General features: G+C 35.9%; 11 protein-coding genes and 1 non-coding gene across 17 annotated transcripts; 5 read left to right on the top strand and 7 right to left on the bottom strand.

Annotated features, from left to right (window-relative positions):
• Positions 1–16,494: 16,494 nt before the first annotated feature.
• On the top strand, positions 16,495–25,364 carry LOC135117886 (phospholipid phosphatase 3-like). The gene is made up of 6 exons (XM_064038296.1): positions 16,495–16,927; positions 20,704–20,858; positions 22,169–22,362; positions 22,764–22,878; positions 23,379–23,549; positions 23,908–25,364. Exons 1-6 carry the CDS (start codon positions 16,879–16,881, stop codon positions 24,016–24,018), a joined length of 795 nt encoding a protein of 264 aa, XP_063894366.1. The 5' UTR covers positions 16,495–16,878; the 3' UTR covers positions 24,019–25,364.
• A 471-nt stretch (positions 25,365–25,835) lies between these two features.
• Positions 25,836–32,386, top strand: LOC110382847 (glutamate receptor 1). The gene is made up of 12 exons (XM_064038121.1): positions 25,836–25,992; positions 26,085–26,230; positions 26,529–26,688; positions 27,064–27,256; positions 27,685–27,854; positions 28,227–28,456; positions 28,642–28,738; positions 29,045–29,223; positions 29,431–29,535; positions 30,049–30,215; positions 30,607–31,130; positions 31,306–32,386. Exons 1-11 carry the CDS (start codon positions 25,836–25,838, stop codon positions 30,806–30,808), a joined length of 1,806 nt encoding a protein of 601 aa, XP_063894191.1. The 3' UTR covers positions 30,809–31,130; positions 31,306–32,386.
• Positions 31,480–45,249, bottom strand: LOC110382842 (threonine--tRNA ligase 1, cytoplasmic). Of its 3 annotated transcripts, none has more exons than XM_064038119.1 (14): positions 45,121–45,249; positions 44,284–44,531; positions 42,298–42,469; positions 41,809–41,886; positions 41,439–41,696; positions 37,960–38,106; positions 37,399–37,508; positions 36,500–36,655; positions 35,816–35,993; positions 35,378–35,500; positions 34,754–34,932; positions 34,066–34,240; positions 33,362–33,476; positions 31,480–32,928 (listed from the first exon to the last, which is right to left on the bottom strand). In XM_064038119.1, exons 1-14 carry the CDS (start codon positions 45,169–45,171, stop codon positions 32,774–32,776), a joined length of 2,145 nt encoding a protein of 714 aa, XP_063894189.1. In that variant the 5' UTR covers positions 45,172–45,249; the 3' UTR covers positions 31,480–32,773. The 3 variants fall into 3 exon arrangements, with proteins under 3 accessions (XP_063894189.1, XP_063894188.1, XP_063894190.1); XM_064038118.1 differs by having other exon boundaries at positions 44,994–45,204; XM_064038120.1 differs by having other exon boundaries at positions 45,070–45,204.
• Positions 45,250–46,294: 1,045 nt separating this feature from the next.
• LOC135117888 (glutamate receptor-like) lies at positions 46,295–51,146 on the bottom strand. The gene is made up of 12 exons (XM_064038303.1): positions 50,999–51,146; positions 50,668–50,813; positions 50,191–50,356; positions 49,708–49,900; positions 49,196–49,365; positions 48,599–48,831; positions 48,422–48,512; positions 47,966–48,164; positions 47,798–47,897; positions 47,297–47,463; positions 46,681–46,878; positions 46,295–46,373 (listed from the first exon to the last, which is right to left on the bottom strand). The coding sequence occupies exons 1-12, from the start codon at positions 51,144–51,146 to the stop codon at positions 46,319–46,321; spliced, it is 1,866 nt and encodes a 621-aa protein (XP_063894373.1). The 3' UTR covers positions 46,295–46,318.
• A 1,653-nt stretch (positions 51,147–52,799) lies between these two features.
• LOC135117894 (ionotropic receptor 75a-like) lies at positions 52,800–64,174 on the bottom strand. Its single transcript, XM_064038323.1, has 12 exons — positions 64,024–64,174; positions 63,493–63,641; positions 62,990–63,143; positions 60,947–61,265; positions 57,481–57,653; positions 56,238–56,464; positions 55,910–56,009; positions 55,460–55,638; positions 54,976–55,083; positions 53,941–54,107; positions 53,378–53,575; positions 52,800–52,923 (listed from the first exon to the last, which is right to left on the bottom strand). The coding sequence occupies exons 1-12, from the start codon at positions 64,172–64,174 to the stop codon at positions 52,860–52,862; spliced, it is 1,989 nt and encodes a 662-aa protein (XP_063894393.1). The 3' UTR covers positions 52,800–52,859.
• On the bottom strand, positions 54,492–54,573 carry Trnas-gcu (transfer RNA serine (anticodon GCU)). Its single transcript has one exon. It is a non-coding gene; the product is annotated as a tRNA-Ser (tRNA).
• A 14,456-nt stretch (positions 64,175–78,630) lies between the features above and the next one.
• Positions 78,631–96,949, top strand: LOC110379726 (hemocyte protein-glutamine gamma-glutamyltransferase). The gene is made up of 15 exons (XM_064038180.1): positions 78,631–78,780; positions 84,296–84,379; positions 84,939–85,069; positions 85,800–85,921; positions 88,958–89,090; positions 89,947–90,130; positions 92,011–92,228; positions 93,144–93,356; positions 93,656–93,875; positions 94,137–94,295; positions 94,578–94,698; positions 94,913–95,021; positions 95,178–95,338; positions 95,735–95,926; positions 96,351–96,949. Exons 2-15 carry the CDS (start codon positions 84,309–84,311, stop codon positions 96,441–96,443), a joined length of 2,127 nt encoding a protein of 708 aa, XP_063894250.1. The 5' UTR covers positions 78,631–78,780; positions 84,296–84,308; the 3' UTR covers positions 96,444–96,949.
• A 126-nt stretch (positions 96,950–97,075) lies between these two features.
• LOC135117816 (BOS complex subunit ncln-like) lies at positions 97,076–112,545 on the bottom strand. Its single transcript, XM_064037988.1, has 10 exons — positions 112,242–112,545; positions 110,752–110,939; positions 110,195–110,381; positions 109,473–109,603; positions 103,011–103,223; positions 102,173–102,397; positions 101,524–101,691; positions 101,053–101,146; positions 100,587–100,716; positions 97,076–100,150 (listed from the first exon to the last, which is right to left on the bottom strand). The coding sequence occupies exons 1-10, from the start codon at positions 112,414–112,416 to the stop codon at positions 100,009–100,011; spliced, it is 1,653 nt and encodes a 550-aa protein (XP_063894058.1). The 5' UTR covers positions 112,417–112,545; the 3' UTR covers positions 97,076–100,008.
• A 3,065-nt stretch (positions 112,546–115,610) lies between these two features.
• LOC110379729 (sodium/potassium/calcium exchanger Nckx30C) lies at positions 115,611–192,069 on the top strand. Of its 4 annotated transcripts, none has more exons than XM_064037984.1 (7): positions 115,611–116,311; positions 135,363–135,386; positions 165,276–165,432; positions 175,960–176,156; positions 178,410–178,548; positions 178,903–179,155; positions 186,243–192,069. In XM_064037984.1, exons 1-7 carry the CDS (start codon positions 115,628–115,630, stop codon positions 186,484–186,486), a joined length of 1,698 nt encoding a protein of 565 aa, XP_063894054.1. In that variant the 5' UTR covers positions 115,611–115,627; the 3' UTR covers positions 186,487–192,069. The 4 variants fall into 4 exon arrangements, with proteins under 4 accessions (XP_063894054.1, XP_021195167.2, XP_063894056.1 ...); XM_021339492.3 differs by having other exon boundaries at positions 165,276–165,441; XM_064037986.1 differs by lacking the exon at positions 135,363–135,386 and having other exon boundaries at positions 115,611–116,272; positions 165,276–165,441.
• Positions 139,839–141,744, bottom strand: LOC135117815 (uncharacterized). The gene is made up of 2 exons (XM_064037987.1): positions 141,612–141,744; positions 139,839–141,163 (listed from the first exon to the last, which is right to left on the bottom strand). Exons 1-2 carry the CDS (start codon positions 141,619–141,621, stop codon positions 139,911–139,913), a joined length of 1,263 nt encoding a protein of 420 aa, XP_063894057.1. The 5' UTR covers positions 141,622–141,744; the 3' UTR covers positions 139,839–139,910.
• A 213-nt stretch (positions 192,070–192,282) lies between the features above and the next one.
• LOC135117870 (uncharacterized) lies at positions 192,283–197,863 on the bottom strand. Its single transcript, XM_064038270.1, has 6 exons — positions 197,731–197,863; positions 196,495–196,538; positions 194,769–195,006; positions 194,219–194,381; positions 193,618–193,779; positions 192,283–193,187 (listed from the first exon to the last, which is right to left on the bottom strand). Exons 2-6 carry the CDS (start codon positions 196,523–196,525, stop codon positions 193,059–193,061), a joined length of 723 nt encoding a protein of 240 aa, XP_063894340.1. The 5' UTR covers positions 196,526–196,538; positions 197,731–197,863; the 3' UTR covers positions 192,283–193,058.
• Positions 197,864–199,752: 1,889 nt separating this feature from the next.
• LOC135117890 (uncharacterized) lies at positions 199,753–208,566 on the top strand. The gene is made up of 17 exons (XM_064038313.1): positions 199,753–200,239; positions 200,824–201,000; positions 201,306–201,483; positions 201,788–201,967; positions 202,266–202,442; positions 202,803–202,921; positions 203,967–204,108; positions 204,463–204,533; positions 204,652–204,871; positions 205,233–205,424; positions 205,709–205,806; positions 206,022–206,141; positions 206,516–206,674; positions 207,264–207,341; positions 207,431–207,502; positions 207,931–208,107; positions 208,416–208,566. Exons 1-17 carry the CDS (start codon positions 199,973–199,975, stop codon positions 208,479–208,481), a joined length of 2,493 nt encoding a protein of 830 aa, XP_063894383.1. The 5' UTR covers positions 199,753–199,972; the 3' UTR covers positions 208,482–208,566.
• Positions 208,567–213,538: the final 4,972 nt, after the last annotated feature.

Raw genomic sequence — 213,538 nt, 5'->3', positions numbered from 1 at the left:
TGAAAGTAACATTTAAATATTCAAATAATTGTCAGTGGTAATTGGTTTGTCTTAGAGAGAAAGTTTAAACACAAGTGTATCTTCAAAAAGATTTAGATGCTACAAAATACTTGTTTTATTACAAAATTATTATTTATAATAATTTTCAAACCTATTCATGACAGAATTTGATATTTTATTTCACGAAAGCTGGCGAGCCGTAGGAACTTGTGTGTGCTGTGTATCGTCGGTTCGATTCCCGCTAGGAACAACAAAATTGAGGTCTGTATTTATAGGAACATGCGTAATAAGTATTAAATGTAGTTATGTGTTTCACCCCACGATATACCTATGGAAATTCCCGGGTTTTTCTGTTTTCCTCCATTTCGTAAAGTTTTATTCTACAATCCCGGAAGAACATGGGGAAACTAGTTTCATCACAAATACCTTGTATAACGATGACAGTCTCCTAAATTATCAATTTTATGACATACTAGCTTTTGCCCGCGGCTTCGCTCCCGTCAACTGACCTCTCTACTTTACCCTATTTTTTTTTTCATAAGAACCTTCTCCTGACAATAACAAACACAACAAAAAAAGAATTAGCCAAATTGGTCCAGGCGTTGTTGAGTTATGCTCTGAGTTGAGTTATCCCCTATTTTATCCCCTTAGGGATGGAATTTATCAAAATCCTTTCTTAAGGGTTGCCTACGCCATAGTAGCTTTATGCATGCAAAGTCTCAGTCCGATCGGTTTAAAATTGACAAAGTTTCATACAAACTTTCATCCCCTATTTTATCCCCTTGGGGGTAGAATTGATCAAAATCCTTTCTTAGCGGATGCCTACGTCATAACATCTAGCTGCATGCCAAATTTCAGCCCGATCCGTCCAGTGGTTTCAGCTGTGCGTTGATAGATCACTATGTCAGTCAGTCAGTCAGTCACCTTTGAGTTTTATATATTTAGAAACACAAAATGAAAGAATGGTGCTAAGCCGGGCTATTTTCATGACAATCATAACAAACATAACTGCATTCCTTGAAAACGGGCTGAAACGTAAATATCGTATTATTTTAGAAGAAAATATATATGCAGCTCAATTTTTTCATAGCTTAAGAAAATATCTTGAATATCATAAAATAAGTTTGTCTTTTTTTTTAAAGACGTTACTTTTATCAAATTATCTAATTTTGGCTTGTTCCCATCTGCTCCACAAATTCCTTCCCAAAAATATCCTAAAGTCTGATTTAAGTGATAGATTCAAATCTGATAAAACCTTGTGAAATAATGATTTCTTTACCTAATGTAATTGCCTTTCTATGCCAGTATTTTTTCTTAATAGAAAAGTCAAGCCCGCTTCTTTCTTTAGATTTCAAACAGCTTTGTAATTAAATAGCCACAAGGGGTCTAACTACAAAAAGTAATGTAAGACCCATAATTTTAATGAATGCTCCATTCAAGACTTCATTAAAAATAAAATTAATGTAAAGACTTATGAATACTTACATTAATCATATACTTGAATGAGTGTTTTCATTAACAAACTTTGAATGAACAAAAATCAATGTTTTTTAGAATAGAGTAATGATATGTAAATTATGGAATATTATTACTGTATGGTAAAGTACTGAATAGTTGATTAATTACAACTTTCTAAAGTTATCTTACGTAAACTTAGATTTAACTCCCTAGGATGGGTCTGATCTTAAGTGCTATAAACTTGTAGAAGCATGATTAGAGAGTATTTAATTACCTAGAGTTACATAAGTTAGTATTTATAAAACGTTGCAAACACACATTTTTGTTTAAACATGTTATATGCAAAAGGGATACAGGTGGAACCGTGCATAAGTTAGGCTTATGTCAAAAATTGCAACCAGTTGCGACGATCTTTATAACTACTTACTTATGTAACTGCCTCGTTGGTCTAGTTGTCGCAAGTGCGGCTGCTGAGCACGAGGTCTCGGGTTCGATTCCCGAGTCGGGCCGAAATCGCTTTGTGGGTTTTAGAAGACTTTCACAAAACAGCCCGGAGCTTGGAAGCTGGTGATTGATACACCCGTGCATCGGAGAGCACGTAAATGTCGGTCCTGCGCCTGATCTCTCACCGGTCGTGTCGGATTACCGTCCCATCGGGCTATGAGAGTTAAGGAATAGTGAGTGCACCTGTGTCTGCGCAAATGCTCGTGCACTATAATATGTCCTGCGTAGTTGGCTAATCTCCTTACATGAGAACAGCCGCCGTAGCCGATAATCGGCTAGGAGGACATCACTTATGTATTTTTTCCAAATCTTGACTGGATTCTGACTATGTGAATAGTCGTATTAATTTTTATTAATTTAAATAACATTGTAGTTCCTTACTTAGGTACCTCTCCGTGAACAATGGTCCCCATTTTCTCTTTAAACAATGGTAAGCTAGTAACGTACATACATCCTGGCTTCAGAAGATAAAACTAAGAATAATTGTGAGTACAGCAACTGAATGTTTTGCGTGTAAAGTGCGCAGCGCCGGGGACATAAATTAGTGAAGGTTTTGAAGCGGGTTAGGGCTGGTGAGATGATAAAAATTGTTTACAAAATGTAACCTTTATAGATATCAAAAATTATTCCTACTGTTTTTATGTTTTGACGCTAAAACTTCTAAAATGTCTGAGATGAAAAGAAACCCTGGAGAATTGTAATTTTTTATCCATTTGCGGAACGTGGAAGTAATGAATAGAATCTGGTTGTTTTGAATTCTAAGGGATACTGAAGGCATCTGAATAGTGATAGAAGACGTAGGGTACCTATGTATGAAACCGATTGGAAGGAAGCAATGAAATCATTTAAATCGATACCTACAGAAGTGGACGCGAGCTGATGAAGATAGAATGAAGTGGCAAACCTTGATAGAGGAAGCAGTCCAGCAGTGGACATCTTTCAGCGAATACTAGAGCACAAAAAACCAACAAATAAATAGACAATTATATAAATAATAATAAGGATTACTCTGCCATCCCTGCAAGCAGCAAAAACAGGCACCTATCCCACTCAGCGTAAAATAGTGGATAAAAAATAAACGAAGAGGCAACAATCACGAATGCTGCGGGTTATAAATTTTGTCGTGACTAAGGACGCCTACAGACGTACGATACGATGCAGGACGATGCATCCCAAACACGGTGTACACGAAGTTAAATATTAAGTTTTAAATAAATGACTGAATAAATAATTTGCTACAAGCTCAACAAAATACTAATAATAATAATCATGCCTGTTATAAGACAAAACAAAATTGAAAAGACCATTGGGAATCTGCGTGCAGATCAAATGTGGACCCATTTACAGCCAGATAGTTGGACAGACAGACCAAACTATTTAACGTGGATACCAATAATAGCATTGAACTACTTATCACAATAAGGCAAAACCTAAGATGCCAATACTTACGAAATAATCATCAATTCCTCTTGGAAATGCAATTTTTTCAACGTTACTTTAGCGCTCATAAATCAAGTTTATCAGTACTTAAAACATAACAAAATATTAAAAGAAACATCTGCTAATGGGTTTCAAATTAATCTATTACAACTTTGACACCTCGACAGTATTTTACGGAACCTCAATTAGTTGATAACAATTTTACACTAAGTTTTAATGTTTTTGAGATAACCATAAATCTTAAGACACATGTGATAAAAATGTGTGATGAATTAAAATATATTGTAATAATTAAGAATCTAGTTACTCATTAGTAACTTTCATTGAGTAGTAATGGTTCTTACCGGTGGTTTGATCTAATCACTATAATTCGTTACGAATTCACGCCAATACTACTAAATGGAATTACAATGGAGAAAGAACATAGTCTACATTTTATCCGTATCCCTTCCTTGAACAGTAGGTAGAACCTCTGGGGAACTTGTAAAAGATAGTCTAGAACCTGAAAAAAGACATAGTCTACTTTTATCCGGGTGCGGGAAGTACTTATTTTATTCGGGAGGCGACAACCGCAGGAAAGAGTTAGTAGGTACCTAATGAATATTTAAGTAAAATGTTGAGATCCTCTGCCTCCTAAGATAAACAGAGAGATGTATGCGTCCGATAGGTGTTACGATAAGGATCTCATTGCACCGGTAGCGTCTTCCTTGCTGCACAACTGTTCTCTCTCGAGTACATTGTGTTGTTAATGCATTTGTTTTTGTTCTCTGAGAGTTTCCTGTCACCTGTTTCGTTGTATGGTAATTTGAATTTATTTTTTTGAAGAATTAATTGTATTGTTGGCTTGTTTCCGCCATGTTTTAAGTGACAAAGGATATCCTATAGCCTTTTAATACAGAGACCTTTTGAAATTAGAATTTTAGCTCTTGAGATGAGCTCATTCAAATTAAAGAAATTCTCCAGCTTAGATATTATTGGTATTATCTGAATCTCAAACATATCCAAGACTAAAGTCTGATAGACTAACATCTGCTGTATAGTAAGTAAATAGCGATGCAAATTAAACCTACCTACTTATATCAGTACTTTTTAACTGTTCTCCATATTCGGTTCAAAAAGGACACAGGTGACAAAGTACATGAAGGTACGTTAGCGAAACTTGTGTTTTAAAGACTTTCCAAAGATACTAAAAACTATGGTCCTAGTATCAAGTGAGTCTCAAAAATATTCACCAGCGCAACACTATTCATTCATTGATCACAGTTTAAACACACCGAACTCTACAGTTATAACCTTCTAACCCAAATAGGAGAAAGGGCCATATTTGCTCTTTAGCAACTGATCAAATCTTTATAACCATCTTTAATTGGTATTAATTGCATTTCTCCGACTATTTTGTTTGTTTAATAGCTGTGTGTTTCGTAATTATTATTTTGATTAGCATAATTAATTAGTGGCCATTTTAAGGTTAATTTGCATACGTTTAAGATAGTAGTTTCCTGGGGTTTCGTGTGAATTTTGACGGAAGTAGCTTATGCACACTGATAAAATTGGTTACTTATCTCTATTTTTCTCTCCATTATTGGCGTTTTTATTAGAAGATCTACATAATTGTAATTTAAAGGAAACAGAACCTGAAAATGTAAAATGTGCGCCAAGTTTCATCTAAAAGTCAAAACGTCTGACAACAAGGTATCGTTTTACCCAGGTTAAGGAAGTCAGATAGGCAGTCGCTCCATGTGGAACTCTGGAACTCAGCTGCATCAACTAAGACTCGAACCCTAGCAGTATACCATAGTAGGAAAAAGGCTAGGAATATGATGATGAATTATCCAATCTTACGCTACCTTTTCCCTTTACAAGCTTATTGGTACATAGTAGGATACCGTAAATAAGTGTTAGGAAGAGAACGTTAAGTATTACATAATAATAATCTAAGTCCTAAGTTAAGATAAGAAGAAGGAAGCTAATAATTACTTAACTATAACCTATACCTTTAATGACTTTTCCTAGGTTTATTAAGTGCTTAGAAAATAAATTATAGGCGCTTAATATTACCGTCTAACTTATGGTAAGCAGTCGGGGAACCACAGAAAATTGAATGTGTTTGTTTGATCCGCGTTTATAAGAAACTGCTGAACCGAATTTGACGAAATATATTTCATCATCATCATCATCATCAGCCTATCGCAGTCCACTGGCACATAGGCCTCTCCAAATGCACGCCACTGAGATCTATTTTCGGCTTCGAAATATATTTACTTATAGATATTTTGGAATATTATGTAATTGATTAAATAAGTAAGTTTCAGCAATACATTCTACAACTGAACTCTCACTGTAAACTTTGTTGACCCTCCAGCCTTTAGTTTAACAAAACGAGCCAATAAAATCGAATTGTGATCGATTTTATATCTCGATGCGATCGCCGATTGATATCAATTAACAACCTCGTTACCATGGCAACAATGTCTGCGAACAACAACAGAGACTATCCTTCCCATCTGCATTTGATTTTCAACCTTAAACCTATGTTATCAAAATTCATAATTGCTTGCGGTGTAGACAATGCACGCGAGAAATATTTCACTGTCATGCACACAATTTTGAGTTCTATGACCCGTAAAATAAAGATTATTTTGCGTTGCTAACACTCGTCTAATAATAAACTTGAGGACAGTGCGTGTTTCGTAACCATGAGGATCACTTAACAGTATCTGATGTTGCATTTTATAGTCCAAATAGGGTCCAATGACAACCCTACAAGCCTTTTTGAACGTAAAAAAAGTAAAAATTGTTTCTGGGACGCCCTCAAAAAAGTATGGCGTGAGGATACCACATTGTCATAAAAAATACAAGTGCATACGATTGTAATCTTGAATGTTCAATCTAATTGTATTTTGTTTGAGTGAATTTGTTTTTGGGGTGGTTTGAACAATAATAATGTAACTTTTGTTGTTTTTTTTCTTTTATCTAGAACACTAAAGTTGTTATTTTTATTGTTGAAGTAACAAACGTCCATAGTAACACACTTTAACGTTTCAAGTTCGATATGTGCTATGATAACAGCCAAGTTTCATTAAAATCCATCTAATAGTTTTTGTGTAAAAGAGATATTTTCGCTATTATAGGTAATATTAGTAGGAAGCAGAATGATCTAAATTCTCTTCTATGTTCATGAATTGTTAATTAAACGTTTAGGTATATTTTACAAGATGCACGAGTCAAATCTCATGACTGCTCGTATTTAGTATCCATATACATAATAAATTCAAATTAGCACACCTGCTAGGTATTTAGCGATCTAAAAGCAGTCCCTTCCTAATTTTAACTAAGTACGCATTATAATATTAGTTCCTACAGTGAATCACCGTCCCATTGCAGTGATATAATATGCAGTATAATGTAGGTCGGGAATGTTATTCCTATTCATTTTGTTTGGGCGTAATTAACTGTCCCTTATGCCCCGTGTCCCTTGTGCCATTAGCTGTTCTTCGTGGTTTAACCCGCGTCGCCAGTCCACCTGATGACCCTTGTTACCCGGACCTAGAGCAACTTTCTATTAAGGATTTGGTTTTGTTTGAAATCGGTTGAATAATTTTGTAGCCTTTGTCATCCTCCGAGCCTTTTTCCCAACTACATATGTTGGGGTCGGCTTCCAGTCTAACCGGATGTAGCTGAGTACCAGTGTGCCTCAAGGATTTTGTATCCTATAATAATAAAAATAAAATTATTTTTTTTATTTTTTTTTTATTTTTTTTTATTTGTATCCTATAAAGCAACGAAAAGAAACAACTGTGCAGAAGAGCGGGGAGGAAGATTTTAGGGGTGTCGTTTTATATTCTTATTTATTTTACACGTATGTATAATTTATTGTAGGTATATGTGCGTCTGAAAGTAACGTGAAACGTGATAGACGTTGCATCATAAAATGATGCCTCTTTATGTTTTTATCTTAGACCACAGTAAAACAATAAAACATACCAAATACTTGTAACCAACACATATTCCGTGATTTAACATAGAGTTGAAATCTTGTAAGTTAACAAAATATACAAGATTGTGAAACATTATTATTTAAATTGATATCTGCAATATATTACAGCTATTTTAATAGAACTTCGAAATGTTATATTTTTACATTTTTATTAAAGTTGATAAAGCTATGCAGCAATCTGATTTAATGTTATTATATTTACAAAAGCCCTGTTTAGCATACTACGAATGCAATTGATACATTTCCATAAATATAAATTTTATTTCTCGTATACCTTGGTATTCAAAATTATTTTAAATCGTGGGAACTGGCAAGAACAGCCTCCATATTAAGAATTGAATTTATTGTAACATTTATTTTATCTCGTGTTTAATAAACATCTTATAATTTTTAATCCTAAGATTACCTATATGTATCTACGTATTTCATCCAAAGATATAAAACCATTTTTTTAAACTCACTTTAAAAATACCAATTCCATTCAATTCAATTAAATCCAAATTCATTTTAATTAAATTTAATTCTTCAGAACATTTTAGCCTCACAATACAGGATGTATATTTGGCACTACACCTATTAGGTACTTTTATTAAAATTAAAAAGCTAAGGCCCCCAATTACATATCATCGCCTAAATATCTAACTTATTTCCCTTCATACACATTTGTGTAATATTGCTCATCACTAACAAGCAATTTAGGGCACATAAAGCTATTGCCTAAGCAATACTTATACTTCGCAACACTATTATCAAGCCACTACGATTACTCTGGAATGAAGATTGCAGTATTGCGTTTAACCGACTGTGCAGAGTGTGTAATGCATTTGAAATGGCCGTGCGAAAGTGTCAATGATATGCGCAATAGTATATTGGTACTGGATTTATTATGGCTAAGAGTTGTAATAACTTTATGGTTTCCTGGTTTCAAAGCTTGTCAAGGTATACAAAGAAATCTGGCAAGTAGATTCTAATGGTGATTTTCCTAGTATTATGTAATGTGCAAAACTTCGTCTCACTGTGGGTTGCAGGTCTCTTCTCATACTGAGAAGGCATGAGCGTTAATCACCACGTTTGCAAGGCGGATTGGCGATGTCAGACTTTAAAGTCCTGGTTTCCTATCTATCAGAAATATACTTAATTAAAGACAGAATGTATATTTATGTTGTTGATGTAAAATTACTAAGCAACTATAGAAAAAGCTCATTTCAAGTTTGAAATGCCAAACACATCTTCCATTTTTACAACAGGAATTTTAAGCAAACCTCTAAAACTTGAACCTTACGGCTTTTAAAAGCAAATAAAAAAAATATCAATTGTCACACTCGAATTGTAGAATTCGAGTGGTAATTTTTTTGAGTGCAACACTGATCAGATTACCCAATAAATGCGTTCTGTTTGGACATAAAATTATCCATAGTTATCTGAAGCGACTTTTGTCAGCTAAGTAAATATTCGACACTTAGATGTAGGTATGTTAATGTTTTGTCGTTGCGCAATAGTTAATAATACGCTAATAAGTTATTGGTATTGAGAAACTTGTGTGTCGTACTGGTGATGGCAAAAGTGTTAAGGGAATTACTGGACGAGCCCATTTTTTACTTTTTTTGAATTTTCTATTGGTAAATTTTTGTCATTTTAGGTTCTATACCTAGCTATCTGCTTTGTGTAATTAAATTTCCAGTTAATTGGTAGGTAAATCCATCATTTGTTTTATTTACAGATAATTACCGATTTTAAGATAAAACTTTTACAAAGCTATTAGCTTACCACGACTACATATTACCTACATACTTTTCCAAAACAGAAAAAAATATAAACGAATAAGTATCACAAAAAGAGACATTGTTCAATTTACTACAGATCAAAAATCAACAACAACTTTTAGAAAAAGTTCACAATAAATGAATAATTCCCTCGAAATTACCACTTTCGTTCAGAAATATACTCGAGTCTCAATCGCTCTCGTAAATGGAGGAAGAGTTTACATTGCAGTAACAGATACTGGCTACACCGCTATTGATATAACACTTACAGATTACATGCTTTATGCCCTTTACTAGCTTTTAATACTTGTGTAGCTTTGCGAGATTCTTCTTAGTTCTAGTCATTTTATTCTAAGAGTGAAAGCGCCATTATTCTTTATTATTTGGGTACCTATGTGGGAAAAGAAGAGTTGAATCACCCAACAAGCTTTTTGTGGGAAATCATGAATCATTCCCGCTGTGAGTGCAGAGGGAAGGAGTGTCGTATTCTTATTGACTAAAACTCATCATGTTCCTTCTGAAACCCTTTCTGTACCAGTGCGCAGTAACTCTTTCGAACAATCCCGCAACCCCGGTAGACTTTGTCATTAAGATTATTCTTACACTCGCAGACAAACTAACATGCATTCTATTTAAAAAATGCAATACTTACGTCTTATGCATGTATATTTTTTGTTCTTAAATGTTAGCGCTTCGCATTCCCACATTCTTACCCAAATGTAAGTCGCTTTGTCGCTTTGTGTCAGTAACCGACGCACACGCAGCTTTGTACGTTAACATCCATATTCGAATATAAACAATAGCATTTAATAAATACTGCAGTTTACGAGGGGTCTAGATTAGTCTTAACATATCTTAAACCATTTTGAAACAACAATCATTGTTAAGTTTCATATTTCAAGGGGTGAATGCCCTTGCACGATATTTGAAGCTGGCTAGTGTCTTTCGTTGGACATGGTAATCAGTGACCATCCTGATAGTCCGAATAGAAGGCAATCCGACTCGACTGGACAGCTATGAGGCGCAGGACTAACATTAACGTGCTCTCCGGAGAGAGTATATCAATCACCAACTCCTAGACTCCGAACTGCTTTGTGAAGGTCAGAAGGGCCCGATCGGAACATCAGACCCGATACACCTTGCCTTGCAGATCGCAGCAGACGCTTCAGACAATCGGCATCTACTTCTATTGCTTCCTTGCTGCAAAACAACTAGTTCCAAAGCTACGTACTACTCATTAAATAGTTAAACACCTCCCAAATACTCCTGAGCATTTAACTTGCGTACTTAAACACAACAATACCGTCTGGTATAAACTACGGAAGACATAAAGTTCGGCGGCGCGGCGCCACGAAAGTGCGGCCTGTGTCAGTCACCGGGCCAGCTTGCAGTCCAATGGGAGCTTAGAGCTTTTAAATAATTGGAGACGCCTTTGATGTATAGATGTTATCACAACAGAAGTAAAAGTGTCCCAATCAACATTGAACATTACACTTTAGATGTGAGGTTGAAAATCTCATAAAGTAAGACAGACTGTTGTAGATTGATGTGCTGCCGTCTTCCCTTTTGCCAAAGTTATGTGCAAGAGCAGCGGTAATTTGCGTACCTATCTGTTAGCAAACATAAGCATAAACTTATACATAACTTGAGTTCGTCAAATTTATGCTTACTCGTACGTTTGCCAATTTTGTCGTGTGTCTCTATGGCAAAAATTGACGCCCAGATTTAATACAACAAATACTTAATGATAGCTCTCTGTGTATAAAACACTTTTGGATCACAGCGTTAGTGGGTAGTTGTTGTATTAAATCTGGGCGTTAATTTTTGCCATAAAGGTGTGTTATCATGGTGTCTCCAGTCGGTTCAATGCTCTAAGAGTTAGTACGTTTTGTCTGTATGTAAACAGACAGACATACGGTTTCACCGCTAACGCTAATCTACTGTGTTTGTATTGTTCCGTTTTTTTAACTCCGAGTCTCCGACGTACGCGTGTTGTGATGCATGTCAAAAATTGGTGTTTTCCTAATGTTGTTGATTGGTTAAAAATATATTTAGGAACGTATGTAGGTTAGTGGTCAGTCATAACGAAGTCAATAAGAAGTTAAACTTTAAATCATTTGCAATCATGCTGACATTACTTCACAAGTTACCCAGAAATACTCCAAAGTTACTTAAGTTTAACTTAAAAGTCCATCAGTTGCTGCAATTAACGTAGAGAGTGACAGAGAAAGAATCAAGTTTAGCAGTCTTTAAAATTGAGTGATGTTTCAGTATCCGGTTTACAGACCAATAGTACCTACAGTTGTAAGTTCTGCAGCTAAGCAGGGCCCCGATTCTCCTAAGTTAATAATGTCAAAATCGAATCGCAATATGATCGTAATAGCAGTTTTAACCATATCGGGCATTCTGCTACTAATAAAAGACCAATCGTATTCGATTGACATTTGATTGGTGTGCGATTGGTCTGCTATTTTGATGATTTTGGTCTATACGGTAGTTTGCTGTACAATCATTTTGCAATCGTAAATCATTTGCAGACAAAATGATTCATTATTGAATGACAGAAAAGGCTAAAAACATTTATTTCAAAGAAAAAATAGCGGAATGCCACATACGCTTCAATAGTAATCGAGTCGGGATTGGATCTCAGTCGAATCGAGTCGAACGTCAATCGAAGGTCGCTTAAGTAAAATTAGGAGAATCGGGCCCCAGGTATGCATAACTTTACATAATAGGTAATGTAACTGGTAAATAAAGCCTAAGTAGACACCCACGGGCGTCTGCGCGTGCCTTCATCTTTAAGCTCATTGAATTGCCGTTAGTTCTCAGAACAATACAATACTATTAAGTATTTACTAAAGGCGCCTGGGCCTGGGTCTTCTATTATGGCCGATGATGTTTTCCAACTTGGCGACTTTTTTCTTAGTAAAAATCCACCACAAAGTTTTCTAACTTTACACCTCGGTACCTACTGTAGCGCGTGGCGCGCTAGGGACCGGGGATCTTCAGGATATTTCAATTAAAAAATTGGAAGAAACTTTAACTTAGCGTTTATTAAGATCCCCGGTCCCTAGTGCGCCACGCGCTACAGTATCTATCTCTTTAGTTAAAGCAAGACACCGTTACAAACAACACAATACTTATCAATGCAAATGTTTTTGTGAAACCAATTAGTTAGTAGAAATAAACGATTGGATGATCGTTCACCTAAGCTTATCTATGTACGTAGGTACGTACGTATGTACGCATAAAATAGGTCTTAAAAAGCTAAGATATATTATAATACCTTACTATATCTAAAGGCAATTTTAAAAGCATCTTTTGCAAATCATAATAATTTATCAGTATCAAATTCAACAATTTTGGCAGGCAATCTAGTCATTTTCCAAAAAGTCCAACTTCATACAACAACCGCAACATACACGCACATAATCACATACGCAAACAAACATATATACGGAAGTACAAACACACTATGTTTTTAAAACATATATAAGCTATGATTTTAACTGAAACCGGTTAATCTTTGTTAGGAACAATTAAACTATAAACAAACGTAAATAACTTTCGTTTCTCTAGTAATTGAATAATGTTTGTTATGTCGAAGTTCTACGGTCAATGTTAAATGTTATAACAATCATTGGTAGCTTTTACAAATTGACGTCTAAACATTGTGGTAATATCCTTGTTTGAATTCCGGTGTTTATATTTTAAGCGAAAGTTAGTAATATAAATAATGCAATACTAGTTAACTACTTATGTTTTTCCTAAAAAACTATGCAGTAGTATCTAGTGAAGTACCAGCCCCTCTCCAAAATTCTTGGTATTTTGATTGGGCGAGCTTACGCCTATCGGCAGAGCGAAAATCCTAATTTCTAAATTCCAGCCAGCTCCTGAAAAAAAAAATTTCAGATAATTGTCTATGCTCATCGAATATCGATTTTATTTTAATAATTATTTATTATTTTATAATGAAAACTGCCATAATGTTTATATATTCATTTATTTATTCTTAGAGAAGGCTTACGAACTAATCACATGCCAAGTAAAAAAGTTATCCAAAACTTAAACTTAGTTTAGGTACTTGAATTGAACCACAAACAACGTACCTAAGTGGTTAATGGTTAAGTAGGCATTTATTGTGAGTTGATTGCAAGGCGGCTTTTTCTCTTATCTGGCAGAAAAAACATAAACATTCTTCATCTGAATTCAATTACCAGTATTTTATGACGGCAATATTGAAATCTAATCTGAGCTTCTGTCTCTGCGAAGGCGTCAAATCAAAACCAGTAGCATCAGGTGTCTTGCAATGATATCGTTTAGAACATGTCCGCCCACAGTTGAAGCGAATAAATTCAACACTTTACTGCACGCCACATTAATTGGCTACCATACCACTTAATTCTAAACCTTTTTTCAATAAAATGCAGCCATATTGGCCCGTTTCGATAATCGTTTTCGAAACTGAGATGAACTTAATCTCATTGCGAAAGAACTATAAAAACCTTATCATTCTGTAAACGAACCTTCATTAATACTAATCCAGAGTGGACGTATTATCTACGCTAGTTATAAATTAAGTGTATGAGGTTAGCCAACATCCCGCCTTGGACTTATAAGACTTGCCGTGGCCACACACGGTGAAGAAATAAAAAAAAGTTTATTGACGCATCGTGTGTTGTCTATTGCCATGAGTAGTAATACTCCTTTGTCCTGGGATAAAAATTAAACTTTAATGTATTCATTTCAATCATGTTGAGGATTTTCTGTTAAGATAACTTTTAAGAGTTGTAAAGGCTATTAAGATAAGACGGGGACAAATTGAGGGCAATCCACATGAACATGTTTTTAACTGAAAATAATGACGATTTGAATCCAGTGAAGGATGAAACAGAGTCTAAGCACACTTTTTTTCTACAATAAAGACTAATAAACTGAAATGTGATAATTTGAATATTTCGATTCGACAGGATGAATTTATTAATATAGATATGATATTATTAAGCTTGGTTATTGCACTTACGAAACAGATTGCGTTTAGGATTTTGCAGGCGCTTTGAGTACTCCCGTGCGTTCATTAGATATAGATCAGACTAACCTAACTTGTTAGGGTCATAATTTAAGTAAGTACCTACCCAGTCGGTGAGTACCAATTTTTTAGAATGATAAAACTATCATACCTACTTATAAATTTGGTAACCAATGCATCAAAAATCAAGTCATCATGAATTCAAATTTTAATCATGAAGAACATTATACCTATAGATAAAATTATTTGGTTTCAAATTAACATAATTTCTAAATAAAGCTTAAAAACAAACAATATTATCACTATGAAGCTCAAATTGTGATATGTGAGACAGGTAACAAGCATGCGGTGCCATTTTGTAAGCCAACTCACAGTTTGATTAAACTTTATTGACAAAAAATAACGGTTACAGCCATTTTCAAAACGTTAAACAATTAATAGTATGACAGTCCATTCCCATAAATAGATACTTAGATGGGTTTGGTGAAAGGTACCTATATTGTTAGATCTTCTATAAAGAAAAAAAAAGTAAATCGAAGCTAATTCTGCCTTTATCTATGTTTCCACGTGATAAAGCAAAAATAACGTCAGAGGTAGGTAGGTAGGTATGTTTGCCGGGATTGTTTGAAAGAGTTACCGCGGCCCTGGTACATAAAAGGCCTACGACGGAACCATCGACGGAACACGACGGTTTTTAGTCAGCAAGAGTCTGACACTCCCTCACCGCTGCTAATCCACAGCGGGAGGCGTCATTTGATGATTTTTGACGTCGTTACGAAAAGAGGTTACCTACCTGTTGCGCCAAAATGCAATATACAAAATAGTCGACAATTTGACATGAGGTTAGAGGTAGGTACTTACTTGTATACTACATATAGGGCTAATATCGAACTTAACAAGTAATTTACTTTACAGATAGATAGGACATTGGGAGGGAACGTGTAGGTACCTGGTAGTGTTTCATAAAAGTTTTGATTCGTCATCGTTTTGTACGCAGGTTTTGATAATAATCTGAAAAAAATAATCTCATTCAGCCCTAACAATACCGCTTCCTGGTTCGTAGCGTTCTTTATTAACGCTCCCTCAACATAATGGAGTATTGTCGCCGGATCGTGGGCGATGCGCCTGACATCAGATTTTCTCCGTAACCGACGCAATAATAAAGATATCTAAACATCTTACTTTAGTTGTTAGTGGCTTGTGAAATATAAATGTCAAAGTAGGTATACTCTAGTCGTAGGCGTTGCTTGTGTTGTGAAAGACGGGTTCAGTGTTCTGGATAAACGCTAAATTAAAAACCCTCAATTACGTTCATATGAAAGAACAAGAAATAAAAAAAAAGAAAGAAAATAAATTTTGTTGTGCGCAACATGTCTAAGTCATAATGAAATCCTACTTTTACACTGTTACTATTACAGCCTTTTTTTTATAGTCCCACTGCTGGGCACAGGCCTCCTCTCAGACGGAGAAGGATTGAGCATTAATCACCACGCTTGCTCAATGCGGGTTGGTGATTTCAGACTTTATAGTCCAGGTTTCTTCAAGATGTTTTTCTTCGCCTTTTTTATCAGCCATTGGTGTCTAAGATTATCTAGAAAGTACATACAAACTTAGAAAAGTTGCACTGGTACTTGCCTGACCAGGAATCGAACCCACACCCTCATACTCGAGAGGTTGGTTCTTTACCCACTTGGCCACCACGACTTTTACACTTAGGTACCTACTATTCTCGCTTAGAGGTATTTAGGTAGGTATGTCCTAAAATTTGTTTTAGGAGCAAGTTTTCGTAGCAATAAAAGGCAAAAAAAAACCAATAGGAAGAAGTACCGTAAGGCAACAATGTCCTAAACAGTCCTAAACTAGTAGAATCATTCTGCCACCGAGGAAATAAGGGCAGCGGTAGCCACTGTCGTTGTCGTGTGAATCAAAGCAAAAATAAGCCCTTTTGTAGGCTCATTCAATGGCCGGCAAATATAGGTCTCTTCATCTACATTCCTTGCTTATTTTTTTATAATAAAACGAAATTAAATTACTAGAAAAAAAGTAATATTTTCTTTAGTGTTTTAACACATCCTTTAAAAAGACCTTCGTAAACAAGCATAAACTTCGTTCAGAAACTTAAAATAGAAATTAATGAAGGTTAAGAATTCCAGTTCAGCAATAATGCATGTATTTACTATTTTTTACACTAATTAAATTAAAAGTAGGATTTTAACAAAAGGCATCCAGTTAAATGAAAATTCTAAAACAACAATATAACATTTCCGAACTGTTATTATGTATGTCATTGCGGTGTCGGTGACGGTGAATGTCAGATTTTTAATTTCGTTCTCTCGCGTTCGCACCGAGTAACGAATGACGATTCCCCGGACTGTTTATAATTTATTTCCTGCCGATTAACAGTAAAATCGTCTACATCTTCGGCGTCTTTATTTTATCAAAAACATCAACTTTGAGGTCACAATCAGTAGTCAAATAAGACAACTCAGTTTCCTGTGCCAAATAGGAAGAAAGTATAGTGTTTTCTAAGCGCGCTTCTAATAAAATTACGCTCAATATACTTAATCAATCAGTGAAAAATGAGAACTGATTAATGCGATTTTCCCGCACGTGAAAACAGACGTAACAAGTGGTATCAAATCTGTGTTCAAATTGATTGAAGACGTGTTTTTATTAACTTGAAGAAAATGGATAAAATTAAGTTATTGTGGTCAAAAACCAACCGGTGGCATAGAGGTTTGTACCTTTATTTATAATTATTTACTTATTTGTAACTGTTGTCGCCGTTTTCCCGCGCTTTCACCCGCATCCCGTGGGAACTACTGCCCGTACCAGGATATAATATAGCCTACGTTACTCGGGAAGAGTGTAATTTTCCAACAATGAAAAAATGTAGGAAATGCCTTCTCTGAACATGTGTTTTAGGTATTTGTTTCTTTGATTCTCAGTTATATTTATTTTCTTGTGAATAATATGGCTTATCAATAGCAATATCAGTGGTCACCTGGTTAAGCAGTTTATTTTCCACCACACTTTATAATCAATCAAATAATGTTAATAACTGTAGAAAGTTAATCCGAAAACCGATTAACCAGATTGCTAATAGTCGAAATCAATCCTGAGCATAATTAAAAAAAAAAAAACAAAAACAATTTTGCAACCCTTTGTTACTCTCTGACCGCAAGTTTCATATATACTTTTGTACTTTTATAAAGGCCTGACTTAATATAATATTATGACCTAACTAAATCAAAGATAGCAACAACCACAATCATGAATCAAGTTACATTTTACCACTTCATGTTTTTTATTTGTCTATGGAAAAACCGGTTATGTATGAATACTTGAACTTTGATCACAACTTCAAATTAACATAGACAAATCTTACAAACCTATTTTATTCTAACAAGGATATTTTATTCATAGTGTAGGTACTAATAAATATTTATTATAATGATCAAACATTAGTCATTAAGTATTGTCATCATGCAAATAAAAATATGAGCTGTTGACTGTAGTTTTAACTGCATCCTGTAGGTAATAATGCTTTCAAGTAAATCGAGTATTATAAAGTAAAGCACTGTTACACAGCTACATCCGGTTAGACTGGAAGCCGACCCCAACATAGTTGGGAAAAGGGCTCGGAGGATGTTGAGTAAATTGAGTATTATTTCATGGTAACATATTAACTAACGTAATTATGTAGTCAAAAATTGACAAAATTGGTTTAGAACAGGAAAAATAAAAGTTGTGTCTCTCTCATTACCTACCTTTCGTTTCTTATATTATTCAATTTCTTATATTACCTATTTTAAAATTTCTATAAAAACTATTATTCAGTTTCACTCATTTTCACACTGCAATACCCAAATACCTAATCTGAAAAAAATATTTTACAGTATTATTCAAATATCTTACCTTGATAATTGCTTACTCACTATGACTATGAATGATGTCAATGTATTAAGATGAATCACTTATAAGGCATTATAAGTGATTCATCTTATTTTATTTGTGGCAAAAAATCACGTCTTTGAAGCATGGTTTTTTTTGATAATTTTGTTTTATATATTTTTTTTGAAAATTCAATCCCAAGTAATTTTTACGGTAACTACCTAAGTATTTTGATGAACTTGCGAACATAACTATTCCGCACTAATTATTACCATTACCATAAGTTGTATGGCACACTTAAATAAAATACATCAAACAAAGATCATTTTCTTTAATAAATAAGTCTAGAAATAATAACAGGAAATGAAATAATAATTTTATTTACTTTGTTTTATTTTTAAGCCTTTATTATATTGTTTGTATTTATACAAGATCTAACAGACCTTATATGTTCTACATAAGCAAATAGAGAACTAGGTAGAGACATATCGTCTTAATACATATTTCATAAGTTATGAACAGATGTCACAGGCCATCGCATCAGTAATGCCTTTGAAATAGATGAATGACATGTGCTCGTCTCGCATGTTACATCTTGCTATGACGTAAATCATTAGTTAATAGGTTGCAAGGACATCTAGATTACAAGCAAATAGGTATGTATGTATAATTATGTACATAGGTGCTTGCAATAAGTAGAATACATTATCTGCAGTATACAATGACATATTACCATTTCGGTACCACATACTTACATGATAAAGAAAAACAATAAGAAAGAAATAATTTACAAAGGTAATGCTTATTTCTAAAGAAATCTCTCCCAGCAAAAAGAAATAGGAATGAGAGAGATGTAGACAGTGTATTTAATTTATAAGTAATGTTAACTTAATTGGTACTTAATTCAATACAAAAAAAATTCTATGTAGATCTATTTATTGATATAGGTTAGGAAAAAAAAAACATAATGAAATAGGGTTTTATCTAGAGGTATAGTTAACATTCAAATCACGTTGCTTATTGCTTATTTAAAATAGCATTGTCATGATACAGTCAATGCTAAGATTATTCTTATCAGATGTTGTCTCAATAACACCTGTTAAAACTAGCAAACAGATAGATATTATTAACATGATAAGGAATTACATCATTCTAATGGGTCCGAATTCCAATAGCTAATGGGGCTGAAGTCCAATATCTAATGTAAGCTCAAAAAACAAAGTTCAGTTAAATCGTTAACTGAATTATCATTTTTTTTATTCATAAAAAAGATAAAGTTATCGATAAATTTTTCTCTGTGGCTCTTGCTCAGAATTTTCTCATCCACATAGTAGTCTCTTTCTTCTCCACTATATGCATACTTTTCTTACCCCAAATCTATTGTATCCACCTATCGCCATCCTAAGTTACAGAAATCTTCTAGCCTAATCTTATCTTCTGACCTTGACTTTGCCAAATAATAGGTAGGTAGTTCCCCAAATAAAAAACTCAGGTCTTTGACCTCTGATCTTGACTATGTTCGGTTAAAATGACGTAATACTCTTTAGTGCCATAACAAAAATATCTAACAATCTTCACGCGTTCCGATCGAGGTTTGCCAAGCGTAGCCAAATAACAATTGGTGTGCTATCGTACATACAAGTGCAGTTCTGAAATGTTCAATCGTAGTTTATATGATTTGCTACGCTTATATGCAGATTGTTAACTCATCATAACAGGAAGGATATGGGCTGCCTGACGGAATTGTGGGCCCGAAATGCTTTGGAGAGAGGAGAAACGCCTCTCTCATTCAACGCCTTGGTTTCCATCATAAGTCATAAACTCAAAGAAATCTGAGAGCAGCAAACCCCCCTTACAAAGTCTTCTGTGTATAGAAAACAAAGAATCCACAAGCGTTCGTCCAGATACAGATAGATAGTTTAGTTTCTTTTCAGTTCAGATTATTGAGCTCTATGTTCTGAAAATCACCTTCATGGCTCGCTGAAGCATGCATGCCCAAATTAGCACAGGTTTCCTTTAGTCTCTTCCTTTTTTCCTCGAAAGGCTTGCTTTAAAAACTCGGCTAAATTGTTACGAGGAATTTATTGAATCTATTAGACTTGCTATTTCTGTATTTCATGTTTTTAATAATTTTGCTCTATCGTCATGAAAAGGTTAACATACAAATCATAATATAAACTAACAAAATACCGTCATTTCATATAAGTGATCGCCTGACCGTTCATTAACTATTATTGTAGGACGATAAAATAACAACTACACATTTATGGAGCACGCTGTCACGATTTAGTATTGTTTCTAGTAGATATGTTAATTAATAGAAACCGTGTTTACCTTTAAAAAAAAACTTGTATATACTTCCTGTTCACACGAATTCGAAGGTCGATACCGTCTATAACTGCAAAAATTTTGATGAATAAGAAAGCACTCCATAGAAAGAAGAAAGGAAAGAAAAACATTTAGTAACAGTAGTTGGTCACAATATCACATACCTACCTATTTCCCAAACGGGCATTTAAAATATTCGCTATAACCTCTAAAACAACTTTTGACAGCTATCCATAGTTTCTCTTTCTATGGTCTTCTAGCAACAATTAATACCGTTCCATTCTTTCCAGGTTTCTTCGTCTTCCTGCTAGTAGAGTTGCGAGTGTTCCCGGAACGTCAGCTGGGGTTCCAGTGCAATGACCCCGCGCTGTCACACCCCTTCACGGGAGATACCATCAGTTGGAAGCTGTTATTGGCCACCACTGTTATCCTGCCTTTAGTTGTTGTAAGTAATCTTTAGATTATGCAATTTTTTGATGAGTTAGTCCGTGTTTCGGAAGGCACGTTGAATATTTGGGTCCCTATCGTCTTTTAAACATCTATGGCATTCCTTACGGATACGTCAAATCAAAAGCCAGAAAATCTGACAACCAGTCTTACCAAGGGGTATCGGATTGCCTGGGTTGAGGAGATTAAATTGGCAGTGGCTCCATGTAAAACACTGGTTCTCAGCTGCATCCAGTTAGACTGGAAGCCGAACCCAACATAGTTAGGAAAATAGAACTAGACAGATCACGACTTGAGACTCCATATAGTAACAGATGAGCTGCATATCCGAAACATGTTTTAAGTCCTAACTTGGTTGCTTCACTGAATTGTGAGAAGAAGTTTGCTCTCAACGTGGTTTAAAATCTAGGCAGACTTTAAGTCACTCAGCCCGCAGAAAACGCTTGAGGTAGATAAATAAATTATAGGAAAGTATCTAACTGCTAGTTCGTCAGAGTGCCTGAACTATTGGCTACTGTACTGTTGCGGTTTGCGGTTTTCCCGTACGTTGCAATCTTTTCCGGGGTCTGGATATATGTAAACGCAATCATCATGCAGAATTTCTAGTACAGTTTTTGCTTATTTCTTTGTATGTATTTAAAGAGATAAGTCAAACCACTAAACCGGTCTTATGAGGCTCAGCTTTATCTGTATATCTACTTTCTTTGTTTTTAATAATAAATAAATCAAATAAATGAGTTTGAATGATAAATCAAGATAAAGTGTTGTATTGAAAGAAATTGAATGATGAAATATAGTTTTTATCACATTGAGTTCTCTCAGAGCGTGATTAAGACCTTTTTGCTGTGATATAAGATAACATTATCGCGTTAGTCATGTACATATGTATAGATTAAACTGACTGATTATAATACAACCAGACGGTTGTATTCTAATGTGTACCTACTTTATAATTTTTTACCTATATGTTATTTATAATGTATTCTTAACCAAATGAAATTTTTTTTAAATCTTCGGTTTCGTGTCATACTGTTAAACATTCTGGTTTGCTAGTAGGTATAAAGCATTCACAAAGCAGCCCGGAGTCTGGAAGCTGGTGATTGATACACCCGTGCATAGATGATCATTTTAAAGTCGGTCCTACGCCTGATCTCTCACCTATGCTATGAGAATGGGGGAATAGAGAGTACACCCGTGCCTGCGAAAATGCTTGTGCACTATAATATTTATGATCTCCTTAGGGAGAACAGTCACCGTAACCGAACTCGACGATATTACTATTATTTATGATCCTTTATTTTTTTGCAGATGCTTCTAGTAGAAAGGAAATACCACAATGACAAGTCAGGGAAGTCAAAGCAAGCTATGTTCTGGTTCAAGGAGTATTTATTTGGACTACTCGTCAATCTTGGGACCGTGCAGACTTTGAAACTCCTTGTGGGGTCGCCTAGACCTCACTTCTTTGATACTTGCAGCCCTAAGGAGGCTCTCACTTGTCAAGGGTGAGTTTTGTTATTTTTATGTCTGTTTTTCTTGCTTCTGGGTAATAAAAGGGGTGCCAATCATGTTTTTTCTGGATATAGACTGGTAGTAAGTTGCTTCAGAGGCTGACCTATGCCTCAAAAAGGTTTTGGCCACATCCTCTCGATATGGCTGAAAATACATGGGGTAGTAAAGTAGAAAATAATAGCGGGAGTACCGTGAGGAGTATATGGGGACAGGTCACAGGGGAAGTAGGTACCCAGGATGAGGACGTAATGAAGTACATAAGAGCGTATAAAGAGAAATTATATAGAGAGCATATAGGAGGAGTAGGTACATAGGAAAAAGATCCAACACATGATTTATTTCATCACCAAAATCTCGAGTACTGCAGGGCAACTAAAAACCTTTACACTTGCAGGACAGAATATGTACCAAAGTACACATGTACGAAGGCGCACTGGATCAGCCAATCAGACAAGAGCTTTCCGTCCGGACACACTTCTCTAGCTGTTCACACGGCGATATTTCTCGCAGTAAGTATAAACTAAAGCACAAGAGACAATAATGTCGACGGACTTAAGCCCTGGTAGTTTTAAAGCCTTTAGGGTATCAACCGACACACAAAAATCCAGAGAGAATTTTCTAAAACTACCAGGGCCCAAGTCCGTCGACATCATTTTCTGTTGTCCCTTTTTATAAAACAATCTGTTAATTTGATAACTGAACTTTATATTTTTGGTAAACTTGGCTTAACTGATTTGAAATCTTTGTAGTTTGCTGTAGGAACAAATATTTAACACATAAGACGTGATGATGTGATGTGTTGTCCTCCTAGCTGATTATCGGTTACGGCGACTGTTCTCATGTAAGGAGATTAGGAGCACGCAGGACATATTACAGTGCACAAGCATTTGCTTGGACACAGGTGCACTCACTATTCCTTCACTCTCATAGCCCGATCCGGCACGATCGGAGAGAGATCAGGCAAACATAATTATAATACCTACTACTAAATAATATTTTTTTCTTCCAGTACTACCTCTACCGGCGTACAATAACTCGCAGCAACAAGATACTACTGTTACAAGTAGTGCTGCTATTATCTGCAGCCGTGTGTAGCGTGTCTCGCATGTGGGACCACAGGCATCACTGGTGGGATGTGCTCGCTGGCGCCACTATAGCCATACCTGTGCTGCTCTACACTGTAAGTACTAAAACTATGCTAATGTCCTGTGTTCTCCTTCTATATACTCCCTTATGTACTCCCCCTATAAACTCCTGTATGTACTCCTTCTAAACTCCAAATCTACTACTTCTATGATGAGATCAGCCAGCTGACAGGACATATTATAGTGCAGACACAGGTGCACTTCCTATTCCTTCACTCTCTGCGCCCGATGGGACGGCAATCCGACACGACCGGAGAGCGATCGGGCGCAGGACCGACATTAACGTGCCCTCCGATGCACGGTTCTAGCAATCAACAACTTTTACTTAATAGTTTATTTTTACTTTCCGTATAATGGACCCCTATTAATTTTTATTCTTAATTTTTTTCACAGATATATTCCCTGTGTGACAACTTCGAATGCAAGATGGCAGCCGCCGAGTGCCCATCTAAAGTGGAATCTGACGTTGGCGACACGCCGCTTGTAAGCCCCAAAGAGACGTAGTCAATTATTTATTTAAAATAATACTATTTTAAGTAATAACGCTAGTTGAGAAAAAAAAAAACAAGCACCCTTATTCGCAAAAATAATGGACAAGTTTCATATTTTATTCAAAGAGGTATACTTTGCTGCATTAAAAAAAAAAACTTTTAAGATAATTGTGACTACGCAATGTATATCATTGAATTCTCAAAATGAAAGTTTTTTTTAATGTGAGTAGGGTGCTTGATTTTTTAAACTAATAAATCTGAAACATTACCAGTACATTTTAAAAGGGTATGCCTAAACTTTCAGTGATCTACATACCTAAAAGTACCGATTTTGACAGTGAGTGTCTTTTTTTGTGATAAAATATCATAGTTACATGAAATAGTTTTTATTTGTGGGACGTAAACTTTGAATTTGAATCGCCACATGTCGCAAAAAAGAACACTTTTAACAGAATGTGTCTTTGAAACTTGACCAGGCAAAAAAGTGGTGAGTATTCTATAGAGACTTAGAGACTATCACTATATTTTTCAAGGAAATTTGGGATATCTGTGAGTCATTTCAAATCAAATAATTATGTTGATTTCTGACAGTGTGTAATGCTGGTCATTGCCTTCATTAGTCCAATTTTATTTATTTTTATTTCTAAGCTTTAACGGTATTATCTTGTGATTTCAAAACCTGGTTTTTAGAGATTAGAGTATAAAATACATTAAATGTATGGGAAGTATATGTATAGTGAGTTTTTAGAGTGCAATTTGTGTTACGCGGTTAAAGCAAGTAGTTACGTAAATGCTTCATAATGCACATTACACATTATTATATGTATATCATTATGTATTAAGTAGTAACTTAAAATTATATTCGTTACTGGATTATGTGTGACTGAGTCACGCTCACGACAAAATGGTTATCTGAATAATACCAGACGATTATGTGTATCCCGAAAATACAAATAATCTAAGACTATATTCACATATGTATGTAAGATTAATATGTAATTTTCTCACGGTTAACCATTTAACTTTTTATTACAAAAAAATGTGATATGATAAAACAAAAGATTGACCCGTTTGACTGCTAACTAACAGTAGTTTTCACGATAGAAGTTATCCTGTATCGAATAACGACGAAAAAAAATAATAATGCTGCTTCGAAAGGTAAATTACATAATATTGAATAGTGTGACATAATGCAAGCGCCTTTGCTATATTATAAGTGAAAATGCAATAACTTGTACCAATTGTGAACTACACCAAATAGTACATTGTATATTGACTAAGAGAAACTAATATTTATTTTGTATGAGATGTATTTTTATTTATTTTTTATCATGCATGTATTAAAGGTGGTTTATTTTTCAGTCTGTTTTTTACTTCATACCTAATTAAATGAAGAAGCCAAGCAACCAATAAAAAATAAAAAAGTATATATGTACTTACCTTGACGGATATCTAAACTCTATTTACTGGTTAACCGAATAATGCCTTCGAAAACAATAAATTACGCTAAACAAACAACAAGAAACGAAAATCAGTATTTAATTACGTAAACGGTAGATAATTACAGATACACAAAGCTCGGTGACTCCACAAAATATAATTATGTCGCACAACTAGCAATTATGATAATTATGAGCGATTTTCCACCAAAACCAAGCAAGCTTTCCATTAAAAGCTCATTTAAAATTAATGCTAAGTATGCACGGACTTGAGGACAGCCTTTGACAATGTTGACATCATTAGTTTTCCCACAAAACTGATATGACATATTTCACGGCGGTCTAGTATCATTATTTGGCTGAAAATTGACATAAATTGACGGTACCCAACATGCGAATAATATTACCAGCTTTTGTTTTAGTTTTAATACTGTTAGAAAGAAAGGCGTTCGCCAGGGACCGCACTTTGGTCCATTTCATAAAAAGTTACGTTGAAAATGAAGAGAAACCTACTATTTTGATTATGAATAATCTTTGCTGGGATAAAAGTAAGTAGTATTTTAATTGTGTTTAATTTTTCATATACTTTTTCTTTTAAAGGAAAGCTACCAATACCTATTATAATTGTCCTTTTTCCCAGAGATAGTGGTTAGTTTAGCAAATGAACTATCTAAAATCGGCAGCAGGTCATCGACATCAATGGGTGTGGATTCACGATATTATTACCATGATTTACTGTACCTGCTTGATCTGGATTGTCCAGGAGCTGAAGAAATTATTGCATTGGTAAATATTATACTTTGTCTTCTTAAGTTTTTAGATAATTAATGTTTATAAAAAATATACTTTTAGTAAAGATGAAGGGTCTATTTATAGTGGTGTAGTGCCACTTGTGCCTGAGAAGAAAGTGAGATAACAAACATTTATGAATCCTATCATTTAAACATTTACAAGTCTAGTGGACACACATGTTAAAATACTTATTCCTAACGTTTATGGTATTGTTGATAATAGGTATTCTACATGATAAAAAATACATATTTTCTAAACTACTATTGGTAGTTCACTCGTTCTTATTTTAAAGGCAACAGCAAGAAACCTCTTTCGTTCTCCATACCGTTGGCTGGTGATCACAGCTTGGTCCAAGAACGCTAACATTGCTGCTCTATGGAATAGCCCGGTATTAGCAGATAGCGACTTAGTATTGGCTGCGGGAAGTGGTGGTGTTTTGAAACTAGTTGAACGTAAGTAATACTAGTAATATTAAAAGTTGACTTTGTTGTAACATAAATCACGCTGAAATTAGGTACTTAAAATATTGGCATGCAGTTATATCATCGTCTGCATCAAAGAACTGCTTTACTTATGCTCATTTGTAAGAGTGATATAAAATGATGTTGATGACTATAATCATTGTTGCCATAGCCTTAAACATACATCAATGCTAGCCTAGTCTTTTCTGTCGTTGAATAGTTCCTCTGTGTTTGGGCGACAGATTGTACCTTTTTGAGTACCTACATTTTTTAATAGAGGAAAGTAGTTTTAGATTTTGTTTTTACCGTTACTTTGTAAATGGAATACTTGAGCCTATATTTCATTTATTTACCCCATCTTAAAAGTCCACAAACCATCTCCCAACGGCACCATGATCTCAACTCTACGAGGCTTCTACAACGGCACTCTCTACGACGTGAGGCCTCACCGGGAGCTGTTCCGGAGACGCCGTGACGTCATGGGCCATACCATCACCATGTCCAACGTCATCCAGGATAGTAACACCACCGTGTATCATCTGCCGAGAGAGGATGGCATGTGAGTTCAAGATTTTAAATTTGGATTTGATGAAATTCTCTTAAACGCTTCCGCCGATGTGTGTCGGGTGTATCGTAGTGGGCACGGTGTAATTAATATGTAATGTGACCTCTAAGTCAATCTACTCTCCCTTATAAATTCTTTCTTACTCCAACTCTCTACACTGGTAACAACCTTATTTATGTATGTCCTACCGTTATAAACCCTTAATGTACCTACTTCACTAATAACTCCCTCATGTACTACCCCTATACACTTCCTCATGTATTTACTTATGTACTCTCCAACGTACTCCCCCTAAACAAGAACCAAAAATAGTAATGTATTTGAGTAGGCACCTACATCGCATATTTTTTTCTTCTAAAAAATGTGCCATGATTAGATTTGGTGCCTAAGCCCTAGATCATCATAACGGTTATCTCCACCAGGGAGCCACAATATGACTCGATATCAAAGATCTGCTGGATGAACGTGAAACTAGCGTTCCAAATGTTGAACGCCACGCCAGGGTACGTTTTCAGCTACCGATGGGGATACAAGGTTAACGGCAAGTGGTCTGGCATGATAGATGATATCCATTCTGGGAGAGCTGAATTGGGTAAGACATTTCTTATAGCTTAACGTACCTACCAACTGAGGTATCATTGTACCTATATCATACAAATCTGTGAATCTGTCAACTACTTAGCCCTTGAAATAAAGCTGCTCTGGTAACAAATAGGAACTGCTGTGCTTAGCAAAACGTGTCATTTTGCGGTCAAAAATTCTCGGTTTCAGGCGGCATCTTTTGTACTGGTAGTTGTCACTAATGTAACGCCCGTACGATCCGAGTGTTTCCGCACGAAGTATGATTTGTTTATTTTGCAAAACACCTAAATTCACCAGTTTTTCAAAGAAAGTGGGTAGTCCACATATTTTAGAACTCATTTATCCAGCTCCACTTAAGAGTAAACCCCATTTCCACTTCTAGGTACAAACTGCGTGGTATCAGACATAGAGCGTTTAGACGTGGTTGCGTACACCGATCGTCTCGCTCCCTTCAGAGTTCGCTTTGTATTCCGTCAGCCACCTCTGCCGTATGTCGCGAATATATTCTCCATGCCCTTCTCTAAGAACGTCTGGATCGCCATGTCTGTGTGTGCTGTGTTGAGTACGGCCACTGTGTATTTGGCTGCTAAATGGGAAGCTAAAGAAGGCAAGGTAAAATATTGTTTTAAGTATTTCTGCCACTTTTAGCTACTATAATATTTTTGAGTATGCTCGTAGGCTGTGCCTGATTATGCCTTAGGTACCGCAGGGCCTAAAAATAAGTAAAGTTCTTACTTAATAAAGGTGAACTTTATCCTAGCTTGCTCTTCGCCACTTAGGTACCCCGATTTTTCCAGGGTCCGACACAACTAGACAGCATCGGTGATGCGATGCTGCTTACGTTCAGCGCTATAGGTCAGCAGGGTTGTGTGATGGAACCTAGAAGACTATCAGGTTAGTTCAGTGGTTTGAGGGTAAGTGCTTGAAATAAAGCTTATGTTGTTTTCAACTCACAGTTTGAATTGCATAGGAATTGATGGCAATGCCTTATAAGCGACTGAAGTTGGTTCCGCGTTTTCATCTGTTGCTGAACGTCGTAATAAGTAGGTATAATGATAGTGTGACTGTGGGAGTGTGTCTGCTATAACATATGTTTAGGTTCTATGATGGTGTTTGTGCTGTTCACGGCGCTGATGGCGCTGTACGCCGCTGTGACTAGTTTGTGTATGTGTGTGTGCTGTGACGTCACTGTATGTGCAGGTCGTATGATGGTATTCGTGCTGTTCACGGCGCTGATGGCGCTGTACGCCGCGTACTCCGCCAACATCGTGGTGCTGCTGCAGGCGCCCTCCGACTCCATCCGCAGCCTGCCGCAGCTCGCCAACGCTAAGATCACCCTCGCTGCCAACGATGTGGATTATAATCATTTCGTTTTCAAAGTAAGCAATCTCTCAATAGATAAATGTACATATGTAAATGCAGGGCGGTATGTTATCGAAGAAATAATTTTATGTAACACAAATACATCAAAAGTAGTGCACAGCTTTCTTATACGCAAATACCAAATACTTTGGTACCTACCAATTTTTTTTCATACTAATAAATAAAGCATTTAAAAATTTTGTGAAAGTTTATAAATATTTCAGCTTCACAAAGACCCGGTGCGTGAGATAGTTTACAAGCGAATCGACCCGGAGAAAGGAAAGAAACATTTCTACGATCTCAATGAAGGAGTCGAGAGAATTAGACAGGTAGGTAAAGTTATCGAAATATATAAGACTAGCTTCTGCCAGCGGTTTCACCCGCATCCCGTGGGAACCTCTGCACGAACCCGGATAAAAAGTAGCCAATAGTTTTCCTCGATAAATGGGCTATCTAACACCAAAAGAATTGTTAAAATCGGACCAGTAGTTCCTGAGATTAGATTAGTAGATATCGAAAAATCTTAAAACATGGGGATAGATTTGAATTGAAACTATAGTAAAATAATTTAAAGATTACATTTCAATGTCTTCTTAAACTTTACGAAAAGAAGAAATAAAATTTACTCTATTACTAGGGCATATTCATGTCGATTAGATCACGCTCATATCCATTCTGAATCCTATGTTAATAAACTTCGTTAAAACATAGAGAAAAAAAAATTAAAATTTCGATTTTCTCGATCCAGTCTTATACGGTATTCATTATTCAGTCACGTTTATTTATTATTCGTTAAAATTTTTGTTCAAACACTATGCCCTAATCTCCTCTCATCACCTCAGGGTCTGTTCGCGTTCCACTCGATCGTGGAACCAGTATACATGAGGATCGAGCAGACGTTCCTGGAGACGGAGAAGTGTGATCTCATGGAGGTGGACTTCCTCAACAGCTACGATACCTTCGTGCCCGTGAGGAAGGAGTCGCCTTATTTAGAGCTTTTGAGGGTCGTGTGAGTGACTACGTTTTGTTGTAATTTAAGCTTTCGTGCTTACTTTGAATATTATGCAATACATTGATGGTTGATCCGGCACATGGCAAAAAAGAGGCCCTTTCAACCATCATCCATATAGCAAGAATGTTATTGCTATGGACCCCACGCCTAAAAATAAAGGGTTCTAAAAGTGCTATGCCACAGAATTTTTATTTTTCTGTTTCCGGATTCGCTTCTCTTTAGCACGAAGTTCCTTTTAAAGACTTATCAGTTACTCATGTAAATCTTCTCGTTTTTTAAATTGGGTCCGTCAAATTAATTTTCACGATTCATCATTTTCTACGTGAGATAAAGATGACCCCAGATGACTTGACATATAATGAAATATCTAATCATAAAGTTTTCCCAGTTTCAAGCAGATCCGCGAGTCCGGCATCCAGTCAGCCCTATCAAAACGTCTCCAAGTACCGAAGCCGCACTGCACCAGCAAGATGTCCTCGTTCAGCAGCGTGGGGCTGATGGACATGAAGCCTGTGCTGATCCTCATGCTGTACGGCGTCTGTCTGTCCGTCACCATCGCTGCTGCCGAGATCCTTGTGTTTAAACTGTGAGTGTCCAAACGACTTCAAGTGCACCCCACTGCACCAGCAAGATGTCCTCGTTCAGCAGCGTGGGCCTGATGGACATGAAGCCTGTGCTCATTCTCATGCTGTACGGCGTCTGTCTGTCCGTCACCATCGCTGCTGCCGAGATCCTTGTGTTTAAACTGTGAGTGTCCAAGCGTCTCCAAGTGCCGAAGCCGCACTGCACCAGCAAGATGTCCTCGTTCAGCAGCGTGGGGCTGATGGACATGAAGCCTGTGCTGATCCTCATGCTGTACGGCGTCTGTCTGTCCGTCACCATCGCTGCTGCAGAGATCCTTGTGTTTAAACTGTGCGTTGGAGTCGGGATGATTGGGGCTTAGGCCGTGGGAGTAGGGGTGCTTTTAGCCTAGGAAAATGTTATTTATTTGCAAATTAGGTATGTATCAAGTACCTACCTTTTTAAATTATGTTGGTATTTTAACTTTGCAAAAAATATATAACAGTAATGAATTATTATTTTACAGGAGCGAGCACAGAAAAAAATACAAGGTTGAGTCAACGGAGCCACCATCACCATAAAAATACTATATCAGCTTCTTTATTCGCAGTAGTATTACGTAGTTTCTATTTAGTCATCTGTGATAGTATATTGTATTTCAATAAAATTAAAAGGATGAGGTTGAAATAAAACAAATACAGCCGTTAAAGGTTAATTTAATTGTACTAGCTAGGTTCAAAACATTTTAAATGCTCATCATTCATAAACCAAAACCGTACATAAAGCAAGTAGCACACCGAAATACTAATATGTTGAAAAATGCACATAAATTAAAATATTCTTGAAAACTTGCTGATATTTTTTCATTGACTTATCTTAGATACACGTTTAGGCCTTTTTCAAATTTAATCAAAGAGGATACAAACAAAGAGGTAAAATATCAATATTACATTGCTTTTAATTTCGTGAAAATATTTCAGCTTACAAAAAGCACAAATAAGTAAAAGTTAACGTCATTTTAGTACCTATACTTTAGTAACTAGTTTCGGTATGCCTTAACATAATTATAAACTTTAGAAGTTGACAAGCTTAACTTTACTACTCAAAATAAATTACTACGAAAGACGGAAAGGTAAAGATTTTCTTCTCACTGGAAATACAGCAAAATTTGCTATAACTGGACCGCTGGACCGCTTAAGAAAGCTAGAAATTAACTTCTTCAGTATTAAACCATACCTTACCTAATCTAGCCCAACGCTGGGTAAAGTACTCATACCACAAAAAATTTAATATCAATTTTATTGCTAAAAACACAAAATCATCACTATTTTTTTTACTTACTAAAAAAAATCGAAAATAACCTAGTCATATAAAATGCGAGGTTCATGGAATTCTTTGCCCAGCAGTGGGAGTCAAATGCCAATAAAACTGAAATTCGGTGACTTACATACTATTTAAACTAGTTTTAACTAGATCCGTAAGTATCTAGAGTTCTAAATAAATAATTGAAAACTTCCGACAGTTTGCACAAAGTTGGAACAATACTTTTATTTCAATCTAACCCTTTTTGTTCTAAACTTAAGGTTGGTTTTTGAATCGTTCGTGATGAAATTTAAATATACTCTGAAGCATGAATTTCTTATTTCATTAGACTTTTTAGCAGCAGATCTTTTATAGAAATATAATTATTTTCGTTAAATAAATAAATAAATGCTTTTATATATTAATTTTTACGATATTTTTATAATTTACCTGCTAGTCCAACACACAAAAACATATAAACATTGAGTGTTATTCTGTATGAATACTATTATTTCATAACAATGGCATTCTCTGAAAGGTGGTTTGGGAAGATTTATTTTGTAACTTTCTATCATAAGAATGCCGAATTTCAACCAATTATTCCCGATCTTTATACCTTCAATCAATACTAAACTTTCACACTAAACAGTAATTCCCACCTTCACGAACGATTCAAAACCCCAATTTTTCCTCTACTTCATCAGTTCACTGTCTTCAGCCAAGGTCTTGTTCTTGACGAGCGTGTTGAGATGGTCTATGAGTCCCTGTATGGACATCTCGCCGTGCACTTTGTTGTCGCGGGTGCGAACGTTAACCGTGCCTGAAGTCTTCTCGCGGTCGCCGACAACTGGGAAAAAAATATTTTAGTTGGTTTTTTTTTTTAAGGTATTTTCTTCTTATTATAGTGAACTGCAGGTTTAATCACATGACAAGCCCTGGTGTCAGAGTTTTCTTAAATCCGCCTGACAGCCTCTGACGTGGTCAACATTTTGAAATTCGACCCCAAAGAAAAACAAAAGACATTGCAAGGGAGAAACATTCTGTTCTGCTCTGTGCTGCTGAAGTGCAAAGTTATGTGCGTCACACTCACACGAGTGCATGTTTTTTGATCAGGGTTCTACTCTAGAATTACTTGATACGCTCATGATTCAAATAAAATCGATAGATCGGGGTTCATAATCTACACTCGCAGCAAACAACAACTTTGCTCACTTGCAACACAACACAAACTATTATTTTTTACAATTTCCTTTACAAAATTTTAGCATATCAATTCTCACCTAAGATATAGTTGAACTGCGCGAGCTGTGCATTCCTAACTTTCTTGTTGAGCGTGTCGCCCGCGTCCGTGTCCACCTCCGACATGAAGCCTGCTGCGAACAGCTGCTGGTTCACCTGACATAGTTCAAAGGGAAATGTTAAGTAAAGGTAATTTATGTAAATTCGATATGGTATTTTAAACATGCAAATGAAAATAATCGTCAATTGTTTTTGCGCAAGCACATTGAAAAATAAAAAAATCCCATCAATTATAATTCTGTTCTTAATTTCTTCGTGCTTACTATTTTTCCTGTTTTAAGCAATGTTAAATTTTAATAAATCTTCTCAGGAAAAATACATAGAAAATGGTAAAATACATAATTGATGTATCTATACTTATATTATAAAGCTGAAGAGTTCGTTCGTTTGTTTGAACGCGCTAATCTCAGGAACTACTGGTCCGATTTGAAAATTTCTTTCAGTGTTAGATAGTCCATTTATCGAGGAAGGCTATAGGCTACTTTTTATCCCGGTACGGGAAGTAGTTCCCACGGGATGCGGGTGAAACCGCTGGCAGAAGCTAGTACATAAATAAATATTGACCTATAAAAAATGCCTATTTCCAGCGTATATTAAATAAATGACTTTTTATATCTTATCTTTGGCCTAAAGTGATTTATTTTTGACTTCATCTAAAAAAACATCTATTCTCTCATATACTCACATGCACAGCATAGTCATCAAACGAAGGTCCGACAGGCACGACACACACTTGCCGGGGACTGAGCCAGAAGGGCCACTTGCCCGCGTACGACTCGCTCAGAATAGCGATCATACGCTCCACTGAGCCTAGGATAGCGCGGTGAATGATCACTGGACGTTTCTTGTCGCCACTTTCACTGGAAATTAGAAGAAAATGATGGTGTAAATATTGTTTTTTTAAGGGTTCTATACCCAAAGGGTAAAATGGGACCTTTATTACTAGGACTTCAGTGTCTATTCGTCTTTCGCCAGGCTGCATCTCATTAACTGTGGTAGACAGTTGAACGTTTAACAGATAACCAATACTGAAAATTAGAACAATGTAGCTATTTTAGGAGCTCTTTTTAATCTATTTCTGATAGGCAACCATCTTGTAGTGACGAGTTCCTCTGTGTTTTGCAAGACGTTTGATGGGTGGCTGTTGTATGAATATTTTAAGCAGTCATCGTGTAAAATTCTAGCGCTCAGCTGTATCCAGTTATATAGAAAGCTGAAATCTATATACTGTTGATTTCAATAACTTTGATTGTATCTTTGGATACAATTTTGACATTAACTCCTTATAAGCAACATCAAATTCCGATGTCTAGAAAACAAACAGATCTTATTGAAATCCACCAATCTTTCAAAATATTTTTAACAGATATTACCTAACATAAGTGAGGTTGAATCTCTCGGGCAGTTGGAAGTCTAGTTGTATGGTAGCACATTGATGTGATCGTCTCAAGGCGTCCTGTATGGTGATGTCTATCTTGGGGCCGTAGAATGCACCGTCGCCCGGGTTCAATTGCCAGGGCCGACCGAATTTGTTCAGTGAGTCTGCTAGAGCCTAGAAAAATTAATAAATATTGATAACATTTTGATTTTCACATAAAATCAGACAGTGTTATTGCGTAAAGCAATTTTGAAACTGCTATGGGCAATGGAGAAACCCGGTTAAAAACAAAGTAAATATTAATTTAGAAATAATAAGCTCCGAAATGGACACTATTATCAAAAATTTGACGCAAATACACTAGAATAATTCAGTAACAAGTATGTTTAATTTCATCTAAAGTTCAAATAATTTAATTTTACATATATACAATGAGAAGTTTGTTATTTATTTTTCCCTAGCCTAGAGACATAGAATATTTATTTATTTTTAACAGTTTGTTGGTTAAAATAGTGAGCAATAAAGCCACACCTACTATTGACTCAGGTCTAGTGGAAAGTATACTTCTAATACAATGTTCTACCTACATAATCGGAAGTAAACTGCTAAATATACACACCTTTTCAGCCTGGTCCCATGTAGCGAGATCTCCCAGGTACTTCTCAGGCCTCGTGGATAGCTTCAATTGGAAAGTGAAGCCGAACGTTGTGTACACATGATCGAGGAACTCTAGACAGGCAATCTGTGAAAAATTGTTTTTTTTTATTCTTGATCTAAAATAAACGTAACATAGTTGTTATGATTTGGTAAGACGAATGTTAAAGATTTACAAAATATTGCTAGAAAGGTATTGTTGTCATTTGAACATCTTTAGCAGTCGTTACGGGTAGTCAGAATCTAGAGTTTGACAACCAGTCTTACCAAGTGGTATTGAGTTGCCCGGTAACTGGATTGAGCAGCTCAGCTACATCCGATGAGACTGGAACCCGACCCCAACATATTTGGGAAATGTCTAGACACATGATAATGGCAGGGTGATGCAGCCACAACAACATACCATCTCCTGCTCGATATGCTGCGGCGTGCAGAAGATATGCGCGTCGTCCTGCTGGAAGCGCCGCACTCGGGTCAGGCCGGTGAGCGCGCCGCTCAGCTCGTTGCGGTGCAGCACGCCGAAGTCCGCCAGCCGGAGGGGCAGCTCGCGCCAGGAACGGGTGCGGTTGTCGAATAGCAGACTGAAAACAAAATTCAATCTTTATAGTATGCACAAAATAAAATGATGAAAAAAAAATGCCAAATTATTGGCATCATTCAACTATTAGACGTGCGCAATCCTCCGGCGCGTGAGTAGCGCCGCGTCACATGCAGCTGCCCTAAGGCGTGTGTGAACACTGCACGAGGCGCGTTCTTACCCATTCGCCCGCTATCCCCACCGCCCGTTGTGACTGACTTCACTAAAGGGCACACACTTCACACGGCGGCAACAAGCGACGTCACGCAGTGTCTCGCATCGCGGCGGCCGCCGAGCTCATACGAACCTAGCAACGCGGACTCCTATTATGGGGGAAGCCTTTAGCGTTACTACCTCTTGGAAGAAACTAGGCACCCAGAAGAGGCCTCATAAATGACAGTGACATTTCTAGGATCCCAAAGATTTTTCGACATCATACTTCTAACAATACCTACTTTTTCGATAGTGATGGATAAGGGAAAAATGTTTAAAAGTCCCAGCATAACTCACCAATGTCCGGGACAGTTCATGGGCTTGAGCGCGAAGGTCTCCTTCTCGACGTCGAAGGAGAACATGTTCTCGGCGTAGTGCGCCCAGTGGCCTGACGTCTGCCACAGCTTCGAGTTGTACATGTTCGGCGTCACCACCTCTTGGAAGCCGCGGATTCTGAAATATATTTAGAAGTTGAGATTTTTTTTGTAGAGTATGCAAAAAACAAGGACTGAAATATTTTGTTCTAATTATTCAAAATTTAATTAAACTGTCAGTACTTGTTGGAAAATTGATTTCTTATTCTATCTTTTAAAGAGTGAAAAATATGGACAAATGATACATAGATAGCATGTTAATTTCCAGATTCTGGGTTCGATCCCAGGTCAGGCAAGTACCAATGCAACTTTTCTAAGTTTGTATGTACTTTCTAAGTATATCTTAGACACCATTGACTGTGTTTCGGATGGCACGTTAAACTGTAGGTCCCGGCTGTCAGTGAACATCCATGGCAGTCGTTACGGGTAGTCAGAAGCCAGTAAGTCTGACACCAGTCTAACCAAGGGGTATCGGGTCGCCCGGGTAACCGGGTTGAGGAGGTCAGATAGGCAGTCGCTTCTTGTAAAGCACTGGTACTCAGCTGAATCCGGTTAGACTGAAAGCCGACCCCAACATGATTGGGAAAAGGCTCGGAGGATGATGATGTTAATTTCAAGATTGCATGTAAGCAAAAAAAATGTTGCGTTTGGTAGGGTCTGGCCAAAGTCCGGAAACGGGAGAAAATATCATCAAACCAGAGATAACGGCTACTTTTTATCCAGGTACGCGAAGTAAGTTGAACGCAAATGGAACCGAGGGGGGGGTACCGCTAGTAGCAACATACATAAAGATAATAAAGTTATATTGAAAAGTAAACATACCTGTACTGCTCTCTAATGAAGTTAACGAGAGTATTGTATATGTGTGCCCCGCGCGGCTGGAAGAAGCACGACCCGGGGGACAGCTCGTGGAAGAAGAACAGCTCTTGTTCCTAAACCAAACGTATTTAATATTAGTCTTTACCGTTATTGTGTCTAGCATTAACGTCCAAATATAATTAGTATAAGGATAGAAAGATGATGATGATTAAGGTTCAAATTAAGTTTCTGTGATATTACGATCCTTTGGAGCCAGTTGTTACTGCAATGTGCAGCTTTTGAACTCTTTTGCTACTCCTTCATGCCGAAGTGGATGGACCAATTTTGATGAAATATGTTATACAGGTTGCTCACACATATACATATAGCAACAGTCGATCAACATTGCTGATGAGCAACGAGAAGGTTGCGTCAGGGTAGATGTCTAGCTAGAAGATGTTTTTTGCAAAGCGCAGCGTTGCCAGCAACTCGGCAACGAGTTGATGCAACTTTGTTGTCAACTTTGTTGAGACTACACATAGGATTTTTATCAATATATCACCAGCAGAACTAATTTAAACTCACCCTGCCAATTTTCCTATGGTCCCTCTTCGCGGCCTCCTCCTGTATATGCTCCCACTCCTTCAGCTGTTTGGGCTCAGGGAACGAGACGCCGTAGATACGCTGTAAGCTTTCAGCGTCGGCCTTACCCTCCCAGTAGGTAGCTGAGTTCTGAAGAAATAAGTGGATTATTATGCTAATTTTAACCAATATCCAAATATACTAAGATTGAGGTGCACCATTTAACTAAAGTGATAATCAAACCATAACCATCTGTGTATTTGCTGCCCATTGATGAAATCGACGATGTTACAACTGAAAATGGTTTGGCTATACTTGAATAGTGCAACTCACCATTAGTAAAATAATTAGTTACTCGTTTAACATTTTTAAGTATTAAGATTGGGTTTTACACCTGACTTTTACATATTGACGCTCATACACATCGACGGCTCCTAAGTATACTGAGTCAACTAACAAATTTTGCGAATTGCACTTTTTTGTGTATTAACAATAATTAAATCATTTTCTATGTACCTGTAAAATAAAAAAAATTCTATCTTTATAAATAACTAAGAAAAAATAGCGTATACTCGATCAAGTATAGTAATTTATTTATTTTGCACTTAGTAAACTGAGTCAAGTGTTTGCTACCAATATACGCGGGACGCGAATGCGCTCGCTTTGGTGCAAGTTCAAACTGACTCAGTATACGGCGAAACAGCGGGGTGTGCGGACGTTATTAAGTGCTTTTTGTTATCAAGAAATAGTTGCTTTTCTGTGTTATTCTTATTTAAATTTAGGTTCATAATTTTATAGAAAGGGGTCAAGAGGTCTCGAAAAATCATTAATTTAGTGAATGAAAAATATGATACCTAATTATGACGTTAATAAAGAAAATACTTCTGAAGCTTGTGATAATGTTCATTAATCTTTTTTAAAGAAAATCATAATTATTAATACTAACTATCCTTCATTTATTTATTTTTAAACATATAAGTTACATTTTTAAATATTAATTAAAAAATAAAAAACATTTAAAAATAGGTTGCCACCGATATTTGGCACAGGGTCCAAGGTACCGGTGGTTAGGGTCCCAGAGACAGAAACCTCTTCACAATAGGCGCCGTATCAAGGAGTACTGCCTTCTGAATCAGTCCCTTGATCCAGCCGCCTAACGAGAGCCTCATGAGGTGTTGGTCGAGGCTCTTGGCTAGTAGACCATTGGCCGTAACGACAATCGGCACGATAACAGCCGTGTCGACATTCCACATGGCGACAACCTCATGCGCTAAGTCGAGATACTTTATTTGTTTCTCTTTCTCAGCTTTCACAAGGTTCTCGTCATGCGGCGACATCGATTATCATCGCGCGGCGCGCTAAGCGATCTATCACCACTATATCAGGCTTATTGGCTACAACAGTCCTGTCAGTGATGATAGATCGATCCCAGTACAACGTGATATGGTCCTTTTCGAGAACTAGGTCGGGCGCATACTTGTAGTACGGTACCTACAAGGTTGTATTGCAGGGCAAGCTACTGGTGGATGATCTTGGCCACTTGGTTATGTCTGTGCAAATATTCACCGTTAGCCAAACGAGAACAACCAGATATAATATGTCTGATAGACTCACCCGGATGGTGACATGCCCGAAATATGTCAGCCGTCCCGTCTTTCATGATATATCTCCGGTAGTTATTCGTCAGGATAACTTCGTCCATAATTGCACATACAAACCCTTTAGTTTCTCCAAAAAGGTCACCGAAGCGTAGCCAAGATACGGATGCTTTGAAGTCTACATCGGGGCCATGAAGAGCCCCGAAGAAGCGTCCGTGTAGCTGTTTGCTCTGCCATACCTCCTTGCGATCATGGGTAGTTAGTTAGTACGACAGGTTTGCGCCAGTTCTCTTTTGCCAACGATAGTGGGGTGAGTTCTCTGTCCACTGCTACCATATCACGGTGCATACCCACGTCGTTTTTGAGAAAATATTCTCTGAGACTGCACACCTCACGGTTGTGGAGTCTTTGCATTTAAAAAGCCTCGTCCTCCACATTTCCGTGGGATGTACAGTCTCATCACCGACGATCGTGCATCCAATTCAGTTTGAGTCCATTTGAGTATTCCGAAGGAGTACATCAGGACTGGCATGAACCAACCATTAAAGGCGCAAAGCTTGTTGCCGCCCGATAAGGAACTTTTTAGAACCTTATTCAGGCGGCCAAAGAAACGCTCCTGTAATGACTGTTTCATGACAGCCACATTGATGCCTAAATCCTCCGCCATACCCATGTATTTATATAAATCTGAGAGTTGTACTGTCCCTCAGATTCCACAATTTCCCCTCGCTTTACATGCATGACTGCACATAATTATCCTTATTCTTAGTATTTATTGCTGAGAATAAAATCAGTTTAAAAAAATAACTTATGAGCTAAGTACTTAATAATTATCTAGGAAAAAAAAAACAATCTAGGCAAAGAAAAAACACAAATAATTAAGAATAATAAAATAATCAATTATTAAGTAATTTATTGTTAATTTTTGAGACTGATTTTATTCTCAGCAATAAATACTAAGGATAAGGATTATTGATTAAGGATTATTGTTGATTTTTGTAATTTTTTCTTAATTTTATAGATATCCTAAAGTTGTGCTTATGTTGCCAATACCGTTTTGAATTTTTCTTTGATTAAAATATTAAACATGAAAGGCGTTTTTGATAAATTAACTATTTTGTACCACACTTGACTCAATTTAAGTATGGTTCACTTTTGAAATTATGCCCATGTACAGTGAGTCAACTTATTATATTTTAACAAAAAATAAATTCACGACAGACAATATAATATTTAAAAATCCAATAAGTAAATAAAAATATTTTTCGCCACACTTGTAAAGTAATTTTTGTTTATAACGTAGATTCAATAATGCGACGTATAAAAATATAAGTGGTACTTGATCCATTTTTAAGACACAAATAATCGCCGTATACTAGTATATCTACAATAACTCATAAATTAATAAAATAATATGAAATTTATTGTGTACAGATGAGAGGCTTTATTATATTTAATTCACTACGATTAGTTTTTTTTTCATGGTTGTATTAACAATTTAAATATAACCATTTGATCTTCTTATCGCCCTCCTGTAAAGTTACTAAAAGTATAGTTGACTCAGTATACTTAGGAGCCGTCGACATATACATATGCAGTTTTTAGGGAATTACCGGATTTTGATTGAAATTGCATAAGGTTTTGTAGAATTACCGCGTGAACTTTTGTGATGCAGTAATTGGTGACACAAAAAAAGACGAATGTTTGTCTTAGTCAATGCAGAATAACTCTTCTGTTTTTTGTGGGTATTTCCGTGCAAAAACTATAATTACCAACCCAGTCTTAAAAAAGGTATGCCAAAATAATGATCTAAAAACCAACAATGCTCAATTTCCTATAGTTAACAACAAGGAAATATTATTCCCAAACCAAATTTTAACATACCTTAGTAACTTTCAAGGCCTTAACCTTCCCCGTATGCCTCACATGAGGCCCCCTACACAAATCAATGAGGGGCCCACATCTATACACCGTGGTAGTAGGAGTGTTAACTTTCTCGTTCAAAATGCGCACTTTGAAAGGGTTGTAGTCAAACATTTCCAGTAACTGTTCTTTAGTCAGCTCTAGACGTTCGAAAGGCTGCTTTTCTTTTGCTATTTTCTTTACTAGACCTTCTAGTACGTGGAAATCCGTTGATGAGATCTGTGAACAAAAACATATTAGAAGTTTCTTCTATTTTTGTTTTATCTTTTTTAATTTCTTTACAACTATAGGTTGAATTTAATTTGAGAAATATTTTAAAGTGTGTCCTTACCCCCTTTTCTGGATAATACATGTCGTAATAAAAGCCTTCATCAATAGGAGGCCCGTAGCAGAGGCAGCCTCCATAAACCTGAAGAAAAAATATTGCTTTAACACATTGAATCACTAATAATTATCGTTAAAAAATATTGCCACACATATTAAAAATTGTAGCTAGTAAAACATGAGAAAATCAATTCCTAAGCAACAATTTTCAACTCATAAGGTAAGATAATCGTCACAATGAATGGGACTATTAACTACTTCACTGCCCGACGCGTGCTCGATTCCGACACGAACACGAGACATTAAATGCATTCTGTCGAACATAGTATACAGCTATGTTAGTACTTTAATTGAAGCATCTACAAAACACTAGAAATTTCATCTAGCCAAAATGGCCGCACTGTTAAAGATTGAGACATCGATTAATTTGTACAGATGAAAGGAATAGCTCCCCTGGACGCTACAACCGTGGACAGAATAATATTGAAATAGTTACCCTCTCCATAGCCTCTCCCAGCATATGCGCAGAAGAGTGCCAGAACACAGCCTGAGCATCAGTGTTATCCCAGCGGAGCAGTTCCAACTTGCAGTCACTCTCCAATGGCCGGTCCAGGTCCCAAAGCTCATTGTTCACCCGAGCAATGATGGTGGAGTCTGCCAGACCCTGGCTGCGAGGGAGGACAGTCAGCATGAGGGCCGGAGGTGGAGTAGCAGGGTGGAACTGGTTGGATTGGCTTTACTGGGAGTGTTTTGTTAGTCTATGACTTATAGTTTAGTAAAAGACATGTTATAATGGTATTAACATAAGAAACCTGAATTTGAATGTTTTTGTTCGTATATGTTTCAAAAAGCAGGTAAATAAATGAAGAAGGCACAAAATCTATGTAGTATGATTGCGCTTTTGAATATTTCATAGTTTAATTCATAAGGAAGTAACAGAAAAACTAGATTTTTATATTTAGCATAGTTTATATGTCACAAGTTACACATGCTAGAATTTGTGAATCAGATTATAGTAAAATTAAGGACATCCAGTTTTTAATAGACACCAATGACAGTAAAGCATAGATATTATTTCCATATATCAGCATGCTGCACGCAGCAATTGTATATATTGGTATCAAGCATGCCTATTTAGTACATACTCTTATATAGTATTTATCTCATTTTTAACAACAAATACGATAAAGATTATATGACAGGAAGCTTAGCAAATATTGTGTGAACATGTTACTTGAATATCACACAAAATATATGGACGTTAACCATGCTAGTTTAGACATAGACCAGTGAAAGCCATCTCAACAGTCCACCCCTATGCAAAATACTTACTATTCACTCCACCACTCGCTTGTGTGCAGGTAAATAAGTAATTTATTATTATATACATGTTCTAGCGATAATTAGCTAATACCTAAGTAAAAAAAATATCTGCTGGGATTGATAGAAAAATATTTTTGATACAAGTATTAATAGATACCTTATTCAGTGCAAGAAAATTGTGTAATAGATCTATTTTTATTATCCAGTTATTGAAAAAAACCCTTAATTGTTTGGCAATATAAAATTAATGTCAATACTCAATTTTTCAACAAAAAAGCAAACTTTTGTAAGATAAATGTACATATAGAAAAAAGATCTAATATTATATAGCTACCAAACTTTTTTTTGAGTACCATGGAATCGCTATATTATTTATTTGTACATAGATAAGATTATGCTGTCATCATATTATTAACCTTTCAATCAAAATTATCATTTATACATGAAAATCTACTTTGTCACATTTTGATCAATACATATTATCATATAGCATTATTAATACTAACATAATAGTTTAAGGAAATTGCATCAAGGAAATGACTCATTGCTTTGTAGTTTATCATAAGACGTTTGAATCATCATACTCATAAACGCAAGTTGTGTGTATGTTTGTTACTTCTTCACATGCAAACTACTGACAGTATTTTGTGAGGAGAAAGTGATAAAATAAACATTTATAAACCGTGATCAATCACAATGAGCATTATATTAATAAGACTTTATAAATAAATCTATTACAATGTATACTTTGATAATCTCTTTCATTATTTGATTTGTTTTACTATCTATTGTCCATTTATTGATAAAGTTTATCACAGTACTATGGAGTGCAAAACATTATTTGAGTGTGTGGATAAGAAAATCCATAACAAAATGACCCAGTTTATCAGTATTACGAAACAATTTTTTTTCCAAAAAACTGACCACATTTTGAGATAGTTGGTTAAAATTATTGATATTAAACTGAAGAGTTTATTCGTTTATTGCTTGCCCCTAAGACGACCCACTGACCGAATTAGGTAATCTCAAGCACTACCGGAGCAATATGGGAAACTCTTTCAGTGTTTTATATACTTTTACTTGGATGCAAGAAGAGTTCCCACGGGATTCGGGAAATCATTTGCAGAAGCTTTAGTGATTATTTAGAAAATAAACTCACCTAATTCCTTTAGCAACATCATAAGGGCTAGTTTTCCAGGCTTTAGCTTCAACTGTCTTCCCATCAGGTAAGGTCACTACTATGCTCATATCAGGCTTGCTAGCCAGCTGCTCATCATACTGAGCTTTAAACTTGTCCCACAAGGTAATACGTTTCTGGATGTATTCCGGCCAAGGGTTCAGCTCAGCAACCCCTCCGGAACCTTCTTCCGTTTTCTTCTTCTTTTCCTTCATGGCTTTAGCCTTTGACTGTTGAGAAATAGGTTTTATTGAATTACCTGCTTGTTAATGCCTTTTGCAAAGAGTTTGGCTATTTTGATGAGTCATTAACTTATTCACTGAGAAAAAATACTTTGCTTAGGCTACTGTCAGTAGGAACTTTAAAATATTAGGTAATAATTAGTTTCGAGTATTAAAAGGACACCTAAATCAATATTGACTTTAGCAATTACGTGAAATCTTTTTGATTACACAGTTGTCTACGAAGCAATCGGCTTAGAATACATTTAAATAACCTATTGAATACTTTCGCAACACGAACACAAGGATTTTCTTCACAAAAACATAATTGCAATCGGCAACTTGAATTTGGAACTATCACAGCAAAAATGTCACAAAAATCAAAGACTAGGATATAGAATAAGGAAATATAGGCAAAGGAAACCGCATGATATCATTCCAGCTAGTAATGCTGATGAAAGTCCTACAGACCCATGTGGCATATGCGTAGTCCTTGCAGCGGACCACACAGCCTCCACGGATGCCAATAAACTTTATCATGACTTACATAACGCACAAATATACTTTCTCAAACTAAATATAATGTTTAAAACCCTGCCTTTGAGTCAATGTTTAGTTTTTGGATATCTTCAGCAGCAGTGTCACCCATTGCGGAACGTGTCTTTCGAATTTGACAGCCGGACTAATGTTGTCAGCTGCAAAAGCGTGAAATATTTGTTATGCGCTCTGTTCTACGCAATATTGTGAGTTTTAGTTTTGAAAAGTTCATGTTCACTTTTCGTTTATTTTGCACAATCGAGTAGAACTTCATTAAGTATGACTAGAAAAGTTTTACAAAAGAATTTAGATGTTTTCAAAAATCTTGCTCAAAGTAACTTCACTAAGGAGTTGAATCCAAAAAGTTATGATAGGTAAAATCCGAGTACCTTAAAAAGTGTGTCACAAAATGACAACTTTGTGTAAAACAAAATTCAAAATTACAAGGCGTAATATATTAATTTTCTAGTGTAATCCAGACTTTCTTTCGGCTATGGCTACGCAGAAAACTCGCCCTATAGATGCGTTACATCGCATCATGTCTTCATTCAAGCAGTTTGAAAAGAAGTTGGACAAATTACAAGATGATGTGAATTTTCACGGACAGACTCTAACAGACCTTAGAACCATGGTAACAAACCTTTCAGGAGGGAATATTGCTATGACCGAAGGCAAATCCGACGACAATAGGCGTCCCTTAAAGAAAACAGCAGCTATCCAGTATGAGGAAAAAACGAACTTGGATGACCCTATTAAAACGAAACGGAGGAATGCCCTTCAGCCAATACCTACTAAACTGAAAGTGAAGAGTTTACAGTATCAGAAACCGGTTGTCGATAGTATAAATTCACCTTATCAAGGCTACATGAACAAGCTTGAGGCGAATGCCAAGAGTATGGCTGCAAAGCACGCTCTCAGGCACAGGAAAGCAGAGGCCCCACGAAAAGCAAACACACTACGAAACCAAAAAAACATGGAAAAGAAACGCAATAAACTCGCAAAGTAGGGATTACACTGGAAAATTAAATATTTCATGTTTGGTAAAAATTATATGTAATTTTTGTTGCTGCTTGACAGGTGGGACTAAAAAGTAAATAAAACAAAAAAATATTCTACTTATGGTTTACTCATTTATTCCTATGTTTACTATCCATTTACACTAATGAAACATCAGGCAGATGCCTGATCTAATAGGCCTCTAATAGGGCATGAACAAAAATATTTGCTCTATAAATATAAGAGAAACGCTTTTGTAGCATCTACTTCATAACTTTGATCAATTGAACTTTGGAACTCCTTTTGTACCGGTTCATTCTGGAAAAAAGAATTCCATGATTTAAAACATATAAAAAGATATTGCTATGAAAATTAATTTAAGTGCTTTGAACAATAAACACAGTTTGATAGTGGGTTCCTAAGAGCTAGCGCGCACTGGTGACTTTTGTCAGCATCATGGATATACATCAAGTTGTCATATCGTAGGGTACACGCGCGCATTTCCATACCTACCATAGTTACGAATTAATTAATATGATAGTAGGTACTTTTGTAATGTCAAAAATCTCTATTAAAGAAACAAGTTAGATCAATAGGTTCTTGAAGAATACGTTGAAGAACTAACAGTTTATACACAGCGATCTCCCCAATCACGATGGTGACTGATACCGCGACGCCATACAGCATGAGAATGAGCACTGGCCGCATATCCATCAGGCCCACGCTGCTGAACGAAGACATCTTCGTGGTGCAGTGGGGCTTGGAGACGAGGAACCGCTTGCGAATCGCTGATTGAATGCCGGACTCGCGGATTTGCTTGTGTCTGTGGAAAAACGAATAAAAGCAGGTCCTCTGCATCATGCCTTGCCTAGCATTTTCCTAAATAAACAGGTATGTTTGACTTTCAGTCTAATCAGACGTTAACTACCAATGCTTTGCATTGAGCGTATCTGACGATATCTTCTGCATAAACAATACGTCATATGTTACCTTGGCACCAAGGTATTTTTACTTTTATGACTGGTCTTTGGAAAATAGTCAAGGGAAGTTTTCATAAATCAGTTGCGTTGCGATGCAACTCGGTTAAGTATCGTGAAATTAACTTTTGCCCTGCATCGAGAAATTATTTAAAGGAGCATTTCATCTTTCGGGTATTATCTTAAATCAAAATCTTTATTAAAAACGATGTAGGATAGTGCTCCAATGAGTTGATCAGTATGGTACGGTATTGAAAAACTAACACAACTCTGATTAGCTCCAGATAAGGGGATCCTTTCCTGACAGGAGTGAAAGAGTCGAAGGTCACGAGGTAGTCCACAGTAGCGATGTCACACTTCTCACTCTCCAGGAATGTGGCTTCAATCTGACGGTATACTGGCTCTGCTACTGAGTGGAGAGCAAATAGACCCTGGAAAGGAGGTTAGATATAAGAAGATGAAGACAATTCGTGAAATAATAAAAATATGGTCGAAATATTTAGTAATAATGGATTTACTTGGAGAATTAATTTAGAAACAGCAGATAAATGATTCATAAAGAATGAAGTCGCAAATCCACTATTGGGTTAGGATTGCATTCTCATTTTATTTGTGCACGATATCTATTAAATGGCACACCAAGGGCATTTCAATAAAAGTGCAATAGGTGCAATGATGACACATTATGCCTAGATAAATTTAATACTCGTAAATGCCAGAACAAATAGTAACGATAACTACGAGTAAAAACTTTATAATTGATACCTTCCTGATTCTTTCAACACCATCTGCGAGGCTGTAAAGTCGTGCTTTTCCATTTTCAGGAAAAACTCTGTCCCTTATTGAAGTGTGTAGAGGTTCTTTGCTTTGATTCTGAAACACGTCATTATAGGATCAAAATGAAGTCTCTAAAATGGATAACTTTCAAAATACAAACATAAAATGGGGCTGCTCACGAAAACGAAATGGTTATAGTCCACATCGTTGGCAGCGAGGGTGATCTTAGCGTTGGCGAGCTGCGGCAGGCTGCGGATGGAGTCGGAGGGCGCCTGCAGCAGCACCACGATGTTGGCGGAGTACGCCGCGTACAGCGCCATCAGCGCCGTGAACAGCACAAACACCATCATACGCCCTGCACATACACACACATACACACACTAGTCACAGCGGCGTTCAGCGCCGTGAATAGCACGAACATCATCATGCGACCTGCACATACAGTGACGTCACAGCACACACACATACACAAACACCAGTCACAGCACCATACAGTGCCATCAGCGCGAGCGCTGCAAAAATTACAATACCATCATACGACCTCTGCGCACCCACACACACATTGGCAAATCGAAACATCACATAGCTAAGGGAAATCGCGCTTATATTAACCTGGAGCTCTCCTAGGCTCTATGTAACACCCTTGCTGCGTTACTGCGCTCATCGTCAACAGCAGGGCATCACAAATTCCACCATCCAGCTGCTGTTGTGTTGAAGCCTAAAGAGTAGAAAAGACCAAAAAGATTCTAGATCTAATCGGCATCGAGAACATGATGATTAAAGTGAAACCCTTACCTTCGTCAAAACGAGTTCCACCTTACTGGCCAAGTACAAAGTGACGGTAGCTATAGCAGTACAAACGGCTATAGTGACCCAGACCCTGGTGGAGAAGGGCAGGTAGAACACATTAGCCACGTAAGCTAAAGGTGGCTGTCTGAAGATGAACAGCATCCGCATGGGAGCCACCAGGTCAGTGTAGGTCACCACGTCGAATCGGTCGCGGAATATCACGCAGTTAGTGCCTGTGGAGAAGTATGATGGTTATAGTATAGATCGCTTAAAACATGGAACTCGTACAAAATATGTAAGTTCGTTATGTGGCTGTCTGTTAAAACCCTTTTTCTCAGGGTCTCGTGGCAAAGGTAAATACATAGGATACTTTTCGTAAATAAGGTTGATGGTAATTCGTAAAAAACACCTAGCTATTCGTTCTGGATCCTTTGTGTACCAGGGCCACACACAGTAACTCTTTGGAACAATCCCGTAACCCCGACTGGCTTCGGCCCTAAAAGGCCCCGCATAGTTTTCTGACTTCTCATTGAGGAGTATGTGGAAACCCTTATCATTCAACCAGAATTCCTGAAATATATGTATTTATCTACTTACCAACATCAGCTTTATTAGAATACAGATCAGCGATCATGCCGGACCACTGGCCATCCACCTTGTATCCATATCTATAGCTGAAGATGTACTTGGCAGTCGCGTTGATCATCTCGAAGCCGATCTTTGCGGCTGACCAGCACGCTTTTGTTATTGAGTCGTATTGGAGCTCCCTGGACAAATTGGGTTTATTTTCTTTCTACGGGTCCTTAACCGTGCTTTGAATTTGAAGATATTTTTGGTGAGTAATAAGGAGTTAACAGTAAAATGATATCAATTTTAAGCATCTTGATTAGGTATCTTGAGGCAGATTAAAAGGAACATCTATTAAATAAAAAAACTGTCTTCGTAGATAGTTAATAGCTGTAGTGTTTTTATTTGGTTGTGACAAAAAAAAGCTGGCGGAAACAAGCCTGCATCACCAGTTTCCTTTGCTTTGATATTCTGTTCTGATATTTTCTACTCAAGGTACGAAGTTCATAAGGAGTTTATATTAAGATGTCACAATGTCTTACAGTCGATCCTCCTTAGGCAGATGCTCCCTTGTGCTGTTACTATCCTGTATCACATTAGACATGGTGATGGGATGTCCCATCATGTTGCGACGTCTTCGGTACAACTCTCGATGGGGCCTCACGTCTACGAAGCTACCGTTGTAGAAGCCACGAGGGGTGGTTATCATGGAGCCGTTTAAACCGGGCCTGTGCACTTGGAATGATGTGGAAATAGATAAGATATTAACATACTTAAATACCTCTGTGCTAAGTAACGACCTAAATCTTTTTGCTGTGATGATTAGGTATGTGTTTTTGTTTTGGTTTTTTATCAGGCACTATAATGAGAAATCAGGTTGCCTTATTCTTTTAAAGTTATCGATAGAATTTTGCAGGTTTTCCCCCGTCCGTATGATCTTATAATTTAAAAAAGTCCCTCGTTTACGTCATATCAGGGACATTAATTATTCCAGATGTACTGCGCGTTTCACTAAAAATACTTACTCTCAACCATCTTAAAATGGTTTCCAACCCTTTCAGCGAGCACCAGGTCACTGTCAACCAGTACTGAGCCATTCATCAGTAAAGATATCTTCGACTGCTGCAGTTGAGGTGACGTCACCAACACCAGCCAGCGGTATGTAAATTGAAAGAGCTCCTTGGATAAAGCCTGGATAAAACGTATGATGATTGTTATTGGCATGAGAGCGGTACTGATCATAAAGTATCTATTTAATTTGATAAAAAATATGAATTGAAAAATTATGCATTGTTAAGGCATAATTTTGGACAAAATAAGAATAATTTGTTCCAGTGAAACTTATTGCAAACCTGTTTTTTATATTCTTGGGTAAAAACTGGAGCTTTAAGAAGCTCTAAAATCAGTCTTCGACAATCTTGGATCAACCTTATAGCATAGTCAATCACATGCCTAAAGTGAATTCTAACTAAGTAATTATGAAATGAACATTAGCCTCTTACATAAGAAATAATAGCTTTAGATTGAGCGCAGTCCAGATCCGTAAGATAGAGGATAGCGTGGTCTTGGTACTTGGACTTCGGTTTGAATGACGCTGATGTCCTCACTCCGATGGTCGACAGTTCTACCACTAACTTGTTGATGACATCTGTAGTGAGAAAGGAAACATTTTTCGTACTATCAGCAAAAAAATCCAGTGTTTTACATGGAACGACTGCCTGAAGGAGATTAGACGTTCTTCATCATCGGTCGGACAGCTCCAAGCATTGTCAGCCTATTGATCACTCAATAAGCAGACTATTCAAAATTTCTATGTTGTTAGTGGTTACTTACTTTTCTTCCAGCAAAGTCCGCCATAGATTAAATGCGTAGGCTTTTGATCGTTTTGAATAAACAATTTTATAAAGTTTATAGTGTTCGCATCTTTTGCGTAAACTGACTTGTGTAACAAGAGTAAAAATATAAACGGAAATATATTCATATTGAAAGCAAAAGTTAGGAGAGAAAGCTGAAAGTGGACTGAGAGGTTCGAATATTTTTTGTTCAGCGTTAGCCCTTTTCTAGGTAAAGTCAATAAGATAATGTTGAACTAAATATGATGTTAGTAATAGAGAACTATTTGAGCAGACAGGTCTTCAAACATAAGTGAGGACAATTTACTATGACACTAATCGTGCCTGGTAAATTGTTTGTTTGTCTGTGAGTTAGAAACTGCCACTACCACTAGAAAATCGTCAAGGCAATAAAGCTCAACGTTCCTGAAATCTAGGAGAACAAAAATCACGTTTAATTGTTCTACTGGATTCTCGAATTTAGATATTTTCCTGGTTCCAAAAACCAAGTAGAAGATGACAATAGAAAAAAAATCTTTAAAACATTGCTCTCCTAAGTGGCTCATGGAAAATTCTGACCAAATCCAGCCCTCTATGTATCTAACATTCGAGCGTAGGTTTTCACTAAACATAATAGAGTGTATTTACTCAACATTTACAATTGAATATTTAATGCAAAACGTTCCGTTTGACGAGCAACTAGTGACATCAAAAGAATATGGCTCATCAATATTAAGAAGTTTAAAAAGAAAAAGGTTATGAATAAAACAAGGATTGTCTTTGTCTCTTTATTGTGAACAGCTTTATGTTCCTAATTTGAATTGTGTGACATTTCAATTAGGTCGCATTACGTGATATGATTTCAGTGATGCCAGATTGGATGGATTCCCCCCAAATTTGGGGGTATTTTCTGCCCACGGGGGATTTTTTGGGGGGAACAATCCTTTGGGGGGATCAGCGGGGGGATTAAAAATTGGCTTGGAGGGAGTTGGAGGATTTTTCGGAAAAGTTTTATGACTGAACGCGACCAAATTACTTACTACTTCATTTGATTCCACCATAGAACCACACACAAAAATGCAGTTGGTGATAAAACTTACGGACATATAAGCAAATTGACATTAGGAATTTTGTCGTTGCCTTTTTCTAACGCTGTTGTGGAAAGAACTTTCTCGCAAGTTGCGATTGATTGAGGATGTGTTAATTTTAAAGTAACTTCAAAGATGCTCAAGAGATTTAACTCGCAGAAAATGTATGGAACTGCAGCCGACGACGCAAGTGAGGATGCTGATCCAGTCATGGAAGCAATTGCAAAATTATTATAAATTATTGTATTTAAATAAATATTTTTCTAATTACTGGGGGGGTTTATTCTCAAAACACTAACATTTTGGTGGGATTTTGGGTGAGATTTGGGGAGAATGCTAGATCATCATCTGGCAACACTGTATGATTTTGTTTGATTTAGTTTAGCAGTTAGATTAAATCAATACAGCTACATTGCACTAATATTATGAAGGTGAAAGTTTGTGAGTATTTGTTACTCCTTCAGAGGCAAACGGAAGGTGCCCAAGTTTTTCTCTCAGAGGAAGTCGGGTAAGTTTTTGTGCTGTAGTTAAAATTTAATTTTTATTTCAGTACATTTAAACGATAATTATTATAATTAGAAGAACTAATTAGTACAATTGATGAACCTTAATTACACTAGATTATTTACTATCTACTGTAGGTACATCTTACATACTGGTAAGGTTGCCTTTGTCATAAAGTGCGTTACTAAACATATAATTCAAGAAGTATTAATTTGTGAAATCATCCTCGTGGTTTAGCATCACGACTTATTATTTTTATAGAAATATTAGTCAGTGTCGAAACGGGATGTGGTCGTAATCCGAGATGCCTCTTTTCTGCTGTCTGGCTAACATTCTGAAAATAAAAACCACAATTATTAGCACAAAAGGTTGAGTCTTTGACTATGATGAAAACTACTCAGAGCCTTACGTGTTATGTAAAAGATGGCAAGAGGCGAGTCAACGAGGAATAATTTCTTTATTTAAATATTCAATTTAAACTTTGCGTATAACTTAAAAATCCGCTAGTTTGAAAGAGCTCTTATAGTCGATGATACTTACAGCATGCCATATAATGGCGTCCACGGCCACGGCGGTTGTTCTCACTTAAGGAGATCAGCCAGCTGCGCAGGACATATTATAGTGCACGAGCATTTGCGCAGACACAGGTGCCTGATCTCTTTCCGGTGGTGTCTGATTGCCGTCCCATCGGATTATGAGAGTGAAGGAATAGGGAGTGCACCTGTGTCTCCTTGTGCACTATAATATGTCCTGCGCAGTTTGCTAATATACTTATACTGAACACTCACAGTCGATGATACATGATCTCCATGAGCAGCACAGCTGGCGCGAGCAGCATGCCGTACAGCGTCATCAGCATCGCAGGGTACATGTCGGTGATGCCGACACTGCTGAAGGTGGACACGTGGCCTGAGCATCGCGGTCGCGGGACGGTTAGACGCTGGTGGATGTTCGCTTGTACTCCGGACTCGCGGATTTTGAGGAAGCTGAAGACATGGTGAAATAAACTTTGTAAAATTTTTCGAAGATTCATTCGCTTTCCGAGGGATCCTCTGAACTAGGTACGTGCACCATAATATGAATAGTAGCTTAGGTAAAATGTTCTATGTAACATGTAAGCTAAGCATATTGTAGAAATATACTGCTGTAATTTGACCCATGTGTACGCATTTCGTTGTTAGCATTCTGTTTCTGAATATTGTGCCTATACACTCGCGTGGCAATTACGATTTTGGAGAAAACAGACACGGTTCCATGGCATGTATTTTATGGAAAAATAATCGGCAAGGAGTAATAGTTACTTAATTGCAAAGTTTAGTATGTTAAATATAGAGACCCCTTCATAACTCACTTAATTTTAAACAAATCTTTAAACGGCGATCGTTTCTGCCCCGGCACCCAGGGGTCTATCTCGTTAATATAGTCGATTTCTACCAGATCACACTTCTCGTCTTCCTGGTACGTCTCCTGGATTAGACGGTAGCCTGGGTTCAGCTCCATGTGGAACGCGAATAGACCCTGGATGAAAAAAAAAGAAATCACTGATAACAAAAGATTTTCTATAAAAAAAAACTAATTTCGAAAAATAATTAAAATATTTCGGTAATTAACCAAAATTACATTTTGCTACTCACAGACACAAACCTAATATTGTTAAGTTTTAATAAAATTAAATGTTTTATTTCACTTTCTAATGCGATAGATGGCGTTAGTAGTAGGATAAAAATAATCTGTACTTGTAAGTAGAAGCTACTTTCCAGAAAACTGAAAAAAACCAGGAATAGTTATAGAAAGTCTTTCTTTGGCATTATTTCATAAACAAAACTGAAGTTTTTGTGTTGTATTATTTTGCAGGACAACCACATTTCATATTTTTTCAGCAACTGAAAGACAAAAAGCAACCGACGAGGATGGGATTCGAACCCACGCGTGCAGAGCACATTGGATTAGCAGTCCAACGCCTTAACCTCTCGGCCACCTCGTCATGTCAGCAGGGTTCCAATTAAGGGTTCTTTATATAGGGCACCATGTGCGACAATTTTTTAATTACATAGCTGTTAGTATTTTTTTCTCCTCGTTATAAGAATTGAAAAGTGATAACAAAGGCCATAAATTGAATGTAGAAAACTATTGTTTTGTAAAGAAATTGCTTTGTAAATGTATTTGTACAATTGGTTGTTCATAATACACAATTCACATCAATATACGTTGACAGAACAAATTGCATTGTTCAAGAGTCAGTAACTCAACTTACCTATATTGTATCTATTTTAAGTAAAATAAAAATTTTGGGTAAAAAAACTAATAAAATAAGTCCGGAAACGTAATTGGGGTGCAATTGTCCAAAATTCTTAATTGACTGTAATATATTTTCTTAATTGCTGACCTTTCTAATTCTCTCGACCCCTTCCTTCATAGAGTAGTAATTTGCTTTCTTTCCTTTGGGGGCTATTTTCTTCTCATAAATTGACTTTCGTATCGGGTCGTTAAGTTTCTGTGAAGCATATAAACATAACAATATTTTTCTGAATTAACACAGAGCACATATTATTTTAAAGATTTCAGTAAAAATGCCACTAACATATAGTGCACGGATAAAATATAGTCTACGTACTCGGGAATAGTGTAGGTTTCCAACAGTGAAAGAATTATCTAAACCTCTAGGTTCAGTAGCTATGTAGACTTTAGGGGACAAACTATCAAACAAACAAAACAGCTACCTCTTTATTATGATACTATAAGTAGATTACTTACACTTTTTTAAGTAGGTAAGAGCTAGCTTGTACAGATTTCAGATGAGAATAGGTTCTTATATATTTCGAGATTTTAATACAACTCTTTTATTCCAAACATTTCTAAACCTCTATTACCTTAAAGAAATACCGATTGTACTCGAAGTCACTGGCTCCCAACTTGAGCGGCGAGTTGAGGAGATCAGGTAAGCTTCTGACTGAGGAACTGGGGGCTCGGAGTAGCACCACGATGTTCGCGGAGTATGCTGCGTACAGGATCGTTAGAGCCAGGAATAGGATCAGGGTTACGCAGCGTCCTGGGGGAAGTTAGATTGTTATTAGTAGGTATTTAGGGGAGATGAATGAGCGAAATCCTTTTGTCATTTAGGTATATAAAAAGGTGATAAACATAAGCCACTCACGTTAATATACAAATTATAATCGGTAAAGGGAACTCAATTGAAAAAGAATACTCGTTAAACCATACTTATGTTTGATTCTGCATGAAAGCAGAAATCGGATTAAATATGTACCTACCTACCCTATGACTTTTGCAAATACTACTTTTAACAAGACGTAGATAGGTACCTGCGGCGTATCTAGGTTCTAGTGTACATCCCTGTTGTAGAACTGCACCGATCATCAGTATCAACACATCGGCCCATGATCCATCAAGTTGCAATGGATGCTGAAAAATACCAGTCAATGTGTAAATCTTCAGATGTATCAGAGCTGAAAAGTTTTCAGCCTTGTTGTTTTTTATTAATAGAATAATTTAATATCAGAAACAACTGGGTAAGTAGTGGAGCTATTTATAAAATGTGTTAAATAGTCCATTTATCATAAAATGATGATGCTATTTTGATTCTGGTCCGTGAAGCTGTGATAAGCGAGAAATGATTGATAGATCACTTACCATACCCATACTAGCTTCCCATTTAGAAGCAATATAGAGAAATATAGAGCATCCCAGCACACAAATAAATATAGCCAGCCACACAGCCCCCGAGAATGGCAGGGTGAATATATTAGATATGTACGATAGAGGGGGCTCTCGGAACACGAACCGGACTGCTGTGGAGCCCACCATGGCTATGTAGTCTACTGCCATCATGCGCTCTTGAGTGAAGATTGTTAGAGTACCTGGGGATGGAGGAAAGGTAATTTATTATAAGGTTTGGAAGAGTTTAATTTTTGACTGGTTTCCTTAACAATGGAAAGGAGGACAGAGTAAAGAGTGGATATTTATTTATATCAATACCTTTTAATTATTATTGTGTATCTAAACTTATACGTATACATACATACGGGGTTATTGAAAGAGATAGGTACCACAGTTTTGGCACAAAGGTGTCCAGAATTTAGGGTGGTACTTTCTCAGGGATGCAGTTATAGTAAAGAGAAATAGTGACTTGAAGATGAAATATTGATGAAATGAACCGTGTATGAACTACTAATTAGCATACTAAGTCTTTAAAAAGTTAACTACAGTAAAAAATAAATTATGAGCATCGTATTTTTTTCTAATGTGCAGCTTAACAGCACCTACATTCAAAAAACAAGTCCAGATTAAACTACTTTCTAGGTATTACAGTTACTTTTACGAGTCAACCTAACAAAAGTGATTGATATTTTAATTGAATTTCCTGTTAATTACGAACCTAAAAACTAGTAAAACCATGCTATTATCAGGTCAATGAACGGCGGAGAATTTATTTAGCACGTCATCTATAAGCGCTAAATTGATGATACTAAATTAACAGTTTCAAACAGATTCAAATCAAATTGGCATTTTTTTGCAAATAAGTATGCTCATGATTATAGATCAGGTGATCTCTAACTTGGTTACGATTAATGCTCAATCCTTCTCCGTGTGAGAAGAGGCCTGTGCCTAGCAGTGGGACGATGGCTGTAAGTGTATGTATTTTGGCTATCGCAATTGAAAAAGCACCTTTGTAAAGGGTAAGCATTACCCTTGAGACGAAGAAAAAATTGTGTAGGAAGCCATTCTAGAGTGATTTTGAGGACCGCTCGTAGCTTTTGAACGCAACAAAGAAGTTAAGTCATTTCAACTGGAATAAACTAATTAGCTGCCTAACAGATTTCTTATAAAACAAAAACTGACTAACTTCTAATTAGCTAACTTCAGTCATGATTACCAAGATCAGCTTCCTTCTTCAGCAGCTGGTCAACTATCCCCTGCCACTGTCCATTCTTGTCCTTATATCCCCACGTGTGTGTGAACATGAGTCTTTCGGTCGCGTTCAGCATTTCGAAGCAAATCTTCACCACGGCGTACGACATCTTAGTTATGGAGTCTTGATGAAGGTTTCTGGTGAAAGATTAGGTCATTTACTTGCTGTGTCTTTACTAACTTGTTGTTTATCGTTTTCTTTGAGTGAAAACTTCGGTAATGCATTTTATCTATTTTTTTTTGCTTTTATAGGAAGATAATATCTGAAAGAACTTCGTTATCATTGTCCTGCCCTTATCCAAATCGTATTCGGGGTCGGCGCAGCATGTTTTTTCCTTCCATACTCTTCTATCTGCCGTCATCTCACAAGTTACATTCTTTCTTACCATATCTACTTTCACAAAATCCATCCATCGTTTCTTTGTATACCTTATATTCCTCCTGAAAAGTTGTCTATTACACTAACGAGGTTTTCACTCTAAAGCGTCGATAATGTACCTAGAACCTACCTTATCAACGCCACTTTTATTTGACAGAATAATGAAATAAGAAAAAAGTTTTTTTTCCATCAAGGATTGGCAAAATCAGCTAGTCGTTAAGGTAACCTTATCAATAAAGCAATTGGTCATAACACAAGCTTTTTACTATATCTTAGGCAACGCCGAAGTACGGTTTTCAAACCAATATTATTGTTGTGTTTTTTATTATTTAAATGGTGTAAGACTCCTAGATACGATCAGATCTTACGTACCTGCCTACATGCAGATGCAGAAAAGCATATATTGTGTCAACACGAATAAATATGGATCTTGGAACCCAGTCACGTCACAACAGATGACAAAGTTTGATAAAACATAACTTCATAATATGGAATTCTGCATCCACACATAATAAAATAAATAAAGCTGAAGAAATGGTTCATTTGATCGTAGCGTTCTCTGGAATATCTAAACAGATCCTTACAGAATTCTTAACATTTTGAATTTTCAAAGTTATTTTATTAGTTAATAAGAGAGTTCATAAAAGGAGTACATAAGAGAAGTACATAAGGGGAGTACATAAGAGGAGTACATAAGAGAGTACATAAGATGGGTACATAAGAGAGTACATAAGAGGAGTACATAAGAGAAGTATATAAGAGAGTACATAAGAGAGTACAAGACAAGACAACCTATCGCATGAAAAACTTGAAAAGTGTGACTCAGGCCTAAATTAATGCATTTTGACTTCTTAGGACTAGCTCATATCGGAAAAATTAATGCGGGCGATGTGAAAAAGTTCAGATGAAGCTACAAGGCAAAACTCATTATCATCATAATCATCTCAGCCATAGGACGTCCACTGCTGAACATAGGCCTCCCCCTTAGATCTCGGTGACTTTAGTTCGTCTACGGATCACCTCATTTCGGATTCGATCACTTAGAGAAAAACCGAGCATAGCTCTCTCCATAGCTCGTCAGCAATACTATGGGCAAAACTAGTATCATCCTATCAAGAAAAACTATTTCCTCATCGCTATTAATAAACCTACGTCGAAAGAATCTCAATAATCGAAGGAAAACAAGAAAAGCAAGTAATTCCAATGCAGGTGAAGGTTACATATAAATAATACGAATATAATTTTATATCTGCGTTTTAAGTTTAGCCATTAGCATGTTTATGTGATAATGCAAGATAGTTGAGAGTTGAGCATTTTGCTAGGCAGAATTAATTTGGACATAACGGATATTTTTGCGGATTTTATAGCCCGTGGGAAAAAATCTGCTGCAGCGATTTAAATCTGTTTTAGTCTGATTTATTTTCGATCGGCGGACTGGTTGTCTTAGCTTGTACATAAGAAGTAGGTAATTTATATTCAAAGTTTATGTCCAGCCAGAAACAGTTTAGACTGTTTTTTTTGCTCTTTTACCTGCCGTAAAAGTTCGGGTGACTGATACTCAATATTATAATCAATCTTTTGCATCACATCAATAGATTGTTCCTGTTTCAGTGTATTTTTTTTCATTTATTTCGTTAAACTAAAATCTAATCAGCATACCTATGTTTTAGAAAAGTTTCATACTTCGCTAGACATTATATTTTTGTGAGCAATGCGTGAATTTATTTTATGTTTTCAGTCAGTACTCAGTTGAGCAAATAAAAAGATATCGCGATAGAGATAAAAAAAGAAAATATTTATTTGAAGTGTGCTAAAAATACTGCGACTGTGTTTCGGATGGCACGTTAAACTGTAGGTCCCGTCTGTTGTTGAACATCCTTGGCAGTCGTTACGGGTAGTCAGAAGCCAGTAAGTCTGACACCAGTCTAACCAAGGGGTATCGGGTTGCCCGGGTAACTAACTAAAAAAATAAAAGACTGTCAAGAAAAAGGTATGAGGATTATTTATAGGATTATAGGGACCTACATATTAATAATGTCTACACTTGTAATGTTATTCTAATGCACCTTATCTATGCATCATAGTCGTCTTTTCAAACATGACACAATTGCATCGTCTTAGTCGTGATCATGAGCACGAATTCTCGGACAAGGGTTAAGAAATTATTTGTACAATAACTAGTAATTAAATCTTGAAGGCAGTAATAAAGTAATTACACTGTTGTAAGTATAGGTAAATAAGATTTTCAGAGAGTAGGAACCATCCTCCATTTTTTTCCACATATTTTGGTAGCGGAGCTCAGGCAAAGAACAAGCAAGGGTAAAGAAAGAGAGATATTTATTTTTATCCGAGTTAGAAAAAAAGAGGAGATTTCAATTCCGATGTATGTACTTTTTTTAAAGCGACTTTTTGTATGTAATATATATGCATTATTTAGATATTTATTTTTATTGAATTACACATAGGAGTAGGTACATTATTATGGAATAGTCTCTTAAATGTCATATTGGTAGATATTATTACTTTTTTGCATAATTATTAAATATAATCTTCAACAAATAATATTTTAATGAGTATTATTTTGCCACAGACTATGCATTATGCATGAATCGATAATTATTTATTACTTACTGTGTTAAGACTGTGGACAATGTTTTATTTATGCAAAACAAGTATTTTTAATTCACCGAACATAAGAATAAAACTTGACTATCGTAACCTTTCATTTTCATAGCAATCATCCCAATTTACAACTTATTAATTTATTAACTTTTACATAATTATGGAACTAGGTTCTGCCAGTGGTTTCAGCTACTTCCCGAGGGAACTATTTACTGCCCGTACATCGATAAAAGTGATATGTTCTGATATAGGTAGGTACGTACCTATAAGCTATATATCTACCTATTACCTACTGCCAAGTTTCATCAATATCCATTCAGTAGTTTTTGAGTGAAAGAGGAACAAACATCCATACATACTCGCGTTTATAATATTAAGTAGAATGAAGCTTTGAACTTGCTACATGAACCAAAAAATAGCAGCTACTTACAATCTATCATTCATATGCACCCTTGTTTCATTGCTATCAGTTATCACATTCGACATGGTAAGCACATGTCCTCTCAAATCGTGTCTTCTAGAAGACAGCACGTTGGAACTTCTGTAATCTTCCATCTTCCCATATTTAGTAACTGTTACTTTCGTTACTTTTACAGTAGTAGCTGTTCCAGGGAGTTCCAAACGAGTATTCGGAACAGGGTTCCGATATACAAGACTGGTGTTTAAGGAGTCATGTTGCAGTTGAGTTTTGGCGTTCCATTTTGATCTCAGGGTGAAGATGACTTCGGAGTTTTCTGATATTTTGTATACTGTAACAAAAGAGATCTTACTTAGTTTAGTTTATAATACAGTACCTGCCTAAGTTTTACCCTCGTAACTCGGAGAGTCTGATTGTTATCTGCTCGGCAGTACAGTGGAATTTGAGGAACAAAATTGTCTACTTCGTCTTTTCTCTATAACCACCCTATCTATAATATGAAATAGCAATCTGGCATCACTTGCATAGTTCTTATGTCGAAAACCTTTCCCTAGTAGGTAAGCAACAGATAAAGATATATAGATTATTGAATTCCGCAAAGTACTATTTACAGGTTTGCCAAAATACGTCAGACGTGTCTGTACTTTGACGTAGAATTTTTTCTACTTAACACGTAAATTTATACAAGTACCTACAGATAAGTAGTTATTGGGTACTTATAGATCCATTAATTTGATTCAAGAGAGACTGGAATTTGACATTCAGACAGTTCGAATGTTATTAAATATTTTTTGCTCGAGTAATTAGATCGGAATAATTAGACAAAAAATTATTGAATTACAATTTATTTGAGTACCTACGAAACTGAAGTTTTTGTGGAATTTATTCGTAAAACATGTATCTATGTAGATATTGTGTAAGTATTTAAATTAACAAAATTTTGTCTTCCAGTCACATAATTTTGATCAATTGTCAATTGTTTGATCTAAAGTACTTGTTTTGTCCTTTCTGCGTCCTATGTCCTACACAAGAATTTGAAGGTCATTTTTTACACATACCTACTGAAAAAACGTCTTTTGTGTCTTAAAATAAAATAGTTAATTTGCAATGAATATGCAAACCACGTATTTAATTGCAGTTCCTCTGTTTTTAGATTACATTTTATGCTTATTCGATGCAAATAAAATATAAGTAGCAAGCTCACAAAAAATAATAGGTCGTTGTTAACATGACCTTTAATTGGTACCTAGGTGAATTGTCTAATTTTGATTTCAGCTTGCCACCTATACTTTATTGCCATTATTCATATAATTGCATTTTTATAATGAGATTTTTATATTTAGAAATACAAATCCTTACTAACATTAAGTAATAAATGCAGTAACTATTCACCCGGCTTTTAAGAGCCTGAAAAAGAACATACTTTTTACAAGCTACTTTTTATCCAGTTGCATGAAGTACTTCCCATGGAACGCTGGTGGAAATACTGGTGGAAACGCTGAAGCTAGTAATCTACATATTTCACAACCTTAGCCTATTAGTCAATAAAACTTATAAACCATTGAAGGTTCGGTAGGCCAGGAATTGCGTGGGCCGTACCGTATGTCCTACGCAAATTCCTGGCGTATGTGTATTACCTATACGGAAGATATAACGATTCCATTAAGGATATGACTAACTATAAATACCCATACATACCATATTTGACAAGTAATGATCCTAAAGTCCACAGACGTGTACGCATTTCTATCATTTAGAATAGTGGAAACTTTAGAAGTGATACCCATAGCTATGCAACACTTGGCGCAGTCGTTCCTCTGACTGGTTATTCTATAGGTTATTCGGTAACTCACTAAAATCTTGTCATAGAGAGTTCCTTTGTACATCAAACGGCATGTTACATTTGTGGATCCAGGCTGTCATTTGAACACCTTTAGCAGTCGTTACAGGTAGTCAGAAGCCAAAAATACTGACAACCAGTCTTTCAGGTCTAAGCAGTCTAATGATTATTGCTTTGATTGAACAAGGTCTCAAAGAGAATAAACTTAAACTGACCTTCAATAAACCAGTACTCTTGATCTGAAATCTTCTTGATAACGACTACATCACTGTCCACCAACATATTTAAATCCTTCAGCACTGTTTTATCATCGTCATAGTTCAGTAGTAGCCAGCGGTATGGCGCTTTGAAATAGCCTTCTTTGCTCGCCTGTAGGAAACAAGTAGATAGAGATGCTGTAATCTTATTGACTGACTACCTACGTAAAGATAATATGAGGTATTTTATGTAACTAGGATATCATCCTATGTTTGACCATCATTTATCGTCATATAAACTTCTTCTACTTTCCTTTCCTTTTACTTACTTGATATTATATTTTGTTTTCATTATTTTATCATGACTATTTAGTTCAAAATCTAAAGATACTCAAAAATAAACTGATGCAGGATTCCAAATGATGCGTAGGTACCTACTATGAAAAAGAGCCGGGACAAATCCATAGATTGTGGATTCTTTCTCTACTATACTTACTAAATAAAATGTTCAAAATAATAACCTTGATCAAAAACCTGTCAGTTCCAGGACACGCCAAGTCAGCCATGATGAGGACATACTGCAAATGGTATTCCGTTCTGTTATACTGCAGTGATGTGGCAGTGGTTACTGCAATACTGCTCATACCGCGAACTAAAGATGTGAGAGCATCTGAAAGATAAGCAAAGCAGGTTGTTGCTAAAGATTTCAGTTAAAATCTTTCTACTTAAATATTACGGACTACTCCCTTCGTCTCGGGAAAACGCTTCTCGTGCCAGGCTAATAATATGGTTATAGATTTTTTTTTTGCAATAAATACCTAAGCTAATTTTTCCAATATTTAAGTTCAAAGTTACAGAAACTAGGATTAGTTAGGCATAACAATGTCATTGAATTCAATTAAAATAGAATGTATTTTCTATGACTCCTTAAAATATATTATGAGCAAACAAGAAAGCAATGCGAGTAACTTTACTTTAACACTATCGTTTTTCACAAAAGAAGGTTCAAGAAATACAAAATCCCTGATTTTACTCCTCAGAAAATGACTTACGTTGACTCCAACACAAATGTGGTATAAGCAGAGATGTAGGTCTTTCCTCTAATGTCACAAAAGACATGATCACATCGCTATTAAAGTTTCCATCACATTTTACCATAAAAACAAATGAAAAACTCAGTAAGTATAGGTTTTTCAGGTTCATTTTTCAAGGGAATCTCGTGAAATAAAATAGTAAATGAATGGATACCGTGTAGGGGAAGGTATTATATAAACATTAGCATTTAATATGCAAGTACAGGCTTCTTGTGTTTTATGGGAAGGAGGTACAGTCGCGAACAACATGGTTGTAGATTTTTTCGAGAGTCTCAAATAAATATTCAACAATACATTTGAAAAACACAAACGCAATATATAGAATATTATAACTCTCTATATAGAATATTATAAGTCTCTAAAAAAACAGAAAAAAAATCGCAGCTGTCAAAGCTGTGCTTTGGCTGTGTGTGTGTGTCTCAGCAAGAAAGATCGGTTATGTATAGGTACTTTTACTGCACTTAGATACAATTTTTGAAATCATGTAATGAGCTTAACCGAGATATGGGTTCTTTTACAGCAAACTTTAGTGTGATAGAGAGATTTGACAGCGAAGGCGAAGCGAATACACCTACGTTTAAGAAAGAAATATTTTGAAGGAAATGTGCTTTTATTCTTCTACTTATGTTCTATTGTGCCTGACTGTACATCGGTCCGGGATATCAAATTACGTCGGCGGTTGGCCTAATGATACGTTATGGTCTGTGATTACCATAATATTTCATTTTGTTGTTACACATTAATACAGTTAGCTTGTAAGTACAGGATAAAGGGTAAATTGATTTCATGCTTATTTATTAATGGCTGTTTTTTTATACCTAGGATTTTCTTTTATTCCACAAAGGCTCAACATATGTTTAACTCTATTTTTATTTATTTTTTGTCATCAAAAAAAAACTATTTAAATCACTGTTCATGCGTAGGTATTCTGTCCAAATTGGCAAGTTAGTATTACTGATTATATTCGTATTTTACATGTAATAATACAAGTAATAATTTAAGTACCTAGTTACTAGTATTCTACATACTTAGATGTCGAAAAAAAGGATACCTTTTATGACTTTTTAGCAGGTAGAAATAATTACATAGGTATTCGACATTCGTATGTAAAGTTAGTGGTGTCAAATAAAAATATCACGCGTAAGTCCTGTTTGTCGCACCCAATTTAAATAATTTTAATATTTTGTACATTATCGTAGAAATATGTTTTTTTTTACACAAACAAGAACTGGTTTTGATTGAAACAAGTTTTAATAAGTAGTAATAAGATTATTAACAATCATCGGAAGATTAAATTGTCTGGTATGTTAAATGAAGTAGATTTATAATACGCATGATAAACCCGCTTGACAACATAGCTGGCTGTCTTTCGTCTACAGGATTAAAAAGAAAAAAAACATTTTTTTGTCTTGGTGGAAAGTCAACCGATATTACTTATGTTGAATAAAATTTTAATTATCTACTTATGTCTTTCAATGAGAATACAAAAACGTTTGTTCGTCTTTCATCATGAAATTATCATCACCTGACAAGCCTTCTCCTAGCTATGGGGTCGGCTTCCAGTCTAACTGGAAGCAGCTGAGTTATACATGGACTGACTGCCCTATCTGACCTAATCAAACCACTAGTTAGTAGCTAGTTGATAACAGGTTGATTACATCTTCAGTTGATTACTCATTAAAATACAACTTCCCTATTATACATGCATAATTGCATAGGAATCTTACGAATGATGAGGAAAGACTATCTTGTTTCTCAAATTCATTAGCTGACAGCACACTGCAGACATTTAGTCGGCCGATTGTTTGTTTGGGGGCTTGATAAGTATGGAAATGAATGGTAGGACGCACATTGCAAAGATCAGGTATCAGACCGACTGAAACTGTGATTGGAATAAGAATTTACTTCACAAAGTTTTTTTACAGTTATCGGATCAGCTGTTGGCCGACCGTTTAATCTTCAGTGTACCTACTCTAAAGGAAATCCCACAATATGCGTGAATGCTTGTAATGTGCACATTTCCACTCCTAGTTAAGTGATTAGTAACATTCTTGGGGATTTATCTCGACGCAGTATTTAGCCTGACTACGGTAATGTGCACCTACAGAGTAAATGGCCAATAATTGTGTAATTATACTCAATTATATGGGTTTCATTTGCCATTATGATCGCTCTTTAACACTTGTAGGAAAACGCTATTTTAAGTTTTCGAATAAAAACTATAGATTGGTAACCGAACCTATTTTTATTGATAAAACTTTCCTTCAAAATGTTTGAGTACCACTTGTAAATTAGGATAAATACTGGTGCCGATATGATCCTACACGACCAGAGAGCGACCAGGCGCAGGACCGACATATACAGCCGCCGTGGCCGATAATCGGCTAGGACATCATAATCATCATCATCATCACCAATAATAAACAGAGGTGTAAAACCTTATAACAGTTCTTTTAACAAAGTTTTTTACTCTTACATCTCTTTGGCTCATTGAATTGTAACTCTTAGTAAAAAAAAATCCCCTTTTCCTCCCAGACTACCACGAAATTGCAAGAACAAAACAGCTTCATTCACAAAACTTCCACATAAATAATTAACGTGTGTAAAATATAATTATTAACAATTTTAAAGCAACTGGACCATGGTGACCATGACCTAGTACCATTGAGGATAAACAACAAAAACGCGCCAAATATGATTCAGCCATCTTTAATTCTTCGAATTCAATGCAGTGCGTAAGTATATGCGATGGTTATTATGGTGTTATAGTCTAATGTACCTTATTGCATATGAAATAAGGTTAAATTTTGTGTGAAATGAAGATTAATGCAGCGTACGTGATGGCCAGGGTGCAGTTTCTATTTTTTATGACTAAAAGAACTTAAAATTCTTAGTAACTTGTATCTGGTCAATTTAGAATTTAACAAATTATTAGCTGGATGTGGTTTTATAAGATTGGTGTAATTCAATTTTTTATTCATGTTTTTTTTTATATATAGACAAGTGACCTACAAGTATGTCTGGCAGGTAATTTCAAATGAGTCATTCTCTTCATGATTTCTTATTTAAATATTCGACACACTTCAACTTCAAGGGCTCTCTTTCTCAATACCATAGTTACGTCATATTTTGGGCTTTCCAATAATGTGAATCACTATAAAAATACACATTAAATAACAATTTACAACCGATGTAAAAAATATAATGAAGATACTTACGCAAAAAACATAACTCTTGGAAGTTGTGTAAAAAGAAGTCTGATATAGCCGATATTTTACGTTTTAAATCGCCGCACATTTTTTTATTATGCAAAATTAAAAATTATACAAAATTACACAGACTTATCCCATTTTCCTCCTTAAAGTATGGCCACCCTACTTTCAGTAAAAAGACAATAATATTCCTTGCATGCAAAAGTATGTCAAGAGCATGCATCCCGTCTCTGGCCCATAAGTCATATACCTCGTGATTATCATGCAAGGGTTTCTCAGAAAGGCTGTATGAATGACTTACTACTTATTGCCCTTAATTGTAGCTCTATGGGATATTAGCACTCACTAACGACTTGGCCATTTATTTCTTTGAGTCTATGTTTTTATTATGGCTATTTGTTCTTGGTAAGGGCGTTTCCACGTTTGAACGACGCTGCCAAAGATGTTGGGTTTGGTTGCCAAAGATGGGGATTTTCTACGTGTAGTAGCGTGACATTCGAAAACGCCTTTAAGGTTCTTAAGTTATACGGTTGTTGATTACTGAAAATACGATTTAAGTAATTTAATCTCTTTCTTCTCTCAGATTACAATCAATGTTCTTTTATATATGTTTTGTATATAGTATTTTATCTTTAGCATTTGATATAGTATTTTTATTTAGTAAAGAAGTTTAAGTTTGTCGATATAGTGTACATATTCAAGTTTGTAATTACTGAAAATTGCGAAGAAATACAAAGATTTATATATATTCTGAAAAGGCATCTATCTGTGCATCTACTTGTCCTACCTAAGGTCTTTAAATGTCGAATGTAATATTAATGTTTATTAATTAATTTTAACAAAAACTTAATTAAGAAACGTGTTGATATGACAGTGCGCATATATCAACATTATCTTGAATAACGTTTTACAAGCACTATTATTTATTTAAAATCAGTAGTATTTTAATCGTTGTTTTATGTTTTCTGTAAAATATTAATTAAATAAGTCTATTGACAAAGATTATTATCGATCTTTAGTTTATGCTTAAGTATAGGTACCTAGTAGCCAGCAAGTAATATATTTGTCAGTGTCACTTAGGCAATATGGTTATTACACGAGGTAAATAAAATATATTTAAATAAAATAAAAAAACTATTATTTCCCGTATATTTCTATAATATAAACATTTTTAAATAGCACAAAATAGTATAAACTCTTCTGACCCCAATCTTAAACTTCGTGGTTTTCCTCACGAATCAAAGTAGGTAAACTACACCACTTCAATACCCATATTAACCAAGGAAAAATCGACTTTATTGTTCGTCACTTTCAGTTTAAAATTGCATGGGTTAGGTTAACTATTGTGGTCCACGTACAAAGTAATTGTAGAATTACATGTTTTGTACGTAGTCTGTAATCAATGGATCATTTGTCTTCGAAAGTAGTTATTAACTTAATTCAATAAATTGTAATGCTTATCTGGGTAATATTATTGTAATGATATTGAGTTTTTTTACGTTATTATATCTACCTACCTATATAATATAATTAATAAGGTACCTACTAAGTTTTATTTAAAACAGGTAAAGTTAGTACTTAATTTTCAAACTTATTATATTAATTTAGTAGTCTGCAATTACGGCACCTATTTCAGATAGCTAATGAAAGCAATACCTACCTAATAAAGATAAAGAAATGTATAACTTAGCTTCACCATAAGACAATCAAAAGTGCATAAATATGCTATCTCTGAGATCTTTTATTTATGAACTTATTTTATACGCCTTTTAATAACCGATGAGCAGCAAGATGGCAGCAATATAAATCCTTTTCAAAAATGTTGGTACCAACCTAAGTATCCTAGAACTACCTATGTAAATAACCGTCAGCAACCCAAATCACTACAAATTAATTCTGATTCACAAATCCACACTAACTAAATTCGACATTATCTGTCAAGTCAGGTACTTCACCCAAAACATCAAAACTCCTTGGTACAAACCTATTTGTTGACGGCATGACGAGTAACGTCATCGATCATTCATCTGAATGAGTGATGATGGTACGCGGATCCTGCGCGTACGCATCAAATGAGTCAATGTTCATCTATTAGTAATGCGGTAACAAAGAGGTAATAAAGAAATTGGAAACATGGTCTATGGTCTATTGCTATTAATATGGTGGTTTATGAATCAGCTTGTTTTTATTTATGGGAGTAGACTATGATAGTTAATAGTTATGTATTGTTGAGTAGGTTGTCTGTCGTGGTAAGCTGTAAGTACTTATAGTATGACTGTACAGGGTACATCATCTGGCTATGTTGGGGTCGCCTTCCAGTCCAAGCCGAGTTCAGCTGAGTTTTCTAACAGCAGGGTAGAAACAATGAGAATATTAGGTAATTTTGAAAGTTTTAAGTACCTTGTCTTACACAAAAATAATGAAAGAAATCATCAGTTTTATGTATCCATGTAGATGTAGCATTTATAGTCCGTTAATTTCAGTAGATCATTAACTTTAACAAGATCTCAACAAAGTCAATAGAAACATAGAGAAGCCGATACAGTGAAGTACATTTAAGAACGGCATAGTTTAGAATACTTAGTACCAATTTAATCTTTACTCCCTACCCCTAATATGGCTGCTAATTGATTACCGATTACAATACCTATTAAGATCTATAGTTATCTTGTCCTATACGTAATACTGCAGTTAAGTCACAGTTTATTCACGGTCAAACAACTGATATGCATGCGGAAGAATATGATCTTAGCACACCTAGTCAGTGGGTGTTCTTGCCAAAGAATTATGATAAGTATTATAATACATATTTCATATCAGTGTAGCTGTCATTTGAACATCTTAAGTAGGCGTTACGGGTAGTCAGAAGCCCATAAGTCTGAAAACCAGTCTTACCAGGGGTTATTGGGTTAAGGGGTAGCTGAGTTGAGGAGGTCAGGTTGTCAGTCGCTTCTTTTACTGGTACTCATCTGCATCCGTTTAGACGTGACGCCAACCCTAACATGGTTGGGAAATGGCTATAAGCAGATGAAGATGACTCCATATTAGAGTAAGTTTGTACCTATGTACGGATATTTGTTCCTCTTTCATACAGAAACTACTTAATGGATTTTGATGAAACTTGATAGTAATGTAGCCTATATTATATTATCAGAATAACATGGAGGCTACTTTTGGTCCTGGTGTAGTAAGTTGTTCCCTCGGCGAATTTCACGAATAATAGCCTATAATTTTATTAAAATATTAAAGTTAATTAAGATTTTAAACTTCTTATCATTTGAGTAGGCAGTAACAGTTGAAAGTCATTGGGGTGAGGCCAATTAAGATTATTGGGAATCAAAAACTTTATTATCTGTCGTCTATCTCATGACTTAATTTTTTGTTGGAATTTGAATGATAACAACAATTATAGCTTTAGGATGCGTCTATACTAAGACATCAAATACTAATGATAATTAACTTACCCACACACTGCAATCCAAACAGTTGGCCCGACGCGGCGACGCATTGTAGTTTCTTATTGAGAAAATTTTTAATTTAACCGAAGTTTTTATTTGGTCTGATACCGACCAAATACCTTATCGTTGCGGGCCCAAACAAATTATCAGCCGACTAAAAGTTAGTAGTAAGTATGCAGGTAAGTAATATCTTTATAAGATATTTTTGAAGTGCATAAGTAATTGCTTACAATTTCCAATGTTGTGAAAACGAAGTAGAATTAAATTGATTATCAGATTTCAAGTAATTTCGAATGAACCATTTCGACAATCGATACTGAATCAATCTGATTTATAGGCACTATCGAATGAATCAGGATCGAGTTTGCCAACTCGATGGTAATGACCGAATTTACCAAAACCATCTCCGTCTGAGAAACCAGTTTACCAAATATCTTTAATTAACTATAAATCATTGACCTTATTGTATTTATGTAATACCGATAGGGTTTTATATTGTAACAATATGAAGCCTTATGTGTAAAAGTTCTGCGCACCGGGATATAAAGTAGCCTTCCTCAATAATATATCAATTATAATGGACTCGATATCTGGCTATCTAACACAGAAATAATTTTCAAATCGGTCCAATAGTTTCAGAAATTACCACGCTAAACCAATAAATAAATTCTTCAGCTTTAGGTATATTATTAGTAGCTATAGGTTAGGCACGTATAAGAACAAATAATGAACATTAATTATAGTCAGAAAACGATAGACAGGTATTTGGCGAAAGAAAACAAAAGTAGATCTGTAAACAGATGTTTTTCCATTTTTTTGTTACACTTTGATACTATCCAGATAGAACGATGGTGAGAAAATAAATAAATATAGCTCTGTATGCAAATGATTAGTTAATCTTAATACACGAACGCGTGCATCGCATCCTCAATGCATTGTCTTAAAATAGCAATGAGCATAACGGTTAGCAGAAAAAATCTATCCCACCCAAAACAAAAATGTGAAAGACTGCCAAGTTCGATAATATGGGAATGCTTCGCCTATAAAAGAAGTGAGATCTGAATAAGTACCAAGTTCCATACACATACCTCAGTTAAAAATAGTTACTTTTTAATGATGTTACTTGGCAAGTTTTCATACACCTTGTTATAAACCTACTAAACGCAATGAATCAAGTATTTAATTTTCTATTAAAACTTGCCAAGTAATCATCATTAAAAAGTAACTATTTTTAACTGAGGTATGTGTATGGAACTTGGTACTTATTCAGATCTCACTTCTTTTATAGGCGAAGCATTCCCATATTATCGAACTTGGCAGTCTTTCACATTTTTGTTTTGGGTGGGATTTCATTTATTTTTGTAAGGTTGTTTATTTTATTTTTTTCTTATGATGAAGTTAGTTAAAGAAATGTCTCATTTATACTATTTTTTAGATTTTTTAATATGCACTATGTTTCTTACAAAGAAATGAACTAGATTAACTAAATGGACTAGATTTACCAACTGACTGACATGACATGTTATCATATATTATGTTCGTGGATCAAAGTTACACATTCGTTATTTTCAAAAGTGATTCACACTTGGCCGTTTTCAGATTTTTACTTTACTTTGACTAAATACAAACTTTTGTACCATTCGAAGATATATTATATAAATATAGATAAATTTAGTTCGTTTTAGTTCCTTAGGGGTATAAATTTACACCGGGTATAAAACACCTTCATTATTTTGAAACCGACTCACACTTGGCCATTTTCAGATTTTTCCCTTTACCTTGACATAAAGACCTACCTCCATGCCAAATTTCAAGTCAATACGACCATTGGAAGTGGTCTAGGTTTTTGATGAGTGAGTCAGTGAATCAGTCAGTGAGTGTATAGTAAAAATAGCGATTTTCTGACGTCAATATCTCAAGACCTACAATAGGTATATTAATGAAATTTTGTATTTTAGATAAGTGAGGGGGTCTCAACAGATACTAGAAATTTGATATGCGTAAATAAAATAGATTTTGAGTTACAGGGGGGTCGAATTTGGCCCGAAATGGTTCGTGTAATATAACCCACGGCCGGTGTGTCGCTTTTTTGCTCGAACTTGGCGGACACACTGCCGTGTGTCTAGATACTAATATTATAAAGCTAAAGAGTTTGTTTGTTTGAACGCGCTAATCTCCGGACGTACTGGTCCGATTTGAAAAATTCTTTCAGTGTTAGATAGCCTATTTATCGAGTAAGGCTATATGCTACATTTTATCCGGGTTCGTGAAGAGGTTCCCACGGGATGCGGGTGAAACCGCTGGCTGAAACTAGTCTTATGTAATGAGCATCAGGCTGATTATATTTCAATTTGTTTTTAACTCATTTGTAAGATTGTATGATTATGCACGCACGTGCAATGTGACTTTGTTGTTTTATGGGCTGACATACAAGTTTTGTAAAAGAGTTTATTTCTGGTAACCGAGGTTGAAAATTTATTTTTAATCTGCATAAAGGGTGTAAGAATATGGTAGAGTTTTTATTGTATTTGTATGTCTGTGGTATCATAGCTTAGGCCAGTATCCCACTGAAGTTTTACAAGCGTCGGCATTTCTCCCATTTTTACACAGCGCGTATGTGTCTCTGTAAGGGAAAGGAAAGCTTTGCCATACTGAAAGATATTTTCAAATCGATTCCGTAGTTTCGGAGCCTTTAGGGTACAAACTACCAAAACAATACCCCTTTAGTACATAAGGATAGATAGAGATGGTTTAGTAGCAAAAAGTAGCTATTACTTAATACCCTTGGTTAACACTTTCAGAGCACACAAAAAGCTTATGAGATAAGAAATCGATTCATTTTTACGACATGTATCTGTTGGAAGATATTTCAACTGTAAACAGATTTATAGTTTTCTATTGCATTATTAATGGTCGGTTTTTCCGTGGTTGCCAGTTGTTACCTATTTAATTTTGACTACCTGTTCTCCGCGATCTCACCTGTGCGTCGCGAATTACTTAATACCCGCACCCAGATATGAGAGGTCCAGGCCCTTTTTCCAAGAGGCTGAGTTACACTCTTTATTTTAATTTTGATTAAGCTAGACTTAATAAGAATATTTACACTATATTTTAAAATAAACTTAATTTATATTAACATACAAAAAAACTAATAAAGCGCGTCGAAAAATTGATCCTCGTCGCTGTCACCCGGCAGTGTACCCAAAAGGCTGGCTGCATTGCAACGTTGAATGGCAATTTAATTACAATGATTTACCCCTGTAACTTTTAGAGGATGGTGGTACGTACTCTTCGAAAAAAGCTGGACTCTTGATTTTTTTCAAAACCAATGATAAATAGTGACATGTTTCTGTTAGAAAATGTTCCATGGATGGGAGAATGATCCCACAATAGTTAATATTGGTAGATGATGAGGACATCATTATGCAGTTATAGATTTAGATTATCACGCAAAGAAAGTCGCGAACACAACTTTGTCTTAAGCTTGGGTTTCCTAGGAAAGCGGTGCCGTTATATAGCGGCCGTCTTATTACGGACGCAAATAGACGGTCGTCTTTACGGTGATTACATGTGGAAAGTTCCACGGCCGTTTTAACACACCGTCATGAACTTTTTGTTAGTTGTATCATACTTACTAACCTGTTTTATTTAATATTTCTCAAATTTCACAACACCAATTCTGTTTTAGTTGACTTTTCTATAATCTTTACTTTTTATGTTAGATATTGCCTTCGTGGTTTCGAACGAAATCTATTAAAATTTCGTCGTCCTCGCTGCTCCAAGAGTTGTAACAAATTTTGTACGTTGTTCCGAAAAAAAAAAACACAAATACGTATTAAAAAAGCTTCACCGCTTTCAATAAAACGTTCACCAAACTATCTGACACCGTCAAGACGGCCGTCATGCAAATGGCGGCACCGCTTTTTGAAGTTACGGCGTCAGTTACCGCTCTCTAGGAAACCGCCCCATTTCGTTTACATAGACAACGTTCTGGTGATGTCTTTCACCGCTGTATTACGGTCGCTATATGACGGCACCGCTTTCCTAGGAAACCAAAGCTTTAGTAAAATATACTTAGCTTCACCGCTTTAACCGCATTCGGTGTTTCCATGCAAAATGAAGGTCAAACCAAAAAGATTTTGATCCCCTGCCAAAGTCTGGTCTAGATTTATGATAAAGCTGTTTTTCTCAGCTGGAGAATTTTATTTTTAAACAATCGTTTCCGGTTGATTTGGATACTTGATAATGTTGAGATTAATGTGGCTGTTGATCAAAGTCATAGTCGAATGGAATAATAGTCTAAAAAATTAATGATGATGTCCTCCTAGCCGATTATCGGCTACAGCGGCTGTTCTCATGTAAGGAGATTAGCCAACTACGCAGGACATATTATACCTAGTGCACGAGCATTTCCGCAGACACAGGTGCACTCCCTATTCCTTCACTCTCATAACCCGATGGGGCGGCAATCCGACACGACCGTTAAGAGATCAGGCGCAGGACCGACATTTACGAGTTCTCCGATGCACGGGTGTATCAATCACCAACTTCCAGGCTCCGGGCTGCTTTGTGAAAGTCTTATAAAACCCACAAAGCGATTTCGGCCCGACTCGGGAATCGAACCCGAGACCTCGTGCTCAGCAGCCGCACTTGCGACAGCTCGACCAACGAGGCAGTTAAAAAATTAATATAATAGTGTTCACCCCCAATCTATTATAGCTCTGATCGACTTGGTTTATGAACACCACTAGTGCACAACATTCTGCTGTAGGTGAGATCGGTAATTTTTAATTAAGTCAAACTTATTAAGATGTTGGCACCACTAAAACTGTTTTTTTAATGAGCTCCATCGGAGTTTGAAACTTTGTTTCTTAATGTTCTTGAGTTCTTTGTTCCGAACCTACATAGGTACATTGTTTGCAATGACTAATAAATAGGGTAAAATAGGACCACGAAAAAACCGAAATTGTACAGATGGTTGTTTTTGATTCTACATAGCAATAGAATCACGAGAAAACGGAGAGATTGATGGTAGCTTAACGTTTTAAGAATTACAGGAAAATAATATACAAGATTAAATACAAAATATAGGAACCTATAATTTATACAAGAAATAATTTAAGCAAATTATTAAACAATGCCTAATAGGCGTGTATAGTATGAGTATTAATGAGTTATGTTTTCCTTATAGGTGTCCAAATAGAGATAAATAAGTCAATGAACTTGAACGAGCCAGTTATCCGGGTATAACAATATAGAACGAATAGGAAATAATAGTAAAATATAGTGTTGTTATCGTAGTTTTACTATAGTTTGTAGTAATTAATAAGTTTTGTGATAAGAGATGTTTTTAAGTTCCCAAAATAAGTATATGCTTATAACATGGTACTTAGATGAAAATGAATAAGAATCTGCCTTGACATGAAAGAAAATAAGAATTTTGTCACAAATGTAGGGAACCAATCTAACTAGCAATTATTTTCAGGTCTAGTTGAAAACCAGCGTCAGGAACAAACAGTCTGGCATAATGCTGAACCATCTATTCTGTACTTTTTATTCCCTATTTTGTGTCGTGTCAATAAATTCTTCTTACTTTCATTCTAAATTAATTTATGTATGAGAAACATCACATCAATTATAACCACTTTTTCTGATCATTCTCACTCACATTCCTCCCTTACCGTCCCAACTCCCAACCTTTTCATCACAAAAAAATCGTGACTTCTAACCCTAAGTCAGCATCACCATTCTGATGCGTTCAGTTACAACTTACGTCAGAATTGTCACGATGCATTAACCTCTTAGTCACAGCACAGGAGATCCTTAGACCAAAGTCCATCGGATTTAAAAGATATTATTTGTCCTACGTAGATGATCACATCATCAGAGTGACTGAGCTGCACGTATGTATGGAATTTGTGCATAATAACGTGGCGGAGGTGTCACTGGTTATTGATCAAGTGTTAGTTAGTTATCTTATAGTAAATGCTGATAAAGATTGCTTATAATTTCTTTTTGTCAGGTATTTGCTAGACATTGCTGTAAAACCACGACAAAGGAACACAAACAACGAAACAACAAAGAAACTATAACTTTAGGTTCCTCATAAGCTATCAGAGACTTTATCAGTAACCGATAACTTGCCAAGAGTAGCTAAAGACTTGTAAAAAGGACGAGGTTCTCAATTTGAATGTTACAATATTTCTATGCTGCCTGCGTCCTGAAGATTTTCAGTAGAATTCAAAACAAAGGTCTCCAGAAGAAACAATTAGAATCCAACATAATTAAAAACTCTACCTCTATCGAATCTCTCTCTCGCATTAAGATTGGCTGTAAGAGAACTCAATTCCGGGTTAAGCTCGCTGTTGTACATAGACAATAGATATCTCTATTCTTTATTTTGTTCCTGTTAATCGTGCAATAAAGAATAATAAAAAAATAAAAAAAACCTCCGAAGGTAAATAAAGCTCATACTTTCTTGCATACGTGACTGCAACATTATAATATGGTACGTGCAAAGAATGATGCAAATGGTAAAAAATACCCCTTGATCATCCACCATATTATGGAATTCCCTTCACCCAGTCATCAGAACAAATCACGCAGATTGATTATACCGAAAACTATGAGGAAATAATTTGATGACTATTTTGACATTGTTTAAAATACTTATACTTGTTTATTTAGTAATAACCATTTATCAATAAATTAATATGACGTTGTTATGATTTATAACGAGGTAATTTCAGGATTTATTTAGTTGAGGTTTTTTCCCTTATATGTAAAAGTTTTGCTAACACGAATTTTAGGCTTCTTATCTTCGGAACTTCTGATTTCTCAATGACTGTCAATACTTGATATTACCTATTTTAAGATAGAACTTTCGACAGCTATGCGCCTACGAGACGCGGGTTGCGTTAACTATATACACAGAGATTAGCTAAATGTGTCTAAAACTTTAATAAAAAACCGAAGTCCCTTACAAAAACTTTTTCAGCACTTTTCATGCAATTTTCTATAAGAAGCTTATTTTTTATTACTGAAGAAAACTCTACGTAGGAATTGTTGTCACATTTACATTCAATTTACTTTGGAAAAAGAATTTTCTTTCAACTACATCATGGTCTCTAAAATTCTCCACCAAAAATTAGCATTTAGTACCAAAAATTCCGTTCAATATAATACCAATAAGTTTGATTGGTAATTAATTCGTCACAATTAAATGACGTATTATTATTATTGATTTAACCTCCGAAGCGCGGCCTTTGGGAAATACTACGGTGGACACATATACGTAATAATATACGTATGTTTATGATTAGACCTACCGTGAATTCGTGGTGCGCTAGAGTGGCTATGATTTTGGTGTTTAGATGGACACGTCTGTGAAAAGTCATGAAACACTCATGGGACATTTTTTGAATATGAAAGGTAAACTTATTGTGGTTTTGACATTACTATTAAAGGTATTGTTGAAATAAAAAAATACAGCATTTAATTTTTTATCGAGATCTGTGCATTGACTGGCTGATCTTGATGTAAGTATTTTAATTTTGTTCGACCGAAAATAAATACTTGAAACACGGTTCTTGAAAGAAAATCATCTTATTGGAGAAGTCTGATATCACACATAGTTTCTATAAACCCATAAAGTAGATGGATAAATTGCCATACACATATTAAAAAGTAATACTTACTTCAAATGATTTTGCTCATTACAATAGTTTTGACGTCAAAATCATAGATCATAAAAAGCCTGGATTTTCCTGACGTTATTTATACTATTCCTAGAAAAATAAAAGGGACATTTAGTCACAATTTCCCGAAATCGTGGAGCTCCTATCGCCGCCGGCGCCGGGCGTCGCTCTCATATACCCGAGCATCGAGAATTTCACGCCAGTAGAGCGACGCTCGCGCATCCTACGGGTTCATTCTATAATTATATGATTTTATTTATATTTAAATTACGAGTTCGCGTTTCGTAATTATTGTTGGTGTGTGTTGTGAAGTGTAGTGATATTTTTCGAAGATATAAATTTTTTGAGGTACGTATTTTTTTTATTATGTTTATTAAAATTTTTTTTTGTTTATTTTTAAATGAAAATATTTTAGCAAAAATTTTAAATAATTTAAAAACATATTTTTATAACCAAATATCGTAAAAAAATATTGAAAAAAATGTAACGTTAAATGTATGCGTCTAACAGAATCTCAGTGTCAAAAAAACAAAACTCATTTCTTCCAAAAAATATATTTAAACATAAGTATTATTAATTTTAAAATTAATTAAGATACCAGTCAGTAACCGCAATTCTTTAGTAATTGTGCTATAACAGATGGCAGAAGACTGTTTACTTTAGATGTCACAGCTAAAAATACTTTCTTTATAGATAGCGTTTCTTAAACAAAATACAATGTTAACATTCGCGTATTCCCTCGACCTTCAGTACTGCGTCGAAACGAGAGAAAGATACAGTGGCTTCATTATTTATTTATTCGTTTGCAGTTATCAATAGATCCATTTTTAGGGTTCCGTAGCCAAAATGGCAAAAACGGAACCCTTATAGTTTCGTCATGTCCGTCTGTCCGTCTGTCCGTCTGTCACAGCCGATTTACTCGGAAACTATAAGTACTACAGTGATGAAATTTGATGGGAATATGTGTTGTATGAACCGCTACAAAAATATGACACTAAATAGTAAAAAAAAGAATTGGGGGTGGGGCCCCCCATACATGTAACTGAGGGATGAAATTTTTTTTTTCGATGTACATACCCGTGTGGGGTATCAATGGAAAGGTCTTTTAAAATGATATAAAGTTTTCTAAAAAACATTTTTCTTAAAGTGAACGGTTTTTGAGATATCAGCTCTCAAAGTCGTAAAAAGTATGTCCCCCCCCCCTCTATTTTTATAACTACGGGGTATAAAATTCTAAAAAAAATAGAGGTGATGCATGCTAATTAACTCTTTCAACGATTTTTGGTTTGATCAAAGTATCTCTTATAGTTTTTGAGATAGGTTGATTTAACTGTAATTTACGGAACCCTTCGTGCACGAGTCCGACTCGCACTTGGCCGGTTTTTAAAGCGAGTTCAATGTGACTTTTCAAAGTTAATTACTCTTTTTTTGTAATTTTAGGACGTCACTGTCAATGTAGACTTTTTTATTAACCGCTTATTCTAATAGGTATTTATAATGATAAAATAGATTCTGCAAAAAGCTTACAGTTACTTTTTCTCTCTGTCGTGTTTTCTCGTGTTTTAAAGAGACATATTCTTGATTATCTATGTTTACCAATATTATAAAGCTGTAGAGTTTGGTTACTTGAACGATCTGAAAAAATCTTTTAGTGATAGATTGCCCATCTATTCGGTTGCGGGAAAAATAAAAGCTCTATGGTAAATAAAACTTTTTATCAATCGGCAGCATCTAAGCATCATCTCAAACAGACATTACTACATATTAAAAAAAAAGGTATATAAGATTGAGGTAATAGCGCTCAACGCTAAAGATATAAATAATTCTAGATGTTTTATTAATTATTGAAAACGCAATAACATAACGATCGTTAAATATTATAGAGTTTATTCAACAATTTAATTGGGCACTCAAGAACCATAGATATTAATGAACGACGATATAACTACTGGCTATTATTTTTTTGTTCATTTTCCAGGAAACTGTAGGAGAATAATATCTAAATTGATTTTATATGTAATTGAACATGTTTTGAAGACGTCGTCATAAAAAAAAAAATAATTCGCTAAATAATTATTTTTTCTAGATGTATAATTCAAATGACATGTATTTGTCTTTCAATAACAATTTTAAATTAATTTTTATTTACAGAAACTTAAATACGAACTATATTTACAAACTTAAAATTATCTTCTAAAACTAAAATTCTGAAAGAACATATTCAAAATTTATCTGAAAAAAGTACCATCCCTCATATTCTTTTATGAATAAATGTGTACTGAAAATATAGCCCACAATTTACAATATGGCGTTTTATAGTATAATAGACATAATTATTATTATGTAAGTTATGTTAATAGCACGGTACAACAATGTTTGAAGTTCAAGGTCAAAACTGTTTTTAATATATTTTACACATGTGTTAGAATAAATAATAAATTGTCTGGTTGAGATTACTTTACGTCAAAGCAAATAAAAAACATGAGCTGTCAAAACATCGAGAGTCGAGACTTGTCCGACAAACAATGATTTTATGGAGTTCATGCAAATTTTATTAGTTTTTAAATTGATGATTTAGTTTCATTTCAATAAAAACAGTTAATTTTTTCTTCTTTTAAATATTTTGTAATTTATACAAAACGGGTTCAAAAATTTTTTGCAGAATACATTTTTGCATATTTTTTAGATAGTTTAGTATGCCTTGCTTGTGATATTATTCTGTAAAAAAAACATTTATTTACACCGTTTTACATTGAAAGCGAACTTTTGTATTTAAAGAAATAGAAACAATTAGGTACAATTATTTAAATACGTAGTAGATAAAATAAAATTGTAAGTATCGAGAAAGAAATATTGGTGAGAGACATGAATATAGACGCATCTGGTAATTTCTGAAAAGGTAGACTTAAATAAATAAAATATACACGATTTTACACGAGTGATAACTAGCTTATCAGTCAAATGACAGCCCACCAGCAAATATCTAGCCATTTAAAATCATCTAGCTCATATAACAAGAAGGTGAGGATTTAGTACTAAAATAGCGAATGATCGCATCGGTGCAACTGCATTGAACATGAACAATTTGTTGCATCAGTATGTAAACTATATTTATGGGCACGACCGGGTTTTGTCTGAGATTTGGTTTCATTGGTCTGATTGGTCCAAATGGACCAGTTTTGATGAAGTAACTAGTTTGATAGAATTTGATATTGTCTTAATTGGGACTGTTGACTATAGTTGAAATTAAAAATGTTTGTATTCAGACAAAGTCCATTAGGTTAGTACATGCAACACACAACTTGAAACTAGTCTTAGTACTTATAACTACCAGAGACATTTTAATGAATTCTTTTTATATTAGGTACTCTTTTTACCCGACTCCCAAGAAAGGGTTATGTTCTTTTTCTTTGTACCACATCAATTACCTGCTCAATTTATTTATACAGATTTTGAAAATTCTTCCTAAAATATTGATTTCAGTTCTTCTCCACAAAACGTATACATGTGGTAAATTAAACCATACCAATTTACTAAAGCGGTTGATTGAATGCTCATAAAATTGGGAGTAGGTATTGGTTAGATATCGATATTTGTGTACTTAGGTACAAATTAAAAATATAATTACGTACGCGTTTTTACAATTCAGGGTCATTGATCTCAATGAATTCGTAGAACTGTTTTTAATCATAAATATTTTTGTCTTTTTTGGACCACTGCCCAATACTGGTTGATTCTCTATAGTTTTTCCACGTGGATGCTAATGCTGTCACTTTAGTAAAATATATGAGTACCTAGGCCGAATAAAAAAAAAGAATTTATGTTTAATAAATTGTTGGTGGTCTAGCAAAGCAACTACAAAAAAAAAATAGATGAAAGGTCCAATGACCGTGTTTCGGAGGGCACGAAAAACTGTCATTTGAATATCTTTGACAGTCGTTCATCATTTTATATTTGTATGTTTTTGAAAAGCGCTCTTTTCTTACTTACTTTTAAAAACATTTTAGTATTGAAATAAATCACATTGTATTTTATTACAAAATACGATTCAGAATAAACTGCAAGTCATAAATCATTTATTTTGAAAATTTTATCGGCGTTCAGTGCAACAACGCTTAGTTTACGACGTTTACAAAATATATTATGGTAACCATGCTTTTAGGATATTTTGGGAACGTTCAGATTTTGTTACTGAATGTTACTGAACTGGAAAATCGTTTGGAACTGCAGTTGCATAATTCTTAATGAAAGATTGAAACTGAAATTGGAACTCACGGCGGAAATTCAAAGTTATAAAGGTAGTATATTTGTTTTTTGCATTAAACATTTTCTATTTCTCGAAATTTTTGAGTTTCGTTCATCATTTTCAAATTGTCACAATTTTTTTTGTTGGTATTTAATTTCAACTTGAATTCAACCAATTTTAATTACCTATCTTTTTTTTTAATTTAACGCACAAAATTTTAATGCAGAGCCATTCATAGCTATCATGAAACATGTCTATTTTTGTTTAGTAAACAAACGATTAATCAAAAAAATAATAATAAGTGTTTCGTTTTTGTTGTCAGCACGTAGGTATTAGATATACAAATAGGTGTCGACTTAACAAGTCAATAACCTGTATGTATAAACATTTGACTGTCGCGTCATCTCGACCTTTGTGGTAATACCTCATTTACATTTGCCAATGTATTAGTTTGCTTTGTATGTACTTTGTTAGTAAATAGTAATATAAGCCTTATGGGTTATTGTTAACTTGGTCAAACGGAAAACTTAAAATAGGTGTAGTACCTACCTTTACCTAGTTTTTACATAATCTGTATAGGTACTTTAGTTATATAAAATTTATCATAGGTACTTTGTATATATAGTTTCTTAGCTAATTTGCTTAATTTTTTTAGCTTAATTTGCTAGAGTTGTCGGGTTTTACGTTACCAACTAGAACTTTAATCTGGTCCCAATTCTATTTACGCTGTTTTTCACCTGTTACAATTTCCTTTCCAGTTTTTTTTTATTATAAGTCACGTATGACAGACAGCAATTGTTTAAATATCGTATCTTCGTCTCGAAGTTTTTATACATATTGATTATCTAACTGTTTCGTACCTGTAATTATTCTCGTCTAATCTAAGCAGCAGATATCTGACGCATCCCACAACAATCTTGTCTAAACGGAATGCAAACGTTTCGCTATTTTCGTACCCAGCTTAAACAGACATTCGACAGGTTACCAAGTCTGATTGAATGCAGGAATACTGTTTAGTTCTTGAGTAAAGTATTTTTAGTTGTATTGGTAGATAAGTTATCTAGGTAGACGGAAAGATGGATGGTTTCTGAGCATCCTAATAACTTTGAAAGTGGGCCGGCCAATAGTGAGATAGAGTCGACCAAATAAAATCGAAAACAATTACCTACACTTACTTTTTTGAGATGGGTGCAGTGTAGGTCTTTCAGTACCAGGGATGCGGTAATTCGCCCGTACAATCCCAAAGCCCCATATTATTGTTGCTAACCAATTCGGAATAAGTACATAGTATTATGTAACTGTTTCTAAAAACATTTAGCAAAACGGTTCAGTAGGTAATCTATTTATAAAGCAGTTAAAAGTTTAAAGTTTGCACCTGTTTTAAATACTTCACGCCAATTTCCACAACGTATGCATAACTTCAAAGGGTTCAGAAATAACTGCGGAACGATTTACAGCAATTTTTGCGGTTTTAAAATAACAGCAAAAATATTATATAGCTATAAAATATGTATGCTGAACGGGTACATAACCATCACTATATTTTTCTCTTAATTAAATTACCCGACAGAAAAGTTTACTGGATTGTAGGAATAATATTCAGAATTTTTGTCCTAGATTGTAACAAAAGATGGAGCCCCTACAAGTAGATGTTGTCCACTTCTACCCCAGAGAGAATGCTCAGCCTCATAACACTGTCAAGTAAGTACATACCTATATAAAGATATTGGATAGATACCTACATTTCTCTATCTAACATCTCAATTAATTAACAAGAGTTATTTTTAACACATTATGCATTCCGATTTGATAATGTTGAATTTCGAATAATATGCAAATGCTAAGCACTTCAAATGTCTTCGATGACTTTAAAATATACCTGGTACAATGAATCACATGTGAATCAAAACAGCGGTGGTGTCCATTATTTTTTTTAGTATTAGTATTTATTTATTCAAGAAAAACATAGCACTTTGCACTGTATACATTTTTGGAAAACAAATTACATAATCATGCAATAGTAGACTCTATCTTTTAAACTTGCTTTAAACATTGCTTTCAATGTATTTATAGAATCTCTAGGTCTAGATCTCTAGGTCTAAAATTTTTGAGTTTGTTTGTTTTTTTTTTTAATAAAAAATAATAAAAAAATGTTTAAGAGTTAGTAAGTTAATTCCGAGGAAGGCCATATGCTGCTTTATTTTAATTACCTAGTTCGAAGCTTCTTAATTATTTTACATATTTACTTTTTTCTCTTTAGATTCGAGGTGGTAAATGACGAGAACCCGACCACCACCATAGTGCGACGTGGTCAGCCATTCAGTGGAGTCGTCAGGTTCAACAGACCTTACGATGAGGCCAACGATATTGTGCAGCTCGTGTTCTCTATTGGTAAGTAACATCAACATTTGTTTTTCCACCCAAAGTGTTAAAAAGGCTGACACTAACAACTCTTTCATATTAGCGGATTTTCCGCTCGGTTTTTCCTGCGAAATCGCTCGATTCGTATGGGCAGTGTCGCATGTTTTTAACGCACTACAAAATCATGGGGAACCACGGGAAATAGCCAGTTTTGAATTAAAAGACTACCTATATTCTACATAAAGACTATTTTCAGTACCTAATATATGATATTTTGTTGTAAAAATAATATTTTTGAATCAGTATGTCAAGCTCAGGGTTATCGCTGTGACCAGCGGTTTGGTTGCGGTAAAATGTCGATGCTCCGTTATCCGATCACAACTTACAACTTATTAAAAGTACATATTTATATCTCTCTTTGAAATATATTGTGCATTTAGTACTAAAACAATTGAAAAATTACCCATGCTGTACTTATGAAAATATATCTACTTTATCTATAATACATAGAACTAAATACTACCTGACCTTAGATTAGGTAGAAAGCCTGAGATATTTTAGTAAAAAGAAAAGCCAGATTATTTACTTTTAACTCTACTATTTATTGTAGTTCCATGTAGGTAAGTAAAGGTCCTTCGAAATGTGTCAATTTTATTTACTTTTTTACCGGCATCCCAAAAAAGGAGGTTCTTAATTCGACTACGTATTTTCTTAAGGATATCGTTCAACTAAACCTTACAAACAAACTATTTGTCTACAGGAGATAAACCATCTATGGAGACCATGGGCAAGATGTTCATACGCCGCGACGCCGTGACAGACAAACACACATGGAGTGCCAGCCTGTTAGACGTGCAGGAAGAGAACACACTGTCATTCAAGGTGAGCTGTGTTTGAGTAGATAAAGCTTGTGTGTAACGTGCCTTAAAACTATAAAAAGTTTTCGAGCATATAATTATGGGAAGAAATATATGCTAAAAATATGCTATAGAAATATGTAGGTAAGAGGTATTTGTCCAGACCTACTTTTACGTATCATCATCAGCCTTATCGTTCCACTTCTGAGCGCAGGCCTCCTGTCACACAGAGAAGTATTGAGCGTTAATCGCCAGGCTTGCTCAATCGGGGTTGGTCACTTCAGTCACTAACAGTCAATAAGTAGTTTTTTTGGCCAGAAATATATTTTCAACATATGTATCTACTATCTACAGAAAAACACAAAAAAAATAATAAATTGCACCTTTTTAAGTCGACATTTAAATAAAGAAGCAATAATATCGATATACCTACATGTTATAAAAATACCTACCAAAATAAAAAAGAAAATTAAAATAAAAACACGCTTAGAATTCTGCATAACATTTCTAGGCAATTTAAATAGCAATAACAAATCGAACCATGAATTTATGGCCATTATAGAACTTGGTTTTTCTATAATTTGGATGCTAATTTTAACATAACACGTAGATACGAAATTGCAGCTGTGTGCAAACAAATAATATCTAGCACTAAAACTTCTGCGTCAATCTAACTAAGAGTATCTGTACAGCACACTAAAAACTTTTAGTCGGCAGATAGTTTGTTTGGGCTCATAAATTAAGATAGTAAGTACCTAGTATTACAAAGTACGCACAATGCAAGGATCAGGTACCTACCTATATAGGCTTTATCAGAACGACTGAGCAGTTACAATGGAAACAAAATTTTCTTAAAAAATAAATTCAACCATCGGTCAACTGTTGGCCGTGTGTTTAGTCTGTTTAGTGTGCGGGTCCTCTAAAAAGGGTCTTAAATTGTTATTATAATTGACAGTATTGCCTACCATATTTGGCTCAAAAGTAAATAATATGACAATTTAACTTTTGGCGTAGTTACGTCATAGCCTATAATCTAATACATAAGTTTGCTATAAAGACATACCATACTACCATAGCAAGAACATTATTTAGCATATTTATTAGTAAAACGTTTTAAGTTTATAAATGCTCTATTTAATAGTAGGCCTATCAACAGAATAGAGACACCGCTAAAAATATTTGTATTTATTTATGTATTTAAATTGATCTAATTATAATACAAATGTATTTTTAAACAATCAAATATAAAGATCTAATTTATGCTAATGAGTTACATAACTTGAATATTTAATGCTTAATTATACTTAAGGCTTTAGAAGCAATTCGTGGGTGACAATAGGTACCTACCATAAAGTTATATACTTACTAGCTTTTGCCCGCAACTTCGTTCGCGTGGAATAGTGACTACCAGCAGATTTTTGATTTGACCAATAGATGGCGCTATATGTCCGGAATAATTTTATTTTTATTTTTTTTTGTAATAAAAACTATACTATGTCCTTTCTCAAGTTTAAAATTATGTCTGTACCAAATTTCACACAAATCGGTTCAGTAGTTTGGGCGTGAAGAAAAGACAGACAGACAGACAGTTACTTTCGCATTTATAATATTAGTTTGGATAATATTAGTTTGGATTAAAATGATAGATTCATCTATAATCCTTTCATTTCCGATTTTTATATCCAGATCTAAATTTGTTTTATCGTAATAAATAAAAATATAAGTTATTTTTAATCATTTATTTACTACTTTTGTAATACCTGGCCCTTTTGTTTGGTAGACAAAACGTACTTAAGGATATCTTTTTGCTTATAACTCGTCTTTCAATATAGAAGATAAACTGTGTAATTATTTAAACTATTAATAAATAATTAATTGTCCGTACTTAGTTACTCACGTACTTTATATTAGGTAGAATAATAAAGCTTAAAATAGCAATTTATGAGCATTCCAGTGTTGGTCAAGACCAGTTTGTCTAGGACACAGGCTGTCAAACTTTACTTTTTGTACCTAAGTGAATTTAGCAGCTAGACTTTGTTTTAAGTTAAATGACAACTTCTGAGCCTATAATATAGATAGATGAAAATCGTGGAGATTTGAGGTACTACGAAGACGGATACGGTATACAGTATCCGGGTGGTACCACGTAGTATCAAAATAATTTGTCTAACAAATAAATATTAAAATAGGTGTTAATAAAAAACGTTGCTTACTTTTAGTTTGTTTTTACTTTAAGCCGGGATAGCTTGCCGTAAGCCCCTCTGCTCTAACTGGGGAGGATTTCTTTGATTAATCTTGGCGAGAAGTATAAATAAAGCACAAAGTAGTGACTAATGGGAAAAGGGGAGGATATAGGCAAGAACGTAAGTAAACTTCGTTGCAAAAAGTACCTATTTATATAAAAAATATTTATTTCGAGTTTGAAGGTGTTGAAAAGCTTGAGAATAACTTGTCTTAAAGTTATTTTAAAGATGATGTTCACATAAATATGTTTATTGACTTAGGTATAATAAGTTTTACATGGAAATCTAGTAATGCTAATTTATTATACCTAGTGGTAGCCTAACCCAACATTTATTCTACTGTTTTATCTTATTTAAAAACATGATGAAAATGACCAATAAAACATTTTGTTTGTCTTTAGCATCTTTGGTTAAATGTGTTGTTTTGATTTAAAGTTGTCAAGATCACAATCAACAATTAATTTAGTTTTTTACTTAACTAGGTGTTCTTCGCGTTTCCACCCGCGCCCCAAAGAAACTTCTTCAGGCACTCGAAAAAATAGCCAAAGACCTGTTAGAGGCTCCATCTATGCATGATTTAAATGTATATTTAAATCCGACAGAATTAAATTCAGTAGATATTTGTTTTACCTCCAAGGGAAATTTCCATAGACATCACTTACGAATTTTAAACGGCTGAAATGACATTGGTGTTACTTTCACAAGTACCTAGGTAGGTACGCCAGGGGTCGCTGGACCGTCAATCCTTCTTCAGCCCACAAGGCACTTCTAAACACATTTCCAGCTTTACCCTAACGTACATATTCATTTGTCTCCAGGTGTCCTCACCAGTGACAGCGCCAGTCGGAGCCTGGGCTCTGCGAGTCCTCACGTGGAGGAGAGGGTCCCCGGAGCGCGCGTACTACGACTTCGATCAGGACATTTACATCCTCTTCAATCCATGGAACCCTGGTAATTGAACTTTATATTATTACAGAAAGCTTTACCTACACCAATCAGCATACACCTAGCCTTTATCGGATGATTTAACGGCAAGACGCCGTAAATGAATCAACTTACTAAAATACGTGAAATAGTACATTTTAAATGTCGTTTATTATTTTCCGAGAGTTGATCAAATACCTAGAAAATTGATCAACTTACAAGTCTTATTATTTTCCGGTGACATATATAAATCTTCGTGCTGTCGGGTAAATTTAAAAGTGAGTTTGTATTGTGCAAAGAAAAATGCTTAAAGAAAGTACGAAAGTAAAAGCGTGTCGTTATCCAATCTGAATCACTTTCTTTGAATGAATTCAATTTCTTCAATTTAAAGAACAGTAAGTTTAAAGAAATTGAAGAACAATAAACTAGGTTTTAAAGTTTAGCAGACTTGTTTGTGTAATTTATTTCATTTTGAATCTGAATTGTAAAAACTAAGACTGGCTATATAGTCATAAAACTACTATCCCTCTACTGCATATAAATCAAGTATTTTGCATTATATTGCAATATTGTTTTAGAGTGGGTTGGTCAGTAAAAAATGGTTTTATATGCAATAGAGGTGCTTAAGTTTTTCCCAACTATGTCTTAAAAATATTTTCCCTCGGGCATTTTTTCCTAGTAGGACGTAGTGTAGGACGTTCTCAGTCACTGTGGAGTGATGACTTGCGCAAGACGGCTGGCAGGAGCTGGATGCGAGAAGCCGAAAAATCGATCTCAGTGGCGTGCACTTGGAGAGGCCTATGTCTACAGCAGTGGACTGCGATAGGCTGATGATGATGATGATAATTTTTTCCTAATGAACTAAACTCACTCTTCATTTCAGATGACCAAACCTACATGGAAGACGAGGCTCTCCTCCAAGAGTACGTGCTGAATGACGTGGGCAAAGTATGGGTGGGGCCCATCAAGACGACCAGAGGCAAACCCTGGTTATACGGCCAGTTCGACGCCGTCGTACTCCCGGCTTGCATGTTCATGCTGGATAGAGCTGAAGTGCCTTTTAACCAGTAAGTTGTACTATAATTATTTGTAGGCTATAATGCCCCACAGCTGAGCAAAGGCGAGGTAGCCTTTGCTCCTACCTTGTTTCTACACTTCCCTGATCCTTCGATCGAGTCCACCAGTCCCTACGATAGGGTCTAGATGGGGTATCTACGGCCGGCGGTGTCCATCCTGAGGTGTTTTTAGTTTTTTACGTTTTTTAGTATAGCTTTCTTAAAGATTCGCTCGAGTATTTAAGTGGGTAGCGCGAAATTGCTGGGAAGTTTGTTGCGCCACTTCTTCCCACGTAAAACACGTAAGGTGGGTAAGGGAAAAGACGGGCGTTTTGGGGGCTGTCTTTTGTTTTGACGTTTAAAAAGGACAGATTTAGAGGCCTGATTTGAATAAATAATTATGTGAGTGGCCTTTCAGTATTGTGGTGCTTTAATCTGTCTGAGGAAAAAAATGTCCCCTCACGTTTTTCATGACTCAATGCAATTCGCATGTAATACCAACTAGTTTCATAATTATTCATGCGTATCCCGAATCACCTCGATTACATCTAATTCGATTACAGTAACATCCAAAATAGAATACTTAGAAATACAATAAGCAAATACATTGGCAAATATTCAACGGTGAACATTTTCAAACTAATCGCTCAGGACATAACATAGTAAACAGATAAACGTCTAGAATTGGCAATGGATATCATTACAATTTAAAACCCATTTTGAGGGAAATAAATAAATCTAGACATAATGGCTTGGCAGATGATGTTTGTTGCATTTTAGATAAATCTCTGCAGACTAATTTACGTACGTTACGGTCATTTTACGTGTTCAGATTTCTAATTGGAGTCATAATATGAATACAAAGATGTGAAAGGATAATTTTGGAAGCTAGAGTTGTGTATCTTCCTAGCTTTGTGTTTATTTTTAAGCAGGTATCTAGTCTGGTCATACAGTTAGAATTCAAGGATTTTATTTTCGTTTTAGTTTACATAGACAGATTAATATTTTTTTGTGAAGCAAAATTAAATACAACTGAAATAAAACTGTGATTTACGTCAAATCATTGAAGTACCTAGGTAGACAGTACAAACATTAAAGATAGTAGATACATATAAGATAAACAATACCTTGTAAAATTGATAAGTAAGTAGTCAATATTTTTCTCAACGATCATTATAAAGGAATTATAAATTCTGTATTTGATATTCATTTGTTTCTTAGAAGCTGTTTATCATAATAATGACGACATTTCCTTGGCGAGGTATGCATCACGCACACCCACTAAGTACCTACTTATAACTAAACCTTTACTCATAAGTTGTCGCTATAATTCTATGATTAAATAGGTAATGATTTTGATTGCACATTCGATATAAACTTCCTGGTGAACCTTTTTGCTTAGAAATATTCAGGTAATGATACAATTGATTATTTAGTTGGAAATTCAGTGAATCAATATTTTAAGGTCCAATGAAACTATTTAGTCGGTTTGATACCTTATTTGTCTATCTGTACTGATTTATAAAATCGATCAAACAGCAAAATTTCGATAGCTCTTAAGAGTCTTTTCCAAGCTATCGATCGATAATAACGACATCAGATTTTGAAATTCAAAACATGCCAACTGCCACAGAATTTGAAATACCAAAAACCAAAATTCAACGAAACGCAAAACAACACTTTTCGAACGTCAGAAATTTACAAAAGACAGCCCCCAAAACACCCACCCTTCAAAACATCCTATGTGTTTTAGCTGGGAAGAAGTGGCGCAACAAACTCCCCTGAATATTTGAATGTACCCTACCCCAAGGCCAATATCCTCATTCCACAAACCATATATTACTTAAGCCACTATTATTTTTCATTCATCCTAAAACAACCTTTTTTGCCAGTCGTGGCGATCCCGTGAAAATGACCCGAGCAATCTCCCGCATAGTCAACTCCAATGACGACGGTGGTGTGCTGGTGGGCCGCTGGGACGGAGTATATGATGATGGGACTGCCCCATCAGAGTGGACTGGGTCTGTGGACATCCTGGCGCAGTTCTTGGAGACTCAGGAGCCGGTTTCTTACGGACAGTGCTGGGTTTTCGCTGGTGTTGTTACTGCTGGTAAGTTTCATGATGATGATGACGAAGCATGTGTTGACAGTCAGCGTTCTAAACATAGGTATTCAAATAAGATATTACCATATAGGTAGGTTGGCTGATTTTCAATATCATTTGATTATTGTTCAATATCGCAGTTGAACATTTTGCATTTGATTTAGCAGTTTAAAAAAAATACTTTATAAGTAGGTAACTGCGAAAGCCATAAGACAAGGAAAAAAAATCTGTTCTGTGCTTAAAAAAATGTTGAACATAGTAAAAAGTCTTGCCATTACTGAGACCTAAAATATACATAGCCTAAGTGAACGTAAATGACATCATCGAGTCGAGTACACCTAAGAAAACTATGAGATAACTTCCTAATGCAATCTAGAAAACATCTGATGAAAGATCCAACTGGCATCGTGCCAACAATAGTTACGTTAGACCATAGAAACTCACTATTACCTCACAGGGCAATCAGCCCATTAATTAAATCATAATGGCCATTTAAATCAAGTAAAGAAATGTATTGCAGATAAATATTTCGACAGCTTTTAAAGATAGTAAGGTTATCTCTATGTATTCAGTGCGTGGATATATTGATAAAACTTTAAAAATTACAATTGCATAAACGGTGTCTTAATCTTCACAAGCTTCCTAAAATATAGCAATGAATAAATAATTACCCATCTTTTTAGATGTAGGACCCATTGAAAGTGAACCGCCTATTGTAGGCTTCTCAAAAATTCTGGACGTTCCAAATTCGCGCTCATTTGCTCCCGAACAAAAAATGAGTGCCATTAAAATGCAACATCAAATAACATTTGCAATTTAAGTAGCTTTAATAAAGAAAAACATCAAATTTTACAATTTTAGTAGCTTAATAAAAAAAACAGTACATACATACTCAGATCCTCATCATTTCCTTCTTTCCAGTTTGCCGTGCCCTCGGCATCCCATCTCGCGTGGTATCCAACCTGGTATCGGCCCACGATGCCAACAGCACCCTGACAGTTGACAAGTATTACTCGGAGACCATGGAGGAACTAGGCTATGACCCCAGCAACGCTGAGCCGGAACACACTGATTCTATCTGGAATTACCACGTTTGGAATGACGTCTGGATGGCGAGGCCTGATCTGACTGCTGGTGAGTTAGTTTAAATTTTCAATACAATTTTAATGTACCTAATTGTGAGTTTAGATCCTGACTGCTAGTAATTTGGTTTCGGCTTAAATACAATTTAACTGGGATTCTGAGTTTCTGAATGTATTAAGGATACCTATATATCATCTGATCTTTGTAGCTCATACTCGAGAATAACTCCTGCATGCGAACAAAATATTGGTCACTAAACCAAGTGTCCTGACAGGGTGGTTGTAACGGCTTTAGTTAGGTAAAGCTAAACCCTGGGCCTTCTAATCACAATTCATTTTTCCTTTATCCAGGCTACGGAGGCTGGCAAGCCATCGACGCTACTCCTCAAGAGACGTCAAAGGGAGTGTACCAGTGTGGTCCAGCGCCAATAGAAGCTATCAAACAGGGAGTCATCGGAATGAACTATGATGTGGAGTTCATGCTGGCGTCAGTTAATGCTGATCTCATGAGGTGGAGGATCGATAGCAGCGAGGAGACTGGATATGCTATGGTGGACAGTAATACTTACCAGTAAGTAGCCCTTAAGAAAAAACTTGTATAACTCTTATAATGGATTTACTAAATACTGATTTTGATATTGAACCTTGACAAGATAATTTTTGATCACCAAGGGAACCTTAATAATTGTCCTAGATTTTTCTATCAGCAACCCTTTTTCTAATTATAACTAGTATTCCGAATCAACAGGATCCTCTGTGAAAAAATACATGTCCTGTCTGCCTATCCCAAAAAGCTTAGATGATTAATCATAATATGCTTTTCCATTTCCAGTATCGGCCGTATGGTCCTCACAAAGAAGCCATACGTGTTCGATCCCAACGGCGATGAGGATCGGGAAGACATCACGGAACAGTACAAGTTCAGGGAGGGAACTGCTTCTGAGCGACTCGCTCTTATGAATGGAGTCAGGTTCTCGGAGAGGGCTAAGAGGTACGTATTCCATGGTAATTTCTTGATTGTGCAAGTTTCTTTGGAATGGATTGAACTACCGTTCGAAGTTAGCTGTAATATATTTATGAAATTAATCTTTTGAGTGGATTAAAATGTAAAGTTTCCGACTTTGGCCAAAAGTCTTCTATGCCAATGATGTTTTAGATCCAGTAATTGAACACATGGAAATAAATATTCTAGCAGACATTGCCCGCTGGATAGCTTATAATTTCTCCTTTATGATTCTATTCACAGCAGTAACATTTATAATCTTCTTCACAGATACTACTCAGTGGCCAGCAACTTGAAGAACGACGTGACATTCAAGCTCCGCGATGTGGACACAGTACCCATTGGCAAAGACTTCAGGGTCACTGTTGATATTGAGAATACAGCCAATGAGGTAAGCGAGCTGTGGAATGATTTAAACTTTGATTAACCAGGTTTTTTTGTACAACTTTTTGTTCTTATTTAAGAAAAACCACCAGTTAAATTTTCCTTGATTACCTCCTATGTATAGTCTTATAGACAGATAAAATACATTGAATCTCAGTTATGATCTTCAATTCTTCTATTCCTCAAGAAAAGGTTTGACACAAACTTTTGTTTGTCTACAGGGTCGTAACATCAAGGCTTCTCTATCAACTAACAGCGTGTTCTACAATGGTGTGAGAGCTGGCGTCGTCAGGAAAGTCGAAGGAAAAATATTTGTGGGACCTGGCAAAAGTAAGTCATTTTACCATAATTGTGCAATAGATACATAGGACCAATAAGACGATTATAATCATGAAGTCTAAAAAGAAAAACGACACAAGTCCTCATCAACTGAATCGCAAAATTGAGTCTTAAGGCACTACTAACAAAGTCTTTTTTCCCTTGCAGAGGAACAAATCAGCGTTCTAGTCAAATCAGACGATTATCTACCCAAGTTAGTGGAGTACTGCAACATGAAGATCTCTGCGATGGCCATCGTGGACGAGACGAAGCAGTCCTGGGCTGATGACGACGACTTCCAAGTTATCAAGCCTAATATTAACATTAAGGTGAATTTTGTAAAGATGACTCTGGATCGTAATTGAAGGGAAAATTATAAATTCTTGTATGGGTGCGCAACATGCCATGTGGGTACATATCAAAATATGTCTGTGGTACATCATCATCTCCGTCTGTGGTACATGCAATATAAAAGCAGTTAAGTATTTCTGTGTGATAACTTTTGTATCTTGGGTCACTAAAGGAAGAAAAAAATCGTGAAGTCTGAAATGGTTCTGAACTGAATCCTTATACCTCAACCAGATGAGGGTTGTGTCTAGCTCAAGGACATTAAAGAAGCCAGATGATGCTTATGATTAATACGATTATCTATGTGTATAAGAGAACTCTAACTTAGGAAAAACACATCGAATGATACCTTCTATATTTCGATCCTTTATTTCCAGTTCAACGACGACCTAATCCTGAACCAGCCGACGACAGCGTTCCTCTCGTTCACGAACCCCCTGGAGAAAGCACTGACCGGCTGCGAGTTCCGCGTGACGTCATCAGGCATTACGGGCCGTACGCTGCGTTTCCCCGTGAACGACGGGGCGCCGCTCGAGCCTATCACTGCTGAGTTGCCTGTGCAGCCTAATGTAAGTTACACATATCAATCTATGTGCAAAATTAGTTGATAACTCGCAAGATCTCAACAGCTTTCTGATGGACCTATAGCTATTTGAAAAAATTTGGAGAATGGGCAGAACCCTTCTAAAGTGATACTTGATTTTCAGGGATATCCCCTATCCCCCTATTACCATGCGAAGGTACAGTGTGAGTGTCAGAGTTTTACTGACTAGAACCCATCTTTGTTCCTTTGGAAGCCCTTTTTATAACGGGGCTCCAGCAACCCTTTCAAACAATTACGCAGCGCCTGAGTAAAAAGAAATCTGGATAAATTTTATGTCATTATAATGGTAGCAACAAAAAAAACACTCCGAGTAATTATTGCACTAAAATAAATTGATTAAAAAAAGATATTAAAACGACTCATACTAATAATCCCCTCTTCCTTTGCAGAAAATTGGTAAGATCAACTTCGTGGCGACATTTAAATCTAACGAACTGAAGGACATCAGTGGAGCAGCGACAGCTGAAGTGTTCGAAGCATAAACAACCTTATATTGTAGGTGATAAGGCATCATTTACTATGAAATAGTCTCTCTGTTGTACTATTGATAAGTTTTACGAGTACGTATTAGTCAAGTATATGTATAAGAATCGGCTTTGTAATTCAAGCTTCAACAATACGTAAATATTTAAAAATAAGTGCATTTGTTTTTTTTTGTTCGAGTCATAGATTTTGAAAATTATTTTTTGTTGATCTGAATTTTTTGTTTCATTTTATTTTGTGAGTCTTTTGTGCCAATTAATTAGTCGGTAAATATTATGTTTTTAATACTGTTAATTGAAATATTTCTACAAGGCAGCCTTATGAAACGGCGTATTAGTTTTAAGCTTGTAGTTTTTAAGAAAAATAATATTCTCAAATTAAGTGTTAAGAATGTGCCATATTGTGGCTTAGTTTTTATAAAATCTCATTGTTTTTCACCCCAAAGTTTTATTTTCAAAATAAAAGCTGTTAATGTAAGGGGTTAATTTTTATACAGTGATTATTTATAATTTAAGAAATTATTTTTTTGCAATTTTAATAAAGATTTTTTATACCATGACTTCAACCATTTATTTAACATCCTTACAAATGATCTTTCATAACACATTATTCTAAAATAAAAACAACAAAATTTAAAACAAAATTTTATTCAATTCCATGCAGCGTCCACCATTTTTGCTTACAAACACAAATCGTTTGACATTTTGTTCGAAACTTTCCACTTAAATTGAATCAGAACACAGATCGGGCAAACTTTGATTACTTTCATGATTCACTATCCGCCTAGCCTTTTCCCAGGCGGACTTCCAGACACACAAATCTGCATTCATTTCAAAATAAAATTCTAACATTCAAAATGCTGTATGACTGACTCATTTGCAAAAACAATCCTTTCAAAAAATCTTAAACACCTCATACTTTCAAAATAAAAATCATAACTCGATTTTTTTTTTACAAAATATCTCACATACAAGTTTGCCCGCCCGTGTCCTTAAGAACCATCAATTTGTATGCACCCAAAACCAAAGCATATTAAACCTTAATCTAATTGATTAAACTAAATGGAAAACACAACATCGACATACATAAAAAACAATATATGTATGTATTTTTATCACATAATATTCGGTTAAACTTGGTGTCCACTTTTGTTGGTAAATTATAGACAAATCTTTATATTTATTTTTCTTACTTCCAAAGAAGATATAATAATTTAACTCGGTAGTAAAATTACTTTACTCTTTTTGGGGTCAGCCTCTGTGGTCGAAGCACCTTTGGCCAGTTTTTTGTAGCAAAAGGAGATCAAAAATGTATTTTTCTAATCCTAAGAGTATGCCAAAGCACTTCTTCCCTCGAAGTCTGAGGAAGCCAAAAGCAACCCTAATTGCTGTAAAATAAAGTCTAATTTTGTTTGATCAAAAGTTGGCACCAAGCAGTAAAAAATAATTTGCACGGGAATAGAGAAGCACAAATGCAATCTGTACAAGGAACTTCAAGCTTCAAGGACGGTCAACAAAACCACTGTATATTTATAAACATATCTGTATTTATATTATAAAAACTATTATTCAACAAAACAAAGTTTGCAGTAAAAGAAACTATTCTGCTGACCTACTTGAGGAAAACAGTTTGAATTTTAAATATATGTAGAACCAATTCATTCTACTATTACAATTAGTTTTCAAATACCAAAAAAATCCGACTCAATTTTACATAAAGTAAAAAAATGCCATTTATCCTCTTCGTTGCCTTTACAAAAAAATCAGAAAAATAATCAATAAATTAATTTATAATAATTTGGCATAATGGACATCTCGAAATCAGAATAATACTTAGCTGAGATAAATACACGCATCTTTTTCAATAAATTATATCTTTCACATTTTATTTATTTATTTATTCTTAATTTGTAATCTTGGAAATATTGCTTTCGACCTTATTCTATGTACGATATAGACTTCTTGGTAAACTGCTGTAATTCAAAAATAAAGAACTCTTCCACTTTTCAAGATAGTGGGACTAGGTGTTGCCAGTGGAATATAGACGCCATTGTAGATTAAATTATTTTTCGATGTGGCAAGTTTACGCGTTGAAAATTATAAAAAGACCAACTACCATAGACTACGTTACTGTAGACTCAAAGAACTGATAGACAATAGCAAATTAAACTACCTAAATCTGTCAAATTTCTTCAAAAGATTTTCAACCTTATCACAATAGCGGAAGGTAAATGTTCGATTGTTAAAATTTGACCCTTTTTTTTAAGGTTTTAAAAATTAATTCCACTGGCGATACTTATCCCACCAGTTAACAATATAGTCTGCTTTATAAATAAACAATATTATTGAAAATTATTCTTTTACTTTTTCTCATAAATTATTTGTGAAAACTTACTCTTTAGTATGTAAATGAAATTGTTCAACACTTATTACTAGGATTGACTTTACCGTGGTGTGGGAAATGTGGTAACACAAGAGTATTGCCGATTTTTTTTTTACATAAAATAACTTCTATGTACTACATTGTACTAGCATACATTCGTAATTTACCAGGACATTTGAATGTTTTGTATTTTACTTTCAGGAACTACAGGAAAAAAACTCAGTTCCAATTTTTTCGAAGAACTATTGTAGTTGGAAATATATTCAACTGACAGAGCCTATAGTTTATAGTGTCCTCCGAAACACAATCACCAGTGTCCAAGATATACTTAGAAAGTACATACAAACGTATAAAAGTTGCATTGGTACTTGCTTGACCTGGAATCGAACCCACACTCATACTTGAGAACAAATGTAGTACATAGAAATTAGTTTACTAGTTTACAAAGTCACATACCTTTTCCTCAAAGTTTAGGATAAAAGCTACGCCAGTGAAGTGTACAGGTACTTTGAAACTAATTTGAGATAAATGCATAAATTGTAACAACATTTCAACATGTTAACTTCTTTTTCTCTATACTATAGAACCAATCCTTTTAGAGATATCGATTTAAAACTGGACTTCATGGCAATTGTGAGTTTTATTTATATTTATTTATATTCAAAACTCAGCCGAAAATCGATCTCAGTGCAGCGTGCACTTGGAGAGGCCTATGTCCAGCAGTGGACTGCGATAGGCTGATGATGATGATGATGATATTCAAAACATCTTTTCTCCGCCTACTCAGTAGTATTCGAGAGAAGAGAAATTCTACTACACAGTCACAGTGTACAGTCGTTCCTTGTAAAACACTGGTACTCAGCTGAATCCGGTTAGACTGGAAGCCGACCCCAACATAGTTGGGAAAAGGCTCGGGAGATGATGATGATGTTTTAAAACTTCCTCGCTCCGCTTTGGAGTTTCAGCCAAAAAATATGTTTTAAAATTTACTCGGCTCTTTAAAAAAAAATGGCATTATTTTTTTACAGTTCTTGCTGAAAATCCCAAATTTTAAATCGATAACACACCTGTCATATTTTCTAACTAACCCAACACCACATCTAGCGACTGTCACCTATACACATCACTAACACAGCTACAAATAAAGGTTAGAAAACACTTACCACACCACATTAGACTAAACTAGTGTACTTTGGATTTGCCCGTGACTATCTTCGCGTATTCTTCGTAGAAGCGAGGGAATAGTTGGATCGCGAAGTATACCACGGTTAAGTATGCTACGATCGCTAGTGTCAGTATTAGGTCGAATACTGCTGGTTTTACACTGGAAGAGAGAAAATTTGGGTTAGTTTTATAATGACTACAAATATATGTAGGTTTGTAACAAAAATCTAGCAGTCTGATTTATGTATCAATGTCTAAAAAATCTAATCTATGTATTGGCAGTTGTCAATTGTTTTCCAAGCTCCCGGACGATGTCTACTTGGAGAGCACAGCCGCGCCGTTGGTGACGGCATTTACTTTCGACCCCAGCATAATAGGAACAAGGCCTATTGCCCTACTACCATAATAATGAATGGCGTCCACGGCCGATTTCGGCCACGGCGGCTGTTCTCATTTAAGGAGACCAGCCAGCTGCGCAGGACATATAATAGTGCACGAGCATTTGCGCAGACACAGGTGCACTCCCTATACCTTCACTCTCATAGTCCGATGTGTCATAGACTATGCACTATGACTCATAGTGCTGTGTATATTACCTGTACACATATAGCGCGGCTCGTGTGGCGCCGTAGAGCGCGTACTCGGGCTCGCGCTTGTCCACCGCGTGCACTGACGTCGACACCTCCATGTAGCGGGACAGCGCACGGGATAAGGCGCCCGTCACTCCTGGGGAGAGAAGATGGAAATCATTTATTAAACTTTTCTGCATCCCGAGAAAAACTACTCTTTAATTCTTTTTCTGGTCTTGCAGAGTCGTTTTCGTCAGAGTATTAGTGCCTAAAGGTTTCATCCGCGTCCAAAGCAGACTGCTTGCAGAACATGGATAAAATACCTACATGTCATTCTCATACATAAGCTATATAACCGCCAAGTTTCATCGATATCTATCAAAATTCATCAAGAGAAACTTTTTTGACCCATTAAAATACTTTTTCCCCACAAAAAAATAAAAACTGAAAGCCTATATTGTCTCAATTTATGTACTAGAAAATGTAAACTTACCTGCGCCGGGTGGTGTGGTGGTGATAATCTGTGGCGCTCTCGACTGCGACGATAAGTACTTGTACCAATGTCTTATTGACGCCTCGTCCACACCCTGCAAGAAACAAGTTGCGATAAATGTCTGCTGCTACAGGACATCGAATAAAGGTTTTATTCGAATAACATATAATAATAATGCCATAAATGCGGTTTTTTTTAAATAAAATACACACATACATTTCCTTATTTTCGATACAAATAAGCAACACATTCCTCCTTCCGCATCCTTTTGGAAAAAAAACTTTGTATTTCTTTTTATATAGTTTTTTCTCTTTCAATATAAGATAGTGACACATATAATATAACTATTGATATTTCTTAAGGCATAAATAAATGAATAATTTTATTCTTTTTTTTTTAATTCTTGTCTATTCCTTTTCCGGTAGTAGTCCATAAGTTCCTGATGCCTCTGAGGGAAGCTGTGCCACTTACCAGTGCATCATCATACAAGGCTCGATCCTCGTCGTTGAGCTCGTCAGTAAGGTTGTACACATGCGAGGCCAGCGCCCGTGCAGTCGCCGCGATGTTGGCGGCCAAGTTCCTGATGCCGGCCTCTGTGGGAAGGTCCAGCACTGTGCTGCGGGATGGGTCCTTGTGGCTCTGAGAACAAGTAGCAAGTTATTAAATATTTGGGTAAATACGTTTGCAAATTGCTGCATTATATACATCGATATCGATAGCGATATCTGATCAAGGAATGTTACAAATTCTTCTTCTTTTAAAGATTGACTGACAGGTTTAATCTCCTGACAAGCAATGCTGTCAGTTTTCTCAAATATGCCTGACGACCTCTAACGTAGTATTGTAACGACTACTACTGAATAGCATTCGCCAGGACGCCAGCTTTACGTGCCCTCCCAGGCACAGGGGAGTGTATTACCTACATTTAGAACTCGGGCTGCTTTGTCAAAGTTTCTAAAATCCTCAAAGTGATAAAAAATATGTCCAATCACGCTACCTAAAGCGTTTTTAAGCAATCGAATTCTTCAAATCAGTTTGGTAGTTTCAGAGTATTTAGAGTAGGTACAAAAATCCTCATTATAATATTAGTGTACAAGTATAGATTTGCAAAAAGACATACCTGTAGCGAACTAAGTGTGAAAGCAGTCATCCGTCTAATACTGAATCTTTCGTGCTGCCACGCCAACAGTTCATCAGCTAGGTTAATCTTCTTGTGGTTAATATTAACTCCTAGTCTTGACTTGAGTGAATGCGCGGCTCCGCCCGGCTTGGGCGGCTTGGAGACATGCATCGTCATGCTGTCGGATGACGAGAGGGAGTCCAGGCACATTACGAAGGATACATCCTGTGAATAAAAATTGTATATTAGAGCTGTTGTATTACAAACTCGGGAGCTCATGGCTAAGTATGGCTGCCACTTAGTCATTAGCCCCTTAGCACAAATTGGTCGAGCAGGTTTAGTTAAATTTGGTACGGTCGGTCCTTGGATGGGATTCATCTATAATTCTATATCATGACGAGTTCTTTCGTGTTTCGAAAAGCACGTTGGGTTGGTGGATCCCGGCTGTCGTTTGTACATCTATGGCAGTCGCAAGTCTGACAATATTATTAAACGGTATTAGGTTGCCAAAATAATTGAATTGTAGAGGTCATATAGGCAGTCGGTCCACATAAAACAGTGGTAATCAGCCGCATTCAGTTAGACTATTTATATTTATAAGCATTAGTTTTTTCTCTCTCTTTATGTTAATGTAATTGGTGTGTAAACCGTTTTAACATAATAAATAAATAAATAAATAAATAAATAAATAGACGGGAAGCCTACCCCAACATAGTTTCCAACATTATTCTATACCATTTTTTTACAACATAACAATATTCTTTTTCTTGTACAGATTCTTTAGTACATTGGATTATGACAACCACATTCAGACAGAAGGCCGTATCATTCAACTTACTTGCAACAACGACGCATCAGTGGAATCCAACTGTTCTTCAAGCCACTTCTTAGCGGAGAAGTAATTGAGTGAGTGTCCTAATGACGTCAGCACGAACAGTAGCGACGGAGCACCTCTTACTGACGCGGTCGAGTAGAGACGGGAGAAGATTCGAGCTAGTTCTAGTACTGCAACTGCGCCTGACGCGTTTGAGTCTGCGCCTTGGGATAACTCCTGTGGAGGAAAAAGTAAGTTAATTTTATTTTATTTTTATTTTATTTTATATATTTAGGTTCACCTACAATTGCTTACATCAATACTTATAATTAATACATGCTGAAAATAATTAGTAATAACAATGTAGCAATTACTTAAAGGTAAACACCGCTTATGTTAAGTAACAGGGTTTAACTACGACCTTAACTAAACACTTTTATTTATTAAATTAAACACGTTCTATTTACGTATGGAATAGGGTAGCTGACTGCTATTAAAAATGTATATGTAAATATTATTACCTTGAAGGTTGCTTGATATTTTTAAATTTTTCAATGATGGTTATATTTTTTTGTAAAATTTTGAATAAACAAATAGAAAATCAGTCAACTATCCTATCAGTGCATCTCAAGATTCGGTAAACTGATTAATAGGGCCTTTTTTTTGGGGATTGTATCAAAATGTAAATCAATTAAATCACTGAAGCTATTTACTACCTTACTCATTCGTGCATAGGGAGAATTGGCACCCAGTCCTTCTTAGAGGTGGATAAAGTGGTGTGACTGAGCTACGAGGAAGTCTCGCAGGAACGCGAAACCTAAAAAGGGAGAGCAACCGAGGACAGTCAATCTTATGTTCTAGAATTTTATATGCAAACATCGCATCATTCAAACATCTACGATTTGCCAGTGATTTTATGCCAAAATGTTTTAATCTACCTTCGTAGGAGCGAATAGTGCGTGATATTCCTTTAGAAAATGCGAGATGCCACAGGAATCGTTTTTGTATTCGCTCAAGGCGCAGTGAGTGAACTGCATAATGCGGCCGCCATACCACGCTACAATATTCTAATATGCTGCGAATTAAACTATTGAAAAGTAAAATTTTGGTTTTGGTGTGACGAAAAGTTTTACAATTTCTTAAAACAAAGCCTAACATTTTAGAGGCTTTTTTACTTATGCTGTCCAAATGAGGTTCAAACGTCAATTTTTTATCAAATAAGACTCCTAGGTCCCTAATAGTATCAACTTCATTAATTTTGTTTTTCTCTATATAGTAATTAGAGTTAATACAATTAAATTTGCGCGTAAATTTTATATAATAACATTTATTACAGTTTAGACACATTTTATTGTTTTTGCACCAAAGGATAAGCCTGTTAAGATCTTCCTGTAGAAGTATAGCATCACTTTTTGATTCTATTTTTCTTACGAATTTTAAATCATCTGCATATATAAAGACTTCCGAGAACTGAAAACAGTCCTGGATGTCATTTATAAAGAAATTGAATAAGATGGGGCCTAGATGTGAGCCTTGCGGTACGCCGGAATAAATATGAAACAAAGACGACTGATACCCATTTAAGACAACAAAAAAGTTTCTATCTTTTAAGTACGACGACAACCAGTTGAGGAAAGAACCAGTAATACCATAAGCTCGTAATTTGGCAATTAAGATGTTGTGGGGCACTTTGTCAAAGGCTTTACTGAAGTCCGTGTATATGACGTCAGCTTGATGACCTGAGTCTATTGTTTTTAACCCCCGACGCAAAAACGACGGGGTGTTATAAGTTTGACGTGTCTGTGTGTGTGTGTGTGTGTGTGTGTGTGTATGTGGCATCGTAGCTCCCAAACGGATGATCCGATTCTAATGCGGTTTTTTTTGATTAAAAGGTATGTCAGTCGGGAGTGTTCTTAGCTATGTTTGGTGGAAATCGGTTCAGGTCTTCAAGGTCATCAGCTCGTTTGCTAGATGTGATAGGAATGTTACACGCTCAGTTTACTTGCAAGTATATGTGGGATCTGAAATTTGAAACACTAATGTCTTTTGGAACCACTGAGCTGGTCTGCTGTTAGGGCACGAAGGTAGGAGACGTAACCCTGGACTGCCTTTTAGTAAAGCCTTCGAGTTTGGGCTCGTTGAATTTGTCTTGACGAGTTCTCTTCATGTTTCTGATTGACGAGAGCGCTGGAAATGGGATGTGGCGGATGAAACCTTGGAATGCCGGAATGAAATGGATAAACCGATTTATATTTTTGCTGAAAATCTAGAATGTCCAAAGGTTAATCTTTATTGTTTCCCAATCTGTGCAATTCTCCCAGAGCCAGTTTGTCATGAGGATTGTTAAACAGCTTCCTTTGGCCGAGATCGCATATAGCGACCCCATCTTAAGATAAAATAATGAAAGAAGGAAAAATTAAGGAGCTCCTTTAAAAAGCATGAAATAAAATTAAATTACAAATTTAAAAAAAACCCCGACCCAAAAATATTATGACAAAGGTTAAAAACGCTAAACCCTATAAAAAGCAAAAAATAACTTTTAACACTACGTAAACTAAATTTTGACGTGTCGGGGGACCGCTTTTTACCTTCATAAATACTTACATAAATCAAATGATACCTACCTAATTACAACATTCGTTTACACGTATCTAAAGTAATGAATTAGAGCGGTCCCCCGATACGACAAAATTTAGTTTACGTAGTGTTAAAAGTTATTTTTTGCTTTTTATAGGGTTTAGCGTTTTTAACCTTTTGTCATAATTATTGCGTACTTTTTTTGGGTCGGGGTTTTTTTTAAATTTGTAATTTAATTTTTTATCAATAATTCAGTAAAGGGAACTAGATTTGTACTTGTAGATCTAAGTCCAACAAATCCATGCTGGTGGTCACTTAAATAAAGTCTCAGGTGGTTTTGAATGTAAGGACAGATTATTGCTTCGAAAATTTTGGCAAGTGATGACAATATCGAGATAGGCCTATAATTAGAAACATTTTCGTTGTTATTTGATTTGTGAATTGGAACGACTTTTGCCACTTTCCATCGCGTGGGAAATACACCAGTAGACAGAGACTTATTGTAAATGATCGTAATAGGGCGTGCCAACCCAGAAGAACAAGCCGAAATAAAGATGGGTGGTATTCCGTCTGGTCCGGCTCCCTTTCTGGTGTCTATACTCTTTAATTTTTTTAATACTACATTTTGATCTATGATTGGACTATTTAGGCTTAAGCTATTTCTTTCTAGAGATTGTAAGTATTCTGAGTTAAAATTATTATCAAAATTTTGATTTAGGCTATAAGCGGAGACAAACTGACTGGCGAACAACTCACATATTTCTGTACCGTCAGTTGAAGTAGTTGTCCCATTCGTCATTGACCTAGGGTATGTGCTTGAACTTCCTCTTTTAGCTTTCACATACGTCCAAAATAGTTTAGGATTTTTGCCAAGTTCCTCTTCCAGAAGGTTAATATATCTATTGTAACACTCAGTGGCAAGACGATCACAATCTTTACCTATATATTTTAATTCTATGGCGTCTAAGGGGTTATTATATTTTTTAAAACGCTTTCTGAACTTATTTTTTTCATTTAATTTTTTAATTAGTCTGCTATTAAACCACGGAGGGTATTTATTACCTTTTGGTACGCGATATGGAATGAATTTTTTTATAGCAGAATTAACAACCTCATAGAAGACCTCTAACATTTCGTTCACACCACTAAGTCCCTCAAACAATTGGTCCCAGTCCTGTTCTTTTAAGAATTTACAAATTGATACATAATCTCCTTTGTGAAAATTTGGTCTTACATTTGCAATATTATAAGGTAAATTGGTTGTTTTTGGAATAGTGATAACAATATCTAAGGGTGGGTGATGTTGATCTACATTGCTTATGGGGTTTAAACATTCATTAACACTGCACGTTGACAGAGTGGAAAATACAAGATCCAATATTCGGTCAGCAGAGTTTGGTACAAAGTTGAACTGATCGAGTCCATTTGCATACGTAAAATCTAGCAGAGTATCACATATAGCAGAGCATGACGTTTTTTTGTGACATGTTACATTTTTTATTAATTTCCAATCAATATTACTTAAATTGAAGTCACCTATAATACAAACTTCAGTGTCTGTGATTTTTTCAAAGACTGCATTGCAATGATCGATATATAGTTCTAAAGAGGGACGGCGAACAGGCGGAGGTAGGTATACCGCGCAGAAAATCAATTGACGCGCTGTGTGCATTCCTGATATGTCTAAAGCTACCCATAGGTCTTCGCAACCGCTTTCCCATTCTTTGATGCGTTTAGATTTAATACTATTCTTTACCGCAATTAAAACTCCGCCACCATCTTTAGCTTGTGAAGTAGATGTATTTCTATCCCTCCTATAAACTACATATCTATCATCGAACAATTCGCCGCTCAGTACCGAATCATTAAGCCATGTCTCGGTTAAGATAATGACATCATAATTGTTACAAGAAATATTACGATAAACTGTGTGAGTTTTTGTTCTAAGACCGCGACTGTTTTGGTAATATATTTGTAAACTTTGAATTTTATATTAATAATAATGAGAATAACATCCCAAATTATATAATCTACGATAACACTATAATTAGTAAAAAAGAGAAAAACAAAACTACAATAACTTATTTAAAGTGTCCTGGTTTTTTATAAGTACATGGTCCGCATCATCCGTTTTTTTGACGAAGATCCTTCCACCTCGCACCCAAACATACTTGTACCCCTTCTCCTTCGCTTTAAGCCTGGTGGCAGCGTGGAGCGCTTTATTCGAAGGCGATAAATGTTCGACGACGTATACCGGTGTTTTGTTGCCTGCGAGTCCAAAATTAGCAGTGTTCAGTTTATTCAGCGAATGTTTCTTATTGTACTCGATAACAGCGGCTAGGAGAGAATCACGCGTTCTTGGCGACGCAAGCTGGACGACAATAGACCGAGGGCGAGGATTTTTGGTATTCAGCTTAGCGATACGAGTGGCATGCAGTATATCGACATCCTTCAGTTCGTATCCGACTGCAGAGCCGAGTTGTTTAACAACGGTGTACAAGTTCTCTTTTGTACTTTCAGTCAAGCACTGTATCTCTAAGTTGTTTGACCGTGCATGTTGCTCTAGATAATTTAATCTGTAATTTAATTCTGCTACAGTATTTTTTAACTGACGATTCTCGTCCTCCAGACCGGTAATGCAGCTCATAGCCTTAACATGATCAGACTGAAACTCGTCAAATTCTTTCGTGTGAAATGTAAGCGACGTTTTCAGTTCATCTACATCTTTCTTTATTGGTTCCAGCTCCCTGTTAATCGTCGAAACTATTGTGTTATTTATTTGTTGAAGTAACGTAGCGAACTCAGTCTTAATGACTTCCTGAACGATGGAACGGACGTCATCAGCGGTCAGAGCAGTCGATGCAGGTGGCGAGTTTAACGCCTGTCTCTTATTGCCCCGCGTAGTGGAAATATTACGCATAGGAGTACTATCTTTCGTAACCGTTTTTGAAATTAATATCATACAACCCGGGCACTTCCACTGACGATAAATATCCGAGTCATTGGGAATTTCCGGTATTGACAAGCAATGGAAATGATACGATTTATTGCATCGAATGCAGTTGATAAACTGCTCATAATTCTCCGTGTCTTCATTAGTACAACATGCCCACGACGGTGTAGTCGTCATTTCAATATGCTGTAGATTAGACCGTTGAACAAATTATGCGTAAAATTATAATAACAGACAGCCAAAGACCACCAAAAACTTCGGTACAGTTACAATAACTTAATTATTGCAAGTTAAAAACATTCACAAGTTCACAAGTCCACTCCGTCCGTTATCAGTGAATGCTGGAGTTCGCGTCCAAAACGTCGTAACAGCCGTGCAAATCGTGTCGCTTACGCGTATTTGCGAGTCGCGCAGGATAATCACTTAATGACGGTGTTTGTGTTTTATTTGTAAGTTGATTTTATGGATTTTTTATTGATTTACACTTTATAATGGCTCACCCACTGTCCAATTCGATGGCAAGCACTTATTAGAGTAAATTGTTGCACAAATCCACCACAAACATTAACTTTAGACACAATTAATGAAATAAACTTTGATGAGCAAAATAGTACGTGACTTTAACTGACGGCGGTCGACGACCAAAAAAAAGTCAGTTAATTGGGTCATTCATTGGTTATTAAATGTAATAATATTAAATGTTGTCCTTGCTTACATTATAAAGTGGAAGTTACTCCGGCAATGACGCCGATACTACTGAACCAATTTAAATGAAAGCCTATAAGCCCACAGAGTTCCACTAAGATTTTTCAAACCCGAACAGGTGTTTCAGTGATTAACGCAATCAAACGAACTCTTCAGCTTTATAATATTAGTACATAAAACATAAAAAAATCACAGGATTTTTGAATTAAATTATTGTTTAAACATATATTGTTTTTTAATATATAACTTACCGGAACAATAGCTGATGAATCATAGTGAGCGGCAATGACGATAGTCTGGGCTGATCCGGACCGACCAACCAGCTTTCCGTGCAATGTCACCGGCTTTGAGTCCAGTTTCTGTGGAGTTGACGCTGATACCACTGTGGAATAAAAGTAACATTTACAATAATTGCTTATACTTATAAGAATACTTTGAATAATAGGATAAGTACATTATTTTGAATAAAATAGCAAGGAAAATGTTGTTTTTGAAATTCGAGCATGAATTTTCTTATTGCAAATGAATAAGAAAACATGAATGTGACAATTTAGAACATTTCATGAGACACTTATCATTTGTTTGTTTATAATCTAGGCTGAGATAAATGAGAAACGATCAAACAACTATGTGACCTACAAATGTATTTGACATACTTCAATTTACATTTTTAAAGTGTTACTCTCAGAGCCAGAATACAAACTGAAATATAGTGAACACTACAATAAAATTAATGTTTTAGAGGTAAAACAAGAATGACTATTTACTGGTCCTTGATCGATATTTATAATGGCACATAAAAAATTACTTTATCTCACATACATCAAATAAAAATAAATATTTGATAATGGTAGTCTGGTTCACTTTTGGACAGTTTTTCTAAATTATGATTATTTGACTATTCAATAAATGCAATGCAACTGATTTAATATGAATCCAAAAAAAAGCATATAAAATTAAAAAATGACCATACCAATCTGATAGCCATTAGAAGACACAGTATTCAACATAGCTTCCAGAGCCGTTCCAGACTTGTCATCGGTAATGAAGCTGTGCTGCAGGTCTCTGAGAATATCCTCAAATTCTGGAGTCCAGCGGGCGAAGTATACGGGAGCATTCACTTCCTGCTGGATCATTGCCATCTCCAGGAGTTGGATGTGCTGGAGAAAAAGAGTTATGTTGTTTTTGTGAATTTATTATTTAAGTTATGTTACTAATATATATGTGTGATATTAAGAACGGAGCACACATGTGATTTTTTTTTCTTTCATACCAGATGACAAATGGTTATGTTAGTGCATATTAAAATTGTAATGGACCTTTGCACAGTGAATTCAAGTAAAGTTAGAACCTTTCATGAACTAAATGGCTCAAAACAATTTTATTTGACTCTAACATTGCAGTCAAGGGTATCAAGGTGATTCCAAAGTCACAACAACAGAACATACACAATTTGGTAAACCATATACACTATATTATTTTATTATTATGTATTACTTCCAAGTCATATAAAAGTATAATGTTTCTAACCTCTTTCTCTTCAACCGTAAGAACGGTATCGTTCTTAGGCAGCACCAGCAGCAAGGCTCCCGCTTTACTGCGGATCTCCATGAACTGATCAATGGTGATGTCCTGTACCCTGGCGACGACGCAGTGACGAGATGTGCTCCATGATGTTAGGGAACGACCTTCGAGATTGAAGCTGGCGCTGCGGCATCCTGGTACAAAATTGAGTTACATTTTATTTTAGTTGGTATTCGGTTTTAGAAGAATAAATAGAAATATTGAAAGATAGATGAGGCTGGTATTTTTTGCCTTGAGAAGAAACACCATAAAAGGCCAAGAATATTGTTTAAGATTGGTGTGATGGTGCATGTACAATAAGAATGAGGGCTACCGCGTATGAAATCGCCGCTAGAGACGCTTGTGTAGCATGAGGTCTTCGAAACGTCAATGCCACTGTTTGTTTACGAGCGAGGGTTTATATTTCTAATTAAATTAATATTGTGAATATTTAACAATACTTAAGATTAATTATGGCAAATACAGGGTACTATAAATGCCACTGCTTTGACACACTTTAATCTTTTGGAAACTTATGTTCGTGTTTTTTTTTCGAGCAAAACGGCACTGCGCAACACTGGTATCGCCAATACGTTCACACTATAGTTCTATTGTATTACATGATCTTATATAATCATCTAATGTAGATATAAGTTTTGGCGCTCATAATACGAACTTTGATTGCCATAGTTTTAGAACTCACCCTACAGTTGCGCCATCTGGTGAAACAAAAAACGGTAGCCCCCATTGAGATCATAAAGCTTGTAAAGTTTTTACTACATAATAATGTACCTAATACTATTTCTTTGTAGCTAATATTTACAATAATAAACAAAGTAGACAGCAAGAAGAACTTCAATATTTTATATTATACTTTATTATTCTTCATTATCTTCATTTTTTAGTCTATTTTTACTCAGCTGCCGAGGCTTAAGTCGTTTAATCCTAAATAAGAATTGTCTACAAGGTAGTTGCAAGCCTTGGAAAAGGAATTATGTATTTATGCAAACAACAGAAACTTAATTATTATTAGTACAGCCAGAGAGGTACACAGACAAGGAAAACTTAACGTAGTTAATATTATAAATAATAAATTATTAACTTTAGTCCTTGAGTAACTTAAAACACGAATTCACTTGTTACATGTTACATACTCATATTAGTGAGAACTTTTACACAACAAATCCATTTTGTGTTCTTAAATTAATTGTTTAAGTTATATGATATAAAAACTCTTACATGATAAACTATAATGAATACTGGCCTAAACACCTCGTAAAAATATAATTGAACGCCATTTATTTGTATATTAAAAAGTTTTGTATGTTTTTAATTGACACTGATAAGGGAAACCATCAATAATACAGCCTATTCCATCCATAGCAATATAACCTCAAAAAGTTACGAATCGATTTTTCGTTTTATAAATTACAAGTGTAATATTCTTATGTACTTACCGTGGGGAACAGTGTGTAAGTCGTAATGTTGCATTCTATACACGGAAAACTCATGAGAAGCCGCAACCGGGTTAACAGGAGACATTATGATAAAAATAGGCAGAGCCACAAGCAAATAGTAGGGCAAGTAGCCCTTAAAAATCTCGGCAAAGCCGTCCGCCTCGTCTATCCACATTTTGGTGACTAATTGTATTTTCAGTTAACAAAATTAACACCAAAACCGATTTTTAGTAATAACCATAATCCAATTAGAAACCCTACGTGTGATAAGTCGGTCAATGACATTACATTTGCGTGACAATAGTGATGGGACGTTGGTATCTTTTAGTGTTACTATTTGAAATAGTCGATTATTAGAATCAGTTGTGTGATTTGCTTATTAAGGTTTTAGTGCTTATGTCTAATCAATATGAACACCAAAAGGAAAAAATATTTTATTTAAGTAATCGTCACTTGGAATGGCAAATCTATGCTTGAAGGTATTAAGCATAAAGACATTCCAAATTCAATGCATTCCAAGTAAATGGTTAGTCGATTTCAAAACTTACTAAGAACAAAATTATGTAACAGCACTAGTCCCACTTTACGTTTCGTTTCACGCAAATAATGCCTTTGATTTTGATGTTAAAAATTCTTCGTTACAACTTTTTCTTTAATTTATTTTATGTTTAACTGAACTATAACAGAAAATAAGAATAAAGAGCTGCAAATAAAACATGGTTAAAAAAAAATTTCGGAGCGCGTACTTGTAAGTCGGTGCCGCCAGTAGAGGAACTAGGAATGTATTTTATAGTTTTTGAAACTTTATTTGCTGGCGGCATCATTTTTACGATTTATAATAGGTACCTACTTCTACTTACCTATTTTTCGCTGTAAAAATTTCCTCTCGAACGCGGGATTCTTCTTTAGTCTGCACGAGTTAAAACACCATTAGAATGAATAGCGAAAGTATCTATCTTGCTATAGTAGTTACTAGTACTTGTGCAGAAAAAGCAAGAAAGAGCAGTGTACAGAGAGTAGTACAGAAAAATATAAAAATAAAAGAAATTTGGTAGCTAGGTTCTATGATTGGGCTTACTTGTTACATCTTTACGAATGACCCGAGATGTTATCTTCGCGCTTTCAATCGCAGCAATCTGATATCGCGAATTGATGATAACGAAACATCCAACTTGGACTCGGCCGGGTTAACACGTTCGCGTGAGCAATCTCATTTTTAAATGTTGGTACTGTGGCGCACCTTTTTCGCACACAAAATTAAACCAAGTCTTAAGACGTCCCGCCGTTATACGTAGTCTTATAATCTGTGTTATGTGGCGCAACGTTATTTCACGTCCGACGTCTATAAACGTTGTCGCCACCACATAGGTCTGACATGGTCCGTCAAAATAAATATGACAATCTAGAGGCCGTCGTACGACGTTGGGCCTTTTCATACTTATATCAATACGACGTTGTAAGACGTTGCTTACGCGAACGTGTTAAGTAAATGCCGAGGTAACTACTTTTATCTTGATAGATAAGAACTATATTTTGAATGTAAGTTATAGATTTATGTTATGCATTCACAATAATATGCTAAAGTGGCAGGTAAAATAGTACCTATTCAATTTATATTATTTACTAGTAAGTAATTGTAGGTAGGTAAGTCTAGTAAGTAATATCTACCTAGATTTAAAAAAAAATGAATTGGTATCGCAAAACTTATTAAAAAACCCCTACCTACTGGAGCTCTTTGAATTAATTTATCAACTGAAAAGTTGCAGTTTTTCAAAAAGAACTAGGAAAATACAACTATAATAATCATGATGCCCTGATGCTTTATTTTTAACAATATCTCGGGAGATAATCATAATCACCAAAAATAAATCGAAATAAATCGAACTCCACTAGCCTATTAAAACAAAACACCCTAACTCGTAGGCGCTACGAATGCTACGAAACCGCTACGCGCTCTCGCTACGAGCTACGTTAGTGGAGTCCGACACAAATTGCAGCGCAGTGTCTTACAGCGACCGCAATTTATGTCGCCGACAGACAGTCGGAGTGCGACACTAATGGGGACCAGTGGCTTCTGTTCTGCGCTACTTCTTCTGAGATAAATTATTGTTAGTATTTTTTTAAGTATAGTGAGAGATTTTTTCTTTCATTGGAAAGAAAAATAAATTATAGGTACTATATTTTTTTCTAAATAAAATATCCTGCAGGTAGAAAATTTTATACATGCAAGCTTTCGACAAAGAAATAATTTGACTGAAAAATAATGTTCCGTATGTAAAAATTCCATATTTCAAACTAACGATTTTCATTATAAAAACCTGATATCGAAACTTCGAACTGCGTATAGGTAGGTACAGAGCTCTAGGTTTCTAACTAAGCTAGAAGCCATAACACTTAAATTTCTTATACGTAGTACAATATAATTGAAATTAAAGCGGAGCCTTTATAGCCTGCAGTCCAATAAAACCAGCCAGCTTGCAACAAACATTTCGCTATTTCCAAAGTACAAGAAACCCAGGCGTCGTTTTATTCCCTAAATTTCTTTCCACCATTACCTCCCGAATTTTATCTCTGCAAGATACAAAAGCAAAAAATAGGCCTACAATTATACGAAGAATCACGTCTCTGTGACGAAACTGAGAAAACAGGAGATGTCCCAAAGATGTTTCGTACACCATCCCCTCGATGAAAACATCCTTGTACTAGGTTATGGGCGAAGCATTAATAATAATCAGATTTTCATCTGTTTACATTCGCGGATCAGTCTCGGTAACTACAACAACTTGTGTTCCGAAAACCCATGTATAAGATAAAATCTACTAAGCTTAGGGTTCGATATCCAAATCGATAGCATCTCGACGGTTTAACGGTATAATTAAAGTATTTACTGAACTAATTTGGGATAGTTACGTTAAGATAATTTGAAGTAATAAGGCTTTGGAGGTGTATAGTAGGAGCGGTTGTCGCGACTCCCGGGGCGTCGGGAGCCGGGGATGCGTCGTGGAGTACGCGTAACCACACGACAGGGAGGAATAAAAGGTTTGCTACTAAAATGGGGATATTTAGGAGCTAGTTTTAGGAAATCCCTCATTTTGGAGGCAGAAACAAGATTTTGCTTTACTAGAAGAAGTAGTAGCAATGCTTGGCTTTTATTCCTTTTAGAGTCTATAAAATATAAGAGCATGCAGACGAGGTTTTGCCCGGAGTGGGTTCTCTGAGCTCGGGTGGTTGGTGAGCGGAGTGGTGTGCTGAGCGCTGAGCGGCGCGGCGCAGTGCGGCGCTATCGAGCGAGCGGGCGCGGGGGGCGCGTGAGGGCGGGTGGAGCGGGGGGCGGCGCGCGCGGGCGCTGCACGCGGCAGTGTGCGCTGAGCCCCCGGGAGCGCGGCATGGGTGGCGCGCTGCTGCTAGCGCTGCTGGCGGCGGCGCGGGCCAGCGAGCCTAATGCCACCGAACTCAGCCCCTCGCCGCCACCAGAAGAGGAGAAGACCCCGCTGTTCCCCATCGACCTGTTCACGGAGGAGCAGCGGCGGTCGGGAGCCGTGCTGCTGCACGTCATCGGCATGGGCTACATGTTCGTCGCGCTGGCCATCGTGTGCGACGAGTTCTTCGTGCCGGCGCTGGACGTCATCATCGAGCGGCTGGCCATCCGGGACGACGTGGCCGGCGCCACCTTCATGGCGGCGGGGGGGTCGGCGCCGGAGCTCTTCACCTCCATCATCGGCGTGTTCGTGTCGTTCGACGACGTGGGCATCGGGACGATCGTGGGCTCGGCCGTCTTCAACATATTGTTCGTGATCGGTGCGTGCGCGCTCTTCTCCAGAACGACTTTGACATTAACGTGGTGGCCCCTGTTCCGCGATTGCTCCTTTTACTCGGTCAGCCTCCTGGTGTTGATATACTGTTTCCGGGACAGCCATATCTACTGGCAGGAGGCGCTGGTGCTGTTCTCGCTGTACGGCGCGTACGTGATGTTCATGCGGTGGAACCAGCCCGTGGAGCGCGCGCTCAAGAAGCTCATTTACAAGAACAAGGTGACGCGCGTGCGGAGCACCGACCAGCTGATGCCCACGGTGAGCTCGCCCGCACACACCCCACGCATGAGAACCAACCTGTTTGGCGCACATTTGGCAGATCTACAAATTCCTTCTATGACTAAAGCCACTATTATTTCCAATTCAAAGAACAAAATGAAGTCTATTCTGACACGACTTACTATTGCAAATTACACTTTTCATTCAAAAATCAAAAGAAAACGCCAAAAGTATGTCCGGCGTTCCCACCAAATCTGCGCCAAAATTAGAGTATCGACTTTCAATAGAGCCTGCGATGTGTTGAACCTTCTCAACTTTAGATCAAAGACTTTCCTATCCCTGATCATCTGAATAGTGCATCACAATAGATCTACTAGAATTCAAGTAAATAAACGCACATTTCACGTAAAAAATAAAATCTAATTACCTACCTGAACATGTACGAAAGTAGTTAAAATCAGGTAATTTCAAACATTTGACCTGATTTTTAGGTAAACGTTATATTGTATCGCTAACAAGTACATTGTGTTTGCTTATTAGAGTGTTATCACGATTGCCTTCGTGTTCCGAGCGGTGGAATATTTTATTTCTCATTTAGACTTCAAAGTCTACGTAAAAATTACCATATTCTTACGACGAGTAAGATCACAAGGGCTTTTTAGGGTTACGATAATTTAGAAAAAATAAGAGACGTTTTTGAATATCGAACAATATTGACAATAATAGACAATATTTACGTTTTTAGTACCCATAAATAGATGCAAGTATTCGTAAAAATATTCCAAATAGTTCTGTCACTACTTCTAAAATCGTTATCGCGTATTTTAAACTTATCCGAATATTAGAATTTTCCATTCCATTGGTTTAGAATTAGGAGGAACTTACTTCGAATGGCGTACCTTTGAAGTATTTCCATTATTGTAGAAAGCAGCAAAATCCCAATAAAATTCTTTACATGACAAGAACGTCGGAATTTTAATTTCGTTTTGTGTCTCGCTCTCGATATTAGGGAAACAAATTCAATTTTGGAACGAATGTGATTATTTAAAATCGAGTTTGAATATCGATTCTTTGTTATGAAGAACAAAAATCGTTTAAATAAACGTGATAAATGTTTTATCGACATTTTCACAACGTTTTGTTTTAATTATATCACAGTTATCATAACTATTTATATTAACTAGTTAATGACCAAGTTTTAATAAGCTATTAGAAGATATTATGCCTTGTATCGAATTTTCCTGGTACAATCGTAAACAGTTTTTTTGCGGTTATAAAAAAATATTATTACTTTTACCTACCATAAAAAGTAACTTTTGTTATACGTCATGAAACAGACAAAACACGCATTTGAGCCATTCCCGCGAAGTAATAAAAATAAGGATGTATATGTAGCGTTGGAAACAGACATGTCAGTTGGTTTTATGACCAAAAAACTTTAATAACTCACAAAAATTGTTATAAAACAGTCAAAATGAGGAACACTAAAAGATAGACATTAATTAAAAACAAACCAAAGATTAATGTAACTAACTGTTTCTTACGATATCACCTGTCTCGAAGGAATTTCTTTCCATACCCGGATAAAATGCCTAAGACATCGGGTGTTGGTGTAGCTTCCCAACAGCCAAAGAATTTTCAAATCAGTTCAGTAATTTCAGAGTTTCAAAAAGTTCATCTTTACAATATTAGTACCTATAGAGATACATTTAAAGAACCATATTTTAAAACCAATATTCATTAATTCAGAATAACATTTATCATTCTCAAAAAAGACACACGTATAAGATATCAAAAAAACGCGAATATATCAACATGCAAAAATACCAAAAATTCTAAGTACGAAAGTTGAAAGAAAAATATTTTTCCAGTATTCCATTAACATTACAAATGGGATCGTTCATACGTTATAGTCTAACCATTTAAATATGAAATTGCTTGATAAAATTTTGTTATGATAGTTTAGCAAATCGTAATGGAATTCCAGTGGGTACGATGAATATGGAAATGGAAATAACTGTTTTAATTGCGGTGCATCTGCCATGGAAAAGCAATTTGTGTATTTCGTAATGGATTATTTAGGTTCTCTATTAGTTTATTTGCACTTTCATTTAGAAGTGGTTTGTAGGTTTATGAATTACTGGTTTCTGGCAGCGCGGTTTGACTCGTTTCTCGGGGTAGGTTCTTTAAGCAAACGGATAAAAAGTAGCCTTTATGTTATTTAGATATTTACTTACTGCCAAGTAAGTATCATCAAGATAAATCCAGTAGATATAGCGTAAAAAAGTAACAAATATATAATGCAAACTTTAGAATTTATTAGAACTAGTTATTTTACACATTTAAAAGAAATACATTCTTCAACCAGCTAAAAAGCCTATGGTTTCTCTCCTGCTAAACCAATTTCATCTAAATTCATTTAAGTCGATCCAGTAGTTTTGGCGTGAAAGCCCCGATAGACAGACAGAAACTTTAACAATATTACTGAAAATATAAAACGCCGCGTACAAATGCTAGTTGTAAATAAATACAATGAAAACAGCGTGTTCACTGATTACTCAATGGTTTGTAGAATATATTATTGTTAAATTAATTGATGGATTACAACTGGTTTAATTGAGTACATTATCAGCGCTATAATAAATAGCAATTCGCTATTGTTTCACTGGTTATTATAATGTTTATCATGCTTTGTATGTTGTTTATTGTTGAGTTATAAATTATCTCTTATCCTTTGATTTAACAATATTATTATTTGAGATAATGGGTGTATTGGTTTTTGCCCAAGTCGGTATTTGGTGAAAAAATTACTATGATCGTTGTGAAATTTAGTATCAAACACAAACATAACTTTCTATATACTAATATTATATAAACTTAAGAGTTTGCGTCTTTTCTTACGCGCTAATCTCAAGTGTTAGGTAGCTGCTTATTTATCGGGTAAGGCTATAGTTACATAATATGCGATTAGTAGTTCCCACGGGAAAAGCATGAAACCGTAGGTGGAATCTAGTGACGTGTTACTAAATTATGTAAAAATTTTGAACAAAATGCAGTCATAAGCAATAAATCCGGTTGAAAACCATAACAGAATCAAAGACTTTGAAACACGCTCTCTTTAATATCCAAACAAATAAGTTCTGAACAAACATAAGACAATGTTCATCAAGCAAGATTAACAATGATATTTCCAAAGTAAAAACCCATCTGAAAGTTTACAACAAAACAGGCTTCCAAGCACGCGAAATGAAGAAAATTTTATGAAAATTGTTCTTTTGACTTCTTACATCAGGCAGTGCGCTTAAATATTTTCTTAGAAAATACTTCTGAGTCGGACGGTAAGATTTATATTTATTTACCAAAGTCTTTGAGCAACGCCCAGTCGATAGGATCAACTTTACACTTTGAGAGATTTATTTTCCAGATTTGGCAGTCGCCATTTTTGTTTCGTGAGTTGTTTTATTTTTATTTGCTGTTGGGAAATCAAAATTAAATTGTTAACACAATGTTATAGTTTTAACGTAGTCTGATGAGATTAAAACGTTCAATACAAGCTTTCAGTTTATATATGTAAGCACTAATTTACATCGTCTAAATAAGTTCAAAAAAGCACTTTTACGAATAATATCCTACTAGCATATCCTACTTGCTGTTTCACCGCAGTTTTACCCGCGTCCCGTGGGAACAACTGCCTGTCCCGGGATAAAATATAGCCTATGTTTTTTGAAAGAATGTAGCTTTCCAATTGTGAATGTTTTTTTTTAAACTGAACTGTTCAGTTGTTTCGAATCCTTTACAAACATAAATACAAACAAAACAATGATTATCTTTATTACGTGAGTGTAGATATCGCTCCAAGAAAAGGTGTCAAACTGATTATTATTTTTAACCCAAAAGAACATAACCTCCAAACGCCCAATTTCCGTTGCACCACAAACGTCAAAAAAAATCGACTAATTTCCCCACACTACTGCGCAAAGTTATAACCCTGTAACCCAATTTGCGTGTCATCGAAACGCGTAAACGCAAACATGGCCGTCAGACGCAAGCCCTTACAGTAGCCGCATACCGGAGACTTTTAGTCGGCCGGTAGTCGCAACGCTTGATAATTTCGGAGATGTGTGAGAGTGCGCACTTTACGTCATCTCCCGAGCCTTTTCGCAACTATGTTAGGGTCGGCTACCAGCGTTTTACAAGGAGCGACTGCCTATCTGATCTTCTCAACCCAGTTACCCGGGTAGCCCAATACCCCTTGATTAGACTGGTGTCAGACGTACTGGCTTCTGACTACCCGTAACGACTGCCACGGATGTTAAATGGCAGCCGGGACCCTACAAATATGTACATTGGTGTTCAAGATATACTTGAGTGCGAGAATGCCCACATTACAACGATCAGAGATTGAGTTGGCATCAGACCGACTAAAACTTTGCTCGAGTTTACGACAACCTTTAGGCCAACTATCTACCGACTAAAAAGTCTGTAGTGTACGGCTACTCTTAAGTATTATATAAAAAACACTAAAACATGACTGTAATCGTTTGAAATCAGAATCGACTACACACGTGAACTAAACACGCCATCTTACGTAATTTGAGTGTTGCCAACCTTTATTGTAATGAGGTTGTGAAGGCATTTTTAAGCCTTGTTCGGTAGGTTACGATTTAAGTACATATGTTTTGAAGTAGGTTGGTAGTAAAGAGGTTTATTGTGTAATAATCCGGTTTTGAATTAACCTGGTAATTAAATAAATTATTAATTATTTCAACTGCTGCAGTAAATTTGAATTTACATTCTCAAATTAGAACCAGTTTTTGCGAAGTTCTGAAAAACATTTTCTTGAACTTATCTCTAAATGTAACGCTGTGAAAAATCTGCTTTGACATCATCTTCTGCCAAGCCTTTTCCCAACTACTGGATGCAGCGAAGTAGCAGTATATTTTGGCTATCCGTGACGACTGCCGAAGATTTTCAAATTACAGCCGTGAGTTATCGTTTACAGTGCTTTACGAAACACGGTCACTTAGATTTTATACCTATTAAAAAAAACTGTAATTAAAATAATCTAAAACCATTTCCTTTATACCTTTTTGAAACACAAACTTCATGAGAACACAAAGCATTCTAGCACACTCAGCGCACCTACTTTGAGAAGGCCTCATTTTTCTTGCACCGTAAGTGGAAAACTGTGTAAAAGCTCGTAATAACTGATTCTGCATCTCCGTATTTCCTGAACAGGGAAATGGAAAATTTCCACGTTTGTGATAGTTTTCATAAGTTATGTAGATGTCGCTAGAGTTGATATCTTAGCTGGTGATGTTAGAAATTAGATAGGAGGTTATGTGGAAATATAAGACCCAGACTTCACCAAATGAATTTGTAAGGATAGCTAGAAGATTATGTTGCAATATAAGGTTTAGACTTCATAAAATTTGAGTGGGAGTGAAAAGTTAAAAAAAAAACAATTCAACATATCCACTTAGGGTACGCAGTTTTGACACCCAAAAGATTTTTTCGACACAAAAAAAGTAAATCAATTAAATATGTATAATAAACAGATAGATTTCCGAAATATATAAAATTTTGTTTCGTAGTTCTATCGCGTGTTAAAAAAAATATTAGTTTTAACAATGTTGTCGGTAGGTAATACCAGATTTTTCCAAAATTAAGTTTTTAAGTATTTTATATTATGAAAATATATTTTACAGCTACTGTAACTAAACCCGCCTGATTATCATAATACTAGGTAAAACATTGTTAAAAATCACAGTGATAATTCAAAGTAAACTTCATTTAAGTTAAAAAGTTTAAACAAAAATTGTACATCAATATAGTTCAATTAAAAACTTCGAATATTTTATAGAGATTAAATCTCGCTTAATAGCTTACTGCAGGCGGGATTACAAAGCATTTTATTTACATAATTTATTTAAACGAAACGCTTAAATTTGCAACCAAAAATATTACACATTAATCTTAATTAAATGTACAAAAAACTACATTAATCAAAAGCATAAAATACAAACTAAAAATATAAAGAAACATCTGTTGAAATGTATTGAGGCCTAAATACAGGCTACAATACATTGCTACGACGCTACGAGGCTACGGCGCTACGTCAATACGGCTACGGCCGCTACGGGGCTACGGGGCTACGCTCGTAGATAGCTACGCTGGCGTAGTGCTATTAAAAATGATGCATTGTATTGTCGGCAACCAAATGGAAGGAGGTTTTAAGGTTCCGCACCTTTTGTTTGAGGCTTTTTCTTTCCTTTGTTTGAGGTAAAGTTCGAGATTTAGAGACTTGTGAAGCTTTGGATTTGTATTAGGAGTTTATTTGGAATACTTGTACTATTTTTAGATAACAAAGGGATTTTAGCAGGTTTAAAAAAATAATTAACTCTTTCTATAGTAACTTCCTATAATTTTTACCCGACTTCAAAAAAGGAGGTTCTCAGTTTGATCTGTATGTAAATAATATGTTTATTTGTTTGTGCGAGATACACAAACAATGATTTAGTGAACCGATTTCGATGCGGTTTTCAGCATAGTATTCGTCAGACTGAGGACAAAATTTTTGCATAGTATTGAAGTCGTTTTTTTTTATTAGAAATTGTATTTATTTTCTTAAAAAATTTTGGCCATGTCACTTTTTTCTATCGTTAACATACAAACAACATAAATAAATACTTACAGCAATATTATCAAAAAGAGTCTTCCTTAAATCTTCAAAAACAATTTATTTGAAACGGATCTAAGATTAAGGGTATCCCAACGTCTTTAAAAGTCGTTAAGTTTTAATCCGACTTAGGCCTATATATAACTGCTTTATACGTATAATACTTCATTAAAACGTTTCCCCATTAAATAAGTAAATAATGATTACTACATTTAAAAGGCTCGTAGATAAGTAACAGCCATATATGATCCATCACAAGGTTAAGCAACACTTGGCGCGGCCATTCCGTGGATGGGTGACCATCTTATATACTGCATAAATAATCTTTCTCGATTTTTTCATGTACTGTATATATAATTTGCTGTTTTCCCGTGGTTTCACTCGCGTCCCGTGGGAACTACTGTCCGTACCCGGATTAAATATAGCTAATGTTACGCAGTAATACTGTAGCTTCCCAAGAGCGAAATAAATTTTCTGATCGGTCTGAGTCTGAGAGAGATCTGAGTTTTGGAGCCGTTAGGGTACAAACAAACCAACATATAATAAGTGTCATGTAACATTATTTTAGTCTTTTTTTTGAGAAAGTAGACAAAAACCGAGTAAAATCAAATCACAATACAAAAATAAATACATACATACATACCTAACTACATACATTAACATGAGTATAAGACCACCTGTCCGATTGGCCATGAACCATTAATTTATTATGTACTGATGGTCAACATAATGACTCGCGTCCATTGCTCCACTTGTGCTGTAAAGGTCACCGCTCACTGGCAATCAATGAATGTTGTCTCTGATTACTATCGTATTAAGGGAAGGGATTTGTAGTATATGTGTTATTTGTAGTTTATGTGATATTGTTAAATATTTATTGGTAGTTATGAGGTAATGTTGATATGATTTTGAAAACGTTTTTGTGACCATCATCTCGTCATCGTATCGTCGTATTTTATGTTTCATTTGGACATTTCATTTATGTCATTAGTAACCAGTAGGTCTGTACTTTATATTTGGAGTCGTGGTGGCCTAGTGCTTAAAGTACCTGCTTGTCAAGTATGAGATGGTGGGTTCAATTCTAGGTCAGGTAAGGACCTATTCCAGGCGTATATGTATATGTACGGTTGATAAAATCCAAAAAGCACTCTGATCTGAGGAGGCTTATTTATCACCGATTATGAATGGCTCTTGATCGACTTCTATTTGGTTTCTAGATTTCTTTAAATCTTAATTTTAGATTTCGTATACGAAAACATGCTTTTCTATGTAAAAAGAGGCCTGTGCACAGCAAGGGATAAAAAAGCTGATAATGATGATGAAAACAAGAAAAGAACTCTTTATCTACCTTAAACATAACTTTATCCCAACAAACAATAAAATTATAACAATCTATCAAAACTTCCGAAACCATTACCTAATTGCTTCAAAGGCTACATACAATAACGTGGCCATAAAGCGCATGCCGTCCGTTATTGAGGCTGCATCTCTGGCAGCGAGCCAGGCTTCTAACAGTGGGTGCCAGGCTTCTGACAGTAGGTACCAGTGGTCTGCAGGTTTTGGGAAGACTGTGTACGTCATTGTTATAGTATTGTTTAAGGTGTTAGAGAATTATTATGATTGTAATAGATTTGTCAAACTTAATTATCCAATGAGCTCATTTGTCGAGGGAGGTTATAGGCTACTTTTTGTCAGGGTGCTTGTGGTAGTTTCCCATGGGACGCGAGTGAAACCGCTGGTGGAGACTAGTTTGGTATACTTTTGAAGCTCTGGCAGGGTGCCAGGCTACTGCAGGCTCTGCAAAGCCTACTGCCTACGTCACTGTTATAGTATTTTTTGAGGTATAATGACGGTTTTACTAAACATAATGACGATTCGCCTCTGACTTAACACAGTTTCGCGTTGCCACTCGCTGATCAATGTGATCTTGTGTAGTGTCTAAAATTTGTCTGACTCCCTTCTTCTTCTTCTTCGGGGAGAACTGAAGATAGATATGTAACTAAACTTAACATTGCAAAACTGAAAATTTGATTTGTTTGAAAGTGCTAATATCAAGTTCTAACAGAACAATTGAAAAAGTTCTTTCAGTGTTAGAGAGCTAACATCGAGGAAGTCTATAAGCTACCTATTTGATTCCAAGGAGTAGCTTCTACGGGATGCGAGTGAAACCGCTGGTGAAGACTAGTTTGGTAGACTATAGAAGTAGCTGTCTGGCATTCTGCCAGTGGTCGGCTGGCTTTGTGAAGACTGCCTACGTGGCTGTTACCGTATTGTTTGAGGTGTTCAAGTGGCTTCGAGAGTCATTAAGATTCTTATTAGTTACGTAAGTGTAGACGTTGTGCTAATGTAAGGTTAGACTTTATTTATGTCTGTAATCAATATATCGTTGTTAAGCTACTAGCCGTTTTACCGTGCTTTAACCCACGTCCCGTTGCAACTACTAGCGGTACCGGGATAAAATATAACTTATGTTACTCGCAGATAATGTACCTTTCTATTGGTGAAAGGATTTTTGAAATCAGTCCAGTAGTTTTTGTTTTTATCTAGTACAAACAAAAATATAGTTTTTCCTTCTTGTTAATATTAGTGTAGATTATGAAGTGTTTTTTTTTTTAAGCAGACTTGCAGTTGCGCTACGCGACTACCAGATCAATGAGGCAGTTTTTTCATACTTTTTTTGCGTGTTTCAGCTATTTCATGTACGCTTGTCAATGACACCAGCCACTATCAAAACGTTTCCTAAACCTTTTAGTCTAGCCCGCCAGACTGTCATGATTACTGACAAATATTCTTCAAATCATGTTCGTACATTAGGCAAATGTCAGGCGATCTGTTAGAGCTAGGATATCTGTGACATCGCGAAATCTAACTATTTGTCTGTGTCGATAGATGGATTTGATCACTTCATGAAATGGTCGCATTTCTTGAAATATTTCACTGGCTATTGGTTACATTGTAATATGAGTTGGGTAGATCAATGGTGAAATAATCTTTTCTTTCATATTGACAAATATTTGAGGTAATTGTAAAATAGTTTCAATAATTACCAAGAAAGGCTCTGCAACCACTTTGTTTACGTGTTAACAAAATATAGTAACTTCCCATATGTTGTACACACCGATTGTTTAAATATTGTGTCTGTTTCGTGGTCAGTGAAGTGGTTAAAACTTATAAAAGCAAGCTACTACTCGAAAAACATCTAATAGAACTTTTTCTTACAGCTTCTCCTCTTTTCACAATAACCAAAATCAATTAGCACCCAAAACTACACATCATCATCATCCTCTGAGCCTTTTTCCCAACCATGTTGGGGTCCGCTTCACAAATGGACCCAATAAACATATCATCCATATAAAAGTGCAACTTCACACTGTAAACAACACAGTACATAGGTATCATGTCATCACGCGAGTGCATTGTTATGTCGTTATGTTGGCGACAACTAACATACATTCCTTGTTGCTGTTGTGTTTAAACTGAGGTCAATAGGGCATAGGTGAGTGATTGTATGTATGGCGATTGGTGGAAAAGTGATAGGTATTGGAAGGGATAGTTGAAAACTTTCGGGAATTAAAAAAAGATATAATTAATTCTTACAGAAGCTAATTGATTGTGGATATATCTTGGCTTTATCAACTAATAAATAATAGTTGGTAGATAGAAATCTTTGCTAATATTATAATACAAAAGTTACCCTATCCGTCTGTCGCGCTTTCACGCCAAAACTAACAAACCAATTTAAATGAAAGGAACACAGATGTATACAGGGTTACTGGTAAGTAGACCGCATCCTTTCAGGAGGTGATAGTATAGGTCAATACGGACAAATTTGACCCTGGGATACACTGGGCAAAAGTTAACCCGTTTGAAGATAATCGAATGTCAAGATAAGTCGTCTAGGTACACGTATAAATTTTCATTATTAGTCAAAAGTCTCGTTTTTGTAGATTTTTGTGTGTTTTTGGATAGAAGATGAATCATTTCATAATAACAAACCATAAAACTGTACAAATCACAGAGGAAATTATAGCGAACAGCAATTACTTTTTTAGTAGGTATTTTCTCAAAAATATTATTCTTCATTTTTTTGTGCAAAATACTTAAAAAACATCTACATTTATCTAGCTATCCAAAAAGCCACAAAACACACAAAAATCCGCAAAAACGAGACTTTTAACTAATAATAAAAATGTATACGTGTACCTAGACGACTTGTAAAGAAAAGATCTTGAAATTCGATTATCTTGCAACGGGTTAACTTTTGCCCAGTGTATCCCAGGGTCAAATTTGTCCGTATTGACCTGTACTATCACCTCATGAAAGGATGCGGTCTACTTACCAGTAACCCTGTATACTGAAAAAGGACATAGGTAGGAAAGTGGCTTTCTTGAGACATGGTTATAACCTCAGGGACAACTAGACTCATCTAAAGTCAAACAAAAGTATTTGTTTAGTATTTTGGATCAACAAAATCTAACATTACATCTACAGTATCATTTTTAAAGACATCAATAAATTCAACTATCCCTCTTCTCTATATGTTCCAATACAGTCTACAGTCTACTATCTAATATTGTCTATGAAGCCTGTCCGGAAGTTAGTCTAGGAAATAATAAGCTCGGCCAATGACTCAGTCTAGACACAAGTCTAGACTTCACGATATTATTATTATTAGCAGGTTGACGCCTGAGCTCAGCTTGTTATTACAGAATACAGCTTTTAGACTGACACAGGATTAATATTAAGCTAAGCTATGCTGGTATTAATTTGTTAGAAACTTGCTGTAGTTTGCGGTTTCACTCAAAGTTTCAGGGAACTTTATATCTTCTTAAAAGTGTAGCTGTAATTATCTATCTCAATACCACAAATCGTCAGAAATGAATTTGCCATTTTAGCGTAAATCGTACCTACTGACTTAAGAAATCAATATTGTAATTATAGATTAATTAAATCTTTAACACAAAAAATATAACCATTGCAAAATTGAAAAAAAATTCTCGAGCCACACGCTATTCCTACAAAAGTTATAATAATTATAATGACTGCAGCCGTCAACTTAATTAAAACGCACAAAAGCAGGTCTCCGCAATGATTTGAGCGTCAAATTAATTATTTAGAATGTCTGGTTTTGAATCCCACTGTATAATCACATCGTTACTTTTTAGTTACGGTGTTTGTATGTTAATTAAGAGCTTTGTATAATAAATAACAATTATTATTCTAACGTAATCCCTACACATTGAGAAAAATATTGTTTTGTGGTAACACACTCAAAATATTAAGAAAAATAAGATGTGATAGAACATATCAGTGGCGTGCACTTGGAGAGGCCTATGTCCAGCAGTGGACTGCGATAGGCTGATGATGATGATGATAGAACATTAGGTACACGAACATGGTATAGAGTATCTTTATTAATATGAAAAAAAAAATAATTCAGGCTCAACAGCCAATAGATTGGTCTTCACATCATATAATTTTACCATTTCAAAAACAACACAATATTATCAAAACTGATAACACAAATATTGATCAAAAAACTGCCCATCTTTGCCAACTGGGTGCCCAGTGTTCATACTAAAATCATTTGCTGGCATAAAATTTATATTACACTTAATATTTTTTGGTATCGTGCCAGAATTTGAACTGGCATCGCAACCCGTTGTCTGGCGTGGTATGTGACGGCCACAAAACAGCCCCTGAATGATATATGAATACGGTTTTAGAGAATAAATGATATTTCATAAATATATTTATACGTTTATCAAGCCAGATCTTTTTATGAGTGATTGCGCTCTCTTTGGTATGAATGTAAAATTGAGAGGTGGGTTTTGAAGTGGATTTTCATGTATGTTGTAGATAGATAGCCAACTGCATTGTGCTATTCGATGATATCATAGACCAAGTGTAGAAGAAGTCAGAAGTAGGCAAGAAGAGGAAGTAAAAAGCTTTCTTATTAAGCAGGCACATGCATACCTACCCTAACTAAACTACTTAATCAATTTAGGATCATTCAAATATGTACTATCATAAACACTTGGTCGCCATAATAACAGTTAAGACGTCATCATAAAATTCAGAATTTAAAATAAAACATGAAAAATCTACCCTCGAATTCAATGAGCTTATTGATCATCGCACGTCCCATCTTCGTACATAAAAACAGCATTACTACAATAAATACTCCTTTACTACCTCCACAAATTATGTAAATGTTAAGTATCCCATCTCGGCCTGACACTAACGGGTACTAGATGGGCTATGTTAGTGCATCAGCACCTTTATATACTATTAGCATATTATCGACACCTGCCGGGCGTAATTACGGCAGAGCCGATTGAAACGGCCTACAATCAATGCGAAATATATTCTCCAATAGTGAAGTTTAGGCTATTGTGAAATTTTTATGGTCACAATGAAAACTACATAATATGTCGTTTGTTTTCATGCCTATTTAATTTTCCTTTGGAATCAACACATTAGAATGGCAAAATAAAAAAAAGATAAGTTATTGGATTCATTCCTACACACTTCTTCTATATTCACACCCGTGGTATCACCCACGGCCCTTGGGTGACTCCTTCCCGTAGCCGGATGGCGCAAAAACTTTCCTAAGTTCTTATCTTGGATCTAAGCTACCTAACCTCTTATTTTCAGCTTAAATGGTTCAGCCATTCTGGAGTTATAAGTTATGTCACTAAAACGACTTTCCTTTATATAGATAAAGATTAGGAAGTTATCGACACCTGCCGGGCGTAATTACGGCAGAGCCGATTGAAACGGCCTACAATCAATGCGAATATATTCTCCAATAGTGAATTTTAGGCTATTGTGTATATGGTTATGGTATCAATGAAAACTACAAAGTTAAAATAAATAATTATGTCGTTTGTTACGCGATCTAAAGCTGTATGATAACATAAGCTTATACATATTTTCAATTCATATATTGGAAAAAACTTTGGACTTAAAAAAAATTGCCGTAGAGTTTCTTGTCCATTTTTCTCTTTGATATGGGCAAGGCAAAAGAAAAAAATAAACCAGGAATTTTCCTTTAAATTCATCTCTATAGATAAATATAGATAGATCTCTATGAAATGGGCAAATAACTTGAACCTTAAACTTACTAGCTTTTTGACTATTCAGAAGTATAGTATAGTATTTTGTATGTCGGTTTGTGATGAACCGACTTTTTTGTGTTTAGTATAAAAATAAATGAAAAATACACGACAGGTCGCTGACCTACTTTTGTACAAATAACACGGGGCTTCCCGTGGCAATGAAGTAGGCAGGTATACTTACGGTAGGAGAGTAAATTAAATATTGATACAATATTGTGTTTCATGCATATATTTTAGAGAGTTGAAAAATTGTTTTAAAGAAAAAGGTGTCAAACCTTCTCACTTGAGAATAATTGACATGGTAGGGAATAAAAAATAAAACACCGTATTTCATTTATTGTTTCTTGCAATATATTTTTTTTTAAGTATTAAAAAAAGTATTAATAGTTGTTTTGTTTTAGTAGGTACTTTAAATTAATCAACTTCGAGCTGTATTATTCGAGCTTATATTGTGTGAATGTGCCTACTCGTACATATGTAGGTATGTACATATATTTGTGTGCGATTATCTCACGTTAACCCAAACTGATATTGATGTGGTTTTCAGAATAGTATTTGTCAGACTAAGGAGAAGGTTTTGGGTATTTACAAAAGCATGAAGACTTTTGTAAACATGCCTACATTTATTGCAACTAACTGAATATAGGTCTGTGTTGTTAATGATCTTACCGCTCTGATTAACTCTGCTCGTGTATCTGCTCATCGGAGCATCGGCGATGCCTGAACCCACATGTTAGATCAAATAAGTGTTCCATTTATATAGAAAACTACGTGTTTAATGCGGTTTTTATTCGAATATCAAGGACTTAAATTATTACTTACCTATTGAAAGATAAAAAGTGCGTAACCAGATAGACTAGAAAACTAGAAACAATGACCTGCCAAAAGGCTACATTGTATTTTTTGGTGGGGTTATTATAATTTCTTAATTTGAAGAACTCAAAATGATTTAACTTTTTTATAGTCACTAGCTTTCATTTAATAATTAATGTTAAAATGCAAATTAACCTAGTTTGATATATAAACGTCCATATAGGTATTATAAGAAGACACAAACTTCAATTCCCTTGTTCTTAATTAGTAAAAAAAATGCCTAGTCACATCGTTGCATTACAAAACAAACTGTAACACATGCCCTACTCATAAAAGTAAAGTCGAAAGTTCTCCCTAACCCTCGACCACAGATGGTCACCCCACATCTCAGAAGCTAGAAGGACTGGCGTTTAGCGCTCAGCTGCGCAACGAACGATGCAATTTCAACAAGAGCGCACCTCAGAGAGGTGGGCTTTAATTATAACGAGCTTAGGGAAATCTTTCCGTCTCTCGTCGAGGAAAAATGGCGGAGTTGCGTTTGTAACAAAGGTGCATAGAAGAGGATTACAGAATGTCGTAAAGAGATACTCAAGGTACCTACCTGTAACTTTAATAGCTCCTAATGCATTTAGAAATTATACTCATGAAGGACTTAGTTGTGGGATGTGAATCGCAAAGTACACATTACAGATAAATTCAATGTTTATAATTTAATTAATAACTTCCCTGTCCCATGAGTCATATGTGATACACACCGATTGTTTAACTATTGTGTCTACATCGTGGACAGTGAAGTGGTTAACATTGTAAAAAAATGTGTAAACAGGTTATTGACCTGTTTACTTTGAAATAAAATACAATTCATAAAAATAACCGTGAGTAGAGTATCCCCTCAAAATCTAATTGTCTGCAAAAAACTAGACTGCAGTCAACATTCGAATGCACTCGAATTAATATTATGTAAATTAAGAAATAAAAATTATAAAAACACGAGCTCAATTCAGTCATACAAAAGTAAATGAAAAGGGTAGCTTTTGAGAACAAAATGTTTAAAGAAACAAACAAAAGAACGGCTTTGAATAAAGAACACGACTAAAAAAGGTTTTGTTTTTACTAAGTCAAAAAGTGAATATTCATAACATAACAGTTATGCTGCTATAACCTTTTTATTAATGGCAATAGAATATAAGAATAGTTCTTAAATAATGCACATCATCTGTCTAGCCCACGTAGATTTTTCCCATCTATGTCGGCTTCCAGTCTAGCCAGTGCAGCTGAGTACCAATGTTTCACATGAAGCGACTACCTATTTGACCTCCTCAACACAGTTACTCCTTGGTAAGGCTACTTGTCAAAGTTTGTGGCTTCTGACATCCCTAAAAACAGCCGGTACCAGGTTAACGTGAATACCAAATATGGAAGAAGTTCTCATAAAAAGATGGTCACCGACCCACAGACCAACCGTGCCAACCGTTGCTTAACCTTATATGCTCACTCGACCAACGCGGCTTTTTCCTAGCTCCGAGCTCCTCTAAGTAAAGATAATACAATAAAACATTAAATTAGAACGTTCCATTTTTCTCTCATCAGCCTAAAATCCATTGCTACGTGTCTTGAAGGAATTCATTAATTTGTTATAATTAGCTCTGTTAAAAGTAACGTAAGAATCTTTGTAACTTCCAAAGTTTGGGAAGAAAAGTTTTAATCAATGGAATTTATTAAAAGAAGATCTTGAAGTCTTGTTGGTCTAATGTTATAAACATGACTGCTGTAATGAATCTTTGTTTGGCAAAGATTATAGTATTCAGTATACCACAATGTACCTTTAATAGAAGTTTATGCAAAGGTAAGCTGATCTACGGGAATATACCTTTCCCACCTAATTCACAAATATGGGGAAAAGACCTATAGGATATGTTTATCACGATTACCTATATCAGTAGTCATAGTTTTTCAGGGTGATATTACCTACTTCTATTAAATATTCTCATTGCTCACTCAATCGTTCACAATATTTTCCTTGCAGTTTATATTTCAATATCATTAATATTTGAACAAAGCTCGTTATCCAGTTGGTCCATTTTAATATTTGATGAGTTCTTCAATTAATAAAACTTATATTAGACCTAGAAAAATAATTATTTTCCCACTTTAGAGAAATTAGCTAGACAAGAGTTAAAACGCACCTTCAACATAGATGCACTTTACCCAAGAAAAACAGCCCCCAGTATCCAAAACCATCAATTTCTCAGAAGAATGGCCAACATCATTATGTACCACATGAGGTCAGTTGGAACATATAGGAGGCTAGGAGCCGAACCCTGGCGTTCTGCCAGATAGAACAATTTATCTCACGGCCCACCGATACGGTTTGACAATCGCTCGAATATTTTGTGCTGTTTGCGAGTACGGACTTGTTATCGAAGCTTTGATGTTTAGATAGGTCTAGCATCTATTTTTGGTAGGGAACTGGTTTTAGAGTGTTGTTAGATGTGACGATTATTTTGTATTCTGACTTTCATGATGAGTTGAATAACATCGGGTTTGCTTTTGACTTTGGTTTAATGTGGTGAATTTGGTTTGAGAGATTCAAAAATTATGAATAGGTATATTTCGAAAATGTTTTCTAATTTAAAATATTAAATTAACGAGGGCAAAATGGTAACTAAACAAATCGCACTTATGAATTTTAGATAGCTCTACGTATATTCTCCCCACCACTATGCTAAGAACTTTTATACAATAAGATTTGTATCCAATAAAACAAACGCTATGTTTTGACAATTTTACCAATACAAAATCTCCACAATCAAGATACATTGCAAAAGTAAAGCAATTAACCCTCTACTGGCACTGAAAGCCGCACGATCGGCCGCGAGCTATCAGAAGCCGCCTGCAGCTGACAGTTGCTGATCGAAAGCCGTAAGCAAATAAATAGCAAACCAATATGTTTCTATGTAATACCTTTGTAGGAGTTCTTATGTAACTTGACCAGATCATATTATTTTTTGGAGTTATGTCATTTCTATCCCTAGACGATTATACAAAAAGGTTATCTATTTATGGTGACTTGTTTACCTACCTAAATAGGTATATAGAATATTTTAGCTCGCCTTTTCAATATAAGTATGAATTAAAATAAACGCTATATTTTGAGTACACAAAACACACAAGATACTCGCCATTTTACAATCTAGCCGTAAAAGTAAAGCAATTAACCCTCCACTGGCAATGAAAGCCGCACAATCGGCCGCGAGCTATCAGAGACCAACTGCAGCTGACAGTTGCTGATCGCAAGCCGTTAATAATATCCACAAACTTACTCGAATGTAACTAGGCACTTTTCAGGTTTATTATTTTTGTTATGTTACTGTAATGGACTGTAATAATGAGTAAATAAAGACAGCGGTCTTTTTAGATATGTTTCTCGCTTACACTTATCGATTTTTATTTTAAATAGTGTAAAATATTTTTTTACTTACATTACCTAATGGTGGATTTAATTAAATTAAATATTCGGCAGGCATTGGTAAAAATATTCAGCAACAGTGTTTGAGTTTCAACTCAATTACAAAACCATAGGTACCATTTCCGCGTAAAAAACCCTCAAATTAAAATCACTTTCTGATCCGAAACTGATTAAAATTAAAGGTGCATTAAAACCGCGTACAAACATCATACCAACCCGACTCAAAATTAAAGCCTTTAACACTGGTAACATTAAATATTGACAGTTCTTTCAATCAAGAAGTAATGAAAAACATTGCAGACTAATGCGCACATTTCTCGAGTGCAGTGTATGCAGTGCAATCTACAAGCCTGCTCTCGAACGATGTACTAACGACTTGAACTATTCATGCAGAATTGCAAGATATATGTTATTTCTGCAGCGCTACTGTTTGCAGAATTTAAGCTTCTTAAAAATGGAGACGAATATAAGCAATTTGTTTGATTCATTTAACATTTATATAATACACGTACAGAGTAAAAGCGAAGTTCAATAATTCATACTGGTATATAAATAAAACTTTAGGTTGATTGTGCATTGTGCAACTCAAATATTAGGTAGGTAGGTACTTTAAGCGAACACAACTTATAATTTTCATGTAGGCAAGATGGATATAATTATCTAATTAATACTTGAAGAATTAAGGAGATACTTACAGCGGAGTCAACATTTAAATACACAAACAGTCGAACTCTACATAGCAAACAATACATAACGTGCAATTTCTTCTCACACAACCAAACTCTATTAAACTATCTATCCAAAAGTCACCTTACTTCCAATTGAACCCCTCACACGTCGCGGGCGCAAATGTTACCGCTTCACAGCTCAGCTCACAAGACCGGCCGTGCCCGCAGTTTGAACATACCACTCGCCGACTATCTACTAACAAAACTATCCTACCACTCTGCTTTACTCTAAAATGACTATTCTATTACTGGCTTAACTGACTGAAGCCTGTTTTTACAGCACCAGACAGCTGCCCAAACTTTGGTGAGTCAATGTCTAATACAGCACTTCTTATTTCCTTTATTATGCACCGTTCAAACTGCGAGTGAGAGCGAAATTGATCAGTGCACAGATCGCCTTGTATTTGGTCAGTGCACAGATCATGACAAATACGCCCAGTGCACAGGTTGCGATGTGACTACTGCACAGGTTTCAAAATTCCAAACAATTTCGTTATGCAAAGTTTGTTTTACTGATCCATCGGTGGTTACATGAGGGATCGCTGTTAAATAACTCATCTAAACTTTCAATGGAATTCTAAATAGAACGTTTGCACAGTGAAAGCGATGCGATGCAAAGTGTTGGGAGTTTGAAAATAAATGAAATACCGCGGTTACACCCCACGCTTTCGCTTAAGCGTTCTCTCGCCCGCATTTTGAACAATTTCAAATTATTTCTTCATATTTTGCTTTTATTCAACTTGCATTTTGCTTCACACTAACACACATACATTTTAAGTCTTACTTTCCTCAAATACATTTCACATTTATGCTTTCACGAAACAAATAGGTAAGGTATTTTCCTTTTGAATCTTTTTGCTTTTCTGTATTTTTTATTCTTTTATACTGCGCTATGACACAACTGCACAGAAGGTGAGTGGAGATGGGTTTGATGACAGGAAGCGATAATTTAAAACACTTCAGAAGTTTGAAATTTCGAGGGCCTTGTAGTACATAATTCTTGATACAGCCCTCAACTTATAAGAAAATCTACCTCGTTGTCAAATCTCCTCTCAGCCTTCTGTGCAACGCTCAAACCTACACTTTTCTGATCACACAAAACAATTTTAACACTTTCCATATAATTACTTAAATACTTAATTAAAATGAGGCGTGCATGGCCGTTTGACGAGCTTTATCAGCCGATTATACTTGACCTATATAAACTGCGGCGATTTGACAGATTTTGGCACTCCGCCGAGCATGGCCGATGAGATTCGCTCTTATATTTTACGGTTGCAAATTATTTTATCTTGTTGAATTGCATTTCAGGGAAGACAGTAAGTTTGCGACAAGTTTCATCGGAAAAGTGTTATATGTATACCTACTTATATGTTTTGTATTTAATGTCCTGAAGAAACTGCTGCCCCTATGACTCTTCCCATGTACTAGCTCGACAATCTATGTTTGCTTTAAATAGGTTCATTAGTTTGGCGTTTCACGGGCGACAGATAGACAGACATACTTTCGCATTTTTTTTAATTAGTAGGTATTTTTTTAAAGTAAATATCCTTTGATGACAGAGACGTTTCTTCTGTATATACATATATTGTATTTAAATACACTCACTAAGAAAGTTAATTAAGGCCTAACTGATAGGGACAAATAGAGAATAGATTTAAAAACCCGACCAGTTATTTTTATACATAAAAGTATTTCTATTTTGTTTATTTCAGTCTGAACCACTAATATGGACCAGTTTTTCATATTCCTCTGTTTATTTAACTTTTGCATTCCATTTTGAGTACTGTTCAGTGCTCTGGGATTTGCAGCACTTTTTGGCAGAGAATAGTGCTTGACGCGTGCGGCTATGGTAAATATACCGAATGCGATGGTATCTGTTAGGTTTTACTTTAAGTTTTAGTAGAAAATATTTGATGATAATTATCGGTCTATTTATTACTAACTGTTAGTTGAAAATATTTATTATTTTACTTATTTAAAATTCATCATCATCATCATCATCATCATCAGCCTATCGCAGTCCACTGCTGGACATAGGCCTCTCCAAGTGCACGCCACTGAGATCGATTTTCGGCTACTCGCATCCAGCTCCTGCCAGCCGTCTTGCGCAAGTCATCACTCCAAAAATTCATCCCGGTGCTAATTATCGGTCTATTGATTTATATCACTTCTAGGATAAACTTAATTCTCTTCCATACAGTTTTTGCAATACGATTGTTAAGCATAGGTACGAGATATATTTTTGTCTCCTAAAGATATAAGTAATACCTACTATAAAAATATAAACAGTATTTGATGAAACATATTCCAATAATATCGCTATTACCATTTTTATTTTTAACAATACAATATAGTAATATATTTTTTAAACATTACCTATTGCAATATCTAGTTTTGCTAAATACAATTTTGGTCCGCACTAAATATTTACCAAATAACATCTTGATTTTGTAAAAAAAAAGCTAACATTCACCAAAGAAAAACTCGGAACTCGAATATCAGAAACCTATAACAATTGATCTAGCTACCCAACGACCCACAGCTAGCCTATCCGTCAGAATTTAATTGGTAGCGATTGTGCCGGGTCCGAGATCAGACTCCATTCAGAACTAAAGTATAACGTTCAGAGCTCAACGTTCTGGCCACTTTCTGCAATCGCTTTGTTAATGGAAATGTATAGGAGCTGGACTTTACAGTTTGATTTTATTGTAGAAAGAAAATTGTTCTAGGCTTTAACTACTTCGCTGTCAATGATGAAGATTCAATATGTAGAAAATCGGTGTGTATCACATATGAGTCATGAGACAGGGAAATAATTAAAACATATAAACGTTTTTAGGACGCATATGCGTTTTTTTAGGGTGCATAAACGTTTTTAGGATGCACGAACGTAATATTATAATGAATTTGTAATAAGTTTATGATACTACAATAACACGAGCTTTCTTACTAGCGAATTTTCACGCGGCATATATGGAGTTTCTTGCCAGTTCTTTTCCATCTCATTGTACCTCTCTATTGACTTATTGTATGAACCTGTAATATGTCTGATTTGGACTTTAGAAATATGAGAACACTTCAGGCGATGGTAAATAATTGTCAACTACTAGTACACACGATGATAGTTGGAAAAGGACTTTTAAAGGTTTATTTTTTCGCAAAAAGGCCGAGCGGAAAAACCGCTAATGTGAAAGCGTTATCACAGCATTTCCTATGTAGGAAACGTAAACTTGCTATTCGTTTGTTCTCATGAGATGATTTCCTTCCGTAATATCTTCAGAAACCTACGCCGAAGTACCATTAATTCCCCCAACAATATACCTATTCTATCCAAAATTGTTCACTGCGGTATAGCATTAGCGCGCTTTCGATCACCGTCACTATAGCTCGACAACACCGAACGCGGCCTCATCCACAGCTGTTTATAATCACCAAATCGCAAGTCACGCATTTCCTGACGATGATTAATTCAACCTTCGACTAATGGAAGGGTTCATTCTTAATTTGCTTCACTCTAACTGTTTAGTACCTACAGCTTAAGGATTTGTGTTTACCTAATATACATCTTTATTGCCATGCATTGTAATAATATACATGAAGTTACAGTTTTCGGGAAATAGCCATTTCGTTGGCAATAAGCGACTTCGCGATATATACTCATGTTAGAGATAAGACAAGGTCCCTTCAAAATACCGCAATACTCAGCAAATTTTATTGATGCAAATGATTGAGCAACTCAACAATGTTCTCATAATGAATTAATTACAAACTGCCAGCATGGCGTTCCCATGAATGCAGAACTCGAAGCCCTCAAAATGAACGTCACTTAATACCTTTTGTTCATGACATAATGACTTTCTACCCTTCATAAAAAGCCAACCCTCCACGCAAAATTGCTAAGACATAATTTTTTCAACTTTCGGTGATTAAGTCATGAATTACGAGGAGTAGGTCCGGTCCAGTATCCGAGATACTCAGTAATTTAAGAATCTAAAAAGTAATTAATTTTGATAAGACATTAAAGAAGATGGTCGCAGCCATAAATCGTATTTAATCGTAAACTTAGAAAGCCTTTAAATTTTAAAAGCTCGCGAAATAAAAATACTATTAGAAGCATGCAATACTGAGGTAGAGCATCCTAGTTTACGGTTTAGAAGAATAAAAGAAAGGCAACGAAATAAAATTTCATGACAAAGGCAAAAAGAAAACAACACTGTTAGAACAAGCATCGTCAAACAGGCGTTCGTTCATGTATGAAATGTATTTATTCTGTTGCAACAGCTAGTCCCGACGTTTGGAGACCCAGTGAACTGAATCGATACATAGCTCGGATGACTTCGAATCGTCACTGGAATAACAATATCGATTATGGATGATTCATAGACGGAAGGCACGCGACGGGAACGCGGATATTTCGAAGTGCCGATTTATATCGATTAGTAATGATTAATTTATGTTTGTAGCTTTGGGAATGTTGGTCTTTGTGCAAGAATATTGGGATCTAATCAGAAATTTGATATCAATAGAGGTTGGGTGTCTAGTGGAGTAGGAAGGAGTAGGAATCTTTGCGAAATGCGGTATTTTTTTTATAAATAAATGTAGTCGATAGAAATGATAAATATGAATATTACCTGAATGGAGTTTCACAACTAACAGCAATTTTTTATAGATAATTTAAACCATCAAATAAAAATGTACCAGTCGCTAACCAGTACGGGCCATGCTAATAATAGTAAAGATTCATAGATTCAATAAAACTTTTAATATAACTAGGTACATAACAATACAAGGTTCATAAAGTAGAACAAATAATAACAATCGACATTTACTTCCTCGCGGCGGTCCAACAGAATCTAGTTGGGATCCTATTTGGACGATCAGGTTTGATGCCTATTGTAGATTCCTTCATACCTCCCACTTCACCACCTCCCAAGCTTGAAGCTTTTTTCTCCGACCTATCTTCCGACACTAACTCTATAACTGCACTCTTACTTCTTCTATCCAACATCTCCTGATGAAGTTCTTCTTCAGAACTATAATCTTCTTTCGTTTCAGTCATATCTTCCTCCAACTCCTCCAAGGCAGATGTTTTACTTCTAGACATCTGAATTCGAGGCAACAGTTTCTTTTCTATCGCCTGTAAATCAGTTTTCTTCTCACTGTCACGTATATCCAATCTCTTTTCAATGCATGTAATTCTTTCTAGAATCGTATCTAGTTTGCTTGTGTTGCACTTTAGAATCTTTTGCACTGTAGTCAGACCTGACTCGGAGTTGCAGTTGCTCAATTCCGATATGCATTCTCTGATCGCGGTCAGAATAGGCGTTTTAATACTATCGCTAAGATAATTCTTATCTTTTTCGTTCATAAGATGTATTTTGATCTTAGAGTCTCCTGGAGTCTCGGTAGCCAAAGCCTCGAATGATTCAGAAACAATAAACTTTTGTTTATCATGATGTTTCTTGGTATGACATTTTTCTTTCTTATGATATTTCTTTTCTGATACTTCAGAAAATGTGCAACACAATGATTGGTTTATGTTTAAATCATCTAAAGTGTTAGTCGAGCAATGACTAGCAGTCTCCTTGACACTAAAATCTTTTCGTACCTTTCTGTAAGTTTCTATAACATTTTTAGGTTCAGTTCGGTCATAGGTCGGAGCTGGATGTTCAAAACTTGTTTCTTGAGGTTTCTTTTCTTTTTTCCTGTGCTTTTTTGTTGACTTTATTGTATAGAATACTGGCAGATTATCTTCACTGGGCGGTATAACTAACGGTACCAAAGTTTTAGCAAACTTAATAGTATGATCAAGTACGGAATCATTAGTATTACTAATCTTATATGTTCTATTATTGTTTGATACTTCAGTGTTCTTGTCACTGTTGAACTGCTGACTTTTGTCATACTTGACTTGTTTTAAATCTTTTTTTGGTTTATTTTTTTCTTTTTTGGCTTCGTTATGTTTGTTATCGTCGAAGTATCTCTTGTGTATAAATACGATGGAATTGTGTGAACGTTGATGAGGAATGTAATTAGCTAGATTCACGCCGTTGATTTCTTTGACGGGGGGTTGCCATTCTGTGAAAGAGTTGGTTTAATGTTGACGGGGAACTAGGTCACTTAATTAAGTCACTTGATTGAGTGGGAGGTGTAATTTTGTAGCTAGTTTTGTAGGCAAGATTGGTGATGGCACAGACTTGTAAGTTGGTATTACGGCACTTGTAACAAATAATTATGCTTTGTCTAATTTAGGTGTAAAATAAATTTCACACCTCCCAGTGGCTACTACGCAATAAAACGCTAATACCCAATACGCTAATACCCAAAAATGATCTTCGACTCTTTATTGACTTGTGTTCCGTAACGACAACAATTTCGGCCCGAACTATAACTTGATAGGTACTGTTTTTCTAAAGTTACACTCTACAAATGGTTCTAGAACCCATTTCGTTCGAGAAGTCGGTTAAAAATCCCAGTACATAGGGTGAATTTATATTTTTTATTTTACTAATTAACAGTAACTTACCGGGATCCATGATAAATATTTGATTTAATTGTTAACAATAAGCTTTAAAGTAAATAGAATATTAAAATTATTTATTTAAAATTCGCAAGAAAATTGACAAATCGATATTGACACAAAGAATTTTTGAAATAATAAAAATCAATGAAATAGTTGTCATAAGGAGGTCTGAAACTTTTTGTAGGTAATGTGTGAAAACAAAAAGGTTTGTTATTTTCGAAAATGTTGAGATAGGTACATAAATGTTAGTAGGAATCTATGATAGGTTTTTGTTAGGTAATCATGTTTACCTGTACATACTAACTACACTTTGATTACCGAAGTATCGAAACAAACCATTACCAATTGCATTTACGGCCATTGAAACTGTAAACAAGAGACTTTTAATAACAAAGTCCACCTGAATACTAAACTCTTAAACCCCTATCATTTCACAAACGAGCTAAATCATTCTCGGATTAAAACATACAACGGTATCCGACATCCATTCCAATTGCATTTCCCCCTAATGGGGGAAACGGGTACTAACTCCCCCCTTCCCCGCTATGTACTAATTAATATTGATAAAACCCGTCTAGATAGGGACGAGCTGAAAATCAAATAACTAGACTGCAATGCAACGCATTTTCATCCCTATACTGCGAGCTTAAATCCTTGTTTTTATATGGCAACTCTGAGAGTGTTGCACGAACGACTATCAACCTTAGATATCTAAACATAAGGTTCAATTTTCGCTGCAGAGAACTTCTCTTTGTTACAAGGTAGTGCAGGATCCCGGGCAAAGCTATGATGCTACCGGGTACCTCGATTGATCGACATTCGGTCAGTTCATTGCAGGACTCCGGAGAGATATGACGCGTTTTTCATATGCGGAAAAATCTGCTGCCCTGCAATTACATTCTAAATTAATTTTAAAAATAACTATGAAGGTGTTCATGGTGTTTTAACGTATCCTGTAGAAAGCTGAGCTGATTTCAAGGTAGGCTGATATTTTTTGCTCTTGTAACTTTTTTCGCTGTCTGTAGGTGCGGTTTTTTTTGGCAAAGAGGAGGGGTCGTTGCACCAGGGCTGCAGCTCAGTTGCAGTCAAACTATACCGCATGATAATTTCTTAGTACCTTGATTAAATGATAACGGATCTATATGCTTTTGTGAAGGACTCAATTCCACAGGTTATTTTATTTTAGTTGGGACTTCAGGTCAAAAAGTGAATAAAGGGAGCCAATCAATTAGAGAAAGCGATTCAACTTTGATTTTGCGCAATTTTCTTGAGTGAATGTTTCTTTGTTCGTTTGTATGGCCCTTTCCCAATCATATCTAGGACCGTTTTCTAAAGACTTTAGCTTCTTAGACCTTAATAAAACTATACCTTATTCTTCCATTAACCTGATAACAAACTAATATTACATTAACAAGGCAATAAGGAACTTTACAAATTGATACAGCGATTCACCAAGTTGATCAGCACGCAACTCTGAATCGCAACTTTAGCGACCTTGTGGCTATCACGCGATGCCTATCGTATCCTCTGCAGAACTGTTTATATATAGCGTTTATTTCTTCTAGAATTTCCAGATTTTATCGGAAACGTAATATTTTGTTATGAGTATATTTCTTGAAGGTTTGTGCAAAGATATAACATGTCAAACTGGTATAGAATTCGTTATTTGTTGGTACATATGTACCTACAAGACATGTTCTATCGGGCTTTCAGTAAACCTTCAACCAATGTGGACCCAAAACCACGATCTTACAGAAATCTCTCGTGACCGAATTAAATACTTTAAGGCAGTTGAAAAAAATAGATTTTTAATATCGATTCAGGAATGATTCAGGTTAAGTCATTGACACAATTACCTGTACAATTCAGCATATTTTTTTCAGTTTTCAACAAACGATGTCCAATTCGTAAAACTTTCGACAGTCAACATACAGTCGTAAGATTTTCTCCCAGAAAACATGAGACATTGTCAAATAGTAGAAACTAGCTGTCTCCGTCCTAATTCCGGCTAGCTGCATTATCAACTCTTTCCGCCAGTGTCTCTATTAGTGAGAGTGCCTTTCCTTTTTGTAAGGCAAAGCCCTTTAGGCCTTTGTAATGAGTTCGTTACGTAGCTAGCTTTATTGTCCGCAGATCAATATAGATTACTTGTAAAAAGTAAAACTAACCTATAAGAGTTTTTGAACCAAATTAAAAAAAATGTTTTATTTATGTAAATAAATATTATTTTTTTTTAATTTGGTTCAAAAACTCTATTGTTGTATTCTTCTGTCTTTTTACATGAACAGTCGTATTAGTTACACTATTTATAATTCAAGAAACTAATCTCAAGAACATTTACCTAATTGGACTGGAATTTAACAAATACATTGTTTAATCCCCATACGGGTACGAGAACAAGTTTCCTCGGAACGCGGGTGATACTGCAGACAGACGCTAGTAAAAATAATATAAAAGCAAACAATAACCTACCCAGTATCCCAGACCTGTAACAGACAGGTACATTCGTCCACAGCCGAATTGATTCACTATACGAATACATGGATAGTTGATTAGCAACTATCACCCCCTCCCACCAGTCAGACATATAACCCTCCTATATGTCTGCGGGATACATGGAAAACAAAATTACTGAAACTGGCAGAGGTGCCATAACGGAACGGAAGATCTCCTAAAAATGTAGTGCGCCAAAATGCGCATATGCGGGCAATGAGGAATGTTACTGTCTTCGCCCTTATCGCCTTTTTTGGACCCGATAATTTTTTGTAGTACCAACAATCGTTGACAGATGTATCAAAGAATCGGTACGCTTCGTTAGTTCACTCGTAACTGATCGTTTTGGTCATGCCCACCGTACGTATTTGACCTAGAACAAGGTGCCTGACCTACCTGCATTATGGTATCTCCGCTCATCATTCCTTACTCCGTGGTAGGACACAATACCTATGTACAGTCGTTGTTTGAATACATGCAGGTTTAGTTTGCAATAGTTTGGGAGTGCACCGGTTTGAGCTAGTGGCTCTTTTGTTTCGGATTTCGGTTTGCATTTGTTTTTTTAGTAATTGTTTCTGTCTGGTCTGAGCGTGATATGAATTTGAATATTTTTTGTGAAGTCTTTTATAGTGACTGGATAAAATCATTTTGGTATGAATTATAGAGGAAGAAATGCTTGGTTGAACTAGGTATTGTTCTAAGTTATCATTATATCACTGTGATCCATTTTTTCATGAAATTGTACACATTGCAATTTAATTTAAAACAAACGGTTTTACCCAGTTTCATCGCACTAATATCATTCTGAAATACATAAGCCTAATAAGATGCAATTTAAACCCTGACCAAAACGTACACAACATTTAATAACTCACACAAGCTTACCCATGACCAATTCCTACACTTCTCACCCGCAAACCGCAAATGTTGCCAGCAAAATAAAACTCTCAATTGTAAATGGAATTTTCTCACCTGGCAAGGGAAACGAGGTGAGCCTCTGTTTAAATAATAAATAGGAGGGGTGTTGAGCCGTGACAGAGGCGTCAGTCGTCGCCTGTCGCTTGGCACCTCCTTAATGATTAAGGAACTCTCACGAGCGTAAATACGCGTGGGTAGTTTGTAAATTTAATGTTTGAGTGTTAAGTAATAGTGGAGTTATGATTTAGTCAAATATTGTGGTGTCAAGATTAAGATTTTATTTAAATAACGATGAAATTCATATGGTAAGTTTTATTAAAATACACTACGTAATGGGACTTTCAGTGGTAGATAGTCGTGACGAGGAAAACTAAAGGGTGTTTTTTACCCGGGTGCGCGGAGTGTGTCTTAAAGGACATGGCGCTAGTCAAAAAATAAAACACTAACTTCGAAATAAAACATGTCTTAAATACCTGAAAATGTAACAAAAACCGCTATTTTGTATCAAATCCGAGTCAAATTACCGAATAATTCCCTCGGCGGTGCTTGTCGAGGATTAAATTAACTTTCACAACGTATATAATATACGTACTCACGTATATATACGTGTATTTATTATGTACGTGTACGTAAATACGTAACGTTGGGCAATTAATCACTTCTTGCCTAGTATTCGCTTTGGTACAGCTGCGCACAAAATGTAATAAGGTTGCTTTATGTTTTAAATTATGGTGAAATGAAATGAAATGAAATCGTTTATTTTGCAAGTTGGACATTACATCACTTTTACACGTCATTTTAAGAATGCTGAGGTCGGCATTTCCTAACTGACTGATCCCTGAGAAGAAACGCCGAAACAAACTCAAGGGTCATAGTCTCTTTTAAAGTCCAAACATGTTATAAATGAAATAATTATGTGTGAGTGTCACCATGTACGCGGTCTGGAATGGCCTTTTGAGGAAAGAGCCACATCAGGCTGGAGCTGACCAGTCCCAACAGACGGCACGCATGCATCAGTCGTCGTGTAGCTCAAACCATATCTTAGGGAGCTCAACGACCTGTCACACGACGATACCAGATCTGCAGAACATTTGCGTAGGCCATTCAAAAATACTCAAACCCGCCAGACAGTATTTATGTTATAAGAATATATAATGTTGCTCGCATACACGATACTCACATTCACAATAATAATAATAAAAAAAATACAATTATAATATATAAATGTCAATAAACAATGTCATTAATAAAATGTTATCTGATGATAATATCTATATATTTAAATGTCAAAAGTAACAATACACAGGCATTTGAAAAGATATCACTCACTAAGCGAGCAGCTCATTCCCAAGCTTTTTTATCATTTAAATAATCAGATATTTTGTAATATCCTTTTTTCAAAAGTTTGGATTTTATATGATTTTTAAATTTCTTGATAGGCAAATCACGAACCGCTTTGGGAAGTTTATTGTAAAAGCGTATACATTGACCCATGAACGAGTTGCTTACTCTGTGGAGGCGAGTAGCATGTACAGCAAGATTATGTTTATTCCTAGTATTTATGCTATGAACATCAGACATTTGAACAAAGTCTGATATGTTTTTATGAACGTACATTAAATTTTCAAAAATGTATTGAGAGGCAACAGTCAGAATATTTATTTCTTTGAATTTCTCTCTGAGAGAAACTTTTGGACCCAGATTATAAATGGCTCGAACAGCTCTTTTCTGTAAAATAAATATAGTTTCAACATCCGCACAGTTTCCCCAAAGGAGGATCCCATACGTCATTGAACTATGAAAGTAGCTAAAATAAACTATTCTGGCTGTGTCCACATCTGTGATTAGACGGATCTTTTTAATAGCATAGGCGGCGGAACTAAGTTTTCCTGACAGTTTAACAATATGTGGGCCCCATTGGAGTTTGGAATCAACGGTCAAACCAAGAAATACCGTTGACTCAACAGGCTTCAACTCTACTCCATTTAGTTGTACATTAGTTTGTAACTGCCTTACGTTGGGCATTGAGAATTTAATTAACTTCGTTTTAGACTCATTTAAAAGAAGATTATTGACATTAAACCAATGAACAATGGTTAGAAAATAATTTGCCGTTTTCATTGAAATACTTGAATAAATGAAAATTAGATAATATTACCAAAGCATAGACATTTTGGTTCACAAAATTAGTGACATGTCAAGTAGATATTGTTATAAAAAAAACTTTTTTTACGTCATCAACTGCCTAACCTTTTGCCAACTATGTTGAGGTCAGCTTCCAGTCTACCCGAATGCAGATGCGTTTTATAAGGAGCGGCTGCCTATACGAACTTCTGAACCCAGTAAACCCGGGCAACCCAATACCCCCTACTAAGACTGGGTGGCTTCTGACTACACGTAACGTCCGCCAAAGATATTACGTAGTGTGAACAAAAAATACCATCTAACAAACTGCTCTCTCTCAGAAAAATACTTAAATCTCAAAACACTTATTTATCTGACTGTACCCCAATGTTCAACAAAAGCGAGAAATTTCGCCCTTTCGTGTTCAAACCCTTTATTATGATTTGTTTTTAAGGTTCGAGCATATGCTAATAGAACGGAAACCACGTGATTTATTACCGTTTTAGTTTCTTATTATTTTAACTACTTACGTGTTGCTTGGGTACCATTTTATTTAAGTACTTATAATTGTTGGTATGTTTCTACACTTGTGACTTTAAGACTTTAGAACGCCACAGTGCGTATCGAAATGGTGCGTACCTTTAATTCAAATCAGTTCAGTAGTTTTGGCATGAAAAGGCGACGGAGAGACAGTCGGATAGTTTTGGTATTGTTCTAGTTGAAACTTCATTATTTAAATAATGAAGTATCAGAAATATTCCATGTACAGAAAAAGGCAGGTAAGTATGTCAAATAAAACCAATCCCCAAAAATATTTTCACACCGCTCCACAAACCTCGAGATTTAGATACGAAAACGTTGAAAAACCTCTTGTATTTCATATCCTAAATATCAGAAAACAAACGAAATCCCATACTTAGCGGACAAGCCCCGGACAGTTGTCTCTTTAACGGTGGGATGTAAAATGGCAGCTCTTTCCAGATAAGACGGGCTACACAAAGTAAAAAAATCTTCAGAAGGTCCACGTCCAAGGTCTATATCTCCTACATTTAAATTAAACATACTTCGTAGATTATCCTCTCACTCTTAATAAACTCTCAATAAATACTCTCAATAAAGAATATATCTATCTATCCTAGTGCTATTTGTCTATTATTGCTGGCTCCTGTAACACAGGTCTCACCTAGCTCAGGAGCCAGGGCTTGCAATATAATTGTTCATTATTTTTATGCCAATAAAAACTTTTATCATTATCGTTTTGTATGACTTTACCAGACCACAGGACTAGAGTCCTGCATTTTTGGGAGGCGGTCATGGGGCCTAAGCCAACACGCTGAAGCCCTTATAAGATAGATTACTATTGGCTCCCACCAGCGCAAAAGTTCAAAACCACACACCTATGTATCTACTTCTTCAGACAAAGACTAGCTTATATCCTTCCTCGATGTGTAGACTAATTGATATCGAAAGAATTCTTCTCATCGGGACAGCAGTTCTTAAGATCAAACAATCTCTTTGCAGTTTGTAATCTCAAGGGATGCGGGTGAAACCACTTGCGGAAGCCAGTCTACTATATAGTTAAAACACTATTTGACCATTTAACTATTACGCCACTAAGTAACTGAATACCCTTGTCAATCCTTTTAATCTTAGCGTAACAACTATCAAAGATGTGATGACAGGTAGAACGAAACGGCTTATCGTCTGTCCTCTGAGGTATAAAAGGGACTGGTATGATGTTCCTATCAGGAAATTAACAAAACTATATAAATTAAATAAAGGTGAAACATCTTAAACTTCATACTCAAATATCTTGGCCAAATTAAACTAATATTACAAAGCTGAACAGTCTGATTGCTTAAATGCTAAAGTGATGAAGATGAGATGCTAGATGCTAAAAATCTCAAAAAATAATTTCAGTGTAAGATAGCCCATTTATTGAAAATGATTAGGCAAAAGAAAGAGATTTCTTTTGACCATTATCTTTTAAATAAAAAATTATCATCGAGAACCATTTGTCCAATTTTGTTGCTGAATATACGAGCTGTGTGTAACCGTGCCACTTGTTTAATATGCGAGTTGTGCGTTAGCGTGCCGTTTTCGTACTGACTTGGCCTTCGACATGTACCTGTTCTCTGGTCCCTGAATACCGTCATTCGTAAGGATTTTACGGCGTCTCCTGACCCCGTGCTCGGGTCCCACAAATGATGCAATAAATAACGGTCCTTCTCCACTTTTTACTGCGGTTTTTGTGTTTTGAAGCAATGTTCCTTGAAATTGATTTGTTCTCTTTGAATATTTGAAGTTTTTATATGTTAAAGTTGTTGTGATATGTCATAATAATTTATGTTAATATGTATTTCAAAACCTTTCACCGTTGCAGTACACTACCTCTAATTCCTTAAAGATTTTCTTTCTTGAAATTGTAAAAACTTCTATAAACGCAATTGGAGTTTTCCTAGCAATACTCTCCACGAGAATAATAACAATTGACAATCATCAAGGAGGGGTAAAATATTAGACCATTATCCTATGTTTATAATCCCAACTTTATACTTAGTTTAATTTTTCGTCATCTCACGAATGACATGCTCTCCAGACATATGGTATTTTACACAATCCATCCATTGCTTCGCAGATTCTGTACCAAACCTCTGTAACCAAATAAAATGACACAACCAACTTTTAATTAAAACATTTTACCAATACTCTCAAATTACTTCTTACAAGTTCCTCACACACATAAGTATTTCCACTCGCAATTATAAGCTTTCATTTTCCATACAATGTTTAGTGATTACAGTTCTGTAATTGGTTGTCAATGTTCGTGACAAATGTGCGAGCCATAAGTACGGTATCGTGTTCCGTCAATTAATTAATATATTCCTTCGATTAATAGCCATTGGAGTAAGGCTATTAAGCAATCGTGACGTATTGTATTGTAGGTGTAGGTATTGACGTGTAGGTGAGCTGGGTAGGTATATATTTTTGTAGACTGTGAGTGAATTAATACCTCTAGTTCGAGATGTTATAAGAATTGTTGTCATTAGCATTAGTCATTATTCCATCTACGACTTGGAAAGAACTTCTCAATACTGAAAGCCATGATAATCAATTTACAAGAAGTAGATCGGCTATTTTAGGAGTATATTATAAGTTTTTTAAAACTCATATTTGTGCAGTCCTGGACGAAACAATTTTTTTGGTTAGGCTAATATGTCGTGCAGGATTTTAAAATATTTGACTTGTATCTCCTCAGTCAGTGGTAAAACTCGTAAATCAATTCAGAGTACGTGGCCGTAGTATTACCAAACCTTACGTCTCCTCAAAAAAATTCAAACCAGCACAAAAAACAATAACAAAAAAAAACGTAAGAGACGAAGTAAAACACTTCACATTGCAACTCGATAACCAGCTCTCTGGGAAGACCATCAGCTCACTTATGTAACACTCCAGCCGTCCCAATTTGAATTCTGTAGCCTCCGAGTTAAGGGTCAATTTGCCTTGTTACAATTGTGCCCTACAACACGAAATGAAAACTGGAGTGGCCAAAGTTTCAGAATTGGGTCGCCGGAGCGGTTTAAAAATCGGCACAAGAGAATTCAAGTGAATATTTGATAACTATATTAAGTATATAAATCGGATTTACTCCGGGTTTTGTACGGCTAGATATTTCTTTTATATTGAAAGTTTTAGCCCTGTTTCGGATTTGCCTAGATTTCTTTAGTAAAACTTTCTGAGACTGTTTCAAAGTCATGATATATTTTCTTATTTACTGCATTCCGTATAGACCAAAATGAAGCTAGCTGATTTCTTTCTTCGGTTTTTCAAATCACGTTTCATGGTAACATATATTTTCTATTTTTATTTCATTTCCAAATCATCTTGGGACGAGTGATTCTAAGCCTTCTGACAGATCAGAGAAATCGAGAGCCCTAGAGACCTGCAAAGGTATCATTTGTGAACATTTCAAGGGGATGTGAAAATAATCCGTACTTGTGTAAAAACCTTGGAATCTTACCTTAGGAGTTTTAGGATTGAATGCTGAAAGAACCCTTACCTTGGTGGGTACTTGAAAATGTAACGATATGATATTTGTACTTTGATGGGTATTACCTAGATATTTTAGTTTAATACTTTATTTAAGTGTTTTAAGGCATAGTCTTTCTAATATCTTATTTGTATAAAATAAAATACCAGAAAAAATATATCATCATTGATAGATCAAAAGTCCGAATGAAACTGACTAGAATGATCTTTCTTCCCTTACCGCAGGACTTGGTTATTTGCCTATATTCATTGACAACACAAAGGACAGTTCTCTTGAAACATCCATTTCATCAGTTTTTACGTTCAAGTTTCAAACTAAACAGTTGTTATCTTTCAAAGAACCCTACAGATCCATAGACTATAAACAAAAATAAGTGAACCCCTTTTATTCACACAAAGCAAAAAGTACTTCAAGTACTTCATAAAAATGAAGACGCTAACCAGATTAAAACGGAGTAAAGTAACGCTATAAGTTAACTAGTCTTTCACTTAGCTCATCTCCCGAGCGTCGTAACTTACTAGTAAGCAACTATTAACTATACTTGTTAACGTATACTATAGCTCTGTTAACTGGGTTGGCTTTTAACTGGGAGGTTTAACTGTTAGGTAGATAACTGTGTAGTTTGTAGCTAATTAAAGTTAATGCGTAACTACATAAGGATTTGTGAAAATATGGCAATATTTTTGAACCAAAATGGTGTCTAATAGGTAAGTAATTGGGAAAGAAAATAAACATCCGAAAATCTTCCTTTTTGAGAAATAAATTTAAATAGTGTCTACTTTCCAAAAGTTTCTAATTTTACATACTCGTAGTATAATACGAACTGGAACTATTTTTTATTAGTTAAAAACACTACCGTATCTTTAAATACAGTGCCTATAAGACATTTTACTTTAAGAATTTTGATTAAATTCCACATAAAATATCATCTTACAATAAAATAAAGACACCATTCGACAAAAAATCAGGGACCCCAATTTCTCAAACAATCTAGAACAAGCCCGAAATAATGAGAACACCATCCCACATAAATAAAACAATTAGCTCTCTTAAAAAAGGACGTTTAATGACCTACAAGTGGTTTATTCAAATTATTTTAGCCAACGAGGGTTTATCACAAACCGGACTTATAAACCGGGGAATATAAATAAATAAAAGTGATGCAAAATCATGGAGAACAAAATAACTAGCGGAGATGTCATATCGCAAAATCTCCTAAGAAAGTAGCGCGCCAAAATGGTGGTGTTTGAGGGACGAGGAACATTATTAAGTAGCGTACACGCCTTCTATGGAACCAGCCCATTATTTTCAAAATAACATCGCAAATTAATCAAGACTAATCTTTGACAGATTAGTTTTGATTTGACAAGGAACCTGAACGTTTAGTTAGTTCTAGTAACTTATCAAGCCCACTTGACCTACAAGAAGGCGCTTGACCTACCTTTCTTCTAGCACCTCTGCTATCTTTCCTTTCTCCGTGTGTAAAATCCAGTTGATGAAAAGGACAATACTATATATCGTGTGAGTTCGTGTATAGCTCCATCTCACTAAATGGGTCATTTTAATGAGTTAATATTATCTTGTATGTGTATTGTTTATGTCATCCGCTTTTGGTCAATTATACTAACGAGGCGTAAACTGCTCTAATTAAAAGATATGTCCTTTTTGTGTAAATGCTCAACATTTTTTGGGTTACGCATGAATTTTATGTCATTGGCGATTATAAATGAGGAAGATTTATTTTATACTATGCTATTGCCCGTGGTTCTACCCCGTCCAGAGGGACTTTTGAGATTACTCCCCGACAAGCGATGTTTTTGGCGTGAAAGTCTGAACTGTTTACAGACAGAGAAATAAATCTCTCTGTCTGTAAACAGTTCATATTTATAACAATATAGAGTTATATCCAATCGCAAAACATCTAATTTATCCTATATAGACACCCGCAGCTAGTCAATTCACTGGTCTGTTCCCATCTTTCATTACTGAGCTTTGTTCAAGTTTCCTCACTAATCCATCCCCATTTTACGAATATAACTGTCCCAATTAACTACAGAGTAAAACTACTATGTCTGACAAAAAGTGTGTTAGATAAGATCAGGTTTTGAAAATACACAATTTAAGTATTTGGTACATCAAAAACCAAAAGGATTTCTTTATCCATCTGCCTCAAAAACGACCAACCTCAACAAAATTTTTCATACCAACAGACAAAGGTCATCAACCTTACTGTAGTTATTCTCAAATAATTCCCTGAAGTTATAAAGTTTCTATAAACAAACATAAAGGCACAGACACGGAGAACAAAATGACTAGCGGAGGTGCCATAACGGAAAACCTCCTAAGTAGCGCGACAAAATGCGGGCGTTATAAGGGACGAGAAACATTACTCTCTTCACCCTTACAAGCCTTCTTTGGACCCGATATTTTTTTGTAACACCAAAAATTATTGACAAATATGACAAAGAACCCAAACGCTTTGTTAGTTCACTCGTAACTGATTGTTTTTGTCATGCTCACGTTGTGTATTTGACCTAGGAGCAGGCGCCTGACCTACCCGTATTACGGCATCTCTGCTTACTGTTTCCTTACTCCGTGTGCACAGATTACTCCTACAGGAGCGCGCTAAGAGACTGCTATAAAATGTATTATCTCGTTTTGTGCGGGTATTCCCTTAACTGTAGTTACGTCATTATTCGCCTGGGATGCGCTACTTATGCCAGTGTACGTGGAGATGAATAGCTTAATTTTAGTTTACTACTAGCTGCTTTCCTGCGGTTTTGCTCACGTCCCGGGGAAATTCGCTCCCGTAACCGGATAAAATATAACCTATGTTACTAGGGAAGAGTATAAAAGTGGGTAAAAGTAGGTAAAAGTGAGTGAATTTTAAAAAATTGATTCGGTAGTTTTTTGGAGACTTTAAAGTACAAACAAAACAAGGTCTTCTCTTTCTTATGTTGTAACTACAGATTGATTGAATATAAATATATAAAAAATGCGCTTTCCGTGTGTAGCAAAGTACCTCATATTCCATCTCATAATTATTCAGAACAACCTTATAAATATGGTACCAGAGATTGACTTTATGCGTACAAACTAACTCGCGAACAGTTTTAACTATTCAAAATTACACCCGTGTTTCCGTACAAATGCTTTCAATTTTAACAGAAACGTTAACATATAATTATGTACGGCATAAAAGCAAATTGTTTCACTGCAGATACGGTATTATGAAAATGAAATAATCCTGTGAACGGGTCATTCAATAAAGTTATTTTATTGTTATTTTGTACCGCAGATACAGGAAGTAAAATAACGTAACTAATTGAGGTAAATAAATGATTTAATTTGTATCCCTGTGTGCGTAGATTTATGATATTATTCCGAATTTACGTTATTTTAGTTGGTTTAACTTAATGACTTTTACTTACACTGTACATTTTGGTCATGTGTTTAAATTCGTAGTTTATTCAAAAGAAAAGGTGAGGTCAATGTGATTGTGCTGTTAATATAGATAAATAAACAAAAAAAAAACTTTTTAAATTCCTTTTAAAAATAACGCTGGAAAATATCTCAAATATCGTCATCGTATATTATATCCCATATAATTTTTACCAATATTTTTTTTATATCCAAATATGACGAAATAGTTAAAAACACCACGTGACTCGCGCTTTTAAGCATTAACTACCTATCTTCAAAAACACACCATTTATAACGGGGCAACCTATTTTGAACCTACATTCTATCAATACGAGCAATATACAGTATGCGTTCAATTTAACTCGCGGTGTCCAGAGTGTTCCGCAGAAAGTTTAAACAAGTTTAACTATTATAAGCGTTGGTCAACTTCAAACTAGGGACCACTTTTCTTTCCTATCATAAAATAAGAAAGTTCCATTTAGTTACCAATTTAACTTTTAGACGTGTATTAGAAAATAACAATCGATTTTAAAAGTGAATAATGTCGTAAGTGCAGTTACGACTTTTATGATATTACATAATTAGCTGACGATATGCTAAATTCTGGCATACTAGCCTACCTATATCAACTATATTTATTTTCAGTACGTTTTTTAAGTCCTTCTGTTTCATAATTATCTCATATAATATTCTTTTAATTATGAGCATAGGAAAGGCTCAGGGAAAAAATACTGATTTCTACTTTCTAATCAATGAGACCAATTCTTTCTGATTATATGTAGATTTCCTTCATTATTAAACGTTATACACCTCCTATACATTTAAGACTATAGAGTTAAGTATACTTTACATTATCTATCATAAATGTCATGTATTTTATTTAGATCATATATTTTACTATTTCAGTAATTAATATACTTAGTGTATTTTACCATCTACCCATCTATTTATTTTTATTGTGCATCCTTACCGATCTGTCATAACTAGATATTTGACCCTGTACAGTGCCATGGCTCTTTTAATCAAGCCATCGTGGGCCATTGTGTACCAGGGTCTTTTAGAGCATGGTCTAGACTCTAACCTAGTGTTAACTTTGAACATTAGAGTGTTAGATATCCCTTTTAAAAGCGGGCGAGCTGACTGTTTAATTAATTTAGTATAATAATTATTATAGATACATAATATTACTAATTTTACAGTGTGTATCTTTTGATGCTCGTCAACAGATGTCGCTTTTCAAAGCTACGGCGTGGCGGCGTTCCATTTTTATTTAAAATTCGAATTTTCAATTGTTTTTTTAGATCATGCAAGGATGGTATTCTTTTGTTTAAAATTGGTTTTATATGTTTTCAAGAGCACTTACAACATAAACACACAGCACATCCCGACGTAAAAAGACGTAAGTACATTTACGTCATTCTTTCTTAGACTTACGGTGAGTTACACCATTTGACTTTAACTATAACTGAACCATTGACAGTTGTCAAATCGCCGTTTTGAATAATGGGTGGCAAGCATACGACTGGTTATGGTTTTGTTATCAATATACTGAATGGTGTAACTTAGAGGTAGATGTAGATTTTTCAGCAAAAATACCGGCCAATTGTACAGAATATCACAGCCTTTACTTCAACACAATTACAACAAAAAATGTAATAAAAACTAACATCGTACTTCATAGCAAAGAGATACATTCTAAATCAATTACAAAGTTTTTTGATACATCTCCGTCAAAAACTCTTCGTTACAGGGCAGCATACATTTTTAAAGACTTTCCGAGATCTCTCATCGAACATTCATGAAAACAAAAAAGTTTTTGAAATCTTCTTGCATATAATTTTTACTGGCCCTAAAGATTAATGTTCCACAAAACTGAAGAAGCCTAGACCTGCTGAGAATCCTTTATAGGTACACTAATTTGCACACTGCTATAAATTACGGATATTTAATAGATAGTGGTACCTACCTATAATCAGTGTTCTAGAAAATATTTCTTAAAATACCTAATTAATTTATCATTACACAAAAAAAATATGGAGTTGATAATTTTATAATAAATCAAATTCGGCATACACAACTTTCACATGAGTATACTATAGATAGGTACCTAGAAACTGGTGCCTAATTTAGACCTGTGTTTTGGCAAGGATATGTGTAGTATCAGTACCTGATACGTTTAACCAAACTGGTTAAGTGACAAAACAGCTTTAGCCTAAACCCTTCACCTTCGGAGATTTAAAAAGAAGAATAGTTGGAGCAAAATGCTTTAAGTAATCTGAAGCTAAAACATCATCCTCCGAGCCTTTTTCCCAAACTACGTTGGGGTCGGCTTCCAGTCTAACCGGATGTAGCTGAGTACCAGTGCTTTACAAGGAGCGACTGCCCTATCTGACCCCCTCAACTCAGTTACCCGGGCAACCCAATACCCCTTGGTTAGACTGGTGTCAGACTTACTGGCTTCTGACTACCCGTAGCGACTGTCAAGGATGTCCTATGACAGCCGGGACCTACAGTTTAACGTGCCATCCGAAACACAGTCATTGGTGTCTAAGATATACTTAGAAAGTACATACAAACTTAGAAAAGTTGCATTGGTACTTGCCTGACCTGGAATCGAACCCGCGCCCTCATACTCGAGAGGTTGGTTCTTTGCCCACTAGGCCACCACGACTTAATCTGAAGCTAAAACAACTAACATTAAATAAATAATCTAGATACTTTACTTTGCAGCAGTTCCCATAGGACCTTGAAACAGAACGGACCATTGAATTAAAAAATCGTAAACTTTTTTTTATCGTTCACTTAATGGGCGATTAATGCAGCGATTAGAGATATAGGGTGTTCTAAAGTGGCTATATTGTCCACCGTAACATAGATTTGCCAGATCAATATTTAGTTATAGCAAAATACTGAATAAATGAAGTAAAAGCCTTGTCGATATTATAAATGTGAAAGTTTGTTTGTTACGTTATCACGTTCACACTGAAACTACTGAACTGATTGAGATAGACATAACCAATGGTAGCCTAAAGACGGGGATAGGTTACTTTTTCTTTAGATGCTCGAGATAATTATTTCGATCTCATGTTTAACCCTTAAAATAGCTGTTGAATTTTTACTCAGAAATATAAAAAACACAAAAAGCACTTTAGTTTAGTCATGTGACTATCAATTAAAGTATCGACAACGTATATTTGTCTAAAAATTGTATTTGCCAATGGTCATTTTATCCTATCTATACTAATATTATAAAGAGGAAAACTTTGTTTGGTCGTAATCAAAGACTATAAAGTCGTAATGGATAAACTCAAAAACTACTGGACCGATTTTAAATATTCTTTCACCATTAAAAAGCTATATTTTCTGCGAATAACATAGGCTATATTTTATCCCAGTGCGGGCAGTAGCTCCCACGGGACGCGGGTGAAACCGCGGGAAAACGGCTAGTAAATAATATAAAGAAAAGCATTTTCAACCTCGCCGCAGGCGCTCGACCCTAAATAGAGTTGTCCATATCAGTAGGATTACATAGAATGTAACACATAAAATGGTGTAAATCTGCGGACGAGAAATATTACCTAGTCCTTATCTTCTCACGCATCGTGTCCTCCTAAGCTTTATATAGGTAGTGGACACAGCATTTTATTAGGAACTCAGAAATATCTAAGTAACCAAAACCAAATAGGTACTTACATAGTTTTTGGATATAAGCGTCAAACGCGAAAAGGAGAAACGAATGATAGGTTAGGAATTCCTGTATTTAGAAATACGACTTTTGATATAATTTTGAACTAGTTTCGATGGTAAAGATAGAATTTGAATGCATTTTTTTTTTTCATAAAATCAGATTGAAGGCATTGGGGTCAATAAACATTCTAACAAAACTAATATACGAGTAAGAGTTAACATATAAATTGAATAATATACTTAACGTATTTGTAAATTAAAATAAGAGGTTTCCCTATGAAAAGTTACAGTCACCGTATTTTTTTCGTACACAAAGTTTGAATTTTTAGTGGTAGTTAAGCACTAACCACAGTAACCACTAGTAACTTTCAACATCCTTAGTAACTAAAACTTTCAGCAGAAATAAATGCATATGAAAACAGTTTTAGAAATTAAATATAATATTTTTATTAAAGCGACACTTACTTTGTATCTCAGTTTAAATATGAAATCTGAATAAAGTAAATGTCAGTATGAAAAAAGTTTCCGTAGAAACAAAACTAAATTGCGTTAAATCCTAATAGGTTTTGTTTTTGCAATCATAAAAAGATGTCTTTTTTTACACTAGCCGTTTTCCCGCGATCACTGATAAAATATAGCCTATTCTCTTAATTATATTAGTATAGCATAGATGAAGAAAAACATTGTCCAAATCAAGAACGATATACAAACCATAATTTTAATACACTGCCAGACTCCGGCCTGCATTTCCCAATTTTCGATCGTCACAAAAAGCAATATTGTATCATAAAACAATTTGCTTTTGAACCGATTCTCAAAGGAAGTGTCGAAATATCGGTGTTGGTTCGATACGGGCTGCATGATTGGTTTTCTGAATCAATTTCGTACAAGTACAATTGTTTCGTGCCAAACCAACGGGCTTTTAATTACGAATTCAGCGGTGAATCGTCCAAAAAACATTGTCGGTTAATTGTTTATTAATTTGTGTGTAGTGTTTGTTAGTATGGCAATAGAATCCTTTGTAGTTGTGAGTTAATCATGGAAGGTAAAGGCAAGTCATTTTTTATGGCAAGTCATCAAATGATCCCTCTCGCTGTAAGCCTTCCGCAGCCCTAATAAGTAAAGGCAAGTCCTGGGATATACTATCTGCATTTGGATAAAATTTTAAACTAAGTTAGGGCCAGGAAGCATACGTCAGTATATTTGAGAAAACGCTAGGCAGATGAATACATGCATTCAGTAATAAGGTCTTTATTACATGTAATTTATAAACTAATACTGCTATTTATTCAGTTAATTAATATAATAACTTAATATTTAAAAGAATTATATAACTTACGTACCTATTTTTAAAGTTCGCTGTTGAAAATAGCTAGATCAAAAACGATGTAAAAAAAGTCCAATTTAACCCTACAATACAAAGCAAAAGCTGCTCTATCCCATACATATGTATGCTTCCCAAAGTTTCCACCTTTAACAAGAATAAAGGCAGTCCGGTAAAGACTGCATCTGCATTACTTTGCACCCTTTGTCCTCCGCGCGGAACAAAGCGGCCACTAGGTAGGCACCACTGTTGTACGTGCGGGCCGATTAACCAACATGTTGGGAAAATATTCACGTAGTGTTGGTTAAGATACTACGATAAGAAATTGTAGTTATTCGGTTTATAATGGCCTAAATTAAAATAGAACTAAATACATCAGTTTTTATCTTGAAAGATATCAGATGATGGCATACGCCTTCTATTGTCAGGAATAAGGCGATAAGCTACCACTCTTGCGAGAAATCAATTCGTCACCGAACTACTTAGAATTTCAACTTTCAGACATAAATACGTCGATTCACGATCTTCGTCTTTCTGATCTTATTTTCACTCTTCGTGACTTCGAGATATAACAATAAATCTTTACCCAACAATGACAAAAACCGGCCAATCATAACAGAGCGAACAGTCCTTACACTAAGAACCTTGCAAGCTACATTAATCATATACTATAATGCGTTCAATACCGTCAGTCACGACATCCTTTTATCTATTCTATCACATCTTATGGTCTCTTCTAAGGCGTCAGACTGGTTTTCCTCTTATCTTCATGATCGCCAGCAATCGGTTCGGGTGGATGAGGATTCATCTGCCTGGTGTTCTTTGAATGCTGGCGTTCCTCAAGGCGGCATACTCTCACCTCTGTTATTCTCCATATTTATAAATTTCCTTACTCCTGAGCTTCAGTGTTCATATCATCTCTATGCCGATGACTTGCAGTTATAGGTATCGTCACACAAAAATGAATGAGTTGGCAGCTGCGCTTGTTAAAATGAACAAAGACTTGGAGGTAGTCAAAAGTTGGTCTGACAGGTTCGGAGTGGCAGTCAATCCTGTTAAATGCCAAGCTATTATCATTGGTAGCTCAAGAAATTTAGGTAAAGTAGACGCACTTGGGTTACCAACTTTGGTATTTGACGGGATAAATATACCGTTCAGCTGCTCAGTGAAGAATTTGGGCCTTCATCTTGACTCTTCACTCAATTGGCAAGCACAAGTTGCAGCTGTCAGCCAAAAAATCACTAGTACACTGCGGTTTCTTTATCGCTTCAAAAACTTGCTCCCGTTCCATGTAAAAGCAATGCTTATGCAAACCTTAATCTTTCCTATAATCGACTATGGTGATGTTTGCTACTATGACCTGAATGCAGATCTGCTCAATAAACTCGACCGGCTTCTCAACAATTGCATTCGATTCGTTTTTAATCTTCGCAAGTACGATCATGTGTCAGCGTATCGAGCGCAACTTAAATGGCTACCGATAAGACAACGACGTGTGATGAGGGCATTAACTACTCTTTTTTCTATACTTTATACCCCGTCCTCACCTTCCTACTTAACCTCTCACTTTCAGTATGTGTGTTCTCAGCACAGCAAAAATCTCCGCTCCTCTAATAATCGTCTTCTTCACTGCCCTGCTCACCGTTCAGACATTATTCACTCTTCCTTCTTTGTGAAATCTATTCTTCTCTGGAATGAGCTACCTCTGGAGGTCAGGATGGTAAATAGTCGACACACTTTTAAAATGAAACTGCGAAATCACATCCATGGCAAGTTGGCGGAATCATTACAGTAGTTCATTTTTCTTACTATCTTCTCCTACATACTCCTGAATACAGTTGTATATATATATAGTTATATATATATATATGTCGGCGCGTTTATAACATTAAAATTATGAGCGGGTAACCCCGAATAGAGTAGTAAGTGTCACGACGAGTGATGGCAGCAGTCATTCTGGTGACAGGTGCCAACTGAATTGTGCACATACTAACCTATTGGCTCGAAATCTCATTCCATCTTACTGATTGTGTGCAATTGTGAATAAAATGATGAGGAAACCAAATAATGGAACATTGGACTATACAATCGTGCCTTTATTTTTGAATTCTGGTGGTTGCAACGCAAACGATGGAAAGTGACAGCCAGGACCGCCGCGAGGCCCCTTCTGACGTTCCCACATCAGAAGTGGGATGTAATCCGATTGCCCACATGTGTTAAGCATAGCACTGCTACGTGTTCAAAAAAAAATTGAAAAAAATTATGTCTGATACGATACTGCTCACACAAGGAAGAATCCTGTGTGGAAACATCTCGTACTGCAACATAATGTTCATGGAGCTGTCTATGTAGAACAAGAATTTTGTGAACAGATTGGTTTCGGGAGAATTTGCCACGTGAAAATTGCAATCCTTATAGTGCTAAATAAACACTCAAAAAAATGGAACGTCGATTATTTAAAATGGTGTTTTTAGGAGAAGATTTATAAAGAATTTCAGCGAAGGAACAAGTATGGTAACCACGGTTATGGTTATGGTATCGGTTTCCATTTTTTTTTTTTACAAGTCAAGCTTGTTATCGAAGGTATGCTAGAAAATTAACCGAATTTATCTAATTTTCATGTTTCAACAATGACGGTATTATTGTGCAATATGGCGACAAAATTACGGTCGTGAATGGAGCATCCCAGCTGCCTGCGGAGCTTGACGTGTCATCGTGAGTTTAGAGTGTCGGTGCTCGTGCATCTCCGTGGTGCCTGCGAGCGTGAAGCCGCTGTATAATGTGCGCATCGTCACGCACTTTGAGTGGACAACCGGTGAGATCGATCCATTTTTGCTTTATGTTGAGGTTATTTGTCATACGACATTTGTAAACTTGAGGCAGTTTCAATCGCGTTAAAAATTAAAACCTCAAGTTAGAATAAATCAGTTTTTGCGTCATTGATTGATTGAACGTGCATCAGACGATAGATTTTTGGTAACATTTGGCGCTAAGTTGTACCAATAACGGATATCGGGGTGACTTGAAAAAGACCCGTTGGCCTGCGTGATGGCATTGGGGTGACCAAGAAGAGACTTGTGTAAAGTCTGCGGTACTGTTGTTTTTATTGGTTTTAAGCTGTACCTATGATGGGTATTGGGGTGACCTGGAAGAGACTCGTTGGCCTGTGTGACGGCATCAGGGTGACCAGGAAGAGACCCGTATACATCGTGGTACAGTTGGTAACATGTGTCTGATAGCTTGGCTAAGGGAACCCTGTGTGACAGCTACTAGCCTGTGTGACAATGACTAGCCTGTGTGGCAACGACTAGCCTGTGTGGCAATAACTGGCCTGTGTGGCATGACTAGCCTGTGTGGCATGACTAGCCTGTGTGGCAACGACTAGCCTGTGTGGCAACGACTAGCCTGTGTGGCAATAACTGGCCTGTGTGGCAACGACTAGCCTGCGTGGCAATAAGTATCCTGTGTGGCAATGATTAGCCTCTGTGGCAATGACAAACCTATGTGGCAGTGATTGGCCCGTGTGGCATTGACTTTCGGAAATGTGTGACTTTAGGGAAACATTTTGTTGCGTTTGGACTTCAAATTTATAACTACTGTAAGATGTACAACATGGACAAAGGGAGTCATTTGAGGGGTCAGGGAGGCCGAACGGAGTAGACTGTAAGATGAAACCGATACACACGAGGACGTGTGATAATGCAGGACGGCCGTGTCGGCGCGTTTATAACATTAAAATTATGAGCGGGTAACCCCGAATAGAGTAGTAAGTGTCACGACGAGTGATGGCAGCAGTCATTCTGGTGACAGGTGCCAACTGAATTGTGCACATACTAACCTATTGGCTCGAAATCTCATTCCATCTTACTGATTGTGTGCAATTGTGAATAAAATGATGAGGAAACCAAATAATGGAACATTGGACTATACAATCGTGCCTTTATTTTTGAATTCTGGTGGTTGCAACGCAAACGATGGAAAGTGACAGCCAGGACCGCCGCGAGGCCCCTTCTGACGTTCCCACATATATATATATATATATATATATATTATGTTTATATATGCATAAATATATATTTTTTATTATCTTCCACTGATGCTCAAATTGTGTTGCATCTACCACTTCTATTTTACCACCACCCAAAGGTAGACTGGCAGAGAACGCCTAAGGCGTTAAGTCCGCCGTTGTACAATGTGCAAAAAGTATTTTAAATAAAAATAAATAAATAAATAAATAATCCGAAGAGCCAAGGAGAACAAAATTACGAGCGGAGATGTCACAACGCAAAGTCTTCTAAGAAAGTAGCGTGCTAAAATGCGGGTGTTACTAGCTCCGCCCTTGTACACTTTCTATGGCACTCGCCCATTATTTTCAAAATAAAATCATCAATCAATCAATCAATCAATCAATCGTTTAATATTTCACTTTGTACATAATTTTACAATATTTCGCTTAATTCTAAAAAGTGCAGATGTAAGATATGAGATGAGATGTAAGATGAACTAGGTAAAAACCTGTGTCTCAGGCGTAAAAGTGCTTATTATAATATATCTAGTAGCGAAATTAACATTTCACAATATATTCAATGCATCAAGTCAAGGAAGTCGTGGAGACCTAGTGGGTAAAGAACCAACCTCTCGAGTATGTGGGTGTGGGTTCGATTCCAGGTGCAACTTTGCAACTTTTCTAAGTTCCTTCTCCGCGTGAGAGGAGGCCTGTGCCCAGCAGTGGGACGATAAAAAGGCTGTAACAGCAACTATGCATCAAGACCAATTTGTGACAACCCGAACGCCTCGTACCGTACCGTACGTTACTTGACCTACAAGCCTGACCTACCTTCTTCATGGCATCTCCACTATCTTTCCTTACTCCATGAAAATAGCACTCCAAAAGCGTATTCAAACTTGAAGTCACTTACCATATCCCAGACTATAGGAGCTTTCATAAAGCGAACACGTTTCCGACGCTGGTCCATTAACGCGAACGAATTATGTCCATCGCGGCGTAACTAACTCGACTGATGGACCTCGTATGTACAAGTGAAGCGATGGATGCAATCCGGAGATGTAAGCTAAAGTGGTTTATGTGATATTGCACTTTATTTTGTAGGTGTTAAGGTCTGAATTAAAGTAGGGAAAATACAAAGGTTTAAAAAATGTGCTACAGTTGGTTTTATTTTTATAGCTAAAGTTGAATTGAATCTAAAAAGAAGACAAATATGAACTTAAAAAAATCATGTGAAATTGATCTGTTAATTTTTTAAGTTTTATTTTACATGCACGCCACGCCGTAGACTATGCCGAAAACATACTTATGATGACACAAACACTGAAAGCAATTTTGCTCAATATAGAAAAAAACATTTTTTATACATTCAGATTCTAAGTACTAAAAAATATACCAATCTACTGTTCTCCGTTTCACGATGATAAAAATATACAAGCAAACAAGCTCTCGTCGAGTAACTATGTTGCTCTGAAGTCAGACATTTGATATCTCAGACATGCATAATATTGTTTTGTACGTTTTACTGTTAAGTACAGCACTTTCACACTGCCGTATTCAGAACAGCAGTTACTTGATCAGAGCTCGTTCTATAACAAAGAAGCCTTAAGTACCCCTCTAACCTTCCCGTTTTGCCCACAGCACGGCAACGCAACCACCTCAAGCGAGACATCAGTGGGGACGAACACGGCAACCGCACCGCCGTCAGCAGGACCCAGCAAGGGCCCGCCTCCCGCCGCCAAGTTCCGTCATGGTCTGCTGCAGCTTATGATTCACACCATCGATCCCATGCATGACGGTGAGTTAGGTACGCACGCAGCTTCGCATTCACTTTACACTTAGGTTAAGAGGTTTTTGAGTCGCTGATGATAAATTAACTGATGGTCAATTGTTTGGTAAAATCATTATCCATCTTCGTAAATTGACATTATGAAACACTGGTACTTAGCTGAATCCAGTGATACTGGAAGCCGACCCCAACACAGTTGAGAAAAGATTCAGGACATGATGTATATTAATCAACATTATAAGCAGTAGAAGTTTGTGAGTTAGTGATATTGCAGGGGTAAATCTTTGGATCTTCACAACCGATTTTCGAATTTCTATACCAATAGACAGCCTCTCTATTTGGGAATGTCATTGGTTATATTTTGTCTGGGTATGGAAAGCGGTTCCCTCGGGACGCGGGAGATAGCAGGATGATCCGAAATTATATTTTTAAAGAATATACATACATAAGTGATCATAAATAAAGCCTTAAGTTTTCTCTACTAATAAACCTTCGGCTGGTCACATCTTGTGGTTTTACATAATAGTAAAGTTATTCCAAAATACCACAATAATTTTCCTTAAAGAGCCAGGTCCTAATTGCACTTTTATTACGCTAGTTTTGTTATACCAAGCCTATTGGCGGCAAAAGGCACAAATAAAGAAATAGCTCTATAGAAAACCGAACAATGAGCATGTCGTCACAATTACACTTACGTGCACGGAAAATGGGTCGACAAAAAATGAATTCTCTAACTCCTACATTTTATTACCATTTACAAAATCTCAACGTAATTAACCCACGATATTATATTTAAAAAGCAATTTATCATCAGTGACCCGAACTTAATGTCGTACCTACTGCCTTACGTGAGAAACCTTGCCACGCAACCATTAAGTATCGAATTAAAATTATTATAATCAATTAACAGAAAAAAACATTTTCACCTACGTAACGCTTGCAACACTCACTTGAGACAGATAAACGATTATTCTAAATTAGAATGTATATTTAGGTAAATAAGGTATCATATAAATTGGTCTAAGTGAACACACGTCTTTGTAATCTAGGCCCCGAGTACGACATATTTTTGAAATTAATTCCTGTTCAGTTGAATGATAAAATATTGTTTTGAATATCTAAGACAATCCCTTAAACTACTCACAACAAATTAACATCAAATTAAGCACATCTACGGTAAATAATTCGGACTAATACGGAACCATTCACAAAACGTTTTTCATTTATCAAAAATTGGCTATCACGGAATATCAAAAACATTTTTTACAGGGAGGACCGCACTCTGCTTTGCAATCACAAAACGCTGTTTACATTCAAACCTCCTTTAAATCGTTTGGAGTTCATAAAACACTGCGAAAAAGCCAGTGAGCCATCACACTGCCAACCATACAATGCTATGTAGGCTACAACAGAAGCTTACTCGAGTCATACTTAGGAAATGCTTAAGAAGTGCATTAGACGCACCGACGATCATAGCATTGATATCTTTAAGAGTAGCGCTTGGTATGTTTGTAGGGTTTTATAGAAGGCCTGTTTAACATATAGCAACAGCTATGATATGTCAAAAAACAGTAGGTTGTGGTGTGAATTTTAGAAGTTAGGATACGGGGTCCCAATTTTATGTCCAGCTGTGTGTCGTTTTGACAACTGTCAAACGAGTGATGAGCGAAGCGAGCTAGTATGTACTTCTTCTATTCTATATATTTTCCGTTAAGAGGACGAATTGGAATTTTTGGCGCCAAGGATGTCAATTTTTCTCAGTAAATACAAAACGGATCAAAATACGACTTGGTTACCTGAAAGTTCATGATATAAACATGATTAGGTAACTTTTATAACAGAGAAAAATATATCAAACATACCTCTTTTTAAAAAGAGATTCACATATTATGGGCAAACGGGACCGATTAAAGCCTCTTAACTTTTTTAGTAGTTGAGTATATACATACTCTTTAAAATTGTAGAAGGATTTTTTATCAAATTATCATTTCTAAATAATAAAATTACAAAACCATTTTGTCGCTTACGACTTTTAGTTATAAGCTAGCGCGCGTATTGTTATCCTCGCCCCGCTCAGACGCTCCGACCCCTTTTGGCGCCTTAGATGCGCGTGCCGGTTATGGAATTATTGTTGACCAATTCCTCGCCTTAATCTAAAAATGTCATACAAACAACATGATGAACGATAAATTATTCTCAGAATATCTTTGGAATAATACTCAGAAAAATATGTATTACTCTTCGGGCAAAACTCCACCAAATCGTTTAGGCTATGTAACGTGCCAGAGAAGTTCTACACACACACAGGTACTCTCGAAAAACATTGACCTCCTTCTGACACTATCAGTAAAACAATACTTAATCAACAATTTATAATTCTCAAAAATAATCGTTCAGTTAGAGGTATATAATTGAACATACAAGGCTTAGGTTTAATTCCTCAGCCACCGCAACTGTTTATCACAAGATACCAATCTTGTCTACCGACTACCCATCGCAAATTACAGAAGAACTGCTTCGTTTCCAAGTATAGGTCACAGAGTCACGCATAGAACTAATTGCAAATAGCGAATATAGAGTACCAGGCTATCTGCCCATCTGAGATTGCCTTTCTAACACGCAATGTGGTTTACTCATGGAGTAGGGAAAGACGAGCGGAGAGACCATAATGCTGGTAGGTCAGGCACCTTCTTCTAGGTCAAATACGTATGAACAAAATGGCACCAATGGCATGGTGTGAACTTTGAGTGAAGCGTTTGGGTTCTTTGAGACATCTATCAACGATTTTTGGTATTACCTACAAAAAAAATTCGGGTCCAAAGAAGGTGTAAGAGCGAAGACAGTAACGTTCCTCTTCCCCGCTCACCCGCATTTTGGCTTGCTACTTTCTTAGGCGATTGCGTGGTGGCCTAGCAGGTAAAGGACCAACCTCTCAAGTATGAGGGCGCGGGTCAGGCAAGTACCAATGCAACTTTTCTAAGTTTGTATGTACTTTCTAAGTAACACCATTGACTGTGTTTCGGATGGCACGTTAAACTGTAGGTCCCGGCTATCATTGAACATCCTTGGCAGTCGTTACGGGTAGTCAGAAGAAGACCCCAACATGATTGGGAAAAGGCTCTGAGGATGATGACTTTCTTAGGCGATTTTCTTTTATGGCACCTCCGCTAGTCATGTTCTTCTCTATGGGTTCACTGCAGTAGGTATGTACGTCAATGAATAGTACTACACTTTGTCTTGCCACGTCTTGGGGAGCACGTAGATAGGAGTTTATGAGACGTTTTTGTTATGGAAAAGATTGCTATGGGTTTCCCTGAAGGATTAGGTTTTAGGAGTATTTTGTTTGTAGGTATGGGTACATTTGGTTATAAATAAAAATGATCCAAACCATGAAAACAAATGTTTCAACGGAGAAGGATTACTTATTACCCAAACTAGGATCGTATTGTTTTTCGAAAGACTTTTCAGTATTTTTATTCTATTCTATTCTTCTATTTTATTTCCACTGCAGATTTTTTATTGTTCTTCACTGATGAATGTGACTAGCGAGCTTTAAACCATTTTATTTAAGTTACGTGTAAATAAATTGAATTGCATTCGATAAATTGAATTTTCTCTCACTTTTCAACTTTCACACGTTTCAGCAAAGTTTTAAAACAAAGTTCTAACAGATGACGCTACTATTAAAAACATGTTTTATCTAAAAAGTTTAATTCAATATGATACTTAATGTATATTTATAATCGAATAATATTTTTCAGCCTGAATTATTTTGGAGGTTATAAGTTGAAATAAATCAGTATTTATTAAAAAAATATAAAAAGCTATGTTAAAATAAACGGAAGTTATAAACAATTTTTAATAATCAATCAGCATTTTTCACGTGTGCGTTTGTATTTATGTCTGTCTGTGGCATTGTAGCTACCGAACAGATAAAATGACTTATATTTTGTTATATTCTCGCGATAATTTCCTTCTCCTCAAATCAGATTACCCCTACCCTACATATTTAATTTAGGCTTGAGATGCAATGTCATATATGAGTATGTACCCGTATTTTAACTCTTCAAAAATCAAAAAGAGCTTCTGAAGATAAGAAGATTTCAAGACTTCTGTCTACAAGAAGACGAAGAAGACAAACTGGCACATTCGGGCATTAGTAATGTAATGTACTAAATGTTTTGTATTCATGGTGTACGTTTCGTTACTAAATCCTGCGTGTGCGCATTCTACAGTCAAGAAAATGGAACGAAAACTTTGGACATTGGGTAAAGTAAATGTATCTGATAATTAAGTGGTAAATAATTAAAGTATTTGAAAATATCATTTGTTAGGTACTATTTTCGAAATTTGTAGAGACGTAATTGAGTTTTAAGACCTATAAAATTGTAACCATATTTGAAACAAATAAATTATATTCTACTAGCTGGTGCCCGCGACTTCGTCTGCGCAGGTTTAGTATTTCGAACAATATGTTTACAAATTGTAGCCTATGTGTTATTCTGATGTATAAGCTATATTACTGTAAAGTTTCATTAAAATCCATTCAGTAGTTTTTGCGTGAAAGAGTAACAAACATCCATACATCCATACATCCATACATACAAACTTTCGCGTTTATAATATTAGTAGGATTACAATGTTTTTCTATAACTTTATATAAATTACAAAAAAATAGATAATGTAGCTTATAAAAATGTTACTCTGATGCTTGCTGTATTTCTGCCAAGTCTATCAAAATAATTTCAGCCGTTAAAATGAGAGTTTCAAAATTGTATATTAAGGTTTAAATGAATAAATAACCAGATGACAAAGTCAAGGTCAAAGCTTTTTAATTTGTGTTCATAGGTTACAAAGATGTTACTACATAATATTTGTTTCACTATGACTTACTCGTAGAGCTAAGCTACCTATCATGCTGCGGGTTGTTCGAAAGAGATACCGCGGCCCTGGTACATAAAAGGCCTATGACGGAACACGACCGTTTTTAGTCAGTAAGAGTCTGACACTCCCTCACCGCTGCTAACCCACAGCGGGAGGGGTCATTTGATGATTTTTGACGTCGTTAAAAAAAAAAACAAAAAGCTACCTATCATGTATCGTTATGAATATATTTTTTCATAACATTATAATATAGATTTACGTCTTTATTACACACGGCTTATGTCGAAAGATTCAGAAGCCTATAAGAATAAACGGCCATATTGCTTGTACGAAGGAAGACAAAAGTAATATCGGGATACAGGCATCTTGTAAAATGAAGTGCTTCGTACACGCTGAAGTATATTGTTTCTGATAAGGAATATTATATTATAGGGAATATTTTTTTCTTTACATAACAATATGAAGTATGTAATGTGTTTTTTGTAATGGTATAATCTTCTGCCAGCCGTTTTAGTAGCGTCCCGTGGGGGATGTTTCTAGCGAATTGAAAATTGGCGTTATAACAGAATAAATGTTTTTCAAATACAACCAGCAGTTCTTGAGATTAGAAAACAAATAATCTCTTCAGTTATGTACAGTAGATATCTATTGAAACTGCTTTCAAAACCGTCAACTAATTTAAAATTTCTAAGCATTCAATTTCCAAAAACAATCTTGTTTTTAAACTCAAAAATCCAAAAACAAACCCAATTCGTACTGAAACGGCCAAATTCTCCATCTACCCGGCTATAGACCGACTCATTCAGGTAAACCGGGTAAAAATAACTTCCCGGTTAAAATTAGCGGCGCGCCGGTGACCCTACCTTTTACTACGAAGATGAGTAGAGTGGGTGTCGTCTAAAACGGCGCGAGTTCAGGTGTAAACACATTTGTTACACTTCACGCGTTTGTGTTATGGATTCACGCGTTTGTGTTATGGATTCACGCGTTTTCCAATACGTATACGAAGTTATTTAAGTACAATGTTCATTAAATAGTAATTTTTCTTAAAACGGTTTTGAGCTGATAACAACAGGTTTTAATTTATACAAATATTTTTTTTTAATGAGCTAATCCTAAGAACTAATGGTTTAATTTAAAAAAATGTTTTGATTCATGTTTCTTTGTCTAAACCGGGTAAAAATAACTTCCCGGTTAAAATTAGCGGCGCGCCGGTGACCCTACCTTTTACTACGAAGATGAGTAGAGTGGGTGTCGTCTAAAACGGCGCGAGTTCAGGTGTAAACACATTTGTTACACTTCACGCGTTTTTGTTATGGATTCACGCATTTTCAAATACGTAAATAATAATGAAGTATGTAATTAAGTTAAAGATACGATTTACGAGTTTAATGTTAAGTTAAAAAGTTAAATATCATAAAGCTCTGAAGACTTTTTTTGGACGATGAGCTAATGTCAGGAACTACCTACTGGCTGGTCTGATCTGAAAATTCAAATTCAAATTTTCATTGATGTTTCTTCGTATACAGGACATGTATTGAATAATGGCTATACATAGTTATTTACCTTTTACTACGAAGACAAGCTAAGTTGGTTCGTCGTTTAAAACGGCGTGAGTTCAGGTGTAAACACATTTGTTACACTTTACGCGTTAGTGTTACAGATTCACGCGTTTCTGATACACAATGAAGTATCTTAAGCCGAATACCCGTAGTTGAAATGTTAAATAAAACTTGTCAGTGTTTCTAAGTTTTCAGTTCTATGTTGAGGAAAGTGAAATGAAATGAAATCGTTTATTTTGCAAGTTGGACATTACATCACTTTGGACTTTTACACGTCACAAAACTTTTAAAGACGCCAGGATTTCATTTTATTTATATTATAAAGCTTGGAGATTCAGTCAAAGAGTGCTTGAACAAGCTAACATAAAGACAAAAAAACAGTGTTAAATAGGTAAGTCGTTTACTATTGTTAGTTACTTTGTAATCAAAAGCTATTCTTTATATAAAAATCTCATCGTATCTCAGTTCTGCAGTTTTAACATGAATGAGTAAAAAAGTTATCTGTGGTAACAAATTACCCGAGGTCTCGGTAAATTAAAGTACATGTTCGACTTACATGTTTGTTATTAATTAACCAATAAATAATACCTATCTAATAAAACACCGTCGTAGGTTCCTTATGGATGATATTGTGCAAACATTTGCAAACACACATTATAATTTCAAAATTAATTATAATGAATAATAAAGGATAACGAACACCTTCGTTAAATGTTCTCAATTTTCAAAATGAAGCTTCATTATTCTTGGTCAACTGAGATTTTAAGGATTTTCAGTACTGATGTACGGTACAGCCCTAAACTTCTGAATGGTGACTGAAAATAACATTTTATTCCATGTCATGAGATTTTAAGAAGAATTCTGTACTAAGGGCTGATTTTTCAATACTCAGATAACTTCTAAATAAAAATTGCGAGTTGGCAGCTTATTTATAGAAAATATTTCACAGCTATTTTTATTTCACAGACAAAACTTATCTTACTATTGAAAAATCAGCCCTTAATATATGTAAACCATTCAATAACACAAAAGAAAACGCATTCACAAATCACACAGTACTAAAAATACTACTAAGTCTTACAATATTCTATCGCAAAAGCTTCAGAAAGCGACCTAAGGTAAAGAGCCCCGTTGTTGACCCCACCTTGACCGACGAGGAGCTAAGCTATCGATTCCGTTTTCATATGGCAGGTACACAAACAATCGGTTGTAGCAACCTGCTATTTAGAGTGGGTAGGTCAATACTTAATGTTGGGTTCGAAGATTATTTGCTATAGTTTTATGTGAAACTTATTTTGTGGTGCAGTAGGGTTACTGTTGTTTTATATGCCGTGACGAGAATTTGTATAACGCTCGTATGTATCGTCATGTGTCACCTCTGAAGTTTTCTACAATCCTTGTTTACCTACAATGTACTGTAATGTTAACCTAACTATTTATTTGCATTGAATTGCATTGTATTTACCTTTTATTTTTGTGATCACCTATCCTTTAAAAAAAACTTTTTTTCTTATAGCCTGTTTCGAGAATAAAATCAGGCAACGATATCTCATATATTTTTTGATATATACTTATACGTATGTATATACATATACCAAAAAAATCACATTTGTTGATCACAATCAAAATTACTCGAAACTGATCCAAGATTTGTTGTTCAAACCCGAAACAACTCGAAATAGTTCCAAGATTCCAGCTCAGCGTAGGTCACAGCTGCCTAACTACGCGATAAGCTAACGACCTATCGATACTAAGTGCCGCCTGTGGTCATTTGTGGCCTTATCCCATAAGTTACGACTGACCGTAACTGCAGTTGCAACCGATAGGAGATTAGAATGCATTGATTACCTTGTGTTGTCGTAAATGTCTCGGAAGGATCCTATTGGTTTGGTATAAATACAAGATTATAAAATCTATTAGACAATTATTTATTGAATTGTTTCTTCAAAAAATCAAGTCATATTGCAGCAATTATTGTAATATGATTATAGCTGGAACTTTTCTTTAATTTTTTCCATAAGTAGGTATTTGCCTATTTTTCATGAGTATTTCGCAAGTTATGCAAGTCTCGTGTAACACGGTCGAGGCCATTGACATCTCTGGTCATAATTCTTGTTATAAAAAAAAATCAGAAAACAAATAAATCCAAATAAAATATAGTTCTATAAAACATTCTGATAATCACAGCATTAGATATGTCGGAGGCGTCATCAGGATGGCACTATCGTCCGACATCAGTTAGGGTAATCGAGCAAAGAGATAACTCAAAGAAACTCAAAACTCAAACAAACTAAAAACTCAAACGCTTATTCAAATTAGTCAGAACAAAAGACAGCCCCCAAAATGCCCGCCCTTCGCCACTTCCTATGTGTTTTGTCTGGGGAGAAGAAATGGCGGAACAAACTCCCCAGCAACACATGTCTGTCTGTTAGGTTAGAAGAACCATTACAATACAAAAATCTCAAGACACTTTACAATAAGTTTAGGTACTACAACGCTAGGCAATAACACTAGATACACTACACGTAACGAAAGGCAGTAACGCGACGACTCCACGAAGACTCGACGAAGCCTCGACCAAGACTGAACCAAGACTGAGCTCCGCGGACGCCACGCTGACCGCCACGACTCTGCCAAGCGCGCCAAAATGTTGTTTCACCGGAAACGCCACCAGAGGGCGCGCTTGCGTCTCGTTTGGTGTCCGTACTATTGACTCTCTCCGACAGATATATAAGCCATCTGTACATAACTTACCGCGCCATAAAAAAATGCGCAATACCGAATACCATTTCTTAACTTCTCCAAAGCCCCTAAGCTCCTTGGTACTTTAAAATTCCCCTGTCGAAGTACCGATAAGCCGCCCAAAGAAGTGTCTTGGCCCTTTGACAGCGGATGATGAAGGTTAAAAATATACGCATAAGTTGTTGGCGGTTAATTTAGCTGGGGATACGGCAAAAACATGATGCATGATACATTATGTACCTTTTTGAGGACGTCTGGGCAGTGACAAGGGCAAAAAATAGTTTGGATGACCTTTATTTATTTGACTTGTTCTTGTATAAGGTTTTCGCAATAATATGCCAAGAGTTCAGAAGATAGGTGACATAACGCTGTACTGGATCGTTAAAACTATATAGTACCGGTTGCAAGAATATAAATTTTGAAATGATCTGATTGAAAGCAAGAAAAAGAAAGAAGAACATGACATGACAAATTGCTAACCCGCATTGAGCAAACGTGGCATACGTCTCGGCATGAGAAAAGGCCTGTGCCCTGCAGTGGGACAGTAAAAAAGCTGACAAGAGAAAATAAAGATGAGAATAATGAGAATAATCATGAACAAAGTCACGAACCAAAGCCAGCGACCATAAAATGCAGCACAGAAATCCACATTTCACTTCAAAATGAAACCGCCCACTTCTCATAATAACCAAATGCAGCATTTAAACTCTTGAAGCACTCAAACTAGGTTGGACTGAAACATACATTGTACTTGTTGCGTTAAATAGGTCAAACAGAAGTAGTACAATGCGAATTGTGGCTCTCCACCAGACAAGTTAGGATACGACGCAGATAGAATGAGATTATTCCACAAACTATTTGTAACAGTATTAAACTTAGCCGTAAATGTTTTGTATGAAAATGTGGGCCTATTGTTGGATTTTCAAGATGTGGAATAGTTTTGCTGTGTCAGTTTGAAACGGGGTTTCTGCAGCTGTGTGATTTTCTTCAACTTAAATTAGCTTCGTGTTGTCTGAAGTTTGATCTTTGAGCTTGCCGGACTTCAAGGGTGATGGAATAGATTTGAATTGTGTGTATGCACCCACCATGTTTTGTGTTGGTTCACACCTGAGCACACCCTACGCCTCGTTGTCCGATTTCCTATTCTCAGTTTTCAGATAGGTACCGTACCGTTTAGCATTATACTTCGGAAAACCCACCACAGCCAACCAATTTGGATTCGGACTTTAACATTTTTCTTACACTCTTCTTCACATCAATACGGCAAAATTAAAAACGGACCAGCAGGACAAATAACCCAAAATACAATCTAGCCATCATGCACCAATCCCATCTTCCTTGTTCTCAGGTAAAGTAGACGAGAAGGCGACGCAGCTACATGCAATAGCGTCGTTAAAGGTGCTGCTTGAAGCCACGCGGCCGACCGCGGGCGGGGCTGGCGCGGCCGCTGCGAGGCACTCGGCAGCAGTCGCGCAAGCCAAGGAGACGCCCCTGGACCTGCCCAACGGCGGGATCGGGGATGTCCAGTTAGATGCTATAGAAGAGGTAAGAATGTATACATTTTGTAGGCAGTATTTTTTACATTGCCGCTTATAAGTAAGTACTATAAAATATGTGATCCATTTTCAGTTTTCTGATGGACTTTGTTATTTTGTTTTGAATCATTACAATAGGTATAATGATGACGAGGATGATGATGTTTGAAGATAAATTTGTACCTAGATCAGCGAGTAAACTGGGTAATGCAACGGCCAGAAAACCAGTGATGTCAAATGCCAATCAGATCTTATCATACATTGGACAACTAAATCTTCAAGACCCAAATCCACAACATACAAATTACTCAGTTCCTTAATAGAAAAACTGGGACGATTGTGCTCAAAATCCTGTCATATCAAGATAAACGTAACCTTTGTTCGATCCTAGAGATTTATGGTCCCGGCAATGTCCTTCCTTCTGCAGAATGTGGCAAATGATTAATTGACTCAACGACCTGAATCATGGACCCAGTAATATGCGCAGTTGGTTATGGAGTTTTTGTTAGCACCTATTCGGTTTTTTGGTCACCCCACAGATTTCTCGCGTTGGCCCTGAAAATGAAATGTGTTAAAGTGATGTATGCGACTGTTTCGGTTGTTTGGGCGAGCAAACATGTCGTGATATCTGAATTGTGTTGTTTGTTTAACAAATGTGTTACATCCTGAGTTTTGGATCGGAATGAAATTGGTATATTAACAGTGTGAAAGTGAAGTTGATATAATAACAGAAAATTGTCTGTATCATCTTGACTTTTATGGGAAAGATTAAAAACGCCTTATACCAAACATTCACCCCCTAACTTATAAACGTGAATTAAATATAAGTAATACTTAAGGGCTGTTTAAGAAAATTCTTACTTGTAAACCTTGCTTAAGCATGTCTTAACTAACATTTAATCACTACTTAAGACTTTAAGCAGTGATTAGTTAAAATGTTGCTTAGAAGGTGATTAGAGATTTTATAAGTAAGGGGGTCAATGTTTATTTCAGAGCCTGATCTAAGGTATAGTCCATTGGAATTTTCCTCTTGCCAGTACAGAGAGCTTACCATCCACATAATCATTACTTTTAACATTATTTTCGTAATTAATTTTCTGACATCTCGTATCCCTCCATTACGCACTGCCATTCATGTCTGACAATACAGATTTAAATCCAAATGGTTCTACAAATCCCCGATCCCGGTATGATAAATATTCGTCTTTTGTTTTTGTTTCAAATCGACATTGACGGCAGAGATGTGTGCCAACTGGGATTATATGGAGCCAGTCAATCACTTGTACGTCGATACAAATGCTTCTAACATTTCAGAAATAATTTTGATGAGGTTTTTTTTCATTATGCTGTCTGAACGTTTTTAGATCTATTTCGTAAGTTTTGAAATTCCAATGCATATGTTTACCGACTTAAGTTGGTAAATCCTGACTGTTAAAACCGAAGATTACTAAATTGCTACTATACCTAGCCAAATATTTTAGCCATACAAAGAACATAAAACATGTATATCACAAATTATAGCTTTACCTGTCTTCTGAAGAGACGCGTTACGAAAATACAGTGAAAGAGACATCCCGACATATGTGTAACATCCTTCTTTTTCAGAACTGCATTCCGGATCCCTTTTAATATTCCAGCATTCTTTACTGAAAGAAACTTACATGTCCAGTACTATAATTACCAGGTAAAGGAACTGGGCCTAGGCAGTAATAAATCTAAAACGGTTATGTTCCCGACAGGCCCAGCCCAAATACCTTGTTCCTGTAAAACTTTTCATAATAACTGTTCTCTCAACTATGTAAAGGTTTATGCGTGGGTCTCCATAATAGAATGCCAAAATTGGGTCCTCGTGATGGTACCAACCCTTTGTAGTTAAATTTATTGTGTTTTAACCTAGTTTCGTGCCTTACCGCCTGTTTTAACTTTGAAATAGTTTTTCTTTTATGAGGTTAGAATTTAGTAGTATTGAGGTATCTGTTTTTAACATCCAATCTGCTGTTTTTGACGGTCATGTCGGAGTATTTAGGTGTTTCAAAGATACGTGCCCCTTTCGGCTGATAGCTACGCTGTAAATCCCTAATTTACTGCACCTTTCTCTCAGATACTTGAAATGTATAAAGCTCTCCAAAATTATTGTCAGATCATGTTGTCAGGCAAATAATAAAATTGTGTCCTATTTGCTCCACATAAACTCCACAAAAATGAAGGCATTGAGTAGGATTAATTAATTTAATTATATGCGTGTTCTTTCCTCTTGTTTCAGATAGGGGACCTGGACGAGGACACGACGCCGCTGGACATGTCGTGGCCGTCAGGGTTCCGCAAGCGAGTGACGTATCTGTTAGTCGCACCCATTGTCTTCCCGCTCTGGATGACCCTCCCAGACACTAGAACTCCTAAAGGTAATCAATATTTAAATTCAATTGGCTGGAGTATATTTCCATCCTTAACAGTTTGGGTTTGATTATGTTGGTTATATTCTCATCCCTAAATATTAAGGACTCTTTGAAGGACTCTTGGCAAAATAGAGTCGCAGAAAAGTGTATCGATGTACCTATAACGATGATTATGGTGGTTTTAAAATTGTTCACTTGATAGAGTATTTAAAACAAAGTGGATCTTAAACGTTTTTGCTAAGCAGCATACATGATAACAATTTAGTAAAATCTATTGAGACCTTCTTAGTTTTGGATATTGGAAAAAAGCAAGGAATGTTCAATGTCACGTATATTAACATACCTTCATTTTGTTTCCAGGGAAAAGATTTTTCCCCGTAACATTTATAGGGTCAATAGTTTGGATAGCTTTCTTCTCCTACCTGATGGTGTGGTGGGCGAACGTGGCGGGAGCGACGGCCCACGTGCCTCCCGAGGTCATGGGGCTGACGCTCCTGGCTGCGGGGACCTCGGTACCTGACCTCATCACGTCCGTCATCGTGGCCAGAAAGGGTTTTGGAGACATGGCCGTCTCCAGCTCAGTTGGCAGTAATATTTTTGATGTTACTGTTGGGTAAGTGTTTATACCTACATATCTTGTTTATTTTTTTGAAAATTTTGGACTTTATAAAATATAATTGTAGGTGAACACTTTTTCATGCTTACTTTAGGTTTATTTCATGTATTGAGCCTGAGAGTTCGTAGACGATTGAATCCTTAAGCACAACAAACAGTTTGATAATTTTGACATAAAAATAAGATCATCAAAATTCGCCATTACGTAAAGAAACGATATCTGCATTACTTTACATTAAACTTACACCAAAACTTACACCAACGAATATTAAAACAGACATTATCTTTAGCGTTAAGCATTGCAGTACAAACTTCGAATTCCCAGTCTGCACTGCAGCTCTTCGCCTCAAGAGAAATACAAACTATTTGATAAATGCTATTTCAGCTATTGCAACCCAAATTGATATTTAAGCTGGCCACATTCCGCCTGTCGAATACTTTACACAAGAATCTCTTACGGGAACTCCTGCATGGTCGTGCCAAATTTTCGGCTCTAAAGAGTTATACGACTTTTGGGAAAAATAGGGTTTCTCTTTGATGGAATTCTTATTTTATCATCATGATTATTTCAGCTGGAAACTGTGGTGTATCTAAGCTTAATTTAATGTCGTATTTTTAGGTAGATTTAGGTAATTACACCAGCGTCTCGTAAGCCACTTCACGCACTCGAATAAAAAGCAGCCTCAATTTTTTAAACCCAACCATTACTACCAATTGGATCAGGACTCTCAACAAACAAACAAACAAACTTCAGTTTTATAATAACAATAAAGATTTTCAATTATTTCAGTCCTAATTCAAAATAAAACCTCGGAAAACTTTGTTCCTTAAGTATAAAAGACCCAAATCTTGCTCAACAATATATAATCAAGAATGTTTATAATTGGGGGAAAATATTTGGCCGATTCCTCGAGCGTCATTAATATGAACATGATTGTATTCTCTGATTAGCTATGGGAATAATCTGAATTGCTTTCATAAAATACCTGTACCATAATATTATCGTATTGGAAATAAGGTTTTATGACTTTATGAAAATACAAAAAAGTATTTATTCTAAATAACGGTGCTTCTTTTTGAAGTATGCTTCTATCTCATTTATAAAAAAAATCTGATCTCTATATGAAATCAAAACTTCATTAGTTAGGTAGTTGCTTGCTGGGTACCTCTTTTCGTTTTGGATAATAAGGCATTTCTTGTATTAAAATCATCCCATTATAAGGACAGTGGGAGGAACGGACAGACGTTTACGAACTAAAATGCACCTTCGTTTCATATAGAGCGCAACGCTGTAGTAACTGTTTTGAAGAACCCCGTAGCCCTAAATAACCAGGCATGCTGTTTTATTCAAGAAAGTAATACTAGAGACCTCTAATTTCCCAATATGTACAGTACTAACAAGATATATAAAATCATCAGCTTCTCACTCCGAGCTACAAAATAAATAACGTAATCAAATGGGAACTTCGCGAACTGTGTTCTTAGATAAGAAAATTCTTAACTGTACACACCTTAAATAACGGACGCCATCTTAAGTGCTTACCTACTCAGCTTGGAGCGAAGCCAAAACCGAGGGTAGATGTGAAATTGCTGGCTTTTTCTGCGCAGAGCAGATGGTAGGAACTGCGGATGTATTTTAAAAGTGTTGCAAATGCATCGGGGTTTTTGTAGTCAAGAAGTCATTGGTATTCTGGTCTCCTGGCGGTGTTTTCTGAGTTTTCGCAAAATTATGATATGAGTTTTTAGGTTGTCAGGTCTTCTTCTTTAGTGTCGATGACATGTCATATATTGAGACTACACTATGTCAGCCCAATATGCCGCCACAGCGAGAGCACGTCTTGAAAAATGCCTTTACAGATCTGTCACACTAACTGATTTTTGTAGGAGAACCGACAGTATGCACGCGACACATTGTCACAATATGGGCAGAAAAAATCTGTCGTACAATAACAGGCGTCTTCTACACAAACACGTGAGACACAGAGAGTGCACTCTCAACTCTAAGATACATATACTTAGCTAGGTCTTCCCCGCGGTTTCACCCACGTTCTGGGAGAAACCCTTGCCGCAAACTCAAAAAATACCCCATGTCCTTTCTCAGGCTCTACAATATCTTCGTTTAAATCGCTTTAGTAGTTTTTGCGTAGTTTAGCGTAATATTAGTAAGTACATATTACTTTTACTGCATCGAAAATTGTATTAGTTACCTTGGTATACAAGGGTTTCTTACAACAATACCTTGCCCTCTTAACCTTGTATGAACTCTTGAACTTTGTGAGCTGGCACCCACCTGACACCGTCGGCCTTGTAACACTAATTTTATATTTGATACCTACCCTTCACAATACGGTTTATATAGAAAGCATTGATTTTAAGTTAAAAATATACTATTTTTTCCAAAGATATTTTTTCAATTCTACATATGTTTGTTTCCTAATACTTTCATGGCAACTAAGAATCCACATATACCTAGTGCAAACTTTTAGTCGGCCAATATTGCTCATAAATCAATATGGAGATGAATAAGTGTACACATTGCAACGATCAGGTATCCGGCCAATTTAAGATCGACTTAAAAGTTTGAATTCACAATTACCTCAAATCAGCCAACAATCAGAACAACTATCGGCCGACCTATCGATTCTGAAGTTTGCAAATTGCAATATCTAAGTGTAAACAAAAATCGAACAAAAACAACAGCTAACATCAATGTTCCACTACTCAAAACAAACGACTAAGAACTCAAAAGTCCAACCAAGCAAATTGATTACAATAGAAGCAATTGTGTTAATCGGCCATTTAAGAAATATGCAGAGGCCTGTTACGAAAATATCGAAAGGCATGCCATGCTTACATAACCGGGTCACAGGATAAGATCTCTGACCCAATTTTGTAAGTATTTGAACCGGATCACCCCTTGAGAGCCGAAACAATACATTTACTTTAAACATTTCGTCTGAATGTAGTCATAAGCAGATGATTTTCCTTGTTATATTATCTTCGAATATATGCTTAGGAATGGGTTCCGCCATATTGGCTGAAGACATTGTAGGTCGCAATTTCGAGAAGTTTTAGGAGAGATGTAACGTGCAAATAGACTACTTTAATAGATAGAAATCAATAATTTTAAATTTTATGAAAGTTGGGAAGGATATATCTCTGCGTGTATGCATTTTAAGGTAACAAATTAAAGTAAATAGTTTCTGTATTTTCAACCTGCAAAGGCCTATTTGAAGTAAAAACTTATCAAAAGGCCAAAACGGAACCTGTAACTGAGACTCCACTGTCTATTCGTCTGTCTACCAACAGGCATGTATCTCATGAATCATGATAGGTATTAGACGTTTTTCTATTGCCGCTATAACAAATAATACTACTATTATCGGTATTATTTTACATAACGTACGTTTTTGTAGTAAGCCATGAAGTAATTATAAATTCGTTTGAAATAATTTGCACTGTTTCTATGAGCTAAACCGCAATACTGACCACAGACCCGATGCATACAGACCAAATCTAGCTCGCATTTGGCAAAACGCATCATAATGTATTTGGCACTATGCATATTTGATTTTGCCAAACGGTGAAATACTCCTAAACTAAGTGTAGGCTTTGTGAGGTCTTCAAATTATTATGAAGCCACAAAGCCACTTAGTTGTTCAGTCGGACAAAATTGCTGGTTTAAAAGGTGCATTGGTAATATTTATTGGAACTCGCATGTATGGAAATGCATGTGACTGCATTGTGAGGTCTCAGGTTCGATACCCGGGCTGAAGAAACTACAGCTGGATATTTTAGAGTTCAGTTTGTTTTTGTAATTAAATCTGATTCAAGTCTGGTCCTAGTCCTTTCTGATAACGAAATATGTCAATTTGTTATTTAGGTAATTAGTACCAAGAAACAAAAAGCTTTTGGAGTTCTACATCAGAGAGTACTATCGCTGATCTAAAACAACAAGATTATAGTAACAAAATAACCGCTAAACCCGCCTAAGATTTATCGAAATAATCCCTAACTTAACCAAAAGTTATAAACTGCTAGTTAATCGCCTTATTCCTTCTAAACCTCTAACCCTAAACAATTGTAGATCAAGAAACCGCCGTATAAATCCTTCTGAACAAACGTTATGAATAGCGGAATATCTTCAATAACAATCTTAATGCTATAGACATAGAGTCGTATTTTGAACAACAGATTAATGCTTTATATCAGGTATATAAAATTCGTAAACGGGAGGACTTTTAAGTCTTCTAGACACTGCAGACTAAACAGACGGCCAAAAGTTGACGGTTCGCAATTTTTTTAAAGAACATTTTGATTCCAATCCAAGTTTTCAGTCGGTCTGATACCGGCTAAATACCTGATCTTTGTAATGTGCGTCCTACCATTCATCTTCATACTGATCTATGAGCCCAAGCAGACTATCGGCCGACTAAAAGTTTACAGTGTGCACTCTTATAGGACCTCTAGTGGAGGGGGTACTATCGCAATGCAGTTTGCAACTATTTTGCGATTTGTCTTCAAAACGTATTTCGTATTTGGGTCAGGCTTGAGAATAATTTTCTTTAGTAAAATGTGTATTTTTCTCGATTCTCCTTTGTTTGTGAGTGGCCTGGTTTTAATATTTACTGCTGACTTTAATTTGAAGGGGTTATTGAGCTTTTTTATAACGCGACAGTTAGTTTAACATTTGAGTAAGTTTCCTTGCAAAATAAATTGAAGCATGAGTATTAATTGTTCTTGATAAATCCCTGCGGTTTTGTCCACATCTTCGGGAAACTAGATAAAAAGCCTACCGAATCTAATCTTTTCATGATAGAGTACCACATGCAAACTTATAGGCAGGTACTTTTACCCTTTGTGATGTAAGTATATCACCTATTCAAGGAACTGTCGCGGCAAGCAAAGATCAGTCAACTTATAATGTTTCTTAGCCATAAGCCACTTTAACATAATTCATAGTAATTTCGTACAGTTTATTTTTTACAATAAACACGAATTCGCCATAAAAGAAAGTCGGCCATTTTAAATACGATTTAAAATATTACCGTTCGTGTCGGCCGCCATTTTATTAAAAGATTTGTTTTCAGAACGCGATCAAAATTTGTTTGTTTAACTATGACATAGTGAAGCAATTTTTAGTTTCTGTTTTTACAACTGTGTACCTCGTTGGTCTAGTAGCATTGTGTGACTGCTGTGCACGACGTCTCGGGTTCGATTCCCGGGTTGGGTTGAAATCGCTTTTTGGGTTTAACAAAGTAGCCCGGAGTCCGGAGAAGATCTTGAAGTTACACCCCCGTACCTGGGTTGTCACGTAGAGCTGCGGCGTCCCCGAATGCTACTCAGTAGTAATAGTTGTTACAATTCTACGTCAGAGGCAGTCTAGCAGATTTGAGAAAACTCTGACACCTGGGCTTGCAAGTTAGGAAATATACGCTCCAAAAATGTTTGTGCTTCAGTACAGTAATATTTGGCTATATAAATACATACAATGTATGTATGTAGCGATTTCGCTATGATATTAATAGGTAAGTATGGTGTATATGAATTACAAGCAATAAATAAAATCACCCCAATTTCGCGAACGACCTCACATAAAAAGCGATTAAGTTACAAAGTTTAGAAATAAGTATATATGGTAAAATACCGGAATACATATTTTATAACATCTGCAAAATAAATATGCAATTTTACATTTTACAATTTTACTTTTATATTGACGTCAAAACTACACTGCGTTGTAAAGCTGTAAAATGGCTTTTTGGTACAGTTTTATGTATATCTTTGAAATCATAATGAAGTAAATATATTATTTCAATGTAATAATTTGAAATATATAAAATTACCAAAATGATAAGCCCTTACAGCACTTCTACACCAGCAGATTTTGCGCTCGTTTTCTTTACGCGTGACTCAAAAATTATCTCTCGACTTCATTAAAATCTGACCCATACGATCCACTCGGAAAAAATCGAATGAAAAATCCGATATTGTCCAACGTTTCACTATCAGTCTTAAGGCCACTTAAAACTGGGGTAAGAAAAATAACCAGCGCGGAGTGACCCCAGCAAACTCACCTTAAGCACCCCTGCCCGAAACTACGATAAAAAATAACACTATGATATTTATCAACATAATTCGGCCCACGACCTCGCTCCAAATATCGTCAGAAACAAATGCCAACTACAGTCACAACAAAATGTTGAACACACCGTGCTTATGTACAACAATGTTTTTTATTGGCATTATGTTCAACAATGTTGGACTTTTAGCTACCGTGATTTATAAATTGGTAAATGTTAGCTGCTTTTGGAAAGTTTTTATTAAATGTTGAGCGGTTCTGCCTTGTATGGTGATTGATCTGCTGATCGCATGCCTAACTTTGCGTCCTGGGTCAACCGAAAGAATAATGTTAAGATTTTTTGTGACGTAAACTGTCGGGATTTTTGCCTTGTCAATAGCAATAAGATTTGTACTACGTAGTTTTGAATAAACTGTGTATCAAGCCGATTACTATATATTCTTTGTCATTAAATAAAGCTTTGACATCAATACCTAGGGGTTATGAACTCCTTGCAACCTACCGTGTCCCTAAGCCGTAACATTTTAAAAGTTCAGCCTTCTCTATTACAGAACACAAAAGAACAATAGCGAACTATAAAATCCAATAAATTATAGCTAATCCGATTTTATGATCTCTCAACGGTAACCTTCTGAAATGTACTTGTAAGAGCTAATAAAACTTTCAACTAATATTTTTACAACTGACGTGACCCAGTTTGAACTAGTTTGGACAACAATAACTAAAGTTAGTAGCTGGGTAGTACCCGCGGCGCCCGCATGAAAAGTTTTTAATTTTCCGGAATCTGACCATGTCCAAATACACAAGAAGAGAGTCTATGTTTGCGAAAAAATCTGTGACTTTGCGACTGAAAATTCCATATAGATATAGGATTTCTGTATAACAGAAAAACTCTGTAATTCTTGACTAACGTTAAGCTTGACATTTCAGTTTTATATTTAGCTATCAGTCATGGTTTTCGCTTATGTCAAAGTATTAAAATATTAACTGTTTCTGATTCCAGGCTTCCCCTTCCATGGCTCCTGTACGGCCTGATCAACGGGGAGCCAGTCCAAGTGAACTCCAAGGGCATGGTCTGCAGCATAGTGCTACTGTTCGCCATGTTGATCTTCGTCATCATCAGCATCGCCTGCTTCAGGTGGAAGATGAACAGGGGCCTAGGGTTCACCATGTTCCTCCTCTACTTCGTCTTCGTAGGAGTCAGCTTGGGACTCGAATACGGGTACCTCAACTGTCCGAGCGAATAGACTGGTCTTTTCGTCTTTTGGTCTTCTCATTATTGAATAAGGGATTGGACATTTCAGATGAGCGTTTGATCGTGACTATTCGTTTTGGGAATGATAAAGGAATAACGGAATGAAATTTAAGTCGAATGCAATAGAAAAGCCGGAAAGTATTTTATTGTAGAATCCTATAGAGGATGAGGAAAGCAGAATTTAAAATAGTTTATGGTAAATAGTGGAGAACGCTAGATTGCAGAACTGTTTACCTAAAACAAATAGTCGACAGTCAAATTGTAGCAAGTTGGTACTTCCAGCAATATTGCGACTCGATTGCAGCGGACTATGCGACGCAAACCAAGCGGAGGTTTCATGTAAATTCAACGTCAATTTGTAAAACTGCGCGTGTACATTCTGACGTCAAACTGTCAGAGCACTTTGACATATTTGACACAACATGACGTTGAACATTGATAGATTATTCATTTAATTATTTTAAATGAATAATTAAATCTAATGATCTATTTTTACATGTAAAATTGGACGTAGCTCGCTGCAACCGAGATTTAAATTCTATATAATATTTTAAACAGTGTAAGTATTATAAGACGGTTACTTTAGCGTTGTGAATTATTTAGTTTTGTATTTTAGTTGACTAGTTGCCATAGCACAAGCAGTAAGGTATTGCTCAAAGATAATCATTTACTTTGTTATTGCTTTGATCAAGTTTCGTTTAGATGTTTTAAACGGAGGCTTGTAATAGATTGTATTGATAAATGACGAGAGATTTACTTGCACCAAATATTTATACATAAGAGAAACTTAAGACAGTAGAACAATTAACGAAAATACAATTCCTATGAAATGCAATAAAGAAAGCTTCAGTGGTTCTGATCATATTATTAAGAATTTTGCATTGTATGTAAATTATAATGAGATACAACATTTTTGTATCTGAAGTAAATATTTAGCCATGATAGAGACTGTAGTTATTTATATGAATGTTAGTTGTTTAACTCGATGGCGCTTTTACGAAGTTTTAAGGCTAAGTTCTTAACCTGTCGTTAAATGTGTCAGTTGTTTTTGTAAATATTGGTCGCGTTGTGTTGGGTTCAGTTTCGAGTTAGTTTCGTGAGCGCGGGAGCCGCCGCCCGCGCCGGTCCATGTGGATGATTTATATTTTAATGTGTCGTTATAATGAAGCGATTTGATGTAAGTGTGTGCGCGCACAAACAGCTAGATGTACATACACACATAGAGGGTGGGAGAGCGGGGCAAATGTGAAAGTTTTAAATAAAATCTCATTCCATAAAATGTGCCTAAGAGTTTTACGAACTCAGTAACATTTAGCTTCGATTTTTATAAATTAACAGTAAAAAAGAAAAGAAAATGTTAAAAATATCACTTTATCATCTGTTAGAAGACTACGCTTACATTTAGTGTTATAGAGTATCTGAGGACGCATCTGTCCCGCTCTACAATATAATACGGTAGTTAGAGTTTACACTATCTCTATAAAGTCTATCTATAATTATATGAACCATACTACTCCTCGTTTCATCTATTGACTTTCGGCAGAAATGATTGGATAGTTACGTCTGGCTAGTCAATTCTTAATATTACGGCTATGTCTTCAAAATCTCTTCTTCCTTAATATTTAAAGGGCACGGTTCAGTAAAATTAAAAAATTGAAAAAAAACATCTTGTCAACCGTCCATAGTTTCTGTTTTATATTTACTTTCCGCTTCTGCACGTGATATCACTCTATAATCTTTGACTCATGAGAAACTTTAATAAAAATGATCGTAAGTTGAATTGTTGATACCCAAAAAGTTTTATATTAATAACCCGCCTATTTGACATAGCAATAAATAGTCTAGAATAGATAGTTAAATATTTATATTGTTAAGCTTTAACACTTCAGACCTTAGTGTCGCTCAAATGATGGAGAAAGCATTATTGGACTTCAATGGAAATGGCAAGAGGAGTGACAAAAATGGACTTTCAGCTAATACAATTAGAGTTCATTGTGACTTCTCATGTCATGATCTATTCTACTTATATACGCACAAGTAAACCAACAATTCTTAAAGTTCGCTTTGTACATCAACTTGTAACGTTTTGTTGTATAGATCATTCTTCATATAAATAACGTTTGTACTATTTAAAGTTTAAATATGAAACACTCAATTGACGAGATATGCAATGTACTCTTAAGACAGTACTGGAGGGTTAAAACTGTTGTTTTGTGTATGAAGGATGGTAATATTCGTCTTGTATCAGTTCTTATAATAAAACAATATTTACGGGTATATAAGGACATTATATTGCCTTATCATCAGCTTATCATTATAGTTTGGACTAAAGCTACTGCTAGACCGAACTGTCATTATCATATTTGTGAAATCATCAATTCATTTGGAAAAGTCGCATTTCATATTTTCATTCAGAAATCAGATTGTAGAACATCATAAATGTACAAAGTCAATTATTTTCTACAATCTGAATTTGGAGCCCTCAATAATAATAATCAATTTGATTGGCTACTGTAATTTGGATTGACTTATTGCCAGAAATAATATAAGTATGCACAGATCAACTAAGAAAATGGTGGATTGTGTTTCGAGATACCAACTTCAAACCTCCATTTTTTTAATTAATCTATTCCTCGAAATTTCTTCTTGTCTTTAATGTTTTTCTAAGTACAAAACTTTTAGCTCTGTTCCAAAATTTGAGCTACATATAACTAACTATATTGCGTGTTATAAGAAGCACGAAATACGAGCAGTACAAAATACTTAATTCAAGCAATCTTTTGCATCGAGAAACAAAGTGATTCCTGTTGATACTTATTCCAGACTAATTCACACAAATTTTCGTTTGGAACAGGGTGCCTAGTACAATATGAAACAGCAATATTGCCATATAAAAATATGAAAAGTAAAAAACAAAATGAAATGTTGCTATAATGATGACATATCGGTAGCTACCGGACATCGTGAAGTCATAATCTGTGATAAGAAGCATGCTTATGACGTGTATTATATTAAATATTTATATAGACATCATCTCTCTTCGAGTTTTCATATAGTATTATGTATATACATATAAGCTTGGATTTGATAGCCTTCTGTAGTTCGCTTAGCGACGCCACTACTGGACAGTTACTGTGAAATTAAAATTCGATTTTTTTACGAAAGATAATGGGATTATACCAAAAGATAAAATCATTTGAGAGTGTAGAAAAAGAAAAGTACTGGTGTGTGGAAAATAATTCGTCCAATGAAAGTATGCTTGTTACAACTGCAGCACGAATTCATCTATGTATCTTCTTTGATGACGTACTAACCAACACAGATCTGAAAATCATTTCAAAGCACACTGCTTTCAATTTACACATCACGGCATATTTGGACAAATTAAAAAATCACCTGTTTCAAGAAAAAACTATTATCATTTTATATTCTTAACCCACACTTCTATGAAAACTACAAAATTCAAAAAAACATCAAAAATATACAAAAACTGTACGTGTAGTGGCCACTCTATAAAAATTTAAGAATTTGACTCTATAAAGTAACTTAATTCGATATGAATAAACTTTTCTTTACGATGATACAAACTAGTTTGTAGTAAACAAAAGTATCCTTAATATTATTATCTGAAGCACCAAGTACCGTGAGTACATTATGCCTATACTGAGAACAACCAAAAATGTAATGAAAAATACAACAATTAAGGTTTGTCGACGAGTCCAACAGTTTAAGAAGTCTGTGAATAGTTCTGAGCTCTCGAGCACGAAAGGAACTTTAAACTTTCCATTACATTTTTGGATTCCTCTGAAATATTCTATATGCTATTAAATTATATAACTTTATACACTAGATTTCTATCTATCTATCTCTTGTATAATGTACTTAATTAGGCTTTGTAAATTAACCATCCTTCCATTCGTTTAAAGCTGTTAGTTATTGAACTGATAAAGAATATTTATAATCATATCACGAGGTTCTATTCTTTGACGTCAGAATGTAAAATTGACGTTGACATTTTACATTCTGGCGTCAAAATTGTATAGTTGTAAACTCGCCTTTATGCATGTCAGACCACGTAGTTACATTAAACTTGCATTTGTTCAGTACCAAATAGCACGAGCCGAGCTAGAACTCATTAACTTTCAAAATTCGTTATAACTAATAGTGTCTGTAAGAGTTACAATTTATCAATATAAATCGGTGTCCTCTTCCGACACCGATTAAATACATAAAATATCCTTTATAACTTCTTCGTAGTCTAAGACCTAGGCTTAAACGCTATCATTAATACAAAAAAAAATGTTTATTAATAAAAAAATTGAAATATGATATCCAGGTAGAGATTGTTACTAGAAATGATGGTTTTTATATAAAAATTATAAAGTAAATTATTGCAGATAATAAAAAAGATTCTTCATTCCACTTTTTTGTTACGATGATATTTTGTATTATTGTCATGAACACCATAATTATTGTTTAATAAGTGGTTTTAATTTGATTACTGTTTCAGCTTTAAAATTGATCGTAAAGGAAAAAGTGGAGTGACTTTGAATAGTCATCGATTTCGTTTATAGCTGACTAGTCTCGATTTCGAAAGACATTCCGAGAAGTGTTCATTCCTTTGCACTTGTTATGTCAATTCATTTCACAATGTCAAATATGTTTACAACAATAAAATTAAAAGTGACAATGTAAAATTAATGTTTAAATTCTGTCGTCGTCATAAGTTGTGACTGACAATGCTAAAATGATTTTAAATAATAGTTTGTTTTAAACTATAAAATGATATCACAAGAAGTCGTCGGAATCGAGATGACAGCGTAGGTTGTTAATAGTGATATTACAAATTAGGTAAAAGTAAAAAAAATGTTATTAATTTTAAAAAACTGTAGATAAGTTTTAGGAATTTTCATCATGTTGTAACGAGTAAAATGGGAGGAGAAAAGCTCTTGTTCTATCTATTATTTTTTCATTCAAACGATAAGTGTCTGTGGTTTTTATAAAGTTTTAAACAGTATTATGACTTCCGTAGTTAATTTGAGTATTCATAGTTAATTTCGTCGACATTTGTGTCTTTTTGCTGTGAATCTCGATCGGAAACTATTAAATAAAATAAATAGATTTTACTAGAACGTTTTAATAAATACCATAGAGCACATATATTTACATATATTTTTCGATAGATCTGATAACTTTATTAAATGCTGCGTTCAAAAATGGTGATTTAAATAAAGTAATTTGAACGTAGAATTCCTCATTTTCAATATGATAGTAGTACATGATAAGTGAAGCACACAGTTATTTGTTATAAATGAATACTATTAAGTAATATATTTATTGTCCGATCGAGTAATATTGTTGTTCTATTAAAAGCTTTTAATGATTGTTGAAGATTAAAAGATTGTGATAGTTTTAATAATTCACTAGTTTATTGCATTTATATATTGTGAGATAATTTTGTATGTATCAGTGTTTATAATTTGACGTAAATAAAGAGCGTGGCGTACCCAAGCGTCGGCTGTCGACGGTATTATGAAAAATTACAATAAAAATAATAAAATAGTGAGTGAAAAAATGTGAGTTTTATTTTTCTGTGATATAATTGACCAACATCATCTGCCTAGCATTTCCTCAACTAAGTTGGGGTCGGCTCCGAGTCTTACCGGAGGCAGCTGAGTACTAGTGTTTTACGAGCGACCGTTATTGATTTTTGCCATGAGCTTTAACTTAGCCATAAGCCACAAATGAAACAAAAAATTCCAATCAAAATATTTATTATTTCCATAAAGTTGGTGTTAGAAAAAACTTAAAAATACAATTTAGAACAAACTTAATCACTCAATATGGCTTTGAGCTAATTTGTGGCACAAATATTTCACACGGCTTATTCAAAAGGTATAGATAACTTTATAAATAAGGATCTCCATAAATACATATACAAATAGATATTTAATTTAAGAAATTTTCATATAATTTGGACAGCGATAGGTATATATTTCTAAATTAACTAACACAGAGTAGGTACATTACTAAAATATTATTAACACACTTTGACACAGAAATAAGCAATTGAAAGTTTAATATTTTTAGACGTCAAAACAACCAAGATTGTTTCTTAATTCACATTATCAAGAAAAACATTCAATTCACATAATAAAGGTTAAAAGTGACCTGACCACGAAGCAACATAGAACAAGCAAAAACTACGAAATCTTAAAAAATCTAACCCTTAAAGAAGGCGATTACAAAAATAAAAACAATATTGTGCCGAAAAACTTCTAAACATCACATTTAGACTTATTACTATAAAGTACTAGGTACGTAATTCTTATCAAATACAAACATTCTTAAGACAATCTTTCATACCCTGGCCTTAAAGATTTCAGACCATGGAAATAATGTCAACCACCTCACCTGTCTTTGTTCCAAATTGAGTCTGTTTCCAGTTGAAACCAGAACCGGAATAATTAATGCCAGTCAATTCTGAGACTTGTATTACCTGTATGACGGTCTATTTTCGCTTAAAGCGCATCAACTGATCCCATGTAGTGTTGTAGGGTAGTTTTACAAAAGTGCAGTGCGCAGACGCGCGCGGCAGAACAGTAAGAACGCCAGTAGAGCAGCGAGCGCCGCGCCGGCAAGAAGTGTCGTCTCATCGCGACGGGCACCGCCTGCACGTTCTACGACTGTACTCTGAAAATAAAATAAATGGGTATATTATTTTATATGTATTTTATTTTAAAACCTACTTATGTATGGATTGTCAATATCAACAAAAAAAACACGATATAAACTTTACGATGACTAACGACTAAAGTAAATATGTACTATATTATGTTACAACACCTTCAATAAGAAGTTTAAAACTGTACCTCCTAATATGTACCAGAAATCGGAATGATATTTCCTTTTGTTTGGCCACAAACTTCATGTTAAAAAAACAAATACCAAGGAAACTTAGAAACTGTTTGCGGCTATTTGCTATTAACGTACCTATTATTAGATTTTTTTTCAAACTACTACTAACTTCTTCTTCCTACTGACTTCCTATGCCCAAGTTATTCGGGTTTGGCGCAGTATGTTTTCTGCTTACATCTCTAACTATATTCACTAATATCCATACCCATCCACCATGCCTGATGGCCCAAGGCGTGGCGCACTGAGCCACGTGCTTGGCCGCCCAATCCACAGCTCTGCACCAGCCCCCCACTCTGACTGCGCGGGCGCACACCTCGCAGAGGAACGCTAGCACTACCAGTGCTCTTTGTTCTGTGTGGACACAGGCCTGGAAGAAGAATACAATAATGAACAGAACCTTAAAGGGATTGATGGTTGTTTTGAAGAGTTTTTGGTCAGTGGGTCGTCTTTTTTGACAAGAACGCATTAAATAAGTCAGATAAAATCACGAAATCAACACAACTAAGTAGCTATGTGTAATGATGATGCAAAGATCCTTTAGAACATCCTGTAGTGGGCACCAGAGGAACAATATAAAAATACCAAAAAATATATAATATGAACGTTAACTGCAATGGGCCAATTTAACTGCAACTCGGAAGTTTTATTTATATACGCCTTTCAGCGCTACAAGTTAATAAATCACTTTCTGATCGTGCTATGAAGTTTTCCAATCCATCACTACTTACAAGAAAAATCTTTAGAAGTAGATTTTAATCAAGAGGATTCTTGTTGCATTAGTCATCAGCTATTAGTCGTTTGTATACCTGACAAAGTTCCTGCATGATATCCTCAAATTCCACCTCATCGAGGCTCAGCAGGGATATGTGTTCTGCCTCTGCAGCCAGGCGGGCCCGCGCCTTCGTCTCTCGGAACCTTCGCGCCGCTCGCTCCAGGGAACGCCAGTCGCGCCAGTACATCCACCATCCTCTGGAAAAATACATAGAAGGACCTATGATTAAGATAGGACTTTTAGGCACATGTTTAGAAACTACGTAACCAATATTATGGGGTATATGATTTACCATCACTGCCATTATTATTTTGGTATAAATGCACAAAAAGAGGGTTCGACTCTCAAGTTCCTCCATAATGGAGCCTGAAGTCTGCAAGTTGGTGGCATATTTGAGAACCTAAATGTGGACCCTGTTGTCTCTGAGGTCGTGTCGGATCGCCATCGGATTGCGGGAGTAAGGAAGTAGAGACCACCTGTGTTTATGCCAATTCTAGTACACTAAGCTTACTGATCTCCTAAGAGCGAGTCAGCGTGGAAAATAAAGCAGCCTAGAAAGAATCTCCACTAAAATTAAACCTCACCTCTGATCAGGCCTCGCCGGAGCCACAAAACACGGCGGGGGCCTCAGCCTCTCCAGCCTCAAGTGCTGCAGCAGCAGAGCTCTGAACAGCCGCACTCCCCTCTCCTCCTCCTCTCCCTGGAGTTCAGGCCCCCGCCAGTGACCCTGGCACTCGTCCCGACGCTCCTCGTCTAGTGATACTTGACGGAGTAATGGAGCTCTTGGTGTGTCGTAATCTTCTAGAGCTTGGACGCTGCATGCTGTGAAATGATCAATACGGTTATTGAATTTCAGGAAACAAAAATGAAATATGGTATCTGGACTCTTTGTCTTTTATACGACAATGGAGTCTTTCTGTTATCTAGTCTGTTTGACATTTTTTTCTTCGACCTATAGAGTTACAAAGATCCAGAAACAAATGTCTAAAAAATGTTACTTTTTCATAAGTCAATTGAGGATAAAATAGCATAACAAGCATAGTTTTCATATTCTGTGCAAATGATTCTTATTCTTATTTCCTAAAAAAATCTAGTTTCTATCTTAAACTAATTTATTTTTCCAGCTAACTTACGATACTTTTAAAACAATTTAACGCTGCGGTTTAAAAACATTACGTAGATTATTTTGCAAAAGCGTCACTGGCATTTCAAGTTTTACCGCAAACTCGATAAGCTATTAACTTTCCATTAATATACATTTCCCGATACTCATAAATAAATGCATTAAATAGGCAGTACCTACCATTAACAACTTTGCCTTAACGAAGTGCCTCAGTGTCACCTTGACATAGTCACCATAGGATTATGCATGTGTGAGTAACATAACACATACATGATGTATATGTATTACGGGTGTTAATTAAGCCACTTTGTAAAGCAATCTAGCTTAACTGTAACATACTCTTGAAACGCAGTTATGTTGAGTCGGGTTAAATGTTTGTTGTAAATATTTACTGAGAAATATGAACGTGGTTTTACAATTCTAAACTTAGCTATTGTAAATGTGAAAATAAGTCTTTCTAACTGTCACCCTTTCTCGCCAAATACTGAAACGTTTTAAATGAGATGTGTAACCAGTTAAAAGCTGAAGAAAGGACTTACGCTACTCTTTTGTCGTGGGTGAAACCGCGAGGAACATCAAGACCTAAACCAAACTTTGTTTTTTTGTTCGTTGTTGCGGTACAATGATTGAACCGAATTTTGAAATTAACTTCAGAGATAAACAAGCTATTTTTAGAGGTTACCGCGAAGCCTAATAAACCGAATCAAGTCGATATAATTACTTTCGTTCATACAAAATAATTATTCCTTGCTCATAGAATTCCAAGAACAAAAGATTTCAAAGTTTATGCTTCCTAAACAATCTTCAGCTTGTTAACGCCAATCAAAAAGTTATAAATTAATTTGTTCCAATAAAAGCAGTTGCTGGCTCCAAATAATGGTAACATGATTTGTTTGATAGGAATAATTACGAATTTTCTAGAATATAAATATGTACAATGCTCTGTTCTAGATTCTGTCTGTAAAAATATTCAGTACTCAGTTCCATTAAGTTTCTTTATTCTACCACTAAAAAGTAAAACAAAACAAAGTAAATTTTGACATAATTTATTTTATTCTAGCTTTGGGGCTCTAAACCTTACAGATTATTGAACAAAAACCTGTATCTATGGTTTATTTTTATCGATATTAACGTGAAAACTATTGATGTTTAAGAAAATGATAAAACAGTCCCTTGGTTCAACTTACCCCTCAAAAACGACGACTGTGACCGATGCATTGTTACTGCAACACTGAAAAAGAAAAATAAGAAAATACATAAGTAAGTAAGTCAAGGAAAAAGTAATTTTAAGAACATCACAATAGAGTTTTTCTTTCTATTAGTACACCTACGGTTTTACCTAAATTGTCTGCAGACACATCAAGTGTAGACAAAAACCAATTTTAGTTTTTAGCGTTGGGAACAATTTTAGATACTCAATCGTAGAATGAGAACAATTGAAACGTAACTACAATCAATTTAAAAAGTCAGTAAACCCAGTAACAATGATATGCCATGTAAATTCCCGAACATTTGTTCGCGAACAAAACATGTGCACGGGTTCGCAAAGGTTGCAATTTCTTTTGTTATAATATTCTAATTTAAAAACAAAATGCATCTTTACTAGAAAACTAAAAACCGATCGCGTATTAAGATGTAGACTAAACTTCGACATTCAAATAAAGTCAGAGAAATGAGCCCTGCACTAATTTAGCCTGTCAGAAAACAAGTCCTCAGCCAGTAACAGCTAACCTACATTTTCAAATACTTATAGGAAGAAAGCGGAGGCAGAACCGGTAGGTTAATCATCTACTTCACACACAATCTAATTAAATTCCAACTAATCGGATCTAGCTAAGTTATTTAACACGTGAGCTAACTACGCTACGCCGCTGTTAGTTTCACGTTGTAGTAACACAAAAAAAGAAAACATGAACAGGGCATAAAAACAGTTTATGATTGTAGCTCTCTCAAGAAAATTCAATATAAGACCGTTATTACCCATAGTCTGAAAAATAAAACAACGAATGCGGCATATAATATTACCAGTTAAAACTGTACATTACTACAAAGATTTTCAATTACGATTAAATTAAGAAATGCAAAATGATATCTTAGACCGTGACTGCCTATCACTGCATATAATTGGAGTACACAATCCCTCAGAACGTGCTATAAAGCCTTTGTAGAGCAAGCCTCTTTTGAAGGCATAACTGCTCGAATATTCATAACCTACATCTATGCAAGAGGCAAAAGCAACCACTATTCAAACACGGTTTTCCTTATAAAAACATAAAACCTCACACCCCTAACCTCTTTAAACAATGCACGGACGCTTAGCAACAACCTAAATTCGAATTAAGAACAACACATTCGAATTCATAAAACGAACACAAGCATTCAGCCATATTGGAAATCGCTCAATTTTTCTACATTTAGCGTACCTGATATCACTTTAGAGGTCTGAAAATCCATTATGAAGTCCTGGATTTAGTAACGCGTGTTTCCAAGAAGGTCTGCAGACTGACAGTGAGCTAAACAGTAGCGACCTTGCAGCACGGGTCATGACCCTGACATTTGTACGCATGCGCGTGGTAAAGGAGTTTGTCGGAACTACGGGGTATGTTCTGAGTATTTCACTCTCCATCGTACTACGATGAATTTCACTGTCATGTTATTATGATTGATGTGTTGTGTGTTATGTAAACAAGCGTTAATATTATTAATGAGAATTTTGAGTTACGCGTTTGTAGCTGTAAATAAACCTTAGCGTAGTCTAGTCTTTAGAGTAGGCGCAGTCTTCTTTTTATTTAACAATGTATCCTGTTTTACTTTAAACCTGACCCTACAGCCATCATCCAGGATCTTGTACCTATTAACAGCAAGTTTTATAAGGCTACAAAATTAGAATATACTAGCCGGTTTTCCACGGAGTCAATCGCTTCCCGTAGGAACTTCTGCTAAAAGTGTAGCCCATGTTACCCAGGAAAAGTGTAGGTTTCCGCCCCTGAAAAATTTTTACAAATCAGTATTTTCGGAGCTTTTAAGGTTACCGCCTGACCGCTGGTGAAAGTTTGCGTTTAAAATCCTACGGCGCTATTCAAAGAAAACCCTTTATTGATTAAACCTTTTAGGAAAGCATAATATCGTTTATTTACTATATAGTCAGTAGGGCAAAGCAAGATAGTGTTTTTTTTTCTGATTAATGTGCAAAAAGGAACCTAGTGGTGGTCAGCCGGGAGTGACCCCATTAATTTATGAATAATGATAAATGGATAGTCTATCCACTGTCTGTTATCTATCATACATATGTAATGCATCTACCTATATATTGATGAAAATTAACTTATTTACTGTTACATTAGCTTTCTTTGTGAAATGATGACTAATTACGACTAGTTCATTTTGAGAGCTGTATAACAAGGGTCTATGGTGTACGTTGAACTTAGTAGATAAAATGAGGAAGAAATGCATGTGACCAATGTATCCTGAGTTCATTTTTCTGTGGGAAATCATCAAATGACCCCTTCCGCTGAGCCTGCAGCGTGTTCCAGCATCAGGCTCCTTCTGACTAAAACCTACCATATTCCTTCTTAAGCCCTTAATGTATATACCAGGACAGAGGTAACTCTTACGAACAATCCCGCAGGCCTGGCAGGGTGCCTTAGTTCTAAGGTATTACTTATAAACGGACCCTAATGCTACAGTGTTAAGATTCACTTTCCTCAAACACTTATTACAATGAACTTTGTACTCCAAGCTTATGATACTCCTGTTGCGTGTAAAAACTACTTAATTAAGTACAAACTTTGTCTTGAAGGTTTCGCTTTCATGGCCTTTTCAGGCAAATAAAGCGCTGACATTTATGTACCTAGACTGAAATTATGGTTATTGTTCTAGCAAAGTTTTTGCTTAGTACTGATTTTTTCGTTCTGTTTTTTTTTGGGTTAACATGTTATCAACATAATATAGAATGTTAACTTGTATTATTTGGGGGAGAAAGGGTTATTGCCATCTCAGAATTTTAGACGCACAAGAAGTCTTTATAGCAGCGACTTACTCTTTTCTTTCTTGACTTTCTTTGCTTAAACGGTAATCTACACTAAACAGGAAAGATTTTATTGTTTGTTTAAATAATTCACTATTCGCAAGCTACACTAACCCCGCTGAATATGGATATGGTCTATGTTTTATCAGGGTATTCTGTTACTCAGGACGCGGGTGAAACTGCTTGAAACAGCAAGTCAATTATATGTCAATTATGTGGACTCACTACTGACTTAAGTATTTTTCATAAAGGCCTTTCTTATTTATGAATTTAAACTATCTTTTCTAAATCTCTTACAAATAAACGTGATGAAAACTAAAAATCCGTTGTTTCATTTGAAACAAATTCAAACAAACAGCTCGTACGGCTGTCGATGTCTGATTGAGTTAGTTCATTGGTTTAATAGTCCGGGACTCAATTGGTTATCGGCGGGCGTTGTGCAACTACTCGTATCGTACCGGAAGGTCTACATTGGTCGGGATTACAGTCACACATCTCAAACGGCTAACACGTGTTAGTCTCCCAAAAATCGGGCTACAACGAATATGATCGCGAATTGAATTAAAATTACTTATAGAAAATTTTGGAGTGTTTCTAGACTTGCTTTTTGGACCAAAAAATATGTGTAAGCTAACAAAATGAAGGCTAGTCCAAAAAGAAGAGTGTCAACGGACTTAGAACCGTTTTGCTGTAAAACACTTTCGGTGATTGCTTGTGTGTTCGCTGCTGTGTCTTTAATAGTACAGACGTATACTTATGTGGGTAATAGTGAAGTGAATTTTGATGTAGAAGCTAGAAAGTTATTGAAGAATGTTCTGGATGAAAGGATAGAGGAGAAAATTGATGCGTATTTGATGGAGATCAGTGGGAGTACATCGCATCGACTAAAAAGGGAGGCTATGTTGGTAAGTATATGTAGGGATCGAAATTAAGAGGGAACGCGGAAGTAACTGTTCTATTAATACAGTATAAAACCTTTTATCTATATTTATCTAGATCAAAGTTTTCACATACAGGTTTTAATGAAATCTTGTAGGTAGGTACTAAATACTTACATTGTTTATGAAAAGTTTTTATGTGATTTGTTTAATTTTTGATAACTTGCTCTATCTATACATGTATACGTTTTTTTTATAAATATTAATTTTAACTTTAAAAATATCTAAATGTAGTACCGGCTACGTACGCCAGTAGTACGCATAACACCTACGTCTGCGAATCCACTTTAATTTAATCGGTCAATAAGCACTTCAATTTCGTAGAACCCAAACACTGGTCTCCCTTAGATCCGTAGTATTTCATCCTAATGCTGTAATATTATTGTATTTTATTTAAGGTTGGTGCTATGTTCTACCATTCCTCTGTTAGTCGTTATACTCATTCCATTCATATTCATGTCATCTTTAGACAATCAATCCATCTTTTCTTCGGTCTTTCTCCTTCTTCCAATTCATTTATTCGAATTCATATTTTGTCATTCAATCTTCAGAAACAATCAGTAAACCAAGAAGATAACACCGTGACTCCTCACGTGGAGTTCTTCAACCCTAAAATGCGGCCGGAGCTTGAAGAGAAGGATGCGGCAGAGATGAGGAAGACTGGCGCTAAAGGACCTGCCCCAGGTGGAGACACTTGGGTTTGGTTAACCAGTTACTCAAGAGTTCCAGTAAGTATAGAAGTAATATCTATTCAGTCTGTTCTTTATTTACCGACAGTATTTTAAAGGAACTTGACTCGAAAGAACAGTCTTTTAATCAAATGCGATTAAAATTACTATAACTAGCCGCAATTTGTTGCAAAATTAATCGAATTTATTGAGTCATCGTCATTCAATCTTATTATTTTATCCATCTGTATTAAATATGTACGTCAAATAAACTACCTTTATAGATACTTTCTAGTCCAAAACTACTTCTATTATAACACAATACCAGTTCTCCCTTGACTATTGCCGTTGTTCATCATTTTCAGTATAAGGTAGTACAAGGTTTCTGCAAAGCAACCCAGGATTACTGTCCTCCCGGCGTTCAGGGACCAAAAGGACCGACTGGGTTACCTGGTCCTAAAGGGGAACGAGGAGATGCTGGGGCTCCTGGGACTCCTGGCCATTCTGGAGGCAGAGGGCCTATGGGACCACCTGGTCCTAAAGGTAACTTTGAAACTATAGAGGATAATCATGTTATTTTTACTTAAATAGCGAACTCTACGTGATATTTAAAGTATTACACAAAAATATTTTTTGGATCCAGAAAGTGTTTTTACTTCAAATCAGTTTAATATTCAAGGCACTATCCAGCCACTTACGAAAATGTGCTCGAATTATTGAATAGGTTTTATAATTAACATTGATTTATGAAGCATACCTATTATGCGGATTTCATCCGTTAAATATGTATACATATACCTACCTACAAATATTTTTAAATAACCTTATTTCTTGTGCCTTTTCCTAGGTGAACGCGGTTTCCCCGGTAATCCAGGACTGGATGGTCGAGATGGAGTGCCTGGTGAACCGGGTCTAGACGGTATGTCAGGCCGCAATGGTGCCGACGGGGCCCCAGGGAAGGACGGGCGTGACGGAGTCCCTGGGAGGGATGGTAGCCCGGGCAAGAACGGGAAGGATGGGAAAGACGGTAAGAGTCATTACGACATAAAATGAATTATAAAATTAAATTAAGTTTATAATTTAATTATCATTTAGTAATTTAAAGTCACTCGTTGTTTTTAAATTCATTTATTGCATTTATTTACAAATACTAAATTAAAAAAAAAATTACTTTGCTAAATAAATAAATTTTACTTTGCTTGTCAAAAGTAAAAGGAATTTCTTATATATCTTTAGATTTTAAACATGTTAAGCTGTCTCTCACGAAAGATTAAACTATAAAGAACTAGATCTTACAACACTAATAATTTGTGTATTTTCCACAGGCAGGGCTGGAGCCCCTGGTCCACCGGGCATACGAGGACCAAAAGGTGACAAAGGACCAATAGGTTCCAAAGGTCAGAGAGGTAACGATGGACGCGACGGTGCTCCTGGAAGACCAGGGCTGTCTATATACAACTATACATTGGAAAAAGAACTGTTCATACCACCTACTTTTGCTCGTAAGTATTAAATTCGGAAACGACAGGCACCTGTTTTAGCGTTGTGAAAGTCTCTAGGCAGGTTGCCTATTTCTCAACTTGCTTGTACGATTCTATCAATCATACATCACAATATTAACCATCAATTTTATTCCAAGAAAAATTTTAAAAAGGTCATCATTCCCGACTTTACTTTAAATAATCCCCAGAATCGAATTTCACTTCAAAAAGTTCAAATTCAATTTTTTTATTACGAAATAAGTAGGTATAAAAGGATCTTATAACTTGTTTGTGATTTTGATTACGTATAAAAGGTATAGGTAGGTATTAGTATATTCCATCATCATTGTATAACACTGATCTTTCTGTCTGTCACCCTAGAGGACCAAACTCGAGTGATAGTCCGTGAGGGTGACACCATGCGGATCAGCTGTAACCCCATGGGTCGCCCGGAGCCCACCGTGGAGTGGAGACGATACGATGGAACTGCTGTTATTCAGGTGAGGTTTTCAAATGTTCAGCTCTATACTTCAAAGATAGATCAAGGTTTTATGAAAAAATGCATTTACTTACATTTTAGTAGTTACAACGACTCACATGTCCGTTGTACGTAGTACGTTGAAGCTAGTCAATCCAGTAGTGCGTTGTTCTTTGAGACGCAGTAGGTACTTTAACAGACGAGAACAATAATACTGTTACTTGTATTTTTTTAATGTAAGTCTGCATTGAGGACTGAATTAGGAGATTAAAATTTTATGAAGCAATACATAGTACATAGGCAAAAACTTTTCAATTATCAACGAGTATTTCATAGCCGTAATCCTGCCATATCTTTGTATGCATTCGCACTGTATTCGAATGGCCCAGTTTCCAGGCGCATAACGGTCCTGGCGTAGTGCCCGCCACGCCCCTGTTCCAGAGAAAATGTTTATGTAGTTTTACAAGAAAAGCTTACAGCATAGCAAAAACAACCTACTTGTTTTTCTAGAAAAACTTGACAGCAATAAGTCTTCATAAATAATTGTGAAAAGGGTCATCGTCGTGTCAGGATGAAGTCTTGTTTCTTCGAGGTTTATTTTACGCTGCCATTGACAAGGCCTACTAATTAGCAACACAAAAATGTTGTGCTCGTACTTTTTCATATTTTTTGGGCTACAAGAGGAACAGCATGATTTTGAAAAGTTGTTACCCTCCGTCCGCGAAAACTGGGTCAAGAAAACAAAACGAGTAGTTTTATAGATAAATGCGTCTAAAAAAAACTAAAATCCACTGAAGATTGGAGTTTTTTTCTTTATTACTTTATGTACAAATACAAATAATAAAAATATGAAATTTCAAATAGTACAAATGCACAGCTTATTTCCTAAGAAATCTCTTCCAGCAGGCCCGTTATGGGATATAGTTAAAATAAAAAGCAGAAGATGCAACATATATTCATCACTAACATTAAATACCGAAATACTTATAAAATGTTTATATACTTTAGTAATAATGAAATCATAGAACATTACTCAATTAACAAGCTACAAATCCTCTCACCTTCAGGGTTCCTGGCGCGACGCCTCAGTAGCCGGCCACGTGCTGAACATACCCAACGTCTCTCGCTGGCATACCGGCAAGTACGTCTGTCTGGCCAACAACGGCATGCTACCTTCTGCCAACCAGACAACTGACGTCGAAGTCCATTGTAAGTATATCACAAGAGACAAAAGAGAAACGCCGTCTGTTAGCGTTATGGTAAAATGGGTCGATCGAAATCAGTTTGGAAAGTTGTGGAGAAAGAACCTGGTCATTTGAAAAAGATATGGGGTAGTTAAATCAGAACACGGTAATTTGTTTTGGACGGTAATGACAAAGAAGTGGTACTAAATAACTTATAAAAAGTTTTTTGCTGAAATAAACTGTGCATACGACCTTTCGTTGTCATTGTCAATATTATACCTTCATGAAGATCACCAATACGAGTGGTTTCATGAGATTACCAAAACTATGTTTTTCTTAAAAAAACTTAAAAACGTCATATGCTTTCCAATTGTTTCAGTCAGTCCTTACATACGGGTGCCGAATAACGTCGTATATGTCACCAACAAGACTGTTAAGATCGAATGTGAGGTAAGTTCACCAATCCTTAAAATAGTTGTTTACCATTACCTCTCACATAATACATAAGGTCTACTTTTCATAAATGCTTGTGTAAAACTATATACTCACTACTTATTTCCTTATCCAGATCCAAGCGTGGCCAGAGCCAGTCCTAGCTTGGGAAATGGACGGCATAACTCTGGAAGGTCTTCGGTACAAGACTGAGATAGCTCCAACTGGTGACCCCTGGAGGTGGATCCTGAGACTCGAGATACCAGGAGTGAGGGAGAGCGATCTACGGACGTACAGCTGTGTAGCCAAAAATGAACTTAATAACCAGACCGTTAAGGGAGATATTACTTTGAGATGTGAGTTGGTATTTTAAGACTTCTGAAGATATTTAAGGACCCACCCAGTGGGGACCAATGCATTGACAGTATAAAATACTTTAGTTCTATACTAATAAAAAAATAATAAAATGGGATACTAGATCACTATGAAATAGTATGGTACTTTTAATAATATTAATTGAAGGTCCTTTGGTGTGCAAGTGAAAGTGCATGCAAACGAAGCTGGTGTTCTGTTCATAATTTTTATTTAAATCCATATTTATTCCTACTTATATAACTATTCAAATATTACGTTATGTATAGGTACATATGTGTATTTAGAAAAACAAATATTCCAATGATAATAAAGAGCAATTCCTTTGCTCCTCTTTCTTTCCAGACCCTGGACCAAACCACGAGAACGTGCCAAAACAACAACCAGTAGAATATGGCTCCAGGCCCCCGACCCTGACTTCTTACGAGGAGTTATGTGAAGTCCAGCGCTGTCCTACATGTCCTAGGTGTGATCGCGCACAACTGCTCATCACTTCCATGAATGGAACCACTGGACATAAGCCTAGGAGGAATACTAGTGAGTTACTTAACTAGACATAAAAACATTGGCTTCAATGGTCTTTTCGGTAATATAGTTAAAGCTAAATTAACTATGTTGGTCACGCTATTATAACGCCATAACTACTGAACCACATTAAATCAAGAGCCCGAAAAATAATATAAGCTAATTTTTGACGATGGATGAGAAATAGTTCCATGTACGTGAGTATTACAATGAGAAACAGCCAGTACCTAGCAAAGTCTTCAGATTGCTCATTGTACTAAAAATCTTACAGACTTAAACAGTGTTGTCATTTTCAGATTGTCAGCTCTATGCTATTGGGAAGCCAGTTTACCATCGCTACAAAGAAGAAACCTTTGGGGCTTGGCTTAGAGACTCGAATGGCTCCGATGCTCAGGTATGATAACAAGAAAAACATGAGTCATTCTACTTCACAAATCCGTTCCTTTCTTTTTCACGTGTTGTCAATTGCTTGCGCGAGTAGACACGCCTTACACGATCCTCTCTACACTCATTCGCACTGTTACACTCATTCAAAACACAAGTAATAAGTTATGCAACATCTAATCATAGGTATTGTTGTATTTTATCATTGTCATTTAATTGTTCCAGAGAGAAAAATTGTGGACCACACAAGAAACGGATGTGGAGCGACTGAGGGAGTACAGAACTAAAACAAGCTTCAAGCAGGACCACGTGGACGAGTATCATAAACTGCAAAAACCATTCTTTGTGAGTATCAGATTTCATTCTTGTATTAAGGCATATGATTTTTTTTAATTTGGTACAAACCCTAACAGATCTAGTTTATTAATTGTTTGTTACTGACGGCGACTATCCCAAATAAATACCTTATTTATTTATTTAAACTTTGTGCAATATACATAGATGCATTACAAAGGCATACGAATTCTCTCCAGTCAAACTACCTCTTTGGTTCTTCAGTTTTTGGTAAGGCCTATTTACTTACCGACCCCGAGTAAATGCCTTTTATTAAGGCCTGTTTGCAATAGTTTTTACCCCCATTCTGGAGATGATAAAATTAGTTCCTCATCTTTTGTGGGGTGCATGATTGCAATAAACTAAACTGACAATATTCTTTCTAGGGCAACGGGCACGTCGTATACAGCGGCTCGTTTTTCTACCAGGCCAACGAGTCGGGCAACCCTGGCGACATCATCAGGTACGACCTGACGCAGAGCCGCATCAAGTCTGTCAAGCTGCCCCACGCTGATGGTCGACTGTATACTTCGCAACATAACCAGGTAAATTCTCTTTCAAAGAAGACCAGTATTATCTATAATCTATACTATGACATTATAAAGCTGAAGAGTTTGTTTGCTTGATCAGCCCAATCTCAGGAACCACTTATACGATTTGAAAAAATATTCCAGTGTTAGATAGCCCGTTTATCGAGGAAGGCTATACGCTTTTTATACAGAGTTTCCAAAGGGATGCGGGTGAAACCGCTGGCAGAAGCTAGTTCCACCCATATGGGCAGTCTTCCAATAAAAATAAAGTTTGAATTTTTCCTAAACCCAATGGTGATTGCTGGCTGACCAAAAAGTCACAAAAGATATTTTTTCGCATCCCCACGGGACGGCAACTGGACACGGGCGCCGTTGTACGGTATTTTCCAGATCTATCTACAATTATTCCCATGTGGATGAACCTTACTCTAGAAATCGATTTGATCATAGTCTTAACCACTTTACTGACCACGATACAGATACAATAGTTAAAAATTCAGTATGTATCACATATTTCTGTCTCATGGGAAGGGAAATGATTAAGGACTTATGATGAGTTCATATAATCTATAGTCAATATAGCCATATTTTTTACTTATTTCAGGTAGACTTCAGTGCGGATGACAACGGTCTTTGGGCGATATATTCAATAGAATCGTCTAACAATACTGCTGTAGCTAAGGTATTCAACATTAATGATCTTCTTGATGATATTTTTTTTATTTTTGATAAGCAAGAACAGTCTCTCATAAAAAATACGTTTTTTTGCAGCTCAGCTTTGACCCTAACAAGGATGGACTGAATATAGACTACATTTGGAATATTTCATTGAATCATAAACAAGTGAGTACAAAAGATGTTTTTTTCGTACATACAATGTTAGAAAAATATGAGTTCAAAATAAAAAGAAAAGAAAGCTACACCTAGTTCTAACCGAGGATAAGAGAACACTACTCTATTTATGATCGGCCGCTTATGATCGGTTACAACCAGCTATAACCGGTTAAGCCTAGGTTATAGGCACTTCGGGCTTTAACCGTAACATATATCATATCTACAAAACATTATAAAGCTAAACAGTTTGTTTGTTTGCTTGAAAGTTCTAACCTCTGAAACAACCGCTTTGATTCTATGAAATTATTCAGTATTAAATAGCGCATTTATCAAGGAAGACTAGAGGCTACTTTTTATTAGAGTACACAAAGTAGTTCCCAAGGGACTCAGGTGAAATACCTAGTAAGTAATAAAAACTTGTTTTTGTTTTTCAACAGGTAGGCGAGATGTTCATAGTTTGTGGAGTACTATACGCGTTAGACTCGGCAACAGAGAGAGAGAGCAAAGTGTCGGTCGCCATAGATCTATATCTGAACAAGCAGATAGAAGTGGCATTGCAGTTCACCAACCCTTTTAGGAAGACTACGCAGCTTGGATACGATCATATGCATAAGGTTAGTGCAGCTTTTTTTAAATTAATACTTGAAATATTACTTGATTTTTGCAGTACTGAATTTTTCTTTTCGGTAAAACTGGGGAATTGAAAAGATCATAAAACCCAGTCCTTAGATCTTTTAGTTTTCTTTAATATGTAAAGATTTATTTGCATATTTAAAGTAATTAAGTCTGAATAAGAACAATATCTTTACATTCTCACTTTTCAAGCGTTGTTTTATAACTTTATCTAAATATCTATGTAAATAAACACCATTAGACATTTAAATAAAACTACTTTTACTTTATGTTTTTTTTTAATTTTCAGGAGCTGTATTCTTGGGACCGAGGAAACCAACTGACGTACCCAGTGAGATACAACGAACTACCCTGACATCTAGAGAAACAGCTATACCCTTAACGACAATGTGAAAATATTTTTTATACTTACATTTTTGCAAATATAATCTCCAATACTTTCTTTGGGTTTGAATGTATTTATAAGAAAAAAAATCACGCCACTTTAGAACTTAAAATCCCTCTGGCGGCAACATAGTGTACTAATTTTTGTACCTCAAAACACCTAGCTTCGGTCCTTCACGTTTACTTCCAATCACCGCTAGATGGCGCTTTATTCACTATACAGTACGAAACTTGTCACCAGAGAGCGCCAGTAGGTTCTAATAAAAATTAAATTACTATCGACCCTTCATAATTTAATCAACAAACTTTATTGAAAATTATCGGGAAATTGCCAAAGTTACTAATTTATTGATACGAGTAGCTACCCTCATGGTGTATGTATAAATAGGAAAGTCATGTTCCCATGAGATTTTTGTATGGCGAAGCTGTTAGAAGGGTTCTGATGCTAATTGAAGCACATAGGCCTAATCTTCTCTAATTAGATCGGTAAATATGAATAAACTAGGTGTCAGTACTATTACTTTTTGTCAAGAGTTCTTTAGACGTCAAGATGCGGCGTTTATCGAAGGCTCGTCAATCATCAACGTCATTTAACAACTGCGTTAGTACCTACTGCACTCATCAAATAATGTATTATGTACCTTTCAGATATGAGATATTTATATTATGTACATACAATACCGTTCTGCAATTTACAAGGCAAGTTCTTCAATACCCCATCGGTAAAATATTCACATAGTGTAATTGCCGCCGAGCCCGCATTTCGGAAATACCAAGCTGTATTCATATTTCAGCGCCTTTGTAATTATGTATCAGAAAGTAGCGTGTATCGTGTATGGAACTTACTAACACCCCTTCGTGTTTATGGGGACGCTAAGATTTTATGTGTTTGTGTTTATGATAGAGTATTCTTGATATGTTTGCATCTCTACGATAAAAGTACGGCTTAAAGATGATCAAGTAATATTTTTGCATTTAGAAGATTTTTGTTTATCTGGGTATCAAAGGACCAGCTTTTTTGAACACAAATTCAGTTAGAGTACGAGTTAAAAATGAACAGGCCCATTTTTGTACCACAGGGGCATCCATAAAAACTTTTGGACACTCATCAAAACTGAAAGGAGCAAAAAAGCTCACGCAGCGCGCGGCTCGCATAAATCGTCGCGTCACTAAGCGCGGGCAGGCATTCCACGCTCATCTCAACCCCCCATTTTTCGCCACAATAGCTAGCAATACATTCCGTGACTTGGCAGAACCCGATGTCGAGATATTTGGCCCCCATCGCGCGATCAATACGTGCGCACAGCGCCATCTAACAGCCATCGCGCATCCAAATTGCAGTTTAATAGTTCATTAGATCCGGCAAAAATGGCGGGGACACGACATTTTAAATTCGGAACGCGGTATCGATTCGCGGGAGCGCCGTAATGGAATACAGGTTATAAAATTTTAAGTCAAAACTTTTTTTAGCAGACAGCTCGAAAGCCGGTTCGATTCCGGGTCAGAACTTGATGCTGGGAGTTGGAGCATTTCGGTGGAGATACCGCAGTTTCTTTATAATGGTGATTAAAACGGATTCTTGCTTTCCATGCGGCTTTAAAGTCGGTAATCAGCTTTCTTAATGATTTAAGCGTTAATAAGTCGGTAATTTCGGACATAAAATTACGTTTCGTACATTCACTGTCAGTAATGATCATTCCACAATATTTGTCATTGGTAAATCCTTAATTATGGAACACTTAATTTTCCAAAACCATCTTATTATCTACAACTAAATCAGATAATCACTCTGCTGACAAAATAAAATCACACAAAACCGACAAAAACCAAAAAATAATATTTTCTAATGTCCCAAGAATGTACATACAGCCTATGCAGAATAGCTTAGCAGTCTCCATTTATAGTCTGTGGTGGTTTCGCGCCACCCGCCTCCCACCTCGAGCACGTCGCACTTAATGAATGAATCATTCGAATTCATTCGATCATCGGCGTTAATCGTAATACTAATCGATTAGATTAACGTTTATTTACACTTACGTCGAACACGTAATGATTTTAAATGGTTTAATTGTGTTAAATCGTGTCATTTTCGTCGAAGAGTTCGTAAAAGCTGATTGATTGGCATTTTGATTTATTTATGAAAGTGCCATTACCTACAGCTGCGTTTTCCCGCGCGATTTAAAACTCGAAAGTTATGAATGAATTATTGTTCATAGCGATGGTTTTGTGGGGGAATTTATTATAAATTTATATTGGTGCATGCAGTTCAGTATGCAGGCTGCATGCTTCGTTCTCATATAAATGGCTTGATTTATTTATTATTTGAAATCGATAAATAACATAGACAACTACGCTGAGTTACGTTCAAAACACCATATGTTACAAGTACAAATTAGGAAAACCATTGCGTCCCTGCTGTGGTTACTTTTGGTAACTTTGTAACGTCGAGCTTTCCTCGTGAATATGTATTTATTTATAAAAATCACATCCAGATTCGTTAAAAAGCTCTTAATCATCAAATCAATCACTGAGTAAGACCCAGTATGTTCCTTCTGGAGCTTTTCATGCACAAGGGCGAACAATCCCGTGGTCGCGGCAGGTTTATCTTCCCTGTAATGACAAACATGGGCATTTTATATTGTTACGCGTTGCAGGTATCCAGTAGGATAAGATGCTACCTTCTTGACAAAATAGACGAATTTTTTCAAGGAATTTTACTCCAGAGATAGGTATGTCGTTTGATGAGATGAAACAACCGGCATCAGACAGAAATAACAGGATTTTGGACTGCTTTCAAAATAAACTGTCTTCCAACCATCGGCCGATTTGCTAGCAGGCAGGGTGCTCTTTGCAGCCGGCCTAACTCAAACTCAAACACGTTTATTCTGATAAATGGCTGATAAATGAGCACTTTTCGAACGTCAACAACTGGGAAGAAGAAGTGGTGCAATGAACTCCCCAGCAAACTCTCCAGTCCTTACACATCCTTTAGTTATACTACTTCTAGAGGTTGGTTAGTTCCAATTTATAGCAATGAACCAATACATACCTAGCTATGAGTAGTTCCAAAAACATTAGAAGGAAGATTACTAATACTGTGGTTAGTTCCTATGTTTGGTATTATACTCGCGCCGACTCGTTATTTTGCAGTCCTGCCAGGAGGAGCAGGATATACAATAGGAAATGCATTACTGAAGGAAAAAGGATGAGCAGAGAAGGAACTAAGATGACTAGAGAAGTAACTGAGATGACTAGATAAAGAACTAATTCCATAATTGAGTAGAATGGAAACCTGGAAGAAGAAGACGCGCCGATGCTATGCCAAATGAAAACTGGGATAAGGGCAGAAAGATGATGATTTTAGTTAAGATAAAGTTTTAGCCTTCCGACAACCATTAACCATAGTTACAGATCGACATTACGAGAATCTAGAACGAAACTAAAAAATTTGAAGTCAAAAATTAAAAAAGTTCCATAACAACAAAAGTCAAATCACTTTCAATGGCGATCAGCTGACTTACACATAAATCGACATAATAGCATTATGTATAAACAGTAGGTATGTAGTACATAGCTATAGGTATGTTCGAGTTCAGTCGGGATTTCCTCGCAGTCGTCCGAGACATGGCAGCGAGCGAATACAGCGGATGAAGCGCTTTTGTTGTAATCCTATTGTTTTTGTACGCGATTTATTTTTGGATTTCAAATTGGGTTGATTGTGAATGGGAGTTTTGCATGTACGTTTTTGTTAGTGTAATGAATACTGATAGAGTTTTAGAGGCTTTTTGTAAGTAAAGATTAAAATGTAACGTTGATTTCTTTTTAAGGCACCGTTAATGAATAGCAAAGTGAAGTGAATACGCACATTAAAATAAGCCCTAGCTGTAACACTAAAAATGTTTTTCAAGTGACAATAACAACTAAAAATCATAAAATATTAACAGCCTTTGCTTTTGTCACCCGACTCTCGATTTCCAAAACGAGTTTACAATAGGGCCATCGCACCGCAGTTGCTAAGACAATACATTCTAAATCGTACTTTGTTACCTTCGAGCGCGGCTCAGTGAGTAATGTTTACAAAAAAATGATAAACAAAAAGGTCAATGTACATGCGTTGCAAGTCAGCGGCTGCAGCGCTGCGCGGCGCGCTCAATCACAGCTGAGCCAGCAGGTCGGACACCTGACGTCGGCGCCCCCTCCCCCCGCGCCCGCCGCCCCCGCCATCAGCTGTTAATGTACCCCCCCGCCGTCCCGCCACGCCGCACCAGCCTTTCCCCTTCGTTTGTGTAATGCGAGGAGCGTCGGCTATCAACGACACGCACCGACATTATATTTTTACGAGTATTGTTCTTATTTATTTCAGTACCAACTTTTTGATGTTCAGTGCTATGTTTCGGATTTCATAACGCCTGAATGTGTTGAGTTTTAATTTCCATAAATATGAAATACCTAAAAAACGCAAAATAGAGAACTTGTTATTAAATGAACACATCAAAACAGTATTAGGCCGTTTCAATGCAATTAATTATTAATAAATGCTAACCGCAGCGATTTCAAATAGTTATGGATTCTATTTGAGGCCACATAGAACAACAAAAATGCCAACTTTTAATAATATATCGCACATTATGCCTGCCAAATGAATAATTTATCGCAGTGTGTCGATTCGGGGCTCGCATCCCCGGGGTTGCGGGCGCCCCCTGGCGGGGCGGCGGCGCGGGAGGGGCGCGCCGGCCGCCAGTCCGCGCCGAGCGGCCGAGCGAGCGCCATGTCCGCGTGTGCGCCGCGCGCCTGCTGCCGGCCGCGCGCCCCGCCGACCTTACTCGACATCACAGCGAAAATAGTCGCCGCCGCGATCCCGTTCCAACGCATCGAGGAGCGCTATGAACGCATCCCGGAGCCAGTGCAGCGCCGCGTCGTGTACTGGTCGTTCCCGAGGGATGAGCGGGACATCTGCATGTACTCGTCGCTGGCGCGGGCGCCTCCCGACGACCACCGCAACATCGCCTTCTGCCGCGGCCTCAAGCT

Source organism: Helicoverpa armigera, chromosome 15 (genome assembly GCF_030705265.1).
Source record: "Helicoverpa armigera isolate CAAS_96S chromosome 15, ASM3070526v1, whole genome shotgun sequence".
Classification (NCBI taxonomy): domain Eukaryota; kingdom Metazoa; phylum Arthropoda; class Insecta; order Lepidoptera; family Noctuidae; genus Helicoverpa; species Helicoverpa armigera.
Note: the sequence above shows the minus strand (reverse complement) of the source record. Positions and strands in the feature narration are given on the sequence as shown.

Bases quoted from the DNA above. Each gene is read 5' to 3' on its own strand.
- LOC135117888 (XM_064038303.1), bottom strand. From the start codon at position 51,146: ATGAATATATTTCCGTTTATATTTTTACTCTTGTTACACAAGTCAGTT. The intron at 49,901-50,190 runs GTAAGTATTTTT...CATCATTCCAAG, and splicing joins CCATTTTAAGATGGTTGAGA to TGCACAGGCCCGGTTTAAAC. The intron at 47,464-47,797 runs GTATCAATTATA...CCTCCTTTCCAG, and splicing joins GTGTTGAAAGAATCAGGAAG to GGTCTATTTGCTCTCCACTC.
- LOC135117886 (XM_064038296.1), top strand. From the start codon at position 16,879: ATGGATAAAATTAAGTTATTGTGGTCAAAAACCAACCGGTGGCATAGA. The intron at 16,928-20,703 runs GTTTGTACCTTT...CATTCTTTCCAG, and splicing joins AACCAACCGGTGGCATAGAG to GTTTCTTCGTCTTCCTGCTA. The intron at 22,363-22,763 runs GTGAGTTTTGTT...TTACACTTGCAG, and splicing joins GAGGCTCTCACTTGTCAAGG to GACAGAATATGTACCAAAGT.
- LOC135117870 (XM_064038270.1), bottom strand. From the start codon at position 196,525: ATGCATCGGTCACAGTCGTCGTTTTTGAGGG. The intron at 194,382-194,768 runs GTGAGGTTTAAT...GTATTTTTCCAG, and splicing joins CCGGCGAGGCCTGATCAGAG to AGGATGGTGGATGTACTGGC. The intron at 193,188-193,617 runs GTATGGATATTA...TTTTATTTTCAG, and splicing joins CCATCAGGCATGGTGGATGG to AGTACAGTCGTAGAACGTGC.
- LOC110382847 (XM_064038121.1), top strand. From the start codon at position 25,836: ATGCGAATAATATTACCAGCTTTTGTTTTAGTTTTAATACTGTTAGAA. The intron at 26,231-26,528 runs GTAAATATTATA...CTTATTTTAAAG, and splicing joins CTGAAGAAATTATTGCATTG to GCAACAGCAAGAAACCTCTT. The intron at 28,739-29,044 runs GTTAGTTCAGTG...CTGTATGTGCAG, and splicing joins GGAACCTAGAAGACTATCAG to GTCGTATGATGGTATTCGTG.
- LOC110379726 (XM_064038180.1), top strand. From the start codon at position 84,309: ATGGAGCCCCTACAAGTAGATGTTGTCCACTTCTACCCCAGAGAGAAT. The intron at 93,357-93,655 runs GTGAGTTAGTTT...TCCTTTATCCAG, and splicing joins GAGGCCTGATCTGACTGCTG to GCTACGGAGGCTGGCAAGCC. The intron at 93,876-94,136 runs GTAAGTAGCCCT...TTCCATTTCCAG, and splicing joins GTGGACAGTAATACTTACCA to TATCGGCCGTATGGTCCTCA.
- LOC135117894 (XM_064038323.1), bottom strand. From the start codon at position 64,174: ATGAACCTGAAAAACCTATACTTACTGAGTTTTTCATTTGTTTTTATG. The intron at 56,010-56,237 runs GTAAGTGATCTA...GGTATTTTTCAG, and splicing joins GGGAAGCTAGTATGGGTATG to CATCCATTGCAACTTGATGG. The intron at 55,084-55,459 runs GTAATAGAGGTT...TATGCTTCACAG, and splicing joins ACAATCGGTATTTCTTTAAG to AAACTTAACGACCCGATACG.
- LOC135117816 (XM_064037988.1), bottom strand. From the start codon at position 112,416: ATGTGGATAGACGAGGCGGACGGCTTTGCCGAGATTTTTAAGGGCTAC. The intron at 103,224-109,472 runs GTAAGTTATATA...TTTCCTCCACAG, and splicing joins ATTCATCAGCTATTGTTCCG to GAGTTATCCCAAGGCGCAGA. The intron at 100,151-100,586 runs GTAATATACACA...TCTCTCTTCCAG, and splicing joins GCCGCGCTATATGTGTACAG to TGTAAAACCAGCAGTATTCG.
- LOC135117890 (XM_064038313.1), top strand. From the start codon at position 199,973: ATGAAGGCTAGTCCAAAAAGAAGAGTGTCAACGGACTTAGAACCGTTT. The intron at 204,109-204,462 runs GTAAGTATATCA...CAATTGTTTCAG, and splicing joins AACTGACGTCGAAGTCCATT to TCAGTCCTTACATACGGGTG. The intron at 208,108-208,415 runs GTTAGTGCAGCT...TTTAATTTTCAG, and splicing joins GATACGATCATATGCATAAG to GAGCTGTATTCTTGGGACCG.
- LOC110379729 (XM_021339492.3), top strand. From the start codon at position 115,628: ATGGGTGGCGCGCTGCTGCTAGCGCTGCTGGCGGCGGCGCGGGCCAGC. The intron at 165,442-175,959 runs GTACGCACGCAG...CCTTGTTCTCAG, and splicing joins CATGCATGACGGTGAGTTAG to GTAAAGTAGACGAGAAGGCG. The intron at 178,549-178,902 runs GTAATCAATATT...TTTTGTTTCCAG, and splicing joins AGACACTAGAACTCCTAAAG to GGAAAAGATTTTTCCCCGTA.
- LOC110382842 (XM_064038118.1), bottom strand. From the start codon at position 45,062: ATGATAAAGTTTATTGGCATCCGTGGAGGCTGTGTGGTCCGCTGCAAG. The intron at 44,532-44,993 runs GTCTGTAGGACT...ATTTCTCAACAG, and splicing joins ACTACGCATATGCCACATGG to TCAAAGGCTAAAGCCATGAA. The intron at 32,929-33,361 runs GTGAGAATTGAT...TTTTTTTCCCAG, and splicing joins GCAGTTCAACTATATCTTAG to TTGTCGGCGACCGCGAGAAG.